This window comes from Astyanax mexicanus, chromosome 17 (assembly GCF_023375975.1).
Source record: "Astyanax mexicanus isolate ESR-SI-001 chromosome 17, AstMex3_surface, whole genome shotgun sequence".
Taxonomy (NCBI): Eukaryota; Metazoa; Chordata; class Actinopteri; order Characiformes; family Acestrorhamphidae; genus Astyanax; species Astyanax mexicanus.
The window spans coordinates 38,750,725-38,980,520 of NC_064424.1; the positions used below are offsets into that span (position 1 = coordinate 38,750,725).

The following is a 229,796-nucleotide window of genomic DNA, read 5'->3' on the forward strand; positions in this document are numbered from 1 at the left end:
TGGTTTCCCACAGGCATAAATTAGGGGTTCACCTAATACCCCGGGGGTTCAGCCACTGCCCCTCGGTTATCAGTCACTGCCCCCGCCGCGGGGTTCAGCTAATGCCCGGCGGCCATCAGCCACTGCCCCCGCTGCGGGGTTCTTCTAATACCCCGGGGGTTCAGCCACTGCCCCGCGGTTATCAGCCACTGCCCCTGCCGCGGGGTTCACCTAATACCCCGGGGGTTCAGCCACTGCCCCGCGGTTATCAGCCACTGCCCCCGCCGCGGGGTTCAGCCACTGCCCCCGCCGCGGGGTTCAGCTAATGCCCGGCGGGCATCAGCCACTGCCCGGCGGTTATCAGCCACTGCCCCCGCCGCGGGGTTCAGCTAATGCCCGGCGGGCATCAGCCACTGCCCCGCGGTTATCAGCCACTGCCCCCGCCGCGGGGTTCAGCTAATGCCCAGCGGCCATCAGCCACTGTCCACTGTTCAGGTAATACAGTACAGGAGTGGCTGAACCCCGCGGGGCAGTGGCTTAACTCCGTGGGGCATTAGCTGAACCCCGCAGCGGGGGCATTAGCTGATGGCCGCGGGGCAGTGGCTGAACTCCGTGGGGTATTAGCTGAACCCCGCAGCGGGGGCATTAGCTGATGGCCGCGTGGCATTAGCTGAACCCCGCGGCGGGGGCAGTGGCTGATGGCCGCGTGGCATTAGCTGAACCCCGCGGCGGGGGCAGTGGCTGATGGCTGCGTGGCATTAGCTGAACCCCGCGGCGGGGGCAGTGGCTGATAACCGGGGGGCAGTGGCTGAACCCCGCGGCGGGGGCAGTGGCTGATGGCCGCGTGGCATTAGCTGAACATCAGGGTAGCAACAGGACAGGGATAGTTTAAGTATTTACTGTTGCTGCTAAAATACGTGCCACAAAACATAGTTTAGTGTCCATAACTCCACTCTCTCATCGTAACGCAGCTTGACTGACAAGGAGGGTCCGCATCAAGCACTTCCTGTGTGTTAGACCCTCCCTTTCCGTCAGAAATCGCAGTTTGTAAAAGTGTTTCAGCGTTTGTAAAAGTGTTTTAGCATTTGTAAAAGTGTTTCAGCGTTTGTAAAAGTGTTTTAGCGTTTGTAAAAGTGTTTCAGCGTTTGTAAAAGTGTTTCAGCGTTTGTAAAAGTGTTTTAGCGTTTGTAAAAGTGTTTCAGCGTTTGTAAAAGTGTTTCAGCGTTTGTAAAAGTGTTTTAGCGTTTGTAAAAGTGTTTCAGCGTTTGTAAAAGTGTTTTAGTGCTGGTAAAAGTGTTTCAGCATTTGTAAAAGTGTTTCAGTGCTGGGAAAAGTGTTTTGCGTCTTGTAAATTTGTTTTAAGTTTTGTAAATGTGTTTTAGTTTTTGTAATTTTGTTTTCTGACATGTTAATTTGTTTTGCACTTCAGGGCCACCGTAGGAGTGCGATTACTGTTTTTACACCTGCTCAATCGAACCGCACTAAAGTTCCAGAGTTCGTTTTAACCGGACCAAATAGTGCTGGTGTGAAAACGCCCTAAAGTGCGCTGTGTTGACTTCACTTCTCCACCTCCCTGCCTTCTGCTCGGGTATGCTCCGCTCGTCCTCGGGTATGCTCCGCTCGTCCTCGGCTTGGCTCGCTCTCAAGTCACGTGACCAGTCAAATCGCAGCCAGTGCGGTTAGAGAATCGCGTTTTAAAATATCGCGAGATGCAAATGCAATTAATCGTTCAGCCCTAGCACCTGCTCACAATGCCAAAACCACTGGTAAATGGTTTACTGATCATGGTATTACTCTGCTCAATTGGCCTGCCAACTCTCCTGACCTGAACCCCATAGAAAATCTGTGGGATATTGTGAAGAGAAAGTTGAGAGACGCAAGACCCAACACTCTGGATGAGCTTAAGGCCCCTATTGAAGCATCCTGGGCCTCTATAACACCTCAGCAGTGCCACAGGCTGATTGCCTCCATGCCACGCCGCATTGAAGCAGTCATTTCTGCAAAAGGATTCCTGACCAAGTATTGAGTTCATAACTGAACATAATTATTTGAAGGTTGACTTTTTTTGTATTAAAAACACTTTTCTTTTATTGGTCGGATGAAATGTGCTATTTTTTGGGATTTTTGTTTTTTCTTTACTTTTTTGCCAAAAGCATCTATATTAAAACAATAAAAGGCTTCAACTACTTCAGTTGTGTGTAATGAATCTAAAATATATGAAAGTCATTACAGAAAATAATGAACTTTATCACAATATGCTAATTTTTTGAGAAGGACCCGTATATGTGCATTTTTTTTGTCATTTTTCGTCATTCACCCTGAGTGCACCGTAATCTGCTCTCTGGCAGCGGAGACTCGGCATTTATCGGCAGCGCTCGGAACCGCTCGGCGAGTTGCTGCGGCGCCAGACGTCATCGCCTCTGAAGGCCTCGCTGGTTTCAGTCATAGAGCGAGATCGCGATTACAGTACGAGCGTAGGCTGCACCCTGCCCTGACCCGGTCCAGCAGATCCTTACACCTTTAACTCAGCGAGGTAAGAAGCTCTGCCGCCGCCCGAGGGGACCTGTATAGATATAGAGCGGTTTAACACAGCAGCAGCTGTGTGTGTTTAAGCGTTTCTGCAGAGCTAAATCATAATTACGGTTGGTACAGTTTACGGCATTAGCAACGCCGAGGGGCCCGGTCACCGCTCACCATTCACCAGCTTACACTCACCTTCAGTTCGGAGTCTGCAGCTTATTGTACTTTTTTGCATAGTTAATAACGTTATTTATTAGCGCTATTTAATTAGCTAACCGAATATAGCAGTTAAGCATTGTTATTTCGAGGCGAGCGTTAGCAAGGTTAGCTAGTTAATGCTCCGTATGTTTTTGCAGTTTTGCCCAGAACACATAATACTAACCTAATTTAGGTTGTAGGTAGCTATAGCTGAACGTTACGCCATTTTAGCTAACCGTTTAGCCCGTTCAATATTAGCTAGTGAAGTATTTCATAAACTATTGACAATAACAGTATTTTCATGAACGAAATCAACGTATTTTACCGTCTTTCACCGTCTGCAAAGCAGACTAGCTGTGCTATAGCTGTGTAGAGGTGGGTAACCCAGGTCCAGAAAATAAAAATCCATCCCAGGGTTTTGCCTGGGCGGCTCTTTGTTTAGCTAAGCTGCAGCAGAGCCGCCCAGGCAGTTGCTACAAAACCCTGGGATGGAGTTTTACTCGTTAGCGCTGTAGCCACCCGGGTGGCGGTTTAGCTGCAACAGCTGTAGGTTAACTAGGTTAGCTCGGTTGTCGATCTCCTAATCATCGTAAAATACACTACTGTCCAGCAAAATTCATACAGAGGAAGAATGAACGAGCTGTAAAACGTAGCTCTCTAGTCCTTCACTGTGTCTGCAGGTCTATATAAACGTTCAAATCGATCTTTTTCGTCTGCAGTGACAAACAGCTATGTTCGAGGAGCCGCCCAGCTCTCCTCTCTCAATGAATTTAGATAAGCGACCTGAAAACAACCACATTCATCGAGGCTTTCCATTAAATTACAGTGTGTATAAAATATTAATACAACTCTAGGCTGGATATTTCAAATATCACATCGAGAGTAACGTCTGAATATCATTAAATGGGCATTAATTAATCTCAAAAAGAATTTCACAAAATGCATTAGCACAGTGTACAGACATGGCGAAGATAGCTAGTAAAAAAAATAAATATGATTAATAATAATATACGGTGTAAACACAAGTAAAATACATGTATAACTATAAAACACCTGTTTTTATAGTTTATATTTATACAATGTGTAGTATAGTGTAACTATACAGTCCAGTGTAAGCAGTACAGCAGGTAAAGTCTCTGTACATTGTAAACATTCAGTGAGCTAGATTTATGTTAACATGTATAATTCTCTGCAATCACACTCGCAGTTTCTGTAGGAACTGCAATCTAGTTGTATATGAGTTCTGTAGTCAGTGTCTAAAGGGTGGATATTAATGAATGGATGCATTGCCAGTATTTGCCTTTAACAAACAAACAATTCCTGTAAAAACAAATAGAACTGGATGTTTGCACCCATTAAGTATTGTGGAATTATTATAAAGGACCTAAAGAGTCACTCTGGTTTTAAAAATGCATTAGTAGGTGTAGATCAGGTTAAATGTTTGCCTTCTTATGCCTACCCTGACTGGGTGTCAGCAGCTGCGTTCCCTACCAGAATTCCTCTAATTCCATTCAGACTTAGTGCCTTTATAATGATGGGGAACTGTTCAGCTACTAAGTGAACCATTTTTTGGTGTTGTTTTTTGTTGTTGTTTTTTGGGGAGGGTAAGACTGAAATTAAATCCTCAGATATACATGATCTCAGCTCTGCTGTGTCATTCACTATCACCATGACATGCCCACAGAGCAGTTGATCGGCTGCAGAGCTGCTTCAAATGAATGAAAGAAATAGTGGAATGTTTTTGTGCTTGGCCCTAATTAGCATGCATGGCTTGTGATCTGTACATAAAAAAAACACACTAAAACCCACAAGTGGTTTGTTTCTCCTCAGAGGACATGAATGAGGTGACATTTACAGTCAGTGTGTGAGCTTTAGTTTCTTCAGACGCTCTGAATTGCAGTTGCTATTCACATTTTGGGCCTATTTTGGTAAGAGAGCCTTGGATATTATATTCTGTTACACCTATGCAGTCTGTTGTTCATGTGTTATTTAGGTATTTAGCAATGATATCAGCCACCTACCCAGACCAGTGTCTGATAGAGGAAGGACGTCCAGTAAGGAATGCTCTCCTCCCTTTTCCTTTTCCTCTGGAGCTGATGTAATGCACACCGACTTTAAACCTCTCCTCCAATGGGTGTGGTCCCAAAAGCTAAAGCACTGGAACTTGGGGTCCTTCTCAGGGGCCCTTGGGATCAAGCTGCTTCCTCTTGCACAGCTGTGCATTGTAGCTGACTCAAGTCTACACCCATAATATCCATGCAAAAAAAACTCTTTCTGCCTTTCTGCTCAGGTGAAATGGTTGTAAACAAAAAAGTTTTAGTATCCATGACAGATTTTTTTAGTACACATTTTAACAATTAATGGGAACGGTTCTTTGAGCAGTGCCACAAAAAAAACATTTTGTTACAGATTTTGTTTTTAAATTGAAGTTTGTGTGTGTGCAAATTATTTTAATGTAAACCTGTTTATTGAACTAAAGTGGTTCTTTTATGACATTGCTCAAAAACACTTTGTAGCACCTAAGCCTTTCATCATGATTTATTTTTAAGGTGATGTACTCTCCCACAAATTATTGCAATAAACAGTAGTATTGTCATACTAACACCATCATGTTATGACACTGATATAGTGAAAATATAATGATAAAAAAAATAATAATCCAGTTACATTCAAGAAGTTTAATTATTATGAATATGCAGACATTGTAATCGCCAGACTTTCTGGACTTGGGATATTGGGCGGTGTAGGAAATGAATAGATTGTATTAAAGTGCCATCATGTAGGTCCACTTTGGTTTCATGTGACCTCCTGCTGTAACCCAATCCATCAACCAGGTGTGTTCCTTAATCAGGGGACTCCCTGATCTGTTTCATTTCTGCATTTCCACGGTCAGTGTCTGAGCGGCTAAGTGTGCTTTTGTCTTTTATCAGCAATCCCACGTGATTCACATAAGCGTATGGACTAACTTCATCTTCGTTTTGGAGTTTGTTTAACTGTGTGAACTCAGTTGGTAATTTGTATTTGGGTAATAGTAAATGGGTTATTTTGTATCAAATATTGCAATGCTGGGCAAGCTCTACAGAGCTTTGAAAAATGCTTAATCAAATATTAATGAAACTTAATGAGTAATGGCTAAATAAATACAGTTGCTGAATCACATTCTCCAGCAAAACTGTTGTAGACTCAAGGTTATATTCATTAGGTTAAACTGGATTTGGTCTTTGTCTGATCTGTAAAGCTTTCCCAACATCACAACACATGATGCATGGTCTTAAACAATCTTTGAATTAGTTTCGCTAATTAAATGATGTAATCTTGTGTCCTGTAACCAACACAGGCACCTGTTACCATGTCCAAGTTTATTAAACCCAAACTTAAGGTAAAGTGTGTGTGTGTTGTGTTGTGTGTTAGTTGGGTATGGTTTGTGGTGGTGTGGCTCTGTTAGAGGGTGTGGGACCTATAGAATGCTGCGTAGTTTCTGGAATGTTTGACAGCAGGACGGAAGGAGCCGAGCGTAAGCTCATTCCTGCCTGCTGATGCTGTTCTTGCTGAGAAATCGCATGGGCAGGGCAGGGTCTTGGCTGGCTCCCCGGCACGGCCTTACCACTGCAGCGGCGATGCGTCTTCTGTCTGTCTGCACTGCAGTCATGGCCGGAGAGATGGAGGGACACGTGCGGTTGTGGAGTGGAGTGCTTCTCTGATGCTTCTGCATAGTCATCTCTCCTAAGGCTCATCTGCAGCTTTCATTTGAATTAAATTGGGCTAAGCCTTTCTATACGCAGTTACCAATTACAGACTGAGGTTGGTCAGTTGTCGTAGATTTTTTCATCTTAGGTAGGTCCCTATGGATTCCTTGATAGACATTTAGAGATTTAATGCATGCATATTAATGATATTTCTTTTAAGACTTCTGTGTGTTGCATGATGTGTGGGTGTTTTCTGCATGATTTTGCAGTGTATGAGGAAAAGTGATGAGTTTCATCAGATATCTGCTGATTCTTTTCAATTCCGAACATGGCAGCTAAGCCTATTTTGGACTAAGTTTGCGTGGGTTAAATATTTAAACATTTTTTTCCACCTATGTTGAATTGGTGTAGATCACTGTTGCTGTGAATATCGCATGCAGAGAACCTATACCAGTAAGGGCTTATCTTTAGTCATGTATAGTCATCTAAAGCTTATAGATGTGCAGCCTTTCCCAAGGGCTTGTGTTTTTAAAGCAGTAGTCCTTAAAATTTCTGCAAAACCAAATATATTCCATCTGTTCTAAAAACAGAGTGGTCTTGCAGGTTTTCCTGGGAGTTTTTGCTTGTTTCCTAAGCAGCCACAAAGCTGCGAATGATACTAATACAACAGATACTGCGAACATGAATATACAGCAAACTTAGATTTCACCTGCTCATTCACACAGCATTGCATCAAAGAAACACAAAATTAGAACCGAAGGGCATCACAAAGTCCTCGCTAAAATCAGATTCATGCACTCTGAAAGGTGGCTGCACCACAATGCTCGTTTTAGAAGTACTTTTTCCTAATGCTCAGTGCAGTTCTTTAACAGAAGATTATTTCAGGTTGTCCACAGCGATATGTGGCTGTAAACACAATAGAAATCATATGGCTGGGCAGCCTAAATTAATATAAACTCTGGAAAATGGCCTCACTGTCTTGTTTTTTAGTCTGTTTCGCCTCTCTGTATAGTTGGACTTTACTCAGCTGGAGAGCTCAGAGACAGCCCACCCATTTCCTGGACATTTCTCAGGCCCCTATCCTGCTCCATTCTGTCTCCTGGCCCTCAGTAACAGATGTGTTTCCATGGAAACGTAAAGGGCTATGAACAGAACTTGGGCTTGTTTCCCACTGATGCTGATTTCCCAGTGGGAGCGGTGGTTTTGTTGAATGCAGGATGTGATATGACGTTGTTAGGAGGCCTTGTAGGAGGGGAAGCTTTTTCAGAAAGAACTTTCTCTTATTACTAGCCATATAGTGTGTTATTGAGTGTGTTGTATTTTTGCATCAACTAGTTCCTGTGCTGTATGCTGTGCATGCTGTTATGCTGAAAAAGGTTTCCTAATCACAATGTGCACATTTGCGTTGTGCTGGTGAATACTAGAGAAACCTTTTCTACAGTATCTACTAGAGGTGCTCAGCATCTGCCTAATATCATTTATGTTCCACCAGTCTTGGATAGAGAGCATGTTGTTAATCATGACATAATTTGACTTCTGGTGAATTCTGTTTGAAAGTTTGTATTTAAACATTGCAGTAGATCAAAATTAGCTGATTATTCTAAAATAGGTTTAGGCACTTTGTTTTTGTTCAGTAATTTATAGAGTTTATACATAAAACAAAAAAAATATGTTATAACACTAAGACTTTATAACACTAACGCTTTTGTTCTATCAAGACTATTGTATAAAACCCTTGTTGAGCAAACAAACAGGGATGAATTGAGCTCACTATCTGTACTGTTGATTTTTGGAGTGAACATTCACGTTTACCAGTATGCTGGTCAGTCACAATGGAAAGAAGAGAGTCTGTTTGGGAATGGTAAACTTTTTCTGCTCCAGTTGAAGATGTAGTAGACACTTTTAAGGAATGTTGTCCACATGCTGCCCTGTTAGTGCAATTGTGAATATTTTGTGCATTGTCCTCTTGGCATAAGCACTATATTTCTCTGTAATGCCAATCCAGGATGTTCTAGTCTCAATTTAAAACATAAATGTTTATATATGTTTAACATATAGCCTCTGTGTTAGCAGTATCTGTATTGTACCACAGTTGTTATATCAGTGTATCCTTAATGCCAACGTGGTTTAGGATCATAGGGCATCTCACGATGCGATATCACATTACGTTGCCAGTAATATTGATGACATCACAATACGGTGAATCTGCAATACTTGATGTATCACACCACAGTTCTCTGCGATACTTTACAGAGTCTGTGTTACTGAAGAGGATACAATACTGCTAAATAAACAAATACCAGGAATTATGGATTGATTGGTGTCAGTTTAACAGGATTTCACAACTAATATGAAACAGTGTACCAAAAAGGTCGGATCTTAGCTTACTTGTGTTGCTTTAACACATAGACACAAGTTTCAATACGTTAAAATATGTAAATGCAAAAAAAGTCAAATATCTATATTTAACGGCACACATTGAAAACATAGCGCAAGTGTAAATGATACGACATATCAGCATGATGAAATTTTGTCCCATCTCTAAATCTTTATGATATTTCTGTTTTATATATATATATATATATATATATATATATATATATATACTAAATAAAGCGCTACCCCTGCTAATACTGATGTCGCATTCGCTCTCCCTCTCTCTGCTCCACTTAACATCCTTCTGCAGCAATCTGTGTCACACTCTTGGGTTTATAAATATCTCTGCTCCTTTCTGTGAGATGGGTAAGAATGTCTTTGAGAGGACAGCCTCATTATCAGGACAGGTTGGGAATAAGCAGCATGTTATGGGACAGGCCTGATTATCTGGACAGATGGGGAATAAGTGCCATGTCTAAAAAATGGCAGAGGAGACACAGTGTGGGTCAGTTGAGACATAGTTGAACTTGAATGTGTTTCTAAGTTGTAGTCGGTGTAATGGTGTAGTAGGCCCAGCTAACTGCACTTACAGCTGGCCACTGAACGGACTGAGGGTGTGAGCGTGAACTTTGCCTGTGTGATCATGTGGTTGGAATGTGAGGGAGGGATCAGGGCAGCTGCTCGACGCCGAGTTGTGCGAAAACAAGTAAATGCACAGAGCAGGAGAGGGAGGAGAATAGTGCAGGGCTTTGCTGTTCAGCACTTAATGATGAGGCTGAGGCAGAGCAGGCACGAGTGCAGTAGAATGCTGGAGTAGAGGGAGGGAGGGGAGGAACAGGGCGAATGCGTAGGAGAGAGAGCGAGCTGCTGTTATCTCTGCTGTGCACACCACTGAGGGCTCTATCTTTTACCACAGCTGCAGCACTTTAGCGCCTTTCGTGCAGGTTTATGCTCTTGTTCTGGTGAGTTTTTATGTTTTTCCCCCAAATTCCATGTGTCTTTTTTAGTCATTACTTCATTACATCACTTTGTTGAGTTCTAAGTGATAATCTGTGAATTGCACAAAATAATAGTGTGTATAATTATGTAAAATACCTTGTTTCAGATTTGAGTATTTTTAAATGGTCTGAGGAAACCTCGTTGATGTTATAGCTGACTCTCACAGTGAGGTGCGGTCTCTATCGAGCAGTTGTCAAAAATGCAGCATCGTTCCTTTTTTTGTGATGTAATTTCACCTCGTTCTGGTCAGTTAGGCACCCTACAGGCCTATGACTGAATGGCGTTTAAAGCCTGGTGGATGCTGCTGTGTCGGCTAGCTGTACATTATTTTGCTCCTGAACATGGCTCTCTATCCCCACTGAGAGCCATCAGGCAGAATCCAGTTGAAGCCACTCTAAATCCCTTGGCTGATTTAAGCTGACAGTGAATTGGGGACTGGTGTGAAGGGATGGGTCGTGTGGGGGAGGGGACCCAGCCAGGCAGCCCATCTGGGCGGGATCAGGGTGGGTCAGTTTAAAAGTAAAGAGTAATCTGTCTCACACTAATGCACACTAATGTTTTTCATCATGTTTTTCAGATCATAACTCGCATCTGGGTGTTTTGTTGTAGTTGTTGTTCTTTATGAATAGTACAATGTAGATAAAGCTGTTACTATTAATCATATGCATAACTCGGCAGTAATTTACCAATGATTGAAAGCTGTATACAATATTTTAAAAAGAGATAAGCAAGGTTGAGAAAGTATTATTAAAAAAACATTATCTGAGCTGTTTATTCAGTTGTTCAAGTCCTGAGGTGTCTTGTACAGAGCTGCTAAAATATTTCTTACTTAAAATATTATTTTATTTGATTATATGTTATTTGATTACTCTAGCAGTAAGTTAATTAGAGAAATAATGGCAGATGAAATATTTTGGCTAATAATATTGATATTGATATTGATATATATAATTTTTATATATTGTTTATATATCAGTAATGTAAACATATAAAACAAAGTTTTTTTTTTTAAGAAGTACAATATTAGCATGTTGTAGACTTACATTAGTGGCTATCCTGGTATGTTATCCTAGTTAATTTTAGTCAGTCTATTGATTGTTGTTGTCTCTGCACATCAAAAACAGAAAAAGTGTTTAAACTGTTTATTCACCAGTTATACCCCATTTATGATCATGATGATGGTGGAAAAGATCGTTAGAATATACTTACAACAATAGAGACAAAGAGCCACCAGTGTAATTGGCTAAAAGCCGTTTTATGCTCTTCCATTTGTTTCTTTTATTGTCCGAGTTCCTTCTTAGTCAGGTGCATATTGCAGTGGTTTGCCTAAACTATTGGACACCTGGCTCCAATCAGTTTGGAGGTACTGCTGCGTTCCATTCAAATCTTTCTGCAATTGTTCACAAAATTAGTTTGAAATGAAATAAAATGAGTACAGAAGGCTTTGTATCTGTATTAAACTTTGAGCAAAAATTCGTCTTAAACCTTATGTTTCCCGCCTCTTTTGAAATGCGTAAAGAAAACTCACAGTGAACTTAAACCTTTGAGTGTGGTGACCATAAACTGTCATTATGAACCTGAGCCCAATTTAAACCCGACATTGTTTTGAGAAGCAGAGTGTTAAAACTGGGCTTTTTAAAAACATTTTGAATGAGCGAAATCTGTTCAGAATGACGTTAATTAACATTAAAACACTAAAGAATAGTCTTTTTATTCAAGAAAAATGTTTATTAGGAACAGAACTCAAGATTAGAACACGAACCATACAAACAATGATCCACAGGCCCAAACATCGGTAAACTAGGCTACAAGAATAAAGTCTGAATCATTTTCCTCTTATGTAATATAATAAATAACAAGGTTTAAGAATATAAAACGCTTCCTAAACAATCATTTTAATATTTAGCATTTAGCTTACATCTAAAAACACACAGAAATCAGCAACACATCTTTGAACTGCAAGTCAAGTGCTTAATGCAGACAAGTGGAGGATCTCATGTGCACGCTGCGCAGGCCAGAGCTGCCTTATTATAACATTCTCTTTATACTTTTTTTTAAGAACGGTTTATTTTGTTACTTTGCTATATTGTAATTATCACTTCATAGTAATATATTTATATAAAATAACAATAGCATTAAAAAACAGACATCACAGACCATTTTCTTAACCCGACCGACCCGGCCTGAGGAAAGTGGTGAGAAATCTAGACCCGGCCTGGCCTCGGGCAAAGACTCCACACATCCTGCTGTGAAATAAAATTATTATATTACTGTTTATATTATTGTATATTTGAAATCAGTTCATTCTGATAGCTGTAGGGCAGATCTTCTGTGCATCCCCCGCTATTGGACTTCTCCGTCTACTCCATTAGCTACACATTAGCAGGTGATGTGGTGAGATATCTATCTCCTAGATGTGTCCTGGTTTTAATGGTCAGCCACTCCCTTTACTCTCTTGCTTTTTACCTCTACTGTCCTTGGAAATGAGTCTAGTTGCATTATTTATACTTGCTGCTGACTTGGCCAATCTCTGCCTGTCTTCCAGTCTCTTTTTTTTTTTCTCTTGTTCGCAGTGTTTTGTTTTTCTCTTTCTTTCTTCCTCTCTCTCTCTTTTTTTCTTTCTGTTCCACACTTTGTTGCTTTGACAACAAGTTTTGTTGGTAGATTTTAACATCTTGTCTACTTTCCCGAAACCCCCCTCCCCCCCACACACACACATCTACCCCCACCCTGCTGGCTAGTATAACAAAGGACTGTATTGATTTGGCCCAGCAGTTTTGGTCATGGGTGCTGGAGAAGCATCTCTATGGCTGACTTCAGGGCTGCCCATTCTTTTTGTTGTTGCTGTATGCTGTGGGGCATTGACCTTGTGATTGGGAGGAAACATTGTGCTCTTCCTATTCTGATTCCATTCACTCCTTGTTCTCTTTCGGTTCACTGATGATCTTATCTCAATACATTTTGCATTAGGTGTCTTGTGTTTTTTCCCCAATGATGTGGGCTGCCTACTCCCTGTATTTTGTGTTGGTTGGTTTGTAGGTGGACAGTCATCCAATATTATTATGTTATTAATTTGGTGGGCTGCCTTTTCAGGAGAAAATAAATGAGCTGATTAACTTGGTTGCCTCTAAAATACTAATGTTGTGGCATTATTTGCAGCAGCACCAGCTTCAGGCTCATTACTGAAGACGTTTAAATGAACATGCACGAAATTCAACAATTTAATTTGTAATGTATAATGAGTGACATAGCCTGCCTCAGCTTCCTAGGATTGGTTCCAAAGTCTGAGTCATCCTTAAAAAGTAAAGGTTTCTATAAAGAAACCTAACCATGGTTCAGATTTAACTATTATATTGATTTTTTTTTTTCTGGGCTGTAGTTCTAAGCACCATCACACACGCCCGTCACGATAACTATGTTATTAACTTCAGTAAATGAACATGACGTCATTTTTGCTGCCCTCGATATTGCCTGTTATTTCTATTGGGTGACATGACAAGACCATGTACACCATACTTAAGTTAGTATGTTGACTTTACTTACATAGAATTTCAGATTTTATGCAATTCCTAACTATCAAAAGATAGTATAATAGCCTTACTTTGATATTATATTGTATGATAGGAGATTATAATTCTTAGTAATCCCACAGTGGGGTAATGAATTGTCGTGACAGGCCTAGCTCTTACCAAACTGTGAAATGGCTCACCATTTGTTCTCACCTGTCTGTAAACCCCTCGAAAAGCTCAGTGCTACTTTCCTGTTTTTTTTGTGTGGCTGTAAAGACCAGCTGCTAAAGGTTGGATGAGTTAACACTCTCTGTAATCATGGGGAATTTTATAGCATTCTGTCAGTCACCCTGACATCTGTCCCGTCCCTCCAGAAATACAGGCTCCAAGGGTCCACATTCCCAGCAGTCCACTCAGTCTGGTGCTGGGAGGGTCCATTCTCTGGAATACCAGTAACGGCTCTGTAATATAGGCGTGGTCCTATTATGTTTAACTGTGCTGCACATAAATTCATATTCTGACCCTTATTGGTCTCCAAGCTCAGTTTATGGAATAGCCCCTTGGGCAGGAGTGGTGGTGAGGTATCAGGAGGGGGTTGCAGCATGTGTTGGTGGGGGTGGTGTGTCGAGTTGGCTCACGTGGGGCTGACGGCAGCACTCTCTTTGTGCCTGTTTATTCAGAGGCATGAGGAATTTCCGCCTGGACCCCTCGTGTGCTCAGCTGTTGTGCACAGCATCTCTCTAGTCTCGGCAGGAATTGATCAGAAGTTCTTTTACTCATTCCGAAGATGTTTTGTTTTTAGATCTAACGTAAAGTAGGACTAAGCAATATGGCCAAATAATATAATCGCAATATATGTTTAAATTTCAGTATATACAATATAATTCCCATGTCAATATGAACAGTACATAATGCACTGATAGAGCTTGGCAATACGGAAAAAATATTTTAATCACTGTATTTAGAGACATTTTATGAAACACAGAATTTATCAGCGATGCATCAGTGATGCATAAAATTAATATGCTCAGTTTGTGTATTTCAGAAAATGGATATCAGTGGAGTGAAAGTCCTGGAGACGGCCGATGACATCCAGGAGCGACGGCAGCAGGTCCTTGACCGCTACCGTCGCTTTAAGGAGTTGTCGGCCATGCGCAGGCAGAAACTGGAGGACTCCTACCGATTCCAGTTCTTCCGCCGTGACGCTGATGAGTTGGAGAAGTGGATTCAGGAGAAGCTGCAGATCGCCTCAGACGAGAGCTACAAGGATCCAACTAACCTGCAGGTGTGTGGCTTAGGAACATGAACATGTGTACATATTTAAAACACTCTTATTAGAGCACACTGAAACATGTGAGCAAAATACAGTGACTTCAGATACTACCACTACTCACAGGAGACTGTGCTTATACAGTCAAACTACAGGTAAAAATATAACATAAGCATTATAAAGGGGTGCATTATTACCAATTTCAGTTTGTGAGTAAACTGTCATACTGTGTACGTATGTCAGGCATATTACAATGTTGTTTTCCCTCACTTAACCAGTCACACTTTAGACCCAGGATTTTTTAATCTGTTTAATAAAACACTCTTTTACAAACAGCCTGAGCAGCTAAACAAGTTATCAGGACCCTTCATAACTAGTAGCTAAATATTGCAAAATGCAGCACCAATAGTTCTCAGTGACCTTTGCTCTATAACTGCTTCTCCCATGATTTAAAAAATGCTTTATGAACATTCTCTGTTGTAAAAGGCCTTGGGTTTTATTACTACACAACACACATCATGAGTTCTTACTCAGTCCTCTCACTGAACCTATTCGTAAAACATAAGATAATGAAGAAAGCATAAACTAGTTCGGTACCACTTTAAATTAAGACCACCTTTATAAAGGGTTTATAATTGGTTTACAATTAGTTTATTAATGGTTACTAATTAGGTTGTAAATGCCATAAAATCATTAATAATCAGTTATAACACATACATAGAAAAGGCAACGATATAGGTGGCTGTGGGTTCAGTATTTGGCAAACAACAAGTCATTGTTGCCCTTTGTACATATGTGTTAAAACGGATTATTAATGCTTTTTAAGGCATTTACAACCTAATTAGTAACCATTAATAAACTAATTGTAAACCATTTATAAACCATTTATAAAGGTAGTCTTATTTTAAAGTGGAACCATTAGTTCTACTACTTTAAATGAAATGGGGCTGAAGCGATGGCACCTACTGAAAACAGTGTCCCAAACTACACACTACCACAGTAAATAGTGTGTTAAAATAGTGCCAAACTAACAATATACAGCTGTTTTTTTTTGTTTACTTCAGTGACAGTGTACAGATAATTTTATACAATACCACATTTTATGGTGAAGTCTAGTATGTAAGTACAAATATATAATACTAATATATAAGACATAAAACAGGCTATCTTTTTTTGATTGCAGAATAATACCCTGATGTGTGTACCATGTGTTTGTAAAAAAAATATTGTTATATAAGGAAAATATTGAGAATAAGTATTAAGTATTTTCCTTACGGTTGAATTAGTTTATTTGAGATTGCACGCTTACACAACGCCTCTTAAAAAAATTATGAATCAGTCACTCAAATGATCAGCTTGTTTGAAAAATAATCAGTAAAATATTTGCAAATAAAAAATAAGGTGCAGCCCTATGTTTGAATATGAAAATATTGCTTGTGGAGTGTTCTGGGTCTGATCCAGTTTGTCTGTCTTCACAGGGAAAGCTTCAGAAACATCAAGCCTTTGAAGCAGAAGTACAGGCCAACTCTGGTGCCATCATCAAGCTGGACGAGACTGGCAATCTCATGATCTCTGAGAGCCACTTTGCATCTGAGACCATCCGAGTAAGAGACCTTCACTCAAATCATGATCAATGAGTCTTAGCATAATCAGTGACTGGGAATGTTACTGGACAAATACCTGTATTTTATGTTTGTTAATAAACATTTTAATTTATTAAAGTTTCTTAATACAAACAAATATAAAACTCATGTATGATACTCATGTAACCATCCAATGTTTGACTCAGTCCTTCACGCCTTACCGGACTGCACAGAGACCAATTGTAAAAAGTGTCAATTATGGAAATTATATCCAAGTAGGTGCTTTGGGTGCTGTGATCTTTTCTTGATTTCTTTTTCCTTCTTTGGACTTTCTTAACTTATTGGATTTTGCTAGACATGCAGTAATTTCCACTCTTTTCAATCTTGTGTCTTACAATTGAACTATTAGACTTTGTGTTTTATTCATCACTGTTTTGAGTGGTTTGGGCTTTAGAATGTTTGTTTATCCAGCCAATGCTCAGAAAACGTATACTGTTTTGCCCACTAGAGGAAAAATCTGTTGTTGCAGCAAATTTTCTCAGATATCTTTGTTCATTCTCAGACTCGTTTAGAGGAACTGCATCGTCTCTGGGATCTGCTGCTGCAGAAGACCAAGGAGAAGGGAGTGCGACTGCTGCAGGCCCAGAAACTAGTGCAGTACCTGCGGGAGTGTGAAGATGCCCTGGACTGGATCACTGACAAGGTCAGAATACAAAGATGTAGCACACTTTTAGAATGGGTATATATAGGGCTGGGCAATAATTTGTGAGAATGTATTATGATAGTAAATGTTATAATAATGATATAATTGTTTTAAACAAATTGTCAGTATATTAGTATCTCTCAGAACCCATCCTAGGACTGCATTAAACCAATAAGTACATGCTGACGTACTCAAAAAAACAGTGATTAATCCAGCTTGTAATACAGATAACTTTGGGACCAACACACTCCAGGCCTACTGGTTTAGCTGTTAGCTAGCATTGAGCTGATAGCTACATGCCGTTATTCTGAGCTCAGTAACTAAGGTCTTGAGTAATCTGTTGCCATGTCATCATTTTAAATCATTTTATTTTTATTTTTTTTTATCCATCTTGGTAAACCATAGGTAATTAGTTGTTAGCCAATTGCTAATCCACAATTTTGGGCTTCATACTTATTGTTTAACAGAAAAACAAGGCCTACATTAAACAGTGTGCATTGTCTTGTACAGGAAGCTATCGTCACCTCTGAGGAGCTGGGGCAGGACCTGGAACATGTGGAAGTTCTGCAGAAGAAGTTTGAGGAGTTCCAGACAGACTTGGCAGCCCATGAGGAGCGTGTGAATGAGGTGAACCAGGCTGCAGCCAAGCTTACTCAGGAGAACCACCCCGAAGCTGAGCTCATCCTAAAGAAGCAGGAGGAGGTTAATGCAGCCTGGCAGAGACTGAAGGGCTTGGCTCAGCAGAGGCAGGGAAAACTGTTCGGAGCTGCTGAGGTGCAGCGCTTCAACCGGTATGTCATTGTAGGGCAAGATTTCCTGACTCATTGTAGCTTTTCGCATTTATCATATTGTATATTTTATTTGTAATAATTATGCTGAATATAATTAGGTGGAATAGCAGTTACATTTAATAGTCATATGTAGGTTTGTTACAATAATTATATATCATATGGGCATCAGTAAGGAGCTCAGTTAGAGCACATTAATATGAAACAGGTGTTATTTTGACTGTATTATATTTGAATATATATATTTTTTTATTCTAACACCAATGTCTGAATATTCTTGATTATTAAAAGTTGATGTGTAAAGTACTAAAGTAATGTATAAATGTACTTTTATTATTTTACTGTGTTATTGTGTCAGTGGCACGAAATGGTCTTTCACAGACATAATATTGTCCAAAAAATATTGTGACAGATCTAGCCATATTATTGCAGACTTTAGAAATGTATATTGAATTAAATTGGTCAGTTTCTGACCTTCCTTCATGGTTTGTAGAGATGTGGATGAAACGATCAGCTGGATAAAGGAGAAAGAGCAGCTGATGGCCTCAGATGATTTTGGACGTGACCTGGCCAGTGTTCAGGCTCTGCTGCGCAAACATGAGGGGCTTGAGAGAGACCTTGCAGCCCTGGAAGACAAGGTCAGTCTCCAAACTCATTAAAACCTCCGGCAGTGTTGCTTACATGGTTTATCACATTTTAAACAGTACACATCTGTGTTATTTTCTTATCTAAAGCAAGTTCTGCTCCTTCTGTGTGCTCAGGTAAACACTTTGGGTGGAGAGGCAGAGCGTCTGCAGCAAACCCACCCCCAGAATGCCTCTCAGATCCACCTGAAGAGAGATGAGCTCATCACCAACTGGGAGCAGATCCGCACGCTGGCTGCTGAACGCCACGCCCACCTCAACGACTCTTACAGGTATGCATTTGGTTTTACCCAAGACTTACGATTCCTCCACATTTATCTAAAGCTGAAAGCAAATGATCTGTGTTTACTGTGACTGTGCATTATCCCCCAGACTGCAGCGCTTCACTGCAGATTTCAGGGACCTTACCAGCTGGGTTACTGAGATGAAGGCTCTGATTAATGCTGATGAGCTGGCCAACGATGTGGCTGGGGCTGAAGCCCTGCTTGACCGTCACCAGGAACACAAGGTTAACCTACACTCTCTAACCTACCTCTTTTTAAGAGATTCTAATTTTAACGCTACTGCCTTGTATCCTTATATCTCCAAAGTGAAAGGAGCCTATACCAAAAGTTTTTTTTTTTATAGGGTGAGATTGATGCCCACGAAGACAGCTTCAAAGCCACAGATGAGGCTGGACAGGCTCTCCTGAACACCGGACACTACGCCTCAGAGGAGGTCAAGGAGAAGGTAGGACAAAAACCTTACCTGTGAGTAGGGCTGCACAATAGTGTATACTATATTGGGGAGATATAATCTACCTCTGATAGAGGCATCATGGAATATTTTAACTGTGAGAGGTATCGGTTCCTATTGTATCAGTCAAATTGTGACATGATGTGTTTGATATAACTAGCCTTACATAGCATTGTGCACACTAAAGCGATAATGCTGAAACAATGCATTGTGCAGCCCAAATTAACAATGATATCTCACATGAGGAGGACCGCACATTTTCATTGCTAACATGTTTGTTTGTGTGCAGCTGGGTATTCTTACTGAGGAGAAGGAGTCTCTGTTGGAGCTGTGGGAGCTTCGAAGACAGCAGTATGAGCAGTGCATGGACCTGCAGCTCTTTTATAGGGACACTGAGCAGGTTGACAACTGGATGAGCAAGCAGGAGGTGTGTTTTACCTTACTGTGCTCTTTAAGCCTGACTGTCAACAGACAAATGAATTAAATGTGGTTATATACCGTATATAAGAGTCTCGTTAACCATGTTGCCAGGTTATATGTAAGAGAAATGTAAATGATTGAGGTAATTTGACTTTTTTTGTTTCCTTTAGGCCTTCCTTCTCAACGAGGACCTAGGCGACTCTTTGGACAGCGTAGAGGCCTTGCTGAAGAAGCATGAAGACTTTGAGAAATCCCTTAGTGCCCAGGAGGAGAAGATAACTGTAAGAACTCTCACATCTCTCCTTTCCTTCTATAACTTTGATATAAAACATCTTTCTTTTACATCTTAAAATATTTGATAACACTACTTTTACTGGAATATTTAGGCCCTGGATGAATTTGCTACCAAGCTGATCCAGAACAACCACTATGCCAAGGAAGATGTTGCCACCCGCAGAGACGCAGTAAGCAGTTTTATCCCAAAATGTTCCCCAATTGTACACAGTTGGCGTTTCTCTGACCCTGTATGCTGAGTAGTGCTGAGTCATTGGGGATATATTGTGAATATACTGAATGTGTGTGTTTCAGTTGCTGAGCAGACGCAACGCTCTTCATGAGCGCGCTCAGTCCCGCCGTGCTGCCCTAGAGGACTCCTTCCACCTGCAGCAGTTCTTCCGTGATTCTGACGAGCTTAAGAGCTGGATCAACGAGAAGATGAAGACCGCCACTGATGAAGCCTACAAGGTGCATTCCCTTTTGCTTGGCTATATTATATACTGTATATTTACTTATATTTAATTAAGCATGTCACTTATTTTCTTTTTGTTTTTTTAATGCTTGATCTAACAGTTATTTATCACACTAACAGTTATTTATCTGTGTACACAGGATCCCTCTAACCTGCAGGGTAAAGTACAGAAACACCAGGCCTTTGAGGCAGAGCTTTCTGCCAACCAGAGCCGCATTGATGCACTGCAGAAGTCTGGCCAGGAGCTGATTGATGGAAAGCATTACGCTTCTGGTGAGGTGGCTACACGCATGGATGAGGTCAGCTCCCAATGGAAGAAACTTCTGGAAGCTACTGAGCTCAAAGGTAATGAGCTGAACTGATCAGGCTGAGCATTTTACATTCCTGTTTTATGCAGATATTTGTTATTAGTTGTTATTTGTATTATATTATCTTGATCTTGATCTTAAAGATGTGTTGTGCCATCAGGAATTAAGCTGCGTGAAGCCAACCAGCAGCAGCAGTTTAACCGTAATGTAGAGGATATTGAGCTGTGGCTCTACGAAGTGGAAGGCCATCTGGCATCTGATGACTATGGCAAAGACCTGACCAGTGTTCAGAACTTGCAGAAGAAGCATGCTTTGCTGGAGGCTGATGTAGCTGCCCATCAGGTAAAGATTGATTAGTAAAATCGAGTAAGCCTGACAGCTCTGCCCAAATTAAATGTTGAATTAAAGTAGGTGTGCCTGGCGTCTGAATCTGCTATTTTTGTGTTATCAACAGGACCGTATTGACGGCATTACCATCCAGGCCAGGCAGTTCCAAGAGGCTGGCCACTTCGATGCTGATAACATCCGGAAGAAACAGGAGGCTCTGGTGGCACGCTATGAAGCTTTGAAGGAGCCTATGGCCGCACGCAAGCAGAAGCTGTGCGACTCTCTGCGGCTGCAGCAGCTCTTCCGCGATGTGGAGGATGAAGAGACCTGGATCAGAGAGAAGGAACCTATTGCTGCCTCCACTAACAGGGGTCAGTGATTCATTCAGGTTCAAACAGAAGCTTTAACCAGACCACAAGCAGCTAACAGCTGTAGTTCATAAACTCTCTTTGTCAATCTCTTAGGTAAAGACCTGATTGGGGTACAGAACCTGCTGAAGAAACACCAGGCTTTGCAGGCTGAGATCTCTGGTCATGAGCCCCGCATCAAGGCTGTAACTCAGAAAGGCGAGGCCATGGTGGAGGAGGGTATGTGCTGCTCTTTGCTCTGAAATAAATGCTTGCTTACTGCTACTGTAAAATCACCTTTAAATCCAAATGTATCTGTTTGGGTCTCTCTCTTGCAGGCCACTTTGCTGGTGAGGATGTGAAGGCTAAACTGGGAGAGCTGAACAATCGCTGGGATACTCTGAAGGGAAAGGCAACCCAGCGCAGGCAGGACCTGGAGGACTCCTTGCAGGCCCAGCAGTACTTTGCAGATGCCAACGAGGCTGAGTCCTGGATGAGGGAGAAGGAGCCAATTGTAGGCAGCCCTGACTATGGAAAGGATGAGGACTCTGCTGAGGTGAGTGTAGATTCCAGTGTTGAATAGATTCATATTTACCTACAAACATGTTTAAGGGAGGTTTGAGATCATCCTTCCTTTTGAAAGGAAGTCTGTGAGTCTGTATGCTCATCCAGAGTATTACTCCTCCTCAGGCCCTGCTGAAGAAACACGAGGCGCTGATGTCTGATCTGAGTGCCTATGGCAGCAGCATACATGCCCTGAAGGAGCAGGCTCAGGCATGCAGGGTGAGTCCTCCTTTTCTTTTCAGCAGAACTTCACAAAATCAAACAGACCCTAGAAGAAGGAATATTAAAGGAGTTTAGTCTTACTGAACCTCCTGCTCTCACTGTTTTATCCAACAGCAACAAGTGGCCCCCACTGACGATGAGACCGGTAAGGAGCTGGTGCTGGCTCTTTATGACTACCAGGAGAAGAGTCCTCGTGAGGTCACCATGAAGAAGGGAGACATCCTCACACTGCTCAACAGCACTAACAAGGTACCTCTTCTGATCTTTAAACAAAAGACTTGATGCTGCATTTCATTTTCCTGTTAAGTCAAATGCCAGAGCCTGAGGATAAGGTCTCATTCAATTTGAACATTAATTAAAATAACATAAAATTCAGTGTTTTTTCATTATGTTAAAATGGTCTGCAGTTTATATTAATACTAAAGTGATTCAAACTATGAAGAAAAACATATGGAATTATTTTGTGAACAAAAAACCTATAATCAAACCAGAATATGTTTTATATTTTAGATTCTCTAAAGTACACACATCTTACTTAGATGACAGCTTTGTAAAGTACTGTATTCTATTTCAAAACTAAAAGTTCAAAAACTAAGGTTTACCAAACTGTTTTGACAGTGTTTGGCTAGTGCTTTATCGTCCCAGGTTAGCACTGTTAGCGATAATACATTATATAACCATATAACCACAGAAACTAGACAAGGTTCTGCATATGACAGGTTTAGTGACACAAATAGCTAGAAGTGCTAATGAACTGTCTAATACTACTGATTTTAACACTGTTGATGTACATTGCAGCCATCTTGGATTCAGATTTTGGGTTAGTGAGGCTCTCCCAGCTTGTTGGCGTGTTTTTGTTGAAATTTCCTTCTTAGAATTTGGAAATTCAGACATTAGCGTTCACATGAAATGCAGTAAGAGCTGCAGAATTGATTAGCCTCAGTAACACTCAGTAAACGTGTGCAAAATTTCCCAATTCCTCCTCAGGACTGGTGGAAGGTGGAGGTGAATGACAGGCAGGGCTTTGTGCCAGCAGCCTACGTTAAGAAACTGGATCCAACACAGTCGTCCTCCCGTGAGAACCTTCTGGATGAACAGGGCAGCATTGGTCTCCGCCAGGAGCAGATTGAGAACCAGTAAGCGACACCCTCAGTTTATTTGTGTTCAGGATTTGTTTTGTATTATTGTTTAGTGTGCTACATCAGTAATGATCAGCTTTTATTATTATTAAAATCTTTGACATAAAACCTAACTACTTCTTTGTCCTGTAACAATCAACCTCAGTAAGCCAGCTGTAAAAGCAAACAAAAAAACAAAACTAACTGTTCTTTTAGCCTAACCTCACTGCTTTTCTATATTTCTTTTCCCCCTATTTCTTTCCCTTTCTTTCCCTTCCTTTAATCTAATCACTAATGCCTGCATGCGTGTGCCCAACTTGCCTTGTGGCAGGACTATGGTCACCAAGGAGGTGTGCAGTGTGTCTGTGCGCATGAAGCAGGTGGAGGAGCTGTGAGTAGGACCCAGACCTCCATTTTGTGCTGTCCGTGACTGACCCAACACGTTTTCATCATCGCCTTTTCTTTCTTCATCTGCTTTCTAGTAGTTGCTTGTGTAGATGCTGTGAATCTACTGCCTCGTCCTCTCATTGTTTATAGTTCATATCATTAATTTATCATTCTCTCCTCTGCAAGTCATCTCTTTCCTTTCCTCTTCTATTCTATAAAGGAGTAGAAGTCACATTTCTTGTTCTCAGAGTCTTGCCTAATGTTGACACATTGGCATATAGTAGTCTTTGTCATTTTTTCTTCATCCATTTTTCCAACACCAGTTTCATTTAAAAGCTTCACTACTTGCTGGCTTTTTTTACCAGCTTAATCTGTAATTCATGCTGGTGGTTATCACTGAATTATATAATAGTTGCTGGGTTAAATGGCCCATATTCTACATTTTCTTGCTGTATAAGGTTTTAAGTGGTTCAATATAGCAAAAACTAGTGTAATTCATATTCACATGACATTTTACCTTTCCTAAAGTTTGGGTCGGATATTGCACTGGTGGGTCAATTTTAAGGTTTCTGTTTATATCGTGCCAGGACATCACTAAGGACAATAAGCTTAATTCCTAAATAAGTCGTAAGTCAGTTTTACACACAACATAGACAGATTCACAAATCCATTTCACTGATGTATTTTGTATTTTATTTGGCGGCCATATAATCAGCCTCATTTGACACCATGAAAGCATTGGACCTAAAACAACCTTATGTATTTAATTTTCCATATTTGGACTGTATCTATGGATAGAAGAGTGAAGAAAATGTAGTTTTTTCATTATATGGGCCTTTTAACGTTGCCGATTGGTGCTAAATCCAGCAAGACCAGCGCTTAGGTCGGTGTTCTTTAGTCCTGATTCTGGAGCCCTCCTGCTCTGCCCATTTTTGAGGACCAACTGCTACTCTAATGGCCTTTTTAAAGAAGTAATTTGTTGAATGATGTTTTTTGGAAGAAGGGAACACCGTAAATGATCAGAGCAGGGAGCACCCCAGTACCAGGATTGAAGAACCCTGTCTTAGGGGGAGGATCAGTTAAAAGTGCCAACCAGGTTCTGATTGTTCTCTGTGTGGCTCAGGTACGGCACCCTGCTGGAACTGGGTGAGAAGAGGAAGGATATGCTGGAGAAGAGCTGCAAGAAGTTCATGCTATTCCGTGAAGCCAATGAGCTGCAGCAGTGGATAAATGAGAAGGAGGGAGCTCTGACTAATGAGGAGGTGGGCTCTGACTTGGAGCAAGTGGAGGTGTTACAGAAGAAGTTTGATGATTTCCAGAAGGTATGTAGCTGTGCAAGCACCTGACAGCAGCTTATACACTATATTCTACAAAAAGTATTCTCTCACCCATCCAAATCATTTAACTTAGGCTCCAATCACTTCCATGGCCACGTGTATAAAAGCAGCAACAAGTTCAGATGTGAAATTTCCTCACTGCTAAATATTCCACAGCCAACTGTCAGTGATATTATAACACCGTGGAAGCACCTGGAAACAACAGCAACTCACTCTGTCATAGTAAAATAACAGAGCAGGGTCAACTTTCTGCAGAGTCCATCACTACAGAACTGCAAAGTTTACGTAGCTTCAGATTTGCTCACAAACAGTAGAGCATAGTATTCCATTCCACAAGCTCCACCCAAGCCTCACATCACCAAATACAATGCAGGCAAGCGGATACATTTGGTGATATAGTGTAGTTTTATATGGTTCTAGTTTGACTACTCTGCTGAACAGCTTGTCATGGGATGTTTCACTGTATCTTATTGTGCTTTGCCATCAGGATTTAAAGGCAAATGAGTCTCGTCTACGCGACATCAACAAGGTGGCATCAGAGCTGGAGTCTGAGGGTCTGATGGCTGAGGAGGCTCCATTAGTACAGGCTCAGGTAAGAAGCATTTTGAATAGAATTATATATTATTAATATAAAATATATTAACAATAAAGTAGACAAGGCACATATAAAACGAACATGAAGCGTGTGGTTATATATAAAGCTAATAATACAATAGAAATGTTTTAAGGAATGAAGTAGTGATATACACGCACTTTGGAGCTACATAGTTTTTGCATGACCATTACAATATTAGACACTTTTGAATTTGCTTTGTTTTGTAATAAATATTGATATATTCCATACATATAATGTACATGTACTGCAGAAATGTTTTTAACTAATGAATCCACTAATTTCTAGGACATATATATGGAGGCCTAACTCTATTTAATGTTTTTCCCTCCCTCACTTCCTCATTCACTCCCTATCCTTCACCCTCTCAGCAACAAGAGATGCTGGGCTCTGCTCCTGGCAAGGTCTTTGTCCTGTTTTAAGTTAATATACTGCATGGGGTGCCTGCATGCCAAACCACATACTGTTATTACACTAAATGTGAATACACCAGACTAAAATGCCTCTTGTACTTTACAGGATGAAGCTGATTCGAAATCTGCCTCTCCATGGAAGGTAAGCAGTCGGATATACTCACCATGGATATGATAATGTTTCTAATGTTTGGAGTAGCTGAAGTTTTGATTGTGCATGTGAATTCTGGTGGATTTTGGGGTCTCTCTCACTTTTAATCTTTATTCCGGTGGTTGGTTCTGTTTGTGTGTGTGTAAGGTGAGAAAATGAAAAACTTTAAACTAACTGGTGGTAACTTCTATTGACTGGTGTGATTCTTCAATTTTGTTTCCTTCTGTCCTTTCTCTCTCTCCTTCTTCTGATTTTTCAACACGAACTAGTCCATTCGCATGGCTGTCCAAACGACGGCTAACTTTAATACCATTAAGGTAAGCCCCTCGTACCCTTCTCTATTGCCCCCACTGAAACTACTTCATTCTACTCACTAAATCCTTCATCTTGTCCCATTGTGAACAGAGGACTAACCCCTCACTCATCCTTCGGTCCCTTTTGTGTTGTTCTACCATTGCCTAAAGCAAATGTCCGTACTTTCTTAGCATTTCTGGGATTTGGAAACCTCTCTCGTTAGAGTGGATAATTGCACAGAGCATGTGGAGAAACGCTTTTAAACTGAGTGGTCTTGGTTCGGTCTCTTATCATAGAGGATGAATCTGCTGCTCGGTCATGTTAAGTCAGAGAGTGAGGGAGAGTGAGTGTTGAAACTGCTGAGCGAAAAAGTCTTCATATGGTTGTCAGTTTTGTCAGTGTAATTATTGTTTAGTTTTTAAACCTTAAATTCAGGTAAATATTGTGATTTTTAGTTTAAGGAAAAAGTGTTTGTAATGCAGGTTAATGTAAATAAATAAATCTCCTTGTCAAATAATATTCAATTTATTTTAGTATATATTTTTTAAATTTATGATTAAATACTAGTCACAGCTAGGAATGCAGTCTGAAGGCATTCTTTGTTAAGCAATAAAAAACACCGGCTAGAAGAGAAGATAGACGGTCACAGAGTATCTAGTTAAGAGAATGGTCTGTACAGTACTCAGCTAAATATATGTAGATGTATGCGCTTTTAGTAAATCTGTAGCCATAAAGTTAGAAGCCCAGTATGTTCATAAGGTATTTGTGTCTGTTACAAAAAGCTCCATAGTATCCATATATTGTAAATGTATACATGCATTATGTGTACAAACTACTCTACCTGACACCCCTGTATAAAGAATAAATATATTAGGCTTAGGGAAAGCAGGGCTCTCTCCACTATTAAAATGCTACTGCTTTTACTTTAGAGGAAAAAATGATATGGACTGCAGCTTTAATCCTACTTAACCCTGCTGTGGACCTTCAGTGCGTTGGTCCAGTGTTGTCTGCCCATCTTGTAATCGCATTATCATTCTGTTGTCTTCATCTTGTTCTACTGATAAAGACCGTATTTGTCCTTATGCCCTAACATGTAATGGTCAGTTGTAATATTTGTGTTGTAACACCTGTTTTTTTGGTTGTTGTTGTTGTTTTTCTGCATCTAAACATTTTATGTCACCATAAACCCGTTTTCTTCACACTAAACTGTTACACTGCGTATTTGCCAAGAACTGTAATATATATTTAGTGAATGTGTTTGCATTCACTTCATAATCTACTCAATGCAGAAAATTAGAGTTTTTGTTTCAAAAACGGCCAATAATCTCACAGAAAAACTTCACAATATAATCATACATTAGCTAGAAGATCAAATCCTTCCTTCAGTTTTGGCGTCACTCTGTGTCAGACTCACACTGAGACATCCCAGAATTCTAAGGTTAACAGTTTACATTTACTCTAAAATCTGATTACTGAGCTGACCTATATTTCTCTTAATCAGATTTATTATCTGGTTTGATTTAAGAAATGATTTAAGAAATCATGCTGCTTACATGACTACTACTATGATAATCCGATAACTGCAGTAATAAAGCAATAAGATAAATAATTAAAAACCTGCAAGAGACGAGTTCAAGAAAACATCGCAGTCATTTTTATGATCAATAATAGCTGGAATGTTATGCTTTCAGGAGTTGAACAACCGCTGGAGAGCCCTGCAGCAGCTGGCTGAGGATAGAAGCAACATGCTGGGAAGTGCCCATGAAGTCCAGCGGTTCCACAGGTGTGTCTGATGTAGCATATTCTTCTAAAGACGTTTTCTCTTATATTTTGGAGATTTATTTTGGTATACAGTGCAAAGAAACATAAGTTCATTAACAGAGAGGAACACAAACACTGTCTCCTGCAGAGATGCTGATGAGACTAAAGAGTGGATCGAGGAAAAGAACCAAGCGCTGAACACCGACAACTACGGCCACGACCTGGCCAGCGTTCAGGCTCTGCAGCGCAAACACGAGGGCTTCGAGAGAGATCTGGCTGCCCTCGGAGACAAGGTACACCCAACTGCAGACACTGTGTACACTCAGAACCCTTCCACATGCTCCTAGCTCGTCACCAATATGTTTTAGGTTAAATTACCTTGTGCTTCCTATTCTAGGTGAACTCCCTGGGCGAGACGGCAGAACGTCTGATCCAGTCGCATCCTGAGGCAGTGGACGACATCCAGGAGAAGTGCACCGAGCTGAACACGGCCTGGAGCAGCCTGGTAGGCCGCGCAGACCAGCGCAAAGACAAACTGGGCAACTCGCACGATCTGCAGCGCTTCCTCAGTGACTTCAGGTGAGCATGAGAGAAGAGTTAAGAAAGATGTGGATGAGCATGACACAGAAATATGCACACTGTTTATCGTTTTGCATAGTCATGCACTCAGAACAAAAAACTAACATTAGCTTTATATATACAGAAAATGTATACAGACTCGTAAAATTTGGAGAATAAAAATTATTCAATGTTTTTAACAAATAAAAAGCATCTCTTTTTTATGTCAAGGGAAATCTTACTGCGAAAATACTGAATGAGAATTAAGTACATAATAAAAAGTATATAATAAAAGTAGTGTAATAGAGATATTATCTTGCTAACTTTTATGTGCAATTTACAATTATTATGTTATTGACTTATTGTGCGTAATTTCAGTGGCATTTAATGGTCTTAAAATGACGACAATAATATCTTTTATCAAAAATATATATATTTTTTTTCCGTGACAGAACTAGTGGTACGACAGTGCTTCTCATTCCAAACCTTCTTCTCGCTTCACCCTAGAAGCCTTTCCCCACATACACTCTATTCTAAAGGCTGCCTAAGCTTTAACGTCCACACAAACACAGAGTGGGATATTTGGATATTTTTGACGGTTTTGCTTTTTTTATGTTCATTTTTTCAAGTGTTTGAGGGGATTAAGTAGAGGGGCTCAGACCGCAAACATCACAGCCATTGGCTGGCGAACTAAAGTGGAGCTTCTGGGGAAAATGCGGCGAGGGCGAATTCCATAGTGAGACATCTCACTCATGCAGTCAGAGAACCAGAGTTACACTAGTAACCGAACATCATGCCAATTTTTTAGCTGAAGTAATTAGCAGGAACTGAAGTCAGTGAAGTAGTTCTGAGGGAAAAGTGGAAAACTGTTTTCTGACTGGTAGTTGCTGTCCCACGTTTATTGTTTAGCTGACAATGTGTGTATATCGTACACAGTGAATTGTTCCACTGAGTTAGTTTGCCTCTTATTCCTGCAGAGATTTGATGTCCTGGATTAATGGAATTCGAGGACTTGTGTCTTCTGATGAGCTGGCCAAGGATGTGACTGGAGCTGAAGCCCTGCTGGAGAGACACCAGGTTAAATTCTGTCTCCAATAACTAATTGGCTACAGCAGTGTCTGACTTAGAATCTACGAACAGTACTCATGTTATAGCATAGTGTGTATAATAATATTTTTCTCCTTCTCCAGGAACACCGCACTGAAATTGATGCCCGTGCGGGCACCTTCCAGGCCTTTGAGCAGTTTGGACAGCAGCTTTTAGCCCGTGGTCACTACGCCAGTCCTGAGATCCAGCAGAAACTGGAGGCTCTGGACCGTGAGCGGGCTGACCTGGAGAAGGCCTGGGTGCAGCGTAGAATGATGCTGGACCAGTGCTTGGAGCTTCAGGTAAGCTCCATTGTTTTTAAACAACCCAAGACATAGAAAAGTAACAGAGAATACCATTACAGAACAACCAACCAAGTACTTTTTTTTAATATGCGACCCTAGAAACTGTACCAGCAGAATAAATCCTGTACTTCTTTTTTCTGCAGCTGTTTAACCGTGACTGTGAGCAGGCGGAGAACTGGATGGCAGCGAGAGAGGCCTTTTTGGCCAGTGATGACAAGGGTGACTCCCTGGATAGCGTAGAGGCTCTCATCAAGAAACATGAAGACTTTGACAAAGCCATCAATGTGCAGGCTAGTGCTTTTGTTTGAGAAGTATTGTCTTTGGCTGTAAAACAGAAGATTTTTATTTATTTATTTTTTTTAGTTATTGACAAGATATCTAAATGAAAATCGTTTTACTAATCTGCATATCTGATTCTCTGTCACAGGAGGAGAAGATTGCTGCACTGCAGTCCTTTGCTGACCAGCTCATTTCTGCTGACCATTATGCCAAGCCTGAAATCTTCAACCGCCGCAACGAGGTCTTGGACAGGTCTGAATTGTTCTTCTCTTCAGAAATTAAACCTGCCACAAAGGTCCTCTTGTTTTGATTTACACTATGAGGTAATAAGTGTTTTAAAATGAATATATTACATGACATCACCACCAGGTGGCGGCGCCTGAAAGCTCAGATGATTGAGAAACGCTCCAAACTGGGCGAGTCTCAGACTCTGCAGCAGTTCAGCAGAGATGTGGATGAGATCGAGGCATGGATCAGCGAGAAACTGCAGACGGCCACTGACGAGTCTTACAAAGATCCTACCAACATCCAGGTAGAGCTTCATTACTACCGTAGTGTCACTGTTCCCTGCCTGGCTGTCTCTCACCAAAGAGTGTATACTGTGTAAATATATATATAATTGCATATTGTTTGTCCTATTGTCCTTTTAACCTTGTTAATACGGCTCAGTGCTTAGTTCTTTGCCCTTGCTTATTTATTACCTTAATCAATGAAAGGATCTCTTGTTAATATAATCCCGTTAGATAAATACAGTAACACCTGTCTCCCCTGTAACCCTGTGTGTGTGGGGAGAATGAAACTGAACCTCTTTCTGTTCTTATTGTCTGTCTGTTTTTAGCTGTCCAAGCTGCTGGTAAGTAGTAGGAGTAGTGTGTCAGCTAACTAACCCCCAGTAGGATTTCTTCACGTGTCTGTCTGCGTCTGCTGTGTTTGTAGACATGTAGTAGAGCTCCATCTTCCTGTTCTGTGTCCCGTTGTATTCGCCAGTGTTTGCTTCTTATGGATTTCACTTTAATTTATGTTACATTGTCATCACTAGACTGTCACAGCACTCTTGTTTCATGATTTGTTGGTTTTTGCCACTGAAGACGTTTTAATTTTTTAATTGCTGGGTGGGTGTCTCTCTCCTTTTTTGGCCTTTTTTTGTGTTGGGCTGTCTTGTTTAGAAATTGTTCCATGCACTGTTTGTTTCTAGGGTCTGTATATAACACAGAGACAATTATGCCAAAAAGGTACTCCTACAGAGTTTTGGGGCACATTGACCAAAACAGAGGACTCTTGCTTAGAGCGAGGTTAGATCTTTTCCAGGAAGAGAGGAGATGGAGATCAAGCTTCCAAGCGTTTCTGCTTTTCTTCAGTTTAGCTTATCAGTTAGAGCTTCAGAATATGTCAGCCATGTGCTCCAAATGCTTCAGCAGTGAAGAAACATGCCTCGTGCCTTTGTGTGCGTCTGTTAAGTAAGCTGCTCTTCCTCTCCATCTTTCTCTCTTCTGGATTTCTGACTGTGTGGAACAATGAGGCAAAACAGCCCAGCTCCTTTTTTTTTTTTTTGGTTCTCCCACAGATGCTCATGTTGTGCTGGATGGTGTCCCTCCACCGCATCTTTTATCAAATACTCCATCTGTCTTTTTTTGTGTCCTGTGTGTAGTGGTAGTTTTTGTTGTCTGTCTTTGTTTGGTGGTGTATTAATTTCACCTTCACCACAGCTTCTTTTTTTTGGTGCTATGTATATACTGTTTATGCACACAAATATACACACACATTCTGATGTCCAATTTATTGTGATCTCATGTGCAGAGCAACATGAATTACAGGAGTTAGTTTCTTGCGAGGTCTAAATATTACAGATGGAATATAACGGATGTAAAGTCTGGTGTGTACCGGAAATACATCATATAAGGCTTTACCACCCACAGTGGACAGCACAGTGGATGGTTATGACTAGAACCAGAAGAATGTGGCTATATATTCAGAATATCTCACAGGTCGGTTCAGTATTCGCTAGCTTCTATTAGACACAGCAAAATCATGGGACACGGCACTAGTTGCTGTCCCACGACCTTTAACATGTTTTAAATATTCCCTGTAATTCTTAACATCAATTTTTAACAACACGCTCATTTTCACACTTACAGTACAGTACAGCAGACAGTTCATCTTAATTCAAAGAGGGTTTACTGCCTGCTGTATTTGCTGAAAGACGCTTTACCAATGGCTGTCAATTGTGGTTCCTGGTATGGAATCACAAAGTCAGCCAGCTTATCTCTTGCTTTTTGCTTACTCTGTATCTCTTCTTTGCTGCTTTCTTTTAGAGCAAACACCAAAAGCACCAGGCTTTTGAAGCCGAGCTTCACGCCAATGCTGACAGAATCCGTGGGGTGATCGATACAGGCAACGCACTCATCCAGAGAGGTGCGTGCGCTGGAAGTGAAGATGCCGTCAAGGTAAATAAATGTATTTATTTCTATTATGATCTTGTTAGATCATGTGGTTATGTTCTTATTTAATAGATTCTAGCTTTTTCTTTGGTAGTAAATTGTAATTGTTGGGGTCAGTCCATGTGCATGTGTTCTCTTCTCCACAGTCTCGTCTGGTTGCTCTGGATGAGCAGTGGCAGTTCCTGGTTAACAAGTCTGCTGAGAAGAGTCAGAAGCTCAAGGAAGCCAACAAGCAGCAGAACTTTAACACCGGCATCAAAGACTTTGACTTTTGGTTGTCAGAGGTAATAAATTAAAATTTGTGCATTCATAGATACCCAACATAGAATTGAGAATTAATTTGGTAACATTTAAGGTGGTATGGCAATGAAGTGATTAGCAACTGTTGGCAAATTAATAGACAGCTAATACTGACTGTCTAATATCATGATCACTATTTGTAGAGAACAAGAAATGCCATGCTGTTAATCAACTCATTGTCATGTGGTTATCGTGTTTTTTCCTTTCAGTTAAAAGTCAAAGTTTATTTTGTGCTGTACACAGGGGTCTATAATCATTAATTGATCTGCTAGCAAAACTATGGGCACTTCTGAAATCATCTTGTTAAATAACATTTTCTCTTTTAATCTGTCGCCCTCAGGTGGAAGCTCTTCTTGCTTCTGAGGATTACGGAAAAGATCTGGCCTCAGTCAACAACCTGCTGAAGAAGCACCAGCTGCTGGAGGCTGATATCTCTGCACATGAGGTGATCTATTAAGAAAAGTGTCAGAGAGCTGTGAGGTTTTTTAATATCTGATAATTGACTAAAGATTAGCTTCACTCTCCTTGTGTCTTTCCAGGATCGTCTGAAGGACCTGAATGGCCAGGCTGACAGCCTGATGGCCAGCAACGCCTTCGACACCTCTCAGGTCAAAGACAAACGGGACGCCGTTAATGGTCGCTTTGGCAAAATCAAGAGCATGGCTGCGGGACGTCGTGCCAAGCTGAACGAGTCTCATCGCCTGCACCAGTTCTTCAGGGACCTGGATGATGAAGAATCTTGGATCAAGTATGTGTGTTTTACAGTAGATCACATATATGATGATAAAGGTTTGATACTGCAAAGTCATTTCATAACCTAAATATACCTTTTTCTTTTTTTGCATGTAGAGAGAAAAAGTTGTTAGTAAGTTCGGAGGATTATGGACGTGATTTGACAGGAGTACAGAATCTGAGAAAGAAACACAAGAGACTGGAGGCTGAGCTGGGAGCTCACGAGCCAGCCATTCAGGTAAGAAGCTGTGAGGGGATTCCTGGGCGTTCTTTCAGTTCATGTCAGCTTTGATGGTTAAGATGATCAAGCAAAAGTTAAAACTGATTGTCCTCTACAGTCTGTGCTAGACACTGGGAAGAAGCTGTCCGATGACAACACCATCGGGCAGGAGGAGATCCAGCAGAGGCTGGCTCAGTTTGTGGAGCACTGGAAGGAGCTGAAGGATCTAGCTGCTGCCAGGTGAGCTGTGATTCTGTCTTTTATTGGTTTCTTCATAATTAATTGTTGTATGAATTATTTCATGATCAGTGCCTTGTTTGTGATATCCTTTAAAAGCTTGGCCTGGGGAATATGACTGTATATGCATATGTATGAGTGTGCAGGGGGCAGAGGCTTGAAGAGTCGCTGGAATATCAGCAGTTTGTAGCAAATGTGGAGGAAGAGGAAGCCTGGATTAATGAGAAGCTGAATCTGGTTGGAAGTGAGGACTATGGTGATACTTTGGCAGCTGTGCAGGTATGTAAATATGAGTTCTTTCACAGTACAAAATGGAAACACCAAACAAAACCTTAACAAATTGTTTTTTTTTTTGTTTCAGGGCTTGTTGAAGAAGCACGAAGCTTTTGAGACTGACTTTACTGTGCATAGGGACCGTGTGAGCGATGTATGTGCCAACGGAGATGAGCTTATCAAGAAGGTACAGTCCAAACAGAAACCTGTAAATGTAGACACTTCCTAATAATCTGTAGTACTCCTGTCCGCATGACTTTGTGTTGTTTCTGTGCAGGAGAACCACCACGTGGACAACATCACAGCCAAAATGAAGGCCCTTCGTGGAAAAGTGTCTGAGCTGGAGAGGGCCGCAGCCCAGAGGAAAGCCAAGCTGGACGAAAACTCTGCTTTCCTGCAGTTCAACTGGAAGGCTGATGTGGTGGAGTCCTGGATCGGTGAGTTCAGGGCTCAATATGATTATGATATGGTTCTTTACAGTCTCTTATTACTTTGATGTAGAATCATGAATAGAATTATGAATCTGTATGTTGTTGTGATTTGTTAGGTGAGAAAGAGAACAGCCTGAAGACTGATGACTATGGACGCGACCTTTCTTCAGTACAGACCCTGCTCACCAAGCAGGTATGACCATGAGAACAATAATAAACGTAAAAAAAAAACATTCTACAATCTACGATAACGACGACAGCACAGTTCTCTGTGATACTTTATGAAATTACTGAAAAGGATACAATACTCTTAAATAAGTAAATACCAGGAATTATGGATTAATATACTTCAACTCAGGTTTACCCTGTTTATTTTATTATAGCACCACCATGTGGAGAAATTAGGCAGTAATTCTAATTGGGGCGAGACTGTGTTTAAAAAAAAAATACCCATATTTGATGCCACATATAGGTGATATATCACAAATGGAAATGATAAATTGCGATATCAAAATTATGTCCTATCCCTACTCAGGAGTCATTCCAGAAATGTTTGTTTTGCTATAGGAAACGTTTGATGCTGGCCTTCAGGCGTTCCAGCAGGAAGGAATCACCAACATCACCGCCCTGAAGGACCAGCTCCTGGCAGCCAAGCATGTGCAGTCCAAAGCCATCGAGGCTCGTCATGCCACGCTGATGAAGCGTTGGAATCAGCTGCTTTCCAACTCTGCTGCCCGCAAGAAGAAACTGCTGGAGGCTCAGGAGCACTTCAGAAAGGTAGGGAGCAGAATGATGCAGGGCTGTACAGAATATTGAAGCGTCAGCATCGTTATCTCAATTTGCACATGTGCATTAGTCAATTCGCAGGACATGCAGTATCATTTGCCATTTAAATAAAAAAGGGAAAATTCAATTCCTGATATTTGTGGGGGTTTTTTCTCTGACTGTTTCATAGTCTCTATGTTTCTCTGAATGTTTAAGGTCTGTAGGTAGTGGTCTGTTTTATCACACATGATGATATTGTTTGAATATGATAAAATAATCCATACTGTGATAAAAGCAGCACTATAGATTAAAGCAGCCTGTTTTGTTAGAGTTGATTATGTAACACTGCAAATGTTTGTAGTTTATATTTATCCACAAAATATACATTTACATTACAATATATTTTTTATGTTGCATTATTTTATTGTTTGATAGCAAATCATTGTTTTTAGGTTCTGTAGGGTTCAAAAAATTGTCTGTGTTTTATTTATTTATTTTATTTTTTATTTTTTTAGGGCCCTATCCTCTACCTCGTATTGTAGGTTTACCCATAGTGTGTTCTGGAAAAATAGATTTAATGGGGAGCTCACTCTGCTCTTTCTGTGTTTAATTCAGGTTGAAGATTTGTTCTTGACATTTGCCAAGAAAGCTTCAGCCTTCAACAGCTGGTTTGAGAATGCAGAGGAGGATCTGACCGACCCGGTGAGGTGCAACTCCCTGGAGGAGATCAGGGCGCTGAGGGAGGCCCACGATGCTTTCCGCTCCTCACTCAGCTCTGCAGAGGCTGACTTCAACCAGCTGGCCGAGCTCGACCGACAGATCAAAAGCTACCAGGTGGTGTCCAACCCATACACCTGGTTCACCATGGAGGCTCTGGAGGAGACCTGGAGGAACCTGCAGAAGATCATCAAGGTAAAGAGGTCACAGTATAATAAAAGTGTATTTATTAATGTTAAAACAGAAGCACAAAATCCTAATAAAAATATGACTGGAATCTTCTTTTGAGGAATGTGTAAAGACTGTTTACGATCACGGTGTGATGAGAAGGAATATTACTCACAGTAGCCTGAAATATACTAGAATTAAATTGTAAGAGTGCTTTTATATGTGCACTACTGCTGCGCATGCACACTGGAGCTGTAGTTCCCTGTGCGGGATGGTGAGCTAGCTGTGGCATAGTCTCTGGCCTGATTTGCCTACCCTATGCCAATAAACACATCTTCTACCCCGCACGGAGTGTGTGCCTCCAGAGAAGCCAGGAACCAGTGTCTTTTTCCCTACTAGCTCCTCCACCACACAATGTTTACAAGATGGATGAACTCATCCCACATACACATACAACTTCTGGATTTAAAACCTATGGAATGTTTATTAGATGGAGCAAGAAACATATACAGTCAGCCTTTAAAAAATATATTTTTACAAGGTGATGGAGAAATTATACTTTATCACTTTTTTTTCTATCTCGGTTTCCTCTTCCTTTTAATTCAGTGTGAATGATGCAACATAATGGAAAATGAAAAGTAAAAAAAAGACAGGAACCTAAAGATCTAAAGCTATTCTTCTGAATTGTAGGAGCGGGAGCTGGAGCTGCAGAAGGAGCAGAGGAGGCAGGAGGAGAACGATAAGCTAAGACAGGAGTTTGCTCAGCATGCTAATGCATTCCACCAGTGGCTGCAGGAGACCAGGTACCGTCCACCAACAGGGACCCCTCTGGAGTTTTCGTTTGTAGTTTGGCTCACACTCAGTCATAAAGCCTTTACGTAAATGTGCTCTACATGTTCCTCCTGCATGTGTTCGAGTTCTACCAACAATTGATTAAGCTCTGATTGTTGTTTTGAACTGCTTGGATGTTCATGATCATCCATGCTGTCCACCAGTGGCAGTTTGTGTACACTCTTTGTTATAAATCACTGCATGCTCTGCTGTGATGTCTGAGCTTTTAGTGGGTGGGGAGATGCCTTTAAATCACCAGCTTTAACACAAACATGTTAAGCGGTTTGTGGACGTTTTGTACGCAGAAACGGGCTTCTCACAGTGCATCTCTATTTACACGTGTCTTTATGTGGGAGTTGAGTTATGGCCGTCATGTCACCACTCAGTGATTTAATTGTTGATTGTTTTTTCTCTCTCTTCCTGCTCTCTCGCTGCTACTCCTGATGCTTGGGATCATTTTTCTAATCAGGACATATCTACTGGATGGGTTAATATCATTTTTTTCAATATATTTGTGTGTTTGTGCGTATATGTGTGTGTGTGCTAAATGTTTGATTGTTAATGTGCGTGTTGAAATTATTATAGATGTGTGAAATGTTTAGCATGTATAGATGAGTGCAGGGATGACAGTTTTGAACGTGTATATCTCCTCTTTTTTTGTTATTGTATATTTTGTCTGTTGCCAAATGTCTTCATGTGTTTGTTTATGCTATTTTTCCATTCCTTCCTCTCTCCCTGCTCCTCCTCCTTGCCGAATAGCATAGCCTATCGGCGGGTTATCCGTGTGTATCAGTATGAAGTCGATGATGATCTTTCTGGAAGGTTTTTCCTGTTTTTTTCTGGTTTACCCATCTGGTCCCTCACCTCTTTTATCCCACATTGTTTGGGTTGTCTTTTCATGCACTCTAGTTTACCAAATACTAGCATTTGGGCTCTGCGTGTGCTTAGAGTCAGCTACTAACACTCACTGCTATGTGGCCATAAGGCAGGCAGATGAACCCTTCCAGCTTCCTAATCTTTAAAGCCTGGCTCCACTCCAGCACTGTTTGATGAGTGTATTTATTTCACTTTTTCAATTCTAGGGCTTTGTTTTGGTGAACCATGTCCATGCACCAGATTCAGGGTTTGGAACTGCAACTAGATTTTCTGAATAGGGATTGGAGGACCTCTTTTCCTGACCTGACAACCACATTTTCTACATATTATCTGACATTCAGAAATATAGTATTGACACCAGAAATAGTTTTCTCCTGGAGCATTTACACAAATTAAAACGATCAAAAAGAAAAGAATCAGGCCGCCCTCCGAAATATTTTTCACATGGTAAATCCACAAGTAACAAGCAAATCTGACAACACTTACATAACACTAAGTGTATTTATTAGACTCACAGATAAAACCTTTCTCAAGGTTCTCACAGTACACCAGCCATCAGTGCTGTACACAGCAAACAGATGAATATCCTTAGTGACATCAGCATCACAGGTATAATCCATCCATCGTCCTCCGAAATAGCATTCAGAATTACACAAATAATATTATATATTACCAGATGAACATATTTACATTTCATTCAAATACGATGCTGCCTACCAAGTTTTGGGAAAAAATACAAAAAGGTAAAACCCTTTCTCAAAAAGAGAGGGTTGGTGTGTTTAAAATAACAATATATATAAGTATAAGAACACGCAATTAGTTATAATATATTATCTTTATATTAAATATAAAGATCGAAGATAAACATGAAAATTCCATTTACAAATTTACAAACAGAGGGTTGGTGTGTGTGTGTGTGTGTGTATGTATGTATATATATATATATATATGTGTATATATATATATATATATATATATATATATATATATATATATATATATATATATATATATATATATACATATATATATATATATATACATACATACACACACACACACACCAACCCTCTCTTTATGAGGAAGGGATATATATATATAAGTATTATTATTTTTATTTTATTTATTTATTTTATTTTTTCTTCCCAAGTAAATGGGCAGAATTAAATTTGTAAATAGAATTTTCATGTTTATCTTCGATCTTTATATTTAATATAAATTTAATATATTGTAACTAATTGCGTGTTCTTATACTTATACTTATATATATATATATATATATATAGATATATATATATATATATATATATATATATATATATATATATATATATTGTTATTTTAAATGCTGTTTTTAAGTATGATGGATTATGATGTGACGCTGGTGTGAGTCCGGGAGTTACTCTGGGCTCTGGTGGGTTCCAGGTCCAGGCCCCATTATTACAGCCCACTTCTATCTCAGATGCGTCCCCTCCAGGTCCCATGCAGTGCAGTGTATGTAAGAAACAGATATGTTTCTGGTTTCCGTTGGGCCACACGTCCAGGAGAAATGTACATGTTATCTGGGGTGGAGTTACAGCTGTTTGGTTTGTATAGCAGTGTTGTCTGGAATACTGTAAGCCATGGAGCAACAAAGGCCTCAGATTTATCTGTGAATCTTATAAATGTATCGGGTGTTATTCGGGTAATATTTGATTTCTCTCCCTGCAAACTGAATAAACGATGGGGGAACGATGATGAGGAGGATGATGTTCTTGAATGCTAGTAGAGTAGAACTTGGCAGTTTCTAACCCTGCTGGCAGTGACCCTAATTAATTAGCATGAAATGAGTGGCTATTCTGGGTGCGTCTCGAATGGCTTTGTACTGTAGTATGTAGTTGATTTTTCACTATATAAACGTAGGTAAGTGTTAAAGAGTCTGTTATGTCGCTACATATCATGATAAAATTACATGGGTCATGGATTTGACTCTTGGAATATGACGTAGTACTACTTGGTATCACTCAGTTTGTAATTTTCAGTCTTTGTTTTGCTTTATAATCAGTAGATCCAGTTGTGTAAACATCTGAATTGACTTCTCCCTCTTACTGCAAAGAGTCCTTTGTTGAATCATTTAATTAAAGACAGAATGTGTTCAACCAGTTGATGTTTTAGTAGGATTTGAAGCAGGTAGTCAGGGTGAGGTGGATGGAGTGAGTGTGGTGTGTTTGAAAGCTGCATGATTGAAGGTTTTTCTCTGGTGTTTTCTTGGTCTGGTCTCACTGGTTTGTTTGTGGGCAGGTCCTGCATGGTGGAAGAGTCTGGAACTCTAGAATCCCAGCTGGAGGCTACAAAGGTAAGAGAGCTGCTGAAAGGAGAGTTTAGCGCATGCTGTGTGTGTGGTATAGTGTTTTTGAGCAGCACACTGATCTGTTCTTCCCCTGTGGTTGTGTGATCCGTGCAGCGTAAGCACCAGGAGATCCGGGCCATGCGCAGCCAGCTGAAGAAAATCGAGGATCTGGGAGCAGCCATGGAGGAGGCACTGATCCTAGACAACAAATACACAGAGCACAGCACGGTGGGACTGGCCCAGCAGTGGGACCAGCTCGACCAGCTGGGCATGAGGATGCAACACAACCTGGAACAACAGATCCAAGCCAGGTCTGATATGTTGACACAATAAATAAACTGGGATAATGTTTTAATCAAAACACGTATAATGAGGCCAGCACAAATTACAAATGTCATAGTCATCTATCATACAGTAAATCAGTAATGTAATTACTTGTTGGGTTTAATGTGTGACTATAGTGCAGACTGTTTACTTTAAGTTAAGGGATGTGTTTCATAAAAGATAAACTAACTGCTCAGTATGAATCAATTTCCATCAGACACAAGGCCCTATTATTTCTGCAGTGCAGAGAAGAATAGCACTGAAGAGCTTCAAGACCGCCACTAGCATCGAAACATGCAAAATTGAGAAGATTTTAAGAGAATCTGCCACAGATTTGCTAGGCAGATTTGCCGTGGGTCTGTTGATAATGTTAATGCTGTGTGAAGTAAGACAAAAACACTTTTTAACAAAAAAATGGAACATTCTTAATTGTAAAAGTCATTATTTCAGCTGGACCCTGACTTCAGTTATGACCGACAGGACTGAAGGTAAAAAGATGCAGGAAAGCAGTATTTGCAGAATTGTAGAGCATACATTGTGATAGACAGGTGGCAATCACTGATTACATCCTTATCTGTATACAAACATCAGTTAATTACCGACAGCATCACTGTGTTGTAAAGTAATAAACCATACACACTATTCTTCTTGAAATCTCGATGTATGATAATAGCAGGTGCTTTTAAACTCATTGTTGATATTTCTTTTCCAGAAACACTACAGGAGTAACAGAGGAGGCTCTAAAGGAGTTCAGCATGATGTTCAAGTGAGTTCCACCAAATCCAAAACACTTAATGAAAACCATTTCTAAACGGTTTCAGATTCCCAGACAGTTTAATTTCCTTCTTTAGGCACTTCGACAAAGAGAAATCTGGTCGTCTGAACCACCAAGAATTCAAGTCCTGCTTGCGCTCTTTGGGCTACGACCTGCCCATGGTGGAGGAAGGAGAACCCGACCCGGAGTTTGAGTCCATCCTCGACACGGTGGATCCCAACAGGTGGGTGTCCTGATGCAGTTTAACGAGTATTACCTATTTATCCAGCTGTGCATCCATTGCTTTAAGTGAACGAATTCTTCTCAATTCTGTATTTGCAGGGACGGCAATGTGTCCTTGCAGGAGTACATGGCGTTCATGATCAGTCGTGAGACAGAGAACGTGAAATCCAGTGAAGAGATCGAGAGTGCCTTCCGTGCTCTCAGCGCTGAGAACAAGCCGTACGTCACCAAGGAAGAACTCTACCAGGTACGCAGTGTAACTGCAGTGTTGACTCGGTGATGGGAAATATTGGTGAATACAAAGCAACCATTACAACTGTGTGGAGGATTAAAACCATTTCTTTCTGTTTTTCAGAATCTAACCAAGGAGCAGGCAGACTACTGCATTTCCCACATGAAGCCCTACCTAGACAGCAAGGGCCGGGAGCTCCCGTCGGCGTTCGACTTCGTGGAATTCACTCGCTCGCTTTTTGTCAACTGATCTCCCGCCCCCTTGCCTGCCAGTGACCAATCGGGATGCGTTTTCCCTTCACAAGACATCACACGGCTCAGCTGCATGAATCTGACGTAGAATTCTCTATAGCACCCTGTATCTGTATCTAGGTATCGAACTTGCTCTTAACTATTTATCTCACACTTCTTCTCTTTGTGCTTCACTGACAATAGTGTAGTGGATTTGTCTGCAATTGATTGTGGTTGTTTTACCTGTTTCAGTGCTTTGCTTGATTTTAAGAAACCTATAGAGACAATGTGCTACAACACCGTGCGTAATTCTGCAGTGTGCATTAATAAACGCTTCTGGTTAGAACTGGTAACGTTGTTCTGTGTGATTCAGTTTGTTTACTTATGTTAATTCCTGAACACAGGAACCAGCCTCCGCAGGTATAGCTCCTCCCACCACATACGTTTTAATGACTAAACATTATTTATCTTTTTCTTTTCTCTAAACTAGTCTTTCCATCTTTAGTGTCTAATCTCAGCAGCAAAATGGCTTCAGATTTACGTTTTAGGGTGCTTTTGAGAATGTTTGGCCGTTTTCTAGGTTTGTCTGAATCGCAAAGTGTAATTGAACATGATTTTGAGGGCACTATAAACTCCCACAATGCATCATAATTTATAGTACCGTAAATATCGTAGCTCACTATGTGAGCCAATTCTGTCTCAACATGCTTTGTGAGTCTTGTTACTAAGCAACAGACTGCAGAACCATCTGGAGTCATCAGTGTGTTTCAGATTCCATTCCTGCAGTCACATACTGTATATTTATTTTAAAATCAGTGGTCTGGTAGGTCCTGGGACCATTTTCTGGTTATATCAGCTTTTGCTGGTTACCTGAGCAACCCAGCACTGTGAATGATGCTGATACGAGGGCTACTGCGAACATGGAGATGGAGACCAAAACAGCAAAACTCAAGTCTTCATCTGCTCATGCCCAGCGTTTAAACAAAGAAACCAAGAATTACAACTAAATACAGGTAGTGGTGAGCTAAAAGATTCATCCCCTTTTCATCCACTCTGAGAGCAGACCACACCACAGTGCATGTTTTAAAGTAGAATTTAGCATGTTTGGTACAATTAAACGTTCACACTAAAAAGTTACAGACTGTCACTATAACTATCTACAAAATGGGTGAGTCAAATTTGGCAGTTTTATCCACTTGTCAAATTGCGTTTCCTCCAGCCTAAGACACAACCAGACATGTATAAAATACAAGCGCTCTATCAAAAAAGTGACGAGTAGAAGTGTTCTTTAAAGCTCCCGACACAGTGGAAGTACTAAGGAATTGCAAGTATTTTATTGTAAAATGCACTGAAGTACTGAAAAAGTACAGTACTGTTATTAGTGCAGTTATTACAGAAAGCAGAGTAAAAGTTTTCTTATAACTTCAGCTTGATTGCTTGACAGTGATGAGCTTCGTTGAACTCTGTGACGGTGTGATGCATCTACCGCTCTGGCTTTAGTGATAATGTGGGTTTGGAATGATTTCAAACATTTTCACAGAATCATTACAAAGAAAAAGAATAGCAACATATTTAATACCTTCACACACAAAGAAAAGACATTAATGTAGTAAAAATTATAATTAAACAATCAGAAAGTCCTGTTTTCACTCTGCCACCTCGTTGGCCAGCTGCTCCAGCACTACACTTTCTCTCGAGCTCTGCACAGTTAACTCTGCACTCAGCTGCCAGATGTTGACCGTTCCGTCTGCGTTGCCCACTGCCAGGAGCTGCCGGGGGCTGAACTCCAGACAGTATGCCGGCTGTCCTCCCGTGTTTTGGTCGATTGTAGCTGCTGGCCTCAGAGACCTCCGACCCAGATCAAACACCTGCACCAACCCTGTTTAAAAAGACAATCTGCTTTTTAATAACAACAGTAGAACGTGCTGATATCAACACGGTCACATTCACATAGGCCTGGATGGTGTGGGCAAAAGTTTCTACCACAAAATACAGGATTATATATTATCAACTGAAATTAAGAAATACAGCTGAATCTCAATAAATGAAAATATTGTAGAAAAGTTAGTTTTAGTAATTCAATTCAAACAGTAAAATTTGTACCATTAAGATTCACTACACACAATGATCTATTTCAATATTTCAATAATGATCTATTTAATATTGTTGATAATATCTTACAGCTAATCTCAGAACATTTTATATATCGTGAATATAGCGTAAAGTCATCATCTCACTCTAATCAGCTTAATCAACACAAAACACTAAAGCCTGTAAATGTTTCCTGGGTCTGGATCAGCTGTGTTCTGTAGGTGTCGTGTAAGCTGCTATATTACTCAGATAGACTACAGCTATTAACTGATGCATCTGTGCTTCTGCTACATATTAAACTACAAAACTATACTCCAGTTCATGACATCTACTTCCTGTACTTCCTTTGTTAACCCCGCTCCACACAGCTCTGACCAATAAATGGAGAATGTTCTCACATGCTTTGTTGAGTCACATTTAGTTTTTTTTCATTAAACCAAACCAAACACCACTCTTCAGTTTACAAACTCGTTTCAGATTCAGATCAATTAAACTACTGTTGTGAAAACACCTTTATCTCCTTATGTTCTTTAGGTTGTGTCTAGGGCAATTAAAAAGATATATCTAATTACACACACTTTAATCAACTAATCTAAATTAATCAAGTCAGGAGGCTTTTATTGAGTACAGGTACACAGGGTAATAAAATTACATTCCTCCTGAACCATGGTGCAACATGCAACAATACAATAGACAAAAATAACGTGCAGGAGTGTAATAATAGTGCAACATAAAACTATAACACTACAGTAAATACAGCAGACGAGACAGTTTAACAGAGAGCACAGTGCAGTACCGATACGATATAATAAAATGTGCTTAGAGAGAATAAGGTGCAGAGATGTGTAACATACTGTAACATATGGAACATATATAATCACAGCAGTAACTGAGGTAAAGAGTTTATAGTTTTTTTTAAAGAAAAAAGCCACAAATATTGCTGATAGGAATAAAGACATGTAGAGTCTAGATAGGTGGGTTTAGTACCAGCTAAACAAAAATAACTATTTTAACTGTACAATTTTTTTTTTTGTTGAGGAGCAAATGTATGAACTGGCATAGACTTACAATTCCATGTGTTTTTTTTATTATTTTAGATGTACAACTACCATACCAGCATCAGCATTCAGGCCAGAATTATAACCTGAATGAAACAAAATACATTGAGAAGTAGTTTGGAAACCACTGTTAAGCATTGTAAGAGTCCAAACAAAATCAGGCACCATACTGTAATTAGCAATCATTTAATTTTATTGACTATAGACCATTAAAATAATCATCAGATTTACTGAATGCAAAAATTCAAACAGTCACTTTTTTTACGTTCTTCGTGAGTGCTCTACGGCAGTGTGCGTGGGGGCGTGCTGGTGTCTGGCGTCACTTTTTTTACCCGGTAAAGGCAGGAATGCAGGCCCTGCTGCTGCCGTCTGCATTACACAATGTGTATTCACATCTCTGGAAAGATGCGCATTACCCCAAATCATAACAGCGGATTTTACACATCTGTGCATAGGGAGCACATAGAGTGTGTGTATGTTGTGGTGTAGTTTGGACGCAGAAGAATATATTACCCTTCAGTGTTCAATAAAGGCTAGCTCTTCTTTAGGACTGTGGACCTGCATGTGACATCGTGTGATCGTGTGATTGAGGGGGCCGAGCAGAGCGACTGTTAACCTTCATCACGTTACAGTGACCTGAACTGTAGCGCATAACCAGGAGATAATCACTGTTAAAGAACACTGTCCCAACTGTACATTTCATTACAAAGACTGTAAAAAAAATCATGTTTAACTGAATCACATGCAACAAAATGTTATATAAATCACTGTACTGTGCATGAAAGAGTGTTTGAATAGGGTTTTTTAAGAATCGGAAACTCCTGGCACATTTGTCTACAAGTCAAAACACAATAAACACTGTGTAATATAAGATTATATTTAAATACTGTGTTATAGATTTTGCCATATCAGTCAGTCTTATCAGTCTGTGATTATTTTATACTGTTTATATTGATATTGGTATTATGTCGTATTGAGCAAAAATAAGACCGGTACAGATTTTGGCCATATGGTCCAGTTCTACTGTATCACACTGAGATTATGAAATCCTACCTTGGCCAGTGACAGCAGCAAAAACTAGAGGCCTGACAGGAGACCATCTCACTCCAAACACATAAGAGTCAGAAACTCGCATGGTCAGCAGGGCTCTGGGCTGCAGCATGCTGTGAATTTGGGCCAGGCCATCTGTCCCAACACTCACAAACAGGTTTCTGTAGAGAGAAAACAGGAGCGAGAGATGAGCGTGTGAAGGAGATGAAGGAGCACAGGGTCTGTTCCTCACACAGCAGAGCTCACCTGTGAAACGGGGAGAAGTGGAGGGAATGTACGGGTCCAGCTCTCGCTGAGAAAGAGAACTGTGCAGGCGCGCGCAGTGCAACGCTCTCACCATTAGGGGGCACTGCTGCCACTGTCTGACTGCTGAAAGCACATTTAAGCACCAGACCCCCCTCAGAGCCCACCAGGAACGAGTCCAGGTCCCAGGGTGAGAGAGTCAGAGAGGTGACCCCTATATTAGTGCCACCTCTGCTCTGCAAGAAGAAAATCAACCAAAATAATTAGTGGTGCCAATCAATAAAAATTACAAATGATAAATCACATTTTCCCCTTCTTAAGACTAAGCTGTTAATAACGGGTAATTAAATGTAAATAAAAGAATCAGTGTTAGATTGGCAAAATTATATTAGAATTATGTTAGTGGTGTCGGTTACTTAAAAAATTGTGTAATAATCAGAACGATATTCAGTAGTTTAATCATTATTAAAATCATTATTTATGGGCTTCATGTGGTCCAGCAGGTGTTGCCACTATATTCAGGAGATAGTGGGTTCAAAAAAATGGAAATATAACAATAAAAATAAAATAAAATACAAAAAATTCCAATTTAAATGTTGATGTTTCCCTGGAGGGAGAAAGTATTAATTGTGTACTGGGGTTTAGGGTTGACAGACAAGAGCATTTTTATCTCAGGCTAGTTTTGAGGTTTTTAAATTAGGATATTATAATGTTCTTAGTTACTGAGATTAACAGAGAGCTTTAATGGAGAAAATAAATGCTACTTATCCATATTCCACACTCAACAACCTGGAAAGAGGGAGAACATTGGCTTTAAAAAATGGATCAAAGCAATAAAATTCGACAATATAAATTATAAATGGAAAAAAATGTTCGTTTCTCTGTGGCATCACTCAAAGAACCTTAATGTAGATGTGTAAGCAAACAAATGTTTAAAGGACTAAAGAAATGCACACCTCCTTTTTAAATATGGTTCTTTATGGAACCAAAAGTGTTTTTTCTGTGGCTTTCATTTAAACCACCTTGATTTTTAAGAGTGTGTATGAAGCTGAACATTTTGACACAGAGTCACAAAGGTACAAACCTTGTTTGATGAGCTGCTTTGAGGAACCTGTTGTCTGACCAGAGCATATCCAGAAGTTAAGCTCAGCCTGCCTTCTGCTGCTTCTACACTCCACAGCAGAATTCTGCCTCCAGAGCACGCACTCAGGACAGCCAGGTCTCCTCTACGAGCCCCTGGAACCCATTTCACCTGCACTCACACACACAGATAAGAAAACAGCGCACAAAAGATTACAATCAGAGAAGTGATTTTATATGTGTCAAATTGTCATCTGTCTGACTGTCATCTGACGTGACTGTTATTTAAAAGTTTTTATAATAATGTTATTCACAATCCACTATATATTCTATTGCTTTATATTATTTGTAATATAACGAATGGTCAGAATTAGGGTGCCATAAGTAATTTAGCGACATGTATTATCAACTTGTGACAGTTTAAATTAGATCTTCAAATGGAACTTATGTACAACCACCCAAATTCACCACCCAGGCAGATATATGGATATGATCAGCACCTGTATATACAGTATGGGTGTTTGCCAAATGAAAAAGAAGGAACAAAAAATAACATTTAATCTACCTTTGACCTTCAGCACCGTAACATGTTTTTAAAGTCCATATACTTGTATATGGACTTATACTTGAACTTGTATGAGAGTATACTGAACTAAAATATTTGTGTTGTAATGTGCTGAATAGAGCAAATTCTCTTATGTCTGCTTTTTATTTGATTTTGTTAGTGAGTTTAAATATGCTGCTGTATTTGCATGTTGACACGTTTTACACTGAAAACTTTAGATTTTGTTCCCGTTTTATATGAGCTGAACTCAAAGATCTAAGACTTTTTCATGCAAACATAAGGCCTTTTTTCACAATTGGGTCTAAATCTGCATTTTGCATTCATATTCTTTTTAAACTGCTATAAAAAGAGATAAGTACCTCATACACTGGTTCTCTGTGTGTATCTTGTGAAATCCCTGTTTGAGCCAAAACAGGGTCTTGAGTGGAACTTGTATCCCAGACTATCACCTCTCCACTGTAAAGCCCTCCTGCAGAATGAGTTTCACATAATCCACAATTTATTTCTAAATGGAAAAAGATCTTAGCATCCCATTTATTTTTCTCAGGCTTTCTGTGGCCTATTCCATTTACAGCTGGTCAATTCTTTCCTGTTCAGAATTAGGAATGAAATTAAAATGATCATATATATTCTATATAATTAAGGTAAAAACTATCAAAACTAAAATCATGACCTACTCTCCATGTGTTCCACATGATCCATCACACTGTCCAATGTTCTAAATCTAAATATACCCTACTGAACTGTACAGTGTTGAGTAATATTATAATATAAGAGTAATATGGCTACAGTTTACCAGCGATTAGAGACGGCCGCAGGGGATGGAAAGAGACACACATGACGGGTGTGGCCGTATCGATGACCATGTCCGGCTGTTTGGGATTTAATTTGCTCCGGTCCAGGTTCCAGGTGCACACACAGGACTTCTCAGTGCTCCAGTCTCCATGATCAACACTAACACAGAACACAGTGATTAGCTGAACGACATGATCCACATCAATATGATTTTTAATGCAGTTAAAAGTCTTAATCCTACAGAAGACAGACCATTAAGACTAATCTGACGGGCTCTGAATAGAACTTTTGGGATGAGCTAGAGATTAGAGAGAACGTCGGGTGGTGATTATCGAACATCCTGACCTCTTTGCTCAATGCAATCAAAGCCTCACAGAAATGATCCAGAATCTATGAAAAAGCCTGCCTTGGAAAGTAGACTCCAATAATTACCCCAACAAAAACAGGATAAACCCTAATTGAGGGTACAGAACAGCTTCAAGGTGGCACAGGGCAGTGGAGATCTGTGCAGGTGCATTATGGATCCAAACACTTTAAACTGTTCATACTTTTTTGTAATTTAAGGTAATCTAAACTGTATTTGAGAGGCTGATCATGCAGGAAGTTTGTTGGCCTAGAGGGAGGGGTGTGGGGGAGCATTGGTGTGGATGAGGGCTGTGTCTGCATCAGTGTAGGTGAGAGCTGCATGGGCTGAAATGAGGAGGGCAGATAGGTTTGGGGGAACTTGGATAGCTGTGAGCAGCAGCAGGATAAAGCAAATGGAAGTTAACTTGCTCTGAGAGCTGTGAGATTGGGAGTGCTCGGGAGGCAGCAGAGAGCAGCAGGTAAGGAGCTGCACAGATAACAGGCAGTAGTGGCAACGAGGAGAAAAGTGCCCCACAGCAATGTTCTTCAACACAAAGATGTGAAGAATGTAAAGAGTATATGGGCCATTCCACAGAAATGGGTGCCAATTGCTTGTTGTTACTTGAATTTAATTAATTTAAACTTAATTTTGTATCTTTGTTTTATCTAATAATACATATATTTAACTATTCAAAACATGTCCTGGTTTCCAAGCTGAAGATGATTACATTTTTCTCTGTCCTGTTACCCAAAACTCATGTGACATTTAAAAACACGTTTAAAAGAAAGTTCACCAATTCCTTTGATTTTCTCTCCAGAAAGTGTTTATTTTAGAAATGTTTGACTGCATGTTTAAATAATTGATATTTATAACAAAGAAAATCACTATGTATATATATGCATGCAGATTGTATTTTTCTAAAATATTAAAGCTATGTTTATGTTTTCAAGAAGACCCAAACCTAAAATTTATCAAATGTATTATCATAAAATGTATTAAACAAATGAATAAATGATGAACTAAACAGAATTGAAAAAAGTGGTATAAAACATGAAAAATAGCTAAAAGGTGGCTATGCTAAAAGCATAAGGACACTCAGCACATACTAGTGATTTTCACAAAACGTGTATTTTAAAAATAAACAAATAAACATCTAAGAAGTAATTTAGGAATAAGTGATGAGAGTGATCTCCTCAGTCATAGTTACAATAAGTATGAATAGAAAAACAAGTGAGGGTCTTCAGAGGAACCAACTGATGTAACTTTCTCTTGTAGATGTGACTTGTAGAATGTTTAAAATTCTTCAGATGGGATACTGCTTTACTGTAACTGGACTGAGTACAAGAGAAACAACTAAAATGTGTATTATAACTTTTTGGATTTGGAGTCACACAACAATGCAAAAAAATACATCTCTGAAGGATTTTATATTTCATGACTAAGTTAGAGAGCGGGGACAGTGGGGACAATTGCTATTTTTTTTTTGTGTTCGTTAGCCGTTTAGTGTTAGTTTTTTTTTTGTTTTTTAATTACAAATCTTATTTTTGCGATTAGTTCAATGTACAAGACACTATGCTTAATAATAAAATTAATTATAAAGTTATTTTGTGTGCACATTTATACATGTAATTTCATGTAGTGGAATATGCTGTATACAGGGAGGAGGAGGAGATAGGACATGGTCCTTCTCCCAAAATCAGAGACTTTATTAATGAGTAGACCAACCACTGGTCCCACCCTTCAACAAAAAAGAGATAATCAGCTTGCTGCTTACACAGTGAGTAAATGAGGGTCAGCTGGCACTGGGGAAGCCTACCCTCGATGTGGAGATCTGTGCAGGCGCAGAAGCCATTCCAAATTAAAAGGTAACATTATTTTTGTGCATATTGGAGCCAACCGCTACAAACTGTTCATGATTCTGTCATCTAGGGTAATTGAAACTTCAGTGTAGAGTATTTTGGTCTTTCTCCAATTATATAAGAGGCTGGTCTAATATAAGTTAAAATGACTGCCCGGTCATGAACTTCAACTGGGTGCCATAAATATGCATTAGTTCAGGCCATGAACAGAGAGGTGCAGAAGGGCAGCTTACCGGCCATAAGCACAGGCGATTACAGAACCAGTGCAGTTCCAAGACACGCCAGTGACCTGTAGCCCCCTCTGTTGTGCATCAGGATGCCCAAGACAATGCAAGCAAGTCACCTGTACCAGGAATTACACACACACACACACATCAGTCCTAATAGTAATATGAATTACAGCACACATGTAGCTTCTGTATGTCTAAGATTTTCACCGCCTGTTGCTGATCGACCCAATTCACTTCAAATCCATCAAAGGCATGGCTCTTGGCGTTCTTCACCAGCTCCCTGATGACCACACCCTCTACTCTACGCAGGAACTCCACCAGCCCAGGCGGGTCTGCTGAGAGCTGGAGCTGAGAGATCTGCTCCTGCGGATCTGTCTGAGTGCTGCTGTCCTCAACACACCTGACCTGAGATTCAGCTTCTGCACTGTGAACCGGCTTCGTCTGACAGCTTTTCTAAAAAAAACAACAGATCAAAACTATTTGATAAGCTATTCTCACATTTTTCAAAGGAAATAATTTATGTGTGCCACAAACAGCTGACTATTTATTAGGGGTGCGAATCACAGGCCATCTCACAATACTATACCACGATACAATAGGACAATACTACATTACGATACACTGCCCACAATAACGGTGAAATTACAACACTGTGATTCTGTGATAGTGAATACATCACAAAACAATTCTCTATGATAATTTACAGCATCTGTGTTTACTGAAGAGGATAAAATACTCCTAATTTAATAAATACCAGGAATTATGGATTTTCACCACAGGTGAATAATATTCTTTACACCAATTTCTTTGAAGAAATGTATTAAATTAAATAACTGATCATTTTTAACTGAATGTACTACGTAGACATAGACAATCAAAAGAACACTTCTAAGTATGATTTTATCTTAATTCTTTAGAGGCTCCCTAGAGGTCCTGTACTGTTACAGTACAGTAATTGTGTTTTTCCAATTTCTCTTTCTCTTCATCTTGAGAGGTAGAGTTGGTATACAGTGAATATTTGACCATATGTTCTAATCCATATTATGGCAGAAACTACTCAAATAAGTAAAGAAAAAAATACTTTAAGAAATGTGCTCCTTTATAGGCTGGATAATTCCAGTAATCATTTGCAATGTACCATTAGATTGGTACTGGTATGGCTGTAATTTTGGTTAGATTAGCTGTTATACAGTCAATCCTCCAGCAGAAGCATTTACCCTAACGTTACATCCTCTCAGAAACAGGAGAGGCTAATGATAAGTCAGATAGCGAGGTTAGCTGAGTAGCTGGGTTCAGTTAACTAAGCTACAGCTTCTACTGTCTTAAGTTAGAGGATAAAATTTCACGTACCGAGTGCTGATCCCGCTGCTGAGACTTTCTCCACGAGGACCGAACACCAACAACCTCCAGCGATTCATCCATAAACATTTTGTTCGCGTATTTCTCAGAACATGACCCTGTATATTAACTAGCGTAGCAGCTTAACTAACACGCTCGCTGATAATAAGCTAACCTACCTCTTCTGGCTTATTTATACACTGCTGGCGCGGGATTGAAGCAAAAGAAGCTACATGTGTGTGCGCTTCGTTTAATTTTAAGTCAAACCACAGGATAAGACATATTAGCTAGGTTAGCAATTTGCAAGTATGTGTTAATGCCACAGCTGGTTTATAGCGAGCCTGCCCACTTGCTTGTCTAGCCGGTATATCAGTAAATAACTGCTAAACGCTAGAGGGCGCCCGGGAGTGAGTCCTAAGCGAATAGGATTGAATTGAGCAAATCGGGTTTAAACTCAAATAAAAAATAGTAACTAATTGTCCAAGATATTCCTCAAAAATCATAAACGAAAATAAAGCATTTCGCTTAAACTAACAACGGAAATATAACTACCTACGTTCATTTTCCTCATAAAACCGGTGTTGTGCAGTGAATACAATAGTGGGAACTTACTGCTATTCACGGTGTGTTTGACTGGCTGGGGAGCCGATGCTGATGGATAGATGGGGTTCAGAGCGCGTTTAGAAGGTCTTTAACTGGACTTTCAACGCTTCACGATTTCGGTCTGTGTTTAGAAAATAAGTATTTATTTTTTTTATAATAAACATGCCCAAATGATCCATAGCAACCCATACTGCTAAACCGGGTAGAGTTTGTGAAGTGGATATTCTCCTCTCTACACGATCTCCGCTTTAGCTAGCTAACGCTTAGTGTAATAATGCCATGGTTACCTATGGGCGCTGTCACAAACCATTTACCCGTTTTGTTCACTTTAACTATGTTCTACACTTACTAGGCAGTTAGTAACTGGGTCGATATGATGCAGGCGTTTGTCAAAGTAAATGTTAATTAAACCAACACTTAAATCACCCATTCACTGAACTGCTAGTTTTAATTACATTACATTACGTCTTTCTAAAAATCTAGTGGAAGTAACTAGGGGCGGTAAGTAGGTGTGGTATTTTTGTGTTTATGTCAACCCAAATTTGCTTATTGATGAGACAAGACAGCCTGTTTATGGTTACAGTACAGAGATACAACGTAGGAAATATACTTTGGAGACAGCTCTATTTACATACAAAGCCAGTCTTTAAACACATCTCTTCTCATTCAATGTTTTTTTTCTTTTTCCTGTTATTTTACATTGTAAATTTCTTTTAGAAGACAATCAAGTTATACAGGGACAGCAATTTTAGATTCTTCCAAGTAGCGCATTCATCTTTAAGGACAGATCTGCACACTCTTGGTATTTTAATTCCAATGTCTTCATGAGGGAGAGTCACCTGGAATAGTTTTCTCGGTGTCTTGAAGGAGTTCCTGGAGGTGCTGAACAATAGTTCTGTTTTTCCGTCATGCTGTGAAGCTCCAGCTCATCCCAAATCACAATCTCAGTTAATAATTTCATGTGTCCCTTAATGGTTTTCATGCATTTAATATTAATCTACAATGTAGAAAAGAAATTACATAAGGTGTCCAAACTTTTGACTGTATTTGTAGTTTACTCTTTTTTTTACTCTTCTCTTCTGAGAAATGGCTTTACCACAGCAATATTTATTATTAAAGTATTTCCCAGTTTTTAAATACACTACTTGAGACCCACAGCTGCATCAGGAATTATTAATTTATTGGGGTCAGTTTTACAGAATTTAACAACCAATATTCTTCACCGCAGGTTCACCCTTTTCATTTGATTAGCACCACCATGTGGAGTACTAAAGCAGTAACTTTAGCACATCTAATTGGCGGATGCGCGAGTCATGAAGCACCCATGTTTTAATAAAGACATCAATAATTGATGCCACATAATTGGTAATAGCTAAAAAAAAAAAAATGTAATGCAAAATTGCAATATCACAATATTGACATTTTGACCAAATCATATGCTGGTCTAATTAAGAGCTGGGTAACTAGTATAGAGCATGTTTAGGACTTACATCATCTGTAACCAGATACCAGCAAAATCAAGTCTTTAGCTGCTAAATTCCGCTTCTACAAAACACCTAAACATTTCCAAAAGTCTAAGAAAAATGTGGATAAAAGACCCAACTGTACATTTCTTGTAAGATTCTATGATTTATTCTCATTTAAATAATCCTTTGATTAGCCAAGCTCAAAATTACAAGGAAGATTTTTTTTGTGTTTTATTTTTATTAAAAATGTAAATTTCAAACCTCATGGGTGTCTGTAAAACATTACAATGAAAATTCAATCAACATAAACCCAAATGTTGATGTGTCAAATGCCCACTTGCCCCACCCAACCCCATTTAACTGCCTACAATAACGGTCATACCCTGAAATTGACATTTACAAGAGGTGACAATAACAAGCTGGTGCTTTCCATTTGTCCAATAAATCACATAGGAAAAACAGTGTCAACTCTTTGGGGCCCACCCCTGGAAATGTACATAACAAAAGAAGAAAAGTGGCTAAGTATGTATGCTATGATTAAGTCATCACTGCACCATGGCTTATTATTTCATTTCACAACCATTCACAGAAAAAAAAACGTATTTATATACTAATATATAAATTGCTATTTACTTGAGTTTAGTCTACAAAGGATGACGTGCAGATTGTTAATATCTTGTATTTGTCTTTGGAGATGGTGTAATGGTCGATGACGCAAGAGGCTTCAGCAACGAGATGCCACTAGTTTTCCAATGCAGGTATATCCAGGGAATTAACTCATTAGACATGGTAAGGACAGGAGAGGCTTCAGTAGAACAGAAGACGGAGCACAAAAAAAATCAAAATAAACAAAGCTTTTTGCTCCCTCAGGTTGGAGGATGACTTCAAAAGGAAAGAACAGGTATGGATGTTGTTGAAATATGGGAATATGTCCTTATTCAGCTCTCAGTCATCCTCTCCATCATCCTGTAAAAAAAGAGAAAAAAAAAGAAAGAAAAATGTAACACATAGGCTCTTATGAACTCAAACTAAAAACAGGTGCTATGATGCCTAAACTTACATCTTCTAAAGTGCATTAGTCAAGAGCACATCTTACCTCTCCATCTTCGCCCTCATCTTCCTCTTCATCCTCCTCTCCCTCATCTTCATCTCCCTCCTCATCAATGTCTTCTAGTCCTTCCTCCTCCTCGTCATCCTCATCTTCACCCTCTCCTTCCTCATCATCCATATCTGGGACCTGAGAAGTAGAAAAAGAAATACACCAGTATTAACACAGACATCTTTGTGCATGTGGTACAAGTTCCTGTTCTGGTTACTGCTCAAATCATACCAAGTAGTACTGCAGAGGGTTGGGCCAGATATCATCCTTGATGACTTCCCCAAGTTCATCTGCACCTGCATCGGAGTGATCGGTGAACCAGGTGAAGAAACTCTCTGGCTCCTCGTGTTGCCTCTTCTTTCCAGCCTTGTTCTGTGTCTGTCCTGCACGCTTTGTTAGGTCCTGGGGTTTTAAAAAGGCAGACAAACATTTACTTACTGTGAACTAAAGCAAGCTGCCAAACAGCACAGATGCCAAATATTCACCAATAGCTCTAGATGTAAACCAACCTTTCCAGCCTTCCATTTAATTTCAGTAGACTTTGAGGATGGATCTCCGCTTTCATTCAAGTGAAATTCTTTTGACAGGACTTTGTTTTCAAAGTAGGGATTTTCATCAAAGTACTGAATAAAAAAAAAAACAGACATTAGAGCTCACAGTCTTCCTTTTTGTAAATTAAATTTAGAACCAAGCAAGAAATTTGTCTACTTACAAAATCTATTCTGTAACCTGATTTGATGTCCTCGAACTCTGTAACCTCGACTCTAGTCAGGTAGTGAAGTGCTTCCTCATCCTCCTCCCCAAGCAAGGCTGACACTACAAAAACCAGCACGAAAACCCAATTAATGTCACACTAATAGCAACAAAATACACTTGGTGTGTTTGTAAACATACAGTTGCATATTAAATAAATGTTTTCTGTATCTGTAGGATTTACATCTTTTTTAATAGCAACAAGTGCTTGTTCCTACCTTGTGGATGGTTGACAAATGTTGTGACCCAGAAGTTTGGAATTTTGGCTATGAGTTCTGATCTCTTCTGGAAGAATGGCTGGCGTAGCTTATTGTATTTCTGCTCTACTTTTAAAATTTCCTCACTTGCTTGTTCGTTCAATCTGGAGAGGACAAAAACAAGTAATGTTTAAATGTGAGGTATTTACACACTTGTAGGAATTTCACAATGGGGTGGTGAACACAATTTTAAAACAAATGTACACCAAACATTTAAAAATACACTTAAAAAAAACTCAGTATGGAACCCATAAAATAGCAAGTTAGAATAATATTTGGTGGCAATAATTCACCTTAATTTAAATGAAAAATTGTTTCCTTGATCTGTTCCATTAATTAAATCATGTGTACACTTTAATAATCAGGCCTTTCATTTAAAAATATATTCCCCCATGTTTAAAATAGGAGAACGTTTCAGCCTCCAAATATTATCTTCAACCTTAATATTGTCAGGGTTCTGTACACCATGCAACACAACTGTTGATTGAACTGTAAGGGCAGCATACAAAAACAATGCTATTACAGACATTTACTGTTTAACAATCTGTGTATAGACTGTGGGGACAGTGAATGGGTTTAACATACCTGTCAATTTCATTCTGTACTTCATCAATGTGTTCAATAGCTTCTTGTTGTTCTTTTTCTAAAAATGAAAAAAATAAAAATAAAAAAATGGTATTGTAGAGTTTCACAACAGGGCACCATATTCATAAACTCATCACTTAAACACTAATTAACAGATGCTCCAATTTCATACTACATATAACATAGATGTGCCTTATCTGACCGTAATATCGTGATTTAAGAAAAATATGTGTGTCTTGATAGTGAATATGTTGTGAAGCAGATAATTTTTTATTTCTTTGCTATTTACTGTGAAGCTTTAGGGGTATTTTAGATGGTTTTGCTGAATCTTTAAAACTACTACTTATTTGTTCAAGTAGAATAACATATATACTTTCTTTTATATTAATCTCCCGCCACAGGAATTGCTACTTAAGTGAAAAAACTATGCATCCATACATCCATCCACATGGATGAGTCCCTTTTGCCCGCCTAAAAAGATGTGCTCCAGCCGCTGCGTAACATCATAAATAGCAATCGGTCAGAGGCGACCGTAAACATGCAGGACGTCCCTAGACAAACCGATTTACATAAAAGCAAATCCAAGCAATTCTGCTCCTCACAATCTACATTTCTATAAAATACAAATTCTTACTTGCTTTTCAATTTTGTCATCCTGTGACAAAAATCTGATGGTATATTTTAACCCAACATACTTTTGCTGAAACTCTTCAAATGAATCAAATCAGGAAAAGTAAAGAATAATTTCCCATTCGTTCTGAAATTCTGATTGTGGGGAACAGATATAAAACTTTGCAAAATGGATGAACACATTCTTCTGCACTAAGCTACACCAAATAAAAATTAAGGGTTTAACAGTTACACCAATTCCTCTGCTGCACAGACCCGGTAAAGCCGCTGCTCTCTCGGGGCTGCAGTTTCCTGCCTCTGGACCGGGCCGCGTGGTTTGAATGAACGAGCTAAGCTAGCCACACGCTAACAGACTCAAAGCCACACCGGCTTTTCACGCAATTCGAGGCGTTAAAAGGCCAGATAATAAACTCAGAAAATATATACAATCAAATCCGAGCTGCTCTGTGTTTTTGGGCGGCAAAATTGGCTGCTCGGGCTCGAACTAATTGAGACGTGCTGGCGGGGAGACAATAACGAGTTAGCGCTAGCTAACAACCTAGCAAACCTACGTTATATGCAATAGCTAGCTAACACAGAAGCCTCGTTGTCCTTCAATTAGCCACATTAGCTAAACATTCAGCTTCAAAACATGCACGATAGCTAAACGTGCTTGTGGCCAGTTAATTTTGCGCAACACTCGCCGTTATACACATACATGAGTGAATACTCACACCAAAAGTGGCGTGTCTAGGTCCAGAAAGAAAAAAATCCAGGCCAGGATTTTGTTCCGACTGCCTGGGCAGCTCTACTGCAGCAGAACCCAAGCAGCAGGAACAGAATCGTGGGACGGATTTTCACTTTCTGGACCTGGATGAACCAAATAGACAAATTAGCTATGTTGAAATAACAAATTGTTCAGTATGTAATGCATTATAACAACGCTGAATTCGGATATCGCTTTAACGGTAAGGCTTTATACATTTTGTTAAACGTTACGTACACTAAATAGGTTTGTACTCAATTCTTATACCACTAAAGTTATGATTTTACCGTTTTGAAAGGGGCATTTAAATGATGATCACACTATAATTATGATTTGAAGGAGCACATTTCTCCTTAAAGCTTAAGATAGCTACTGTTATCCAATTTGAGTAAGTTACCGAACTACTAAGTTCAACCATTCAAATCCTTTAACTATAAATGGACGTTGATTCAATGTCAGAATTTGAACTGGTAAGTATCATACAATGTTTAAACGATAAACAATTTAAATAACGTTTCTCCCTCCATCATTATTATGATCATTAATGATTAAGTTAATAAAACCACCGTTTATTCAATGTTTTGGCTATCAGGGTGATGTTGAGTTAACTTGGCTAACAAACATGCGTGGCACAATGAGCGCGAGCCGCGCTGTGGAACATGGCCTCCGCATGCAGTTAGCTTTAGCTCAGTTAGCTTAGCGCCCGCTCCCCGCGGCTGCACGACTCGCTCCACGCTTGTGCGCGACCTCTCGAGTTCGGGAGAGTAAGTTAATAAGGCGAGCCTGAGCTGACTTAGAACAGCCCTGTCGGTTTGTGTAAGGAATTCAGAGCGTCCTAAGCGCACAAGGAGATAAAGACAAATAAAGCACCATCAGTGAAAAATGGCGGGGCTTAGGAGGCCGCCATTATAGCAAGTTAGCCTGTTAGCCAGTAAGCTAGCGCTACTTTACCCGAGGTCTCGTCCGCTCCGTCATGATTCGAGTTCTGCTCCTTTCTACTGACTTTCGCCGCAGACGCCGACATGATGGTGATTCTTCGCCTTTAACTCGAAGACAGGCTGTTTTAAACTCCACAGAGATAGAGTCCCACACCAGAAAACAGCTAATCTAACCCGTTTTCCACTGAGGAAGAAGGAAACTTCGCGCTACCTTTGTGAGAGAAGTGCGAGTATATAACCGCGCTCTCTATCAACAGTACCGCTGCTGCCCTACACCGTGTAAAACGAGCTGCGCGCTCCCTTTCTCTCCGTGAACGCGCTTTAGGAGACTCGACCTAAGCCCCACCCCCACACAGCAAGGGCAGGACACGACACGCCTCTCTCACTTAATGCTGGTTTCTGATTGGCTGAGAAGTAGACGGCGGTCTTTATTTTAATTATTGATATTTTTATTCACTACACACGTATTTCGTAAATAATAAATTAATTGTAAACAACACATTTTACTGTAATTTGTTGTTGTTTTGTAATATTGTCAAAAAAAGGTTAATTTTACATTTAAAGTCCTTAATCCTTAAATCTTGAATACAGACAAACAGAGGAAAATAATTTGGTTGATCCTCAGTTTAAGCGAAAATGGAACTTACCTTTAGAAGGAAATGTATGCAAAAAGTAAATAATGCCCAAATTTATATGTTTATATTTATTTTATTTTATTTTATTTTATTAAATTCTATTTTGCAAACCAGTATATTCAATGATTTATTATAAGGTGTGAAACAATGTTGAACAGCAAATGATAAATGCACAACAATGCTGAGTTTGTCATTGTACATACAGTGGCGTGAAAAGTATTTACATTATATTACTTACAGATTTCTTTTTTTTTAAATCATACTTACATTTTTTAGATAATCAAACAAACTTTAATATCAAACAAATGTAACTTAGTTAAATATAAAAACAAGGCCTGATTACTACCAGACCTGTAGAATAAAAAACACATATAAAAACCTGTCTGACAGCAGCTAAAAGATCTCATAACCAACACATTATGCCGCGATCTAAAGAAATTCAAAAACAGATGTGAAAACAAAGTTTTTCACATCTGTCAGGGTGGAAAAGTCATTTCTAAGGCTTTTGGACTCCATCAGACCACAGTAAGAGCTATTGTTTACAAATGGAGAAAACATGAAACACAGGTGAACCTTCCCAGGACCAAAATTATTTCAAAAGGGCATAAGCAACTTTTGAAATAATTTAAAGAACTGCAGGTCCCACTTGCTTTAAGTTAAGGTCAATGTTAATGTTTAAATAATAAACAAGAGACTGGTCAAAAATGGACTCCATTAGAGAGTTTCCAGGAAAAACACTGCTGACCAAAAAGAACACAAAGGCCCTTCTCACATTTGACAAAAAAACCTTGATGTTCAACAGGTCTTTGGGTTTTTTGGACTGACGTGACAAATGTAGAACTTTTTGGAGGGTATGTGTCCTGTTACATCTGGCAGAAAAGTAACACATAATTTCAGAAATAGAACATCATACTGAACGTAAAACATGGTGGTAGTGTGATAGTCTGGGGCTGATTCACTGCTTTAGGGACTGGACTACTTGCTGTAATAGATGGAACCAGGAATTCTGCTGTTTACCAGACAATCCTGAAGGAGAATGTTAGGCTATCTGTTTGTGACCTCAAGCTCTGGCGTACTTGGGTTCTGCAGCAGGACAATGATCAAAAGCACAAAAACAAATCCACCTCTGAATGGCTTAAAAAATGATGGCCGTTAATGCTGGAAAACCTCTAATGAGGCTAAATGAAAACAATTCTGTAAAGAAGAGCAGGCCAAACTTCCTCTACAGAAATTACAAAGACTCATTGCCAGTTATTGGTAAAGATTGATTGCAGTTTTTGCCGCCAGAGCTAGATTGATTTGGATAGTTTTTGCCACCGTATCTCATATATATATAATAAAACATCACACACTTTTAGTGGTTAGGGGGCAAACCTGAACCAGATTAAGTTGTGAGAATGGAGAAATTTATAATGCTATTTGATGGTGTTCAGTAGGATGAGTGCATAAGATGAACACTGACAGACATTTGAGTTCTTTAGTACTCGAAAGCCACCCCCCCTCAACCCCATGCCTTGCAAAAGTTAAATACTTTAATTTTCTTTTCCTCTTGAGAGCATCAGTTGTAAAGTTATGAAGAGGTAGAGTTGGTATACAGTGAATAACCCTATTTGAGTGATGTTCTAATCCATATTATGGCAAGAACTACTTAACTAAGTAAAGAAAAAAATACTTGAATGAAGGTTATTAATAAAAAATTGAAGGTTAGTGAATCCAAAACATTTCAATAACTGAGTATCTTCATTTCCAGTCTCAAAGACCACCAATAAAGGTATGATGATACTGGCTATCATCTGGACTACCCCAGGGAAAGAAAAGCACAGGATAAGAGCGCCTAAATGCTTCAATTTTTTTGGTCTGCTTAGCACTTTTTAGCACGTTTACTACATTATTCTTTATGTGTTCCTTTAGTCTGGATGACTTTAGAATTTTTAATTAAGTGATTTGATTTATTTATTAACTTGATGGAATGATTTGTTAAATACAGGGAATCATTTATTTAAGTCTTTGAATGTTATTCTTTAACCTTAGTCAGTTTAACATTTTAGTTCAATAGATTTCTCAGATCCTTTACATTTTCTTACTTTTGAGGCTAATTTGAAAAATAGAAAATTGGATGTAAACCGTTTTAATTTTTTTACCGTTTCTTTCTTTCAGTTTTTGTTCAGTTGCCTTTCACAATCACACACAAAAAGATATATTTGATTTTTCTTGTATCAAAAGATTTGTTATTGATTTCTGCCCAAAAATACCACAATAGTTCATGTGACTTTTATTTTGAAATGTGGTGGGTTTGGTGGCGGCGGGCGGGGTCTTGCTCCGCCTGGCTGCAGTGTGCTGAGGCTGGGCTGTGAATCGGCGGAGGAGCGGATGAGGGCTGGACTCCTCCGCGCTGCCAACTAACCCGCTTATGTGTGTTTGCCGGGAAAACTGAGCTTTTTATCGGTTTCTGCCGGGTTTCCATAGCGCTCACCCTGGCCTACCCCCGAGAAGTTGGAGTACCGTACGAAGTCTTCGACAGAGAGAAGATTTGAAAGGTAAAACGGGAGTTTCAGAGATGAAACGGGGCTGTAGTTGATGGTTTAGCTGCTGCTGCTGGGTCCCAACTGGACTGTGGATCAGGAGCTCAGGCCTACAGCGCCTTCAAACTCCACCTATGGGTCCTCTGAGATCTGGGGCTTTAGGAAATTTCCAGTCCACTCGTGTTTTGTAAGTTTTCGTGGTAAAATAAAGAAGCAGAGTTTCTTCTGGAGCTGTTTCTGTATCGGTATCTGCACAGCACCTCTTTATTTGATTCCAGCTGTTGTTTACTAAGTAGTGTATTTGTATTTTCTGTTGAATCATATTAATTAGGAAAATAACCTAGTAACTACTTTACTTGTATTTAATATTCCTTTTCTAAGAGAGAGTTTTTAGTGTTTGTCAGTGGCCGCCTGTGCTCTGCTTTAGTGTTGCGCTCCCAATTTGGAGGTTTAGATCCAGTTTATTTTGGAGGAAAATGACCCGCAAACAGAGAAGAACAAAGATTTGTCTGCTTGTCTGATGGAGGCTGGATGTGCTAAAGTTGGCATTAGTTGTATGAACTGCAGTTCAGTACTTTAGTTAATATTACCACTGCTTCTGCTACTAAGTAATCAATAAATAATATACATTCGATAAATATTTTTAGAATATTTATTGACCTAATGTTTTTCTACAATTGCATGTTCTAATTTCCAAAACCTTCCAAAATGGTAGTTTTACAGGAGATGTACAATGGAAGTCAGTAGACTTGTCACAAAAAATATATATTTATTATTATTATTATTATTATTATTATTATTATTATTATTATTATTATTATTATTAGCATTGTATAGACAGGACATTGTTAATTTTTGCTGATCCCTGTGTTTTTTACTAAGTGTAAGGTGAATAAGTAAAGTATTTACTAGATTATTTTCCTCATTAATATGATTCAACACTGACTAAGCTGCTATGTGTGTTTTGCTGTATGTAACATAAATATTAAGCTTCAGTCTATTTTTAATAATTAAAGCTGCACTGCACTTAAAATGGAATAAATGCTTTAGTGTAATGTAATATTATCTTTAAATCAGTTGGTTAAAATGGTCTCAAAGAGACAATACTATTGTTTATCACAATAAACTGTGGGCACAATCTATCTTCCCTAAATACATGACCATGGAAACTAATACACAACAATTTTGAAGCGTTATTTGATTGTCCTATTTGTTATAAAAAGGACAAAAAGTGCAGATTGAAATTTTATCGATAGTTATGCGCACTCACAAAAAAGTGTGTTTCTTTTTAGAGGCCAATAAAATGTGCTTCAGAAGAAGAAAACTATGAACAGTTTAACTCCTATAACTATAATTACAGATTATTGTAATAAAAAAACATTATTTTTGTTCCACAAAAAACAATGATATCACAAAACTGAGATTCTGCGATGCTCAATGTATCGAAAGATGACCTTTGTTACTGAAGAGGAAAAAATACTCCTAAATAAGTAAATATCAGGAATTCTGGATTTATTGGTGGCTGTTTCACACAATTTGACAACCAGCCTAAAAAAATGTACAACAAAATACATAGATTAGCTTTCACTGACCACAACTGTTGTAAATGTGGCTCTTTTAATTTCACGTTTTAAAATAGCCATAAACTGCTATAAATTACAACAGTTCTTTTGCTGTTGTATGTGAATGTGTAAGTAGAAAAAAACTATGTTACTCTAAAATGTCTTCAAACTGTAAAACACAAATACACAAATGCAAGAAATATCAACACAGTGTATCGCTGTGTCTATTTGTCCCACCCCTAGTAAACTCCTGCCCAGTGTGATATTCCTAAAATGTTTTTCACACCTAAGGATTTAAATCATAACCATAAGAAACATCTGCCTGGGTTTAAGCTTCTCATGCAGTTTCGAGTATTTCAGCAGCCTGTAGCACATTCCAGTGCGTTCAAAGTCCCCAAACATCTCAGCCATTTGCAGGCCCTTCCTGATGGTTTGCAGAGACCCATTATGTAAACTCATCAGATCTTCTGGCAGAATGATGACTGAGTGTTTTTCTGCCTGTTTAAAGAGAAGGAAGTGTTAGGAATACTAAAGAGCTCTCACTCATGTTCATCTGCAGTGCACATGTTCAGCAGGACGTCTGCCAAGAACAGCACGTTAATGATTCTGTAGGCCCTAAAAGCAGCAAAGAGCTTTTATTTATGTAGATGTTCTGATCCAAGCAGAGATGACGTATTCCTTTATGACTTATTACTCACATTATCACACTGTAAGCATGACTCCTGCACTGATTGACTGTAAGTTGCATAAGGACTTCAAAAGTTATTCCCACACTTTTCTGGGTATTGTTGCTGTCCTGTCAGTGGGGTGAGAGATGAAGAGATGACCCTGTCGCATAGAGGTTAGCATTTGGTGGATTCTGGAGCCGCTTCCCCCGAGGGGTCTTTATCAATGGGTGTTGGCTGTGCTTCTCTGAGGGGGTTCAATCAATGAGTGGGCTTCGCCTAAAATGATGTTTTAGCTAGTGACAGTTAGCTAGCTTTTCTAATTTTCACTTCACAGCTTTCCAAACATTAGCTTTTAGCCTGGCAAATATCTATGATTTTCACTTGATTCATGTCTGAGACCTTATTAAAGAAGACGTGCTACTGAGAGCAGTGTGAATGGGATTCCACATAACACTGATCATAGTCTTGCCCATTAGCAAAAACAGACAATCAACTTGTTGATTGTGCCAGGAGCTCAGGATGGTTAGATGAAAGTCTTGCATGAATTGAAATACGTGTCTGGACGCATTGTATAGATAGAGTGAACTGACTTGTCTGTAAGAACTTTGTTGACAGTTTACCAAACCTGTAAACTAAGGGTTTTAGTCTAGATGTCATTAGCTAGCTTCTTTGGCATTTGCAAAAAGCTGCTTTGACACTAATGTGTGTCACCCTGTCTCTGCTTTAACTTCATTTAAATTCCCATAACAAAGAAAAATAATGATAAATTATATCTTTTTAATGTGCAAATGTATAACTCCTTTGCCCCAGCATTTAGTAGCAAAAGTTGTAAGGATATGCACCATAATTTATCACAGAGTGCACCGGCTTTTATCCTGGACTTTTGTTTATGAAAATTTGAATGTGTAAACTAGGGGTGTTAATAAAAATTGATATTGTATTGCATTGTTCTGTTCTCAAAAAGACAGTATGATTTGAAATTAGTTTACATGGAAATATTGGTGGCAGAATTGGTTAATTTGTGTTGTGTTTAAAGAAATCATGCTGTTCTGTCATTAGATCCCTCTGTTCTGATTGGATAAAAAGTAAACTTTTCTTTTACTTATAATTTTACTCAATATGATATTGGGAGTTTATACTATGAGAGGTTTTCAAAAATGTATTAAAACAAATGCATTGTATGTAGAAATATTGAAATGTAAGCCCTGTATTTTGATTATCATATTTTAAGTTCTTGCCAGACACAGCACTAGTGTAAACAAAGATAAAGATATAGGCTGGACTATTCCTTCTAATAGATTGTCATGTGAATCAGATTAGTCAACACTGAAATTTATCCAGCTCTGTTTTGGTTAAACCAGTATCTTATGTTACGGAGAAGACGAGTGTTTTATTATTATTATATTCTTATATATATAGATGTGCCTGGTTGTGTCTTTAGAAACAGAGATCGGGATTGAGTCAGTAGGGTATCAGCTAGACTGGACTGAGGTACACTGACCTAGTTGAATATGTCTGCAGTCTTTCAGTGAGTGGGCTTACTCTGCAAAAGCCTGTTTTTACAGCCCTCTGAGGAACGCCTGTGCTGAATTGAGGCTCTGTTGGAATTTTTCTAGCGCTCTGTTCCGAGAGGCTGCACAGGGATTTGGGCATTTGATTTGGCATGCTTGAGAGGAAAACTTGCTAAAGCATTTCAGGGAATTAAATACAGAGATATGATGATTTTGTGCTATTTCTTGGCTACTTTTGACTTTCTGTTTGAGTGTTTAATAAACATTTGTCAAACTGAAGGAATCCCTGCACCCCTTTCTAAACCATCTGCTGTGTTGCCCTTACAAGGCATTGCCAAATGGGTAGGAGTTTGTTAATAATAGATGTATGTTTTCAGGATTTTACCTGTTTAATTCAGCAGAACAATGTTTTGGGTCTTTTGGTTGAGTTATAGACTAATTACCGGGACATGCAAACCAAATATTACTTGATTTTGTTACTCACAAAGTTTTGAGTCACAGTGAATTATATTGACTAAATCAGTTTACCAATCTTATTCTCAATCTACCTATTTACTGCACCTTCATTTGCATGTTCATATAAAAAGTCTGCCGCATTAAGGGCTATCCCACTGTAATTAGGGAGGAGAGGGAGTGGCTATAAAGCCCTCAAATAGCGAGTCAGCATAAGAGCGGCAACTGCGTCACTCTACGGAAGTGCAGCTTGGAAAACAGAACACGTATTATTAAAATATTAGGTTATATTTATGAGGTGACCGGGCAGTTTATGCTGTTTTCACACTTGAAAGTGAGTCCTCAGCAAAGTTTGTGCCTTTGTTACATTGTATTAATTTGGTCCAGTTATTTTTGGTTTCACACTGCAGTTTAATGAGCGTACTAAAGAACTTTACTACTTAACAATAATTGGTTTGTAAAATGTGAGTCATGAGTTCAGCTCTGTTGAATCTGACTTCCGTTTGTGTATATGCTTCTCGCAGCAGAATGAGTGTAAAATATTATCCTCAGATTCATTTTATTTCTGTTTTTAAATCAGCGTTAATCTGCTGTTACAGTAAATAAATTAATTCCTGCTCTGAGCATTTATTTCCATACTGCTGCTTGATCCACCTGCACGCAACATGGAGGCAGATTTTGTTTCAGTAGATCCGGATCAAGAACATCTGGTTTTGTCAGACCAAACTCTGTTCTGGTCCTGACCGTGGTTTATGCCCCTGATACTTTGCTTCAGATCTAAACTGAAATGCCTGAACCAAACAAGGCAGGTGTGAAGCACCCTTAGACAGTGTTCAGTGTTTTGAGGAGAGTGGTGGAATGTGGGATCATTAAATTAGGCTTTTCTTTTTTACTCTTAACACTTTTTAAAACTGTAATTCTGTTGTGAGAAGTGTGTTTCTGTAGCCATGGTGACAGCAGTTTTCTGCTTCTGTCTGAATGGCTATCCAGAGTTTACTTTCGTTCTTTAGTGACTACACTCTCCCCTTAAATTTGGACCCCTTCACAGCACAGAGTATGACTTCATATGGAGTGTCCCTCTCTGTCTGAGTACAAGGCTTCTTATTTCTTTATTAGTCTTATGTTTTATCTGTTGCATTACATCTCCAACTCTCTTCCTTCTCCTGACCTTCTTTGGCATCTTTTGTTTAACTTACTGTCAGGCCTGTACGGATCGCTGCGCTCCCGCTGGAATTCACTGTTCCACGTACATTTTTATGTCAGAAAAAACAGCATGCCCATTCTCTCAGGATCGAAAGGCATCAGACATCTGCTCCTCTGACTGCTCTTCATTTAGGAGTGCACTATGTCTGCTGAAATGGTTACACACTGATGATTTAATGATTCATGATTTACTGCTTTTTTTTTCTTTTTAAATTATAATTTTTTGTGATTTCATGATCTAAACAACGCTTTTGTTAAGTGAAATATTGCAAGATATCCAAATTTACTGTTGTTAATGATTCTTTAGATTTTTTACCTAACATTTATTTTAATATTTAAATTATTGCTGTGGACACAGCATTTTTAACTGACAGAAAGAAGAGTCATTTGAGTAAAGATTTAAAATGTCGGTTTGATTTATTTTCTATTTGTGTTATTTAACCATTTTCATCAGATAGATCTCTAAATGCCCAAAACCTACAAAGTGTGCCTTTTAATAGTGTTATTTTTGAGTAGCTTTACAGCTACCAGCGATTCCGCTTGTGGGCAGGATGTATCTCTGTTTTATGTTACAACTTTTGATTGACATTTGGAGGTTTTTGAATAGCTTCATTCTCCAGCCCTGTTTGTTTATGGATGATTTTATTTTACGGAGAACAGTGTTTGGGGTCACAGTACGTTCCTTCCATGTACTGAATTCTCATTATTCAGCAATGCCAAGGAAAACTTTCTTGCACACATTTTAGATATGCTCATAGTTTTAAAAAGGGGGACTTTCATAAGTGCACTAGTCTGTGTTTATGTTGTCCATGGCCAGGTATGTGTACACACACACACACACGGTGGGCGATATGGCCCTAGAATAATATTACAATATTTCAGGCTATTTTTGTAATAATGATCTTCTTAGCAGTATGAAACTTTTGTCTATTACAAGAGGTGTTGGTCTCTGTCCGGTCCCAAACCAACTCCAGAGCGGTTCTGTTTGTGGTGAGAATGTGATCCAACCTCTTTTCCAACCAGAACAGTGAGTGGTATCTAACAAGTACAAGGGTACGATGCTGATATCTAGTGGACGGGTTTTACACCCAACACTAGATAAATTGCTGTCAGGTTATACTGTCGTATAAACTAGTAATAAAAAAAACCATACAGCATATCCAAATATTACGAAATGGTATTATTATTAATAGTTTCTTACACCCATACCAAGTTAACAAACGTGTTTGTGTGAAATGAACACGTGTACTGCACCTGTAATTGGTTTCTCTGGCTAAATCAGTTGATGAGTCACAGGTAAATGCATCAAAATGCACCGCAAAAAAACATTTAAGCACATTGTCTTCTCTGATTGGTCAAAGCTGTCTTGGGTGGAGCTAAATATAGCAAGATGAATCTGTGTTTCAGACCAACGAGTGTTAAGCTGATTTTATGCTAAATGCTGTGCTTTTAAACACATTGTTTCCAATGGGATGTTCATACTGCGCTTAGTGTAAAACCAGTTTAGCATGTGGCAACAGCATGCAGATGCATTTGTTAACAGCGGTGGTAATTATCTCTGTAATAAATTCGGTTAAACTGCACCTAAACAGCCATTGAACTCAAACATGAGGAGTATATTTGATTGTCTGTTTGAATCGAGGCCAGATCACAATGAGCAGACTGAGACCAGCCCTTGCCCTGCACACAACAGTGTCCAAACCACTGGCAGATCAACACTCCAGCTTAGAACTGTTTGTGGTGCTTTTTTATGCAGGTCTATTTAAAACATATTACTGTTTATTCTTGCTGAACACATGCAGTGTTATTTTGTCAGCCTACACTGGCCTTTGTTGGTTGAAACAGTTACCTCACACTCTGAGCAGGTGCTGAGGGGGGTAATTACACACCTGGCTCGATCTCTAACCGTCTGACACACACACACACACACTCACTCACTACTCACTCACTACTCACACACACTGACTACTTGTAAAAAGCTGCTTGTAAAAAGGGACTTTTTTTGCCTGTAGTTTAGTGTCAGATGGCTTTTTTCAGAGCTTTGAAAGAAATGACTCATATGGATACTACAGCTGAAAAGTATTTTCATGTCACCAGTGATGCTGCATCAGATATAGTTAAGAAACAAAAAAAAGAGCCTGACTTCACTTTATGTATTGAAGAGGGAATGTGCTAGGCTTCAGTCAGGGGTTGGACAGTAAACTATTTTAGCATTGATATTGCAATGTACACATACAATATTCACATTGTAGAATGTGCAGTTGTACAATGTCAGTATACATTTTTCAAAACTTTTTTTTTTTAATACAAAGTCTATCCTTAATTTGTGTTCTGTGTTGTGTTGTTAAAAGTTAGAGAAATGTGCAAGTGTGTTGTGATTTTCTAAGGAACGCCTTATCAGAATTGAGTGTGTGTCTCTCTTCTGTTGCCATCTGTGAGTGATTGTTGCAACCAGAGCGTCTGATTTTTTTGTTCTGGAGGGTTTGGTTGGTTGGCTGTGGTTAGCCAGCACGTGTCTGCGGGGCTGACCCCACTCAGCTGAGAGATATTACCGCAGCCCCTCCTCCAGCGCTCCTCTCTCCTCTCAGGGATTCCAGAGTTTTAGCTATGTTATCATTTCCACCAACTGTTATTGTCTGGCGGCCTCTGGGAAAAATACCAGCGCGCTGAGGCTGAGCTTGCAGCACTTAATGATTATTGTTTATGGAGGAGGAGCTCCGGTATCAAACCGAGAACGTGCCCTGACCTCCTGCTTCTGTTCTCAGAGAAAAGTTCACAGGAGTCTAGAACTCTTGCTGCTGTCTTTATGAGACTGATTCTGCAGGTAGCTGAAGTGCCACTCTCTTTAATGAGCCCCTCTACTGGGTGCCACCCTGTGATGGCAGCAGGAATGATGGTTTGCAGTCTGATGGTGGGTGTGTGGTTTTCTTGTTTTGTCTCCAGTTCAAGCAGATCGGCTTCAAAGACGCGAGTGTAAACCATACGGGTGTTTTGGGAGAGCAGGCGGGCCTTAATCTCCTGCTCGTTGTTTAGCTTTTCAAAGTGTTTGTGTGTTGAAGCAGCACGTAATAGAGCTCTGCATTGTTCTGTGTGTTTCCAGAACACATCTCTCCGGAAAAGGGCCTTTATTTTGGGGCATCATGGCATCATTTGTACACTGTTAAAAGTGTTTCATGTGATTTTTTTATATAACATGTTATTTGTGATAATTGAGTAATCCATGTGGAATTAAGAATAAAATCCAGTCATCGAATTTTCAGCAGTAAAATATATGTCAGGAAGCCGTTAAATATTAATAAACGTGTATCTTATGTTCTAGATAGAAATAAGTAAAATACACTTACTTTATTTGAGTTTATTTCGTCCCAAAATTTGAGTGAATATTACTTCCTGTCATCATTTATTTGCATGAGGAATGTGTCTCCTAAAAACATCACTTACCATCAGTGTGTAGTCTTGCCTATAAGAAAATATTTTCTTGGGTATTCAGTTTTATTTGATTACATTTTTAATGCCTTGCCACAATATTGTACGCTGTAAGAGCAAGTTACCATTTTCTTTACTGCAAAGTTTGACTTGCTGGATTAATTTCCCAGCTGGCAGACGGGAAGCAGGGTCCTTTTATCCTGTATTTATTTCTTGTGTATCTCAGCTTTCTGTGTCAATTTAGCTAACATTTACTCAATATATGGAGTAAATTATATTCAAAAACATCCAAACTGTTAACCAACTTCAAATTTATTAAGTACTTTCTATGAGTTGTTTTTCTTTCAGTTCTGATAATAAACTATTATCAAGTTAAACAGACTAAGATTAACAGACTAAACCTGCCTGGATTAGTTATTACCTAGAGGCTTTGTCTTTAGGCTCACAAATTTAGTACAATAAAAAAATGCATATATGTTTCCAAATGCACTGACTGGCCAATTTATAAAAACACCTTCTGGTCTCACTGACTGTGTTTTTTTTAGCACCACAGATCTTATATCAGCATGCTAGTTCTATAAGTCCAGACTGTAGTTCTGTATCTGTTCCTCTGCATACTTCATTATTATCCTCCTTTCACCCTGTTCTTCAATCCTCAGGACCCCGGAAAAGAGAAAAACCACCACAGTGCAGCTAGGCCTGGACAATATTTCGATATCGGTATTTATCGCGATAAGAAATGTTTCAATAACGGTGATATCATTTTTGTGATTTATCGATATGTATTATTTACAGACAGGCGTTTTTTAGCGGCGTCAGTTCACTGCAGCCCTGAACATAGCCGGGCTACGTCAGTGCGTGATGACGCAATCATACAGGCACGTAGCCAGCTAGGCTAGGCTAGGCTAAACCTGGGTCGCCTCCTCTCCGCACCGCACCTAAAATCTCCCGCGATGAAGCGAAACCGACCCTAACCGAGCGGATCTCCGCTCCGCACCTAAAACCCGCCCGCCTTGAAGCGAAACCGACCCTAACCGAGCGGATCTCCGCTCCGCACCTAAAATCCGCCCGCGATGAAACGAAACCGACCCTAACCGAACGGATCTCGGCTGCGCTCCGCTCCGCACCCAAAACCCGCCCGTGATGAAACGAAACAGACCCTAACCGAACGGATCTCGGCTGCACTCCGCTCCTCTCCGCTCCGCACCTAAAACCTCCCGCGATGAAACGAAACCGGCCCTAACCCGCTCGTTTTCATCGCAGGACATTTTAAATGAAGAATGAGCGGATAGTTGAGGGAGGCAGGTCTAATTCAGTGGTTCGACTTTCAAAGGTTTGATAAACTTCAGACTTCAGCTTGCTCCAAATTGTTCTGGAGAGTGGAGCCGACCAGCAACAGTAATACATCCGTTCCTCCACCTCAAGCAGATTCACTACACACAATATCTTCCTTATTCTGGCTAAAACACTTGTAGTTTATGTTGTATCTAAGTTATTTATAGTTTATATAGGTTTGTTTATTTGACAGGGATATCATGTTCCCTTTATATATGAAGGCTTTTTCTATTCCCTATTCTGGTTGAAGCACTTTTGTTTTGATCTGTTAAATATGTTTACAAAAGAATAAGAAGCTCTGCCTCTGTTGTAATGTAAAGTTATTTATATTGGTAATATGTATATAGGTTATAGGTTTATGTTTGACAGGGATGTCATGTTTTTATTTTGCTACATGCAAATAAAAGCGAGCATTGATTTATTCTGATAATTTTTTATTTATAAAGTATTATACAGTTTTTTGTGAGAGGAGGCTTTAAAGACTTCAATTTAAGATTTCAGACAGTAGTGTACAGATTTCCATTGCAGGGATTCTTAGCAGTTTTTCTGAGGCCTTCAAAGTATTTTATATAGTTTTATATAGTTTATATCGATATCGAAATTATATCGTATCGACCGAAATTAAGGAATATATCGTGATATAATTTTTTGCCATATCGTCCAGCACTAAGTGCAGCTAATATTATTTGGGTGGTGGGTTATTTTCAGCCCTGCAGTCACACTGATTGGCATGGTGGTCGTTTGTGGATCAAAAGCCGCAGTGCTTAAAGAGGTGCAGTGTCACTGCAGGCCTGGGAATGGACTGCTAAACAGAAATATTAATGTTAGTGAAGTGTACAGAGGGTGTAGGATTCTGATATAATTGTGTATTACCTGCAAATCTGTGGCGATTGGTGTAGCACAGGGGGTAACAACCATCTCAAGGAGTGTGGGTCTGCCCATAGCACTTAAACAAATCCTGTGTTTCTCCACTTTTTGTTGTTGCAAAATATTCAATGCATCTTCAGTAGTAAATGTTGCATTTGTTCCTTCAGAGATAGTGTTGGTTTTTATATGGAAGTGTTGTTTGTGTTACTGGTTACCAGAGTAGTATTTTACCAGCATAGTGGAATGGGTGTAATTTTAACTACCAGAACACCTTTATTCAGCAAAAGAAACAAGAATTGCTTTGTTGAACATAATCTTTCTTCAAAATTTCTTAAAATCTTTGGTGCAACAGGCTCTTATGTACATCTCATTCAAGGACCTGATGCAATTGGGGTTAAAATTCTGCTGTATTGCTGCAACAGTCTTTGAGATAAGTGTTATTTATTGTATTGTCTAAAAGGTATTCAGTAAATCTGGGTAGCTTTACTAGAGCTGCAGGTCTTATCATGCGCTCCATTCTGAGACAGAGCTCACAGTAATTTCTTTACTTCACACATGCCTCTAGGACCCGCCCATCTGAAGGTCCCTACAGTGGAATTGACTGCAGATGCTGACATGTCTTAGTGTTGCGTGTCTTGTAGGTGTGCTCTGCTATCAGTAGCATATTCAAACCTTTCTTTGTAGACATCTGATACTGGGGCCGATTGTCTTGGGGCCTGTCTAAGCCTATTCAGTTGGAATGATGGCACAAAATAATTTTTCCTGAGCCTACAGCTGCAGGGAAGGGGTGGGATGATTATTTTCCTTAAACTTTTCAAAACTCTGTACCACTACTGATCTTGTTAAAAACAGCACTCCCCTCAGCCCCCTCTGCTGTTTGTGAAGATATGCACATGGTGTTCAGAGTCCAGCAGGGACTAGTTACCCATACACAATTCAGCATTCTGAAATTACAGTATTAAAATAGTTTAATAATCTGAACAGTACTTTAAATCCAGTGGATTAAACATTAAATATTTGAGTCACCTTTATGTTTGGAAAGTGTGCAGTGGAACAAGAGGCAATGGAATCTCTATTATTACAGTTTATTTAAAACAAGCAGATGCTGTCTAAAATACTGACACATAAAACATGCAACAATATTCTCTTACTGCAGTTAACCAGTCACATTACAGAGTGATATTAGAAACCCTGTGGGAAAATAGTTCTTTCCAGTGTAAATTGTCCAGTTTAACTATTCTTAGAGAGGACTTCCGCCTAATTCCTAATTGATGTCCAGAGGAGTGTGGCTGTCATTATTGGTAATAAATAATAAAACAAAATGTGAGAAATTGTCCTATGATGTTTCACTTAATACAAAGTAAAGAATTTGCTATTTACTCATAAAAAATGGTCACAATACTCGCACATTATAACGGCCACAACAAACATTTAGTGATATTTCGATAATTTCACCCACACTAATAACGGAGCTACACTGCTAATGCACGGTGCTACACTGCTAATGCACGGCACTACACTGCTAATGCACGGCGCTACACTGCTAATGCACGGCGCTACACTGCTAATGCACGGAGCTACACTGCTGATGCACGGAGCTACACTGCTGATGCACGGAGCTACACTGCTGATGCACGGAGCTACACTGCTGATGCACGGCGCTACACTGCTGATGCACGGCGCTACACTGCTGATGCACTGAGCTACACTGCTGATGCACTGAGCTACACTGCTGATGCACTGAGCTACACTGCTGATGCACGGAGCTACACTGCTGATGCACGGAGCTACACTGCTGATGCACGGAGCTACACTGCTGATGCACGGAGCTACACTGCTGATGCACGGAGCTACACTGCTAATTAATGGAGCTACACTGCTGATGCACGGAGCTACACTGCTGATGCACTGAGCTACACTGCTGATGCACTGAGCTACACTGCTGATGCACTGAGCTACACTGCTGATGCACGGAGCTACACTGCTGATGCACGGAGCTACACTGCTGATGCACGGAGCTACACTGCTGATGCACGGAGCTACACTGCTGATGCACGGAGCTACACTGCTGATGCACTGAGCTACACTGCTGATGCACTGAGCTACACTGCTGATGCACGGAGCTACACTGCTGATGCACGGAGCTACACTGCTGATGCACGGAGCTACACTGCTGATGCACGGAGCTACACTGCTGATGCAGGGCGCTACACTGCTGATGCACGGAGCTACACTGCTGATGCACGGAGCTACACTGCTAATGCACGGAGCTACACTGCTAATGCACGGAGCTACACTGCTAATTAATGGAGCTACACTGCTGATGCACGGAGCTACACTGCTAATGCACGGAGCTACACTGCTAATGCACGGAGCTACACTGCTAATTAATGGAGCTACACTGCTAATGCACGGAGCTGCACTGCTAATGCACGGCGCTGCACTGCTAATGCACGGCGCTACACTGCTAATGTCATATGGGAGGTAAATCCTGCCAAAAATAAAACTGAAACGAAAACACTAAAAGTAAAATGAAAATGCATGTTTTTTAAAACGTGTGAAAATATTATGACAATATAAAAAACACTAAATTACCTGAGCATGCGTCATAAAAAGACAAAAGTAAAATTTTCCCATTTAATTTTCATAAAAGGAAAAATAAAGGCTTCACTTTGGCCTAGCCTTTTCATGATAATTGTCAAAACTAAAATCAAAATGCAATGGTCATGTTTTTATTTAGTTTTTGTTTGCAATATGCTGCATGTCTGACAGAATTATTATGAAAACATAAAATGGAAAAATCAATATTAAAGAGACAGTTTGTGATTAAGTTTTTGATGTGGACAGCATTTTAAGTGTCAAAATAAAAAGGCAATCACAAAGGAAGATTAGCTTTATCTGATGGTGATTTCTAATTGGTGATTTCCTACTTTTCTTTTTTGTTTTTTAACTTCACCTTTAACTTCAGTAGGCTGGGCTACAACAACTACAGAACTACATCTTTGCTCATGTATTAATGGCTAAGTCGGTTGCAGAGCTACTGCGATAGGAGCGAGGTAAGGCGCTGAGTGAACCGGAAGCGGCTGCGGTTCACTAGCAGCGAGAGAACTGCAGCCGCTTCCGTGGCAAGAGAGGCCGTACAAAGTACAAAACTGCCTGTTAGTTAGCTAGTACCATAGACTGTATATAGCTGGACAGAGCATCGTCTCTTAAAAGTGAAGCCATCACAGGTCCGGCGCCCCCTGCTGTTCGGTTGCAGAAAGCTGTGTAACCCCACCCATCCTCATAGGTTTTAATGGCAAAACAGACAAATTTCAATCACGTTTTTTTTCCCCCAATATACCGTAATTATACCTCCATTATTAAAATGCAACAGCTAGTGTAACCTCTGATTATATTGTAAAATTTTTATATCCCCACAGAATTCATTTTTTAAAAGAATATTCAGCTTTATTCAAAAAAGGTGTGGTTATTGTAAAAGGGCTGGGTTACACCTAGCCGGGGTGGGACCAATAACTGTATTGGTGGGACCATAGACTGCGTGAGCTCTGTGGAGGCAGCCCTCAGGGACGGGTTTATTCAAATAAGTAGGTTGTCTCTATACAGTCTTTATCCCTCATCTGGTCTCTACTGCGCAGACTCTGGTTTCTGGATCGCCAAAATGGAGGAAGATTTTGGCTTCGTTTTCACTGAATGATTGTGAACGGCGTCACGGCGTCCATCTTTTCTTTTCTTTTTTTTTAAACTAGTCTCTGGCTAGTACTAATAACGTATGTTCCTCAGCTCCTCTGCTGTGTGTGGGTAGAATGGCGGAATGGACACTAGGGGGAGCTCCAACAGCATTTCTTCACCTCACACTTTAGCACTAGCTGCCAGGTTCCGGGTTTTTCTTTGTCAGCTAAAATATGGCTAACATCTTGCTGAGTGAATAAGGGAGAAAGAGAGCTGTTCTACTCAGAATACTATGTGTGCTTTCTTAAGGCCTTGCTATTCATCCTGCAGAATGTCAAACAAAATGATGGACTTGCCAAGAAAACAACTAGTCCTTTACAGATAGAACTGGGTAATATAATGATGCAATTTAATGACTGCATTTTCTTGCTGTATTGACGGTGTGCTTAAAGAACACTGACCCAGCACATTTTATTAATTCATCCAGTGTAATTAATCCAGTTTAATTGGATGATTGGCAGTGTATTTTAAATAAAAGTCACTATACTAATTATGGGATAAAATATTAATGGTAGTTTCTTTAAAGATCTGTAGCTACAGTATTTTGATAAATACTGTTTGTGGAAATGTCTTTAAATGAAGTGATATGATAGTTTCACCATATTGCCCGTCTCTAATTTCTGACAGGTTTTTGACAGAAGCAAAATCCTAACTACTGATATTTCCAGCTTCTATCTGTCAGTAATTCCATTTTTAATAAAAGCAATAAACAGTAATTTGATCAATTAAATAAATTGAGTTTGATTAACCTCTCAGTACTAATTGAAAATAATTGTACTTTTTACAGATCTCATATGATGTGTGTTTAGTGGAACACACTGAGTGGGTCTGGCTGGGAAGTCTCTGCTCAGACCTCTTAAAGCCTTTTAAGGCCAGCTGCACTAAGGATCAGCCTCAGTAACGGTCTTTCCCTCCACCCATGATGATGTGATAAGAAAGGCAGCTCCAGCCTGCCTCTCTGCCCGTTGTCCAATCACACTTGGTTTGTTTGCATTCAAAAGGCTGTCTAGTGACGTTTCTTTTTCGAAGTGTGTATACAAGTGTGTGTAAGTGCATAAATAGGGCCCAGAGGGACTGTAATGGTACATTACAGCTGTTTCTTAGCAGAAGCACAGTGTTAAACGTGTTTAATAGATCATGTGCTCTCCGAAGAAAAGGACCACTTCTTGTGTTGGGTAATGGAGGCTTTTTATATCTTTTGAACATTTCATAGAACATTATGTGCTGTAAAATATGTGGAATATTTGTTTATTATTGTGCACATTTTTGCACAACACACTAGTCATTTCTGTGCATCGGCTGTAAATAGACCTGCATGTTTATCGCATTAGGACATACATTATGTACGTCATATGTATTCTTGAGTCTCTTTTAACTACATTTCACACAGACAGAGATTGTGTACCATATAACATTTAAATTGTGTATTTCTGTCCTTTTTGTATAGAAAGGTAGGTGGCTCTTTATTTTGTGTGCTTCTTACTTCTTACTTATATATATCTGTAATTGTATCCTGAATCTTATTCTACTGTTCTGCATCCTTTTCTGATATTTTAATAACACTTTAGATTAATTCATGGTTATATTGTGGTGTATATTATGTTATAGATTTTTACCTTGTATTATTTTAGCATGTCATTTAAAAGTTAATTCTCAAATACATTTTTAAGGGTTTGATTAAGAGGAGCCTATGTCAGTTATAAGTTATTACTACTGATCAGTCTTTAGATTAAGCTGCCTTGTCTCTCTGCATTAATGCATGATTGACGTTGCTCTTCTCTGCAGATTGCCCCGTAAATGTATCAGGAACTTGGAGCCCAGTATGAAAAAGGCGAGCAGGGCCACGGGTGCCTCCAGCAGAACGACGGCTGGCACTAAAGCCCAGAGCAAGCCTGAGGGCACCAGCGCTATGGGTACTGGAGGCAAAGCCACAGCCAAGACCTCAAACTCCGCTGTTCTGTCTAAGGTAAAGCTCTATCATCGCTGTGAACATTGTTGTCGTTGCCATCGTCGCCGTGTGCAGTATGAGCCCAACATATTTATCTGAGGTTTTGTCTGGTCAACTTTTTCAGCGCAGATCTGCACTATGATGGTTTCCATGTTTTCATTCTTTCTCACAAAACTTAAAGTTGTTTAAAGATTTGTGAAGAGATTTAGGTGTTATCCCTTTCTTCCTGCAATCACGTCTACATGTGTGCAGGAGGATGGGGTCTTTGTTACATTTTTTTGTTTTAAATTTCCCCACACATTCTCTGTTGAGTCTAGTCCAGTATTTGAAGCCTCTTCTTACACAGCCCTGCGTTCGTAATGTGTGCAGCCTGTGGTTTTGCTTAGTCTTGTTGTGGGGGAAAGGCAAAGACCTCCCTGAAAGTATGTAGTCTTAAGGCAGCATATGTTACTGCCAACACAGATGGGCATTGGCAGTCCCCTATACCATGACAGACCCTGGCTTTTGGACGTGATGCTGAGAACAGTTTGGACTGGCCTTTTTATCTTTGGTATACTGGTTGGTCTGACGACAATACACTGTTTACACTGTTTACACTGTGACCACAATTTCCACTGTGTAATAGTCTGTTATTCCTGAGTCCAATAGAGAAGTGGATGGTGCTCCTGGACATGGTGAACATAAAACTTTTGTTGAGTACAGTAAAGTTGTAAGTGATATTAGTAAATGAAACTCATTGTAAATACTTTCAATATAAATACTTTGAAGGCCTTAGAAAAACTGCTTAGAATCCCTGCAATGGATACAAATAAAAACGAGATGAAAATGTTTGGCACAAAAACGCTTTCTTTTCGAGATGCTGCTGATGCAGTGTGCTTGGAGGAAAGCGCAGCGACTCGGTTCTGATACATCAGCTCACAGACGCCCTGTGCTGTGGACATCACTGTGGACATCCTAGGAGTGATGTGGGGAGAGTGCCATCTACCCACCCAGAGGGAGATCTACCCACTCCCTCTGAGTGCCAGCACTTGATGGCAAAGCTGCATGAGCTGGGTTTCAAACCTGCGACCTCCCGGCAGCGCTTTAGACCTCTGAACCACTCGGCGCCCCCCTGATGGTGTGTTTAACTCAGCTGTGTACTAAAAGACCCCAATGCTGTTCTGTAACATTAATGTGTCACTATTTAAGATCAGATCATCTGTTTAGTCCCACAGAGGGAAAACATAGCTAGTGTTGACAGCAGGAACAGGTCAGAAAGGACAAATATGTAGCAAAAGTTCAGTCTCTCAGTACATCCTGAGAGCATCTCTACAGGAGTGTGTGTGTGTGTGTGTGTGTTTGACCTCATTTATAGAATGTAGTGAGGTATGCTGGGTTAGTGCTGGAGATAAAACTAGTTCTTTAAAAACAGTATTTTTACATCTACAGCTCTGTTCAAACTATAATTTAACCATTCAGATGTTTTATGATCTGATTTCTAGAACATTTCACAAACCTACAATAATAATATACATTAAATCATATATACATTTATTTTACATTCAAACATTAATAATATTACACAAGTGGTTAATAAATGTTTCATTTTGTATAAGTGTATAGTTAATAATTCAATGAACTGATGAAAAAGCATTTACGTTTACACCCTTTACATTTTAGTCGACTAAATTGACTATAATTTTAGTCGACTATATTCTTATGATATTTACTCGACTAAAAATAGACTAAAACTAAAAACATTTCAGATGACTAAATTATGACTACAACTAAATGCTATTTTTGTCACAAGACTATAACTAAAACTAAAACTAAAGTCAAAATTTGTTGCCAAAATTAACACTGCTACAGAAGCTGATTGTGTTCACAGCTCTGCTTGAATGCAGCGAACTGACGCTAGTAGAAAACATCTGTTTCTGACCGATTCTGTAAATAATACATAGAAATACCACAAAAACGAAATCACTGTTACTGAAATATTATTAGATACTGATTATTGTCTTGATTACTCGCAAAGGAAAAGCCAAAAATGTGTTTGTTTTCCATATTGTCTCTACTTTTTCAGATGTTGACCTTGCATGTTGGTGTGTATATATTGTCTCACTTTACATAAAATAGCATTTCTGTGGATTGTACACATAATAACTATTGTACATCTCTTATATATACTATATTTACCAGACAAAGAGCAATGATGATCTGCCAGCGGTGAGCACGGGCAACGGAGCAGCTCCAGCAGCTGGCAGCAGCACTGCAGCCAAGAGCAAGAGAAGCACCAGTTCCACTCAGAGCAACACGGAAACCAAAGCCAAGACCAGCTCAGGTGCCAGCAGTGAATCTGTGTGAAAATGTGTATTTGACTTGACAAACAGCTTCTAGGACATACATTTCACATAAAGAACAGTGTGTACTCAATGTGGATTTAATTAAAGTAAATAGTGTGAACCCACCATTCATCACCATCAACCTGTAGTCTTTCAAAGGGTGACTGATGATTGATTGTCTGATTCTTCTTTATAGGTCCATCAGGAAGGCGTGGGACGTCCTCCGCAGCTAAGGAGCCTGGAGCGACCCGTGAAGGTTTACGAGAGCGCACCAGAAGCAGCGCTGCCAAGAAGCTCGCTGCACCCTCAGACACCATGCCTCCAAAACGATCCCGCTGCCGCACCACCGCAGAGGCAGAGACCCAAGCTAGCAAGTCCCGTTACGACAGACAGGTCACCAACAAAGCCGTGCTGGAGTCCAGAGTGAAGGATCTGCTGGGACTGGCCAAAAGCAAAGACCTTGAGATTATGCACCTTCGTTCCGAGCTGCGTGGGATGAGGGCTCAGCTGGGACTCGAGGACCAGGAGGCCCCTGAAGTGGAGGGCCAGACTGAGGAGCAACCCCAGGAGAAGGAACCTGCCTGTGGGATCAGTGCGGCTGATGTTGAATCCACCCTCTTGCTGTTACAGGATCAGAACCAGGGCATTCGAGGGGAGCTCAATCTGCTGAAGAGTGAGAACCGCATGCTAAAGGACCGACTCAACGCTCTGGGCTTCTCTTTGGAGCAGAGGTTCGACAGCCCAGATAAAGGCCCGCGTGGCACCTCTCTCAGCCCGGAGCCGGCTGCCAGCGGAGGCAGCAGCAGCAGCGCCGGTGGGGGAGGAACTCGGACGTCTTCGGCAGAAGGGTCCGCTGGGGGATCCACTGAAGACCTTCTGTCCGAAGCGAGGCGTGTTGGCTCACCTGATGCTGTGGACAGCGAGTGCAGTGAGGTCAGTTATCTTCATTGCATCTTAAATTCACATACAACAGCTTGTCTAGAGCCTGCAGACGAACACATTGGCAGTGCAATAGGACCATGCCTAATGTCAGGTGTGGGCTGCAAGGATATAATTCCCCCCAGCACTGAGCTGTGGAGCAGTGGAAATGTTTTCTCTAATGAATAGTTCCAATCCTGCACACTACATCTTCTGATCTGCCAGAATCTAGTAGAATGCCTTCTCTCAACAGTAGAGACAGTTGCTCCATAAAAAGCGGGATAAACTCTCCTGTAATTCACTTGTCTTTCTAAGAAACGGTGCATGAGAAGTTTTGAAATTCCAATACTTTTGTATTTTTGTCCATATAGTGCATTATTGCTGCAGCACTGATAGACTTTTAATAGTCACAGATTGTAGGAGTGAATGAATAGATTTTTCAAGCAGCAAAATTATATTTACATTATGTTTATATATAAATAATTGTATTGCCCAGGCTTACAGCGAGGCCTACCAGCCGATGACCTCCAGTGATGATGCTCTGGATGCACCCTCAGGCTGTGGCTCGTCCTCAGAATCCGAGGCTGGTGGCTCCTCTCCAGGTCGAGAGCGGAGGGGAAGTAGCGGGAATGCTAGTGAGGTGTCTGTGGCCTGCCTGACAGAGCGTATCCATCAGATGGAGGAGAACCAGCACAGCACATCAGAAGAGCTGCAGGCCACTCTGCAGGAGCTGGCCGACCTGCAGCAGATCGCTCAGGAGCTGAGCGGTGAGAACGAGCGGCTGGGCGAGGAGCGTGCCGTGTTGCTGGACTCACTGAGGCAGCAGGCGGAGCGGCTGGACCTCTACGGCCGCCAACTGGACTACTTCCGTGGCTTGCTGGACGAGCACCGCGTGGCCTATGCTGAGGATGAAGAGATCATCAAGAGCGGGCGCTATGTGGAGCTGGAGAGACGCTACGCTGAGCTGAACGAGAACGCACGGTTCGAGAGGGAGCAGCTGCTGGGCGTACAGCAGCAGCTGAGTGGTGCACTGAAAATGGCAGAGCAGGAGAATGCCGAGGCGCAGGGCCTGGCGGCTGCCCTGAAGGAGCGCGTGCGCATGGCTGAGAGGAGCGCCGAAATAGAGCGGCGAGAGCACGATGCCACCGCTGCGCAGCTGCAGAGCCTCCGGCTGCGGGCTGAGGAGGAACAGACTGAGTTGGAGCGCTGCAGGATGCAGCTGGAGCAGGAGAGGGAGAGGGTCGCCCAGCTCCTGTCCATCCACAATGCGGGCGACAAGACTGACATACGTCACCTGCTGGACAGCGAAAGGTTGGACAAGGAGCGGGCCGAGGCGAGAGCAGCAGAGCTGCTGGAGGAGCTGGGGCAAACGCGCAAAGAGGCTGCCCAGCTGCAGGATGCAATTAGTAAGGTAAGAATGTGTGCGCACACACACCTGCAGAACACATGATGATGAAGTGCTTTGGCAGTGTTTTGGCTCTGTGTTACTTAAGTGAAAAATCAGATTGGCACAGTTTTACACTAATTTGAAATGTAGTCAGCTGGCCCGGGCATACTTGCTGTGTTATCCTGTTCGTTTCTTTATTTTTTGCAGTAGAGCTTTAAAGAATTTGTAACTAAGAAGGAAGTCTATGTCCCAAAAATTAGCATGTGCAAGCTAAATGCCCAATTCAACCAGTGCCTGCCTCAAACTGCATTGAACTGTTTAATGTAATAAATCTGACTTTTAAAAATAAATATAGCAACAATTTTTTTGCAGTTGTTGTGTAAAGACGTAGTGGTGTAAGGGCGTCCTGATTAGAAAATTATATCACATATCCTCTGTGTGTTTGATGTTCTCTGCCTGGTGGCCTGGTCGTGCATGCATGTTAGTCCTGCTCTGTGAAAACTGTGGAAACTTAGCCCCTTCCCAAAAGGCAAAGTATTAAGGTGAAGACAATCGTCCAAATAATTCTCCATTAATACCAATATGTTGAAAATGGTATTACACCGCTTTTAATGTGTCAGGATCCACAAGGCTGGAGCAGGTTTATGATTATGCTAACAGCAGGGTTAGAGCTGGGATGCTAACAGACAAGGCAGCAAGGATGCTAACAGCCTGCTTACACCAGGCATTGGCAGGGTTGTGCTGGTTTATCCCTGATGCTAACAACAACCTCTGCAGTTAAAGCAGACAAACAGGAGGAAGGAGGCGTGGCTGAATATGAAGCATTTCTTTTTAGCGCCACTGATGCTCTAGTGCTTTTGACTGTCGGAAAGAAAAAACATAGTAACTTTAAGACATAATTATTAAGTTTCTCATTGTGTTTGGGTTTCATCTGTTGCTGCGCAGGTTATGTAGGTCCTTGATCATTGGGTATGGAATGCTGCCCAAAGGATGCAACACACTGTTGGTGGACTGTTCTCAGTAAATCATATAACTGCTGTGTTATTTGATGTGTAATAATACTTTTAGTAATAGTAATAACAGTGACAAATGTGATAATATTGTATTTATTATTATTGATATAGCTGTGGAGTCCAGGCCATTTGAAGAACAGAAATGCATGTGTGAATTAGGTCTCTTTGGGCTGGCTTAAAGCTTGAGTTACATTTCCTGTGTGTAAGAGGAGCCCAGCAACAAACACGCCAGTTCTCCCATTATGCACTTAAACATAAAAAACAATTTAGGCAAAGGTCACTTAAAGGTGGGCCCGGTAGTGTATAATATAGCACTTGTTTATATTTGAAGTGAAGAACACGTGTGTGTCTGCGTGTTTCTCTGTGTCTGCGTGTTTCTGTGTGTGTGTTTTGCGTGTTTCTGTGTGTGTGTTTTGCGTGTGTGTGTCTGCGCGTGTGCGTCTACGTGTCTGGGTGTCTCCGTGTGTGTTTGTCTGTTTCTACGTCTGTGCGTGTGTCTGCGTGTGTGTGCGTTGTAGCTGGAGGTGAATTTTCAGGAGTTCCGGGCTGAGGTGCAGAAACAGCTGGCGGATCAGAAGCGAGCTCTGGCTCAGCAGTGCTCTGAACTGGAGGAGAAGGACACAGAGATCGCAGACATGAAGGAGACCATCTTTGAGCTGGAGGACGAGGTGGAGCAACATCGAGCCGTTAAACTCCACGACAACCTCATCATCTCTGACCTGGAGAGTAAGTTCACCCGGACCGTACCTCACACCCTCACTGCACCTGTTATTCCAGAAGCTGAAGTTCTGTTGAACATTGTAGCTCTCAAAGCGGATTGCTAATATAAAGTAAAAGTGAAATTGCTAATCACAGGCAAGCTGTTGTTCAGAGCTTTGGCCACATGGAGGCACCATTGATCTGTTGTCTGAGAATGCTCCGTTGGGATTATTTGTGACTTTTTGTTTGCTGTGTTTTAGCATTTATTTTCATTTCTCTTTTAGATTCTATTAAAAAACTTCATGATCAGAAATATGACATGGAAAAGGAGATTAAGACTCTTCACCGCAAACTTCGGGTAATATATATGTTTTTTTTCTTCTCCATATTCTCTACAGTTTTGTCTTTTTATTGGTCCAGGAGGTTATAAGGAGCCTTATAACCATCATTTTATTATAGAAGTGGCAGAAGTATGTAAGTCCCATACCTAATTATTTACTAGCTGGAATACTTGTAGTTTACTACGTAACAGCTAAAGTATGATGTGCAGTTTTCTTATTCAAGTTAAGGTATAAAATGCATACTTCTAACATTTTTTAGTAACGCAACCATAAAATTATATATAAAGAAAGATTTATGCTAGAACTCACATCACCATCTTAAAATTACACAAATTACATTTTTATCTTTGCTTTTTTTGTATAAAAAATTAATAAATTACAAACATTTTACAACTGTACATAAAATGTTGCTTTTATACATGAATTGTCCTGAAGTGTCAATGTGCTGGAATAAAGTAATTGGAGTAGTAATTAACTGATATAACCCATCTCTGCATCTTTTATTGGAGAATAGTAGTCAGGCATTTTGGTTGGTCGCTAAAAGACGGCTGGCTTCCATCCTATTTGCTTACTTTTACACATTGGTTACATTCTTTTAAAATATTGTATACTTAGAATTATCTTTAGCTTGAACCCATAGAAAAGCAGACTTCTGTTCTGATGTGTTTATTTACAGGAGGAATCAGCGGAGTGGCGGCAGTTCCAGGCTGATCTGCAGACGGCCGTGGTCATCGCCAATGACATCAAGTCTGAGGCTCAGGAGGAGATTGGGGACCTGCGGCGCCGCCTGCAGGAAGCTCAGGAGAAGAATGAAAAAATGAGCAAAGAGCTGGATGAACTCAAGAGCAAAAAGTATGTTGAATAGAAGATTATAAGGATAAGAGCACATTATTATTTATTTATTTATTTAAAGGATGTCCTCTAGTTGTATTTATATTCTGAAAGAGCATTCAGTTGCCTTATTATATCTTAATTATCAGACCTCCCAACAATTTTATTGTTTATTTAGAGAATTGTATTTGATTAGTTTTTAGCACTGTTCTGATTATTTGTAAAAATAAGCCATTGTTTGTTGTGGAACATGCAGCATATTCAGAAAGCATGTAAATCCATTTACATATGTGTATGTTACATATGCTGTACAGTAACAGTCAAAAGTTTGAACACACCTTCTTATTCAATGTTTTTTTTTTCATGTTTTTCTACATAAATCAATTCTGAAGGAGATTATGAAGGAACACATAAGGAATCATGTAGTAACTTAAAAGTGTTAAACAAACCAAAATACTCTGAAGTATTTAGATGCTCTCATATGGGGAGCTGTTAACTTGCGGTTTCTGAGGCTGGTAACTCTGATGAACTTATCCTGTTTAACAGAGGAAACTCTTGATTATTTCTTCCTGGCACGTTCCTGATGTGAAATCACATTGTTTTTAGTAGTGAAAAACACCAGAACGTCCTGACCCGGAGAAATGGTTTTACTCTGAAGCTTTGGTAAAGCAGATGTGTCTAGTGCTGTGAGGCTCTCAGAGAAACGGGAGCATGGGTTTTCCCCAAAATCGCCATTGTTATAATCCGGTGGGCCTTATGTAGGAATTTTAACAGTCAGGTTGTAAGGAGCAGTAAAGCCACTCTGCTGAATTACAGCATTATAGAAGAGTTTCAATGAAGTTTCTCCAGCACCAAGGCTGAAACAGTATTAGCATTAGCTGACTGCGCACTGAGTTACCAGAACACTCAGGCTTCCTCAGTGTAGTGCTGTCAGGCAGCATTTACTAGAACTAAGCGCTGTAACCGTGCTGTTGAACATATTGGAAATCTAAGCCTACTGTAAATAAGCAGAAATAAACCGTTTCAGGAGAGAAATCTGTGTAGATTAACATCCAGCACTTATTTGACTTTGATAGAAAATGTTTTTGTTTGTTTGTTTTTTAAACTTTACTTTTTTACTTTACTTAGGCGCCCCCAGTGGAGAGAGAGCTGCTGATGGCGACACCCCTGTTCCTTACTATTGTCGCTTAAAATGTGCCTTATGTATAAACATAGACCAGAAAATAGACTCTTCATTGACAGTCCGCCTTATAATAAGCTGCACCTTATAGTCTGTAAAATATGGTAAATTAAGTTATTTTTGGGTTATTTTTAGAACTATATGTACTATACAGTGTCATACTACTCATTAAATATGTTTATAATCACTATAGTTATAATCTATATTAATTGTCCAATTCCACGCTGGAAGTTCCAACATAAAATAAACAAACATGGCTACCTCCTTGTCGCGTTACATGTGACATCCCTACAACTAAGCTTAGCCTTCCTAACTTAGTTGTGGAATTTAAGGAAATGGCAAAGACCTGGAAATTACAGGCCATGTGAGTACAATGACTTTTGTGTGTGTGTTTCAGACAGGATGAAGAGCGCGGTCGTGTGTATAACTACATGAATGCTGTGGAACGGGATCTGGCTGCTCTCAGACAGGGCATGGGTTTGAGTCGGCGCTCGTCCACCTCCTCAGAGCCCTCCCCCACAGTCAAGACCCTCATCAAGAGCTTCGACAGCGCTTCACAAGGTACAGAACATACATATATACACAGATACGTACACGGCTGCAATCAAAGCCAATCACTACCTGCCGCACTCCTAAAACCTTATTTGATTTTTCGTTATTAACTGTGTGTGTGTGTGTGTGTGTGTGTGTGTGTGGCAGGTCCTATTCCAGGTTCTCCAGCAGCTGCTGCAGTTCCAGCTGTAGTTGCTGCTGCCATTCCCAGAACCCCCCTCAGCCCGAGCCCAATGAAAACTCCACCAGCTGCTGCTGTGTCACCAATGCAGGTATCAGCTGATACAAACCAGAATAAATGTGTACACAATGTGTACATATATAGCATGGTTAAGTGGTTTCTGGTCTTGTTGCAATCAATGGCTGATGCTACTGCCATTCCTAAATAGACCAATAATAAAACTTTGTCTATTATGTGTTATTTTAACCAGCAAATCATTAAAACATTGATCTAAAAAAATGCTGAACATCAACACTAACTCATTTATCATTTATTCAGATTATTATCAGTGAGGACTGTCAGCAGCGAGAGTTGGTGAATGTGTGGCTAGTTAAGGAATGCTCTGCTGTGTAAAACATGCTCCTCTGTTTGAATGCACCTGCTGTAGCTGAGCTCCAGGATTCAGCAGTGCTGCGGAAGGATCTCATACAAAGCTCTGTGCAGCAGTAAACAGCGGTGGTGCTGTGGAAGGCGTGAAGGATCACACGGCTCTAAAAATTAAACTTTAGCGTAGCGCTGTATTTCTAATACACACTAGCTTTTAGTCTGTGCTAGAGAAACGGCCACACGTTAGCTGTGCTGAAGCTCAAGAAAAATGACTGGCTGAGTCTAAAACCAGCGAGCGTTCTGTTAAACAGGGCAGGAGGAAATACCATAACACTTCTTTTAAAAAATATTGCGTATGATATGGATGACTTCTACTGGCTGCACCTGATGCCATTTGACTTTTATTAGAGGTGCGCAAGGAAGGAAACATTCAAAAACAAATATTAGGACAATCTTTCTCAAGAGCGTTATCTGGCAGTTTTGCATCTTGTTATTATTTTTTTTAAGAAAATCACTCTCTCTCTGTCTCTCTCTCTGTCTTTCTCTCTGTCTTTCTCTCTGTCTTTCTCTCTGTCTTTCTCTCTGTCTCTCTCTCTGTCTCTCTCTCTCTGTCTCTCTCTCTCTGTCTCTCTCTCTCTGTCTCTCTCTCATTCTCTCTCTCTCTCTCTCTCTCTCTCTCTCCTTTGCACACACACACAAACACACAGAGACAACTGTTGGAATGTGGAATATGTATCTAGCCATTATTTCCTCCATGAAAACTCTCAATTATTCCTCCCAAAAATAAAATAAAAAGTACCAGCAATTAAATAATATTGCGAGTTTAACACTGATTCCTTTATTTACATTTATATACACTTAAATATACTATATATACATTTAGAAAAGTGTATTAGTATGAAGAAAAAAAAAAGGTGCGATTAATCGTACCTGCAAGACTATGAGTAAAAAAAAAAATATTGATTGACACCTTTAATAGTAAATGTTTGGCTGTGAGTGAGGACTGCGTGTGTAACAGAGAATGTAGAACAGCGTTGTGATTGATTCTCCAGATGACTGCATTCTTTACTTCAAAGCTCTGTTCGGGGGGTTATGGGCTTCAGTGCTTCACCTTCCAAACAAGAACAGCAGACCCTCTGAGCTGCAGAGACTGGGGGCTTCCCACCTCCTCTGTGTGGATGTCCTCCAGAACCTCTCTCTCTGGAGTGATACGCAGGGTCCTCTGGGCCGGGCTAGAACAGGATGTTTTCATGCAGACAGCGGAGACGGTTATTTTTGCTCAGATGAATTTTTTCTTTGAGGAAAGTCTAAGCAGCAAAAGCTCCTCATCCGCTCAGTGATGACAGTGTGAAGATGTGTGTGAAGAGTGTGAAGGTCTGGGTGGTGATTATTATGGTGATTATTATTTTTGGACTGGTATGAAAGATTATGAAAAGGCTTGTGCTGTTCTGTACTCGCTCTCTCTGTATGTAAATTGGTGGCCCTTGAAAAAAAAGCAGCACTATGGTCACAGGCTGTTAATGGAGTTAAAACCATTATGATAAAAGTTTTGCACAGGTTGTGTGAGGGTGATCACCACAGGGCTGGGGAATTCCAGGCTAAAGGCTGGTTAATACGTCTGTATTAAGTTATCATCTACATCGTTTACAGTGTAGCCTGTGCAAGTGACCTACGCAACTGTGCTCGTTTATACATATATGTGGTGAAGGGTACGCCTACGTTCAAAGCGCATTATAAATTGGCCTTTACTTTTTATTCTTTTTACTTATGCAACTTTTTGTCTTTTGCAAAATATGTAAAAAAATGTTTTACATTTTGGAATAACTCAGTAATATTTCAGCAAATAATATAAAAATGACTATTTTTGTTCAGAGAGAAAAAACATGAAAGCTAAAAATAGTTGATAAATAAAATACAGTATTAGACAGTTTTTTATAAAATACAAAAATATTTCAAATATATATATAATACATAAAACATTAAATATAAATGAGATTAGTCTTTTTGTACTCTGTATATAAACATTACTTTGAACAACAGAATTATAAGACTACATGTGTATAGAAATAAAAATCAATAGACCATCAAGACTTTTTTTTATAGATTACGAAAATATAAGACTAAAAAACACAGAACAGGCGCCGAGTGGTCCAGCGGTCTAAAGCGCTGCCACTATGAGCGGGAGGTCGCAGGTTCGAACCCCCGCTCATGCAGCTTTGCCATCAAGCTGCTGGCGCTCAGAGGGAGCAAAATTGGCCCTGCTCCCTCTGGGTGGGTAGATGGCGCTCTCTCTCCCCACATCACTCCTAGGGTCATGTCCACAGCACAGGGCGTCTGTGAGCTGATGTACCAGAGCCGAGTCGCTTTCCTCCAAGCGCGCTGGCTGCTCAACAATGCTGCATCAGCAGCAGCTCGGAAAGAAGCGGAAGCATGTGTTAGTCTTCACCCTCCTGGTGTGTTGGGGCATCACTAGTGAGTCCTAATGAGTGGGTTGGGTAATTGGCCGTGGTAATTGGGGAGAAAATGGGAAAAATTAGAAGAAAAAAAAAAACACAAAACAGACTGTGCTTTAAAAATGTCTAACAGCTATTTTATACGCTACATGACTAAAATATAAAACAATATATAGCATTTTATACACTAAATATGAAACTAAAATAAACATAAGAAAAGAAATGTTTATCAAATAATTGATACACATAATAATACATTTTAGTTATGTATTTACATAGTTTATATAAAAATTATAAACCTAAAACAATACTTTTTATACATATATTACAATATGAGACAATGTTTTTGTAAAGTGTATAAAAAATAACTGTAAAAAATAATAACTGTATTAGTAATAGTTTTGTTCCATTTTAACACCATGTAATTATACAAAAAAAAAAAAACTAAACTAGTACATGAATAATTTTATACACTATAAAACTATATGGCTAAATCAAATGAGAAACATATGAGGTGATGAGGTTTTTATATTGTGTATTATTTATGTGTTTTTGTGGTGTTTGAACTCTTGTCACAGGGATCATGTAATCGAGTTATTCATTGCTGTGACTAAGAAATGTCACAAGACCTAAGTGTAGTTTTTCTTCCTTTTTTTTGTTTTTGGCCACAGAGCACGAAAGTCATAATCATCAGCCTTTTGACCACTTCACATGCCTCTTTTATTCATCCACAGCACAGAAGTGTGTGCGTGCCTGTGTGCGTGCCTGTGTGCGTGCCTGTGTGCGTGCCTGTGTGCGTGCCTGTGTGCGTGCCTGTGTGCATCTCTCTGTGTGTCTCTCTGTGTGTCTCTCTGTGTGTCTCTCTGTGTGTCTCTCTGTGTGTTTCTGTGTGTCTCTCTGTGTGTCTCTCTGTGTGTGTTTCTGTGCGTGTATGTGGGCATGTATGTGTGTGTGTGTGTCTGTCTGTGCGTGTATGTGTTTGTGTGTAAGTGTGTGTCTCTGTGTCTCTTTGTGGGTCTCTGTGCGCGTCTGTGTGTGTCTCTGTGCATGTCCGTGTCCCTCTGTGGGTCTCTGTGCGTATATATCTGTCTCTCAGCACCTCTGTTTGTGTCTCTGCACGTCTTTGTGCATGTGTGTCTCTCTCTGCGTGTCTCTGTGCACGTCTGTGTGCACGTCTCTGTCTGTCTCTCTGTGCTCTTCTCTGTGCGCGTCTGTGTGTGTCTCTCTGTCTGTCTCTCTGTGCTCTTCTCTGTGCGCGTCTGTGTGCACATCATCATAAAACCAGGCCTGTTTCGCAGCTCCAGCTCTGCATGCTTATACGATTCATTATATGGTTTGCTTCCCTTCTTTGTGTTTCAGAGGCACACAGTCACCACACCCAAACCCCTCTCCTCTCTGGTGGATAAGAGACCCAGCTACTCTGAGCTCAGCATGCCAGGTGGGTACGGGCCGGCCTGGCCTTTCCACAGTTTACAGCTCTCTCACAATCTCCTCACACCAGTTTAAACCGGCTGCATAGGGTTAATACAGGTCTCCAGGGGTCGAGCAGACAAAGTACAGGACCAGCTGTTCCTTATTACTGTACTGTATGCTTTACATACACACGTAATTAATATACTGTACATGCAGTATGATAAGTCCAAAAAACAGAATGCTCCAGTCAAACCAATAAACAGGAGCACTTAATGCATCGCAATATTTTGATGTGAAATTTGTTATCTTGGGCACTATAGTATCTGCTAAAAAAAAAAAGATTGATTGTGTTTGATTAGGTATCTGGGTTGTGGCGGTATGAAAAAGTATGGTATAATTGCAGTGCATTACGTGATATTAGGTTTAGGAGGGAAAACGTTCCCACAGTACGGGGTATTACTGGGGGCAGGGAATTAGTGTAAGCTGCACAAGTCTTGTGTTTACATGAATACAATATTTTTAAACTGAAAAATAATCAAATAGAAGTTCAGTTTGTTTGCAGACTAAGTGAACACTGCAAACACTGAAACTGTATTTGCTCTTAACACGAACAGAGAGCACAGAAGTTGTGAAACTTGTTGCGGTCCTGTGTTTTTCCCACCCTTTTTCAGAGAGTGATTCAAGTACAGAGAGCACCCCCATTCTGTTGTAATCTTAATTGCACATAAATAAATTAACTATTTTAGCCTGTATTATCTAAACAGAGCAAAGAATTGTATTTGTAAAATACCGTCCTCGTTTGAAGATAAATTAAAATGTTTTAATACTGTGGTATATAGTATTACCATCATACCTTCCAACCCTAACATACGTATGCATTCCAGAATGAAAACACCCATGCATGCAACATTCAAACTTCTGTACAGATTGCAGCAAAACCTGCCTGTGTGATTGTGCTTATGGGCTGTATTGTCTGTCTCTCTGTCTCTCTATAAAGACACTATCAAGATTGTGTGTGTGTGTGTGTGTGTGTGTTAGTTTCTCGCAGGAGCAGTGAGGAGCTGAAGAGGGATCTATCAGTTACAGATTCTTCAGCAGCTGCATCATTACTGACTTTAGGCTCCTCCTCCCCTCAGCTCTCTCTGTCCTCAAACTCCTCCTCCCCCACAGCCTCAGTCACACCCACTACACGAGGACGTCTACGGTAGGAAGCTTTCTGATAGGGAGTGTGATGTGTGAATTGGAGGAAATGCTCATTATTACTGTGTATTGCAATATCAGAATTGCAGCCAATAAATGCATTCAGTCATTAAGTGCTCCTTTTTAACATACATACACACAAACACACACAGACACACACACACACAAACACACACACACTTCACAAGTCTTGAGTCTTTCTGTATTTTGGATCTCAGAGTGAGTGAAACCACACACAGCAAAAACACAAATGGTGCTGCTAATCTCAGTCACTGAGCAAGAAAACTGTCACAGTAATTATAGATAAATATGTACAGTTAGCCCAGGGTAATACAATTTAAGCCATTAGTTGATATTATGTAATTATTATTATTTTAAAATATCTATATAAATTAGAGTAAATGTATTAGTTTATTTGCTATTTAATTATTATAGAATAATAATATTACTATTTTATACCAATTTATCAACATTTCATGTAGAAGCAATAATATATAATCAGTAAAAACTACAAGTACATTTTAGATTAGTTATTGTATCTCATATTATAGCTTATTGCTCATGTCATATAGAGATTATTTTGTGAGCTTTTTTAATTGTCTTAAAATTTAAAAAAATGAAAGGTAATAATCAGCTCTTTGCATCGACCCTGACAAGATTAAATTAGTCAGATCAGATGCAGATCACTACAGGGTTTATTGATTTTGTTCTGTATTCTGATCTCTATTTATTTTTGCAGTCAGTTCATGGCTTCTCGCTCCTTTGCTTTCTAGACACTTCCTCCTGATTTTCCAGGAGACTCTTTTCTTTTCTCAGAAATCTCCCCTACAGTGTGTAGTAATGACATGCCATTTGCACAGAGCTTTCACCTGTTCTGAATCTTGACCTTGGTTTCGCTCAGGTTCTCGGCACTGGAGACCTTTCATTATGAGCTACAGCCTCCTGACCGTCTCCCCCAGTCTCAGGCTGAATTAATCACACAGGATCCAGTGCTCCTCTAGTGCTGAGGGAGAAGAGCGTACATATGAATGGCTGAGGGGATTTAGTGATGTGTGTGTGCCGCAGACAGCTGGTCATGGCTCATGTGTGTTGAAGGGCTCTGGGTGGTAGCTTATGGGTTTTACTGGACTAATTTTATTAGTGTACAAATTACAAGACAAGTTTGTTTCTTTTTTATCTCTTCCTATTATTTTTGTTTGTGCTAGAAAGTTGATCATGCTGAGTCATTGCTTTGTTAAATGTTCAGTCTGTCATACTCAGAGTTTCACTAACCTTTTTTCCACACCTGGATGCGCATCCTCAGCAGGTTTGGCGTGTTTGGTCAAGTGTGAAAGCTGCTTTTAAGTTTCAGTCCACATAAATGTTGACATAAAAGTGACATATAAAATTGCATTATTGATCCGCAGTTGAAAACACAGCAGGTAACTGTACTGTAAAGGAAAGGAGGCTTTAGTACCCTTTTGGAGCCTCTAGTCTGGATACAAAATGAGATACGGTTGGACATGGAGGCAAACAGGTTTCGTAGCTGGGCCAGCAGATCCTGCTCTACATTCGTAAGTTGCTGACTGCTCCCATAAATGCTTGAATGTTGAAAAAACTGGAGCCCGGACAGCAAACAAAGACATCGGTGGCTGTATGACAAAGAGTGAGCGATTCTTGAAGGTGTCTTGTGTGTTCGGGTAATCACAGTGTACTAGAAGGCATTGCCGTACACAGCGGACAGTGCTGTGGGTGGTAAGTGACTGGCGGCATCTGGTTAAAATTGTCCTTGTCTAACAGACTAACATCTCTATTCTTTATCTTTGATGGGACACAATACTAGTTAGCGTTATGTGAGTTTTGGCCTGCCTGTACCACCAGTAGTCATTAGTGAAGATATTGCTGATGGTACTTGATATTTAAATTATTGTCAATTACAATTAGGATTTTTAGTAGCGTTCATAATCAAACCTGTTCCTTGAATAAAAATCCAAATGATATAGGCATGTAATATTAAGCAAAAAAAAAGACTAAAATGCCTGGGTTATGGGGTAAACATCTTCTTTGCTCCCTTTGAGAGTCACTTTTTACTTGAGCTATATTTATACTGACTCCAGGGTCCATGTATTGAATTTTAGACTTTTTTAATTTAGAGTTTTTCAGTAGAAAATAAGTATTGTGTATTTTCTCAGGGAGGAGAGGAAGGACCCACTTTCTGCTCTGGCCAGAGAATATGGAGGATCCAAGAGGAACGCTCTGCTCAGATGGTGCCAGAAGAAGACAGAAGGATATCAGGTAGGTGTTTTTTTTTCTGTGATGTCTTCGTGCACTACAAATGTGTTTGTCTGGACCTAAAGAAGTTTCTTTTAGTAATGTAACATTTGCAATAGAGGAAATTCACGACAGCAGACGATCTGTTCAGATATGATGAATGCCTGATGATCTGTGTTTGAACGTTCATGGTTGATTTGTATTTTATTCAGTTTAATTTGATTTCTCGGCACGGGTCGTGCTGTATTTCCTTCTCAGCTCGTTGGGCTTTTGCAGTGTTTACCGTTCACTATCGTTTTAGACAAGAGTGGTCTATCACCATGACTGCATGCGGGAAGCTTCTCTTCTTCCTGTTTGTGATACTGTGTGTACACATGACCTGATCTCAGCCAATAGGGAAGACACATAGAGAAGTTCTGCTCAAAGAAATCAACTGCCACTTTTCTTTTGCAGCAGTGGATTTGGTTGGATTTCACAACTTTCAGGACAAGTTTTTGTCCTTTTTTCTCGTCCCTGGGGACACAAGGACACTATTTTTTTTTCTTTTCTTCTGCTGTTCATATGTGCTTTTGCTGATTGATGATATAAGAGTACTGTATATTCCCTCTCTCTTTCCCTCTGTCTCTCCCTCTCTCTCCGTGATGGATGGTAATGGGCAATGGGGTCTGTAGCTCATTTTTCACTGTAGGTCTAATGCGTTCATTAGGAGTACTCTGGACACGTTGGAGTGCTGTGAGTCAGAGAGGGCTGAATTGCGACAGGGCTCTTTCTGCTGCGATTAGCCCCAAAGCTCTTTCTCCTTTATTTCCCCTTTTTTAAACACATACATCACTCTTTTCATACATGTTCACTTAAGAGGCTGGACACACATAGTAAGTGTAGACACACAACACTGACAGCAGAGCAGCTCATTACAGCACTGACGCTCTGCTCAGTCATGTGATAGGCAGGAAGTTTTGTGCTACAAGCAGACCACATCCGATCCCAAACGAAGATGGCTTGTTTAAATGCTGCCAGCTCTTTCAGTGCTGCCTCTGGCACTGCCACTGGCTAAGCTCTTTAAAGAACTGCTTTGAATAAAAAGTTAATTTGCTAATTTGCAGTTTAGTTTCCCCATTGTAGCAGGTCAGATAGGACTTGTTTAGTGTTTAAGGGTTAGCTTCTTTACTTTAGCTAATGTAGCTGATCAATAATAAAAGTTTGTACCTGCTGTCAGTCATCACACACTTGCCCTAAACCACACTGCACTGTGGAAATCTCAGGAAGATCTGATTTCTGTGGTTTCTGTCATTCTGTGACATTCAGATGTGTGTATAAAAATGGCAGAATATACTGTGATATATTGCGATATTGTAAGCAAGATGATATATAAAGATTTTTTTTGTCTTTTTGTTTGTTCCTCTGTCGTATATAAATACGTTTTGCAGCATTGCTAAATATGTAATAGTCAATACTGATATATTCATATTTTCTTTGAGTGCTTTTTTTGCATTACCTTCATGTACTTTTCTTCCAGCAAAGTGGAGTTTAAGTAACACCTCTTTGTTGAAAAGCTTTAATATGTTTTGCATCTTAATAATTGACTAAAAAAATCGAAGCAATTCCTGTAATATGATTTATGCCATTGTTTCTCAATCAGTGGTCCACTGAGCACCATCTAATGGTCTGCAGACCCTCCTTAGTGGCAGGTAGTCCATAGTGCGCTAGTGTCTGTGATGCCGCTCCCTGTTGCCGATTGGCTGTTAAAAAATGTGATTTGCTCTTAAAGGAAGCATCTGCATGCATGTCCTGAATGTTTTATCTGCTGTGTGATTGGCTGCGCTGAGACTGAAGCATGCTGCTTAACATGCTTAATCATAAGAAACTTTATATTATATAACCTGCCCCTGTTGATTAGTAAATTAATTGTGTGTGAGAGCCTGTGTGAGAGCCTGTGTGAGAGTTTGTGTGTGTGTGAGTTTGTGTGTGTGTGTGTGTGTGTGTGTGTGTGTGTGAGTGTGTGAGTGTGTGAGTGAGTGTGTGTGTGTGTGAGGTGCAGAGCCTCAACATCACTCTGTCAGGCACCTGCTGCTCTGTACCTCTCTGGCAACCTCAGACGTTCTCTCCATCTCTCTCACCACAGGCTCCTATAGCCTCTCCATCTCTGCCAATTTACACTCCCCTTTCACATGTCTGATAAGAGCTGCTGCTCTTTCACAGATAGAACTGCACTCTGCGCTATGGATCTTTGATTTTTTTTTCTTCAGGGTTTATTTCAGGCCCCAATGAGGACACCCGCCACCTGCTCATGTGTCTATTATTTATTAAGTACTCACCCTAAAAAATGTAGATTATATTCATGTGTCCGCTTACCCATGATCCTCTGAAGTAGGTGAGCAGTAGGGGTGTGAATCCCAGAGCATCGCACTATATATATCATTACGATACACTGTCCACAGTAATGATGAAATCACCATACTGTGATTGTGTGATACTCCATATATCACGAGACAATCCACTACGATACTTCACAACATCTGTGTTCCTAAAGAGGGTAAATTAATGGTGAACAAGTAAATACCAGCAATTATGGATTTATTGGGGTCAGATTCACAGAAATTAACAACAAATATTCACCACAGGTTTACCATTCACAGTTCATTTGATTAGCGCCACCTTGTAGAGTAACAAAGTATATTAAGTAACTTTGTGAAATTAATACAATATAAATAGTGATTTTTGACGCCACATGTTGATGCTATACAATATGATAAAAAGGCTGATATTTCTGTATTCCTCTTCACCAGTCCGCCATAGATATTTGACACAACATGCTGAAGGCTGTTCTATGGTCAGTTTGGATTGCCTGCTTTTTGTTCACATCCTTTTACAGGGGAAATGGTACAGCTGCGTTGTGTGTCTACTAATCTGACACCCAGGCAGGGCAGCAGAAATGGGTTAATCTGGTTTTGTTAAAACTGTAAAATGTCATTTAATCCACTTTTTTCTTTATTTTATGATTAGATGTTTCATGATAAGGATATGCTGTGTGTACATTGTGTACTTATTCATGTCTTGGATAGTAATTTTGGTTTGCTTCAGCACGATATGTCATATTTACAGCCTAAATTCGTATATGTTGTGTTTTTTTTGTAATGTAAGTAAATAGCTTTGCTGTTGTTGCACATCTTTGGTCAAAATGTAAACAAAAAGTCCTGCCTGTATGAAACGTCTGTGGAGCTCTTTTCCCCAGGTGTAGGTGTTTATACTGTACACAGGATAATATTCATGAGCAATGCAGGATCAGTATTTCCACCTTTTACTGTCAGATGGTTTTGATCATCGTCATCATATCCAAACAGCAGACATTCTTGCCTCAAGTAAAAAAATATATATATATTTTCCAAAACGCTGCTTGCTTCCCTCAGCCCCAGTCTTCACATCCCCTCCTATATTTACTTCTTGTTTTCCCCCCGAAAGTCTCATCTGATTAATGAAGTCCTAATGTCACATGATGGCGCTAGGGAAAATAACATGCATAGTTAAAATAATATTTTATAATCAACATTGCAGATTATGTCAAATTAACTTTGCAGCCCACACTCATATATACTCAATGCCCCACAGAATTTGACTTGTGTTTTAATACAACAAGTAAAAAAGAGCTCAGATCTTATTTCAAACTCCTGAATAGTGTAGGAGAACCAAACTATAGCTTTATAGTTTTTCTGCTGCAGGCTGGTGTTTTTTCCACACAGACACAATTCAGCACGGAACAGTGGGCAGGGACCAGGTTTCTCAGCACAGTTAGCTAACCATATTTAGGTGCACAAAACCGTTCAGTGGGAAGGGCCTTAAAGACTGAGAGATATGTGTACTGGGTAACCGCAACGATATGCCACCTTAGCGTCATTGAATGGGCCTGGTTGCTTGCATGTTATCACCACATTATCAGTGTTGGACGGTGCAGCTTGTACTGTTTAGCACTTTGTTATATAGCATGATCTGTTCTGTGCACTTCCCCGTCCTGATTAAGCTTCACTGCAAAAAAAAAAGGATTTACACCGGCACAGTATGACCTGCCATTAGTAATAGAGCTGCAAAATACTGAAATATTAAAACAAGATTTTTCACCAGATTTTACCAGAAATCAATGATCTGGCATGTCATTATGTTCATAAAGCCACCTATGTATCCAAGATAATATAGATATGTCATGGAAAATGAGAAAAATGCTGAATGTGTGTGATTCCGTATTTTATGCACTATGAAGTGCACCAGATTATAAGGCACATTTTATGCAACACTAGTAAGGAACAAGGGTGTCGCCATGTTTTACTTCTAATGGGAAGGCTGGGGGAAGGGCCTAAGTTAAAAAAAAAATCTTTAAAGCCAAACGAGCACTGGATGTTAATCCACACATTTCCTTCCTGAAAACTGTTTGAGCTTTCATTTATTTACAGTAAGCTTAGATTTCCTAAATTTTCAACAGCGCAGTTGGCCGCAGCACTAGCCGTTATTAGCAGCGCTTTGCATTAAAGGCGCAGAATAATACTGCTCCAGCCTGGAGGAAAACCTTAATGAAACTCCTGTATAATGCTGTACTTCAGCGGAGTGGCTTTACTGCTCCTTAATATCTGACCTGATTATAGGCACACTGTCGATTTTTGGGAAAATGTAAGGATTTTAGTTGCACCATAGAGTACAGTATTTTAGCAGCCCTACTTAGTAACCATTTGGCCTTGCTAAGAAAAAAGCAGCCAGTCAGAATGCTGTGTTTTGTACAATGCATATCCAATATGCTTTCAGTTTTAAATCCTCTGCACAGCAATAAAAAGAGATGAAAAGAGAAAATCTGATGTAGGTGCAGCATATATGATGGAAATTGTGTGGTTTTATTTTAATGCATTATAAAACACCCCATTTAAACAGCTTGACAAAACATTATCTGGTTTGGCCCAATATTACCAGCAAACCTATTAGAAGGGGAAAGATTTATGATGGGGAAGCTTAGGTCCCCTCAGGCTTCCACTTAACCTGAACTGCACCAATATTTCTGATAGGCACGTGAGTGCTATTGGTTATCTGCTAATTGCTCTGAACTGCAGTGAAACAAACCACCGTGGACACAACAGAGCCATAAATAGCCTCTGCTGTCTGTTTCCGCTGTGTATGGGTAAGAGCGAGTGTGAGATGTGTGTTGACTGTGATAAACGTGTCTGTTGGGTAAACACTCTGTGTTGGACAGAAGAGAAGGTCAGCCTGGCATTCAGAGCTTCTCTGTTCTCACCCACCCACCAAAACCAGCAGCTTAATGACTGAATGTCTGTTTGATGTCTTCTTTTTGTTCAAATATTGTTGTCCAAACCCCCCAGACACAGAAACTGGGCCTGTCGTGGTAATTACATTAGTGGTGCTGATAGTTATGATATGGCCAAAATTGATATCTAAAAATATTTTTGTTAATTTTAAACAATATGATATAATTTTGATATCGGGATAAACAGTATAAAAAACACTGCTATACATTTTGCTGTTTTATATAATGTGTATCTTACAAAAGTGAGTGCGCCATTGACATTTTGTAAATATTTTATTACATACTGAAACAGCACTTATGGCACTTTGATACAATGTAAAGTACTCAGGGTACAGTTTGAATAACAGTGGGCTGTGTCCTCAGTGTCATTTAACACACAGACATTGATGTCTAAACTACTGGCAACAACAGTAGCTCCTAAATGAAAAGGTTTTAGGTTTGCATGGGGAGCAGAGCTGTTGAATGTGTTTTTTTTTTTTCAGTTCTCTTGTAATAAATGCAGAAAGTTCAACATGGCACCTCATGGCAAAAAACTCTCTGAGGATCTGAAAGAAAAAAAAAGTATTGTTGCTCTACATGAAGATGGCAGAGGCTACCAAAGTAATGCGTCCCTCAAACAGGTTCTGAGTGATTCTGAAATATCGAAAATGTGTTTAAAGGTATTTAATTCTGATGAGTAATTGTCCAGTCCTATTACTCATAAAATATATAGATAGGAATTTTAGACATTTTTGCTGCCCTCAACATTGCATTTTTTTAAACCAATGACGTGCTGATTTGGCAATAAAATAAAAATGTAAATTTTGACAAAGATTTGTTTATTTGTTTGTTTTTCTTTTTTCAGAACATTGATATCACCAATTTCAGCAGCAGCTGGAACGACGGTTTGGCCTTTTGTGCAGTTCTCCACACCTACCTACCTGCTCATATCCCCTACCAAGAGCTGAACAGCCAGGACAAGGTCTGATCTCTCACTCTGCACTACCAGTCAAAAGTTTTGGAACACCTTCAATTTTCCAATAATTATTGCCAGTCCAGTAAACAATAAAGCATTTCTTTAGAGAAATTACAGATGAAGCCAGAGAGTGGAATGTACTGTTTCCTGTACCTTTATAAGACACTTGGAAACTGGAGAAAACTGGTACAGAAAGAGGTTGGGCTTACGTCTCAGTTTCAGCAGAGAGAAGAAGAGAAGAGTCTGACGGGTGAAGTGCAGTAATATTCATTTCTAAGATGAAAAAGCAGCTTGTCTGTGTCATACAACATTGCTACTGGAATACCAAACAATTGCGGTTTTCTAAAACCTTTGACTGGTATAAACACACATGCAGACTATCAGAAATAATGCTTTATTTTTCACTCATGCATGATTATTTCTCTCCTATCCTAGAGGCGGAATTTCACGCTGGCCTTCCAGGCGGCAGAGAGTGTGGGAATTAAGTCTACACTGGTGAGTTTAGTGCAGACACCTTAATTGCACTGAATAGTTTGCGAGATCTGGCTCTGTTACCTCATTACACACGCCTTATAACAGGGAAAGACTAGTGATATTCTATGCAAACATCACTATTTGAGAGCCTGGAGAACACATTTAAATCTTAGCTGCACTACTGAAAAGCAGCAGTTTATTAATCCACTTACTCTCTCACCCTAACCACTTTAGTCTGACTAATTATAAGGTTAGAAGTGTTTATGTTAAATTTCAGTAAAGTTCTGAATAATACCAGTGTGTATTAAAATATATATATATGTATATATAACCCTGATTGTATCCAAAAACATAAAACCACAGCTGCCCAAATCACGGCAAAATTCAATGTGCACCTCAACTATTGTGGTCTAAAACCAGGTGTTTCAGTTTCATTGTTCAACCCCTGTGTGTATGTGTATGTATATATTCATTTAGGATTAATAATTAAATTTAATCGCATTCATCCAGTGTTCTAGTAGTTACCTGGAGTGTTTTTTGTTTTCATGGGTGAAAACACTTGTACCTTACTTTACATTTACTGTAAGGTCCAGTTCGTGCCAAACCATCCTAGCTGGGTTTAGGTTAGATGTTTAATTTCATATTCTGTGTTCCTTTACTTTAAAATAACTAGAAAAAACATGGAATAAGATTGTGCATCTTTGCTGCTTCTTCATCAGCATGCAGTCATTCTTTCCTCTGAGTTAGGGCTGGGCGATATGCATTAAAAACGATATATCTCTATATATTTTTTTAAAACCTCAATATATCGCCCAGTCCTACTCTGTCTATCTGGGTACACTCACAGCTGACTCAGAATCTGACTTCACATGTATTGCAGAAATTACATTGTGCAGTGCTTTTTTTTGAGCCGTCTCTGATGGGTTCTCTCTTTCTTTCTCTCTCTCACACACAGGACATTGGTGAAATGGTACACACAGAAAGACCAGACTGGCAGAGTGTGATGACCTATGTCACATCCATCTACAAGTACTTTGAGACTTGAGTCTTTAGGTTTTCCTATTTTCTGGGCGATGGACGTGTTTGTGCCTGCAGAGACACTCTACGGCTCGTCTCCAGCTCGAGAGACCCTGAGATTAAGATATTTAACATGCAGTTGGTTTGCATTTTGTTCTCACTGCATTTCACAGATGCTTTATCCAGTCATCTGGCCTGGGGCCTAGATGGGTGGGGTGTTTTCCCTATGGCCCACCCTTCTTCCAGTGTTCCAGTGTTGTCCCAGTGAAAAGGACTGAAAACTTTTTTTTTATTAATACTCATCACATGCTCTGTGCTTACACATTCATCACATGCTCACATTTCCTTGCAGAAACAGCTGAGTGTCTTCTCTCTGTTGTTTCCCATTCTCCCTCCCCTGCCTTTTCTGTATATGGGCCAAGGCTGCTAGGCAGGTACAGTTTGGTTATTTTCCCTACAAGCTCTTCCTCCTCCTCTTTTGAACAGGCAGCTCTATGTGAACCTCCATCATGTTTTTGATGTACCATGTGAATCTTAAAAACACACTGTTTGCTAACAGTAGAAAAATGACTGACCTCACCATTAGCTTTGGCTGAAATTGTGCCTTCCTTGTCCGTGACATTGATTTGTTGCTAGGCCTGTTTATTACAGTGACATTTCTTTAAAGCTTTTGTCACATGTCTCATTGGCTGCTTCTCCACTGCAGGGTGATTGGAGGGGAACTGTTCAGGTGGCTTTTCCACTGCAGGGGGACCATAGTGTTGTTCAGTGGCAGGGCCACTGAACCACTGATTGGGGATCCACTGATTGGGGATCCACTGATTGGCTAGCCGGCCCTTGACATTGCCAAATCCGTTTTAGCGATGTGGGATGAATCCTGTGCCAGCGTGCTAACTCTGCGGTAGCAATGTGAGATGCGGCTAATAGGATGACAACTGTAATCAGCATGCATAAGCAGGCTGCGGTAGTCAGTAGCGATGTTGGATGATGCCTGTAGTTGTAGTCCAAGCTTACAGTTCACTTTCACATTTAGGTAGTATGCTCACTTTCTCTAGTTAGCATGCTAAGTATGTGAAATCAAGCCATAAATTATGATTACAAGATTCATTGAAACTTCATAGTCCTGATTTAGCAACACAGCAAATGGAAAAAGAATTGGTCATAACTGGTCAAATTGATATGGTGCAGCCTAAGTATCTGCAGTGGATAAAAGGCCAATGTTTTGTTTTGTGTTCAGTGTAATTGCATTCATCTTTAATGGGATTCAAAAGTCAAATGCCTTTTTTTCTTATTATTTTACATATCAGACCTGATTGGGCTATCTAAGCCTGAAATGGACTGGTAATGGCATTATTAATATTGTTATTACTATTATTGTTGTTTCTATTTTAATGTTCCACTGTTGAGCACAGACAGTCAGTAGTAATCCTCAGAACAGACACTTCTACAGCTCAAGCAGCATTGCCTCTAAATGTTTACCTGAACAAGATTCTTTCCTTTAGATTCTCGACATTTCCTCATTCGTCTTTTAACATTCCATTAGCAGCGGACATTTGTATGTAATTCTGAAAGAGTTTCTGTATCAATGGGAGATGAAACTTTCTCTGAGTTTTAATTTTGTATGCTTACTTAGTATATCACTGCTTCTAAAAATGATATCTGCCCCCACTCCCACTGCCACACTTACCCCAACCCCCCCTCTGGGCTTCTGAAGAGCAGAAATACTGAATGCAGTTTCTGATTGTAATCAGCATCATGCTGGGATGAACTGGCCTAGTGTTCCACATATCCTGTAACCCACTCCTCCTCCTTCTACAGTGGACTTTTCTTATTGGTATTAAAGCACAAAGCGTGAGGACTGAATGTTTGTTTGCTAAATTATAATGTGAAACCTCATCCAAACCATTGGATATTTCTGAATGCATTGTTTGTCTCCCTTGTTTGTCTCAGATGTAAGTAAGCTTCTAAACTAACATATAAAGCCCAGGACACCATAAACACCATGACAGGAAGAATAGGCTTCTAGAGCACAAAGGGTATCTATCCTACACACTAATGCCTTGCTGCACTTCCTCAATTATTGTATTAGATGTACTGTGTTCTTTTCCAAGCTATTTCAAACTCCCTTCTGTCAGATACATTTCATTGTTTCTCAATTAAGAAATTTATAATAATTATTTTACTATAAGACCTATAGCAAGGGATGATGTTGAAATCGTATAATACAGTATTTGAAGTGCAAATATTTTTGAGTCTTTTTTCATTTATTTTTAAAAAAGGCACAACCTGTTATTTATTCTATAAGTGCTTTTCCTGCATTTGGAGAATAAAGTGATATTTTATTTTAAATATATTGATAGAATTGTATCATAAAGCTGCTGGTAGTGACTTGCTGTTAATAGGCCAGTATTATGGCTGAAACTGGATCTTTAATCTGTTTAAATTGTCAATTTGACCAGATGAACAGGCCGATTGTATGTTTTCTAATGGCCAATTATTTTTCATTAATGTTTATTCCTAAAGCCTCTCATTGTATTTTGTTTTGCCGTTCAAGATTCACCCAGTGGAATACATTTTATTCGCATCATAATTCAGAGAACTGGTTTTGTCACAGTCATATTTGAATTGCTCTAGAAGTGATAGATCAAACCTTGTATGACATTTTTACACCCTTTAGGACCTTTCTCTTTTGTGTAAAGATCTATTTGTCAAGGAAAGAAGTCCAGATATGAATTCTTTAATTAACACCCTTCTTAGACGTGTAAGTCTTAACACCAAATAAATTATTACTCTAAGCTCTGGATTTTTATTTGTGTATCATTTATGCTTTTGATCCTAATCCAGATTTTAACAGCACATGAATGGAATTACTGCACCCACCACTGTGCTGCCAAAACAATAACACTGCTGATTGTTGTTAGCCACATCATGGAGTTTCTAACACTTTGTGGTCCAACTAAGCTATTGACCATAGAAACATATATGCCATGGATCAATTTCCTTCCAGTTTATAGAAATTAAGCCTTAATGTTCATCAATCCAGTTGTCAATTTGCACAAATACAAGGATAATTTAGGAGTAGATACCGTGCTAATTGATCACACTGATACCCGCCCACATGTGACTGTTCAATTAGCCTTTAACACCTCCACAAGAGAGAAACTAGGTCCACACAAAGGACTTGTCCCTGCCAGTGTGAACGCAAGGTAAAGGACCAAAAATAAAGCCGATCTTTCTAACAGATACTCAGTTTATCCAAAAAATGTAATGTGAATAGTTTACCTGTACATGTGCAGTAAATGTATTTTATTACCAAACCATTTACATTTCTTGTAAATTACAGTACTAGAGCTCAGCTCTGTTTACCCTATTTACCAATTAGCTGCCAGTGTCAGCATGCACTGGTGACCATTAAAAGACGGAAAAATAACGTTTTAAAACACTATATAGACTCGTCCATACCAGAACATAAATTTGGCGAGAGTTGTGGCCAAGACTGAGAACAGTAGTGTTGTTGTCAAGACCGCTAGAGTCAGAGTCGAGACAAAGCGTGAAACCAGATTAAGATAAAAAAATTAAAAAAAAAATCAAATTCCATTCATTTTTATTCTAAAATGTAAAAAACAATCATAATTTACCCTCAAACAGCTCATCACTAAGGTTAGCTAGCTTGTTGCTAAGTTTAGCTAGCTCATCACTAATGGTAGTTCTCTCCTCGGTAGCATTAGTATTTTAGCTTGTCATTAAGGTTAGCTAACTTGTCGCAAAGGTAAGCTAGCTCTTCGCTAGCTTCAGTCTCCTTCCCAGTTACATTAGTGTGTATTTTAGCTTGTTGCTAAGGTTAATTAGCTCGTCACTAGCTTCAGTTCTGTCCCAGGTTATATCGGTGTTTTAGCTTGCTTGTCACCAAGATTAGCTAGCTTGTTGCTAGCTTTAGTTCTCTCCCCAGTAACATTAGTATTTTAGTTGTTAGCTTGTAGTTAGCTTGTTGCTATGGTAAGCTATCCCACTGCTAACATTAGTTAACTCGCTAGTTTGCACATACTTCTTTATGTGCTTTCTGTCTAGATGTCTGGAAAAATTAATCATGGTCACCGAGGACACAATGATTTACTTAACCAAACTCCAGCAAGACTGAAAGAGAGCACTTAACATCGGACTAATTCAAAATGAAAAGTGCATGGATTGGATACTAAACGAAAGCGGGAGTAGCTTGTTTTTCGCTGTTAGCCAATCTGTCTGCTGGTTTTAGACACAGAAAAAGGACTGCTATGGTCTGTTTGAATGAATTGGTGATGTTTAGTAATGATAGAAAAAAAAGTTCAGTTTTTTAATGAACTTCAATTCAGACAGAGGACTTGGACCGGTCGGTCTACAGTCTCAGAGCATGGGCGTGGTAGTCGGGGGGGAAAAGTGGACCAGACTACCCAGGGCCCGAGTAGGGAGAGGGGCCCATGAAAATCCTGGGAGTTTTTTTCTCGCTCACGTTCCTTGTGTGCTGGCATGGATAGGGGCCCACTGACATTGAGAGTGTACAGGGCCCAGAATTTGCTGCTCTGCCCCTGCTCAGAGTCCATCTCACCCTGAGACCGAGAAAAACTCGATTCCAAACGAGATCAAGTCCAACATGAGACTGAGACTGCTCGTTTTTGGTCTCGAGACAGAGACCGGACTCAAATACGACAATACTAGAGTAGAGCACAACTAAATACACTAACAATAGCTGGCTGACTAATGACCGATAAGATGACATTGGCCATTGTACACTAATATTAGACTTGCCTGGAAAAAAATTCCTGCAACCAACAAACACCTCATAAACAAACCCATGGAGTCATCTAGCTTACTCCATAGTACAGATGCCAGTCTTCATTTCTAAGTGTATACACTAAATTGTTGGACATGAAAAGTCAGTATGAAGGAGAGAAATTTGATGGAAAATGGGCAGGGCTGGTTTAGTCATTGATACATGTAAGGATGGGCGGAGCTACACATTATACTGCAACCAGCCAGCAGAGGTGCTAGACATGTGGTGGCTTGTCTCTTAAAAGTACCCAACCATATGCAATCTAGTGATCATCTTAATGGAAGGTTTTTTTAGAAGGGACAAACTGCAGGTGTTTAAATATCACAGGGGAAAACTATGTTGGTGTTTTTCACACTTTTGTTTGTGATAAAAATAAAGTGCAACTCTAAATATAACCTTACATGTTGACTTAAACGTGTGTGGGTGGTATTGGTAAGATTTAGAAAGTATATTCAGTAGCTGGTTGGCTTCAGTGTGGAACATGCTTTCCTCTACCTTCCTGACTGCATTACAGTTGACACCAGCACACAGTTAGTGCTTTACAAACCTCCTGTTATGAAGGATTGGGCTGTAAAATAAAAATAACTTTTAATTAATTCTTAATACCTAAATTTACTTATTTAAACCTCTTTTTTATTTGAGCATTTATATGTTTCAAAAGAGGCTATCAAAGTGTGACTACTACTTTTATTGTTTGCCCCTCCCTTCATCTTTTTTATATTAAGGAAAGCTTACATGCATCACCTTTATGAAAAATCTAATTTAGTAGCTGACAGATACAATTACAAATTTTATGTAGAATGGATGGAGAGTGTTTGTGAACAGCAATTTTCATATCTTAACACCTGTTAAAAGAATGCTTAATTAATTTAAGTCTACGTGATGAACCGCAGCGTTTAAATAATAATTAATCTAATCTAATTCTGAGTTTTGGTCTATGATATGATCGATTAACTGGATCAAAGTCCCTCCAGGAGGAATCCTGGAGTCAAAAGGTTTAAAGACGCGCAGGAGCCGCAGACCCGGTGAAGATAAGCGGTGAGAGGGAGGAGAAGAGGCGGGGCGGGGAGGCGGGGAGAAGAGGCGGAGAGAGGGAGAACTCGAAAAAAAATGAGAAGAGAGGTTTCACACTGAGTGAGACACAGAGCGCAGCTCCACAGACCTGCCCTCTGGCCCTTTACTGAGCCTAAAATTACTGATATTATTTTCTTATCAGTCAGTGTTCACTCATTTTATAGTCTCCAAACCGTTATATTTTCTTTTATTTGATCTTTTATTAATTTATTTTTGTTTTGTTTTGTTTTATCAGATTAGTTTTACAACTTTTTTAGAACTGACTGGATCGGAAACAGCATGGGATCACTTTTTTTTATACATTTTCTCCAGAACTGTTCACCCGGACTCTGAACAGACAGGGACACTCTTGAACCTAAATGTGAGGTATGTAACGCTATTTATGTAACGTAGTTAATTCAGCTAAACATATTACTGCTGTTTATACTGCTACTATACTAAAATCTATACTAAAATACCTGTTTAACATACTCTCATCTTTAAACGTTTATTTATTTGGTCATTTAACTACGGTTTACTCGTATCTAATCTAATCTAGGTTAATTGATTTTGAATTTCGCTGCTTCACAGTCCACCTTAAATAGTGCATTAGCTCCAGCAGACACACAGCGTCTGTATGGATGTGCCTCAGTATTTAAGGTGGACATTCGATTAACAAGTCAAAACTTTTAGTTAATGTGGAAACACGTCCCTCCTACCCGCGTTCAAAAACACAATGCAGCTGGGATCAGATTTTGAGCATTAATGAAGCATTATAAAGGATTATATATATATATATATATATATATATATATATATATATATATATATATATATATATATATATATATAGTATAAATAGTTATTTAGCAATAAAGAGTTTTTATACATTAAGTAGAAGCAAAAACATCATTATATTATGAATTATATATTGTTAAACAAAGTAAAAAAAATTAACAAAGATTAAATAATCTAACAACAAAATTCTATCTATGTGTAGCATATTTAGTGCATGCATGTAAACTGCAAACAAACAATCAAACATAAATACAGTAAAAAAAACAAAAAAAAAACAGAATAGACTTCTTTTTAGAATACGTAATATTACAATATGATGTATTTGTTATTGCATACAATACAATAAGCCACACCCCTAAGCAAGGGTAGTCTGTCTTATCTCAGCATCGATCACATTTGCACTACGTCTTGTCTCGGGTTGAGGTTGACAGCAATGTTGTCGAGAACAAATATATTTAATGATGACATACTTTAGAAAAGTTGTTTATTTAATAAATAAGTTCCAAGTTTAGTTAACATTATTATATAGACAAATTTGTAACATTTATAGAATGCAAGGGGCAGTGGTGGCTCAGTGGCAGGAGCACCAGGTTATTGATAACAGCTTTGTGGGTTTGATATGTAAGTTTGGCATGCTGTCACTGTTGGGCCCTTGAGCAAGGCCCTTAACCTTCACTGCTCTCCACAATCTGTACTAATGGCACTAACCCACCAACCTGAACCCACCTCTCCAGGCATGTGTGCTCATTGTATAGAGGTCTCTGTGTGTGTGTTCACTACACAGAGGCGGAGGCCACACGATTAGTGTTCTTTTCAGTTGTTTTCTAATAACCCAATTCCAAACAATAACATAAACAATAGCTGTCCATATATTGATATGTTACTCTTTTCTGTCAGTGATATATTTATGTATCAGAAAAAAATATTAGATATCTGCATCCTCACAAATTATATCAGTAGTGATGCTAATGCTGATTAATACACCTTTAACTGTGTGGAAATTGGGACGATCTCATTTTTAAAAATTGTCAATATTGCTTTGATTTTGATATCATTGTGATCTCTTATCAATCTCTTCATTCAGTCATTGTTTGGTAATTTTGTCTGTCAATAAAGCTTTATGGCGCACTGGCCTTTGCGGCAATTCTCTTGAGCCTTTTTTCCTTCTTCCTTTACCCATGTGCAGCCCTCATAATATTAATTCAGCCAAAGACCTGTTTTATTTAATTTAGTCATTCTTAATCTTTTTGTGTTAACTCTTACATTTCAAATTAGATAGGTGCACAATTCTGTCTTTTTTATATGAATATGCAGAGCAGTCCATCTTACATATTGTTTTATATTCTTATGGTAGCACAGCTGAGCACCTGCTATATTTTTAACTGTACGTGTGAGTCTCTTCCTTAAGAGAGCATATTTGTTATTTCTTCTGAAGTGCGCTGTGCAGTCTCTCTCTGCTTGAGGTTGAAATGTGGTCACCAAGTTTCCTTTCAGGTGCAGCCACATTAAGTCATTACAATCAGCACGTTAACACAAACTATTGGAAAGTCCCGTTAAGATGCCCACAAAGCCTACTGCATGCGTGCAGTCTCGCTGAGCTTACTCAGGAAACTGTAAAAGACATGTTGTACACTGCCAAAATACCATACCATAGAATGATATCTCTCACCCAGGGGGATTGTCACCTCAAACTAAGTCACGCCGTACTATAAAGAGGAAATAATGTCAGTCACAAAAGAGAAGCTTATCTAATATTAGATTTCAATGACTGAATTGTAAAGCCATTTCCAGTGATTGAGGTGTAAAGAACTTCTCCTAAAACCCCAAAATATATATGAATTAATCTCACTGGGTTTCCTTTTTTCACAGTCTACCCAGACACAAGCGTATCACTGTTTCTATTTGATTTTCTTTTCTTTGTTCTTTTTGACCTTTTAAACAGGTAACAAGCATTATCACCACCACATGTCACTGCTTTATTGAGGCTGGCTGGCTCCAGAAATCAAAGCGAGAGGGGCACATATTACATGAGGTCAGTTATTTGTTATGTTGACATAATTGGGTAATGCACAAAACCACGCGTGCATTATTTCATGATTTATCTCCGAAAGGCTAACTCATTTTGAGTTTAGGAGGGAAAACTTTGGGGGAGAAAAAGTGCAGGGCCACAATAAGCAGATTCATGTGAACGCAGGGGCACAATAGAATACTTGTTCTACGTTGCTTAAGCCAATAATAGCACAATCACTGCAAAGTTCAAATGCACACTTCCTGAGGACCGGAGAGGAAACACAGCCTGGTCTTATGATAAACTGCGTAGTTACAAACATATTTCACGAATATTTGTAAAGGCAGTCCTAAAATAAAACTGTATTGTTGGACTTTTGACAGTCCCACATGTCTGTTGTGGGAAACTGACCTTCTGTTTCTGAGACTGATTGCTTTTTTGACCTAGCAAGTGGTCAGAGGCTGATCTTCCAGAGTATGATGTGATTGTTATTGTCTGCAGGGTTAGAGACCCCAGAGTGACTCTCCGCTGGAGCTTCTCCAACCCATCCCTCCCCCCCGTCCCAAACGGCTGTTCGACCGAGACTCAGGAGATCCGGAAAGAGGACTGCGAGAAGGTCAGCAAAGATGACTGGGGGCCACGTCGCAAATACTTCAGGAGGGAAAGCAAGACCATCTAGATATTTGCTATTGTGATTCGCAGGGCAGCACCACACCTTGTCTTAAAGCCTCAGGTCACACCCTCACACCTGGTCCAAGAGAAAGTTACTCAAAGCACTCAGAGTGGTAGGTTTCTACCTGCACCTCAGGGCTCTCCGTGACCCAGCTATGAGTGCTGCTGCGAGTTCACACCAGCGGACGACACCCACCTCTCCGCCAGCATGGTGAGCAAGGTCTCTGTGATTTACATCTCCTTGGAGCTGCTGATCGCACTGCTGTCTGTGGTTGGAAATGTGCTGGTCTGCTGGGCCGTGTGCCTCAACAGCAACCTGCAAAGCATCACCAACTTCTTCGTGGTGTCCCTGGCCTTGGCCGACATTGCCGTGGGGCTACTGGCCATCCCCTTCGCCATCATCATCAGCACAGGCTTCTGCAGCAACTTCCACGGCTGCCTGTTCATCGCTTGCTTCGTGCTGGTGCTCACACAGAGCTCCATCTTCAGCCTGTTTGCCATCGCCGTGGATCGATATATCGCCATCAAGATCCCACTGAGGTGAGTGAGAATCCTGCAGAGATGAGCGCACACTGGCTCATGTCACACCTAGCAGATACCATCAGTCAGAAATCACACAGCACTGTTGATAAGTAAAGAGTTTTCGATTAATTGTAGATTAATTGTATATTAACTGTTAAAAGACTATTAGAGCAGTGGGTAAATCACAGGTAACAAGGAACAGGCTTTATTTACAGGTAGAAACAATAGTAAGAGGAAACTTACTGTAAGCTCTGGAGTTGTTTCAGTCACTTTAATCATCATCACTGAAACTGAGTATAGAAGGTGTAAAAAGGTGCAGTCGTTCACACCGAACATTGGTATCACTAAAAAGTGGAAAGATAAAGCTAATTCTGCAGAGAGTTTCAGGCTTCCCAATCATTATTTTCAATCATGAATAATGAAGTACTTTTTGTGTTTTGATAAATCTAAAGCTATGTTCACGTTACCTGAAATGGAAGGGACTAAAAGAGACTCTTTTTCTCAGATCAGACATTATTCAGGGCTGTGTGAACATCTTTTGAAATCAGATTTGAGTCACTATTATTTGTGGTCCTAGGTCATATGCGTGTTTGATATGTTTGTCAGATCAGATTTTATTTTGCATTTTCTTGATTTGCCTGTTTGCATGTGCTTAGTGCTGTTGGAGACTGAGGCCATGGAGTTATTTTTTTAAACACTATATTCTTTGCTGTTATTTCCAGTCACACAAGGCCAGACTCTAAACGATATGGATAGATCAGAATACTGGAAACTAAAGGTTCAATGACAATTAAAAAATATTTTAAATCACTAATGACATCTGATAAAAAAAAAAAAACTTTGTTTTTGGGTGAATAATGAAAACAAGCATGATTTTTCTACTTGTTCTGGGCTAATTTACTAGCATGTCAACTCTTTTCTGTTTGAGGCATATATAGATTGGCTCTTTTTGTTGAAAGAAGGCAATTTATCCATAAACAGACATCATGTTGAGTGTTTCAGAGAACTCTTATATGTAATTCAACCAGTGATTGGTGTTCTCATTTCTAACATCCCTTAAAATTAATTTATAACGGTAAACTGACAAGACAGCCCAGTCTGATTTGAGCAAAAGATCTGAATTGATTAATGAGCATTGTAATGTGAATGTGCCTTATACTGTCTGTCCGTTTTCAAAGGTGAAATAAAATTGTTTACAGGTCAGAGATTTGAACCACCGCTTACAAGAAAGGCACAAATTGGGGGATTTTTTTTTTCTGAAACAGAAACTCCATGTATGCCTGTTTACGCACTTTTACATCTGAGTTTTTGCATATTACTGGCAAACATATTTTCATACATACTCACATTTTGCATACAAGACTCCCTGACCGGCGTCACTAATGTCTGCTTACTGATCTTGACTGATAATGTACAAAGATCAGACTGTAACTGTAATCACTGCTTTAGTTACTTCCAATTTCCATAATTTATGTTGACAAAATAATACCTCACAACTTATAAAGGTGTGGTCAGTACTAAATATTTTTGCAAATGGGCCACACACATACATTAAAAAGAAACTGCTTATAGACAAATAAAAAAAACAGTGACCTGTAATCTAAAATTAGTAAATGAAATATGACTGGATCATAGTTTCTGTGGTTTATGTAGTTCTATCTCCACAGCACATAGATATTTAACTACCCCAACTGATAAACAGCCAAATTATGATTTACTTTGGTGTAGGCTCACTACCTTATACAGTACTCTTTATCTTCCTCTCACTGCAATAACTCATTTTCACCTTCAGTGCAACAAGTACACAAACGGACTGATGGGTTTAAAGTAACAGCGGCTTTGATGGTTTGTTTTTTTGTTTTCTCTAATGCTTGAGTAATAACTCTAGCCATTGCTGTAGAGAGAGAGGATTTGATTTGATTTGCAATATTTGATGTGTTGAAAGTATCATGATTCTATAGAGCACTAATTATATAGTATATTGGGCTGGGTTTCCTGAAAGCCTCTTAGCACTAAGACCATTGTTAAATGATGGGGCAAGTGATACATTAAGCACTCCTTCTACCAGTTAGGAAAGCTTTTGGAAAACCACCCTGATTCTCGTAATTCATTCAAATTGCAAAAGAGCATTTTTACTGTAGATGAAATAGTGGAGCAGATCACTTAGAACACACTTACATTTTTTTATTTATGATACCCTACAAATAAATGTTATCCATAACACTAATTGACCACAGTTTGAACATTTTAGAAGTTTGTGCATCTGCATCAGGAAGTATGTACACGATAACTGGTACCAGCATAGAATTGCCACATTGGTTCATCCATACTCCCCATTAAAAATAAAGGTATAAATTATTATTTGAGTGTTTACATAAAATAACCACTTCTGGTTCCATAAAGAACTGTTTGTAAAAAAAAAAAAAAAAAGTGTGAGCATGGTAAACCTTTAAAGCAGCACTACACTATTAGGATTCTTTTGCAATTTATTTGTCCCTTCTTTAAGGATAGTTGTTCCTGAAGTAGGCCTGTCACGAAAGGATTTTTTGTAGGCGATATAATGTTTCAGAAATTACTGCGATAATCAATATTATTTTTATTTTAAGACCATTAAATGTCACTAATATAATGATAATAGTATATCATAAGAAAAAAGAAATTATACTCTTATACCCCAATAAACAACATTTTGATAATTATAGTTTTGGAAATAATTTTTTTTCTTAACCTACTGTCCACATTGTGTGTATGGAGTCTCAGTTATTGAAGCATTAGTCTGTAATTGCTGGCTTAAATACTCTTCATTGTTATATATGTGTACAAACACACACACATAAACATAACAGACGATATCACAATATCAAATATTATTGAGGTCATGTCCGTTCATTTTACAATAAGTCGATGTAATTATTGTGACAGGCCGAAGGACAAATATCTACTACTAATTAAGTAATATTTGCACTGTTTATACTTTGATTTACTTTACTTTACAAATATGTACTGTGATGCTCCACTGACTGTAATACTGAGAATAGTGCTGCTGGTGCTGCTGACTGCAACTATATATCTTTAGAGAAGCAATGATGATTTTTATATATTCAATGGCTCAGACATTGAATTTGAGTAATTTATTACAAAGTAAAGTATCCACCTACAGAATGTTCATTATTACAGCAACCACACCAGACACATGCTTTAAAAACCCACACAAACCAAATCATATGCAATTTACACACTATTCACATTTCACCACCACGACACACATTTAATGACATTTCTATCATTTACACCTGATTCAGTACGACACCCGCACTAATAAAGTGCTGAATCCGGTAAAAGTACACAGTGGGTCAATTAGCTAATTAATAGATAATTATAACTTTTCACTATCACAGTGTTTATTATTAACTCACAAAATCAATGAAAGAGTTTTGTTTTACACTAGCTAGTAATGTATCTTGTGTAAATATTAAGATTGGTAACCAACATTCTGCAGATGCATTGTTTTTACTATATTAGCACAACGTAATATACATGCTAACACTGTATTTACTAGTGCGGAAACTCGATCCAACCCCCCTCCCCTTCAGCCTTGTTTGGCTGCATTTGGCATTTTGTTTCTCTTGTAGCTCAGCTAAAGTAGCTGGTTAATGTTCCCTGAACTGAGCTGAGCTAAAGATGCAGGTTAGCGTTAGCTGAGCTGAGCTAAAGAAGCCGTTTAGCATTATCTGAGATAAAGAAGCCGGTTAGCATTAGCTGAGATGATGTAGCCGGTTAGCATTAGCTGAGCTAAAGTAGCTGGTTAGCATTAGCTGAGCTAAAGTAGCCGGTTAGCATTAGCTGAGGGAAAAGTAGCCAGTTAGCATTAGCTGAGTTAAAGAAGCTGGTTAGCGTTAGCTGAGCTGAGGTAGCTGGTTAGCGTTAGCTGAGGTAAAGTAGCAAAAAAAAGTTTAGCACAGAAGCTACCCAGATAGCAAGTATACTCTGCTTAGTCAGTAAGATGGGTTCACTTACCTGTCCTCTGCTGTGTTTCAGTAGAATGACAGAATGGACATAAGGGGAAGCACTAACTGTTAATTAATTGCGCCAATTATCTAAACATGGTAACAATCTGCTGATTACCCGTACTGCTGCAAGACACTGAACAAAAAGAGGAGTCTAAGATCAGCATCAGTTCTTTTTCTTCTTCTATTGTTTATTAGGTAACGATAGCCTGTCTCAACCTCTTGTAATTGGCCAAAAAATAATTTTTACACTGCAGAAGAACCCAACCAGGCTCCAGTTAATCTAAACTGAGACCACATTTTTGGTTTGGACCAAATTCGGGTCCTTTGGTCCAGACCATGAGTTGTCGTAACTTTTACACTGGACCAAACAAGGCAGGTGTGAAAGCAGCCATAAATAATAGAATGATGAGAAGGTTTGGCTGAGTATGTAGTCCTGTCTGCGCTGCTGGAGTATCTGCAGCAGAAAGGCTGTAACAGGTGTTGATTGCATAAGGGCCGTGGGCTCTGCGGTTGGGTGGATGTGTGTATTTGTAGCTCTGGAGCCCCTGTAAGTCTGCCGGCTTTAATGAACTGCTCTCCACTACTGTCCATTGTGAATAAGATTTGAGTCCCTGGATTATTTGAACAATTGCCACCAGACCTCCCACCCATACTAGACGCCACTTGGGAGAAGATATACATGCTGTAGAGCTGGATGTTTTATATGGTGGTCAAAATGAAAGAGGGCATGGTGATAATAGTGTGACTCCCAACAACAGGGTTTTGCTGTAAACAGCCGGCGTTAGACGCACTTAATTTTAGCTGCAGTATAGTAAACATGGAAATAAATTAAAACACATTGAGCATGCTGTATAATAAACATACACTTAGCTTCACAACTGTAAATTATGATAATTTCACGTTATTCTCCTTTAACATCTCCTAAATATTTTTTCCACATACCTCACACAAAAGATTAGATTTAGAGCATTATGTCATTTGAATGGTCATAAATCTGCATGAATGGCCGTGGCCCCTTGGGAGTTGCAGTACAAATAGGAAATACATCCTTTGCACGTATCCTAGTAGTTTAGTATATTGTTCAGCTAAATTAACGTGAGTAGCCCTTAGACAATAGTCTTTCCCCAGATCAGTGGAGGGGATGTTGGCGACTATTTGAACAGAGAAGTTTTCGTCTTTATCTCTAAATATGTCAAACCAGGCGCTATGGACTTCTGGAGACCACAGGAAATTGTCAGAAGTTCTGTCACTACTAAAATTTCACTACTTTATTTCAGAACTAATATAGTGTAATATACTTATATCCGTAAATAGTAAATAGGCTTAAAATAGTACAATAAGATAATAAGGGATCTTCTTCACTTCAACTCCCATAATTCACCTGCACCCACTATCAGAGCTCACTCCATCTCCCCCATAATTCACCTGCACCCACTGTAAGCCCTCACTCCATCTCCCATAATTCACCTGTACCCACTATTATCAGCTCTCAGTACAGCTCCCATAATTCCTCACTCCAACTCCCATAATTCATCTGCACTCACTATCAGACTTCACTCCACCTCCCATAATTCACCTGCGCCCTCTATCAGGGCTCACTTCAACTCCCATAATTCACCTGCACCCACTATCAGGGCTCACTTCAACTACCATAATTCACCTGGCCTTGCCATAGGTACACAGTACAGTGTTAAATTAACCTCACTCACAGGACAACACCTCACATTTTACACAGGTGTGGCATAACACTGGATCTGTTTATCAGTTTACATACTGGTATATTCCATGACTTATGGCATGTTGGTGTTCAGCACCATTAAAGGCTCTATCTTTAGCAAGGTGCGCCAGAATGCTCATTGCTATCTTACACTCCGACAACAGTCTATTTTTACGCCTTCTGGCAAGTTACACGCTGATTGGGTGCACTTTTCCCGCCATTATGACAGCAAAAACACACTAAAATAAGGTACAGTTTGCCAAAACATTTTTTAAGTACTGTATACACATCCTGGTTTATAAAAGTAATGTCATTGGGGAGGGCACAGTACTGTTCACTCACCCTCCACAGAGGAGTTATTCAGCTACATTTGCATTATTGTATTATTGTATGATGCATTATTTACCTTTTTATCTTCTCATACCATGTGCACACAAGCAGCACATTGTGAACTTCCTCAGTCAGGAAGTCTGTTTCATGCTGCAAACCAAGAAAAATAAACATGTTTTATGAGATAATGTTGTCTTGTGAGTGTGTGACCAAATTAGGAATGTGTTCAGTATCCAGTATGCTGGCTTGTGTGTAAAATTGTCTTTGTGTCTGTGTGTTTGTTTTTAATCAGGTACAACAGCCTCGTGACCAGCCAGAGAGCCAAGGGTATCATCGCAGTGTGCTGGATTCTATCAGTGATCATCGGACTGACTCCAATGCTGGGTTGGAACATGCGGACCACGAATGCGACCAGCAGCTCCTGTCCCGCCGGCATGACGGAGTGTCTGTTTGAGAAAGTGGTCACCATGGGCTACATGGTTTACTTTAACTTTTTTGGCTGTGTCCTCATGCCGCTGTTGGCCATGCTGGTTATCTACGCACGGATATTTATGGCTGCCCGCCACCAGCTCAGGCAGATGGAGCTGAAGTTGTCGCATGGACATTCTCACAGCGATGGCTCCTCCTCCCGGTCTACGCTGCAGAGGGAGGTTCACGCGGCCAAGTCCCTGGCCATAATAGTGGGCCTCTTTGCCCTGTGCTGGCTGCCTTTGCACATCATTAACTGTTTTACACTGTTCTGTCCCAAATGTGCCCGCCCCCCAGTCTGGATCATGTACCTGGCCATCATTCTTTCGCATGCCAACTCAGTGGTGAACCCCTTTATCTACGCCTACCGCATCCGAGACTTCAGGCACACTTTTCGCAGGATCATCCGGCAGCACGTACTCGGACAGCGGGACCGGCTGCGCAGCGGAAGCTTGGCTGTGGGAAACTTCACTACCTCCATTGGGATTAGCGTTGTGGATTCCTCGTTTGCTGCTGTCTCTAATGGCAACGTGCTGAACCACAGTCCCGGTCCCAATTCCAGTCCAGGTAATGACCATGGGATGTTCAGGGAAATACATTCCACAGGTATTCAGTGGAATCCAAGGTCAGACCTCTCAGATACAGAACACAGCACCAATGGGCATCACCCAGTAGAGCATGCCCTTTCTGCCCAGTCAAGAAAGCTTTGCTCGCTGGGTTCCTCTGCTCAGACTGGTGAGGATCTTTCCTCTTTTAAAAGAAACTCTGAAATCATGGTGGTGAAAGACTGTAGCATAGTCACCAATGTAAACTTCTGCTCACTCGCCACAAGGTCGAATCACTCAGTTGAGCTCACTGAGGTTTCATGACACACTCCATTGTGTGTTTAACTGCTGCATAACCCTGTGCATCGCATTTCTCATTAGACCTAAACACAGCCTACGCATCTGACAGGGTCACTGACTTTTCCCAAATCAGGATGTTGTTGATGTAAGGGTGACCTAATTCTCGTCAGTGTCTGGAGCCGGATATGGCAAAGGCATCCGTACCTGCTCTGTGTCTGTGGGAACTGAGTGATCATGCCTATTAAATTCCAATATATCTGTGGAACTGTTGTTATCTGATGAATGGATTAAATGCAGAGCGAGTGCACTCCCAATGTCACACACAAAAACACAATCCAACGGGTGTGAATGAGATTAAAGGGAAATTGCACCATTTTTTAAATAAATAAATACTTAAAGATTCAGTAGTTCAGAGTGGTTTTATGTGAAAAGCTCCATTCCAGAGTTAAAATCATTTGTAAAAGTATTGACAGAAACCAGATTTTAAGAATTTATGGATTTAAGTCTGAAAGCTACATTTTTTAATGAAAAGCTTACAAACATGCTGCCTAGTGCCTTGAGACATTGTTTGAATTTGTTTGAAAATGTAAGTGATCTGGTAATTTTCAGATTTTCAGTTTTGGACTTAACTGGACTATTTTTTTAAAGATTGCCACTTCTGGTTGCGGTTAAAGTCTGTAAAGAAATCAGATTTTGCTTGATTCTTTAGAGTAGGGCTACAGCAATATGGGGAAAAAACTACATTGCTTTGTATTTTGTTTTTATTGATGTACAAACAGATATCTACACAGATATTTACCAAATCTGTTTCACCAGATGTCAATAAGTCAGCATGCCATTATAGTAATACTAGTGCTGTCACCATTAGCATGTTAACGTGTGCAATTAATATGAAAACTTTAACATGTTAATAACCAGGTTACAGAGCCTGGGGATGTAATAGTGGTTTTATTTAGCGATATAAACACACATCATCACACTAAATTCAGAAGCTGCATTACTTTTTTATGCTGAAATTTGCACAAACACACAGCTGCTACAGCATCTCCTCTTTCCAGGTTGTTGAGTGTGGAATATGGAGCTACACTAACGTTTATTTTCTCCTTTACAACTCTCAGTTAAACTCAGTAACTCAGCACATTAAAATATTTTATTTAATGGGGATTTCTGCGTATTGGTGATTGGAATAAAATAATGACAATGGATCGATGTAATCCATTTGTGATGGAATTTCAATTTCATATCACTTTTTTACATACTTTGGCAGTTAGCAAGTACAGAAATTCCAAAATGAGTTGGATAAAAATATGTTTACATTGCTATTTTTACACTTTTACACAGTATGTCAACTAATTATTAATTGACACTGGTTAATATACAGTTACGAGAAAAAGTATGTAAACCCTTTGGGATTACTTAGATTTCTGCATAAATTGGTCAATAAATGTGTTCTGATCTTCATCTAAGTCACAACAATAGATAAACATAGTCTGCTTAAACCAAACAAAAAAAGTATATGTTTGCATGGTTTTATTGAACACAACATGTTAACATTCACTGTGAGGGGGGAAAAGTATGTGAACCCCTAGGCTAATGACTTTTCTAAGAGCTAATTGGAGCCAGAATGTGATGAGATTGGATGTGTTGGTTAAAGCTGCCCTGCCCTATAGAAAAAGCTCTCCGACGACCTACATTCAAGAATTGTTGACTTGCATGAAGCTGGAAATGGTAACAAAAGTATCTTTAAAAGCCTTAAAGCTCACCTTCTGTCGTTTTTTCTTTCATTTTAAAATGTCTAGTTGTGGTCTCTAGTATGAATGAATGACATGTGAGCCGTTTTTGTAAAAAAAAAGTGCTCAGGTGTCTCTGTATAGCTCTTTTTTAATGGACTGTTTTAGGGGTGTGTCCAAAATGACCGGATTCCAGCTTTGCTCATGAATATTCATACATGCAAACAGCATGCAAATATCTCTCCTCTGATTGGCTAGGAGCACTGCGACGCCCCTCCACCGCTCTGCCGCTCACTGCCTCCCACCTCCTAACTGATGGGCGGTGATGTTGCGTCGCTTCAGCTCCGCCTCTGGGAGTTTCTCGAGCCAAGGTGGGCTGGTCTGTGAGTTTCTGCCTACGTAGGCAGAAAGATAATTCAAAATTCACCCGTTTTTCAGAGGGGGGGAGGGGGGATTTCTTTGCTTAGCTCCTGCAGACAATGGGGGCTGCAAAACAGTTTAATGTGCAGGTGTACACATTCAACTCGGAGAGACCTACTGTATTCCACAAAAAACAAGAAAAATCGGATTTTCGCGGAAGGTGAGCTTTAATGTTCATGTGTCCACTTTAAGACAGACGGTCTAGTTCAGCACTGTTGCTACTCTTCCTAGGCGTGGTCGTTCTGTAAAGGTGACTGCAAGAACACAGCACAGAATGATCAGTGAGGTGAGGAAGACTTACAGAAATCTCTGGCACATGCTAACATTTTTGTTAACAAATCTACAATAAGAAAAACATTAAACAAGAATGAAGTTCATGGGAGGAAACCACAGAAGAAGCCACTGCTGTCCAATAAAACATTGCTGCATGTTTGAAGTTTGCAAAAGAGCACCTGGATGTTCCACAACAGTACTGGCTAAATATACTGTGGACAGATGAAACCATAATTGAGTGGTTTGTAAGGAACACACAACGCTATATGTGAAGAAAAATTGTGAAATATGGTGAAGGAGGCATCATGGTTTGGGGCTGCTTTGCTGCCTCAGGGCCTAGACAAATTGCTGTAATCAATGGAAAGATTAATTCCCAAATTTACCAAGATTTTGCAGGAAAACTTAAGACCATCTGTCCATCAACTGAAGCTCAACAGAGGATGGATGATGCAACAGGACAGCGACCCAAAACATAGAAGTAAATCGACAACCGAATGGAGCTTCAACAAAAGAAAATACGCCTCCTGACCTCCTGAACCCAACTGAGATGCTGTGGCATTATGACCTCAGGAGATCGATTCACACCAGATATCCCAAGTATATTATAGCTGAACTGAAACAGTTTAGTGAAGAGGAATGCTCCAAAATTCCTCCTGATCATTGTGCAGGTCTGATCTGCAAAGGTTCACATACTTTCAGCCCCCTCACTCTGAACGTTAACATGTTGTGTTCAATAAAACCATGCAAACATATAATGTTTATGTGGTATTAGTGTAAGCAGACTGTGCTTGTCTATTGTTGTGACTTAGATGAAGATCAGAACACATTTAATGACCAGTTTATGCAGACATCCAATTAATCCCAAAGGGTTTACACACTTTTTCTTGCAACTGTATTAATCATTATGGATGTTTTTATTAATGTTTCAATTTTCATTCTTCTTATTATGTACAACTCTCTTTACTTTTAAGTATTTAGTAATGTTTAATAATGTTGAGTGTCAATGTATAATTCGTTTAGGAATTACTATTTAATAATGTTTATTATGACTTTCAATTGTTTTATATTGTTGAACTGCTTCGATGATAAGAGCAAATTTCAGGATTTTGGTTTATCTCCCCCTACAATCAAACAAACGCAGCCAGCTCTCTGTAGAGCTCTCAGTTCACTGCTCCTCATTATATTTAAATAATATGTAAAAGAGGTTATAGAAACAGAGATATAGGGCTTTGAAAGAGTGATTACATCACTTATATCATTAAAAGAATACAGCATGGTAAAATTTATGTTTCAAAACATAAATTAGCTTTTAGTTATACACCCACTGCCCCCCAACACGCACACACACACACCAGCTATGGTTTGTCTGACGCCAGCAGCTGGTCCTAATGCAATGTAAATCCAATGAAGGTGCATCTGATGATGCTTTTTATTGTGCCATTATGTTGCTTTTTCCTCATTAACAGGCTCTTGGGTACTGGAGATCAGTGTTAAAGTAGCTCTGCGTGTGTGAAAGGTGGGATGAGAGCACGCACTCTGCAGTGGGAGATACGTGTCTGTTTACACAGGTGGGAGAGGCCTTTACTATCTGCTCCAAACTGAAACAAATGGATAAAACTAAAAATTCCCCGGAAAGTGGCTCTTTTTTTCTATTGCATCAATCGATAAAGTGCTTATTTGGCCTGGACTGGCCATTTGTCATAAACGTAATAGCTGTTCAAAACCTCCATCTCACATCCAACACAGGTAGATCATGAATCATGCACAGGTTTGCTTTTGTTTTAGGACTTTTTACACAGTGATGAATGTAAATTGCCTTTTTTTCTAACTGTATCCCATTTTCTCCCCAATTTAAAAGATTAATTACCCAGCCCACTCGTTAGGACTCCCACCAACACTAGGAGGGTAAAGGCTAGCACACACCTCCTTTGGTACATATGATTTCAGATTCTGCCAATGATGCAGCATCACAACGCATTCGGAGGAAAGCACTGGACCCCGGCTCTGAAACACCATCTAACAGACGATTGTGCTGACCGACATCATCTTAGGAGTGATGTGGGGAGAGAGTGCCACCTACTGTACCCACACAGAGAGAGCATGGCCAATCAGCTGCTGGTAAAGAAGCAGCATGACCCAGATATGATGTGCTAGTTTGAACAGTGGCAGTGCTTTAGTCCACTGGACCACTCTGAGCCATAAATGTACCTTTTTAAATGAGATCCTGTATTGTGCTATTTGTGTATCATTCAAAAAGGCTCAAACACCTCTTGTAACTTGTGAATTTAAACTGATGTTGGCTCCTGAAGCTGAAGTTAAATTTCTTTCCTGCTAGATATTCCACCATCAGCTGTGAGTGATTATTACTGAAAAGTGGAAGTATTTTAAATACACAGCTACTTGGGCAAGAGGCGTCCAACCACGTATTACAGAGCAGGGTGTCTGAGTGCTGGGATAGATTAAAAAAAGCACATTTTTAAAAGTCTTCTTGTAATAAAATGAGGCAGAGAGCTTTATGGCATAGGTTTCCATGGCCAAGCAGAACAATATGTCCAGGAGAACAATACCTGCTTGACTGCATCGTGCCAGCTATAAAGTTTGGTTGAGGAGGGATAATTCTATGGGGTTGGTACCTTTCATGGGTTGGTACCTTTTCTGTTCCAGCATTACTGCGCACCAATGCATAAACAACAGTCCATAAAAGCATGGAGAGTTTGGTGTTTAGGAACATGATAAGCCGGCACAGAACACTGACCTTAACCATTGCAAACAATTTTGGAAATAAATGAAAACATAAGCCAGATCGTCTGGTCCAACATCAATGTCTGACCTCACCAAAGCTTTTTTGGATGAATGGCATCAGCGGCAATTAAACAAGAGATGTGTTCTGACCATACTGTACATGTATCGGAGGAGGCATGTGCTAGAATTCACCCTTCTAATGTTGGGAGTGCAAAAGTATAAAGAGTGGGCTGAAAAAAAAAAATAAGTGAAATAAAGGATCCATATTGCAGAGAGTATAGTTTAAGGTTGATGAGCTTTAAAGTGTATTTGTGGTGCAGACTCAGTGACCGCTGAAAATGTAAATTGGAATATATCTTCCCATCCACTGTATAAATGATCACTACTCAGCTGAATCTGTTTGTATTATTTTATGTGTCTCAGGCATCGCAGCAATGGCACTATTATTGGACTGTGTGCATGCGGACAGTTCCATCTGTTAATGAGACAAATCTTCTTTATTTCTGGATCCGTGTCCCGGTGCGGATGTTCCTGTGACGTAAATCAGAGTGGACTGTTAACAGACTGTCAGTAGAGCCATATCAATCAGCGGCTGCTGACACGTTCATTCAGCTGCTTAAATGAGGTTTGGAGGTTCTGTTGAGAGTTATAGTGTAATGAACTGATTGGCTGCTGATCAGCTGGTTCAGAGCAGAATTGGTTTGAAAAATGTTTTTTTTTTTTTTTTAACACTGTTATTTCTTCATTAAATTCTACATTTAGATAACGGCTCTAACTGCTTCAACAATGCATCACAATTCATGAATTCTTTTAAGATTATAATGATGTGCCCAAAAACCTGGAGAGGATTAAATACAATGCAGTTCTGTATGGGATGTATTTACAATGTGGCTGCACACAATTGGAAAACCCATTGTAATATTTTTTTAAATAATTATTTTATATATAATATATAACAATATAAAAAAAACAGTACATTTAGACAAATTCACCAAAAGTTATGCCAAGTCCTCTGTGTATTCAAAATTGCAGTAAAATAAATAATACTGAGCAGCCACTATTTGCATCTGATAGATATATATCATGGACAATATAAACAGTGCACAGTTTCCTTTTGTATTAAAGCAGCTAAAATGTAGCAATATTCAAATAAATTTGCATTACGTAACATTTATAACCTATGCTGTGATGTGACTATAGTGTAGGTGATATGACAGGTATTTGAATCTGCATTGAGTATTGAAGTAAAGAATTAAATATAATTTACTTTGAATAAACCTGAAATATTTATGGTGTAATTAATGTTTGAATTTTCATTATGTTTTTTTGTGTTCTGTTTTTGACTTAAAAAAATCTGATGCATGAATTTTAGATACATCAATTCAAGTCTATCTACTCGATGTTTTACCTTTGACTTAAATTCATATTTCTAAGTTTTAAATTAAATAGATTTTAATTCATGGATCTGATTTTTATCTACAGGTTAATTTTGTATTTAACAGCATTTTTTTCATTTTCAACAGCAAAATTTAAAACACAAAAATCATTATTAAGGTTCAAATGTGTGAATTATCCCATTAAATATTTAAAGTTTATTTAAATGTCAGGTCAACTTAAATCAAATTCATTATATGCTTAATTCATTAATACACAAATTGCAAATTCGTGTATGTCAGATTTTAAGTCTTATAAATATTGTACTAAAATAATATCACAATGTTTCAGGGTATTTTTGCAATAATGAATAATACATACAGGTTTGTTTATTACAGCAACTGACCAAGACCCTGAAAAATATACCATAAACTTAAAGGACAAAATATTTAATCCATAAATATATATATATATATATATATATATATATATATATATATATATATATATATATATATATATATATATATGTAATTCAGTTCAGTATTGATCCGATATAAAATAAATTATATATATATAATAAAATATAATAAATATAAAGAATTAAAATTAAACTACAAAACAAACACAAAATATACTGCTTTTAGGAATATCCATATAATCATTGTAGGGATAGAGAGAGAAAATGTAAAGTGAGAGAGGGGGAGAAGGAAAGAGAGGGGACTTGTAGTGATTAAAGCCTGATTTATCCTCTTGACTGGAGATATATTTATTTTATATCGGATCAATACTGAACTGAATTACACAGTGAACAACTGATACTTCGTCAGACTCAGAGACAACCAGGAAGCTGAAGACCAACAAATAAAAACTCTGGGATTAGATATGCTGTGTTAATTTATCTGTTGTGCAGGAAATCTATTTCCCCACAATTAAAACTTCAGCCACTATCTTTGTTGAACACCGACAGCATTTAGCCTCTGTCTTTAGGAATCTCCTGATCAGGTTTATTTCCTAATGTTCTAGTCCAAGTCTCTTAATGCTGGGTATTAAGTAATAAAGACATCAGATGAAATACGATCAGCTGTTAATAAAATACTAAAGTAAAATCATTGTTTTTTTTTCTTTTTTGCTATTTTTTTTCTCATTTTCTCCTACAAGGCCAAATACCCAACCCACTCATTGGGACTTCCCCATCACTAGTGATGCCCCCACTCCAGGATGGTAAAGACTAACATATGCCTCCTACAATACATGTGAATTCAGCCAATGCCTCTTTTCAAACTGCTGCTAGTGCAGCATTGCCGAGCAGCCAGAGCGCTCGGAGGAATGGCAGACTCGGTTCTGATACATTAGCTCATAGATGCCTTGTGCTGACATCACCCTAGGAGTGACAAGAAGAAAGAGCGCCATCTACCCACCCTGAGAGAGCAAGGCAGCTGATGGCAAGCTACATGAATGGGATTCGAACCAGCGATCTCCTGATCATAGTGGCTCCGCCTTAGTCTGCTGGACCAATCAGAGACCAAAATCACTGTATTTTTTTTAATATTTTTTTAAGGGTTTATATAATTTGTTAAGTGATGATGTTTTAAAAATACTGTTTTATGGTGTGTAAAATATCTTATCAACCTTTTATAACTCCCATTTTCTTTACACAGCATATTTTTTTGTGGTATACGCACTTTGGACTGATTTGGAATTATTTAGTGTGTGTGTGTGTGTGTGTGTGTGTGTGTGTGTGTCTGTTAGCACTGCCCACTGGTGAAACAGAGCATTTCAACAATAGATGTAAATCAATTCAGATTTTGTGTTAGATATTCATCCTCCACCCTAAAACAGAAGATTTGTATTACCTTCTGAGAACTCTCCTCAGTGCTGCTGCATAACTGCTGGGCATTAATGACGAGTAATGGCACCTTGACCTTACCACATAGTTCCTAAACACTGAGGTTAAAACCTCACTGGATCTGATTGCCCACATACCCACAGATCAACAACACCAGTAATGAGGTGAATGTGAGAGCTGATACACGTCTGTCTCCAGAGTCAGAGACAGACAGGAAGGTTTGTAAAGCTGTAGGAATGCTGCAGCAGGTCCAATAAACAGATTCAGCTAAGTTTGGTTTCAGAATTCCATATGTATGTTACACACAGAGCTAAATAAAAAATAATATGAGTATTATTAACCCTTTTAGACCTTGCATCATTTACAATATACATCATGAATTGTATTATTTAATGTTTTTTGCACATACCACTACCAATAATAAACCAAGAATAAACCAAGAACCAGCTAATACACAAGCTTACAAACCAATGATACAGTAGCTTAGCCCCGCCCACTGCAGACTAGAGCACAGCAGCAGGACCTACACAAGCGATTTGTGTGCTCTAAGCATTATTATTTTATAGGAGTCTATATTCTGTACAATTTTTCACATTTTACCATCCCATAACCCATAACTATTCCTACAGTGATATCATTTGAAACATATATAGTTAATACTATGGAAAGTTATTTTTATTTTTATCACTTTGATTTTCATCATTAATAAGACTTAAATTGTGGTCTACAGATAATGTAACCTTTTAAATATAGATTATTTAACATGAAAACAGATGTATTTTACTTTTAGTCAGAGATAGGTCTGCATTTCTAAACGTTTAAACTGTTTTACAGGTAGTAGTCTTTCTGGTGCATATTGGTTAATTAGACCTGGTTGATTTATGTTTACTGAGCTGTAAAACCAATTTCTTTTATATTGTCTCTCAACAGAAAACACGACTATCATAATACCTTTTGAAATGTTCAGAAAACTCAGAAGCCTCTACAAGTAACTGATGTGTCATATATTTTGGACACTGGACTTCACATTAAAACGTGACCGCATACTAAATAATAGACCTAATTAAGCCCACACAATCACAAATGTTTAGTAATTAATGCCGGCGGTATAGGTGGTCTCCAGTGGTGGGTACTGGTTGTCAGATTTATGTTTTCCTGTCACATTCCCTGATAAGGTTTTTGTCCTCTATCTTGTCTTCAGTGCAATAGATGATCTGCAGGGGTCAGGGTCAGGTGATTATTTTCTCGGGGTCATTGTCCCGCTACATTTTACAGCTGCTTCACTGGCTGTTACTAACTGTCACGTCATTCTTAAAATATATACAGTGGTGTGGAAAGTATTTGCCCCACTACGGATTTCATTTGTTTTGGCTTTTTTGTCATACTAATATTTTTCCAATTATTAAACAAACTTTAATATCAGACAAAGATAATCTGAGTAAATATATAAAGCACTTTTTAAATGATAATTTTATTTATTAAAGGAAAAAAAAATATTTAAACCGATCTAGCCCTGTGTGAAAAACAGTTTGCCCCTAAACCTAATAACTTGGTTGTGCCACCCTTGGCGACAACAACTACAATTAAACTTCACTGATCCATTTATAGACCCTGAAGCAGCAAAGCTGCCCCAGACCATCCTACTACTACCCCCATGTTTTATATTTTCTACAATTATTTGTTAGATTTACGCCAGATATAACGGGACACCCTCCTGAGAAGGTTCAGTGTTACGTGTTTTATTCATTTGTGAATAACAGCTCTCACTGTGGTTCTCTGGAGTCCCAAAGCTTTAGAAATTATTTTATAACCTGTTCCAGACTGATAGATGATCAATGACTTTGTCTTCTCATCTGTTTTTGAATTTCTTGATTCTACAGGTCTGGCAGTAATCAGGCCTGATTGTGGTCAGTGATAAAATTGAACTTAGCTTTCCAAAAAGTGTTTTTAATCACAGTTAATTGATAGGGTGGGGAAACACTTTTTCACACATGGCTAGATTGTTTTTTTTTACCTTATTGATTACAATTATCATATAAAAAGTGATTTTTATATTTAATCAGGTAATATTTGTCTGATATTAAAGTTTGTTTGATAATCTGAAAAAAGGAAGTATGACTAAAATGCAAAAACACAAGAAATTTGTAGGGGGGCAAATACTTTTTCGTGCCACTGTCAACAGTTACAAATCAACACTTGGACGCAACTTAAATTCAGTGGTTTTAAATTATTAAAATATTTCTGCATTGTAGACTAATACTTAAGTCATCCTAAATATGAAGAAAAACACATGGAGTTTTTAAGTAAACAAACCAGATAATGTTTTATACTTTAGATTCTTTAAAGTAGCACCTCTTGCTAAGATGTTAGTTTTGCACAATTTGGCATTTTCAGTCAGAGGTAGAGTTGGTATACAGTGAATAGAATTTGAGTAATGTTCTAAGAAGTAAAGGTCAGTCAATCCAAAACATTGAAAGTATCCTCAAGTGCAGTCACAAAGACTTTTCAGACTGCTCTAGGAACGGAAAAGCAAGAGTTAGGTTATCAGAGTTACTAAGTTACCAGCAAGTTAACACAAGGTATACCTTGTGTTAACTTGCTGGTAACTTAGTAACTCTGATAAGCACAGTGTGTGTGTGCGTGCGCGCGTGCGTGCATGTATAACATTGAAACATTAAAAACTTTATACAGGAATGTTAAAATTTCAACACTAACTGATAAATATTAGGAATGAATATAATGTTAAATAAATATTTGATGTTATTTTACTCTGCAGATGCCAAGTGTTCCCATTTACTTTTATCACAAGGTTTTTCCTGCATTAAATAGATTAATTAAACCTCTCAGTATTGATATTGGTAAAGGAATCAGCATCGGTATTAATCTACTCTAAACCCTAAAAAAATAAGACCCATGGTATTGATATTCTCTTAAAGCAGTGTTTCAGTATTTGAATGTAAACAGTTCAGCAGCGCCCTCTGCTGCTCATACAGCAGAAGTGTTATCAGCACCAGACAGTGACTGCACGGGCCGCTAGAGGGAGCCCAATAATAGAGAGTCCAATAATAATGGGAGTAAACGGAGCTAAACGGTCAAAACTTAAATTAAAATATTGAATATTTATCTGGCCGGGTTATTCATTTCATTTTAAACTACACTGATGTATAGCAAATAAAACATACCTATATATTTCAGTTTTTCTTCAGTGCCATGAGCTGAGTTGGTTTAATAAATCCGAAATCGCATACTTAAACTGTAGAGTTCTGGACTGTTTCGGGGTGAGGACGCACTTCTCGCCCGGTAAAGCAGAACGCTCTTTTCAGTACACGACTACGCAGCTGCTGCTGTTGTTGTTATAAAAGGGTAAAATGCAGACCTTAATTAATATATATTAATGTGAAAAATACTACCATTTACATATAAAGTAGGTCAGGTAGGTTCATATTTAATCGTTTATAATTTCCTCTTATATAAGTAATACACAGTATTCAGTGCTTATGACTTATTTAGAGTTTGTACATATATATACAGTACAGTGGCGTGAAAAAGTATTTGCCCCTTACACCCTTTCTTTTTATTAAGGAAAAAAGAACTATCCAAACCAGTCTGGCCCTATGTGAAAAAGTGTTTGCCCCCCATTAATGAACTGCAATTAATCACACTTTTTGGAAAGCTGTATCATTTAAATACTAACCACAACCAGGCCTGATTACTGCCAGACCTGTAGAAACAAGAAATCAATTAAATAGAACCCGTCTAACAACATTAACCAGATAAAATATCTAAAAAATTATACATATACAGTCATACATATATCACATAATGTCCCAATCTGAAGAAACTCAAAAACAGATGAGAAAACAAAGTCATTGATCACCTATCAGTCTGGAAAAGGTTATAAAGTCATTTCCAAAGCTTTGGGAGAAAAAATGGAACACTAGTGAACCTTTCCAGGAGAAACAAACTGACCAAAATTATTCCAAAAGGGCATGGCCAACTTATCCAGGAAGTCACAAAAGAACATTACTACACCCTTCTCAAAAATCAGGAGATGGGGCACGCAGTCACGTGGGGGCAGAAGACATTTTAAAAAGTTTTATTGTTCAGTACCGCTGTAAGAAAGACTCTGGCATTGAATCTTAGCCCCGCCCCCTTCACGTGCAGTTTGGTCTAGTTCTACTGCTGTTTAGTTTTACTCTGTTGCTCCAGGCAAATTACCACTTCAGGTTGGCTAGATCACAGCCTCAAGAGAATAGCATGTGAGGAGTTGTGTGCGTGTATTCCAACCAAACCACACACCATTGAGACTCTTGCACATGTAATTGAAGTGTGAAGTTTAATAAAGAAACGAAAAGGAGACAACTGCTTCATGGTGTTCTAACCGACACCCCCCATACAACACTCATCCCATCATCAGAACCCACACATACAGTCCTTTAGTGGTCCTCACCAACAACCGCTTTTAGTCAGATAAGAGTCCTGTAGCAACTGAAAAACAAAGACTAATGCTTTGAATTAGTTGCTGTTTTTTATTTTAGTTAATTTATAAAAGAAATTCTTACACCTACAATAGCTATGATATATATTTTATGATTAAATTATGTAATTATTTGCATGAATTTATTGTCACCTCTTCTCTGAAGGGTTAGAAGCGCCTCACTGCACACCATTGAAAAATTGTCTTTAGGCCAATTCTGGTGCATTTACAGTAATGTAAATTAATGTAAACTGTCCCTGTTAAATAAACTATTTAAAAAATGGTATACGTTTTTACTGTTTTCTAAAGCCTTCTGAATTTTCTTTAAAAACACTACATAACTATTACACTGAGATCTACTTTTCTTTCCATATATTATATTATGTTGCGAAATGCACTAAACAATTAAAGCTGTGTAAATGAGCATGATGTTGAATTTATTTCCAAGAACAAAGAACAGAAAAGCTGGTCTGCAAATAAAAAAACAAAGTTCTAAAGGTTATGTGTGATTCATCTTCAGTGTCTAAAAAATGTACTTTTCTGTGTCTGAAGAACAGACTTTTGAATAATGCACAGTTTAATCCCATTATTCATTTAGTGCTACACAATACATCTGTAACATGCCAGTATGGTTTGTGAATACTTAAATTTTTTTTTATCTCAATTTAATAACACTCATGTCATCTCTGTTTCACTCATAAACTATTTTTTTAAACACCAGAAGTAAGCAAACAGCGCAATCATCGCGAGATCCGCTATTGTTCACGTTGGTCGCAGGTGGAGACTGTCCGACCTGACTTCTCTATGGTGGCTCTGAGGTGCAAAACAAATAAACATTTCAGAAAAGTAAATTACAAAATTACAAATTTACATACGAAAAATAATTACATTCAAGAATACTAAATTACCAAAGAAAAAAATATTTTACATGGGCAAAAAAAAAAAAACATTACATTTCAGAAAAACAAATTTCCAAAAATTGAAACAAATTTTCAAGACGCAAAACACTTTTACCAGAACTGAAACACTTTTACAAACTGTGATTTCTGACTAAAAGGGAGGGTCTAACACACAGGTAGTCAGGGGCTGATCTAGCCATTTTAGGGCCCTAGGCAAAATAAAAACAAGGGGCCCTCATTCTTGAAACATACACACATAAACCAAATAACTAGAGATGAAACGATCGATCGGCAGTGTATCGGTATCAGACAATTTTCAGCCAAAATACGGTATCGGCGATCGGCTTAAGCAGTTTATCAGAGCTGTGTGTGGATGAAACTGGTGAAACCGGTGAAACTGCTCGCTTACAGGAAGCTGCAGTTCCTTTACACACAAGTTATATCTCTCCTAAAAAGCGTTTATTTTGGTCAGTCACACTTGTGTTTATTTACTAGCAGCGTAAATTACCAGTGTTTGCTTTAGGCGTGGATGTAATTAGGGGAATCTGTACCAGGTTTGCCAGGCACCTGTGTGTCATTAATGTGGCATTTGGCCCCGCCCAAAATCGGTATCGACGATCGGCCCATCGTGGTAAAAGACGATCAGCGATCGGAATCGGCCCCAAAAACACTGATCGGTCCAGGAGGTGTAAAAAAAAAGGTCAGTTTTGGCAGTGCATCTTTGATTCTTTTGCTCTCTGCCCGTTTCTTTCGTTTAGCAGAACCACTTTCATAACTCCGCTTCATTTTCACTGTGACAGCCCTCACTCTAGTCGCGTACAGTTCCCGCTGTTTTGGTTTGAAGTCACGTTGTGTGGCACATTGCTACGTCATCATATTATGGACTAGTTCAATGCAAGCAAGGGAGGGGGGTATGTGTGTTTGGACAATTATTATTTAGACATTAATTCGGTATTCTACTGATATTTTTAATATAAATATTTTGTTCTTTTCTTTACATAAGTAACAACTTAACATTGTTTTTGTGTATTTACTGTTGCTGGGATGGTCAGATTTGGGGGCCACTATGGAGGACAGATTTGATCTACGCCCTAGGCAAATGCCTAGGTTTGCCTAATTAAAGAACCGCCTCTGCAGGTAGTGCTTGTTGCGGACCCTCCGAGAGAGAGTCGAGTTATGGACAAAACAAATTATATATATATATATAATGTTTTTTGGCATGCATTTTAGGAGCAGCAGTAATTGTCTTTGTTGCTACTGCCCAGCGGGGTTCAGCTGCTGTACTGTCCTGTCCTGTCCGCGGGGCAGTGGCTGAGCATCATGTGGGGTGTTTCCGTCAGGAAATCGCAGTTTATAAAAGTGTTTCAGTGCTGGTAAAAGTGTTTCGTGTCTTCTTCACGAAACGCCCACCCCCCAGGTGGTGCAGGTGCAGCCGTACCTCAAACAAGCCTAACGAGAAACTGATTTATAGGACCCCATTCATTTGGACGGTATCTGAAACGTCTCCTGGTGGTTAACAAACCTCCTCCCTGACCACACGCCCACGGTCGTTCTTAACTACCATTCATTCCCACAATGCAGTGCTGAAGTGCCCGGATGTGAGGCGGTGTATTTGAGGTGCATTGTGGGAGCGGGAGAACGCTGCTCGGACGCGCACGCTGCTTTAGAGCGGGTACAAAGACTTCCTCAGCGCAAAGACTCCGGTACAGAAATATCCTTTATATCATTGTTTTACCCGGTTTAATCCTGTTACTCTGTATCTGTGGGTAAAGCCGAGTTTATACAGGCTTTATTAACTGTAAATGTGCAGCAGAGAATCGCTGATTTATTGCTCTTTCTGTACTGTTAGCCTGTTAGCTTTAGCTACTGAAGCTAAACTCTAAGCCTAAAACAGGAAAATTTATATCTACATCTAAACCACCTTTGTATTCCCTACACCCTTAAACATACCTCTACTTCGGGCTTTATCGGCTGTAGTTATTGGATAGTATTGTCTGTTTCCGGGAGAATATATGCTGTATAGTTAGAGGTGTGTTTAGCTCAGATGCTAAATATAATACTCAGCTCTCCCCAGATACAGACAAACTTTACCAACATCTGTTAACTGCTCTAATTATACCACTACTAAATAACTATAATCAAACGGTATTAATTATGATAATGACTTACAATAATCTTTCAGATTGACTAAATCTTCCCTTAACATGTAAGATAAAGAGTAGAAATGCACCGATGTGTGAGTTCTGTGCTAATGACGATTTCCAATATTACAAACCTAACTTAAACATGCCGATGTCGATATACACATTTATAACGTAAAGACTACACATCCCTGTATAAATTTAAAAGCGAGCTTATACCCGTATGTTTTAGCTTTTAACCAACAATAAAATGAAAGGTGCAGATGACTCTTAAACAACAAAAAAAAACATTTATTTACTTATACCGACAAAAACCTCGCCTGGTGTGACCCGCAGCATATCGTACAGAGTATAAAATCGTACTTTTTATTCATAATTTATACAAAACAATCTTGGTAATTTAGTTTTTTACTAAATCCAGTAGTTTTTAATTTTAATAATTGGTCAGATTGTTTATGCTTCTGCTGAATGTCTGAACCCTTTTATATTTACATGAAATAAAACATTTGCAGTTGTCTGTTCTTGAAAATAATAAAATAAGGTTTAGTATTTCAGTGTTATAATGTATTTGTACAAAAGAAAATCCCTGAAATATTGGTATCTCCTATCCCTAGCCCAAACCATGTATTTGCTAGAAAATTCCAGTTCTTAAAACTAGAGTTCATTTTATGATCAATGAAAGCTTTATTAAATAGGTATGCACATATTAAATGTAATGGTTGTGGATTAATGGTTTCCTGAATCTGTAGTTGAGTGAAAGTTAAAGCTTGAGTAAATGGTTCAACCAGTTGTTGGTGATAAAGGTTGATGTCTGTTGTACAGAAGTGCATCACTGCTCTTCTCTGGAAAGGGTGTAATATTTGGCTTAGTTTGATTTTTTTTTTGGCATTGCTAAATGCCATTCTGTAAGTTTATTATTATTTTTTTTATAATTGTGGGCCAGTAATGTATTTGTGCTGTCTTTGTTGGTTTATTGTCTGATGGAATGGAGCTAACATGGCTGAAAAATACTTCATCAAATATGTTTAAAACTGTTTTCTTAACTCCACTAAAAGCTAAAGATGCAAACTTAAGATTCTAGACATATTGTATGTAGTGCTGAGTGTTTATGGCCTAAAAAAAGATTTTTTTCACACAAAAAAAAGATTTTTGATTTATGTTTGATTATTTCTCCCTACTAAAATCAAACTACAGATGGCAAAGAAATGGTTCAAAACTAGGTTTACATGTAAAGAAAAAAATAGTTTAAGAAATATATGCGTGCGTTTTGTAAATTGCCTTAAAACTAATTGGAATTAACTGAATTAATCAGGAAAAATCGCACAGCGCTAACTACGTTGTGCTGAGCTGGACTAAATTGTTTCGCAAATTCTCTCTTTTGATCTGTTACTGAAGTCCTTCCTGTGGTGACCCCCTTTCTTTTTACTGCAGATATCTGAACAATGTCGATCGGTGTACCAATCAAAGTGCTTCATGAAGCGGAGGGTCACATTGTGACCTGTGAAACCAATACTGGTGAGGTGTACAGGGGGAAACTGATAGAAGCTGAAGATAATATGAACTGCCAGGTAATGTCTGCACTGTTTGTCATGTAGTTATTTTGTTTCCAATTGAAAAGTTTTGTTTTGTTTGTGTTTTGGGTAAACTTATTGCTTGTAACCAAGTTTCAGCTGTCCCATCTGTTATGCCCAAGTTGCCAGCCCCACCTCCACTCTTGACAATGTAAATAAACTTCTTTACTAGGAGTGGAACAAAAGATTGGTATTAGTGTTTTATAGTTTGCATACATAATACATTGATACATGGCATCAAATATGGATATTTTCTATTGAAACAAGGGTCCTCTATACTCCCTAAGACTTCCTTTAGATCTGTGAAACTAACACCCATAAACACATTCCTGGTATTTGCTTATTTAGGAGTATTTAATCCTCTTCAGTTACACAGATGTTGAGAATTCTTTTGCAGTATATAGTGTTGCAGAATCACAGTATCATAATGCAACGTGAGATGCCCTGTACTTTCCACACTGTAGGTGTATCTGAGCAAGTGGACCTATAATACAGTTGTTTAAACTGGCAACTTGTGTATGTAGTTGTAGGGGTAACTGCATTGCACAGTTTTCTGTTCTTCCTGTCTTTCTTTTTCTGTGTATTAATTAAAATAATGTTTGCATTAATGAATACTAATGCCTTTGGATTTTAGATGTCGAATATTACTGTGACGTACCGAGATGGCAGAGTGTCGCAGCTGGAGCAGGTCTACATTCGCGGCAGCAAAATCCGCTTCCTCATCCTACCGGATATGTTGAAAAACGCTCCAATGTTAAAGAGCATGAAAAATAAGAATCAAGGAGCAGGGGCTGGGAGAGGCAAGGCAGCTATTCTTAAAGCACAAGGTATGGCACTGCATAATCGTAGTTGATTGTATACAGTTTTCTGATACTCAATGCATTTTCATTACTTTCATCTTTTTTTTTTTATTATTATTTTTTTTATCCTTGTCTGATTTTATAAATTTCAATATTTATCCTCAATTTTACTTACTAACATTACTGTTTCGTTACTCCATGTGGTGGCACTTATCAAATGAATAGGGTAAATATGCAGTGAAGAATATTTGTTCAATTATGTGAAACTAACGTCAGTAAATACGTATTTCCTGGTATGTTTGATGCTGTAAAGTATTGTAGAGAATTGTCTTAACATTGATATTACAGAATCTGTCAATATGTTATCGTAGGCAATGTACCATGATGATGTATAAAGAGATGCCCTGTGGTTCCCACCCCTATTGTACATCATATTTTATTACTAATCATAGTGTTCTATAGAAAACATTTATATTAAACAGTTGTCATACCCAATTGCATATCCATATTCAGACAGCAAGGCTTTAAGCTTTGTTCTGTCAAGTGCAAAATTGCTTTTTGCATTTACTTCTGCCTACATATTTGTGTGCGTGACTAGTAATCTGTAGACGTTAAAGAAATTGAATGTGTAGATGATTTTAGCAGCATATGGGTGTGGTAGTTAAAAGCTCTGACTGATCATGCACGGTTAGTGGAAACCCTAGGGAAAGTGAATGAAACTGAGTGTTTTGGTAATCCTTCAGTATCTAAGATTTGATTGTTACAGGTGTGTGGATGGGTGGGTTTGTGTGTGGGTTTTTTTTGTGGTCTATTTATACCCCTTAACAGACTCCTTTGGTCCTGTTATATCCCTTAAAAGGATGATTAGTTGATATAAATCTCAGTTAGAAATATTTGTACTCCAGATTTCAGTTTTGCTTAATAGTTGATTAGTAACTGCAATCCAATTCTGGGGACAGAAGTGCAGGAGGGTTAAGGCTTCTTAGTCACTCAGTTAACACTAAGCTTGGACCACAAAAGGGACCAAACACAACAGATTATGAATTTTCTTACTCAATATCAGAACACCTCACGTTTAAACATTGGGCATTTAAAGAGCCTTTAAATGCCGCGGTCAGATGTTTCTGTTGCTCTGAAGCAGTAAAGAAAGTTGGGGACAGAAAACAGAGATGGTGATGTTTTCTGTCTTTTAACCACTAATGTGCTCTCTGTAGATTTGAGCCAAACAGTTCCTCCAGCTAGATGTTCATGAACTAGTTCTGTGAATGTTAATACACATGATTGAGCTGAAATATTTAACCTGTTTATTTTTTAATTAATTCGTTCTTTTACCAATTTTGGCTGCAAAATTATTACATCTTACATTTTAAATATGTACTAATTTTGTATTTTAATTTATATATAAATTAGTATTGACATAATGCAGTTGTTTCCTAGTAATAACCCATGAGTGACCCAGTGTTTGTTTTGTTTGTTTGTTTATTAATTAATTTATTTTTTCCTTCGTTTCTTAATCCTCTAGTGGCTGCAAGAGGTCGGGGCCGGGGCGGGCCGGGAGCAAGAGGAAACATTTTCCAGAAACGCCGGTAGTTCAGTTCCTAGTGGCTTCAGTCTGTACAGTTTTCTGTTCAACTTTTATGTTGAGTGCTTACTTGGATTGGTTACCATTGAATTCAAAGTGTTGTTTTTTTTTGTTTGTTTTTTTTTTTTTTAATTAGCTTGTTTTGATTCCACCCCCCTTTTTGTTTTTTGTTGTAATAAATGGAAGTCTTTACTTATACAACGAGGCTCATTTGGTTCATTTTAATAAGGTGTACCACCATTTTTTATGCTTGCAAATACTGTTATTATAATAGGTTGTGAAGTTCAGTTTTAGTCTTTATAGAATTAATATAAATTGTAATTTGATCACAATACTTTTTGTCTGCTGAGTCATGGCATCCCACTCTTCTTGAAGGGTGACCTTCAGGTCCTTGAGGTTTTAGGATAGAGTTTTGTTTTCTATGGGATTCAGGTCTGGAAAAATGGCAGGCCACTTCATTTAAGGTAAGTCTCCAGCAGCTGTTCCCTAATTATGCAACCTCCATGAGCTAGAGTGTGGATGTCCATGAAGGTGGAATTAGGCATGTGTTCATGCAGAGACACATTGACTGGATTGATGATGTAATTTGAGTAGTATTGGCGTTTCACCGAACCATTCACAAAGTGTAGGGCTCGTCTGGTAACTGCAGTGGGACTGATGCATAGTGTTCCCCATTGACCTCTCCAACATTTTTGGTGGCTGCCATTTCTTCTGTGTGAATAGATTTTAATCAGTGAACAGCCCTGGGGTGCCTCGCACCTACCTTACATGTGCCTGGAGTTGTGTGGCATGAATCATCTGGTTCCGCAGGGCACAGATCACAATGAAGTGGTCACCAGTGTAGGGTTTGACCAAATGACGTCCACTTCTATGCCTTTCTCTGACTTTCAGTCTTTCTGCATCACTGTTGCAACCTGCTGATGACACTTCCGTCTAAAAACATCCTGTTTCAAGCCTCGCAGTGGTGAGGTACGGTTGATCAATTGTTAGGTGTCTTCTTGGTCGCATGATGTCAATGTAAACAGCATGAAGACCAATGGAGACCAATCCAAATTTCCCAGTCGAAATAACTAGGCCTATGACTGTCACACATACTTGATCCAACATTTTTTTTAGATGTCAAGCGAAACATGAATAAAACCCTTTAACCTTACCTTTCTGCTGAAATGTTTCGTTAAGTTGAAACATGTTTGGTTGTATTGAACCTACTATGACTAGGCCAATGTGTCTCGTACATTTTAAAAATGTATTTATACAAGCTTTTTACAAAAATCAATGAGTGCTGCAATTCCTCATGACATGCTTGTAGTGTATGTTGCCTCTTATGTTACTATTTTTATGTACAGTATATAAAAAATATATAAAATGCTTGCTTTATATCTTTTTCATATTTTACATTAATGTGTCTTTAGAAATTTAACTGCCACTTGAACATGGTTTACAAAGGACATCTATGTTAAAATTAAATATGTACAAATACGAACCATTTTCTATTTTTTTTTTTTCAGGAAGCCCAGAACAGAGAGTTATGGCCGTTTAAAAATGAATGAAGGTTTAGGAGTATGGTTTATCATTCAGTTGAGCAGTAGAACCAACCAGAAACAATTTTAATTTAAATACTGAGTGAAAAGTCAAATAACAGTTTTTACATTTTAATATCAGCTACAAATTGTACAGCATTTCTAGCTTACTTTATGGACATAAATTTAGCTGGAGACTAAATAACTTTAAAACTCTTCCATTTGCCTTTTTATTCCATTTGACTATACTAATGGGCCATTCCACCAAATGGGTGCCATTTGCTTGGTGTAACTATTCAAAACATGTACTGGTATTTTTTTTTTTTTTACAAGGTTTCTAATCTGAAGATGATTTTTCTCTTTCCTGTTACCAAAACTTGACATTAAAAAAAACATTTTAAAAACAAATTCCTCCGTATACTGCATGTTTGAATAATTAATATTATAACAAAAAAACACTAATTGCATGCACTTCTAAAAGATGTGAAGTCTTTTGTAATTTTTTTATGAAGACCCAAACCAGAAATTGATCATTTTTTATCATGCAGTTTATTAAACAAATGGCAAAATGATGACCCAAGCAGAATTGGAAATGGCGGTTTACTGTACATTAACTAATGTTTACATTAATAAATCAATAACTAGGGGACTCTACTCAGTCCTTATACTGGCATTCACTTCTGTTACTGGCACACATTCCTGTTACTGGCACTCACTGAGTAACAGGAGTGAAAGTAATAGGACTGAGTTTAGCAAAAACATGAATGAAAAATTGTGCATGTCCATTTTGGTAGCATGCCTCAACTACTTTCTTTGATTGTGGCCAGCCTTGGTATAGTTTCATTAGCTACTTTTCCATCCTATAATATGTTTAAAAAGATGGGTCTAATATTGTGTAGATGCTAAATGTTGCTAAATCTTCAGGACTTGAACTGTTAGAATTTTTGCACCAGGAGTGTTATCCAAAAGAAAAAAAGTCCAAGACTGGTGGAGGAGGATATGCCAAGATGCATGAAAACTGTGTTTAAAAAAACTATTTTAATCCACCAAACATTGATTTCTGAACTCTTTATACTTTATGAAAGTTAATGTGTTTTATTTGCATTATTTAAGATCTAAAAGCTCTAAATGACAATTTTTGTTTTTTTGGAATTTGGGAGAAATGTCAGTAGTTTTACTAGAACATGTACCTATAAATAGCAACATCACTGAAACTGATTCAGAAACTGAAGTGGTCTCTTTTTTTCCAGAGCTGTATAATTGTGGCTCCAGCAGCGAAGGGTTAATATCCAAAAAGAGATTTCCCCTTTTAAGGCCGTGTGTGTTAAGATGAGGGGGGGGGACCCAGGTCCAGAAAGTAAAAATCCATCCCAGGGTTTTGTACCAACTGCCTGGGAGGCTCTGCTGCAGCTTGGCTCTACCCAGAGCCGCCCAAGCAGTTGGTACCAAACCCCGGGCTGGATTTTTTATTTCTGGACCTGGGATTTCCACCTCTAGTGTGTGGTGAGAGGCATGGCTGAGCTGCTGTTCTCTGAATCCGCCTGCACACAGTAGAGGATGCAGCAGCGGCCCCGCATCACAGCGGAGCTGCCCCGCCTGCCCACCGCAGCCACCCCGCAACGAATACCATTAAACCGGCTGATCGCACCGCGAAGAAGCTGCTTCTCCAGAGACCCTTAAGGACAGTTCGGACCGGCGCGGTGAGAATCAGCACTTATTACCGTGTTGTTTTCTGATCCTGAGTGTTTATTTGTGCCCTTCAGCTCCAGCGGGGGATTTCTACCCCAACATCTGTTTCATAAGAGCTTCCTCCGCTAGCCTAGCGCGCTTAGCAGAACCGAGGCGGATATAAATACTAACTGCGAGCCCAGCTGAGCTCTGAACTCTTATATCTCTCAATTTAAATAAATACAGTGCAGTCTTTCTCGGCTCCTTCTCTACATGTTTAAATCCACACCGAGCGTTTTAATTGATTTTTGCCTTTTTATCCCTAGCGCTGTTTTAGATGTCAGTATGTTAGTTAGCAAGCTGCTAGCTAACGGTATCTCTAGCTTTACTTCCAGAGCGGGGAAGTGTGCAGCCTGTACCCGATAACAGCGCCTCTGATAGCGGACCAGCGAGCGAGCGAGCTACCCTGTACCATAACTACCCATATTTCTGACAGTACAGATAGTTTTAATAAGCACCTGCGAGGAAATCTAACCAGAAAAGCAAATAACAAAAAAGCATCCCCATCTACCTCAGTTTTACCCCAAAACAACAAACCGACAGATATAACGCTCGCTATTAGAGAGAGAGAGAGAGTGGGGGAGCTGGTCTGTGAGGAATGTACAAGAACCCCTTCACCACAAACTGAATTGTAATGGTTGTTTTAGTTGTACAATCATTTCACTGGCGTGTATAGATGTTACAGGTGTACAGATAGTTTTGATGGACATCTGACACATGAGGTCCCCATTAATTATTATAGAGAGAAAGTGAAGGAGCTAGGTTGTGGAGCAGTCTGAACTGCAGAGCTCAAATCTGAGACATAAAAACATGTCCAAGTCTTAATTTGTGTGTTAGGCTGGAAAATCTATAGTTTTTAATGTGTATTCTTTTTTTTGTACAGGTTGTATTTCAGTCTGTAAGTCAGTAAATAGCTTTTATGTTATTTCTGTGAGGATAAGTGGGCAAGAAGACATTTCACCACAAATTGAATTGTAACAGATGTATAATACAGTGATTATTATGCTGATGTACTGATCCAAATTAATTACACTGGTGTGTTCAGGTTTTACAGGTGTACATTTTTGATGGCCATCTGACTGAAAAATTACCAAAAATAGCAAATAATATTTGTTAGAGAGGGAACGTGGAAGAGAGCTAGGCTGCTGTTGCTGCTGTATACAATACATATTTTTTTTTATTTGTGGACAGGTCTTTATATTTAAATGGAAAATATCCATTTGGGCTGATAATAGCTGTCTTTTCTGTCAGGAGGTAGATCAAATTGAATGATTTTAATTGTATTAAATTATAAAGAAAACACATAGATTCCTATTTCTGAGACTTATGCTTATGGAGAGTTGTGATGGGCACCTGACCTAAAAAGCACTTAAAAAGCAAATGACAATCCCCATTAACATAAATTCTACCCCAAACAACATTTCTAGCATTGGCAGCAGCCAAGTGGAGCTATGCTGTTATGCAGTCTGTTATTTAAATGCAAAATGTATATTTATATGTAAATATTTCATAAAAGATCACATGTCGGTCTCGAAATTTAGTTTTGCAAACTAAATGCTAATACAGATAAGCTTTTCCTGTGCTTTGTTCTGTATATTTTGTGTATTGTTATCTATGTGTACATTGTTTAGCTCTATGCCGTCATAATGGCGAGGAACAGTCATGTGACCACACACTATGATAAACAGCTGGCATCTGTACTAATAGAACATCTGCTTGGTTTTAAGGCAAGAGCAGCTCTGGTTTACAAATACTGTTTTAGCAGTGGGCAGATACAAAGTCTTAAATAGCAGGACAGTTCTTTAATAGCAGACACCATTTCAGAGACAGTGTTTGACCTTTTCACAGTAGCTACTATGACTAGTAGTTACAAATGAGAAATTAAAGGGAAGACCTACATAATCAATAATCATAATCAACTAGCCTCTTTTTTAAGCAGATTGACCACCCATACATTATAAAATGTCATTGTGCAAAATAGTGAAACAGTGAAATACTGAAATGGTGGGATATATGCTTGGCTGGATGGATAAATGGGGATACTGGCACTCATGTGGTCAAATCTGTCTTTTTTCATAAACTGAGATCAGGGTGTAAACAATGTAATATTAGACACAAATCCTAACTCTGCATTGTAGCCTCTGTAGTACACATTATTCTTGTGTGTAATGTAATTTGATCTGTCCTGTTATTGCAGCACTTAAGCGTGTGGAATGCATCACAATAACATGGCGATAAAAATTGGATTCCTAATTTACACCTCTATTTGTCTCTTATTCGTCTTCATTCAGAAATAATGTCTTACAATAATTGTTTAATTCAGCTCCACGCTGTAGGTAATGAATGCCGGGTAAACCAGACATAAATGCAGAAATTGTTGCCACTGCAAATCTTTTTCAGGGGCTGAATAATATGCACCTATTACAATATAAAGGGGCTTTCTCTGTGGCTACAGTGTTTAAACAGTTCCTGATTGGTGGAGCTTCTTTGTTAATGCCGATCTTTGGTACATAAGCCCAGCACACAGCTGAGTTCATATTTGGCAGCTTATATAGGCTGTGCACATAGAGCAGTGTCCCAGTGAATGCTGTGCAATCCATCAAAGATCAAAGTAGGTCACCCAGCGAAGGAACAGTCTTGAGATTAAAATAACTCAGCAGACCAGAGCTCTCTGTGCTTCAGCAACATCTTGGTCTTGGGCTTTTACATTTCTCCTCAAGTTCAGTAAAAGGGCAGCCTGGGACATGTTTTGCACTGATATTACTCCTAGTCTTTTTTATTAATTGCATACACTAGATTTAAAGTATTTTGGGAAGTTGGACCATTCCCTCAGCAAACTCAGATAACTCGGAGGGCTTTGTGCTGGAGTTTGGGTGGCTTGTTTGGAGCTGAGAGATATAGATAAAACATTTAAAAAATGTGATGGGGTGGTACTGGGTTGTGAATATTAGTTTGGGAGGAGGGGCTTCAGGCCCTTATGATATTTTGTTTTTCAAAATATTTGGTCATATTTTGCTTTTTCAAGTACACAGTCTTGTTTTTTACTAATTTCTTTTACATATTTAGATGAAAACAGTGGTGTCAAACAGACGTTTATTCAGGGTTTTTATGCTATGTTAGATGTAACTTGAACACACAGTACATCAAATTGCTTACAGTATCACAGTATATTGTGTGATACAGGGGTTGGACAATAAGACTGAAACACCTGTCATTTTAGTGTGGGAGGTTTCATGGCTAAATTGGAGCTGTCTGGTGGCCAATCTTCATTAACTGCACATTGCACCAGTAAGAGCAGAGTGTGGAGGTTCAATTAGCAGGCTAAGAGCACAGTTTTGCTCAAAATATTGCAATGCACACAACATTATGGGTGACATTCCAGAGTTTAAAAGAGGACAAATTGTCTTGCTGGCGCATCTGTGACCAAGACAGCAAGTCTTTGTGATGTATCAAGAGCCAAGGTATCCAGGGTAATGTCAGCATACCACCAAGAAGTTTGAACCACATCCAACAGGATTAACTGTGGACTCAAGAGGAAGCTGTCTGAAAGAGATGTTTGTGTGCTAACCTAGATTGTATCCAAAAAACATAAAACCACGGCAGAATTCAATGTGCACCTCAACTCTCCTGTTTCCACCAGAAAGAAGTTTATTGTGATCTTAAACCAGGTGTTTCAGTTTTATTGTCCAACCCCTGTATATTGAAACATAAGCATTGTATTAAGACATATATCATATCATCAAGTTCTTGCCAAAACACTGTCCTATCACCTGGTGATTCATTGTTATTTCTGAAATCAAGAGGCAGCGCGAGACAGTGTGGTGAACTGAGGTGAAGCATGTTAGAGTGAGGTAGAGTGAGACACAGCAAGCAGAAGAGAGGCAGAGCAAGCTATAGTGAGACAGTGAGGCAGAGCAAGGTAGAGTGTGGCAAAACAAACTAGTGTGAGACAGAGTGAGGTAGAGTGTGGCAGAGCAAGCTAGAGTGAGGCAGAGCGAGGTAGAGAGTAGCAGAACGTGCTAGTGTGAGACAGAGTGAGGTAGAGTAAGGCAAAGCAAGCTAGTGTGAGACAGAGTGAGGTACACTAAGGTAGAGCAGGCTAGAGTGAGACAGATTGAGGCAGAGCAAGCTAGAGTGAGGCAGAGCGAGGTAGAGAAAGGCAGAGTGAGGTAGAGAAAGACAGAGTGAGGCAGAGCAAGCTAGTGAGACGGAACAAGACAGAGTGAGCTAGAGTGAGGTAGTCAGGCAGAACAAAGAAGTGTGAAACAGAGCAAGATAGAGTAAGGTAGAACTAGGCAGTGAGGTAGAGCAAAGTAGTGAGTTATTATGAGGAAAAGTGAGGTAGAGTAAGACAGAGTGAGGCAGAATGAGACTGTAAGATAATTGCACAACACATTTTTGTCCATATTGTAAACCCATAGTTCACTATAAGGGGGTCCACAGACATTTGGACGTACAGCAGTTATTTGGCAGTGGGAATCTGCATGTTTGCAATTCAGTGAAGTGCATATGTGCAGCTGATCACAGAAAAGGGAGGAACCGTGTTCATGAAGATTAGGGATCATGCTGTGGGCCTGACCCTGCGAGAGAAACAAGACTGTGTGATTCTTTGCGTTTAATGATGAATAACGCCAATCACTCCACTGTCACCTGGCACTCTTTTGTCATCCTGGTATCAATACAGCAACACCTGCTCTGACAAATGGGTCTGACACGGGTGAGTGCCCAGACTGACAGAGGATTTCTGTAGGGGAAGCTGAGCAGGGAGTCAGAAACCACCTCCATACAAATCCATTTCGACACTAAAAGCTTCTCCATCTCACTGAGTGTGCAGTCTACCTCATTTCTGAGAAGATTGAATTATTTATGTTAGGTTTGCTGATAATGAGTGAATCAGTTCCGGGTCTTTTACAGTAGGGCAGCCAGTGGGGAGCACTTTTTACAATTCTGAATTGGACTGTCATGCTAACTTAAATCCCTTCAGATTTACTCACAGCACAAGAAAGCAAACAAAAATCATTAAATGTAGCTTCTGAATTAAGTGATAATGAGTATTAATTTTGAATCACAAACAGTAATAATGCATATTTAAATTTCTAATACTGTTCTCTCAGGACATTTTACACTTAATGCTTTCCTTTGTTGATGCAGATTTAATTTTCCAGCAGGACATTGCACACTGCCAAAAGTACCAGTTGTTGTAATATATTATTCTAATTGTATGAGATCACACTGTGTTCTCAATCTACTCTATGTAATATATGAGTTTCATGAGTTTTGAATTGAATATGAAAATATATACTGAAATATATTAACTTTTCGATGATATTAAATTTTTTTTAGGTTCACCTGTAAACATGCTACTTTTAGAGCTTCTGTAAAATAATTGGGTTCATATAAGCCCAGACCTATTTCTGAATATTAATTAATACAATAATTTCTTTTATTAGAAACATTTGTTGAGAAGCACATAATTTTTTTTTGTGGGCACATGACTGTAAATATTTATTGTTAAAATCTTGATGTAAACAACAACATTACAACAAATTCATAACTTTTTTTCTAGAACCTATGTCAGAACTAGTTTTATGGACCAAAAAATTTAATCTAATCATTTAAATAGTTAAATGGATGGAACAAGGCTGCAACAGTAAAAATACACTTTTAAAAGCAGTTAGATTTATCTCCAACACTCCTACAATCTATAAATATGGTCAGATTAATAAACACACATTCACTTACTGTCCTGTATTGTCACTGTCAGGATGTTCAGTAAATGTCCAATGATAAAGTAACTGAATGCATTCATTAGAAGCGATGTCCGCAAAACAAATGGACACAAAGGGTATGCATGATTAGTGATTTCTCAGCTTAGATTGCACATGTTGGACTACTTGATTATGTTTTAAGTACATAATCAAATAAGTGTGAGATAACTCAATTACTAATTTAATCAGTGCTGATGGGCGTAATCATGAGAGGTTTGGCAGGGACAGAAAAACCTCTGTTATTTCTGGTATTATTTTGTTCACTTTAAAGCTGTTTGTCACTGTTTGTTTAACTAGGATGACCATAATTACATTTGGGTAAATCAGGAAACCTGGGAGCGGGGGGGAGATGGCAAGTTTTATGGAGTGGTTTGAGTGTTGACGGGGGGGAGGTGGGGGGGTACTGCGCTTTGACTGTGAGTGTTGAGGGGTGGGGGGGGGGGGGGGCGGGGGTGTGGCGGGATAAATTACCTTCATGGTCCAATGAAGGTAATTTAAAAACCAGGACATTTCATCTCTTTTTGAAAAAAACCCGGAGTGCCCGGGACAAGACGTGAAATACGGACGTTTGGTCACCCTAGCTTAACTGCTTTTATCACACACATGATCACAGAACAAGCAATCTTTCTAGAAACATGTGAGAGGAGATTGAGGAGTAGATTAGAATTGACTGTGATTGGACACAGCCAATAGAGATCAAACAGAGGCCATTAAACAGTTTCTTCTTTAGCCCAGTTCCACAGAAGGAGGTTTTTGAACAGAGAGAGTGGCTCTCTTCGCTCTTCTTCTCTTATTGTCTCAGATTAAAAATTGCCTTTCTTCCACCCATTTAAATGCAAAAACTCCTGTTCCATCACGAAAGATTGAGTTTGCTGAAGATGATTCATATCTGTGCTCAGAGAAGGCACATTCACTTTCCTTCTCAGAAGAGTCTCCACACTGTTCTGGGTTAAGGCTGTGGGGAGAATAACTACATACTTAATGTGAAGAATAAGAACTGCATAAGCAAACACCATAAAGGAGAGGAATTTTGCATCGGTACCCTTTAAGCTAACCTGACTGTGTACTGTGCTTCAGTAGAGTAAAAGCTATTGCTCTCAGCTCTGCTTACCTGCTGTTTCAGTGTTGATTCAGTGTTCACATCTCCGAACAGCATACAGTAATTCATTACGAGACGGGTTGTTGAAAGTTTATATCCCATTCACCTGGCTACCTTAAAAATATGTTGCAGTTTTATCACCATACTGGAATTTCCAAACTGAATTCATTGTTCTTGCCCATGTTTACCTTATACTCAATACTATCTAAAGAGGAATCACCAGAAATTGCTAGTCTCATTCTCCTTATTAACCAAATCATTCCAAAGTATAGGGTGGAGCACCATCATTCCAGAGGAGACAGTTCAACTGCTCTCAATGCCGTCTATCCCACACCTGGTATTAGGCAGTTCATTTTCATGTTTATGTTTTTTTGCACTATAAGAAGCACTGGATTATAAGGTGCACTGTCAATGAACATCTATTTTCTGGTCTATTTTCATACATAAGGCACTGTATTATGATGCGCATTATACAATACTAGTAAGCAACGTGGGTGTCGCCATGTTTTTCCTTTAATTCAGCAGCTCCGAGTGGTAGTTGGGTGGTAACTTAAGTAAAGCTAAGCTGAGCAAACAAAGCTGTAATTCTTTAAAAAAAAAAAAAAACATTTTCTTTTAAAGTCAAACGAGCACTGGATGTTATTCTAAATAGATTTCTCTCCTGAAAACTGTTTATTTGCGTGAGTAAAGCACTTCCATTTATTTACAGGAAGAGTTCCAGGTTTCCACTTAGGCTGGGAGATATAAGCTAGTGGTTTTTGTCCCACATAGCTTGTTTTAACACAATAATCACGCAGGCTAACACTTTTAGTGGCACAGTTAGTGGCTAATGCTAATGTCTCTAGCAGTGCTAGCCGGGTTTAGCAGCAGGCTACAGGCCGATATACTCGCTTCTGAATGGCGAAATAACTAGCACTTAGCGTGGTTAGTGGCTAATGCTGCTCCAGCAGTGCTAGCCGGGGCTAGCAACAGGCTACAGGCCATAATGAATCACCTCAGAATGGCGAAAAAGCAAGTGCTTAGCACGATTAGCAGCTAATGCTAATACTGCTCCAGGCTAGGTGCTGAAGAACTAAACTGAAACTGTATACTACTGTGTGGCTTTACTGCTTCTTAATACCTGACTGTTAGAATTCATACATGAGGCACACTGACGATTTTTGGGAAAATTATAGGATTTTAAGTGCTTCTTATAGTACAAAAAATACGATACTCTAGTAAGTCCTTTCATATTCATATTGTTCAAGTACTTGATAATACACTATACTTAAACACATCATATTTACAAAATCTGAGTAAAAAACGTTGGGAAACAGTGGGAAATAACGTACAGAACATCACCGCTATCTGGAGGGTGGGATTTAAACACAACACTAAATTAACCACTGTCTAACACCAATCATTATCTGTAAACTAATATTTAATCAGTACTGTTTTTGATAATCCGTACAGTATTGTGAAACAAAATATCACAATATGATACAATATCAATATTTTTGAAAACTCCCAAGAAATAAAGTGTTTAGCATCACGTTTTATGCATGGCAGGAATTTACTGCGTTTTTCACCACTTCAGAAACTGGCTGTTTTTCAGCTGAATGATAAAAGTTGAAATTTTTAGCTTTCTTCAACTTAATATAGTAGTGCTGAAGAATCTAAACAGTGCCTGGAGTTTGTCCGTTAATGCACTGCACCAGTGTGCAAGGGGATTTAGGTTATGTAGTTTTGATTGATGATATTATTTATTATTTATATTATTTTATTTATTAACTGTAGAACTTAACTATCTAACTTAGCGTTAGCAGGTTTGACCCACCATTTTCTCATCTTTTCTCTCGCGGCCTTCCTCATGTGTATGTGTGTAGTAAATGTGAACAGTATGTTTTACAGCAAATAATCTGCTGATGTTAAATGAGTAGTCTTTAATGCTTCCAGTCTACTATTTTCAAACCAATGTTCTTCATATCAGAGAGAGGATTTACTTTATTCTTAGCCTTTTTGCCTCTGCTCAGCTGCATTCAGCTCTGCTTACTGATATCAATAAAGTCGATACACTGTCAGCCTGCAAATAAAACAGGGCCTGCAGGCAACAGCAGTGCTATGTGATGAGCCAGCGCTCCACAGTACGGAACGCTCTGCCTAGATAAAAACTGTCCCCCTTTTTGAGAGCCTATCATTTGTAGCTTAAAGATTTAATCAGAGCAGCAGCGGTTCTGCTCCAGTTAGAGCCTGTGCTCTAATAGAGTAGCGTTCTGTCATGATTGCTATATCTGATGTGCATTGTTCTGCAGTATGGTTGTTTTTAAAATTCTCTGGTGTTAAATAAGAGCTTTCTTTCTTGACGGTGTGTTCTTACACAGAAGTCGATACTGACTAGGCTGAAAGTCAGGTACTGAGATAAGTTTAAGATAAAGACTCGGGAGAGATGGGAATAGAGATGAAGAAGCAGATAGGGAAAGAGAGAGACTGTGAGAGATGGATGGCAGAAGGAGGACCGTTTCTCTGCAGAAGCCGGAGAGAGAAACGAGGACATGTGGAGGGGGTAGGCCTGCCCACACAAGCTCTCCTTTCTGAACCCTCCAGAGTGATGAATATCTTTTATTGTACCTGCTTTTATCCCTATTGCTGCCAGAGACCCACACTGTTCCTACACACACAGTGAATAGCTCCAGTTTTCACACCCAACAAAGAGTCTGCCTCTCTCAGAGACACAGCTTAATGTCCCTAAATCGAGCATAGTGCAAACAGAGGCTTAGAAGAAAAATGAAAATATGACACCGCTAAAGCTGCCTGACGTTTTCAATTACATTTCAGGAACACAAAAAGTAGTGCTGTCTGACATCATCTGTACTGCTGCACTGGATCTGCTGTCTCAAACAGTTCTGAGATTTCTTTAATTATGAGTGCACCATATTGTATCGTACATAGTATATCATCATATTGTAATACTGCAATTTAAACTCCATAATGTGGTTGGTGTGGTGCAGTGGATAATACCACCGCCTCTCAGTGAGCTATCATGTGGGAGACTGGGGTTTAATTCCAGGTTTGGGTAATTATGCTGTACTACACCAATAAGAGTCTTTAGGCTAGATTCTTAACACTACATTGGCCCACCTCTGTAACAGGAATCACCTTGTAAGTTGCTATATGTATAAGAGTGTCAACTAAATGTTGTAAATGCAAATGTTAATGTAGTCACAGAATTCTGTTGTGAAAGTAATCTACTTTGTATTTGTTTAGCCATTTGCTGTAAAGCTTTAGGTGTTATTTTTGTAATTGTTTATGTTTTCAGTTAATATGCATACACTAAATATTCTACATTTACTACACTTACACTTACTCACTATTTTGATAAATTAAAAATGTAAAACATAAACATTTTTATTTTGTTACTAAATGTTTTGCAAATTATTTTTACAAACATGGACAAACATTTACAGATCTTTTTCTGTTAAACTTAAGTATTTATTTTATTGCAGTAATGCATTCCTGAAATAATTAAAATACCTTTCAGGGTTTTTTAATATTGCCATATTGTTATTGCAAAAATGTTGAATGCCTGATCAGTTGATAGGGGTGTGCAATATCACGTAAGTTGTGTCCCAGTTCAGGGACTGCTCAGCACATAAGAATAAAAACATTACTGTAAATATAATCAACAATAGCCAGTTACCACAACAGTGCTTCCAAAGCAAAGCTACCACAGGTCTAGCGTTTCTGTTGGCAGACTTATATCTAACTCTGGCCAAAGGTTTTGGTGTCAAAACAGTTAATGTTTCATTTAATTTTTCTCTTCCAAACTGTCTTTCCATCTCAGTTTTCCCAGTGCTTATATTAGCACATTTTTATTTGCCCCCAGAGGTTGGGCTACACTTAGTAATTAAGTGATTGACAGGCAGCCTTAGCTGGAACAGGCCATCTACATTACCTCGAGTAGCTGACTTGTCAGGCTGCTAGCTAGTTAATTATATTAACATTGATCGTGTAGGGTTGGTTCACTCTGTATGAAGTTTTTACAGTAAGTTTTATGTTGGATCAGTAACTGGTATGAGCAGTTACAGTAAATTGCTTCACTGATGTCTGCCTGCTCTGACTGGTGCATGAGCAGAACAGGCAGCATATTTAATCAACCATTTTGAGTGTCATGCAGACAATAGGTTAGGAGTTAGATTTATTCACTTTTTGTAGACTTGTTTATTGTGGCATTTTTAATACTTTTAGCAGTAGAACCAAGAGAGAAGCTGAGCTAAATAAACAAATTAATCATAATCAAAATTGTGATGTCTAACAACATTATTTTACATTGCATTTTTGTCCATATCCATGTAAAGCTGCTTCATAGGATCCTTCTGATCCTTTTCTGAATGTGGAGCTGTGGTGTGTTGAGGCACGTCTGGGGCCATATTGGCTAATTTTACACCAGTCACCTGCTATCAGGTCGAGCCTCCTATAAAAAATCTCCTATTTTCAAAATGTGGAACAAAGGCTTCCCAGCAGTCAGGTGCTTTCTCTTCTTTAATGTGGAGCTTGTCCTTTAGGAGCAGAGCTGTGTGTGCAGTACAGTACAGTCTGTAGGCCTGTACTCATTACTCATTTATTCTTCGTCTTCCTTTTTGTTTCCCTTGTGTTTATAGCAGAGCCCTCTGCGCTCCTAATGGAGGGGCAGTTAGGAGGTTTTTGGGAAGGACGCCATGTTTCCCTGTGTTTCCACCTGGCCTTCTGCTGAAGCACCCGTCTCTCTCGGACATGCACCGCCCACTCTTCCTCCAGGCCAGCCGCCCAATCAGCCCCTTCCTGACCTGCTGCGCGGTTGCGCTGTTCTGCCGCCCTCAGCCCCACCCCTAAGCCCCTGTGAGCCCAGCGCCATGGAGTCCGTGATAGTAGTGACCGAATATGAGCCGAGTGGCACCCATGGGCAGGGGGCCGGAGACGAGGTGGAGGACATGGACAGCTCGGAAACGCCCGAGCCGTCATCCGGTCCGTCACCGCCCTTTCGCGCGCCCTCCTGCGACCTTTTATCTCACACGGTGGGCCGTCCCGAGGCTTTGTTCCCAGAGACGCAGGAGCACCGGGGCAGGCTCAATCTCTCGGACAGGAAGCTGTCACTTCAGGAGCGTTCGCAGACTCTCTCCTCTCCGTGCGGATCACCTGGCCTCAACGGACGCTACATCTACCCGTCACTGCCCTACTCGCCCATCACCTCGCCCCATTCTTCTCCTCGCCTACCTCGCAGACCCACCGTGGAGTCCCACCGAGTCTCCATCACGGACCTGCAGGTACACAGCTACAACTTTATACCTTTTTTAAGCTATAAAATACATAATGTAACATAACAGAATTTCACAGCAATTTTGCAGCGTCTGCTGAGAAGATCGAATTTGCAGGGGAGTCAAACACTTTGAAGTAAAGCTGTGTGTATTAATGAAGGACCACAATTATGTAACATTATGTAATAGTTCCAGCGTTGCCCCAAAAATTCTAATCCCAAGCGCCAGGATGACTCAAACCTTTTCAGATACATTTTAAGAAGAAATGATTCAGTCTTGAGAACAACCTGTATTTTCTCGTTTTCTGATATGGCTGCACCCTCAGCAATGCAAAGACTGAGAATAAGAGCGTAAGGTAAGGTTTTATATATGAGTAGACAGAAGTCTGTTCCTTCCTATAGCTTTTTTTTTTACCAGCACACCCCCCCTGTAGTCTACTTTCTGATGCTGATAGAAGGCAAACAGACTCCATTGGAGGAATGGAGGTCCCAGATGTTTAACTATAGTTCTCCTTGTTGCTGGTACTCTTGCAGCTTGTGTGCTGACGCTTGCTTTTCTGTTTAAAACCTCTAGTTTCCCCTGTGAATCACATTTATTTAGACTAGAGCTTGAGTTGCAATGTAGGCTACTAAAAATTGTTATATTTTTTTAGCATATAGGGCTTAGCATATAGGGTATCCATCTATAGGAATTTATTAGGGATGTCCCGATCACATTTTTTGCCTATATCGGTCTTTATACTTAAAGGAGGTTTCTTTCATGTGTTTTAGACAAGGGAAGCTCAAATGCATTTAATCATTTTTTAAAATGCTGCAGCAGTAATGTGCCACTATTGAAATGTACACAGTATAACTGCTGCACTATTTAATATACCATGAAAATTTTTAATTAGAAGCCAACTTGGTTTGTCTGCTTATACGTTACATATTAAAAAAAAGCCTGGATTAATGCTGATGTTTAGTAACTGAATTGGATCGGGCCATTCCTAGTTTTTTATGTTTTTAGAAGCCTGACTGAAAGCAATGAACGGTTTTAAGGAAAAGCTCACTAATTCTTTTGTTGTCTTTCTTCATTTCCAAAGGATTGTGTGCAGCTCAACCAGTACAAACTAAAAGATGAGATTGGAAAGGTATTTTCATGATAATGATGATTATTGTAACTATAATTATTATTGTTCATAAACAGCTTCCTGCTGGGAGAATGATTGGAGGTTCAGCCAAATGTAATTGTTTATTTATGAGGAGAGATCAAATGCCCTCAATTATTGAATTGGATGTTATTGTAATACAGTATAATAGCACAGATAAATCTGAAATGATCAGAACAGAGGACACAGAGAGGGATTCGTGCCCACACAGCGAATCAGATAGTAATGGTTCAGCATGCAGTGTGCAGAGAAATGGATAGGGTATTGAGAACAGTGTGTTTACTGTGTATTTACACTGATGCTGTGAGGGAGAGCAGTGGCTCACATGAGCCTCCCGGAGGCTGGTAGAGCGGATAGGGAGATTCCTGCTATCCTCTCATCTCCCCATCTAAGCACTGGAGCCCCTGCTGTAACCCCAATCTGTTCTCCCAGCTGGGACCTGCTGTGTGTGTATGGGTGTGTGAGTGTGAGAAAAAGATAACTGAGGCTGCTATTATCCAGAAATGAGATGTTGCCATTATCTCAGATTACTGTCTGTTGTTTAGAGCTGTATTGCTGTTCTGCAGAACAGTGCACTAAAGCTCAGCCAGTGAAGCAAAATATTCACTTACAGTGTGAACTTGAACTGATATTTGATTTGCTCTCCATTTAGTGGTGGCATTGTTTCTCACTAGTGCCTCTGTTCTTTCTCTGAAACAAGGGCTCCTATGGAGTCGTCAAACTGGCCTACAATGAGGACGACAACACCTACTATGTGAGTGCTATACATCCATTTTTCTTTGTTGGAATTTAGAATTATGAACTGCTAATTTACCTATGTTCTTCCCCGAGATGTATTCAAAATCAGTCAGTTATGGCAGTTTGATACAATACGATTGTTAACAGTTCAGCGAACGTTACATTTTAGTCTATGTAGTTTTTGTTATAATTGAATGTAATAGTGTGTTAGGGATGGGACAAAGTATTGATATTTCTATATCAAAATTGTGCCAAACAATGATTGTTTAAAGCTGAAACACTATAGTTCAATTCCGTTGTGCAGTAGATGGGAGGCGGGGCCAGACTCGCCTGCCTGCTTCAGCCAAATTTGGCGAGCGCATTGGCCAAGACTTACTACTGTGACCAGCACTACACTAATGTTAAAATAAAACAGATAACACTGGTCAATTTATGCTAACATCAGACATATTGACAAAAACTGAATTTTGAATGTCTGCAATTGCAATTTTTTTTTTTTTATATTAGCACACCAATACTACCCTGTACTCCCTATACTCCCCTATACTACCCTGCACTGCCCTATACTACCCTAAACTACCCTATCTCTCTAAACTAACCAATACTTGCTGTACTGCTCTGTAATTTCCTATACTACCCTATACTCTTTTTTGCTCTCTACACTATCCTATATTACCTTACCCTCCTCTGAACTTTCTATACTACCCTAAACTACTCTATACTCTCTATACTAACCTATACTTTATATACTGCTCTGTACTACTCAATACTACACTATGCTCCCCATACAACCCTATGCTCCCTACACTACCCTATACTACCCTGTACTCCCCTACCCTACTGCCCTATACTACCATAGACTTTAAAAATTACCTGGAATTAAATAAAAAGTCCAAAGTTACGAGAGATGACATATTAGGGTTAAGGAAATATAAACCATAAGCTTGCTCCTTCATTTTCTTTTGGGTCACATTTTCAATATCTGTAAATTTGCACAGTTAAGTTCACCTATCTGACTCTTCACGCACAAAATCAGTGGCTTCCAAAAGCAAATTTAGTTTTCATATTCCTAAGTCATTTCCCTTTTAAATGAATTGGCTCTTATACCAGGTAAATTTTCTCCTCAGTTTGAAACAGCAGACTGTACAGTCTGCTATACTGCTGTAAGAGCAGTATAAATAAACAGCAGCTCGTCTGTCACACATTGTAGATGTAGTGCTAGTTGCATATGCGTGTCACAGCGCATAGTTAATGATATCAGTCTCCATGATAAAGTAGCCTGATGCAGTGTGTGTTTGTGTGTTTTTATAAATAAGTCTAAATTATACATGCAAAATGGTGCATATGTCAAACCGCACTGACACTAGGTTTCTGCTTTTGTTTTCTCATTCTCACTCCCCCTTCTCCCCCTGCAGGCCATGAAAGTCCTGTCCAAGAAACGACTGCTGAGACAGGCTGGCTTCCCGCGTAAGTGTCTGCTGTAAAGCAGATGGACAGCTCAGTAGGGTACTTGCATGTGTATGTGTGTGTGTTTTATAGATCCTCAGATAATTATTTATTGTTTTTTACTCATTCTGTCCATAAAGGAAGACCTCCTCCCCGAGGGGCCAAATCAGCCCCAGAGGGCCCACCTCAGCCCAAAGGCCCTCTGGAGCGAGTATACCAGGAAATCGCCATCCTCAAGAAGCTGGACCATCCGAACGTGGTCAAGTTGGTGGAGGTATGTGGTGTTTTCCTTTTTAGCGTGCGAGTGTGGTAGATCAGTAGAGGCTGTCCTCTGACGAATGTTGAACCTGCTGTTGTTCATTGTGTGTGTGTGTGTGTGTGTGTGTGTGTTTAGGTGCTGGATGACCCAAGTGAAGACCATTTGTACATGGGTAAGTTAGACCATAGCAATGTTTCAAAATCTAACATGATGTTTCATATACCTTGTTCTTGCTGTATAGTTTAATACAGCATTGTTCTTATTCTCACACTGATCTCTGTTTCTATAACAGTGTTCGAACTGGTCAAGCAAGGGTGTGTATGATTTAAATACATCAGTATATATTCTGATATTGCTCCATCTTTTCTTCAGTGTCACTGAGGCATATGGTTTGTATGTGTGTTTACAGAGCAGTGATGGAGGTTCCCACTGATAAACCTCTGAATGAAGACCAGTCCCGCTTCTACTTTCAGGACCTGCTTAGAGGGATTGAGTACCGTAAGTAAAGCAGCATTATGCAGCATTTTATCTTAAAGTAATGGCTTCAGAATCATTGTTGAGATTTACTGTTCTGTGTAACATATAAAACATAAAAATAGATCTTAGTTTCTTAGTTCAAACGGGCATTTGACTGTGAAAGAGACTATTTAGGTTGAAGTTTTTAGATTGAGTGTGATCTTATTTTAATATTTGGAAAGTTGCATTGAATACAATGTATGCTCTTGTTTTCTACAGTACATTATCAGAAGATCATTCATCGGGACATTAAGCCGTCTAATCTGCTGGTAGGGGAGGATGGACATGTAAAGATCGCTGACTTTGGGGTCAGCAACCAGTTTGAGGGGGCAGATGCGCTGCTTACCAGCACGGTGGGAACGCCTGCTTTTCTTGCTCCAGAGACCCTCTCTGAGACCCGCAAGAACTTTTCTGGCAAGGTCAGGGAGAGAGCAGTGATGTTGCATTAGTAAACATTGAGAACTGTATGTGTGTATATCTATGGGTATACTGTATGGCATCAGCTCAGCTGATCATATAGGACACTTTGTAGTTATATAATTAAATACTATAATCCTGTATCTGTTTTTCTGTATACTTTGTTATGAGCAATCTACCTTTATTTTGACTCTAAAGTACATTGAGGGCAACCCTCTTTTTTAATGTAGCCGAGCATTTACAAAAACAGGGATTGACATGACAAAGAAAATAACTACACTTTATCATTTTTTAAAACAACAGTAAATACAATTTAAAAATATATTTAAAAAACAAATAAATAAATAATAATAAGAACTTGTTTTAATTGAATTTAACATCAAAAGAAGAAAATATTAATCTAACAAAAAACTGTTAAAATTAAGTTAAAACTAACTTTTACATAGTACAATAAAAATATATAACTAAAAAGAATATAATAAAATAAGAAATAAAAGTAAAGAATAAATAAGATTAAGTAAAACAGGTATAGGCTGTCTGAAGGTGGTAGATATTAAAAGTTTCAAAAGACTGAGTGACACCTGTAGAGAATGTGAACAGTTTGTTCACCATCCAAATAATATTTGCTCTGTGGTGTTCTATCCTGTGGGATCTTGAGCATTAAAGAACAGGGCAAAATGAACAGATGTGCACACATTCTCTACAGTTTTTCTCTACAGTTGAGTTTAAAAAACTCAAGCAGCACTGCTGTGTCTAATTCTTTCAGTCAGTGTTACTGCAGTGCTAAGAATGATCAGCCACCCAAATAATAATAATAGCTGCTCTGTGGTCTCTCCTGTGGGGTCCTGAGCATTAAAGAACAGGATAATAGAAGGATGCAGTGAGACAGATACAGAACTACAGTGTGTATTTATAGAACTACAGAGTGTCATATGATCACTTGAGCTGGAAAAATGTATAATTAGGGGTGTAATGGTACATGTATTTGTCCTGAACAGTCACAGTACAGGGGTCACGGTCCCTAGAATACATGGTACATGCTGTCTATAGGATTGAATGTAATGCACATCCAAAGTTCACAGGTGAGTTTCACTGTACACCGTTGCTATTACCAACTTGCAGCTTGCTAAGCCTGCCACTCTGAGTGTAGTGCTACTAGAAAGAGCACACAGCTGAGTTTGGCAAGTGGAAAACAACACCTAGGAGCACGAGGACCCGCCCACTTCTTATAAATCAGCTGTGTAGGAAATGTTGGGTATCTGTAAACTACAGCAGCATTGGTGAGTGGGTGGTGAAAGAGGATGGTGTGTTGGCATTGTGAGAACGTTTTAAAGATTGTATGCTAATGCATATTCTAAGGCACCCTCTAGACGTGCCGATAATCAGAGCTAATCCAAAAAACCTTTAACAGTTATAGTATTTTTAGTTCGGAGCCACTGTGATCTATCATAAACATAAAGCATATGGTATATTTAAGTTTCAATGTTATAGTAAACTAAGTACAGAGGTTTTGCAGAATGTCCGCTATCCCAACCTACTGAAAAGCAGTTTTGCTTGTTTAAGGGGAAAATTTGGCTTAAGATTTGTGTACACATAGCCTATATTAAACAAATTCTAACACTCTTTTGCACCACTTTATTACTTTATATTAAATGTTGTAGTTTACAACTATAAATGTAAGAGCTGCTTTCCTGATTAGGAGCAAATATGAGCCATATGAGAGTGTAGGTTAAATGTTTACATTTTACAGTTTAAAGCAGTACAGGCTGTATTAACTAGCTGTATCTCAGGGTGGAATGAATAACAGTACATGAAGCATTCTGCAAGTTACAGAGCAATCTGTTCAAAATAAATGAGCAAAAGCCAGATCCATTTTTATCCACTGTACCAAACTGTTCATTATGTAAACCATTACACCCCTAGTGTATATGCTGTTGCAAGAAAAAGTATGTGAAGCCTTTGGGATTACTTGGATTTCTGCATAAATTGGTAATTATAAAGTCACAAAAAATAGACAAACACAGTCTGCTTAAACTAATACCAAACAAAAAGTATATGTTTGCATGGTTTTATGGTTACAACATGTTATAACAGTCACAGTGCAGGGTTAAAAAAGTATCTGAATCCCAAGGCTAATGACTTTTGTAAGAGCTAATCGGAGCCAGGATGTGATGAGATTGGATGTGTTAGTTAAAGCTGCCCTCCCCTTTAAAAAAACACACACACAAGTTTGGAGTTTTCTGTTCTTAACGGTCCTATTAATCCTATTAATTTTCAAGGGGAAGCGTCGTCTCGGTCAGATGCATTCGCGCAGTGCATCATGGCTCCGATGCGTCGAGAGTGGGGTATGCGATGCGATGAAAAGTTGAGCTGAACTTTATGCAAATGAATCCATCCAACGCGATGTGTCTATCCAATCAGAGAGCAGGTGTTCACCTGATACGTGTCTGCAGCGCAGTGTCTGAAAACATTTAGTTTCAGGAAGTTTCAGGCTTTCCTGCCTCATATATTAAAACCCTGCTGATTTACAGGGACTCTGATCACAGTAATACAGCGAGGAGAAAGGCTGCAGAGATTGTTGGGGTCTCTAGTGGTTTTTTAAAATATTAATAAATAATTTAATTGGATAAGTTTGCTAAGGTTAGCCTATATTCTGCTCACTAGAGAGTGTAATAAAGCTCAATCGAACATATATATTTATTAATACACATTTATATTTTTTTAATATATAGAAAATAATAATAGCTTGTATAAAAGCATTTAAATTTATTAGAAAGATTTAATTGGACGACGCAGGGAACGCCTTTGTCACGCCCACGTCACGCCCACATGCGACCAATTGGAGGGGGGCAGTGCGACCATGTGCGTTGACACGACGAAGCAGTGTAAATGCACCGTAAGAAGCATTGCTGGGTGTGAATCATGCATCGCAAAAAAAAACTCCTGTTCAAGAATTGTTGAATTAGAAAAAAATGAAAAAATTTACAAAAGTATCTCCAAAGTCTTGATGTTCATGTGTCCACGGTAAGACAGACGGTGTACAAATGGAGAAAGTTCAGCACTGTTGCTACTCTACCTAGGCGTGGTCGTCCTGTAAAAATGACTGCAAAAGCACAGCACAGAATGATCAATGATGTGAGGAAGAATCCTAGAGTGTCACCTGAAGACTTACAGAAATCTCTGGCACATGCTAACATTTTTGTTGACAAATCTACAATAAGGGAAACATTAAACAAGAATGGACTTTGTGGGAGGACACCACGGAGGAAGCCACTGCTGTCCAAAAAAACATTGCTGCATGTTTAAAGGTAGCAAAAGAGCATCTGGATGTTCCACAACCATACTGGCTAAATATACTGTGGACAGATGAAACCATAATTGAGTTGTTTGGAAGGAAAACACAACGCTATGTGTGAAGAAAAAAGGCACAGCACACCATCATCAAAACCTCATCCCAATCATCATCAAAAACCATAATCAAATCCTCAACCCAAACATGGTGGAGGGGCATCATGGTTTGGGGCTGCTTTGCTGCCTCAGGGCCTGATCGGATTGCCGTCATCAACGAAAAAATTCATTCCCAAGTTTACCAAGACATTTTGCCGGAAAACTTAAGACCATCTGTCCACCAACAGAAGCTCGACAGAGGATGGATGATGCAAAAAGACAGCGACCCAAAACATAGAAGTAAATCAACAACCATCAACAAATCAACAAAATACGCCTTCTGAGGAGTCCTGACCTCAACCCAATTGAGATGCTGTGGCCCCACCTCAAGAGAGCTATTCACACCAGATATCCCAAAAATATTGCTGAACTGAAAACCTTGTAAACCTTTTCATTTTTGTGTGGTATTAGTATAAGCAGACTATGTTTGTCTATTGTTGCGACTTAGATGAAGGTCCAAGATGAAGATGAGAGAATCCAAGTAATCCCAAAGGGTTCACTTTTTCTTGAAACTGTATAATAAGATGTTGATTAATGTTGATTATAAGAATAAATCTGTTTGCCCTCAGGCTTTGGACGTTTGGGCCATGGGAGTCACGTTATACTGCTTCATCTTTGGTGTGGTAAGAGTCTGTCCTTGTCTCGCACCAGTGACCGTGATAATGCAGTCATTGAAGTATTTCTGATCACTGGATTGTAAAAGATGTCAATGTCTTTATGTCCTGCAGTGCCCGTTTATGGATGAACGCATACTGAGTCTGCATCAGAAGATCAAGACTCAGCCAGTGGAACTGCCAGAGCAGTAAGTGTTTAAGTATTTATGATCATGATCTCTCTCTCTGTCTCTCTCTATCTCTTTCTTTCTCTCTCGCATGCCCTGATTTTCTGAAAGGTCACATTGTTCTTCTGTCATTTTACAGCGCAGATGTTTCAGATGATTTGAAAGACCTGCTTTTTAAGATGCTGGATAAAAACCCTGAAACCAGAATAACGGTGCCACAAATTAAGGTTAGTGTCAAAACTCAACATTTTACTGGCTTGTTCACTGGCATGTGAGGGGAACTGTGTTAACTGAATAGACCAAACTGAAACTCCATTATATTGGTACTACACTTTCTGCTATGCAGGTGGTTGTCAGACGTTTTGTAACTGTTTCTGCTGTGTTGTTCTGTGCGTCTCCCTGGTGGGAGCTGTTTTATACACTGTATTTTCAGCTAGCAGTGGTTCAGCAGTGTCTCTGGTGGGTCTGTAGGTACACCCCTGGGTGACACGCCATGGTGCTGAGCCTCTTCCTCCTGAGGATGATAACTGCTGCAGTCTGATTGAGGTGACAGAGGAGGAGGTGGAGAACTCTGTAAAGCACATCCCCAGTCTGGCCACAGTGGTGAGCACCAGTAGCATTAAACCACTGTAAATGTACATCTTAATCAAATACGTGTTAATAGAATTCTGCAGGGGTATTGCGGTTGTTACCCAACGACATATTGGTTGACACACTTTTACTAGGTTTTCCAACAACATTGGCAGTTTTTTTGTAAAGAAAGAAAACATAAGAACGCTGTGTTTAATATATAAACATTTTGTATTAAGAGAACTAATGGTATGTATGAAAAGAGGCAGTAGGCAGAGGCAGTAGGCAGAAATCAAAGCAACAAATACATATGTTGTTCTACATTGCTTTATTGTTTGATTTATTGTATGTATTTAATAATAACAAAATGCCAATTAAATGTAAGTAAAGCAGTTTGGAGCATTAAATAAAATATGAATATAAAATGATAGCAGCTGTTATTATTGTTTCAGCTTTCAAAATTGATATTGGTATTGGACATACTTTAATATATCATTGTTTAAATCAACAATATTTTTATTTATTTGATTTTTGAAATATGACACTTTTGGGTACATGCATGTGGATTAATAAATTCCTCCACTGTGTATTCAATGCTGTAACATATACTATATGATTATGAATTTTGTTAAAATATTTGAATGGATTTAATCAGGAAAACTTTACATTTCATGGTGTATTAAATTCATAAACAATCACTGTTAAATCATGCTGTAAACAAACCAAACTATTGTAGATAACAAAAATCTTCTTAATTTCTTTCACTTTTCATAGACACAGTTATGTTCTGTTTTAAAGTTAGACTAAGATTAAGACTAAGAGAGAAAATAAAACCTTAGAATTTCGGTTTCTTGGACAGGGATTAAGCGTAGTCCTAGACTAAATGTTTCTTTCACTGAAATTATTTTTATGTGGTTTAACTGTTCAGAAAAACGTGTGAAATCGTCTATCTTTTTATATCTCTTTTTGACCTTAGGTCTGCTGTCTTTTATAGAAAAAAGGGAATAACATTTTTCCTAAGGAAATTAATGATTTTATTTTGAATGCAGATTCTGGTGCGGACCATGTTACGGAAGCGTTCGTTTGGGAACCCTTTTGACTGGGGTCGCAGGGAGGACAGGAGCCCAACCACACAGGGACACACATTGGCGTAAGCTTCCACTTGCTGTTGTGGGGAGAATGTGTTGAGCACAGTGTGAATGGATTATCCCTTAATACGTCACGGGACATTCAGAACAAGGCATTTCTTTAACTGGGCATGATGGTCCAAAATCAGTTAGTATCACCTTAATGACATTCCTAATGTAAAGCGATTTGGCTGATTGGACCTACACTGATATGCCAAAAGTCATCGGATAGCAGTATGTAAATTGATCACAAAGTGTCACCTCAAGAGAAGGCTTGGGATTGCAGATCACCCATTAGAGTGCCTCTGTTAACCACAACAGCAGACACAGAGCCTCACCTGGGCTTGTGAGATTGCTAACTGGACCCCAGAGGACTGACAACATAATGATGAGCTGGCCTGATGGTGTAATTTTTTTTAGTTTGTGTGTGGTGCAAACCACATCAAGCCCTTGACTCCAAAAGTCAAATTGCACTCTACAGGCTGATGGTGGTTCCATTCTAGTGTAGAGTGGGTTTTCCATAGCATGGGATGGGTTCACAAGTCCACATAAATATGTAATTGGCCAGTTTCTGCTACATTTCACTGCTTTTTGACCATTTGCAGCTAGTGGTGGGACAAAATATTGATATTACGATATATCTAACATTTAAGATACATTACCGGTACATTAACCCAAATCTTTTTTGGGTTAACCCAAATATTTTTATTGAAACATAAGCACTCTTAACTCTCCAAGACTCGCCCTTAATTTGATTTACTAAAGTTACTGTTTCATTAATGCCCATGGTAGTGCAAATCAAATAAATAGGGTAAACCTGTGATGAAGAATATTGGTTGTGAAATTAATCCATAAATCCATTATTTCTGCTATTTTTTTTATTTAGGAATATTAAATTATCTTCAGTAACAGATGCCTTTATGTATTGTAGAGATTTGCCTAGTATGCTACTATTATTGTAGACAGGAAATAATATTGTGAGATGCCCTGTGATTCCCACCTCTGGGATATACCAGCAGGAGCCTGCAGCATTGTTGCCATTGTGGCATGCACGTTTGCCCAGCATGATCCTAATCCAGCATTTATGGGTTGTGGTCTATTCACAACGCAGGTCCTGCAGCTATAAATACCCTGGAACTGTGGATAATTTTCCAGATCGTATGGGTCAACTATCCTATAGACATCTTCTGTTCCCTTAATAATACTAGGATGATTCCTTACAGGAAATAATACCACATCAACTTGCTGCACTTTGCTTTGCTAGAGGGGGTCTTACACAATTCTAGTGAGTAGCTCCTGTCTCATGACTTTTGGCATGTAAGTAACAAAGCCAGTTTATAAAGAGTCTTGGTACTTTTTTCTCTATTTCAATATTTTCCCTTTTGTTAAAAAAAAAAAAAGACTGCAGTACACTAGAGGGAGCCTGCGAGTGAGTCCTCAGTGAATAGGGTGTGTATATATAGCTTAACAACTGAAGACTTAGCCAAAGTTAAGATTGTGATTAACTACATGTCCAGGATATTTCTTTAATTTTAGAAAGTATTTATTGGACTATAAGGCACACCGGATCAATAAATGTTTCTGGTCTATTTTCATACATAAGGCACATTAAGCAACACTAGTAAAAATGCTTACTTGAAGTGAATAAGGGTGTCACCATGTTTTCCTTCTAATTCAGCAGGTCTGGTTGCTGGGGGCGCCTAAGTAAACAAAACTATATTTCTTGAAAAATACAACTGGATATTACATTGGATATTAATGTACACAGATTTTTTTTTTTTAAACTGTTTATTTTGGTGAGTAAAGCACCTATTAACAGTAAGCTTAGAATTCCAGTATTTTGTCTAAGGGTGAGCGCTTTCCCCGGTGAGCAGCACTAACCAGCTGCGGTTAGCAGCGCTAGCCAGCCCTGGTTAGCAGTACTAGCCAGCCCTGGCGCTAGTAAATAGTGGTAAATAGTGGCCGCCCAATAGTGGTAGACTGAGGAACCCTGAGTGTTCCGGTAACCCAGGGCGCTATCAGCTAGCGATTTGTCCCTTGTAGTTTGTTTTAATGCAGTAAACATGCAGATCACAGTTCAATATACTCACCTTAGAATGTCGAAAGAGCTAGCGCTGCAGTTAGCGGCTAATGTTAATGCTGCTGCACTCAGCGCAGGAGAAACTTCACTGAAACTCCTATATAACGCTGTACTTCAGTGTCTGAGCAGTAGAATGAATAGAAAGGTATAGATAGATAGATCTTACACATCTATATATCTGCCAATGCTGATATACACATTTATAACTTATAGAGAGATGACACACCCCGATATAACTTTACAAACACATGTAACATTTATATGCCACCCATTTTAGCTTTTAACTAACTGTATACAAACAATAAAATAAAAGGTTTCACATTTATTTAGCTAACTATCAATACTATTCTGATATCATCATGCATCTCTAATTGTTCTGTGTTGAGAAAATGAGAACATTTGTCAGTATACCAATTCTACCTCTACCTATTCATTTTGGACTCATTCTGAATCGCCCTCTAGTGTCTGAGTTGAACATTTATGACCATTCTTTAGTTGTGCATTTAATTCCTGAGGTGTTGTTTACGTCCTGTGTGTGGATCTCTATTGAATCTCGCATGTACAGAGTGGGCTACGGATGTTCATTGTGGTGTTTCCCTCTCTCCTGCCCTCTAGAAAAGGGAGAGCAGGGAATTTGAAATACTGCTACATTCATGGTAACCAAAGGTAAAAACTACTGGCTTGCTAGCCCTCCACCTGCTCCCACCAAAGAGGAATTAATCATGCCCATTAATTTATGACCATGCAAATGAACTGAATGAAAATGCAGTGCTACAGCATGTCACCTTAAGCCTTTTTCTGTTAGATTTTTGTTAGTGATAGAAAGATTCAGATTCAGCCCTTTTATAAATATCTACCCAGTTTTTAACTAAACTACGTACTCTGTAACCTCCATTCGGTTTTATTCATATCTTGCATGTGATGTTTTTCATGTTAATAATGTCGGATCAGAGGCACACCTCTATGTACCTCTGTTTCAATTCAAGATGTTCTTCCCCAGCCCTGTCGCTGCATGCCATTCTTTGCCAATGCTTTCTTATTAATGAATTGTTAAGGGAGAAAAAGCACCCTGACTTGCAGTCCAAATGAAATGTTTCAGTTCTGTGTGTTTTTAATTGCACTAATCTCTCTCTGCATGCAGCACTACAAGTCTGCCCTCCCTAAGGACATGCCAGTCAGATGTTTTCATGTCTCTGCCTCTGATCTGATTGTATAACAAACATAGCTTAGGGCTGTCACAATTACTTGGCTTATTGAAAATGAGTCAACATTTATCTATTTAAATTTTTTACTTCATGTATTAAATTCCCTTATTGACCTCAAATGCAGTTAGAGATTTGCCTTATTGACATTTCTGTAAATTAACTTTTTTTTAAACCCTTTTGCAAGTCTTAACCAGACAATCTGCCTAGAGTGAGTTATTTCAGCATGTTCTACCTTAAGGCATCAATGTGTTAAAATTTTTTGCCTGTTTCTTCTACACCATTTAAGGTGGAACTGAAAATCTCATGAATAACTTTAGCCTCATCAATTGTCACTTTCTGAATTTGATTGTTGAAAGGGTATGTGGAGTTTATGTGATAGGGTGGTTAAACTATGCTCTTAATGTTATTTCAGAAAAAAACTTAAACAACCACGTGTCACAATACTTTTGTCCATATTTTAATCTACTATGTGTTCTCTGACCTAAATTGATCATTAAGTTATTTTTAAAACTATTGGACTATTATGGGATCAGATCTATCTATCTATCTATCTATCTATCTATCTATCTATCTATCTATCTATCTATCTATCTATCTATCTATCTATCTATCTATCTATCTATCTATCTATCTATCTATCTATCTATCTATCCATCCATCCATCTATCCATCTCTTTCTATCTATCTATCTATCTATCTATCTATCTATCTATCTATCTATCTATCTATCTATCTATCTATCTATCTATCTATCTATCCATCTCTTTCTATCTATCTATCTGTCTGTCTGTCTGTCTATCTATCCAGATTGACTTATGCAATAAGCAATAGTGACAGCCCTAATTTGGAGCCCTGTTCTCTTATTGTTTTAATATATATAACATATTTCCCGCTATATAACAACTAATAAACTTAACAGCCTGCATAGCCTTTGACTGGTGCTGATGCCTGCAATGTGTGGATATTTTAAAATACCACATTTGTCCGTTTCCTAGGAAACAAGAGAGTGGGGAAGGCATGAGGAGCATGGACCTGCCCTTCGTGGGCGAGGATGAAGTGCTTTCCTGACGCTCTGGGACTCGCTAGCAACACTGGAAGGGGGCCCTGGCATCAGCCACTCTGCACCTGGGACGTGGACCACCGAGGCGGGTTGGAGGAGTTGGATGGGTTTGGGATTTCCAGGTTGTGAAGGTGTATCTGGGACACGCTGGGACTCCAGAAGGGCCCTGGGGCTGTCCGTTGTTAATGTGAGGCTGTCTGCCCACGCCATGCATGCATCATTTGTATAGTTCTACATTAGCATGCACTGTCTGTCCATCAGTCAGGTCTCTGCTCTCAGGACCTACTTACTCCTACTTTCTTCCGTTTGTGTGTATGTTTGTGTGCGTGTGTGTGTAAGTGTGTGTGGGTTTTTTTCCCCTCCTGTCTATCTTGGAGGTTGTGCTTGCATTTTCACTGTAGCGGGGGTGGCACTGCAGTAGAAATACGGACTCTAAACTCTTAAACAAGCCCCCTAAACACAGATAGAAGATTTAGGTCTGTGATATCAGAATATTAGGCTGTTGTTTGTTCTGACTACTGTCAGATGTGTTGATATGAAAAAAGAAAGGTGAAAAGGGAATTTATTAAATTATTTATTTATTCTTAGACACTTTATTGACAATAAAGTCAGAGCACTGAATATGTGAAGAAGATTGAAGCTCCACCAAAAGCCTCCAGAAGTAAGCGTAGAAGAAAACTTAATTTTAGTGTAAATAAATATATTTGTACGTTCATCTTGACGCCCTGTTGTAGCCACAGGTCTTACATAAAAACGAGGGGAGGAGCCAGCCTCCTAGGCAGGTGGGAAGGAGGGGAAAAGGATGAAATCGCAGCATCTGCAAGCATAAAAGTAGGTGTGTCATTAGGAGCCATTTAAAAAGAGGTGAAAACTTGTGATTGGTGGAGGTAAAGGTAACGTAGTATTAGAGTCTCACTTTCACTTTTGCCACTACTATTTAAGTCCTCCCTGCATTGTAATTGTTTGGAATATTAAGCAATAGAGGACTGTATAAATTCAAGTAAAGCAAAAAACAAGTGTAAATATTGATTTTAAAACATTCACCCATTTACCAATGATCATATCCATGCAAAATAATTTTTTATGCCTCTTTATCTCTCTATTCAGGGTGATATGTAAGGGAAAATGCAGATACTGTATGTTATGTATGTAAGCATGTAAGTGTGTGTGAGAGTTGTAAGGTCACAGATCTTTGGGTGTGTATTATAATGTATACACACTAGCTAATGGGCTAGTTTACTAAATCACAAAAAAACTATTTAGTGTTTCTTCAGTCAGAAAGTCAATAAAGAAACTTAGTATGGCATGATCTCATGTTTGATATAGTAAATTAATGATCATTTATGGATTATTCTGCCTTTTTGGGTGTACCAAACTTTAATTGGCTTTGTGGTAAAGGTTTTATTAGTACTGTAATTTTACAAATCCTCATTTGTAGACTTACTTACCAAAATAAGACGTATTACAAGTTGTAAAAGTGAAAGTGTATTAGAGTTATTGATATTTTGTGTATCTATATAGAGTTATAGATACAGATTTTTTTAGGAAATACAATAACTTTTAAGATCTATGCATGAATTGTCACTTATTAAAATCTTTTGGACACAAATGTATGCCTTACATTTCATCAGAGTAAATCTAGAGTTTTGATACTGTAGAGTTCAGGTAATAGAAAAAGTTACTGTAAACCTATAGTAGTGTAGAAACAGAAGAGTATTTAGTCCCTGTTTACACCTGGTAACTTTATCTGAATTGTCTCCTGATAAGATTTTAGTTAGTCAGACTGAAATCCTATTGCTGTGTATGGCAGAATATGCAAATTAACTTTTTAAAATTATTTTATTTTTTATTTTTTTATCATTTTTATCCTATTTTCTCCCAATTTACACGGACAATTACCCAACCCACTCATTAGGACTCCCCCTATCACTAGTGATGCCCCGACACCAGGAGGACTAGCACATGCCTCCTCCGATACATAAGTCAGCCAATGCTTCTTTTCCAACTGCTGCTGATGCAGCATTACTGAGATGTAAGTTAAAGATGTGGTTAAAATGTGTCAGACCATGTTCACATCTAACATTGACATAAATCCTGGGTTTTCGGATCATAAGTGTGCAGCGGAAAGTGTGAACAGGTCTGAATGGGATACAGTGCATCTCATGGACACACTGTAATCCCATCACTTAAACCACGATCACAGTCATGGGGAAAAAAAAGACACATATGACTACATTGTTTTTGTAGTGTAAACACCACGGGGTCTCGATACGTCTCCCAACAGCAAAGCCCCGCCCACATTACCTGCATCACTGACCCATGTCCACCATCCGCACGGGGCTAGCTGAGCACAATACAACGATGAGCTAATGTATAAAAGTGATACTTGAGGCTGAAGCAAACTAAAAGCTCAACTGGATTTGGGCTGAGGACTCACACAAAACTGGAAGAATCTTAATATAACTGGCCCGCCTCCACTGAAAATGATAAGATCAGAAATCCAATCTCAATATACAAGGATTTTGCGATTCTCGATATATCGCAAGACAATTCTCTATGATACTTTACAGCATCTGTGATAAATAAGTAAACTCCTAAACTCCTAAAGAAGTAAATACCAGGAACAATGGATTTATTGACAACTATTTTTCAGAATTGAACAACCAATATTCTTCACCACAGGTTTACCCTAGTTGTTAAATTAGCGCCACCATGTGGAATAATGAAGCAGTAACTTTAGTAAGTTGAACTGGGGGGCGAGTCTTAGGGAGTATAAAACGCCTAAATTCCAATAAAAATACAGAAATTCAATGAAGTGACCAGGTGTAAACAGGGCCTTTGTGATTTGCTTAAATCCAGAGTTTGAAATTAGTTAAATTGGCCCAAAGTTTTTTGTTTTTTATTTACTGTGTACTTCAGTCAGTGAGCTCTTGTGTTTGGCCCTTTTGCCTGCCCTCTTTAGGATGTAGTTGAGTGTGTTTGTGAGTGGTGCTTTCTGCCACAGAACTTCCTCCTTTGTCTTAGACACACACACGCACACACACAGGGAACAATAGTGAACACAGTTCTGCTTCCACAAGCTGAGGAGTGTTTCAGCACAAGCGTGTTTTGAATGTATAGCCACGGGATTGGGTTTAGGTTTAGTCTCCTTTGGCTTCCTGCGCTTTGATTCTTGCATGTTTTTGGCTCTGCTGTACTCTGAGGGTTCGTTCTCCGGCTGGGTGTTTCTGTGGTTTTTAAACTTTTACTATGCATACAGAAATCTCAAATATGTGGTGCAGTTCCAGACCTTGTCAGTCAGTCGAATTTCTTGTAGTCAGGTTTGTTGGTTTGTTGTATTGGATGTTGGTTATTGAGGGTAAAGCCGTGAAGGCCTGATGGAACTTGTGTTAGGACTTGACCGTATATGCATGAACAGCGATGTTCAGAATGTGTGTGTAAATGAGAAAATGGATATTCTATAAGGGAGAGATTTAAAGGGAAAATCAAAGGGAAATTTCACAGACTTTTCACAATTCCTGCTTAGATTAGTTTAGTTCAGATGTAAACAAACTGCCTTGCTAACAAAGAACTTTATAAGAATATTTAGTAAGTTTTAAAGGGGTTTGAGGAAGGTAACCTTCGTAACATTAAATGTAACAAATGAAAACATTGACACATTGCAGTGACTTTACCAGAAAATTGTAAAAACATTAAATAAAAATGTCCAGAAAACCTAACAGATTATTTTTTTTTATTTTATACTAACCAAAAATTGTTAGCTGGGTGGATTAATTTAAAGTGGTTCACTGTAGATAATTACACAGACTCTTTTTATTTGATCTGTTTAGAGCCTCTGTTTAAACCTGACATTAACATGCAGTTCTGCTGATCTGATCACATTTAGATTTTATTTACCCTGCATGAGAATCCAGGTTTAGTTAAAACGCCCAGAACAGATTAAATCGTATCACTCAAACCACACTGAGAGAAGATGGATCTTCTATACATTTATTACAGAGTAGAGCTGAAGTCATGATGTGTTGTCATTGTCAGCACATTGTGCCCTGTGTTTCACTGGCTCTGAAACATAAATATAGCTGTTTTATTGCTATTATCTAAAACCACCAGTCAAACTAAACATGTCTCACAAACTATTTTACCTTAGAATGATTCAGATTTACCTCTCCACACGCATGTTTCATACTATATAGTAACTTATACCTATAGGATTAGATGTTTTCTTATTTTTGCTGTAGCAAAAAAAATCTTTCAGTCTAAAGATGATACACAAAAATGAACATATTACATTACATTTGGCAGACGCTTTTGTCCAAAGCGACTTACAATAGTGAAGTACAAAAGTAATAGAAGTTGAAGGTAAAAACATCTTTAGATAGGGCCTAAAGGAGGTCAAAGGGAAGTAGTGGGATAGAGGAGTGAAGGAGGGGAAGAAGGAAATGAGGAAACAGTGCAATTTCCCTTTAAAATCTGAAAGTCTTTAGAATGACGATGGAAAATTTGACCCATCCAACAGAACTGGGTAAACAAATTGGTTTTAAAAGCCACCAAAAACAGGTTTTGCACTCTACAACAAATTTTTGATTAATTCTTTTAGCTAAACTATATTTGTAAATGTAAGAAATTAATTAATTTGAACATATTTTTTCTACTTTTCACTAACAGACACCAACTGATCAGCTTTCATTCTTATCTCCCTCCATGTACGGCTCACACCTTCTGAACTGACCTCCTACAGCATAGACTGAGATCACCTGCAGGCTCTGAATCGAAATAAAAGAAAAACAACAACAACTACATGAATGCTGTATGATATTTGTATTTGTATAGTATAAATATTTAAGCTTTTTTCTTCATGGTTGTGCCCAGGTTTTCCTGAAGGGCTAGGATATCGCCATCCATATCACTTAGTCCAGTAGGTTTTAGACACTGTAGTTACGGTTTACATAAATCTGCATGCCATCAACATCATTACACTGAATTTCCAAGCATGATGAGACTCTTTACAGAATACACAGTTACACCACCGTTGATCATTCTATACATATTGTATCTTGTTCATTATTTGAATAAATGACAGTTGACTTTACTTTGTGCAGTGTTTGTTATTTTTGTTTTGATTGTTTAAATGTGAGGTTTGCCTTACAGCAAAAAAATCAGTGATTCAATTTATCTTTTGATGCTTTTGTGTGCACTACGAATAGTCCAGCGGACTAAGGCTCTGCTACCACAGTCTGAGGATCTCTGGTTTAAATCCTGGATCATGCTGCTTCTCCATCAGCACCCGGAGTCTGAGAGAGTAGAGTTGGACATGCTCTCTCTGGGTGGGTACAGTACATAGAGCTCACTGCCTCATCATTCCCATTGCAACAGGCACCTGTTTTTTTTTTTCTGTGCGCACTGTGATGCTAGATCAGTGGCGGTTAGAAAAGAGGCAGAGTCTGACTTCACACGTGTCAGAGGAGGTGTGTACTAGTCTTTACCCTCCTAGTGTTGGGGCATTAGCAAAGGCGTAGGAATGGGTTTGATATTAGGGCGGCACATTTGCTAAAATTAATCAAAGCCGACCCTATAGTGACTTAGAACAACGTTTGCGAATTACTGTTAATCACAAATATTGTTTTTTTCTGTACTTCTGTTATTATTAGTTAAATCCAAATAAAGATCCATTTACAACCTAAACATGTTACTTCACATTACATTTACTGTTATTAGAAAAAAATATATGTGTGAAATGTCTGAATTATATTCATATGACAAAAAAACTGATCGGTTTTCACCTAATATTTATTTGTTTAATATTAAATAATATAACAACAAATTTAATTATTATTATTATTATTATTATTATTATTATTATTATTATTATGTATTGGCATGTCAATTCTGTTGTATACTTACATTTTCTCACTGGACTGAAGTTTAAGTAGATAACCACCAGAGGGAGTCTGAGCTCTTTATTTTGAAGCAGTACAGAACATTCAGGCTTTACGAGCACAACACATGGAGGAGCGCACGTTACTTCCCGTGTTTCTTTGTATGTAATTTCTTTTTTATTCCTTTACATCAAAAATAAAATACAGAACCTCACAGAAGCATCAGAACATCAGTGCAATACAATATAAATGTTTACATCTGAACATGGATTTAGATGTATGTGGAAGCTCTTTGCTGACACAGATGTACAGATGCCTAAACACAGCTTGTCTAGTCCCAGCACAGCACTGCTAAAAGAATAGGACTCTTTGGAGCAGATAAACCACCCTAAACCAATTGGCACCGTGCCAAAAGGTTACCTGAGCAACAGGGTAAATTACTTATTTGTCTTGAACAAGCTTATTGAGAACAGGTGAGACTGCATACAACTTTCAACCCTCTGGTGGAGACCCTTATCCACCCTCTAACCCAACACGAAGACTGAGTAACACTCCACCAGTGGAACCACCACAACTAAATCCCATTCATCCCAGACACATACAACACAAACACAACCCTCGCAAACACCATACAAATTCAAATTAACCACAAACACAGAATATAGGTGGCTGCAGAGCATACTGGGAGTAAAGCAACATTAGGAGGTGGAGCACGTGAGAATGAATGCACTGTGGGAAGTTGAATTTTATCAGCTCTGTGGATTGTTTAAAGAGGATGTATTATAACTCATTTTACACAAGTTTGAATAGGTATAGGTTAAAAAAAAACATTTTCATGAAGTTCTTTGCATAAATTGATCTCACCAGCTCTATTCTTGCAAGTCTGAGTCCCTTTCAGACTTTGTTACTTTTATACAAATATGCTTTTGCTGGCCACGACATGTCCACTTTGAGTGTTTACTACACTTTAGTGTTAGGCAAAACAATAAAAAGCTGCAAAAGAAGTACACAACTCATTATTTGAAAGTTCTTACTTCTTCCTCACCTGCTGCTGACCTGACACGGACAGCAGGTGCAGATCCATTCCTTTAGATGAAGTCTGCTTGATAATCTTGCTGTGTACTGTCTAAGGTTCTCATCCAGCACTGAAATGGGGGATAATTAATCTGATCTAGTGGGTGGGGCTTTGGTGGGAGTTCACAGGTGGTGCCAGGGTAATAATAAAAGAGCCAAATGACCTATAGAAGCATAAGATGGTACCTATTTCTTTTAGCTGTCTCACAGAAAATGGATAGATTTTTTGCACTTGGAGTTTTTATAAGGGTAGTGGAGGCCCAGGTGAGAAAACAAAGTGAGCTTTGCATAATGTCCCCTTTAATACTAAATGTTTTTAGGATACTTCCCAGAGAATTCCTTAACGTGTACACTGTAACTTTAACACTTTTATGGATGTGTCCCAATTTTAAACTACTTAATATTAACTATTATATGAGTATGTAATATATAGTATAGATGGAAGTTTCAAAATCGTGTATACTCAAATAATCACGATTTCTGAGTGTGATTACGATGGACACTATTATCCCACAACGCAATGCAAAACGGTAAGAAAGGAGTTACTTACATCTGGAACAATATTAGAACAGAAGAGCTGACAACATTGTAATCGCAGCACAATGGCAGCTGGAGAACCTTTTTCTTTTTCTTTCATACCTCAGTATTAGCAACATATACAAACATACAAAGCATGATATATTATTCTTATAATATATAAAAGGAATAAAGGAAGGGATATAAATCATTATATATCAATAAAATAAACAATGCTGGAGAACATACAGTGATGAAAGTTGTCATCCCTTCCTGTTGATACTAAATTGGTTAATAAAATAATCTTTGGTGTGCTTGCCTGACAAACTTGCACTACTAAAATGAGTATATAGGGGTGAGGTCAGTTTAAGCTGGAGTTACACTACAGTCGTGTAGTGTAGGATGGGCTGAGACTCGATTTTTAGCCTCTTCAGCGAGCAAACTTCAGCAGCAGAAACGAAAACAAGTTATCAAAATCTGGTAAATACTTTACCGACTCAAGACCACTCCATCAGCAGCCAATAAAAACGGAACTTAAAAATTAAATCTCTCTCCACCTCACACACACACACACACACTTACATTGGGTTGTCTAAACATCTCTAAACAAATAATTATTTAAGAGACGCATGTAAATTTATAAAATTTGTCATTAGCTCTCACATAAAGCTTATTTGATGGTATTTCATAGCCCATTTTTGCCGAGTTTTACCTAAAGTCACTTTTTAAGCGAGACCATGACAGTTCCGCTTCAACTAAAATATGTACAAATATTTTAGGATGTGGTGCATCCCTGGAAACAGTCACTTTGGATCTGAAATATAGTATTTAAGAAATACAGCTTTTTGAAAAAAAAAGTGGTCTTGTGGCACAACTTGCCCCCAGTGCGTAAATTGTGGCTATGGAGAGAATACATTGGGGTAAATTGTGCCATTGATTACTGAAGTAAAAAAAAAATATCTCAGAAACTGTAGCACCATATAAAAGCTAGACAAATCCAATACAAAATTACTAATTTAAGGTTTATTTAAAGTTACTTTACAACATCAAAGGCCAATTTGAGCATATCTCATAATTCCTTCCTGACACACCTTAATTCCTCTGGACACACCTTCTCATTCAATGTTTTTCCCTTTATTTATGTATTTAATTGATTTTCTACATTGTAGATTAATATAGAAGAAATGAAAACGATAACACATACGGAATTCTGTAGTAAACAGTAAAAAGTGTTACAAAGTCTTCCAAATGGTCACACACATGAGCACACCAGAGGTCAGTTTTCTTAAACAAAGCCTAGCAAACCAATCACGCCCTAGCAAAGATTAAAAGTTATTAACATAACTAGCATATCTCTTAATTCCTTCCTGATGAATGGACTTCCCCTTCTCTACCTCTTTCACTGCTCTGAGTGGAAGCCCTGCATGTCTTCCTCTTACAACTCCATGGCATGTTGGTCTATTTCTATTTTTGGTATTAGGAATGTCACATAGTTTTAGTGATAAAATGTAAGAATACAATGTACAATTATAATGTAAAATACATTTAAAATATTCATAAGTGGCCCTTTGGCACAAATCACCCCAACCCTACGATTTTGGACTAAAAAATGTGTGATCACATGACCAATTTCTTCTGTGGTTCCCCAGAACCACTGGCACAAATCACCCCACTTTCTCCTAAATGGTATCTGTCAAACGTTTTATGGGTGATTTGGGATGAGCTGGAGCACACTTTCTCATTCAATGCTTTTCTTTATTTTTTTTTACTTTAAATATTTTTTACATTGTAGATTAATTATAAAGACATGAAAACATTTAAGGGACACATATGACATTACCCAGTAAAAAGGGTTTGTCTTCCACCTAATCCCATAATCTAAACCTGATCATCTGATTTGAGGTGATTTGGAATGAGCTGGAACTTCACAGAGTGAAAGAGAAGCCACTATTGTTCAGCACCTCCAGGAACTCCTTCAAGATGCTGAGAAAACTTTTTTAGGTGCCTTTTCCTCATGAAGACACTGAGATAAAAATACCACGAGTGTGCAGATCTGTCTTCAAAGGTAAGTGTGCTACTTAGAATAAACTAAAACATAATATTAAACATATTCTGTTTTAACATTTTTTGTTTTCTAAATAATTCCACGTATGTTTCTGTATAACTTTAATATAGTCTACAATATTAAATGTACAATGTAAAAAGAAAGAAAACACTTTGAATGAGGAGCTGTGTGTCCAGACTTGTGACTGGTTCTGTATAGTGTATAGTGTTAGTGTGTATAGTGCGCAGTTGGGACGGAGCCTGAGCGGACTGGACTGAAAGTAGCCCGGTTTCCGCTGCGGGTCTGTAACCTGGCAACGCGGACTGATCTGTCTGAAGGCTGAAGCTCGCGCTGAAGCTCTCTTGTTTCCAGGCAACCGATCCGACTGGATCTCCGCGGCGCTGCCCGCTGCTGATTGGTCGCTGGCGGCTACGCGAGATTACAGCGGCTGCGCGCGGGCAGCTCATTCGCCTGGATCAGCGCGTAGAAAATTGAAAGCGCAGTCCGAGTCCGCGCGCGCCGCGCTACAGCCGAGCGACCGAGAGTCCGGTTTACCGCGCAAACAGCGGGATTCCCCCCGGAGACACCGCGCTGCAGTGAGTACAGTGAGTTTTAATTGGTTTATATGTGATATTACTGTTTATTACAGAGAGAAAACTGCACCACACGACATAAACACACACACTGTTACCTACTGTTATCTATCTCACCCCGCGCGCTAAAAACACTGAGCCAGGATTACTGTTGCCAGAACTGCTCTGATGTAAACATGTTTTATACAGCTCTGGAAATAATAAAATACCACTTTAAAATAATCATTTTCTCTGATTTTGCTATTTATAGGTATATGTTTGAGTAAGTTTAACATTGTTGTTTTATTCTGTAAACTATGGAGAACATTTCTCCTAAATTCCAAATAAAAATATTGTAATTTATTTGCAGAAAATGAGAAATGATCAACTTAACGAAAAAGACAGCTTTGTTTGATGGCTTGTGAACATCTATCTTCCTCTTGATTATATTCCAGAGGTTTTTAATGACACTGTCTTGATCTGGTGGTCCTTCACCCACACATTGAGCATTGTCCTGCTGGAAAAAAAACATTCATCAGAGTTGGGGAACATTACCAGAGCAGAAGGAAGCAAGTTTTCTTCCAGGATAACCTTGTATGAAGCTTGATGCAGCCTGAAGACCAAAGTGCCCAATTCCAGCCTTGCTGAAGCTCCTCAAATCATTAGCTTGATGAAAGCTGTGATTAACAATCAGGCTAATTCCACCAAATATTGATTTCTGAACTCTTAAAACATTAGCATTGTTGTTTTTAAATTAATATGAACTTGTTTTCTTTGCATTATTTGAGGTCTGAAAGCTCTGCATCTTTTTCATTATTTTGATCATTTCTCATTTTCTGAAAATAAATGCTCAAAATGACAATATTTGTATTTGTAACTTGGGTGAAATGTTGCCAGTGGTTTATAGAGTAAAAACACAATGTTCATTTTACTCAAATATATACCTATAAATAGTAAAATCTGATAATTTTAAAGTGGTCTCTTATTTTTACTGCAGTGTTAGCTGTGTTGCAAATACAGTACCAGTCAAAAGTCTGGACACACCTCTCTTAATTCTATGTGTTTTTTTTTCTTTTCATGATTTTTTACACTGTACTTTTAATATTGAAGACATTTAAGCCACACAGGAACACATAGAATTATTCTGTAAACAAAAAGTGTTAAACAACCCAGAATAGGTTTTATACTTTAGATTCTCCTAAGTAGCACATTTAGCTTTGAGGACAGATCTGCACACTCTTGGTATTTTAATCTGGAATAGTTGCTGCTTTTTTACAGCATATTTAGTGCATGCATATAAAATGCAAACAGTGAATACAGTAAACATACAGTAAAAAAACAAAAAAACTATTCTGCTTTTTAAGAATATTGCTATTATCACAATTTACAGTTTTATATAGTTTTTTTTGCAATATTATTCTGCACACCTCATATTATGATATGCAACACCTCTAGTCTCATTCATTATTTTTTACAACATTCTTATGCATTATAATTTAGTAATGTTTAATAATATCTTAACCAGAGTAAATTAATTATTTCTACTGATATTACTTACTTTGCTATTTAACAATGTTTATTATTGTGGTATGTTCTGTTATAGTTTTTGACACTTATTATAAAGTGTTACTGCTGTGTTTGTGTATTTAGCTTTTGGGGTGCAGTGTTTGTGGGGAAAAATAAACCTTTAAAGACTCATTCTTTAATTAAATTTTATTAAATAGAAACAGATCATACACTGGTAGTAAAGAACATTGAATTAACATTATTTCAGTTAGATCAATTTTCTTATGTTGATAATGAAAAAAAAACAACAACTTTTAAACAAATTTTATTTAACATTCTCTCAAACAGTAGTTATTGTTAAAATTCTGACATTGAATCAGGGTTTATGTAAAGGTTTTTAATTGTTGAGCAGAGAAGCTTTATAATAAATTACACTCAATAAATTATTTAAGACAAAAGATGCTGCCCTCAAATAATAACCATTAATATAATATATGCCCTTTTCTACACTGCAAGAATACAGTACTCTAAACTGTAAGCATAGAATACAAACAACATATACATACTGTATTTAATGTAAGTAAAGTTAAATACAGACAGTACATATGAAAGCATATGTTTAAATCAGTGCAGAACGGATGTGCACATTTGTGTGTTAGAGAAATGTATGTATGTATGTTTGTTCTGTCTCCAAATTGCCAACTTTATAGAAGACGGTAAAAAGTTATCCTAAGTGAAATATTTAATAAGTTTAATAAGTTTTCATTTCAGTTGACATCAGTGCTACAATATTATTTCAAATAATATCAGAGCACTTTAGTTATTCTATTCATCTTAAAATCTGAAATCTGATTATGTACAAAAGAGCGGACAATTTGTATTTCAGACAGTAAATAATTGTTTTTATCTTGACAGCATCAATGTATTATTTTCAATGATGTTCTTCTTATGGACATATATGGTCTCTTGTAGAGTCAGCCTGGACCAACTCACCTGGACAAAATGCACATGAACAGCCTGCTGAATCGGTGGAGTAAGTAACATGGTTATTTCAGTGTTTTCTGTGTTGTAATATAACCATTGCTACTGTTATGTGTTTGCTTAGCTTTGCACCTTTTAGTAGCAGTGTTAATATTAATATTAATCCAAATGAGTCCTTGGTGAGGTTTGTGTACTGAACATCCTGAGAGCATCTCAGGACAGTGTGTAAATCTGTGAATGTGTGACCTTATATACAGGGTGTAGCTGTTCTGGGTTTGTGGAAGAGATTAAACTTTTTTCGTATAATTGCTTCTGACAAAAGTTCTAGGACAAAATGTTACAGTAATAAATATTCACAGTGATGTGATCTCTTTATCACAATCTCTTTAAAACATGAATAAGCTTATCACTGAATGAATCTGAATTTATCATCAGTATTGAGTCTGCGCTCTTATGGGTTAAGATGGGTTAAGCTGCTTTCTCTGGTCCAAGATGGAAATATAAGTGTGAGGGGTTCCAAGTAAGCTCCAGTGTTCAGGGTTTCATATGTTCCACGCAGCTATGATCGAATGTCATGTAAATATGAATGTTAGGGATCCCCCTCTGAGCGATATACACTTGTTTTTGAAGATAAATCAGTTGCACAACATTGTGTGGGCTAGAGGTGTGAATCACAGGGCATCTCATGATATGATATCATGTTACGCTGCCCATGATAATGATGATATTGTAATACCCCACCCATAGTAAGGACTACTTGAAATTTCTGACATTTCAAGTCAAATGTTTTATATTTATTATTTGTAACAGTAACAGATGATTTCTTGTGGTTCTGCTCAGAATGAGGATCAGCTCAGAACAAAGCAGGCTCTTCACAGAACATAAGATTCCCTTAAAACAGATGTAAATCTTCTCCATTTCTGAGTTTATGTCATCCCACTTCTTATTAAAATGTACAGCTTATTTGGGATGTGACATGTGTCCCCCAGCTCAGGAACAGTCCGGTGCCCAGACAGAGCTGAAATGAGGTCACAGACGCGGTGTGTGATGGAAACAGTGTCCATAAATCAGTTATTTATATCCCAATAGGTAACAGACTGCTGGAGCTCTATTACACTATTTTAAACACATAACACAGTGACACTGATTAGCATGGTAGTGGTGTATGAGGTGTTAATGTGTGTTGTGCTGTGTATACAACTGGACCAGACAGTGCAGCAGTGCTGTTGGAGTTTTTAAACATTATGTAACTCAATGTTCACTCTATTAGACACTCCTACCTACAGCTGCTCCACCTTGTAATTAAAGTAAAGTTAGAAATAAAAGCTCTGAATCTGTTGTTGCAAAGTTTGGGTTGGTCATCCTCTTGTTCATTATCAGTAGTTACAGGACGCTGCCCATTAACCCTGTCCAACAATGTTACACAAATATTTCTTGTAGATGGACTATTCTCAGTCCAGCAGTGAGATTTGTGTGTTTAAGAACTCCAGCAGCACTGCTGAATCTGATCCACTCTTACCAGCACAACACACACCAACACCTCATACCACCACCATGATGCTAATCAGTGCTAATCACTGCAGTGCAGAGAATAAGAAAGACCCATCATCCAAATAATAATAGCTTCTCTGTGGTGTTTTTTCCACTGTGGGGATCTGAGCATTGAAGAACAGGGTGAAAAGAGAATAATAAAGAATGCAGAAAAACAGATACAGAACTACAATCTGTAATTTTAGAACTAGAAAATGTCCTATTTGCTATATTTGGTACATTAAATATGCTTTGTAAAATCAGCATTGTATGGTGTTCCTCTGTGTTTAAGTTTGAAAGTGTGTGAGATGCTGTGGTGTTGAGATCTGAGCTGCAGGGATTTCTGACTGAGTCTTTAAGTGCTTTGTGTGCATTAACAGAGATGTTAGATAATGCTGAGTCAGTGGTCAGGCAGGTCTACAGCAGCTTTCTCTATTCTGTGGATCATTTCTCTGCACTGTTCTGTGGAGGCCTTTATTTAGTTTATTTTTGCAGTTTTTACAGTTGTTCTTTGTGCAGTAAATGTCTTCATCTTAACTTTGTTGTTAATATACCAAAATAAATGTTCCAAAATCACTTGGAATAAAATCTGTTTATATTAACCTCCAGATTCCTTCTCCTGTAAAGAATTTTGTTTTGGAGTAAATTTTTTTGTGTGACAGTGATGATGTAATACTTGTCATAGGATATAAAAAAACATTTGTTATCTGGCTTAAAACAGATTTAGGTGAAATGAACTATTTCTGGGCTCCCCCTACAGTCAGGAAGTGTAGTTCACACTCTAAAATGGCACATGTTGCACATGCATTTCTGGACAAACTTAAAGTGACAGAAGCATATGGGCTAAGGTGGTGGAGTAATTACAGGATTACTCTCAAAATTACTAAAGTAAAAATATGAGCAATGAGCAACATATTATATGTTATAAAAGTCTGTTAAAGTATGATCTTAAAAAGAAGTTATTGTATAAATATATTGCAAAGAATTATATTTATATGTTTGTGTGGAGGATTCTCACCACATTGGAAGCGCCCAGATTGCCATAACAGCTTGAGCCGCTGATAACAGTAATCACAGTTATGTCTGAGCGTGGTACCGCGGCTGTGATCTGTTGTTAGATTTTGTTGGAGTTTGTTTATTCCAGCAGCTGTTTACAGTTCACTCAGAAACTGAATCTGAATAAAAGTGCAGAGGTCATCTCTGCAGCTCCGCGCAAATAAAGCAAGACAAAAGAGAACAGGGCTGCAATTCATTAGGAGCTTAGAGCTGTGAGAGAGTGTGAGCCGTGGCATGGCACACCGGTGGCACGCAAACCCTAATGAACTCTGCCCACAGCTAATCTCCCTCTGCATGACATAATCAGGATAGGGCTCTCGCTGTGGAAATATTAAACATGTTGTGTGTGTGCTGTGGTGTGTGTCCGGCGTGTGCAGTACGGACCTCAAAGTCACTCCACGTGCTGATCGCAATCTGAAGCCTCAGTCCGGAAGAACGCTGAGACGCTCTGATTCGGGCGCTGCAGATTTTCCACACTCTGAAAGATGATGCCAGTGGGGTTACGCTGGAATTGGGCTGCATGCTCACCGTGCAACAAGCGTTACAGTGGATCCTTAAAACGCTAACAAAGTCCGACAACTTCAGCACATGATTGTCTATTTTTAATTATTATTCATATTATATTTGAATGTGAGGAATAAAGACTGGGCTGAAAGTAACATAATACAGGAGGATGACATAATCCTGCACCTAACTGTCAGGGCCAGACAAGGATGAACAGCTGTGGTTATACATAGTTAAATTCTGGTAGAGGTGGGATTCAACACATTCTGTAAAAGCGACTCGCTAAACTTACAGCATTCTTTAAACCAATTAATGTAAAGTATACAGAGACTCCACCCACGTGGGTGATGAGGACAGGATGTAGTTAAGTTTTTTAGTGTGCTCAATCACTAAACTGCAGTGTGAAACTGGACAGAACTAACCAGACCTCTTGTTTCCCTCTTGTTTCGTAACTCCACAATTTTTTCTTTCTCTTTAAAGAGACAGTTTCCAGTAAACTGAGGCTCCACTGGGAGTCTGACTGGAAGCAGCAGCCTTTTGACCAGTGTGTGTAAAATTTACGCATTAGAGTTCTACAGAGCGTGAAATTTAACAGTGTGGTGCGATCTCTTGCTTTCATAGGCATATTTTGTATGTGTGCTATGTGTATGTATGTGTATGTGGAAGAGTGTTTGTGTGTATGTAATGTGTGTGTGTTTGTGTGAGAATGTTTGTGTGTGTGTGTTTGTGTGAGAATGTTTGTGTGTATGTAATGTGTGTGTGTGTAAGTGTGAAACACATTGGCCTGTTTTTTAGGTATTCAGAGGCTGACCTCACTGACTCCAGCATGTCAGGTTTTTCCGCTGGTTGTGGTTCTCAGTTACCCACCTGTTTTGTAGGAAACTGATCACATGTGATGGTTTGCTGAAGACGTCGGTGGGTTGAAAGATCAGCACTGTTTGTGCTTTTGTTAAAAGGTGTTGGTTTAATGAAAAAGCAGGAAAAAAACATTTAAAGTCAGTTTAAAATGTTGTACTCAGTGGTTTACTAAAACAATCTGGTAAAAAACACTTTAGCACAATATTTAAACAAATTTGCAAAATAAATATTATTTACTGGGGTGGGAATCAGGGAGCATCTCATGATCAGATTTTATTATGATATGTTTTGCCCACAATGAAATCATGATACAATACTTCACTGCATCTGTGTTACTGAAGATGATAAAATACTCCTAAATAAACAGGAATTATGTATTGATTGGTGTCGATTTTACAGAGTTTGACAAACAATATTCTTCACCATATGTTTACCCAATTCATTTGATTAATGCCACCACAGCAACAAGGCAGCAACATTACTAAATTAAATTAGGTTCGAGTCTAAACTCTTTAGGGAGTTTAGAGAGTTAATGTTTCAATATATTTATATTATATGCCATGTACTGATAATATATTGCAAGCAAACAAATTATACAATGTATTGCAAAAATCAATATTTTATCCCACCCTTAGAATGAACACAATAAAACTAGGATAAAATATTAGGGGTTCATCTGAGTATTAAAATACAGGAGAATTAATGATTTTTCTTTTGCTATGGAGTCACCTGACCTGATCTGTTCCGCTGTCTCAGACCAGTGCAGCTCAAAGAAAGCAAAAGGCTGCGACCCAAAGGATTTCAGCATCTACAGTGACAGGAGGAAACTCAATCGAGCTTTAAAACTGAGTGGCCCAGGAGACACACGCGAGGTCTCTTCCATTACACTGAATAATTCATCACAACCCACAGGAAACTGACGTGTTTTCAATTTCTATGATTGTCCAGCAGCACGTGTGCGGCCTGTTTAGCGGAGAGGCTGAACAATGCATCAGTTTCACTAATGACGACATCAGTTATGTTTTTTCTTGGCTGTAGACTTGGAAATATATGAATTAAATTATATAAAAACAATACGTAATGGATGGGTCTGTCACACATACAAGTATATACAACCCCAAATCAAAAAAGATTTAGACCGGATGGTAAAAGCTAAAAATGAAATCTGCAATTTATCTGAAATCTAAAATGTTTCTTACATTTACTTTACTTGTATTTGATTCAGACAGTTACCACTTATCTACTAAAATCTTGGACGTTACACGTTAACATTTTCTGGTCAGTGTTTGTTTTTGGAAGAGACGGAATGTACAGACATAAAGGAGGCAGGGTCTGTCATGTTATAGGGTGAGCGCAATGCAAAGCCATATACTGCACACAGATAAAGATACAGGACCGGCCAGACTGAGTGAAAACCACACCAGAAACACATCGATTGAAATCCTCAGTGCCATTTTATGTGAAGGAATGAAAATCTTACAAACTAAGAAATGTTTTTTAAATGTTTAAACTATTGTAAAACTAAAAATTATTTTTTAATTGTATTGTAGGCCTGAAATTCAGGAATGGATATAGAGTATATTTATTAATGTTATAATATCAGATCATAAATGAGTGATCTCGATCTCTGGTCTTATTTTTGTTTTAGCTTGCTTCTGTCTGAGGTCACATTTATTAGACACTGAACTTTGGTCTATATATTAGTTATTGTTATTTTAGAAACTATATGATGAAATATGTATATTACTATATGTACTGTATGTATGATGTACCTCATAATCAGTGACAGTGAATGTACAAAGTTACAAACTATTTTACCTCTTGTCTTGGTCTCGGCCACTCTCACTCGCAGTCTCGATTTCACTTGGACTTGGCTACCAGTAGTCTTGGTCTTGTTTCGATCTTGACATGTTCTAGTTTTGACTTGGTCTCTAGCGGCCTTGACCACAACACTGATATTAGTCTTATATCTTGGGTTCATACTGTCTACAGTAAAATATACGGCCTGCAGTATATAGATCAAAACAAGCTATAGTAGATATACAGTACAGGGTTTAGAAGAAAATATCTCTGTATTACCTTCCTTTGATCTGTACTTTTCCTAGTATCAGTTTTCATCTGTGTTTTGTATCTGTCAGGTCAGATCACCACAAGACATGTTTTCTCTCAGATCCCGTCTCTCTGTGCTGTAAGAGAATACTCTCAGTGATCTGTCTCTCAGTGCTTCCTTGCTGTGTTCCTGCTAAACTCCATACAGAAGTGCCCCCCAACCCCTCCTCCAGCTCTCTGTGGGACCCTCTCTGTAACCTCTGACCCTGTTGTTTATTTCACTCTGTTCTTTCTCTCTCTCTCTCTCTCTCTCTCTCTCTCTCTCTCTTTCATGTGCCCACATAGAAATACACTCTGTACTCACTGCAGCCCACAGGCTGTGTAAAACACTAACCTGAGTAACTACATTCACTGTCTCCACCAGCATGTGAGGAAGAGAATGCAGGCACTGGTTTCAGGTGTCTGAATCACAGATTTTTAAAGCGATGACATACACTTCACAGGCATCAGTGTATAGGTATACATAGTATATAATATTTGCACATATTTTTAGTGTTATTCATAATATTTCAACACTAAAATTAGTATAAATACAAATATAAAGAAAATGAATCACAATATCATAAAATATATATTTTTTATGCATATTCACCATAAAAAACATAGGCAAACAAGATTGCACTGTATGTTCAAATGTTTTTGGACAACCTTTCAAATAAATGTATTCAATGCATTCAGCACCTTTACATTGCAACCATTTCTGAAACAGATGTGCATGTGAGTGGGTAGTAGAGGTGGGCAATATGGCAATATTTAATCCTGTTATGATAAATTTTTACATCTTATTGTATCAACAATAGAATTTTGCATATTAAGCATATTGAGAATTTTATAATAATGATGATACCATCAGCGCTAAAAGAGCACTGACCCAACTGCACATCTCATCAAAGAGATTGTAATTAGACCAGTTTAGTCTAGTATTTGAATAGTGTAGTGGGTCACTACTGATGCATTTGGCTGTTATAGCATGTATATCATGATAATTATCGTGGAGCATAAAACTTGTGTTTTAAGTATTATAATCTAATATTTTTATCATATCGTCCAGCCCTAGTGGTTGGAAAATGATCTTTCTGTGTACAGTTGGGCTGTGACTGACAACAGCGAATTATTATTTTGGTAGTCGACTAATCTTTTGATTATGTTTCTGATCAGTTAATTAGTATTTCTGCCCTGCCCTTCATCACTGCTTCCTGTGGGTATGGTTTCAGCCCCTAGATTTCTCTATCTTTGCTTTGAAATGACAGAAACAGCTGAAAGTGTGATTTTAACAGCCTGTAAATGCCTAGATGTTGTTTTGATGTGAAACGTTCTGATATTTAGTGAGAAAATATATAATCTGTTGTGTTTGAACATTTTTAGTGAGCGAGATGAGTGTGAACTAAGTGAGTGTGCTCAGTACCCCTCCCTCACTGTGTTTCTGTTCCCAGCACTGTGAGTAGTGCAGTGCAGGTACATATTAAATATTTGTTGAGACTGAAATTTGGAGTATGTACGTTTTTATAACTGACAGTCAGTTAAATTGACTGCTCATTGTAGCTCTAATTCTCTTTAGTGTCTCTCTGCTGTCGCTAGCAGCAACTATGTGTTTATGGAGTTTATGATGTGTCTAAATTTACACTAAGTTTAGTTTTGTACTTTTATGCTGCATGCTGGTACATTTGACACATCTGAATGGGTGTACTGCACACTGCTGTAATAAATAGGGGTGGGCCCAACAATTATATTGTCGTAGTTTGTACCATTTTTGTTTGCAATACATTATCAATATGTGGCATCAAATATCTAGTATTACACTTTAAGTACTTTGTGTAGTTATAGACATAGTGTGTGTGTGTGTATGTGTGTGTTGTAGGGTTGTATAAGTACTGTAGAAAATCAGCCGGGCAGAAAGTTTCTCTGTGTTATGGTGTGAAAGGAACATTATCTCCTAGCTTGTTGAATGTTGTCCGGTTGGTTGAGGAATGTCAAAAATCAGATTTTGGCACGCAGTTTACTTTAGATAGTCACAGTGTCCTGCTGTATCTTTTACTGCTAGGTGTTGGATCTAAATCGGTTCAGTTCAAAAGCATCAGAAGCTGAGGGTTATATCTCAGTGATCTCGTAAAGTGGCTGTTGAACCGAGCATTGAGCTGTGGAGCTGTGGGATGATGGAGGGGAGTTGTGTGGATGAGGTGGGGTGGTGAGGTCAGGCATCACAAAATAAAATGTATTTAATGTTATGTAACTGTGAGTGTACATTATGTTAGTCTGGTTGCTAAAAACCTTTATATGTTAACATTATATGTCAGCTACATTCTATGAAATCTTTTCTCTTTTTATTTTTCCCTGCATTATGACTTTAACCCAGACTTATGTTTCTTATTTTCATGAAATTCTAGTTTTAATTTTAACTTAAAGGTAATTTTGGAATCATTAATTGTAGTGTTATATGGTAAACCCACCCTATAGGATCTTTGGGTGTTTTTCACATGTAATATTAAAAGGAAAATAATCTTAATTTCCAATGAAAATACAAATATACAAAACTATCTAAAAAATATCCAGGAATGTGAAGAGCTCTAACCAGGCAAAGAACCATTTAAACATCTAATAGTTCTATACAAAAACAGTGCGTTCATTTTTAAAAGACTGTAGTGAAAAAGGGGTTAAAAGGCAGGCCATCAGTCTCAGCCTGTCTGCCCTGTATGATGCAGAGTGCTGAGCTCATGCAGTTATGATAACTCCCTCTGTAAATCCCTCTTACTGTAACAGCTCCTCCACGATTAGCATGCCTCCTCCGCTTATGTGCGTTAAGTAATCTAACCTACCGTCCACACACAGCGCCATCAGAACTGCCCATCATCCCTCCCGCTTCAGATGGGGAATATGAAGTAGATATGTTCTCTTTATCATAATAACTTATATATGCATGAGAAATTTAGCTTATATGATGCGTATCATCAGTACATCTAGATCTCTAATTTCTGACATCTAGATGTTTCTCAGCTGCTAGATGTATCATCAAAAAGAGATTTAGAGCAGTACATACATACATTATGAGAGAGACAGAGAGAGAGAGAGAAACTATAAGCTGCTGCAGACATTGTACAGTAGCTGTATAGTACTAGGTAAACCAACTAGATGTCAGATTAATATGTATTTTAATAAATTATTCCATCAATCGTTACATTTCTTTCCTTTTTTAAATTTAAATAGCTTACCCCATATTGTTTGTAAAATAGTGATGTGCCACATCGTATCTTACGGAATAAAATTGCCAATATTTTCTAATATCATGAACGATATTATACCCTGAAACATCGTGCCATATCACACACCCCGATTTATCACCTCAGGGTACTACTTTTTTTACTGTTTTTAGCAAAAGAAAAATTCACACTTTTCTCATTTCCCATTAAATATCTACTAGAGACAGATTATATCTGTCCATTATCATTTATTTTACTTTATTCCTGGATATATGGAGATATTTGAAGTGCATTATTATTAGTAGTATTATCATGTCCTTATGGATCATTGACTTCTGTTAAAAATCTGATAAAATTCTTGTATTTTTTATAGCTCAGTTTGGGGTGAGCCACATCATCAAATTTAAATTAGATTTTGTTGCTGTAGTGTATTCTTGAAATATTTTTTTTATTCAGTGTTTTGTCATATCACCAAAAGTATAATTATCACGAAAATACCATGAAATATCATGATATTATTTAAGGGTCATATCGCCCACCTCTAACGTAAAGCAGTGGATGCAGTGGTGTAAAGCATGCCGCCACTTGACTCTAAAGCAGTGCAGATGTGTTTTCTGGAGTGACGAATCACACTTATTAAAATCCCACAGACGAGTTGCAAAGAGAACAACATTTGTCTGACTGCATTGTGCCAGGTGTAAAGTTTGGTAGAGGGGGGATTATGGTGTGCATTAGTTTTTAAGGAATTGAGCTCAGACCTTTAGTTCCTTCAGCAAACAAAGAGATTTTGGACAATATCATGCTCACAATTTTGCGGGAGCAGTCTGGGGACGGCCCCTTCCTGTTCACAAAGGAAGGTCCATACAGACATGGAGTCCCAATCTCAACCTGATAGAACACCTCTGGGCTAAATTAGAGTGGAGACTGCGAGCCACGCCACATATTTTTAATTAATGTTTTATAATTTGCTTTAATGGCCAGGAAGTCAGCCATTATAAAAATAATTTCTGCATACTGTTCTCTACACTGATGGTGAGTTAGGGGTGGCGGCACATGCCCATTATGCAAATAAATTATGTCAAGGGCTAAAAGGAATATGTAATTTCTGTGCAATATACTAAGAAATTTTAGACATTTTAGTGGGTCTTAGCTGTACAATTTAGGTCATTTTAATTTACCCAAACAAGTACTGTATGTTACTTCTTACAGTCTATAATTTACAGTCTTAAATTTAGGAAGCTTTTGCACATGGTAAATTTGATGTGCTGCCTGGTTTTCTCACAACACTGCAGGAAATTATTGGAAATCTTCTATAATCTATCTATCTGCTCGTTTTTTCCAGAACAGTGTTAAGCAGTTATTTACGGTATGATTTTACTGTAAAAATACTGCCGTAGGTTGCAGTGTGTGTGTAATTGTTTTGTTTTGCTGGGAGTGAACAGTAGGTCAGTGTGTAACAGTGGTACAGTTGTAGAAATGAAGGGAACTGGTGAAAGCTGGCTGCACTAGCAGGGTCATTATGTCCACCGCTGCCCGAGGGAGTCGGCTGGGCGGCGGGTAAAGCAGTTAAAGGGCAGTTAGGACAGCAGATTGGGAGCTGTTGAGGGCATGAGCTCAGCTGTGACGTAGTTTTAATGATGCAGTGATGTAATCTCTAGCGGACATGATAATCCACGATTCAATAAATTGTCTAAAACACAAACTGAGAGAGAGCGAGTGGTGTGCAGTAAGCTGGGTTTATATTCAGAGCGCTGAAGAAAAGGGAACCAGGGGAATAGACTAATCCCTGCAGAGGCAGCTGCTGTTACTGCAGTCATTCACACGCATGCTAACTCGTACATGAAGATTCATAAAATATTTGTACATTAAAAATGTAAAGGTTACAGACTTTTGTGAACATTTAAAAAAAAAATCTTAAAAATATATATATATGGTAAAAATATATCAAAATATTAAAAGACATTTTCACTATATCTTTTAAGGCCAGTGCTATTATTTATGTTTTAATAAATTGACAACAAAGTGTGTTTTATTTTATTCTGATCCATAAAAAAAGCACATGAAAACAAATACAAAAATTCATGTACAAACACAAATACAAAAAAGCATAAAAAAATATTTTTTACTACACGGTATGCTTTGTACTGAATAAATGCAGTTGCCACAGATACAGCATTTCATTTTACTGCAGAGTATCCAACAAAAATCCACCCCTCACATTTCTGCAATTAATGTCTAAATAGCTGGAAACACAATAAACGCAAGCAACACTGTGAGTACTCCTCCCAGTGATCAGGACAACTGTCCCTTGCCTACAGTCAAGCACAGTGGTGGTAGCATCATGGTCTAGGGCTGTATGAGTGCTGCCAGCACTGAAGAGCTGAATTCTGTAACATTCCATGTTTCCATGTTTCCAACATGACAATAACCCCAAACTAAAAAGAAAAGAAAATAACTGCTTTGCTGTGGAAGCTAAGGGTAAAGGTGATTGACTGGTCAAGTGTATCTCCAGAACTAAACCTAGCATCTGTGGGGCACCCTAAAGCAAAAGGTGGAGAAGTGCAATTTGTCTAGCGTCCACCAGCTCTGTGATGTCACTCCCTGTAGGAGTGGAAAATGATTTTAATAGCAGTCTGTGCAGCTCTGAGAGCTCTTCCAGAGCTAGATAATAATGATCTACACAAAAAATAAAGACACTTTAAGTACAATTTGGACATGTTAACTGTGCTGTGTTCTTATGTGTGTTGCATTTTTTTTAGAAATGAATTGGTTTGTTTTGAGATCATTTATAGAGGGCAGAAAACTGCTATAAGAGTTGTAAAATGACTAAAAGTTTAATTTCTATAGTGTCTTGTGAAAGATATAATAAAATATTTGCAGAAATGCGAGGAGTGTACTCACGTTTTTGGTGATATTGTAGATGTTGGTGTTAAAGTAAGGTGTTAAATTTGGAACTAATTTGTGTGTGTGTGTGTGTGTGTGTGCGTGTATCAGGTTCAGAGGAATGCGGGGCTGTCTCCCCCAGCCCACTTTATTTAGACCTGGCCATGACCTCATCCCCTCATCCCCTCATCCCCTCGCTCATGAGCTCATCTCACACAGAGCTGAGAACAGCCCGGGGTAAACGTTATGTCATACAAGCAACAAAAAAATACCCCGGCCACAGTGCAGGAGGATCATCTTTAAACACTGCCTGCATGTCATACCCTGGATACCCTCGAGGCCACACACACACACACTCACACACACACAAGGAGCCTGCTGTGTATTATTATAATCGTGTCCTTATTCCACACTCGTCAGACAGGCTTTACAGATTTGTTCCAATTGTCCTTTAGCTTTTTTACCAGAGCATTACACACTGATTTACTAGCTCTTCAGTCGCCTCAGACCAGTAATATCTGTCCATGGCCTCAGAATCCAGTTCATCAACGGGTTTAAAAGTTTAAAACAGAACTTAAAAATGTCAGAAAATAAATCAGTTGGTTTATGCTGAAATTGTAAATTAAATATGTAAACTGCAGCAGAAAATAGCTATATATATTATGTTGTTCAAACACCTTAAGATAGTTAGAGTAAAATACATAAATCACTAAATACAATACACAAGACTGTGTGGTACTGACACTGTACAGTTCTGACACCGATGTAGTATTCCTCTTCACATTGCAACAGCAGTCAGCACATCTATGTTTGAATGTAAAGGTTGTGTTTTGCACAGAATTTCAGAACATATTCTAAATATAAAACAGTATATAAATAATGTTTGCATTGGTGACAAAACTAAGGCATTATATTAAAAACACATAAATTTGTCTTGTTAAATCTAGCCATAGCTAATCATCCACACCACAGCAGATGGTAATTGTGGCACCTCAGGTGGTTGCTGTGGTGTTATTAGGTGGTTGCTTCAATGTTGGTGGGTGGTCAACCCCGCCCAGGTTGATAACTACAGACTGGTCTCACTACTACCTTTTCTCTCTAAAACACTAGAAAGAATGTTTTCATACATGTCTCTGGTTTCCCCTCCCAGTAAAAACCTTCTGTATTAGAACCAATCAGGTTTTAAATAAGGACACTCTACGGAGACGGCTCTGCTGTCTGTGACAGAAGAATTGAAAACTGCCAGAACTGCAGGACATTCCTCAGTGCTCATTCTGCTGGACCTCTCGGCCGCCTTCGACACAGTCAACCATGACTTCCTTCTATCTATACTCTCTAACATGGGAATCTCAGACAATGTGCTGTCATGGTTTAAATCATACCTCACTGGGCGCTCATTCAAGGTGTCATGGCAAGGACAGCTGTCCTCAGCCCACTCCTTATCCACTGGGGTCCCCCAGGGTTCGGTACTGGGATCCCTTCTCTTCTCCATATACACCACCTCTCTAGAAAAACGAGCACATGTCCCTCTACTGCTTCCTCGTATCAAATTCAAAGCTCTAACAATCACCTACAAGGTGATGACAGAACAGCTCCGTCCTACCTGCACTGATCACTCCTGAAGGCTTAACATCGACTCGCTTTGCCAAACATTCACACAAACCAATCCAGACTGTTTTCTACAGAGTTCCCCAATGGAGGAACCTTCCACTACCACTTCCTCACCATCTTTAATAAACTCCTGAAGACAGAGCTCTTCAAAGAGCACTTACTCTCCTAACACCTCTAACACACTAACTACTTCTAACCTCATTTCCTTCTTCCCCTCCTTCACTCCTCTATCCCTTCGACCTCCTTTAAGCCCTATCTAAAGATGTTTTTACTTTTAAACTTCTATTACTTTTTGTACTTCCCTATTGTAAGTCGCTTTGGACAAAAGCATCTGCCAAATGTAATGTAATGTAATGGTTGCTATGTTGTTAGTTGTTTGCTATGGTGTTGTTTACTTGGTGTTGCTATGGTATTCTAGGTGGGTGCTATGGTATAACTTATTGCTATCAATACTGGATACAATCAGACAGAGCAATCTGGAGTTTAGGCGATGTCAATAAAAATATATAAATATACACTTCAGTATAAGGCACAAATTCAGTATAATAACAAAGACAATATATAAAAAAACAGTATAATAATAAAAGACAGTATAATAAAAAAGACAATAAATATAGTTCATTGCTTTGCAGTGCATAACCCTAACAACATATACTGATACAAACATCAGCAGCTCTTTACAAATTGCTGACATTGCCGTTACTGAACAGTTAATTTAATATTGCACTGTAAAATGAGCAACAACTGCAACATAACCCATCAGTAGAAATAGAATTAAAGACATACAGACAGGCCTGATTTTATCTGTGTTCCTCTCCTGCCAAATTAAGCTCTTCTATTATGAGAAATGTAGTTGTTTTGAAGTTGAGCTCTGGTCACTGGGTTTAAAATAACTGGCTCGGTCTGAAGTGTTGTCTTCTGTCCTCTGCAGATGAAATCTCCAGGATGTGTGAGGTGGACGTGTCCCCTGAGCCCGGCAGCCCCACGCTGCTCAGCGAGTCTGCAGACACCTACTGCCAGACGGACCGCTGGCACCGGCTCCGCACCAGCGTCCGCAAGCTAGAGTTCTGGGAGGACTTCAACACTGAGCTTATCGGGAGTGGCTTCTTCTCCAAGGTCTACAAGGTACACTTACACACACTGAGCACTTTATTTTTTTTGTGAATATATTTTTATTGTTTTTTCCTTTTTTCTATAGAACAGGTACATATAGACACACAGCTACAACACTATAAACACCCCAACACATTTTGCACACACCCCTCCATCAAGAGTAAAAAAACCCAAATAAATAAAACATCCGTAGAATATATATAGCATACATCCACATACATCTGTCTACATACAAATTAACATCCAAGCACTCAAAGCACCAATACATAATACTAAATTAAAATATTTTTTTAACCTGTTTAGTCATTGTTTTATCAAAGACAGAAATGAGGGGTGCTGCCCGAATCATAAGATTTTCATGTGTTAGCTGGGTAGGGTTGCCAGACCAGGTTGAACACAAGATATCTACAAACACAAGGTTTATTAAAAGTAAAGTAAAATATTAATTTGGTCATTTTTCATTATTGACCACTGGCAAAGCCAGACGTTTTGTCCCAATATGGCAACCACAACAAAAATATCACATGATTGATACCCTAGCATAATTTGCAAAACTATTAAAGAAACCTGCCATTGCTTTGCTCCCTAATACAACCTTATCTTGGTCAAATCATTTTTTTTTTATCTTAAGCAAGCAAGTAGCACAGTCTGTTAGTTGAAATGGTTGAGTGAAAGTGTTTCGGTTTCAGCAGTTCAGATGTTCCAGGAGAAAGGTTAGTGTTGCTTCATGTTGTCATGCTTTATTCTCACGGGTAATTCATTGCCCTTTACCCTTTAAAAAGCACTGGCTTTGTATTATGGTGTGAACATAGCCAGAACGTCATTTCTTTGTTAATCCTGAAAACAGCACTTCAGAAAGACATGACGTGCTTCAGGCTTCTCTACATGTCTTCTCATGCAGGTAGTTCTGCATTTAACAAAGGCTTATATGAGATGATATCATCTGTTGGTCCACCCAAAGAGCTGAAAACATGAGCAAATTACACACAAACATAATAGAGGGGTATAGGTAATCATTTACTTTCTCATAGTTGGCAAGTGTTGCCTTTTTCATCATCTGTTGGCTTCTGGATGAGGACAGCGGCTGCAGATTCAATAAGGGTGTGTTTATTTTTTTAAGATATAAGCTTATATAATTGTTTTACGGCACTGCGCTACAAAAATTGGGTAATAAGCTCAGTCAAACAGTTTACACTAAAGTTTGTCTGTGAATCCAAAAGTGCCCAAACAAAACAAATGACCATATAAGGTGCACTTAAATTCTTAATTTTCCTAGAAACCGCCGGTGCTCCTTTTAATACAGTGTGCCTTATGTATGACTTTTACCATTCAGACAGTTTCAGTGCTAGCGCTTTCCAGTGTAAGTGTCTCCAGCCCTGAAGTCCTGGAGCCCTGGAGCTGGAGACACTAACACTAAAAAACGCTAGCACTTTCACTGTTCAGAGGTATTATTGCCCTGTAGCCTGCTGCTTACCATGGCTAGCACTACTGGAGCAGTATTACTATTCAATGTTCAAAGGTGAGTATATAGACCATAGTCTGTGTGTTCACCGTGTTAAAGTCAACTAACTAACTACTACTAATATCGTCCTGGGTTACCAGAACACTCAGGGTTCCTCAGTTTAGCGCTGTCTGGCAGCATTAGTTATTAACCACTAGTGCTAGCAGTTATCCGCTAATGTCTTAGTGCTGGAGAAATTCAGGATTTGTTTATTTAACTTAGCTTTACTTAACTTAGTTAGCTATGTCCCTACCACCACCCAGTAGCAAGCCATGCTGAATTAGAAGAAAACATGGCGACACCCCTGTTCCTTACTATTGTCGCCTAATAACACCCATGTCCCTTACTATTGTCGCCTTATAATCCTTATGTATAAAAAATAGGCCAGAAAATAGACGTTCATTGATAGTGTGCCTTATAATCAGGTGCGCCATATAGTGCGAAAAATACAGTACACATTTACTCACTAAATATCAGAACATTTCACGTTTAAATATCTTCTAGACATTTAAATCCTACATTCATCTGCTTCTATCAGTTTAAAGCTATAAAGGGCATAGCACAAATATTTGTTAATTTGCTGACAAAATAATTGTAAGATAATTATTGGTTGCAGCTCTGATAAGCATAACCTTTAGTGTGTGTTCAACTACACCCCATAGTTCAGTCATCAGAAGGACTTATAAGGATGTGTTTACTGCTCATTATGCACTTTGTAAGGAGTCAGATCAGGTCATAGTTGTAGCCATGAAGAGTTTCCTTCTATTGTAAAGCCACCAGAGGTGAGATGGAATGTAGATAAGAATTGGAAATGGCAAAAGGCAATGCAGGGCATTCAAAAGCTGCCGAATGCTTTCACTGTGACTGTTCTCACAACAGGAGCCAAGACATGACAACAATGGGCGACATTTTTTCTAGAGGACATTTCATCCTCTAGTGGCCGTACCCTCTGAGGAAACAAGAAACCATTAAGGTCAATTAGTTCAGGGAGGAGAGCTGTCATCTTTTTTCTTCGTCTTTCACAAAAAATACATTTATACTGAATAGCTGAGAACAACAACACCGGAAACAACATCTACAGCGAGAGGAAACCCTTTGGTTTTGTATTGTGCTAAAGGCCAGAAAACACAGACTTACTGTCATGGTCCTAATGGGTTGTGTCACATCCAGTCATGGATGTGATTACATTAGAGTGCTGCATGATGTGTGTCTGGATTTTTGTCTGATTTCCTAATTGAAGGTATCTGAACACAGAATAATGCTGTCATTTTCAGTGTTTGGAGCTGAAACAGCAAAACACGATTCTTCAGGGTTAAGACCCTAAAGCCCAAATGACAGTGGCCTTCAGATTTTCTCAATAACACTAGAGCATAGAGAGCTTCATAGAGTGAGAATGGTATTTGTCTGATTGCACTGTACCAACTGTACATTTTGGTGGAGGGGGGATTATGGTGTGAGGATGTTTTACAGGAGTTCCAGTGAAAGAAATTCTCAATGCTTTAGCATACCAGAGATTCATGTTTCATGGGAACAGTGTGAGAACGAATCCGTCCACTCATTCTGCTGTGGGATGCCCCTGCATTTAAAGGAAACTGGACCACAACCCATGGAATACCATGTAATAAACACATAATGTCCCTGGCTTAAGCTCTAAATCCTTTATTTCTAAGATACTTTGTTCACATTCATAGCAGTATGGTTCTAAACATGACAGAGAGGCTTATAGCCACTGAATCTTTCTTTCATGTGTTATATTAAACAAATACCAGGAGCGTTTAGAGACAAATGAAGTGTGAATGAAAGTAGTGGATAGCTCGGTAGGTAGCTTAGATTGTTAGATTGACAACAGTGGTAACTGACCATGCCGATACATGCACCAACATGACAGCACGAGCAGCCTCGAACACGCCACCGAAAGACAAACTAGGGGCGATGTGATTGACTTGTTGCCAGCCAGTGGGAACACAGAGTAAAGCGCTATAACTCCGCCCCTTTAGGCTAAAGTTATAAGAAGTGTTTTTGCCCAAACTGCCTTTTTAATGGGTTCAATACAGTGCAGCCAATCAGAATAGGTTTTAGATCTTAAATGCACAGTAACAATAATGGCCTGTTGACCTGTTATTATTAATGTAATATTGTTAAAGATGATGTTGTGGATGTTGACAGGTGATGCACAGCACCACTAAGAAGGTGTTGGTGGTGAAGATCTATAAGAATGACGTGGATCAGGACAGCATCGTGAGAGAGATCAGCCTCCTGCAGAAACTCTCCCACCCCAACGTAGTGAGGTGAGCCGCCTCCACACTCACACTTCATCATACCTCTTATTAAGATTTAAGAGTATAAATGTAAATGTGTAAATGTAACATTGGCAAAATGATCATTATATTACTGGTGTTATTCACAACAATATTCTAATATTCTTTGATAATTATGTATTCCCCTGTATTTTGGAAGGAAGAGTTTACATATAAATTGCATTATTAGTTTAACTTTGACAAACAGAAACAGAAGTGCAGATTTTTAACTTCACACTGAGACCACCTTTGATCTTGTAGTTAGATTATCTAGATTTATGTTTTTAAGTTGATGAAAAGTTCTGTAGTGAATGCGGTCTTGTTTTAAAGATGCAGAATATGCTGTTCTCATGTCCTGTTTTGTATGACTGTAAATAATAAAAGCCTCTTTAATCTCTTTACTTAAGGTATCTTGGGATTTGTGTGAAGGAGGATAAGCTGTACCCAATTCTTGAGGTGAGTTTTATTTGAGCCAATTAAAGACTTTCCTGTTATTACACACATTATAATATTCTGAGGTTTATTTGTTCAAAGTCTATCATTAATTATTTCATACTATTTATAACCAATGGCATAAATGTGGTTAATACTATTTAAATGTACTTCATTTCCAAACCTATAATTAAGAGCTGGGAGAAGTCTTATTAAGAGTTAAGAGTTGTGTAAAACTGCAGGACACTCAAATTTAAAGTAATTTTTACAACTGAATTTATCACAAAGCAGCTTTACAGAAGTGTGGTAGCAGGGCAGAAAACCGCACAAAACAAAACATATAGAACACAGAACCTCCAGTGAATGACACTAGCAGGAAAAACTCCCTCAAAGCTGGAGAAATAAGAAACTTTGGGAGAATCCAAGACTCCTATCCTCCCCCGATCAGACTACTAATAAATTAATAATAACATATCATTATACATCCATATAGATGTAATATTTTAAGTTGAAGAGCCACAAGAGCAGTGGAAGCTGTTAGAATAGTATAGTTGGTAGTGGAGAGTGAACCACCGGGCAAAGGCAGGTGGCATGAAGTGTACAGTGGCAGCTGATCTGTGGTGGGCTTGACTTCCAAAAACCTCGTTTTCAGACTGGACAGGTGGGCAGTGAACAACTCTGAGGGAGGCAGAGAGATGGAATTAGTTTTGACTGAGTTTATGAGAGTCAGAAGGTAACATAGACATGGAGGCACCCTGAAACACTGGCATCCACCCTCCACAAACCTGAATGATTACGTGCAGTGGGTTGTAGTGGACAACAGCAGCAGCATCTCAGTTTACCGCAATTCCCTATTTCCATGAACACCTATATCTGCAGCTGTAATTTAAGGGGAAACATTAATTATCAAAAGCTAAAGAAAACAAGTACGTTTTTAGTCTAGACTATTTTTGGGATGGTTATTTTTAATGGGTTTTAAAAGTAAAATGTTTATTTGGAACACTAGTTATTTGCAGTAATTGATTATTTTCTGGCTACTACATTTTGGAAATATTTCATACAGTAGATTGTCTCTCTGTGTACTGAAAGCCTGTAGTTTATCAGGAGTGTTTGCACCAGCCTCTCAGAGTTTATTTGAGCTGAGGTCAGCAGGAGTGTTTGTGTGTGTGTGTGTGTGTGTGTGTGGTTGTGAGTGTGATTCATAACTCCTGCTCTTCTCCCACTCTCAGTATGTGAGCGGAGGCTGTCTGGAGGAGCTGCTGGCCAGAGATGACATCACGCTGTGCTGGAGAGAGAAGGTAGAGCTGGCCTGTGACATCAGCAGAGGAATGACTTACCTTCACTACAAGAACATCTACCACAGAGATCTCAACTCCAAGGTGGGAACCCTGCAGCAGTGTAGGAAAATGAAATACGAGAGGTACAGCACTGATGAAGGCACATGTACAGGCCTGTTGTGGGACAGGATTATAATTGTGACTAGAAGTCCATGAACAAACGTCAGCTTGAATTAGCAAGTTAATAGCATTAAAAAGTTCGTACACTGATATAAAGCTGTAAAGATACAGGCTAACCTTCCGGGAAACTTTTCAAAATGTTGCAAAACATTCTTAGCACATTTGCTGTTTGCTGGGTCAGGGTCAGAAGGTCAGGCAGGGTCAAAACCATAATAAACTGATAATTTCACTCTAAGTTAATACACTCACAATAAGCTAGCACACTTATTTTGTTTTTTATTAATTTTATTTCTAATTTTTTCCCATTTTCTCGCCAATTTAAACGGCCAATTACCCAACCCACTCATTAGGACTCCTCCTATCACTGTTAATGCCCCAACACACCAGGAGGGTGAAGAATAACACATGCTTCCCCTGATACATGTGAAGTCAGCCACCGTTTCTTTTTGAGCTGCTGCTGATGCAGCATTGCCGAGCAGCATCACAGCGCGCTTGGAGGAAAGCACAGTGACTCGGTTCTGATACATCATCTCACAGGCACCCTGTGCTGCAGACATCACCCTAGGAGTGATGTGGGGAGAGAGCGCCATCTACCCACCCGGAGGGAGCAGGGCCAATTTTGCTCCCTCTGAGCGCTGGCAGCTTGATACTAGCACACTTATAATATAATATAAAACAATACAGTATGTTGCAGTTCAATTCAGTCAGATGAGATACACTCTGTTATTATCTATAATAATGATGTATTTCATTAAACAGTAAGTTATGGACTAAATTCTTTCAGATTTGGATTATGACTGGATTTATTCTACACCTTTTTTAGTTTGTTTGATTTATTAAAACTGAGTTTTCTGCTTGTGTTAATAAGCTATACAAAAAAATACATATCAAATTACAGCATTTCTCTTATCAGTAATAATGGCAACTTATAAAGGTTCATCACATCACCATCACTTTTCAGACTATGGAGAGATCTTTTATTTAATTACAAGATGAACATAATTGAAAAAAATATCAGGCTGGAGTGTGGATTGTTTTTTCCGTGTTTCTTCTTTTCCCCATCTGGACCCTGTTTGTGCCAACATGGTTTAAGTTTTTCCTACAGCTTGGAGCATAGCTCACATTCCTCTGATTGACAGGCAGTGAAGCAGTGATTTGTTTTTGTTGAGCCTGTTTTCATTTACTGTCAAAAACTGCACAGCATTTCTTCTCTTATTTACAGAGAACATTCTCTTCTTTCTGATTTCTGCTCCGTCAGGCAGGTTCAGCCAGTTACGCCAGGGGATTTTATTTATTCGTTTTTAACTTGTCCAGTTAAACTGTTGATTCTGTTGATGTTTGTCTCATTTAAATCACTTTGTACATTTCTTGATAGTTTTCTTGATCATTTAAAATACAATTTTTTCGATGCATTCCTCTTAGGGCTGAACAGAAATTAGATAATATAGATATTCGGGATTTCAGTAGCAATAAGCAGTAACTACATACAGGTCTTCTGACCTGCAGTCCAGTTAAAAAAATCTGTAAATAATTTAGCTTTGGAAAACAGTTGGGAAAACATTTAGCTGTTAGCCAACTCCGATGTTGCTCATTTATAATGGAGGCTTCATAATTAAAGTCATCAGTCCATGCTGTATTAATAATAAAAACGTCAGTTTATTAGTCTCTAATATATACTCAAAATCCTAGTTTAGTATTTTATTTTGACTGATTTATTTTAGTTGTACTTGTGTGACCTTTGTCACAATGAGTGATCATCTCTTATTAATTGTTTGTAATGTTTAGGTGAATAAAGCTACATCAAACTGTAATAAATGGTCTAGTGTTGTTAGATATATACAGTATCTGTTAGTAACTGATGTTTATTACAGGGAGCTTTCGTCAGTTTACTGCATTTAAGCTGAGCACAAAGAGCAGAACACTGTAGAGTGTCAGTGAGTGATAATGTACAGCACAGGCGGTGACTTTATACTGTTCTTATCCAGATTGGAAGTGCATCATATTGACAGAATAAAGAAGTCTGTAGTGATATAAATTTTGATAGTAATTTTTTAGTTGTGTAGATTTTGAATCAAACTAGTAGTATATAGAATATCAGTGTGTGTTATATCACAGACTGTGTTCTTACTGAAAGCAGTCTGGTTGGTAATGCTGCAGTGTTTGGGAGCAGGGAGTTATCATCACATCTCCTGCTGAATGCTGAGCTCTGAGTCCAGCTGCTCGAACGCTGAGATGTTGCCAGGCTGCAGCAGAAAACAGGCAGGAGCTTTTGTTTGAGGAGCAGAGAGACGGGAGGTCAGCCTTTATTATGCTAATTTCAAACGCACAACTGTACACAACATTTACTCTGCTATAAACTCACACACACACACACACACACACACACACACACATAGACACACTTACACACACGCACACACTAAAACACACACACTAAAACACACACATACAACAACATACACTCACAAACACATACACGCAGACACACGTATACTCACGCACACAAATAAACACACGCATACACACACACACACACACATCTATCACGCACAGTTCTCTATACATCTGTATACACATACACATACATTATTATCAGTACAAAGCTGCTCTGGGTTGTTTGGTTTATCAGGGGGGTGTCTGAGGAAAAAACTAAACAAACGGTTTTAACACGTCATCAGTTATAAAACTCACATCTGGAGAGCAGTAAAATCACAGCAGGACAAGTGTGTTTTTTGTAATAGGTACAAGTGTTTGCACCATGTGGTCACATGATCACATTCCAAGAAGTGGGGTCTAAGGCTACATTCACACAGCAGGTTAAAGTTGCCTGATCTTTACAGTGGTATGAAAAAGTTTGGGCACCCCTAATAATTTTCATGATTTTCCTTTATAAATCATTGGTTGTTCAGATCAGCAATTTCAGTTAAATATATCATATAGCAGAGGAACACAGTGATAGGATTTACAGAAAATGTGAAATAATTATTTGAACTAAATTAGGCAGGTGTATAAATGTGTGCACCCAAACAGAAAAAAAAAGTTTATCAATATTAAGTAGATCCTCCTTTTGCAGGAATGACAGTCTCTTCTTTACGAAACATCCCCAGTTCAGTCAGGTTTGATAGTTTCTGATCATGAACAGCCCGCTTTAAATCACACCACAGATTTTCAATAAAATTCAGGTCTGGGGAGCAAGATGATGATTCCAGAATGTTGTACTTGTTCCTCTGTATAAATGCTTTAGTAGATTTTGAGCAGATTTTAGTGTTTAGGGTCGTTGTCTTGTTGAAGTATCCAGCCCCGGTGCAACTTTAACTTTCTCACTGATTCTTGAACATTGTTCTCAAGAATCTGCTGATATTGACTGAAATCCATGTGACCCTCAACTTTAACCAGATTCTCAGTACCTGCACTGATCACACAGCCCCACAGCATGATGAACCACCACCAAATTTTACTGTGGGGAGCAGTAAAGTGTTTGTCATGAAATGCTGTGTTCTTTTTCCGCCATGCACACCACCCTCCAAATAACTCAATTTTAATTTCATCAGCCCACAGCACCTTATTCCAAAATGAAGCTGGCTTGTTCAAATGTGCTTTAGCATACCTTAAGTGACTCTGTTTGTGGCGTGTGCTCAAAAAAGGCTTCTTCTGCATTACTCTCCCATACGGCCTCTCCTTGTGTAAAGTGCGCTGAATAGCTGAACGATGCACAGTGACGCCATCTGCAGCAAGATGATAAGGATATAGGTCTTTGGAGCTGCTCTGTGGACTGACTATGACTGTTCTCACCATCCTTCTCCTCTGATTATCTGAGATTTTTCTTGTTCTGCCACTTCAGGCCTTAATTAGAACTGTGCCTGTGGTCTTTTATTTCCTCACTATGTTCCTCACAGTGGAAACTGACAGGTTAAATCTCTGAGAGAGCTTTTTGTATTCTTCCCCTAAACCATGATGTTAAACAATCTTTGTTTGCAGGTCATTTGAGAGTTGTGTTTTGAGGCTCCCATGTTTCCACTCTTCAGAGAAAATGCAAACATGCAATTGGTGCCTTAACCCTTTCTCATAACTGGATTCACCTCTGTGTGTACGTCAAGAGTCAGTGAGCTTACTATACAAATTTTTTGTTCCAATAAGTAGTGTTAAAGGTATTCAAATCAATAAAAAGACAAGGGTGTCCAAATTACTTTCAAGAATTATTGCACACTTTCTGTAAATTCTATAAACATAATTTCACTTCCCAAATATTGCTGATCTGAACAAAGTTTATGCAAATGATCAGGGGTGCAACATTTTTTATTAGCACTGCAAATCATGTGTGAAACAGGTGTTACGTTTGTGTGGCAGTGTCAACATCAAAAATGTGTAAAATCTGACATTTTTAATTATTATTTTTGGACACTTGAATATTTGGACAACACATATTTGTATCAGATCTGTGACAGTGTAAACAAACAGATCAGAATTAATGCAACTTTGAGGAGGAAAAAAGGCTGAGAGATGAACAGAAAATGAACGAGTAGTATTTTATTGGCAATACTTCTTTAGAGGCACTAAACAATCTGTGTATCTGTGTCAGCAATGGATGCCCCTGAAGTAGCTGATTGCAGCACAAACACACACCTTCCTATGCACTTAAGGCCACTCAGCTAAAGCTACACTGCACTGCACTTACACACACACACACACACACACACACACACACACTGCATGGCTTGTCAGCTCTGAGCTTTTCGAGGAGAATGGCTCAATTAGTGCTCGACTCTGTGCTGCTGTGTTCTGTAAGCTGGCAGAAGAAACCAGAGCATCCGAGCCTCCACTACCAGACTCTACAACAGCTTCATCCACCAGGCAGTCAGACTCCTCAACACACAGCAACTGACCTTAACCCACCCCCTTCTCACCACACACAGCTAGCACACAAACACACATACACACTACCAGTCTGTTCCTATTTTCTGCTATAACACTGTATATTCTCTATATAATCTCGCTGTATATGCTCATGTATGTTATAAGCTACATGTTTGTACTCTATGTCGTCTACACTGTACTATTTGTTTGTAGCAAGGTGTGCTCATGCTCAGATAGAATGACAATAAAAGCTTCTGGACTGGACTAGACCAGTTCACTGCTGCTGCTGGTGGTGCTGCTGGTGCTGGGTGAAGGCTCACTGGGCCGGGTTCAGGTTTCGCGGTGCTGGTGGCGGGTCAGTACAGTGATATGTCAGTGGGTACTGTATATTTAAATGCAGAGGATGGATCATGTTTCTGGCTCAGTCCACCGGGACGACTCTCATGTTGCCAAGCCTTTCAGTTTTCTCTCAGATCAGAAGCGGCTGTATATTATAAAAAATCAGGGTCTTTGTCAGGTAATGATTATAAAATTAACTTTTGTATTTTTTTGTTTCTACTGAATGTATGAAACTTTTATTTATACTAAATAAAACTTTCATATTTATTTTGTTGCATTTATATATTCTTCAAATTAGTTTGAAAAAAGATCTATGTTTTGTCATATTACCAAGAGTATTGTTATTGCAAAAATATATATATATATATTGTGATATTATTTTAGGCGCATATCACCCACCCAAGTGTGTGTGTTTAATATTTATTTTTATTTATTCAACCAGTAAGAATCTTACTTAGATTTAAAATCACTTTTACAGTTTCCACAATACAGACATTACACACATAACACATCACAAACATAAAATACAGATTCAGTGATCAATTTCAATGCATTACTTAAAACATTGGCCATTTTACCCACATCCAGTACATAAAGAATGTTTCTAAATCTATTCAGTTTTAGTTTTTTTCAAATTTGTAACACAGTACAACTGACACACAACACTCTAAACACATTTTCTGCTTTACACACGTTCCACTGAACACGATTCTCTGCATAAAACAGCAATCTGACATAAAGTTAAATGTTCCAACATCAAAACAATGACATTCAAAAATTGAACATCATGGGCTAATTGGCCAATAAATGCGCCACATGGCCACACAGCTTAATGCTTAATTGTTACAACTTCTATTAGGAATAAAGCACTGTAAAAAGACCATGTGAGCAACTTTTTACAATAATAGTGAACAATGCTGTAGAGAGAAACAGTGAGAGGGGGAGTGGTAGGGTTAGAGCTGGTACAGGAGATCATGGCCAAAGAAGAACAACTTTCCAATGAATCAGAGTGTGATATCCGTGATATAAAAAATACAAAAAAGACAGAACAACCATATCTTTAGGTTTTCTTTAATTAACCAAGTGCTTGAACTCACAACAACACTGTTCTCTGGGCAGCTACCAGCTTCCACTGGCTTTTCTTCTCCTAAGAAACTCACAGTAGCTCTACTCTAGTGCCTCCTACTGGTTCTCAAATACATAACCATTTACACATTCACATTACTACACAGCTGATTGTGCCATTAACCATGAGCTGACAATGTGAGAGGCTGAACAGAGAGTGATGCCCAACTTCAGCTGTTTTGCTGTTGTATCTGTCATCCGACTCTCATTTACACTGGTAATACACTGCCTGGCCAAAAAAAAACCTCTCCACCTGGATTTAAGTAAGTAAATGATGTGGGGTTGGTTGATGCTGCTGCAGTTGGTCTGCAGGTTTAGGTTCAGCAACAGTATGTGCTGAAAGAATGAGGTCAGCTGACTACCTGAATATACTGAATATAGACCAGGTTATTCCATCAATAGATTTATTCTTCCCTGTAGACACGGAAATATTCCAAGATGACAATGTCAGGATTCATGGGGCTGGAATTGCACTGAAAAAAAATGATGTGTGAAATTTACTTTAAAAAAGTTTTGTGACTTTTAGCATTTGCTTTTTTTAAGTAAATTAAATTTTAGATAAATTTAAGTAACTTCAACTCGGTTTCAAGACTTAAATGTTACATACTTCAGTCATTTTCTTTTAGTAAACTTTACTTCATTTATTTTTGCTGAATCAACCATTTCTTTTAGTAACCTTTACTTCATTTCTGCATACAATATTACCTGATTACAATTTCTCAATTTATATAATATTACTCAAACAATTTATGACACATAATATATTATAATTCCTGAAATTTTAATATTTTTTGTGAAAACATATTACACTGTCTCAACACATGGATGGCATGTAATACTTTCTTTTTAGTATACTATAAAGAATCTATTACATGTTATCCATGTGTTGAGACAGTGAGAGTTGGTCTGTTTACAAAATATTTGAGATTATGTAAATATTTGAATGTGTTTTAACTAATATTCAATTAAATAATAATATTGTATAAATCAAGTAATTGTAATTAGGTAGTAAGGTTACTAAAATAAAGTATTGATTTAGCAAAAATAAATGAAGTAAAATTTACTAAAAGAAAGGATTGACTGAAGTGTGTGAAAGAGAGGTTCAGGAAGCATGAGATCATCATTTTCACACATGGATTGAGAGAGTTCACCACACAGTCCAGATCTTAACCTCATTGAGAATCTTTGGCATGTGCTGGAGAAGACTTTGTGCAGTGGTCAGACTCTACCATCAGCAATTCTGCAAGATCTTGGTGAAAAATGAATGCAACACTGGATTGAAGCTTTTTGAAACAATGCCACAGTGAATGTATGTCGCAGTTAAAGGGCGGTCTGGATGTTTTTTTCTCGCAGTGTATAACAATTTATAATATATTCTTTTATTTAATTTTTTGTCCCAAACAGTCTTATATTATTGATCATGTATTATTGTTTTTAGCAGGTTGAAAATGTAATGTCACAACAGGAAGATTTTACACTTAAATGGACTGTCTGATTAATGTGCTGGTGAAAACATGACCCCAGGTCAGCTGTGAATAATTTACTGGCTGGAGGAAGGTAGATGATCACAGGGGGCTCTGCTGTGGGTGGGATGGTGAAAGAGCCGGCTGTGTGGTTTCTGCATATTTAACTACACATGTGAAATCCATCACTGCCCCCTAGTGTTGATCAGACAAAAACACAAGCAAGTGAACGTACGCCTTTATATCATGCATTATATTTTTGGAAGGAAAAAAATATATTTGGAAGCTTGAGATTCTCTGTGGATATAGAAATCTTACATGTATATGTTGACTTTTGATTAAAGAAAGGGTCTAAAACTGCACAAAGCAACAAATATACAAATGTTTGTTGTAAGTTGTTGTAAGAATATAGTAAGAATAAACATCTAAATATACTTATTTACATGGAACAATTTCATATTAAATATACATAAGCTAGTAAATTAGTAAATAATTAAATAAGTAATAAATAAATTATTCCAATAAATAATAGAAAAATGTAGTAGCTAAAAAAAGTGTTTTTTGTTGCCAAAAAGCAAAGCGATGCCATAGAGGGTTAAAGGTGTTTCTTACTTATTAGATAAATGTTGTTATCTCTAGCTGTGTTTGGCTTTAGATTTAGTGTTTTTGTTAATGTTTTTATTTGTTTTTATGTTTCATATTAACTAGGTATGTGTAATGAATTTTAATTTTACAGTGCTTTTTTTTTTAAATGTGCTGTAGAAATGAAGATGGCTTGACTGTGAGAGACAGTCTGGGGCTTCTTCTGCCCTGCTGTCTCTGATGTGTGTGTTCTTCTCTGTGATCTTGTGTGTGTAGAACTGTCTGATCCGTGTGACGCCGCGGGGGAGGGAGGCGGTGGTGACGGACTTCGGTCTGGCCAGAGAAGTGGGGGAGCTGCCTGCAAACAATCCGGACAGGAAGATGTCTCTTGTGGGCTCAGCCTTTTGGATGGCTCCTGAAATGTTGAGAGGGGAGCCGTATGACCGCAAGGTACTTACAGCACATTGTTTCTGAACGGAATTAATCTGATCCAGATATGTACATCATTTCCACCTAAATACAGTTTTTCTACCTTGTTTACACACAAAATATAAAACTATGCACACAAATCCAAAAACATGAAGCTTGTGTGAACATTGTGACTCTAAACTGCTAAACTCTGAGCACAATTCCACATGTTCTCACTCAAATATCATTCTAAATCACAGCTTTACAAATCACTAAACACAAATTACATCATTTAGTACACCTTGCTCACCTAAGAATCACTGATTCAATACTTCAAATACAAAACTCTAATTACCAAGTATTCTTACACAAGCTGCACCTATGTAAACTTAATTAGAAGAACGGTTCAGTCATTTGTCAGAGTATAAAAGAGGCCTCAAGTGACTGACACAGGTTTTAGGCGAGATGATGGAGCAACAGGAGCACAGAGGAAGAGTGAAAGGGCAAGGTGGAGGAAGGCAAAGACGAGGCAATTTTTCAAGGAGGAACATCATTGGCAACCGTGCCATTGTCGAAACATCACCGTGTGCACAACTTGGTCCTTATTACACTCCTCGTTTGGTATCATTTCTTAATGATCCTACAGGAAGAAGAACCAGAGCAGCCCTCCTATGTTGTCATCCGGGATAATGTCAGTTTTCACCGGCAGCTCTGATCAATAACTGGTACACTAACAATCCACAGTTTGTTGGGGGGTGGTCCTACACTGCACCAAAAATATATAAAGAACAGAAAGTCACCATATTTCCATGGACACTATGGATTTGAATTTGTACAGTGGCCTCTTGAAGTCAAAAACATAACCAAATACTTCTGATAATAGTGCTCTGAACTGATCTTGTCAGTGTTTATTTGATGCTCTGCAGGAGATAAGCACATAAATAGCTGTGTGTGTTGTTTTGGTGGAAGGAATCAGTTTTGCTAGAGATTTATGGAGTTTCAACAAAGCAGTTCATCATTTTCAGTTTTTCTGTTTAGAGTTTTGAGAAACTGAGTCAAGTGTCTAGAAATGCGTTTAGACATTTGGGAAAAACTGTAACAATAATAACAGTAATAAAATGTACCGCACCAAAGACGTTATTTGCGTGAGTAAATGTGAAGATAAGAGTTGAGTGTGCTATTTACTCTATAGGGCAGTTCAGTTCACCAGACAGGGATTAAGACTAGTTTTGGACTAGTCTTAATACTGACTAGTTTTGACACTGTAATGAACATTTAATCTAAGATTAAGGATTAAGCCCAGTTCTAAATCATACAGCATTCTGAATGAAGAGTTTTCACAGAAAAAAAATTATCTACAGTTAGGAATAAACCTTGTCTTTGTTCGTCGAGTGCAGTGATTTCTGGCCCTAGTCTTAGAGAACCATATTCTACATATTTTAGTGTTTTCCTGCTCTAACACACCACCTTTAGGACCATTAGGAAGTGCACATTAAAGAGCACCATGTTTGTGTATCATAATTTGTTGTAGGTAGTGATTGAGGAAGCATGAGATGGATCTGTTATTCTGTTATTCTTTATGTGATATGTTTTAAATTATATTAAAAGTATTTTAGCACTGTAATACTTCCTGGAAACTCGTCTCTGGGTTATCTGATCAGTTTTCAGGAATAAGGTCTCTGTTTCCTCTCTGTACTGATGGCTGATTTTGAGCCTCTGCGTTTGCTTCCTCTGAATCCCGCAGGTGGATGTTTTCTCATTTGGAATAATGCTGTGTGAGATACTGGCGAGAATTCCTGCTGACCCAGAGGTGCTGCCTCGAACACGGGTAAATACATCTCACAGAGTAACACAGACACATGCACAATAGGGAGAACAAATTACTCTCTCAGTTCCTGCTGGCCTGGCATTTGTATATTTTTGGACAATGATTTATTGGAGCTGAGGACTAAAGGAACAAGCTAAAGTATCGCATATCATCAACAGGCCACAGAATCCTTTAGTTTTAAAATGTTCTTGTGACGCTGAAAATATCAATGTGGGTTTTTAATGGAACAAGTGAATTTCACTAATATTAATGTTAAAGGGAAGGAATTCTTGGATATGTTTAAATAGCTTGATATTTTTACGAAAATAACTAGATTAATTGAAATACACTATCCCAAAAAATATGTGCTTGTCTGGCTTTGCACACATATGAACTTAAGTGACATTCTGTTCTTAATTCATAGGGTTTAATAGGATATCAAATCTGGAGTTATGATTAGCAGTGATTATTGAGCAGAAATTATGTTTTTTATTACACACCTGTGCTGGGTTGTCACTATACACGCTGAAATACCTTCTCAGGGCATTGAGGAATTTATATATATATACCTCAATGCCCTGAGAAGCTAACCCTAACAATGCAAACCCTACGCAAAAATACGAATATAACATAATTGGTACTTTTGGCAATGTGCCAAGTCCTGCTGGAAAATGAAATCCACATCTCCATAAAAGTTGTCAGTAGAGGGAGAGAGGGAGGCGAGTGCTTTAAGGTTTTCTGGGAAAACACTGCACTGCCTTTAGACTTAATAATATAACACAGTGGATCAACACCAGCAGATGGCATGTCTTTACAAACCATCACTGATTGGTGGAAACTTCACACTAGACCTCAAGCAGTTTGGACTGTGTGTCTCTCCACTCTTGATTTACAAATTAAATGGTTTGGAGTGACATGTCATCTGCTGGTGTTGATCCACTGTGTTATATATATGTGGAGTTATTGATCCACGCCCTTACTCCTCCCACTCTCTTCCCTATATAAACCGTCACTTCTTCTCTACTTACGTGTAAAACAACCTCGCAGTCACCTTTGTCGTAATCTACCAATCAGCACCACCATTGTTGCCAACCTCGCATGTGGTGTTGACTCCCGCTCCTTACCTAGTCCGCTATCGTCTACCTGTCTATCTCCTACGACCGGCTGTTCTTGTTCATCTCAGCTCCTGAGTTCACCCTGCTCTCTTCTTCTTCTCTGTCCAGTCAAGAGCGTGGATCAGCACTAGCAAAGTGGAGTTATGTATATAACTTAGTTTTGGGAGTTTGATCCACGCCCTCACTCCTCCCACTATCCTCCCTATATAAACCGTCACTTCCTCTCTACCTGGGTGTTGAACAACCTCACACCCACCTCCTCCCCATATTCCTCCTTCATTTATTTCTCCTTTTCTCTTCATGTCTCTCTTTATGTGGGGGGGGCTTCAGCTTCACGTTTTTCCAGTGAAGCTGCCCCGAACTTCAGCCCAATCCTCTGAATTCCTCCCCCTCTCTTCTTCTTCTTCTCTGTCCAGTCAAGGGAGTGGGTCAATACTAGCAAAATATATACTGACTTGTTGAGCTAAGATGTTGATGATGTGCTTTCTGAGGTATGATGTGTTATTGTGTGTAACTCTGTGTGTGTAAAGAGAGTAAACAGATGAGTAATGAGAGTGTCCTGCTGCTCGTCCTGCAGGACTATGGGCTGGATGTTCAGGCGTTCAGTGAGCTGGTGCAGGGCTGTCCACAGCGGGTGCTCCAGCTGTCTGCAAGCTGCTGCCTGGTAAGTGGTAGAAACAGCGGGGGTGCGTTAATATTAAAAACTGTACTGTAGGAAAAAGTAGATTTTATAGAATTTTGCATAAAATAGAGCACTCTATATTTAAGCCAATCTAACTTGTTATTTTAGACTTTTAGAAGGTGCTGTAAAAAAGTATTTGCTCTTTACAGATTTAGTTTGTTTTTGTTTTTTGCTATGCTTCCATTTTTCAGAATATCAAAAATTATTTTAAAATCAGACAAAGGTAACTTAAGTAAATATAATATCAGTTTTTAAATGATAGTTTCATTTATTAAAGGAAAGGTGTGAAAAAATAATTGCCCCCCTGAATTAACTGCGATTTACCACATTTTTGGAAAATAGTTTAATTTTAAACCAGGCCCGTAGATTACTTCCAGACCTGTAGAATCAATAAATCACTTAAATAGAACCTGACTGGCAACGTGAAGAAGCTAAAATATCTCAAAAAGCAACACATTATGCTGTGATCTAAAGAAATTCAAAAACAGATGAGAAAGTCATTTACTATTCATCTAGCAGTCTTTAAAAATGCCATTTGTAATGATTAGTACTCTAGTGAACCACAGTGAGAGCTATATTTACAAGTGGTCAACCTTATTAGGAGTGACTGGTCTACCAAAAGTACTCCAAAAGGGCATGGACAACTTATAAGGAGGTCACATAGGCCCATCTCACATTGTTCAAAAACATCTTAATGATCCCCAGGTCTTTCTGGAAAATATTTTCTGCACAGAAAATCCTGATGGAGTATGTGTATCAGTTAGGGGTGTCACGATTTCGATATTTTATCAATATTGATGGAAATTATGGCATGGTCTCGAGCCTCGAAGTCAAAAAGAGGATCGACGATCCCTCCCGCTAAGTTATGCACGCAATTGGCGCAGCACACTGTAGCCCAGGGTTTTTCAACAGAGAGAGCGCGGCTGCATGAGTTCAGCCCCGCCCTCTGACAAAAAGTTCAGCTGAGTGTGAGAGAAACACACACACACACACACACACACACACACACACACACACGAGCCTTTCACACACAGAACAGCTGCCTTTCAATCGTGGAGGAGAAGCTGAAAACGGATTTATATAACTATAGATCACAGTGAGGGTGATTAAAAATCTTAAACTTATGATTGACTACACCTGTTACTTCATTTGAATTAAAAAAACCTCACGGATACGCCCACACGGCAAGCTGAGTCATCAGGTGTTCTGTCGAGTTGTGCTACCCTGTCAAACCGTGCTACTCTTCTGTGTATATTTAAAGGTAAAAAGGCAAAAGAAGCACAATATTAGAGCATGTTTCCAGTAAGAAGTTCATGTACTATATTTGTAAAGCCTAAATCACAGTTTCAGGGTAAAGTTATGGTAGCAAGAGTTTATTATGCTCTGTTTTTTTATCATACTCTGTTTTTTTATATACTCTGTTATTTTATTATATATATATATAATAAATAAATATATATAATAAATATATATATAATAAAATAAATAAAGAAAATCGTAAAAAGTAAAAGTAAAAAAAAAAGAAAATCGAGAATTGAATCGAATCGTGACCCTAAAATCGGAAACAAAATCGAATCGAGGATTTAGAGAATCGTGACACCCCTACTATCAGTGTATGACCTTAAGCTCAGGCGTACTTGGGTTCTGAAGCAAACCAACAAGTCTACTTTAGAATGATTTGCAGTGGTCTAGTCAAAGTTGGGACCTAAATCAGATCGAGATGCTGTGGCATGACACAGGCCGTTTAAGCGGGAAAACCCTCCAATGTGGCTGAATTAAAACAGCATGAAACCTGTAAAAATAACAAACTAATAAAAGAAAAGGTTTTTGCATTTTTACACGTCATATTTTTTATCATTTTAATCACTGGTGAAAAGTGGTGAAATCATAGTCCTGTATCTGTAGCTTTTAGAAAAGTTCAAATGTTTATCATTCATTCAAAACCCACCCCTTTCCATTGCTTTCAGATGGAGGCATATCGACGGCCATCATTCTCAGAGCTGCTGGACGAGCTGGAGGACATCGCGGAGAGCCTGGAGCCCCCAGATCCTCTTCTGACCACAGGGTGAGGGCGGCATTCACAGGCCCTTAACCCGCATCTCCAGCCTGAAGGACTTGATGGAGCTGCCTGCCTGTATGTGCCTGCAGTGGTGGACCATTACAAGTGTGTTATGGTCAGAGGAACATCTACTTAAAACCTCCAGCTCTGGAGAACCTGACCTGTGAAAGTCTTAAATCTGAAGCTCTAAACGCCATGCCTGCTGTGAGTGTGTGTCCCAGGCCTCGGCTCGGCTTTTGTATTTTCTTAACTTTATGAAACCTTTCTCTTGGGGGGACCACCCTGTTATAGTGCTGGTGGACTTTATTTGAAGACCAAATTCAGACAGGACCAAACCCTGATTCCGCATGTTTGTGGAATTTGGGATAATCTAGGTTTACCCCAGTGTAACTTTACATCCACTGGAATTAGGCTTAATCCTTGCAGAAGTTGCACAGTAACATGGAGCAAATTACCCTGACACATTCTTTCACTGCAGTGCTTAATATAGGCGCACAGTGCATCCCTAATGTGGAGAATATTGGGTATATAAAGTTGTACAGGACAGATGACCTGTAAGAGAGAGAGAAGTGTGTGTGTGTGAATGAGTGGGTTATTTTTCTACTTTTTCTACTGCATTAAATTCCACTTTGAAAGCATCTTCTTAAGAACAGATACTCTTCGTCAGTGCTTGGCCTGTTTGTTGTGGATTTTCCTCCAATCAGCAGGTATAACAGGTTTAGTTTTCTGTGAAGACGGCTGTAATACAGGCACTGAAGGAGTTTATACACAAGCTACAGCGCTACATATTCAGTGTAACTGTAGCTGAATCAATCTTCAGTATGTTCCATTAAAGATCTCAAATCATCCCACAGCCTCCTGTAACTTCCTCTCTGCACATGGAGGAAGCAGTTAGTCTGGGACTGGAATCATCATTCTTTCAGGATTTGCAGATCTTGAAATGTAAGATATTGATACGTGACTATTCCTTTACTTTTGTTAGTCCTTCTGTTGTGTTTCTGTATATAGATTTGTATTAGTCTGTCTCAGCATGTCTTTGTTTAGTTTAGCACTTTAAAACTAGAATCTATTTTGTTTACTGTATCAAATCAAGCTGTTTATATTCATAATTCTAATTGTTTATATGGTGTTGGGTAAAATATTTTGAAGAAGACCTTGTTTGAAATAGTTCAATAGATTGGGAAATAAAGATCTTTAATGAAGTTCTGGGAAGCATTATTTAAACACACACACACACTCTTGATTTTAAAGAAAAAAAATAACTATATATATTTACAACCATAATTATTCTGAAAACTAATGCAAATGTATAATTTTACCAAGTTTGGCCCCAACTTCCTGCCATAAATAATTCTTTTTACAGAGCATGGCGACATATTTTGTTTAAAAGGTATTTTTTGTGTGTTAAATTATATACAGTATATAATTATTTTACCATTCTTAATTTACAGTGTTAACATGAATGTGGAATACAGTAATACCTTTTAAAGTATTCTAATATTTACTGTGATAAAAATACAATACAGTAGTTATTACAGCATGTTATAGGTAATGTGATTGAGTGTTTTGTATACAGTCATATGAAAAAGTTTGGGCACCCCTATTAATCTTAATTATTTTTAGTTCTAAATATTTGGGTGTTTGCAACAGCCATTTCAGTTTGATATATTTAATAACTGATGGACACAGTAATATTTCAGGATTGAAATGAGGTTTATTGTACTAACAGAAAATGTGCAATATGCATTAAACCAAAATTTGACCGGTGCAAAAGTATGGGCACCCTTATCATTTTATTGATTTGAATACTCCTAACTACTTTTTACTGACTTTTACTGACACAAAAAAGGTTTGGTAACCTCATTGAGCTTTGAACTTCATAGCCAGGTGTATCCAATCATGAGAAAAGGTATTTAAGGTGGCCAATTGCAAGTTGTTCTCCTATTTGAATCTCCTCTGAAGAGTGGCATCATGGGCTCATCAAAACAACTCTCAAATGATCTAAAAACAAAGATTGTTCAACATAGTTGTTCAGGGGAAGAGAAGCTGTATGGGAGAGTGATGCGAAAGAAGCCATTTCTGCAAGCACGCCACAAACAGAGTCGCCTGAGGTGTGCTTTTGCATAATGAGAATATATATTTTGCATAATAAGAAATGGTTTCTTTCGCATCACTCCTCCATACAGCTTCTCTTTGTGCAAAATGCGCTGTATTGTTGACCGATGCACAGTGACACCATCTGCAGCAAGATGATGCTGCAGCTCTTTGGATGTGGTCTGTGGATTGTCCTTGACTGTTCTCACCATTCTTCTTCTCTGCCTTTCAACTTGCAATTGGCCACCTTAAATACCTTTTCTCGTGATTGGATACACCTGGCTATGAAGTTCAAAACTCAATGAGGTTAACAAACCAATTTTGTGCTTCAGTAAGTCAGTAAAAAGTAGTTAGTAGATTTCAAATCAATAAAATGATAAGGGTGCCCATATTTTTGCACTGGTCAAATTTTGGTTTAATGCATATTGCACATTTTCTGTTAGTACAATAAACCTCATTTCAATCCTGAAATATTACTGTGTCCATCAGTTATTAGATATATCAAACTGAAATGGCTGTTGCAAACACCCAAATATTTAGAACTAAAAATGATTAAGATTAATAGGGGTGCCCAAACCTTTTCAAGTGACTGTAAATACTGCAAACAGCACTACACTTATCTAAACTAGATAATATCTGGCAGCAGGTTACTGTATAATTCACAGATAGTTTTTACAGTGCAGCGCAGGTCACATGACCTGGAACCTTCCATCAGGCCTCACTGAAACTCTGACAATTGAAGTAGCCTTGCCATGAGCACACTGGCCAGTGTTCAACCTCACTTATACAGGTGTGGGCATGCCCAACCCGTCCCCTGGGGTAACACTTGTTGCGCATATGATCAATTTACATACTGCTATCCCGTGACCTTTTGCACTACAGTGTAAATAAATGCATAGCATTAACCTTCTGTCCAAATACTAAGCAAATACTTTTTTCACAGCACTGTAAAGACCTTTTCTGGTCTCAGTGTTTAACAAAGGTGCCATGATTGGATGTCTGATGAAGCCTTGAATAGAAACAACAAAATGCCAGAATATGATATTGCTTATTAGTTAATTGCAGACTGGGATCAGGAGTCACAAAAAATGTGATTAAAGGAAATGTTGACATTGATTATTTTGAACAATATTTTAAAATTAGAGAAACAATAGGACTGGAGGTTGTGGCCTGCCCATAACTGTGAAACAATGTTCTGTGTATAAAACTTTAAATGAGAAGAATGCACAGATTTGTCTTCAGGAAATCTCTAATTTATTACAGAGAAAAAATAAATAAAATGTGTATTTGTGTTCTCATTAAATACAAATTAAAAGCCCTCGAACTTGATCATGCCTTGGTTTTTCTAAGATACGAAAGAGAAGTTCATAGCCAAAGGAGGAAAAAGGTAATTGGTTCAAATAGAGGCATATAGGGAAATATGAGAAGCTATATTATGTGAACAAAATTTGGCCCATATTTGAAGAATTGAACAAAAAAAGGATTTCATAGATTTCTGGGCAGGTGTTATAGGAAGAAAGGAGTGGTCTAACGCAGGGAGAAAGAACATTTTAATGGTTCTATAACTGTGTTTGTATGTAACACCTTTTAAAGCTTTGATAGTGTAACAAAATCTTTTTTAATTTTTATAATTAGTTAATTATTTGTATTATTTATTTTAGTCCTGTTAATAGTATTATTTTATCAATAAAAAAGTTTTGGGGTCAGTATCAAAAATAACATGCTGTTTGTGTCTGAAACCTATTTTTTTGTTTAATTGTCATACAATCACTGTGTAGCAATATATTTTCTCTGAATAAACACTTTATTACATATATAGAGAAATGTTAACCTTCACTTTAACCTACTTTTTGTACGTCTTATACAGTTTACAGGGGTTTGAGGGGTTCTAATTGCAGACACCTCAAGTTGCAAAAATTAATTTCAGGGACCCCCCCCCCCCCACCCCCCACCTGGACTTGGACAGAGGTGAGAATAACGGATGAACCGCTAGCTAATAGGGCCCTGGCTTACTGGAACACACAGGGTTCTTGCGCTAAGCACTGCTAAAATATTGGAAATGTAAGCTCAAAGAGTGAAGCAACTCAGTTTTACATATAACAGATTCATATTTATTTGTGTTGTTTGTGTTTAGTTTATTTGATTTGGAATTAATTTTGGGTTAACAGTGTACAGGCCTCAGATCTGAAAGCGGGAGAGGTTTGATCTATAGAGGATTATAGTCTGATGTATTGATTGGTGATTAGTATGCTGTCTCAGATCTGTTTTGCTGCTCTAATGCTGGCTGTGTTCTGTCTGTAATTGAAGATTCTATGAGGCCGCAGATACACTGCTCTGTCGATGGCTCGTGTCTGAAGATAGATTGGAGCTGCTGAACCCCATAGGATGAGAGTCATGGGCTGGGTGACATGAACGTCAGTTAATTGATGACTGTGGAGCAGAAAAATCAATTTGAAGGCCACCAGCAGGGCAAAACCCACAGCGAAAAAACACTGCCATAAAAAACAGATATGAGTTATGATCACAGCATTTACACAGCGGGAAGACTCACACGAAACGAGACAAGCCTTTTATTTATTAAGCTTATGACAAAGACATTGTTTTTAATCATGTGTAAATATGTTAGATTGCGTCCTAGATATTGAGCACCACTATGGTCACAGACCTCATTGTAAAATACAAGGCACATGATAGATTGTGCATTAAAATATTCTGTCAAGTCCTGTGTGCCCCATTTTGAAATAACTTTAGCTGTTAAATAAATATACACTACAGCTGTTTTCCTGCTCAATTTCCATTATTTGTATTTTAAATCCGCTGGACTGATTGTGTGTGCTGCTTAAATTCAGGTGAATTTCATGCTAAATGTTTATACAAAAACAGCTTAAAAATATATTCATATTAAACATGGATACTTCATGACTGTTAGCAGTTATTTATAACAGATTTTGGTTTGAATAGTGTCAGTCTGTGCTTGAATTGTTTCTGATCTGTTTTTTATTTGAGTTTTGAAAAAAATTTCAGGTGTTGCCATCAAGTAGGGGTGTAACGGCAATACAGATCAGTCCTCCCATATTGGTGCACAAGTGAACAGTTTTAATAAATAAATATGTCAGATATACCGCTTCTGGTATATTGATCTGGGGTGGGTTAATCTTGGTGAATAACGAATTAACTGACGTATAAAGTGGGCAAAGAACGAGCCAGTTCTACAAGTGTTTCCCGAAGAGCTTTTAAGTTTAAAGAATGTCTTTGTTGACTCTGTCCCTGACACAGCGCGCTCAATCGAACCACAAACATCGATTCAACACTGCCAATATGCTGTATTTATTCACTACTACACCCCAAAAAACTTAGAAATGTGTTGTAATACACAACATTATACATATTCTGAAATTTAAATTACAAAAGGATGTACTTTGGCATTGATAAAATGGTACTAATCTAATCCATTTTAAAACATTAAACTTTTAAAAAATAGATTGTTTAATGTTTTAAAATAGATTGTAGCATTCATATGGTTATTTATATTGTTTGTTTGTTAATTTATTTATTTATTTACAGAAACACATGATTTTATAAACAAAAAAATTAAACCAACCAGAATATGTTTTATACCTTAGACATTTATCTTTGGACAGATCTGCACACTCTTGGTATTTTAATCTGTGTCTTCATGAGGGAGAGTCACCTGGAATAGATTTCTTAGTATCTTGAAGGAGTTTCTGGAGGTGCTGATCTGTGTAGGTGGTGATTTAGGATGATTGAGTTGCTGCTTTTTGTTGTGAAGCTCCAGCTCATCCTAAAGCACCATCTCAGTTTAGGTCAGGGAATTGTAAAGGCCATGCATTTTTGGTTTAATAGATAATTACATATGCGTCAATTAATAGTTTTCATGGTTTTCTTAATAATCTACAATGTAGAAAATAAATTAAATAAAGAAAAACAAAGAAAAACATTAAATAAGACGTGTCCAAACTTTTGACTGGTACTTATATATTTGCGAGCTGACACACTCCAGAGTTTTACCAGATGAACGGCAACAATGTTGGTTAGAAGCACCTGATTATGGAATATTACAAAATATTACCTGCATATTCCCCTTTACAATACGTGTAGGTGTGATTAAAGACACCTAGACACCACCGCAGATTGTTTCAATAGAATGGAAATATATATTGTGTTGTGCTGTAATCCCCGGTCTGTGTATAAATGTGTGTATGCCACAGTAACAGCCTGGTTACAGAATGCACAGACTTGGAGATTTTGCAGCTTTGCTTAGACCGTGAGCATCATCTGCAGGAATTCATTGATTGCATTCATTGCCAAAAGCTGCAATGTCAAAAGCTGTACCATCACTAATCTGGATTTTAATAATTTGTGGATTGGATTGGTCAATTCCAATATGCCCAGTTAGACTACAAACTACAGACAAAGTTGGCACTATAATGAAATAGAATAGAATAGAATAGAATTTAACCACAGAAAAAAAATTCTCCCTCAACATTGGCGGTCCCTGGTGTTTAAGGTGCTGAACTGGAAGCAGAACCCCCTAAAGTAGTTTCTTAGATTAACGACTGGGTCAGGTTACTCGTTAATCTGAGAGCGAGTTTACGTAGTACTTTAGTTACACACAGGTTTAATTAAACGATCAATCTTAAGTACAAAATAACGAAGTTCTTAGTGTTACGAAGCTTTCAGGAAACCCACCCCTGGTCACTTATGTAGCAGGTGGGTGTTAATCAGCTACAGGCGCTTCAGTGTTAATGAAATTGAATGAAATTCACAACAGGTGCGCTCCAGGAACAACAGGCAACCCCTAAAACAGGAATGGCTTAATAGGTAACGGCTATTGGTGTCTCCTTGTTAACACACAGAATAAGGTGAATAACTAAACGAGCAACTACTGCAGGGCTGGTGCCAGCCACCTGGATGCCCTAAGCAAAAATGCTGTGTGGTCCTTGGATTTTTGTTTGTGTCAGGTCTGATGCTGATAGCGCTTCTGTCTCTCCCACACTCAGTGCTCCCTGCGATCTCCAGTCTCCGAACTACACTACCCAGAACGCACCACACGCTGACATCACACATTCACCTGATCTCGGTACACCTCCCGGAAGTCCGGAATACTAATTTCTCACAGTATAAATAGCCCTTTCACACGCATACCTGTGCTGAGTATTGTTTGGTTATCCACTGTACAACGCGTTTCTATTTCTTGCATGTTTTCCTTTTGTGTATGACCCCTGGATTGTTTTTTCTCGACTCTGATTTTTGCCTACGCTCTGACATTGGATCTTTTGTGTATTACCTGGACTGTTTATACCATTGCTGATTTTTGCCTGCTCTTCTCTATTGCCTTGCCGTGTATGACCTCAGGACTGTCCCTCGTTATTCGGTACGTGTTATCTCTCTGGCTGCTGTTCGCCCCTGTTGAATCTTTTCTGTATACTGACTACCCGTTGTTTCTGTGCTGTAAAATAAATCACAGTGTTCTGCATCTGCACGTGTCTGAGTACTGTCTAGCCTTGACAGAAATACTCAGCCGTATGGATCAGATAGCGGATGCCGAGCTTATTAAATCTGGTCTAGCCAACCAGGGCAAGCTACTTGGTCAGCACCAACAGACCCTCGCTGGTGTGACCCAAGCTGTAGATGAGCTTGCTCGACAGCAGGCCAGCCAGCAGCAGCAGCTGTCCGAGATTTTAGAGCACCTTAGGGGATTAACTGTACAAAATCCCAGTCCAGCAGTACCTCCTCCTGTACCCCAAGATATCCCGGTTGGTTCTGGTTTTTCAGTCTGCAAACCAGAGGTTTTTGATGGGGATCCTGAGAAATGCAGCGGGTTCCTTTTACAGTGCTCAGTATTTTTTAGTAATACACCACCGACCACGGACAAAGCTAAAATTGGATTTATCGTGTCGCGGCTGTCCGGTAAGGCACTAGAATGGGCCACCGCGGTTTGGGATAGTGTTTCGGAGTCGAGCTACGATGCTTTTTTGATGACTTTTCGCAGTGTGTTTGATCACACGAAGTACGGTCATTCCAGTGGTGAACTTTTGTTAACTATGAAACAGGGGAACAAGTCAGCAGCTGCTTACGCACTGGAGTTTCGCACTGTGGCAGCAAGTAGTGGCTGGAATAATTCAGCACTGATTAATGTGTACCGGAATGGTCTAAATTCAGACATCCAAAAGGAACTGGCATGCAGAGATGACGATCTAACTCTGGATCAACTCATTTCTTTATCCATCCGGCTGGATCAGCTCCTGTCTCGGCGCCCCAAGCAGACACCCCGCTCTCTTCCTGCTCCGGCCCCGGTGGTTAACATCTCCCCTCCGGCTCCAGAGGCTTCAGCACACTACTACTCTGAACCCATGGAGGTCCAGAAAACCAGACTGTCCATGACGGAACGTCAGCGCAGACTGCGTCTCCACCTTTGTCTTTACTGCGGTGGGCCTGGGCATCTAAAAGCTGATTGTGAACTCCGTCCCCGACCTTTTAAGGCATCTACAACGGGACAGCGCGTGGAGACCACTCCACGCGCTACTGTGGTACGTAGATGCCCCCTTTTGTCTAAATCTAAATGTTTTTCGTTGACTGTTGCTATTACATGTCCAACCGGTACATTTTCTGTCCCAGCCCTTTTAGATTCCGGGGCAGAGGGAAACTTCATCAGCGCGGACCTGGTTAAAGAGAGAGGCATCCCCACCAGAAGTCTGCTGCGCTCCATCTCGATCCGTGCTGTTGATGGTAACACCGTACGCTCCAAACCCATCACCCAGCAGACTGTGCCTCTCACTGTCCAAACCAGCGCACTCCACATAGAAGAAATGCCTCTCTTCGTCCTCCCACGGACTGAACACCAGCTAATCCTGGGTTTGCCATGGTTAAAAACTCATGATCCTGTTATATCATGGTCCAAAGGGGAAATTATTTCTTGGTCTCCTCATTGCCACACTAACTGTCTAGGTTTAGATAAATTAGCTGTCCAGTCCACTTCGGTGGAGAGCCCTAATGCTATTGATTCCCCTGACGTACCCTCAGAATATTCTGATTTTTTAGGGGTTTTTAGTAAGACCAACGCCACTAAATTACCTCCTCATCGTCCCTGTGATTGTTCGATTGATTTAGTTGAAGGTTCCACACTTCCTAAGGCGCGCATTTATCCCCTTACCTTAGATGAAGAGAAAGCTATGGAGGAATACATTAGCGAGGCACTCGAACAAGGATTTATCCGCCCGTCCAAATCCCCAGTCGGTTCGGGTTTTTTCTTCGTTAAAAAGAAGGATGGTGGACTGAGACCGTGTATTGACTATCGGGGTCTCAACGACATCACTCATAAATTCGCTTATCCTCTTCCTCTCATTCCAGTAGCTCTGGAACAGTTGAGAAACGCTTCGTTTTTTACGAAATTAGATCTCCGTAGCGCTTATAATTTGGTTCGTATAAGGGAGGGGGATGAATGGAAAACTGCGTTTACCACCACTAACGGTCACTATGAGTATCTCGTCATGAGCTACGGTCTCGCAAACGCCCCCGCCGTGTTCCAATCATTCATGAATGATTTATTCAGAGATATGTTGGGTAAATTCGTCATAATTTTTATAGACGATATATTGATCTATTCCCCTGATCTTACTACTCACATCCAACAAGTCCGTCTAGTCCTCCAGCGTTTATCCGATAACAGTCTCTATGCCAAAGCCGAAAAATGCGAATTTCACCGGCAGAGAATTGCGTTTCTCGGCTACATAATTAGCGCGAATGGTGTCCTCATGGACGATAATAAGGTGGAAGCCGTCACGAGTTGGCCCACTCCTCAGACTATTAAAGATCTCCAGCGCTTCCTCGGCTTTGCTAATTTTTATAGGCGCTTTATACGTAATTTCAGTAGCATTGCTGCCCCACTTACGGCTCTGACTAAGAAAGCCACAAAAACTCTAAAGTGGTCCTCTGAGGCTCAGCACGCCTTTGCTAAACTTAAAGCTGCTTTTGTATCCGCTCCCATTCTTAAGCATCCTGATCCGAAGCTCCCTTTCACAGTCGAAGTTGATGCCTCTGAGACCGGAGTTGGTGCGGTCCTCTCTCAGCGCAGTGGGTCACCCCCCAAATTATAT

The 229,796-nt window shown here is 38.9% G+C and overlaps 8 protein-coding genes across 26 annotated transcripts; 6 read left to right on the plus strand and 2 right to left on the minus strand.

Annotated features, from left to right (window-relative positions):
* The first annotated feature begins 2,365 nt into the window (after nt 1–2,365).
* sptan1 (spectrin alpha, non-erythrocytic 1) lies at nt 2,366–42,681 on the plus strand. Of its 13 annotated transcripts, none has more exons than XM_007233910.4 (57): nt 2,366–2,512; nt 14,313–14,552; nt 16,016–16,141; nt 16,683–16,823; nt 17,334–17,614; nt 18,105–18,249; nt 18,373–18,527; nt 18,628–18,763; nt 18,883–18,984; nt 19,280–19,417; nt 19,581–19,691; nt 19,797–19,874; nt 19,999–20,154; nt 20,299–20,503; nt 20,627–20,808; nt 20,921–21,164; nt 21,258–21,380; nt 21,479–21,696; nt 21,831–21,923; nt 22,041–22,175; nt 22,914–23,062; nt 23,376–23,435; nt 24,555–24,753; nt 25,256–25,360; nt 25,753–25,785; nt 25,901–25,936; nt 26,215–26,262; nt 27,931–28,022; nt 28,149–28,293; nt 28,398–28,579; nt 29,536–29,635; nt 29,749–29,946; nt 30,093–30,239; nt 30,377–30,480; nt 30,598–30,760; nt 31,067–31,081; nt 32,541–32,672; nt 32,813–32,950; nt 33,307–33,411; nt 33,506–33,714; nt 33,816–33,936; nt 34,037–34,158; nt 34,302–34,434; nt 34,517–34,615; nt 34,706–34,865; nt 34,976–35,052; nt 35,427–35,636; nt 36,240–36,536; nt 37,200–37,312; nt 37,810–37,827; nt 38,100–38,162; nt 40,497–40,551; nt 40,660–40,856; nt 41,582–41,635; nt 41,721–41,867; nt 41,966–42,113; nt 42,222–42,681. In XM_007233910.4, exons 2-57 carry the CDS (start codon nt 14,316–14,318, stop codon nt 42,345–42,347), a joined length of 7,506 nt encoding a protein of 2,501 aa, XP_007233972.3. In that variant the 5' UTR covers nt 2,366–2,512; nt 14,313–14,315; the 3' UTR covers nt 42,348–42,681. The 13 variants fall into 13 exon arrangements, with proteins under 13 accessions (XP_007233972.3, XP_022532194.2, XP_007233973.3 ...); XM_022676473.2 differs by lacking the exon at nt 2,366–2,512 and adding an exon at nt 6,408–6,531; XM_007233911.4 differs by lacking the exon at nt 2,366–2,512 and adding an exon at nt 9,584–9,721.
* A 1,203-nt stretch (nt 42,682–43,884) lies between these two features.
* Nucleotides 43,885–53,406, minus strand: dync2i2 (dynein 2 intermediate chain 2). Its single transcript, XM_007233909.4, has 9 exons — nt 52,996–53,406; nt 51,853–52,098; nt 51,649–51,758; nt 49,212–49,369; nt 48,775–48,884; nt 47,855–48,022; nt 46,774–47,006; nt 46,531–46,688; nt 43,885–44,207 (listed from the first exon to the last, which is right to left on the minus strand). The coding sequence occupies exons 1-9, from the start codon at nt 53,071–53,073 to the stop codon at nt 43,975–43,977; spliced, it is 1,494 nt and encodes a 497-aa protein (XP_007233971.2). The 5' UTR covers nt 53,074–53,406; the 3' UTR covers nt 43,885–43,974.
* Nucleotides 53,407–54,745: 1,339 nt separating this feature from the next.
* On the minus strand, nt 54,746–60,391 carry setb (SET nuclear proto-oncogene b). Its single transcript, XM_007233904.4, has 8 exons — nt 60,073–60,391; nt 57,747–57,804; nt 57,123–57,265; nt 56,864–56,967; nt 56,661–56,774; nt 56,383–56,553; nt 56,149–56,289; nt 54,746–56,018 (listed from the first exon to the last, which is right to left on the minus strand). The coding sequence occupies exons 1-8, from the start codon at nt 60,143–60,145 to the stop codon at nt 55,998–56,000; spliced, it is 825 nt and encodes a 274-aa protein (XP_007233966.1). The 5' UTR covers nt 60,146–60,391; the 3' UTR covers nt 54,746–55,997.
* Nucleotides 60,392–63,033: 2,642 nt separating this feature from the next.
* On the plus strand, nt 63,034–107,566 carry specc1lb (sperm antigen with calponin homology and coiled-coil domains 1-like b). Of its 3 annotated transcripts, none has more exons than XM_049466172.1 (16): nt 63,034–63,231; nt 79,759–79,939; nt 82,100–82,241; nt 82,439–83,175; nt 83,657–84,571; nt 86,079–86,286; nt 86,544–86,617; nt 87,277–87,452; nt 89,009–89,172; nt 89,311–89,435; nt 93,523–93,601; nt 94,615–94,780; nt 96,948–97,050; nt 103,170–103,286; nt 103,716–103,775; nt 104,710–107,566. In XM_049466172.1, the coding sequence occupies exons 2-16, from the start codon at nt 79,796–79,798 to the stop codon at nt 104,797–104,799; spliced, it is 3,300 nt and encodes a 1,099-aa protein (XP_049322129.1). In that variant the 5' UTR covers nt 63,034–63,231; nt 79,759–79,795; the 3' UTR covers nt 104,800–107,566. The 3 variants fall into 3 exon arrangements, with proteins under 3 accessions (XP_049322129.1, XP_049322130.1, XP_049322128.1); XM_049466173.1 differs by lacking the exon at nt 63,034–63,231 and adding an exon at nt 72,720–73,437; XM_049466171.1 differs by lacking the exon at nt 63,034–63,231 and adding an exon at nt 78,335–79,148.
* Nucleotides 107,567–107,662: 96 nt separating this feature from the next.
* adora2ab (adenosine A2a receptor b) lies at nt 107,663–122,408 on the plus strand. Its single transcript, XM_007233902.3, has 4 exons — nt 107,663–111,018; nt 113,372–113,461; nt 113,939–114,649; nt 120,981–122,408. Exons 3-4 carry the CDS (start codon nt 114,318–114,320, stop codon nt 122,023–122,025), a joined length of 1,377 nt encoding a protein of 458 aa, XP_007233964.1. The 5' UTR covers nt 107,663–111,018; nt 113,372–113,461; nt 113,939–114,317; the 3' UTR covers nt 122,026–122,408.
* A 14,938-nt stretch (nt 122,409–137,346) lies between these two features.
* On the plus strand, nt 137,347–142,060 carry snrpd3l (small nuclear ribonucleoprotein D3 polypeptide, like). The gene is made up of 4 exons (XM_007233901.4): nt 137,347–137,468; nt 139,338–139,474; nt 140,112–140,304; nt 141,800–142,060. Exons 2-4 carry the CDS (start codon nt 139,349–139,351, stop codon nt 141,865–141,867), a joined length of 387 nt encoding a protein of 128 aa, XP_007233963.1. The 5' UTR covers nt 137,347–137,468; nt 139,338–139,348; the 3' UTR covers nt 141,868–142,060.
* A 2,778-nt stretch (nt 142,061–144,838) lies between these two features.
* Nucleotides 144,839–177,126, plus strand: LOC103036346 (calcium/calmodulin-dependent protein kinase kinase 2). Of its 3 annotated transcripts, none has more exons than XM_022676480.2 (17): nt 144,839–145,079; nt 156,612–157,253; nt 158,326–158,373; nt 159,092–159,145; nt 160,545–160,596; nt 160,716–160,849; nt 160,970–161,006; nt 161,127–161,148; nt 161,244–161,332; nt 161,570–161,769; nt 165,784–165,837; nt 165,943–166,016; nt 166,135–166,222; nt 166,467–166,598; nt 167,615–167,715; nt 170,388–170,438; nt 171,973–177,126. In XM_022676480.2, exons 2-17 carry the CDS (start codon nt 156,669–156,671, stop codon nt 172,043–172,045), a joined length of 1,794 nt encoding a protein of 597 aa, XP_022532201.2. In that variant the 5' UTR covers nt 144,839–145,079; nt 156,612–156,668; the 3' UTR covers nt 172,046–177,126. The 3 variants fall into 3 exon arrangements, with proteins under 3 accessions (XP_022532201.2, XP_022532202.2, XP_022532203.2); XM_022676481.2 differs by having other exon boundaries at nt 156,615–157,253; XM_022676482.2 differs by lacking the exon at nt 170,388–170,438 and having other exon boundaries at nt 144,843–145,079.
* A 4,792-nt stretch (nt 177,127–181,918) lies between these two features.
* Nucleotides 181,919–220,787, plus strand: zgc:113162 (PKc_LIMK_like_unk domain-containing protein). Of its 3 annotated transcripts, none has more exons than XM_015601474.3 (10): nt 181,919–182,152; nt 184,598–184,658; nt 199,283–199,476; nt 203,132–203,253; nt 203,670–203,718; nt 204,924–205,073; nt 213,791–213,964; nt 215,667–215,750; nt 217,422–217,508; nt 219,494–220,787. In XM_015601474.3, the coding sequence occupies exons 2-10, from the start codon at nt 184,628–184,630 to the stop codon at nt 219,593–219,595; spliced, it is 993 nt and encodes a 330-aa protein (XP_015456960.2). In that variant the 5' UTR covers nt 181,919–182,152; nt 184,598–184,627; the 3' UTR covers nt 219,596–220,787. The 3 variants fall into 3 exon arrangements, with proteins under 3 accessions (XP_015456960.2, XP_007233959.2, XP_007233960.3); XM_007233897.4 differs by having other exon boundaries at nt 181,920–182,143; XM_007233898.4 differs by lacking the exons at nt 181,919–182,152; nt 184,598–184,658; nt 199,283–199,476 and adding an exon at nt 201,590–202,583.
* The last annotated feature ends 9,009 nt before the right edge of the window (nt 220,788–229,796 follow it).

Coding starts and splice junctions, on each gene's coding strand:
- sptan1 (XM_007233910.4), top strand. CDS start 14,316: ATGGATATCAGTGGAGTGAAAGTCCTGGAGACGGCCGATGACATCCAG. Junction 33,412..33,505: donor CTGATATCTCTGCACATGAG/GTGATCTATTAA, acceptor GTGTCTTTCCAG/GATCGTCTGAAGGACCTGAA. Junction 34,866..34,975: donor TGTGGTGGAGTCCTGGATCG/GTGAGTTCAGGG, acceptor GTGATTTGTTAG/GTGAGAAAGAGAACAGCCTG.
- dync2i2 (XM_007233909.4), bottom strand. CDS start 53,073: ATGTTTATGGATGAATCGCTGGAGGTTGTTGGTGTTCGGTCCTCGTGG. Junction 52,099..52,995: donor AGCAGCGGGATCAGCACTCG/GTACGTGAAATT, acceptor TGTTTTTTTTAG/AAAAGCTGTCAGACGAAGCC. Junction 44,208..46,530: donor TGCTGCTGTCACTGGCCAAG/GTAGGATTTCAT, acceptor CTTTTTAAACAG/GGTTGGTGCAGGTGTTTGAT.
- setb (XM_007233904.4), bottom strand. CDS start 60,145: ATGTCGGCGTCTGCGGCGAAAGTCAGTAGAAAGGAGCAGAACTCGAAT. Junction 56,968..57,122: donor ATTTGTCAACCATCCACAAG/GTAGGAACAAGC, acceptor TGGTTTTTGTAG/TGTCAGCCTTGCTTGGGGAG. Junction 56,775..56,863: donor CAGGTTACAGAATAGATTTT/GTAAGTAGACAA, acceptor TTTTTTATTCAG/TACTTTGATGAAAATCCCTA.
- specc1lb (XM_049466171.1), top strand. CDS start 79,111: ATGTGCTCTCCGAAGAAAAGGACCACTTCTTGTGTTGG. Junction 79,940..82,099: donor ACTCCGCTGTTCTGTCTAAG/GTAAAGCTCTAT, acceptor TATATTTACCAG/ACAAAGAGCAATGATGATCT. Junction 86,618..87,276: donor CTCTTCACCGCAAACTTCGG/GTAATATATATG, acceptor GTTTATTTACAG/GAGGAATCAGCGGAGTGGCG.
- adora2ab (XM_007233902.3), top strand. CDS start 114,318: ATGGTGAGCAAGGTCTCTGTGATTTACATCTCCTTGGAGCTGCTGATC. Junction 114,650..120,980: donor GCCATCAAGATCCCACTGAG/GTGAGTGAGAAT, acceptor GTTTTTAATCAG/GTACAACAGCCTCGTGACCA.
- snrpd3l (XM_007233901.4), top strand. CDS start 139,349: ATGTCGATCGGTGTACCAATCAAAGTGCTTCATGAAGCGGAGGGTCAC. Junction 139,475..140,111: donor AAGATAATATGAACTGCCAG/GTAATGTCTGCA, acceptor TTTGGATTTTAG/ATGTCGAATATTACTGTGAC. Junction 140,305..141,799: donor AGCTATTCTTAAAGCACAAG/GTATGGCACTGC, acceptor TTAATCCTCTAG/TGGCTGCAAGAGGTCGGGGC.
- LOC103036346 (XM_022676480.2), top strand. CDS start 156,669: ATGTTTCCCTGTGTTTCCACCTGGCCTTCTGCTGAAGCACCCGTCTCT. Junction 158,374..159,091: donor TAAAAGATGAGATTGGAAAG/GTATTTTCATGA, acceptor CTCTGAAACAAG/GGCTCCTATGGAGTCGTCAA. Junction 159,146..160,544: donor AGGACGACAACACCTACTAT/GTGAGTGCTATA, acceptor CTCCCCCTGCAG/GCCATGAAAGTCCTGTCCAA.
- zgc:113162 (XM_015601474.3), top strand. CDS start 184,628: ATGCACATGAACAGCCTGCTGAATCGGTGGA. Junction 184,659..199,282: donor CAGCCTGCTGAATCGGTGGA/GTAAGTAACATG, acceptor TGTCCTCTGCAG/ATGAAATCTCCAGGATGTGT. Junction 205,074..213,790: donor ACAGAGATCTCAACTCCAAG/GTGGGAACCCTG, acceptor TTGTGTGTGTAG/AACTGTCTGATCCGTGTGAC.